This window comes from Aythya fuligula, chromosome 9, assembly GCF_009819795.1.
Source record: "Aythya fuligula isolate bAytFul2 chromosome 9, bAytFul2.pri, whole genome shotgun sequence".
Taxonomy (NCBI): Eukaryota; Metazoa; Chordata; class Aves; order Anseriformes; family Anatidae; genus Aythya; species Aythya fuligula.
The window spans coordinates 26,071,019-26,302,509 of NC_045567.1; the positions used below are offsets into that span (position 1 = coordinate 26,071,019).

Here is a 231,491-nt window from a genome sequence, read left to right on the forward strand (position 1 = left end):
TATGCATATGTATTGGCGTATTGGGAAACTTCATGCACATGTAACTCTTTACTGCATATAACCGAGGCCAGTTGCTGCATTGGGGTGCACATGCATTGGGGACCTATCCCGCATGCGCCCGGTGCCAAAATAAACCACATACCTACTTCATAACTCACTTGCTTTGAGTTGTAGAGTTCTTCCACAAATCAAAACCACGTCATGTTTTCACTGTGCTCTAGATGAGATTTCCAGAGGTTTCTGCCAAGGAGATAGTTCAGTTCCTGACCTTGCGATTTCTTGAGATAAACTTTTCCCTAAATCTCTGTAAGAGATGCCAGGTTTAACGCCTCTCATCTCTGTGTAAGAAAGAAGGGAGCAGGAGCAGCACATCCACACAATCTGCTCTGCCAGACCTCACCACAGCACCAGAGGCTGGCAGCCTTTAAGAGAAAAAACAGTTTTGTGTTTTTTCACTCAGAAAAGAAAACCCTGTGGGTTTATCCAACTGACAACCACCTCCAGGTCTCCCAAACTGGCTGCTGAACCCAAAGTGCTACACAAGCCAAGGAAGCATGCGCACAGCAGTGGGTCACAAAATTCTCACCTGGACCTCCTCTGTTCATGGCACCCAGCCTCCTGCCCAACGCTTCCCCCTCCTGTAACCTCAGCTCCTCAGTCCTCCTTGCTGATGACATTTTTCAGCTTTGTCCTGTGGTGACCCTCCAGCCTGATGCAATTTCTGTAATTATCTAAGTGCTCCCAGTCTTTGGACAGGGTTTCCTAAATACTGAAAGAGCAATTGGACTTGAGGTCATCCACAGCCGCAGCAATACCATGTACACGGCCACTGCCTATGTCCGTGTGTGGCTGATGTATACTGAAAACAAAAGCAGCAGCAGGACAGAGAATCACTCTTTCTTCATAGACTATCTTAACTCATTCTTGTTTTTTTGCAACTCATCAGCCACCAATTTAATCTATAAAGAAGCTCTTGTGTCACACCTACAAGTTAGCTTCAGAAATGAACAAATAAGAATACCCTTCAGTAAGTGCTGCGGACCAGGAGCTTGGCATGGCCCAAGAAGAGCACAGCCCTGCAGAGAAGCCAGGCACAGGTCAGGCAGGAGGTGGGCTTGGCAGGTCTGCAGCCCAGCCTCGAGTCAGGGCCAGCCTGGGGGCTGCTGGGGTGCCCAGGGCTTCCTGCAGCCCAGCCCTGAAAGCCCTGGGGATGGACATGGCACAGCCTTTCAGGGCAGGCCAGGGGCAGCCCGGTGCTCAACTGTCCTAACGGTGGAAAAAAAGTCCTTACATGTGAACAGGCATCAATAATTCAGGAGAAAACAAGAAAACGTAAGTAAAGATAAAACTTAAAAAAAAAAAAATAGAAAATCAGGTACCATGGGAAACTTACTGAAAGATTACCAGAAGATGGTTGACACACTGGGTATCAGTCATCAAAAACGCACGCGTGAGATTTTCCACTTCAAACAGAAAGGCAACACAAGCACAGAACCACTCTTCTGGGGACTTCCACCCATCCCACGCGCACCTTAGTGGTTATTTACATCCTCACACAGGTTTGTTCCAGTCTGGACAGGGTAAGTGTGTATATATATACATGTATATACATGCTACTACTGCTTCCTTTCATAAACTACTGATTTCAGTCAATCCTGGTCAGGCGTTTTTCCCCTTTTGTTTGTTTTCTTGGTTGGGTGTTGTTTTGATGTGTTTTTTGTTTGTTTGCTTGCTTGTTTTGGGGGGATGGGGAGCTTGTGTTTTGTTTTTATGTTTGTTTTTGTGTGTTTTGTTGTTGTTGTTTTTTTGGGGGGGCGGGAGGGTGGTCAGAAAAGGACTCAGCACACCAGGATGAACACTAGAATCTCAGAACCTATTAACCTCAATTCTCTAACTTCAAAAGAAACACTTACACACCTCTGGCAAAATTTCTGAAGATACAGGGAAACTTACTGAAACCTTATCAACTATTGCCTTTTTCAGTCATATAACTTCAAGAGAAAATGGTACAAGGTTTGAAAATAAAGCATTTCAACTGTACTATGCCTGAATCTATTCAATTTTCCCTCCCCTCCCAGCAGTTAACTATCAAGAGTACGGCTTTCAGCTGTGAACTCAGTTTTAATCAGAACCAGTTTGTTGATTCATTGGTGAAGATCCTAAGTGTAATTTTATTCCAAGATGCCAAAAAACAACCAAACAACAACAAAACATTATCACCTGAACTACATAGTAAAGGATTTCTCTTTTTTTTTGTATCTTGTGCTGTGTCATCTTGCAAGGCTTAACAGTACTTCACAAACAAGAGAACAAAAACAAAAAAAAAAAATAACAGACTTCTGATAATAAGGCACCTTCTTTTTAATGAAAGTTGAGAACAGATAGCGCCTTCATTAAAATTTTCACAAGGCTGAGAGTCAAGAATGAGTCATGCAGTTGTACATGCTAGAAGAACTTTGATACTAACACCATTTTAGGGAAGTGTTAATAATGCTTGCTGTGGGTATCTCAGAAGAAACTATTGCTCATTTAAGGACATGAAGAGTCAAGTCACAAGGCGAACTCTTGCAAAACTAATGTATGTAATTTGAACGTTTTGCTGACTGGGTAAGTAACCTTGTATTTTGGTGCTCACGGTCACCCAGATGGGTTGTGCTGCTCAGGAGCACTGAAACAGTGTTTTGTATGAGTTCAGGACTGCATCTAATCCCAGAGCAAGGAGAGCCGTGAAATCACAGGAGGCCGATGACTATCAAACTTACACAAAATACGCACCTTTACCTACAGCTCCGCCATCTACAAGAAAACGTTCATTTTTTTATTTGGTCTTGCTGTAAAACAAAAAGGACCTTGGAAGATTTCTGTCCTAAGACTGTCTTCACTCCTCCAAGGTTTCTAAGACGCAGGATGTTTATAATATCGCATTTTATTTTCAAACTTCTTTGTCTGTGGAATTAAAACAGCCCAACTTATTTTCCCATCTGATCCTCACACCTAAAACAGTGCTGCAGAAGGAAGTAACTCATTGTAAGGAACACTTTAAAATAAAATATCCTTTATTGTTCTTTTTCACGTTTTCCATACGAGCCCCTCCTGGAGCAGCGCAGCAGCCTGCGCCCCGTCCCCCCCGTCCCCCCCGTCCCCCCCGTGCTCACACCCACGCCTCCGTTTCCCCGAGCAATGCCGTTTGCGCTGCCCGTTCCGGGCCGTTTGGCGGCACACGCCCCGTGCTCACGGGCTGGCGGCCGTGCTGCGCCCCCGGCCCTGCTGAGCTGCCAGCCGCGGGGCCCTGCACCCTCCGCCGGCCCCGGCTCCGTCCCGTTCCGTGCCGCGCGGCGCGGGGCAGCCCCGTCCCGGAGCATGCTCGGAGCGGCCGCGGGGGAGGCCTCGCGCAGCCGCCGCCGCCTCTTGCGTCAGCGCCGCGTTGGGGCCGGGCGCGGCGGGCTCCCGGGCGGCCGCGGCCCGATGGTGCTGGGCGCGGGGCGCGATGAGCCGCCCGTCCTCCGCCGGGCCCGGCGCTAGCAAGCCCTGCGGCAAGCAGCAGCAGCAGCAGCCGGCGCCGCAGCAGCAGCAGCAGCAGCAGCCGCACGCTCCGTCCCCGGCCGCCGCCGCTCCCGCCGCCGCCGCCACCATCGCGGCGTCCGGCGGCGGCTCCTCGGCCGTGCCCGCCGCCGTGCTGTCGGGGGCCGGCGGGCCGGTGTCCCCGCAGCACCACGAGCTGACGTCGCTCTTCGAGTGCCCCGTGTGCTTCGACTATGTGCTGCCGCCCATCCTGCAGTGCCAGGCCGGGCACCTGGTCTGCAACCAATGCCGGCAGAAGCTGAGCCTCTGCCCCACCTGCCGGGGCTCCCTGACCCCCAGCATCAGGAACCTGGCCATGGAGAAGGTGGCCTCGGCCGTGCTCTTCCCCTGCAAGGTAAGGGGCGGGCGGGACCTGCCCCGGGCCGCCGCGTCGGGGGCCGGGGTCGGGGTCGGGGTCGGGGCCGGGGCCGGGGTCCCGCACGTGCCCGCAGCCCGGCGCTGCCCCCAGAACAGCAAAGGAAGCGCGTGTGGGCCTCCGCTGGCCTGCTCGGTGCTTCTGCAGGTTTCTAAAGTGACACGGCGTGATGGCAGAACCGCCAGCCTTTGGAAACAAACCTGTAATGAATCTTTCGCTGTAAATCCTGGTCTAAACTTTGTCCTAGTGTCTGGCATAATCAGTACTTTCTAAGACTAGAAGTTTTTTTTTGTTTTCCAGATGTTTTAACCTATGGTGATGCTTAGTTGAGAGAGAGTGAGTTTCATGGAGGTGGCAGGAATCCTGTTCCCAACCCTCCCATTAGTTCTTTGCAATCCTCCTTCGGAAGGACAGGGTCTGATAAGCTGTCAGTTCAGTAATGATGCCTGAATTTATTTTTTTTTTGAAGTCCATTCTGTCTCAGTACTATTTCAAGTATTCAGATTAAACATTTAAGTCTTTTTTTTTTTTTTTTTTTTTTCAAGTAAGTGTTCTGTTTAAAAGAACAAGGTGAACTGCTCTAAAGTTCATATTCTTCCTAGTGCACATTTATCAGGGTGTGGGCAGTGCTGAGTGGGCCCTTTTTACATCTTCCTGGAGTCCCTCAACGCTTAGGCTCCGCAGTAGCAAAAGCACTTTAAAACCACAGGCTGGAGAGATGGTGGGACAGACACAGGAACTGCTGAAGCCATCGCTGACATGGAATATGAGAAGGAAGATCTGAAATAGGGAGCTGCCAGAGGCAAAGTGAGGAGCAGCAGCCAAGCAGGACTGGTGGAGCCGTGTCCTGAGGTTTCTGGTGGGAGCTGCCCGCAGAGCAGCCGTGCATCGCAGGTGCCTGCCAAAGCCAGGCCCTAAACAGCCTTTCTCTAGCCGGCCCGCAGGAGCCAGGAGTCATTAACGATGCAACGGGAATAATGGCACCTCCGGAGTGAATCATCTGTGTTAATTCCAGCAGCTCTGCAAGCGCAGGCGGTGGTGAGAGAGCACCTGTCTGAGAGCTGGCTGGGCCACAAGGCAGAGCGGGATGGCTGCGGGCACCACACCGAGCTGCTGGCAGCGTGGGGCTGTTTTACCGTGCGGCTCCTGCGTGGGAGGCAGCCTCATGGAGCAGGAGCAGATGGCACGTAGTGCTGCTGCACGGGCCCTCTCTCGGGTAAGCGCTGCTGGAAGGGCAGCGTGTCAGGTGCCCAGCAGTGGCTGGCTCTGAGCCTCAGGGAATAAGAACAGTCAGGATATTTCTGTCAGGGCGTTTCTGTGTTGTTGGGTTTTGTTTTGCTTTTTTTTCTCTTTCACTAGGACAAATACTGGCCTAGTTTTCATTTTCTGAAGCGTCTCGTCAGTCTAATCTGTGACAACTGGTATTCTCTAGTCATCCTTAGTGAAACTGATGCATCAACATTGGAAGAGCTCCTCTGACCAGAATCCTTACCGTTGTTTTTTGCATTGAAACGCAACACTGATACGTGCAGCATGCAAATTTGCCCAGCAGCGGAACAACCCGGCAGGACACCTGCTCTTCCCCACATGATACAGTTAAACAAAGTATGGGAAAAAGAAGAACAAGCCTGCAGACTCTTCCTTTGAAGAGGATAAGACATTCCTAACTGTGCCTGTCAGACTTTAAGTTACTCCATTGGTAACAGGTTTCTAAAGCCCTTAATTGATGGGATTGGCTTGTTCACGCCTTTAGGTTTTCTTTCTCCATGGGTAAGGGAATAGAAACCAATAAAGATAAGTACGTTTCAAAAAAAGAAAAGAAAAAAAGAGCATTCCCCTAACCCAAGAATTGACCCAACTGTCAGTCAAGGTTTGGTTCAGGTACATCAGCTATAAGCACTTCTGCAGATGGGCATTCTCTAAATGTAAATAGTAATAAAAAGACCAGCACATGTAAACCAATTAAGAAAGCAGTATTTCCAAAAGTTCTTCCAAGTGTTAGTTCTGTGGTTAACGTCATGCTCTTCAAAGCAGTAGCTTGCAGACAGGAGGGATGCAAGTGAGGCTGGAGGTTTGCAGTACCTGCAGGAAGCCCAGGGCATCAGATAGCTCAGCTTTTTGGTTACGGGACTGGGACTGAGGAGACTGAGCCAGCAGTGTTTTGGTGGTCTCTGAAATGATCCCAGGCTGGGCTCTGTGCTAGAATCTCCCACCAAGGTGCGCTGGACTGACTATGCTGGGTTAGTGTTGGCTTGGGGATGTTTGGGTTCTTGGTACGGTGCTCATGGGCTTATGCAGAGGTGTGAGGATTTGAGAGTTGAAGGGGCAGCAGTCAGTATGCTTTGCTGTGAGGCGCTGTGCCAGCAGGAGGCCAGAGCCCATCTGGGAGCTGCAGCACACAGCGGGGGCTCTGGAGCGGTGCGGGGATGGCAGCGTGTCCATGCGGCTCTGGGGCCCAGCGCAGAGGAGCTGGGCAAGCTCTGCAGGCAGGCTCTGGATGTCTCTGGCAGCCCCTGGCCACGCTGCCGTGACCGCACGCGTGCCTCTGGCACAGGTGAGTTGTGTAGCTCAGGCCGCACAGAGCGTACGATGGGCAGCGTGCCCACCTGGCGTCCCGGCCAGCATCCCGTTCCTGCCCCAGGCAGGGGCATTCTTCCTTCGTACTCACCAGTATCCGTTCAAGGTCTCTCTGCCCCCAGTTGTCTGGGCACCCCGAAGTGCCCTGTGGAGGCAGAGGTGAATAGGGCTCTGCTTCACTTATCTTCTCACACCCTCTCTTTTATGTGGATTTTTTTCTACCATGAGTAATTCCTGTTCTGCTGCTTTCACTTTTCCCAAGAGCAGCGAAATTAAATTAGCATATGTTAATAGTTTTCACTGTTCTTTCTTAGACCCAGAAACAGCAAGGAGACTGTCAAGACTAATTCTCACATCAGTGCTTGCAAAGCCACAAGCACCCACTGCGGAGCTGAGCATCGCCCAGCAGGGCTCGTGGCACAGCAGCACCCAGCGGCGGGGCGAGGACCGCCTCACCTCGTGCTGCAGCTGGCAGGCAGCGGCGCTGCTTCAGCACCAGGATTTTTAACAAAGTTAGGGGAATCTTTTTTAAATAGAATTAAAAAAAAAAAAAAGAGCCCCAGAAGACACGGAAGAACAACTAAAAGCAGTTGTCTTTCCAGAATAGTTCTGTGTAGTTCTAGAAATAACTCTGTGAGTGGTACCAGAAATAAGTAGGGCTGAGACATGATAGCACTGACAGAAAATGGGGATTTGGTGCTGCCTGTGTCTGCAGCCACTTTGAGGGTTCATAAATGATTTAAGAAAGAAATGCAGATAATGTAGTTCCCAAATTTACATGGCTTCTGGAAAAAAAAAAAAAAAAAAAAAAAACTGTGGGAGATTTAAATCTTAAAATCACAGTAAAGTTACTGAAAATACAGCTTTTAGTGTCCAAAGCAAAATACAGAAAATTAAGTACAATCATAATCACACACAAACACCTAATTAATGAATATTAAAGTATTTTTTCCTCATCTTTTAAAAAAGTGCAAGTGGAATAATGTAAAAGTGCTCTTTAGTTATGAAGCTGACTTACTTTGTAAATAGGTTCTGCGACATTGAGATTTTTTGTGCAAAACCGGCTATGAAATAAATCTTGTGATTTCAAGGCTTCATGAACAGACATCAAAAGCCACTTATACAGCAATCTTGTGAGATATATTGTGATTGTTAGCTGCTAAAAGCTGGAATTGTGACCTGGCTAACTGAGCAATATAGCATAGGAGAGGCATTTTTATATTTAACCACTTAATCCAATGTATACTAGAAAGCAAGTAGAGCTGTAAGTGTTCTTAATTGTTATCTCCAGAACTACAGTCCTCATATAACCACGTGTAGTAGCAGAGGTCTGCGTGCTGCTGTGTTTTGCTAGCCTTTTGTAATGGGACCTGACAAACAGAGCTGTTCATGCCTGAGTTACCTTGGCAGTGGCCATGGAAATGACATGGAGATGGCTGCTCCTGATCTGTGCTCCGTAAAACTCTAGGCAGTTCCTGTTTGTGTTCCAGTTTATGGTAGAATTTACCTTCAACAGCAAGGCAAGCATATCCAATAGCAAAATCAGTGTTTGTTCACACACAGATGGCAGCCCTGTTGGGCAGGTCTGTGGAACTGCATTTAGCAATGTATAATGGGGGGGGGGTGACCCCTCATGGATAGGTACATCAGTGAGTTCTCAGCGGTGTGATTAATTCAACTCCAAGATGTTTTATGTATAACAAATAAATTGCCTTTTCTAGTTATAAAATACATGAAAAAAAATCTATGTACGTAGGGCTTGATTCTTTGGGGGAGTGAAACATCATTCTTTCTAGCTTTCCTAGGAGTGGTGGCTGCATCTTGGGAGCTAGGACAGAGGTACCTCACATAAAGAAGGTCTTCCAAGATCCTTTAATACAGCCATCTCTAAGTAGAGGTATTGCCATATTTCTGAGTTTTCAGATGGTTCTGATCCTTTGAAGAAAAAGGAATCCAGTAAATTCATTTTATTGTACTCTTAGGCTCCACTTTGCAGCAATAAATTGAAAGCCTTCCTGCACCTCACAGCCAATAGTACCATTCTGGATTTTAAAACTGGAAGGTGAGGTAAGGCTGTATATAAACTGAAAAGCTATATAAAGATAAATAAACTTACATATATCAGACTGATCACTCCCTCAGATTTTCTTCAGACACGTGGTAGGAGGTAGGCAGAGGTGCTGTATGTCCTTAGACCACTTCTGCTACACCATCACTTCAAGGGCAAGAATGACAGGCTTCCTACGTACGCAAACCACTTGCAGACAAATAGCATATTCATGTTAGTATTGTGTGTAAACTTCTGTATGTTATCTAATGCCTATTGTACGGCCTCTTCAGCAATTTTCTTAATTTAAAAAAGTCATTTTTAAGATTTTCAACAAACTAAAACAAGATCGTACATATTTCTAAGACACAATAAACTCAAATAAAGTGGTCTTTTGCTTTTCTTTCTGATAAAAATGCATGCTTATTTTGCTTAATATTTACTGTTTAATGTCTTTAATTGATCAGAGATCCCTTATGCATGGAGGTCTGCGTGTGTTACCCTATTTACACATGTATAGGGCCTGAGCACTCTGTATTTAATGGCACAGCGCTCACTGGCCCTTTCCCAGGTGAGCTGTAGCAGAACGCCCAGCACTGCCAGCACAGCGGAGTTTCTCGAGGCACTCTACCAGGCAGCCACTGGCAGCCCAAACGTTCTCTCTCACACACATAAGACTCTGGGAAGCACAGAGGCTCACTGGTTTGGGGGCTGGACCCCGCTGTGTGTCTCCAGCAGATCTCACATCACTGCTAGATGGGGCTGATCGTCTGTCACTGAGCTTGAATGAAAGCTTTAAAAGGATGGAAGGATCTTAAAAGCAGGGATGGATATTCTACAAAACACAGGAGGGAAAAGCACAAGGGAGTGTAAATCCTTGTTGTGTCCCTGAACGCTGCTGTTCTACATACATACAGGAGCAGGCAGGCTTTTTCTTTCCTGGAAGCATAATTTGTATCTCAAGCTACTTGTATACTGCAGGGAGAGTCTGCTGGCTGGAGCAGGATAGGGATTTGGACTTGGCAGTCTATTCCCAGCTCTGCTACTGATTTCCCTCGTGGCTCCAGACAAGTTACTTTAATCCCATGTCTCTGCCTGCCTGCATTTATGAGGTCAGCAATACTGGCCTGTCCCTGCTGAGCACTTTCAAGCTTAGACAATGTTTTCAGAATGCTTTAAGACACTCAGATATCTTGTCAAAGTGAAGCCCAGGCCAGCACCTCTGAAGTGACATATATGGCAAAAATATGGAATGCTATGTTATATATGTCATGATGACTTCTGAGCTGTTTCCTCTTAGGAAAGCAAATATGGTGCTAAATAAAATACTGTGAAAACAAGTACATAATACTTCTAAAAACTGGAATACTAGAAATGGAGAGAAAGACAACAAAAAAGCATAAAACAGTCACATCAACCCAGGCATTAGTGGCACATGTGCGCTAATACCACATGCAGCCCTGGTTCCTGTCTCATCAAGGTCATAGTAGAAGTGGAAAAGGTAGAAGGTGCAAGTAGATCAAAGGTATTGTATAACCTGTACACAGGGAAAGACTTAAAGACTTTTCAGTGTGAATGAGGGGTACAGTGAATACCAATGATGTTTGCCAAGCAGCATGAGGACAGCAAGTTTTCTCTGTTCCTAGATGATCTTTAAGGGTCTCTTCCAAATGAAACCATTCTGTAATTCTGTTCACAATCTCCCATTGTCAGTAGGGCTCGCCAAATGTCACCAGCAGCACTGTGTTCAGGAACAAACAAAAGGAGGTATGTCACACAGTGATGGAAAAAAACACCAGTGTTTACTTCATGCTCTTGCTATGTTCACCACTGGTCACTTTTTGAGGCAGGATGTTGGTCTATGTAGACGTCTGGTTTTGCCCAACCAGCAGCTATATATTCTTACTTAGGTTTTTGTTAATCAGAGCAGCTCTGCAACACAGTGCAGTGCGATTGAAGAGTCAACAGGGATATGAACGTGGGGAGAAAACAGAAGAAATGTACGGTGACGACGCAGCTGGCACGGGATCCGCGTGTTTGCCTGATGGGGCTTCTCTCTTTGGCAGGAGGACAGTCCCATTGCACTGCAGCACACCTCTGCCCTCCTGCATCTCCTGCTCACATGTGCGAATAAATCCTTTAGCAGAGGATTAAGCAGCAGGGGCAGGCACAGTAAATGAAGGCCCACATTACCATATTATGGCTTATAAAACAAGCTCCTACAGAAGCCCAAGCTATAGTTTCTGTCCTAGTACTTCTAGCACTGTGTTGCAGCATGGGTGATTTGCCAGAGCTGAAGAGGATTCTGGCTTTTTGCATCTCAGGCATGTAACCCTTTGAGCTTAAACTTCTTCCACTTGTATTAATCGAAAAATAAGCATTTAAATGTTGGAGTTTCCTTTGCTGACTTTTTAAAACAAAAATCTATACAGACTTGTGTTTTTTTCAGCCAGCCTTCTGGCACTTCAGACGTGCTATTTAGGATGGCAAAGATGTGGTCCTCACATTTAGTCTCAAAGAAGAATGTCTGTCCTCAAGGAAGTGTTGTAGCATCTGTAAGCAGCCATGCACACAAGCTATAACCTTTGCGATAGTGCTAGCAGTGTTGTAGATAACACCACTAGATAGCTCTCTACAGGCTGGGGCAGCTATGCCCTTGGAAAGAACAGGAAGGATTTTTTTTTTCTCTCTAGAGGTAATGAGGAAGCAATGTAGTCAGTGTAGACCACTGAACTCACTGTAGAAAAAGGAAAAGCATCCCTGTTTGTTTAAAGCAGATTAACCTTCAGGAGGTGCCCAGTGACATTAAGAGAAGTCACATGGTGCTTATTTGTGCACCCGCCTCACGCTCAGTGAAAAAATCATCATCTGTCTTCCCACTCCTCACAACTGCAATGTTGAAACTGTTCCAGTGTTAAAACTGTTGGGATTCTGCATTTTAGTTTAATGGAAGTGCATTTGCTTTGTGATGGTAATTAGGTGTATTTATTAAAAATACACCACTCTAGTAGCTGTTTGCCCAAACTAGCATCATTTTTTCATTTTAAAGAAAAGAAAAATTCATACCAGGACCACTTCAGCTGATCAGATCTAACTACATCAGCAAATCTATTTACAACTCAACCTTATAATCCATTTTATCTAAGTGCTTGCATTAAAAACAAACAGCAACAACGAAGTACAGGAATAACCTATTCCTAAGAGGGGAAAAAAATAAGCTCAGCTCTAAGTTCAGAGCTAAATAAAAGTATCTAATATAAAATTTGCAATGAAAACGAGAGTGCTAGTTGATCACAGGTGGGAGCAATGAACAGTTATGCTGGGCATGTTTCCTGATGCCTTGTATTTGGTCTTTTTCCAGTACGCAACAACAGGCTGCTCTCTGACACTACATCACACAGAAAAGCCAGAACACGAAGACATATGTGAGTATCGTCCCTACTCCTGCCCGTGTCCTGGAGCCTCCTGTAAATGGCAGGGATCTCTGGAAGCCGTGATGTCCCACCTTATGCATGCCCACAAAAGCATTACCACCCTTCAGGGAGAAGACATCGTTTTTCTTGCCACAGACATTAACCTTCCAGGTGCTGTTGACTGGGTCATGATGCAGTCATGCTTTGGTCACCACTTCATGCTGGTGCTGGAGAAACAAGAGAAGTACGAAGGTCATCAGCAGTTTTTCGCTATCGTGCTGCTCATCGGCACCCGTAAGCAAGCGGAGAACTTTGCATACAGACTGGAGCTGAACGGCAACCGCCGCCGGCTGACCTGGGAGGCAACGCCCCGCTCCATCCACGACGGGGTGTCTGCTGCCATACTCAACAGTGACTGCCTAGTTTTCGACACAGCTATAGCACACCTTTTCGCTGACAATGGAAACCTTGGAATTAATGTGACCATTTCTACGTGTTGTCCGTGATATATTTGTGTAGTTAGTGAAACCCTTGGCTGTCTGACATAGTGCTTTACATTTACCAAGAATTTTCTTTTTGTTCTGTTTTTTTTTTTTTTAAATGATATTCAGCTATGTCTTTGTGTATGTTAAGGTTCCTAACTAGCCAGCATTTTTAAGTTTGGAGAGAAGAGGAACAAAAGTGTCCTGTAAGTAATATAAGCAAGAAAAGTTTTTTTAAATTCTTGGGTGCCTTAGGAAGATTTCCCCCCACACGGACACCTTTTTAAATGTAATTATATTTTATTTAAAGAGTGCTTCCATTAGACGTATGACTTAAAAGACTTGAAGGACTGCATTCCTGTTTGGAGTGCACCTGAGAGCCTTTCAGCATTTAGGCTGTAAGTCTGTCTGAAAACAGACTTACTCCCACTGGTGACTTTTGAGAATTTTCGGTAAGCGGGAAAAGAAAGAAATCCAAGCAACTTCTCACAGACCTCCCAAGAGACGTGGCTCAAAGTAGATCAATAGGTACTTCAGTGTTGCTACTCCATTTCCTGCTACCTTATTAAAAAGGGATGGGCATAGATTATTTGCTGTGTTTTCAAAAAAAAGGGGGAGTGAGGATGGCTGAAGCATAGCAGGTTTTATAGAGCATGCAAATTGCCTGCTCTGGTCCATTTTAGGGAGATCAGGGAGCCCAGCACAAGGCACAGCTGCTCACAGCTGGATACTGGTGAAAGCAGGAGACACACAACTTAATACATCTCAAACAGCTAGAGCCAATAATATAGAAATATATTCAAGCTGTCTACATGCAGCTTCCCTTGGAGACATACTTGATTATTGTAAAAGACTGACTAGAATAATATAGCAAGAGCTTTATGGCCAGTGTCATGTCATTTGCTATTTAAGTTTTGTTGCCATATTTACTTTTATTTTGTAATAAATATTTTGCAAAAACTACACTGCACTAATGCACATGTGTGGTAGCGGCTATTGCTTCCAGGTCCCTCGGTATTCCCTGCCTCGCTGAACATGCTGAGCTCTTCCTCCAGCCGCTCAGGGGATGCAGGATTTGATTCCTAGCCTGACTCATGCAAACTGAAATCTCAGCGTGCCACTGGAGCAGAATCTGCCTGCGAATCCCCCTCTGCTACCAGAAGCCTTCTGTCTGAATCAAGAAAAATACTAGTTCTGCGTGTGACTTTGCAGAGTATTAAGATTCCAGTTGGAAGAGGCAATATGTTGTGAGGTTACACAGCCTGATGAATTACTCAGGAGGTAGTAAGCCCCACAATAGCGGAAAACTACATGATAAGTGACAGATGAAGCTTGGTGTGAATAAATGTAAAATAATACATGGGGAAGAAAAATAGTCCTAACTATATGCTATCAGGGAAGAGATTTCTGGAGTTATGACACAAAGTCCTATACAAATAGCACACAGCATTTGGCAGCAGTCCATAGAAAAGCACAAGAGAATTACAAGAAAAGCTTCAGAGTGGGGAAGCTTGTTCTGTCCTTGAGAATTTGGAAGTGATCATGGAAAAGAAAAAAAAAAACAAACAAAAAAACAAACAAACAAAAAAAACCAACAACAACAACAACAAAAACACGAGGAATTACTGTAATCTTTTTGTATTCAGTTCCTGTAAAGATCCTCCATTTGATCTCATTTACACTGTGCTGGCAGAACTCCAGCAGCATCAGTCAAATGTACTAATTTACTCCTGCTCACGCGGGATCAAAGTCAAGCTCTGGCTTTCACAAGAGTTAACACCTGTGCATTTAGCAGGACTTGTTAAGCAAGTGTTCCTAAGAATTTAATTCATTTTCTCGTATCTCAGTAACATTTATAGTGGAAGACAATTTTTCTTACTGACAGTTGGGGCTTAAGAGCTTTTTGTGTAAAACAAAACTGAAGCAAGTCTTTGACTGTAGCAGGATTCATGAAATTAAATTAGTCCAATGTTGCTAGTAACCCCCAGTAGATAATTTAACACAATTTCACCGTTGTTTCCTACACCATTCAGTTCCTGTGAAGAAACAGATACAGTTTGTTACATGTTACAGAAGGGAAAAAAAAAGAAAAAGAAACACCACCCAGTATCTTTCTTACAACTGAGTTTAGAATAAGGAATACCTCAGCGTGAACTGCCAATAAGCCTTGTGTTTCCCCTTTAGATCAGTGAATGAACATGTGACATTGGTTCCAACACCTGATGAAATTGTTTCCTTTCTTACAAAACCGGGTGCAGAGGAGCTGGCACAACCTCCTGAGGGCGATGTCTGAGGTTGGGGCGGGAGAGGCTGGCAGGACAGGAGCACATTGCCAAGGAAAGCAGCAGCACATCAGTTATGGAAGTTTCTTGGAATACTCACAAACATCGCAGAAGTCAGCCTGGTTTTATTAACAAAACTCCTGACCACAAACAAAGCAATCTGACTGAAACAGACAGAAATGCACCTTGGGAAAACACCAGCCGAGGTGACCAGCAGCAGTGGGACCACTGCAGGGCCAGTGCCACCAGCTGGGGGAGAGCTCTGCCCGCAGCCTGCCGGCCCTGCAGCATGGCAGCGCCAGCATGTCCTGCATCGTGGCAGCGCCAGCAGGCGTAGTGGCACGGCCATGCCAACACCACCTGACTGCAGCTTGTGACAGGGTGATACGAGGCATCAGGAGCTGTACCTTGGATTTTTTATTTTATTCCTGTTGAGTTGATACAACATATTGTTGAGTATTTTCCCTAAAAGCATTTCCACTTTAAACAAATGGAAAAATGCAAGGTCTTGCAGGAACCACTGAGTTCACCACAAGCGTGGCACTGCCTAAGCGCTTCCACGCTGTGGCTGTGCCACTGCCAACACACTCTCCATTTTTAAAAGTGAGTACCTCAATCATCCTGGGTAACGCGGGTGCTTGTGAGGCCACCACAGCTGCAGACACCACGTCCAGACAGCAAAGCACATCCACGCTGCTGTGGGTCGAAGCCCAAGCCTGGGTCTAACACTGCCCATGGCAGATGGCCCATAGCAAACACGGCACAGAGCTGTGCCACCCACACAGCACCCCAGCGCAGCTGAGCACCCACCCCAGCGGCACCAAGTTCTGTGAGCCCTGATCCAGCTCCCCTCAGGCAGGCAGCCACAGCCCCACCATGCCCAGGCCCCCATGGCCCCAGTCTGCTGTCACACCAGATGGCCACACCGCACCACAGCCCCAGGGCAGCAGCGGTGGCTTCAGGCACTGCTCCCTGCAGGGCTCGCCTCACACTGCTGGCACCGGCCCCAGGGCACAGGGCCTCAGGCAGGGCAGCCCAGCAGCGCCTGCGCCCGCCGCGTCGCCACGGAGACCGCACAGAGACCAGAGGCCGCCATGGCTGGGGCCGAGCGGCTCAGCACAGGGTCAGCCTCACCCCACGCTGCTGGCTGAGGGCCAGCCCCGCAGCCCTGCTCGTGTGAGGGGCACACAAAGGAAGCCAGTATCGTCATCCGTGGGGAGCACTGAGATGAGCGACACCGGTGCTGTGACACGAGCAGACACTGAGCTGGGCACTTGGTGACACCCAGGCGAGACGGGGCGGTGGTGGTGAGGCGGCTGGGGGACGCCAGGGCAGCGAGAGCCCAGGCAGGGCATCCCAGGCACTGCGGGAGAGCAGGGTCGCGGGCACCGTGAGGCCATGTGCCAGCCTTCCACAGCCTAACTCGGGGCACATCCGTGGCCTTTAGACCAGACACGAGGTGTCCTTGGCCACAACAGAAAAGCCAGGGAGAAGCCCCACTTCCTATGTCTAAACCGTTCTAATTTCTGGTTACATACATTTGGAGAAGTTTTATTTATTAGTTTATTCTTCAAAGGCAACTGCTTTGAAGTCATTGCATAGGACTAATACACAGGTTTCTGTCTTAAATTAAGGGAGATGGAAACGTCAGGTATTGCCAACCCCACCACTGTGCAGAAGCCTCCAGGAATTTCAGTGTCCGTGCAAACAGAAGCTAGCTGGCTTTATGAACATGCCTACAAAAAATCACGTAAGAAACAGCTTTGCTCAAAAAGCAGGTTGTTCACCTGCATTCTTTCACACAGGCTGCCTGGTGCCCAAATGCCTGCTGTAGGCACCCTGCCATTTCCCCAAGATCTTCCTGCACACCAGCACTAGCCCAGGGGCAGCCCCAGCAGTCCCCTCACGATCCGCTGCAGAACTGCTTCCAGATGAACCTCTGGGCCCCCGCAGCATGTGCAGGAATGCTGCACCAGCCAGTGGGTGTGGAAGTGCTCAGCAGACGGCAGGAATAGCTTATTGTATTCTTTTGAGAGGTACTTCAAAGCCTCTAAGGACAGCTGAAAATACATCAACCTTTTTTCTCCTCCTGCTCAGCTGAGTCATCCATACATGTGACTCAGGAGCCAGCCCCTTCACTTACTGGGTGAAGCAGGTTGTACTTTAGCAGGCAATATGTTAAGATTAGGCAGAAACTAAAACTATCCCTTTTGGGCACCCCATCAAGCATCCTTTGTGCCTCATTTTCAATGCCAGGCAGTCACAGAATGGATGAGGTTGGGAGGGACCTCTGAAGATCATGTAGTCCAAACCCTGCTGAGCAGGATCAGCTAGAGAACATTGTGCAGGATGGCATCCAGTCCGCCTCTGCAGGGGGACATCTGTGCCTCCAGGAGCAGGAATAGCAACCTGGGTCGTAAAACACAGCATCCCACATAGACGTAGTGGGGAAAGCTGTGTTCAGATCCATCCCAATAGAAAGGGGGCGTGCAGAGCCTACAACAGACCAAGAATGCTCTCTGCTAACCCTTGGCGAATGTTTGGAAAGTCACTGCAAACATCTTTGCAGGGGAAAAGCGTTACAGACTTTTTACTTTAGGTGGAGGTTCACATCTTCGCAGGATGACTGTCACTGTCATGGTTAAAGTACAGAAGAAAACCAAACTTGTGCCAGCGGTAAATCATCTACCTGTGTAGGAATATAGCAGTAGCAGATAGAGGTGATATAGAAGGCAGGTCAAGGAGGGGGAACGTCCCCCAGCATTGTAGCCAGGTACTGGGCTTCGTGGCAAGCCCTCAGTACTGCAGCACGCGCAGGGCTATGCCCAGGCTGCACAGTGCTGCTGCTGCGTTTTGCCCTCCTGAAGTCACTTCTTGGGTGGGGGTTGTGAGTGGTTACACTCTGTGACACAGCATGATTGCAGAGGATGATAACTACATATATCTTTGAACTGCAATTTAAAAAAAAAAAAAAAAAAAAAAAAAAAAAAGTCAAGCAACCCATCAGCCACATCATTCAGTCTTCTAAAAGTATAAGCAACTCCTGTAACATTGCTTTCTAAACTAGTGCATTCATGTCCAGACACGCTGCCAAGCAGCAGCTTCCATTGCAGGCCTGAGAATTGACCTGAGACTGCTGTGATTCTTACCCTGTCCTTTCCAACTACACACTTGGATTTTGTCATATTTTCAGAAGAGAAGGACTTAGAAAGGCATTTGGTATTTCAGCCTACCCAGGACTTCTTTATCTGGCTGAACATTTTCTGGAAAGCAGAATGAGCTTACTTAAATGGACAAGACAAATTGTGTGGCAGCAAAGGGAACTGAAATTCTTGATTAAAAGAACAAGGAAACTGCTTAGTATGCCTGGACAGAAAGCAATGGCAGCTCACACACTGACCGCATCAGTATTAAAACAGCAGGTGATGCACATGGAGCAGCAGTAAGATGAACACCTGGGGCAGCTGGGTGTTGGTAACACCACCTGCCTGGAGTGAATGTGGGGCTGCTGAGGACAGTGACAGAGACACAGTCATAAGAGATTTTTCCTGTCACCTCAGAGGCCAAAACTCTCTTCCTTGCACTTACACAGTATGGGCTGTACTTGGAGATGAGAAAAAACAATTGCCTCTCTGACTCATGCTTCTCAGAACCAGAGAGACCGGAAATGTTTTAGAGTGCAATGCAATATTAGACGAGTGCTACAAGTCATTGACTGTAAGCAATAAGCCATCTCCACGACTTCAGTGGGACTGCTTTTAAGGTCAAGCCCATTTCAGGTCCTTGTGGCATTTAGGAAGGGTCACCCTCAGCTCCCGGGCAGCCTTTCTGAAGTTGTAGGAAGGTGTGCATTGAGGAGGTCTCAGGCCACTGATGTAGCTGGTGAGAAAAGGGTGACATGCCAGAAGAGAGGAGATATGGGAGAATCTAGGAGATCTTTTTCCTGGGAACACAGCAATGCTGTTCAATAATTCTCATTATTGCTATCACTTGCAGCCCTGCCAGACAAGTTCAGCAGTTTAGATATTTTGTGCAACTTGGAGGTAAGTACTCACCAAGTTCTGTATTTTTTATACATGTATTTTATGCTTTGTGTTTTTACCTTTGAACAAAGATATGATTCCATACTGCTATTTCTTTTTCTTCTTCAAGTTCAAAGAAGATTTTGTGAAGCTGTTCAAGCAGTCGCTACACACGCTCCCCTCTGTTGGCCTGCCAACTATTCTGGCCTACAGACCTGAATCATCATGGGACAGCGTGCAGATCGAGGTGGGTCAGTAGCAGTTCCAGAAACCATGCTCCAGAGAAGCCAAGTGTTTAAAAAGTATATGGTCAGAAAAATATTTGAATCAGAAGTGCTAAACACATGATATAGTAAAGAAAGTATGGTTGCCAAACAGCCATAGCAAGTACCCCTTCACCCCTTACTGCTGGGGACAACTGCTGTCTCTCTGAGGAGTGCTGAGCTCAGGTGTGCTGCCTCTGTGAGCAGAGGTGTTAAACAGTGGATTTAGCAGGTGCTCTTGGCAGCTCCATGCACTATACGTCAGTTTCAAAACATGTTTTCAAAAAACTGATTAGTCTTTCAAAATATCTAGCACCAACCTTAAAGTGCATCAGTGCAGCAGCTATGACTTGCATCTAGCCGATTAAAAAAGCTGAACATATTTGACAAGTCTGTTGGTGATTCCTAATGAAATGACACAGATTCTTCTAGGATTAACAGAGCTGCAGTCAGGAAGCTTTTTCTCTGCAAAACCACAAGCAGTGTATTTGAAAGGGTTAATGCAGCAGAGTACTCAAGTGCAGCATTCTGCATGCTCCAGAGCTTTCTCTCTCTTTGGGATGGATGTGTCTCAAACACTACATTAATTCCATTTCTTTGAGCAGTAGCAAGATTTTTAATTACTACAGATCAGCTTTTCTTTTCAGTAGTTTCCTGAACTTAATGGCCTGATTTGAATTGTTCCAAGATATCACAGACACAGATATGTTTTAACTGTTCTTACACACGTGCTTTAAAACGTTGCATTCCAAGCAAAGCCTTATTTCTCCAATATAAAACAAGGATTTGTGTGCTGATGCTATACTTCTGTCATCCATACCTCCACTTTAGGTAGAGGAGGACTGCACTCCAAAGTGTGAGTTCTGTGGTAGCGTGCTGAAGCCATTTCCTTCCTTTGAAGACACTTGCCCACGGTCACAGGATTATGAATCAGTAAGCTGGTGGGAAAGGATCAGCCGATGTTTACTGTGAAAAGGCCTGCTGTAGTGACACTGCTCTTCTGCCTTCCAGAAGTTCTGCTGCGAGCAGAATCGAGACCTCTATGAGTTCATTGTAAAGGAGACAAAGAATCGCGAAAGTGCTTGGAATGTTCCCATTGATATCGATCCCCATGAGTCCCATGGCACCGAAGCTGAAAGACGCCTGTCAAAGGAGAGAGCGTACCAGAGGTACCATAAAGCGACTGTGGAGAGTGCTGAGGATTGCTTTTGTATAACAAAAAATAGGCTACTCTGGAGGGAAAAGAAGTGGCAAGAAAATAAAACTACAACAAGTGGGAATGAAAAGAGAGAAAAAAAAAAAATCAGGCAACAAGCGCTTATACATGTGTTCTGTCTAGACCCTCTTGGCTTTTCTTTTACTAATTTTATGAGAGGGTGGCAAAGCATGTGCTTTCTGTTCATAATAGGTACAACATACCCAGACACAGGTAGGGCCCAAAATGTAACTGCAGCTATGGCAGGGACAATATTTGGTTCTCACTTTTGCCCCATGTGCCAAAACAATGGTTGAATTTTTATTTCCCTATTTTGCTGCATAAACTGTGACACGCATCTGGATTACAATTTGCAGAAGCCTTAAGAACTCTGAGTTTGACTTCTGCTGCATTCTTTAGATATCTGTATAAGCTTATGGCCTCCTGCTAAGCATAAGGCATAGGCTTAAAGAAAAGTAATGCAGCACACCTGGAAGTAAACTGCTAGTTTCCTTAAAGATCCTCTGCAGCCTGATGGTGTGACTACCTCATATTATACACAGAACACAAACCAAAGCCATTGTTAGGCATAGTCAAGTTTATAAGAAGCTAAGCAAGAAAAAAATAGTGAAAATATTCTTGTACATCACTTGTCTTGTTCATCTAGCAGACAGAACTCCTTATACTTAAAAATCCTCATATAAAATTCATTAACACGTTAAGCTTTGCTATCAGTAGAGTTGATACCATTGCAATCACAGAGTTCATTCACCAAAATCTCTGTATGGGAGAAATTTATCTTTGCTGAGATAATGTTAGACTGATAATATGCCATTGTTTCCAATAGTTATTTGCATTTTTAGTAGTGGAGAGAAAAACAAATACAAAAACTTGCATTCCTACTGCAACAATATCTAGCACTGCTAGCATTTAAAACAGAGTATATGAAGTGTGTGCCATGAACGCTTTCATTTTCCAGGCAGCAGGAGAGACAAATGGCCAGACAGTTAGCTTTGCTGGCAGCTGAGACAACAACTGTAGCCGAATGTGAGTTTACATTTATCTACGCATTTATTTATCTATTTCTCACAACAACGAATTTAGTGGAATTGCTAATCTCTAATGGTCTCTAATTGAATAGGAAGATTTATGCAGTGACATGCTAGTTCATTGTCCAGTGTGCAATCCCATTATTTAATATAGCTTCATCTAATTTAATCTCTCACACGAAAAAAGCAAGAACAGTTACATGGCCGTTGCACAGAGAGGACCTACCTTACTATGACTTTCAGTGCTTCTACCTGGACATTTCCACAGAGATACACAGAAATTGACATTAGAGAGCTATAGGCTTGTAAAGCCAACCCCATGGAAGGTAGGAAGGTTTTAGCTAATGAAGTGAGCACTCTGAACTCCCGGCTCAGACTACAGGTGACTAAGCAGCTTTTGGGATCTAGTGAGTAACAACAAAGCCCTTTTGACTAAGAACAGGTAAATTGGGTTTCAAATATGGGTGTATTTTCCACAGAATATGTCAAGACAATAATGTATGCTCTATCATCTAGGGTTGCTTATTCTCAGTCCTTTAGAGCACAGAGCCACAAGTGCTTCCTGAAAAATGTCATTACTTACACACATATCTATGTAGAAAACTGGACTCTGAAGTAGCTGAACAGCAAGGACAATCCTTGTTAGATAAAAAGCACCCCAAGACACTCCCAGGATGGAGCGTTTCAGACAGAGATTTGCATTCCACCAAATTACTGTCTCCCTGCAGAGACATCAGGCAGCCCTGACATCAGAGGCACCAGCCCTACCTGACGCACACAAACCTTTCCCTTTCCCTTTAGGTTCAAGACAACCTAGCATGATTTCTTACCTGCTTTCTCAGGAGCCACCATCTCCAACAGGCTGGACACTGGTACCTGGTGAAAGAGCAGAAAAGCTCAAAGAGGAGCCCATCTCCTACAGCATCACCTGCTGTGACTTCACTGTTGTGGGCGGAAGGGCAAGTAGCTGCTGCTTGATGGGACGAGCTGCAGCGGGACTGCACCCACACTGCAGAGCAACTGGAGCCCTGCACTGGTGCCTTTAATGGGGCAGCTGTGTGCAGGTTGTCTGTCATGCATTTTATTGTTTCTTTTCCAATTTTAGGTAGTGAAGAATGAACTGTTGGAAAAATACTACAAACATGGAGGAAAATTTCTTACCATGCTTCCAGATGGAACAGGGCAGATATTGTATCCTTACAGGACTTACCTGCCAGCACTAGTCCAGGGCTGGAAATGTAATGTTACGTGTGTTCTAGACTGCTTCATCACAGAATAACCTGGCCCACCACTTCCACTGTCAAACAAACAAACAAACAAACAAACAAAAACAAAACAGTAGTGAAACAGCTTAAATTGCCCTTGGTGTAAAATATTTTCAGATCAGCCAGTAACTCTGATGAAGGAATGGCACTTGTGTGTTTAATACCCAGCTTAAACACGCCAGCTTGGTGTTCACACCCGCTCCCAAGCTGTGGTCCCATGGGGGAAGGCCTTGCTGCCAGTCCCAATGAAACAAAAAACACCTGCTGTTCAGATGTTCAGGCCATTTTTTCCCCTGGTTGTTCCTTTTTTTTTTTTTCTTTAAGCTCTATGAGACCTGCCCCTGCTTCCTCTGTCTTCATTCATGTTAAGTTGGTCATTTCACGTTGCAAGGCTTGTACTTTCAATAATACTTGTTACTGGCTCCACAAATGTGTCATTAAGGCTTCTAAGCAATTCTGCCCAGGTTATTGGTTAAAAAACAACAAAAAAGTGTACTCTGACCACTTATTTTGTCAGTGTACAGAAAACTAATGTAGAAAAACAAACTTTGGCCCTTTCCCAAGTAGCACTGGCTGCACACCACCATTCTGCCTTTAACACAATAATCCAGGTAATACAGCAACTTCTATACTTTAAAGTAGTGCTCTGAAATATTTAGTATGTAAAAGCAGATCAAACACAAACAAAGGCATTGTGAACACCTTATCTGACAATAGCTATCCATCTGGAAATCTGGCAGTCATTGTTATACGAGAAAGAAAATGGTTTATTTGCATAGTACAGGAAGACAAGCACAATAACGCCGAAATACAAGCACTATTTAAGTCCAATGGCAGAAGTACTTGTTATTACCCACACGGATCCGTATGGTACGTTTGTGTCAATCATAGCATCTTTTCTGTCCACTGCACATTTTATATTTCAAAGGTCATAAAATGTATTTTTAGCAGCACTCAGAAATTAAAAGGCAGATATAGCATAGAGGAGATATGATCTGTAGGGAGAGCAAGTGTGTTTTACAGACTTGTTAATGCCATTGGGAAAAAGCAGTCTTTCAGATACACAGCAGTGTGTGCCAAGTTGATGCAGCATCCCCTTGTTCCGTGGAAATTCTTCCTATGAAGGGAGGAAGCCTTGGCTCAGAGGTGTTCCAGACAAAATTAAGATTAAACCTACCCGTTTCCTCTCCCCACAACAGAGAAATATTTGCCCACAGTAGTGTAGAAGTGCAAAACTCTGAAACTGGTTGTGAATTTTTTTGTTGTTTGTTTGTTGTTTGTTTTGTTTTGTTTTTGCAAACAGGTAAGGAGGAGAAAGGACTCAGTGTGCTACTGGCCTCTCATTTTTATGCTTTTATTTTTGTATCCTGGCTGCAGCTGGGTAGTTTCCAAGGGCTGAGTACCCCAGAAGCAGCTGAGCACCACTCCCATTGCGGTGCCAAGCTTGTGGCCTTGTGCTGGGAACCTCCCTGAAAAGAAGGGCTGTTCCCCATTGTGTTTGTGGGGGTTTAAACCGTAAACTGGCTGTGCCTTGGCTTGCAGAGCACTGACTTGAGATCCTGTCCCTGTGGGTTTGTCAGGGATATGGGCAGTGGAAGAGCAGGATGCACCACCTTGTTGTGGATTTTCCTCTCTTTTAGGATAAACATGAATGTTCAGGGAGGGCAGTATTTGGACAAGGCAGGCAGCAGGGTGAGAAGGTGGACGTGGCCAAACAGCTTAACATCATCAGGACCCTGCGTCCCGCTCAGACCCATCTTCATCTCCCTGAACCAGCACGTGGGGGTCAGGATTGTGGGCCAGGACAAGATCACTGTTTCCTTCCTCGCCATGGGACAACAAGCAAAATTCAACGTGGGAACCAAAGTGCAGGTATTTCTCAAGTGTGCGGGCAGCTCTACACGCAGCTGCTCCCCGCAGCAGGAGTGGGGCAGCCGGGGAAGCTCCTGCCCACAGATCACACTCACCCCATGGTGGGTGCCCCCTGCCTTGCCCCGCAGCCCCAGGGTCACCCAGCTCTGCAGGTTTCTCTCCCGGCGAGAGGCCTCACCCCAAACCCCATTCCTCGGTGCCAGCACGTGGCCACGGCTCTGCTGACACCGCTCGCCTCCGCTCCTGCCAGGTCAGCCCTGCCAGCCGGCCGTGTCCACCCACCCTGCTGAGTGAAGACGACCTCCTGCTGCTGGCCCTCAGGGTGAGGATCCTGCGGCTCTTTGATAAACTGCGCGGATGCTTAAGCTTTCCATCCAATGAGCAGTGGGACAAAATCAAGCCTCCAGCATACCTTATGACTCAGACTTTAAAGATCTTACACCTTTGCACAACTTCTGACCTAAGTGAAGAGCTGCGCAGCTCAGTTAGGGCAATACTAAATGCTCAGGTCTGACCAGCGTGTGTGATGTGAAGGCAAAATGAGCCAAGCCTGGGAAGAGACAGAGATGCCCCTGAAGCTGTGGCACCTGTGTGCTCAGCAAGGTTCCACCTGCAGCTTTTCCCCGCTGTGGTGTGGAGCCAAGGACAGCCTGCAGCCCTTCTGCACAGCCACTCGCCTGTGGCCCTCCCACCTGACAGGTGCTCAGCATGAGGCTGAGGTGCAAGAAGCACCAGTTCACATTTTGGTGTGAGCTCAGGGCGAAATACATCTTGTCTGTCAGGCTTGAAGAGGGGCTTTGCCCAGGGTACAATAAATCCATTCTTGATGTTGGTGCATCGCTCCTGAGTGTCTTTTTTCCATCTCCCCAAAGAAACCGGCCCAGGCTGAGCAGCCATTTCAGCCCATAAATTTGGCACAAAGAGGAAAACAATCAGAGCACAGCTAAGGCACAGCCTGTGACAGGAAGGCAGGGAAGAGGTTTTCACTCAGAGGTCACCTGCACTGAGGACGTGGCACCCCCGGCATGTCCGGACTTCCCTGGAGGGAGCTGAGCACCCTACAGCAGTGTGGCCTGCTGCAGCCGTGAGACAGCGATTCTCCCATGCAGAGGGAGACAAAAGGCCACAGTGCACCCAAAGCGACCCCGAGGCACTGCCTCAGCAGTGCTGGGATGTGGGGACAGTGCAGTTAATGCAGATACCAGACGGCACAGCCCCTGGCAGCAGCTCCTGAGCAGCTGACGGACCAGGAGGGACCCACTTCACACCCGCACGGACCACGTGTCACCCTCTGCTAGGGGCCCGACAACCACAGGAGGAGTGCAGGCAGAGGCAGCGGGACATGGGCGCCTCACGACCCGGGTGCCTCAGGCCAGCCCCCGTCCCAGCTCCCCACGGTTCGGACGTTGGAAGCCAGGGGCTTCACTCGGTGCCTTGCCCTGCATTTGAGCAGCTTCGCGAGGTGGCTTCTGATGTCTTTGCTGTGCAGGGCATAGATGAGGGGGTTGATGAGGGAGTTAGTCTCACCCAGCAGGAATAAGGCGTCCTTGAGTGTGTCAGACAGGTTGCAGGAGCTGCAGGCAGCCTGCACGGTGCCCCCCACCAGGTACGGCCCCCAGGAGAGGCCGAAGCCGATGATGAGGATGAGCACGGTCCGCAGCGCCTTGAAGTGGCGCAGGCGGGAGCGGAGGCTCCCAGCCTGGGCGCAGGCATGCTGCAGCCGCTTGTGCTGCAGGTAGGCGATGCTGCCCACCGAGACGTGCAGGCAGACCAGCACCAGCAGGGACGGAGCAAAGATGCCAAAGCAGATCGTGTAGAGATACTCGCTCTTGGCTGCATAGAGGAGCCCGCAGTAACCTGTGTAGTTGCTTTGCTGGAGAGAGGGAAAGATCAGAGGCAAGTGTCCAAAAAGGAAGGAGAGCATCCAGAGGACAATGAGGGAAAGGACCACGGGCATTTTCTTTGGGAGGGTGGGGTAGGAGAGCGGCAGCCTCACTGCCAGGTACCTGTCCAGAGAGATGAGGAGCAGGGTCAGGATGGAGCCGATGCACGGCGTCATGCTCATGGCAATGCGCAGGAGGCAGAAGGACTTGCTGCGGTCGAAGTCCCCATCAAGGATGTCGTCCAGCGCCTCAAAAATGCACATCACACCCACCAGCAGGTCAGCGGTGGCCAGGTTGAGGATGTAGATGTAGCTGGTGCCTGGCTGCTTCCTCATCAGCTGGTAGACAGCCACAATCACCAGCAGGTTGGCCGGGGGAATGAGGCAGCTCAGGAGGGAGTGCAGCACCGTGTACAGGATGTTGACCATCGTCCCTGATGAGGAGGGTCGTGACAGATGCCCAGAAAAAACAGACCCCAGCACAAAGTAATCCTGCTGTGAGGAGAAGTGTGGCCAAGCTGGTGGGATGGGACAGAAGTGCTTCAGATCCTCCAGCTGCAGATTGAGGCCAGGAGCATCTAAGTCAGTCCTTTAAGAGGTGCTTAGTCCATCCCAGGAGACCTCTGGGACCATCCCAGTTGCCGCCAGTCACCAGTGTTTTTTCCAGCACTTTCAGCCTCTCTTCTTCCCATCTGACTCTGTTCCACACCCGCAAGGATGCTCCAAGCGATGCAGAAGAGCTGCTGCTCTCATCCATGCTCGGTGTGAGTGGCTGCAGGGGGAACTCTCCGGGGAGGAGTGTGCTGCAGGGGCAGGGGCAGGGCTGGCCGGCTCCTGAGCACGCCCGTGACGCACAGCGATAAGGAGCAGCTTTCCAAGCAAAGCCGAGGGGGTGGATGGCAGCTGCTCCTGGGCACCCGCGGTTGGTGGGGATACGAACTTGGTGTGAGGCCGCTCTGCCCGCAGCAGAGGTCTGAGGAGGCCCCCGAGAGCTCTGTGCCATGCAGCCTCCTTCTCCTGGTGCCCGCAGACCAGCCCTGGCACTTTGCATAGGAGTATTTTAGACCCTAAGGAAATGCTTTTGTTAAGGTGTTTGCAGTCCAGAGTGTGGCAGATGTGACTGCTGGGGCTGCCTGTGCTGCAGCAACCCCTCTGCCTGTGCTACGGGGTCTGGGCAGCACCACAGGTTTTGGAGGGTCTGCCTGAGACCATGAGAAACAAGGGAGCACTGGAGATACCAGGGGAGCGTGGCAATACCTGGACAGTTCTTCACTGTCCCACAGCTTGTCGGGTTCTCCTGGCAATGGGTCAGAAAAGATTCTTGTCTAACATTAGCTTTTATCATACGCAGCTGTAAACGCAGCACTAACTGGAAGTGGCATGGTAAACGAGTTCAAAAATATTAAATCCAATTTATGTCAGATTAGGCTTAGGATAAACATACTATATTCATTAAATTCACATTTATGGCAGATTTGGAATTTACGTTCACCAGTTCAAGACAGATATTGCTTGCAAGCTCGTTAATGAGTGGCGTGATGGCCCTGCTAATGGCACTGCAAACACTGCTGGAGGAGTGCGTGCCCTGCCGCAGCCAGGCAGTCACGCACAGCACCGCGAGGCCCTGCCCGCCCTGGGAAGCTGCCTCATGCGGGCGGAAAGGGAAGCAGAGCTCTCGGTCACGCTCGGTAACCTGCCCTTGTTCTCGTCTCATCACCACGGTGTAAACGCGTGCAGGACCTTTGAGAAAGGGCAGGTACTGGATGTTCAACACGATAACTGAGGTTTAAACCCATGCCAAAGGCTGTAGCACGGTCTGCTGGGCAAAACTGCGTCCTCAGAGCACTGGAGGCAACGGGGCATCAGCATGTGCCCTCCGGCTGAATACATGGAAAATGCAGAGGGTCCAGAAAGCCCTGCACTGAATGTTTTTGGAGACAGAGAGCTTGGAGAGGGTGAATGGGAAACCGTGTGTGCTCAGCCTGAGGTACGTCCTCTTGGCTGCTGCTGGAGGTGGGTTCCCAGGCTCGGGGCACCCAAGGTCCGAACCCATCCAGCTGTGCTGAAGCTAAATCCTGGGAAGCATTGGCTTCAGGCTGAACAAGTCCTCCTGGAGTGCCGCAAGTATTGAGTTGTCATCTGGTGTTTGGTAGCTGGTTTGTGGGGAGGCTGTCAGATGTTGCTGACTTCAGTGACAAGCAAGGCTCTTTTTTCCATTTTGTCGTTCAGTTTTTCAATTGGAAATGATCCGTGACTAACGTTCATGAGGCCTGGTCCAGCCCATAAGAACAATCTGCTCTGTGCACCCTACAACCCTACAATTACAGACATGAGCACAGCCAGCCTGTGCTCCCCTAGCAGAGCAGAGGGCTGTGCTTCTGCTGGATTTAAAGAACACCAGCCCAGGTTCTCGTGTACCTTAATACAACGTGTTGTTACGCAATCTTGCAGAGATGAAAGAAGAGGAATATTGTGGGCAGCGAGCAGATCATGGGCAAATATCACCAGGGTGATACCACAAACAGCTCACGGAAAATCATAGCCTAGCAACACATCTGTGCACTTATTTGTTCTGTCTGATCTGCCTGAAGTTCGTATCTAATGAGAAACTAAAGCTCTATGCACACTAGACATTTTGGTTAATATATTTCAGAAGAGATTGCGTGGATTACCTGAAAAGATGATTTCATCATAGAATCGAGAGGCCACTGTATGTTTAATGGCTGTGATTAGCAACGCCTTTATAGCAATCGGTGTCAATTTTTCTTTCCTCTAGGTGGACAGAGCTTTGAAATTATCTGAAACATTACTTAAAGCATTCCTTAAAGTCTTGAGGTGGGTCAAAGTCTGCTCTTACAAACCATGGCAACTGCCCTCGTGACAGCTCCGCAGATTCCCTTCTTGTCTGACTTACTACCCCAACAGAGAAAATCTCCCAGCCTCAGCTCCCCACCCAAAGGTAATTTTTGATAAGGATCTGGGAAGTACTTCCACTAGCTTTACAAGGGGGGCAAAACCCAGTAGCTCAGGGCAGGAACAAAAAGCAGAGCGGGAGATGAGATGTCTCTAGCTCAGCAGGGGCAAGGCGCTGAGGATCCCAGCTGTGCTGTGCAGCCTCGCTGGAAGCAGGTTTCTGCCTGTTCTGATGGCAGAAGGGGCTCAATACGAGCCAAAAGAGCAGGGCCAGAGCAGGACCTGCAGCTACCACAGCTCAGCCCCAGCAGAAACCTGAGCACGTTTATTCTCAGGGAGAGGACTTGGCCCTGGGCACAACTCCCTCCCAGGCAGGGCGAGGTGGGGCGATAGCGATGCCACCGCCCGGAGGACAGCCCCAGGACAACACCCCAACAATCAGAGCGCTGCAGCTTCCACAGACGCCTAATCCCACCCAGCACCTGCCACAGCCACCCAGTGCGGGCTGCACAGCTCCCCAGCAGGAGCAACTTTCAGGAGCTTCCTTGCCACGGTGTGAAACTGCAGCCCTGGCCTTCACAGCTTCCCCCTGGTCCTTAGCACAGGAGCTCCCTTGAGCCCCCCTCAGAGGCGCTACCGTAGGAGGCTGACCCAACTCGTGCAAACCCCCATCCCCACACAAGCGCTGCAGTTCCTCACCCGGCCATGCACGGCGCTCACAGAAGACAATGAACACACTGCTGACTTTGGGAAGTGGACTCTTTATGTATTTTTCGGTTACAATTCTAAGAATATCATCACCATCAGTGACTCAAACAAGGTACTTCACACAGTCAATGAGAACTCTTTATTTAAATTAATTTCCTTAGCTTCTATTGAGGATAGTGAAAGGCCCAGCTTTTCAACTCTTCAGAATGGTCACAGGAAAACCTCTTGAGCTGGCCAACACAATTTAAAAAGCAGTTGACCTTAATTTTTACTGAATTCACAAAATGATGCAATTACTCTGCATATAATTTTGTTCATATAATTTAGTATATACGCACTGTTCAACTCTGCCATATATTTTGAAAAATATACAACCCTGCTTTAACCACATTAGAGATATTTGATAAGACAGCTGTCAATTACTTAACAGATTAGGACAATATCAGACACTCCTATAACTTCATTTCAAACTACAAAAAGAACATAAACCCATATAAAATACAACAGATTAAACAAACTTTTTCCAAGGGATAATTAGGTATCAACTCAATCTGCCATTGTGTGAAACATGAATATAAAATAAGTTACAATTAGTAATGCCTGCATCGTTGAGCTGTGAACTGGTCGAATGAAATCTTAAAAAAACTATACAGTATTATTGCACTCCATGAATGTGCAGTATCTGGAGACACACCAGCACTGAAAGATGTCTTCCATTAAGGTTTTTTCAGGAGGCACAACGTGACTGCAAGAGAAGCATCCAGTCTGTACCAACAGCAAGCTGTCTTCAGTACAGGCCTTCATTGGTCTGAGACACGCGGCCCTTGGAAATCACCACTTAACTCCTGAAAACAAAGACACAAGTGTTACAGCAGGCAATACTCCTGAGTTAAACGAGCAAGCCATCGAAAAAAAGCCGTGAGTTAAATGAGCAAGTTAAACATAGTCAGCACTGCCCAAACAGAATGCATTTGCTGTAAACTAGGAAGAAAGGCAGGCTACGTGTGCTTCAGGTAATAAAAACTGAATTATAAGCAGTGTCTCTTGTGAGGTTCTAACTCCTGACAAGAGGGGATTATTATTATTTTCTTCTGAACAGTTGTCTACGAGGATACGATCAGAGTGATACTACATCAGTATGAATTAAATAAGGAGACACTAGAACACAGGCAGGGAGCCTCACTACCAGAGTCATCTGGATGTGTTGCGTTAATTTCCATGTGGATAGAAATACCACCGAAGGCTTTCTGTTTTATATTTTAACTTCCATCCTCTTAGAGGGAACTCTACAAAAGAACAGTCTTAGCATGTGTTGTAAGCTTAAAAACATCGAAATCTACTTTGCAACACAAAGAATGGTGTCTTGAGATTCTCCAAATCTGTACATACAGGATGTCAGACTTCAGCATGCAGATCTAAGAAGTACTGGAAATACCCAACTTTTAAATAATTACGTTTCTAAAACACAAAACGACTTCACAATTAAGGTGACTTCTGCTATATTACCACCAGACAAACTGAACTTAACTAAATAAGGTATGTCTGCAAAAATCAGAAGTCAATGGCTTCTCATATTCCCTGCACTGCTACTTTGACATAACCTCTCTGAATTGCTCTCCCTGTTTCATGAAGCTGCGCAAGTGCTTGTGGATGGAGAGCTCAACAGGTCAGAAGAGCTGGGCAGCACAGGTCTGTCACTTGAGAGTGGGGTGTCTGCTGGCAAGGTAATGCCAAGCAATTGGTCTCCAAATCCGAAGCATTCTTTTGCAAAAAGCTGTGCCCCAGTTTTTTCAATCAAGAATTCACGAGTGGTCCCTTAAACGGAGATTCTCCACTTTTGCACCAAGATAGTTTTTTCCTGGCACATCTCCGTTCCTGTGAAGAACCGTAAGCTAAATGTACTGAAAAGTCACAACTGAGGCCGGAACACAGAACTGGCTCAGCATAAAGCACAGAAGCATGGATATGACCACTCAACCCCTGCTTCTAACAGTCAAGGAAAGGCTAAAACGGTACAGTACACACATAAAGGCAAGAAAGAATGTTCTACTTTCTAGGGTCATGCAATTCAATTCAGTTACAAACTGTAGATAAATCCTTCGCACACAGGCTATCATAAGGCACATAACAAAGCATGTTTTCTGATGTCTAATACAGCTCATTAACGCAAGGTTTTTTCTGGCCAAAGGAAAACCAGCTCCCAGTTTTGAAACAAACCCCAAAACAAAACCTCCTACTAGAACAGTACCTGTGAAATCATTTAACTGAAAGTCACTACAACTGTTTGGGGTTTTTCTTCAGTAAAACACGTTTAAATGAACAAATATCAAATACAACGTTCAATCTGCAACACACAGCTCTTTATGTCCAAGTGAACAGGCAGCTGGTGACTGAAAGAATACTTACAAGAAGTTTCAGTGCTGTTAGATGGGGCTATGATCGATGATGAGGCATTGACTCCATGTGCACGTTGAGCTTCATTTCATTATCAAGAATTTGTACAAGCTGCTGCATGGAAGGAAGGTGGCCGGACTCTAACTTAGACCACACCGGAACATCTACCACAAAACACATGGAGAAAACACAGTTAACTTGACAAAGGAACATGTAGGGCTAGTTTATGCAAACTTTAAAAGATCCAGGAACCTACGCAGGTTGGTACTAATTTTTTGTTGAGAGAAATGTCTGGATCAACACTGCTTCAGCTACTCTGATACGATGCAGTCAGCCTTTACAAAGGCTCTGGAGGATAAAACTCAATTTAGGAACTACTACACTGAAACACACCCTGCACAATTATAAATAGAAAAGCAAAGCACAGAACCAGATTATAGACCTGTACCTACAGCCTGAAAAAATTTGTACTCCGTGAGGCTTACATAATCTTTAAAACCACAGAATTATTTGAAGGCAGAAGGTCCACAGACTCTTAACCTGACACATCGGCACTGCTGTCTACCAGTACTGGAAATTCTGGGAATATCAAGAGACAACATGACTGCAAGTCCGAACCATATTTAAAAACGAAAGCATCTAACTGGAAACTGTTCCTCTAGTTGATCGTTCCTTCCTTAACGCGCATCACACGCAACGAAAACACAATACAGCTACTACAAGTGATCAAACATTCCCCTAAGGTTTTTTTACACTGCAACTGTTAAATACATGTAAGTGACTGTACTGTAAGACATGCACAATTTTCATCATGCACTGTGACACATGACATCTGCAGTTTGAGGATGGAAGGCATTGCACACACCATCACGTTCTGGAACCCGCCCATTTCACAGCACCAGCCCTCAGCCTCCCAACCTGACGGCTGACCAACAGCTCTCACACATCTCTGTACACACACACCACGACTCCCAGAAGAGAAAGTTTGTGCCTCACCATTCAAAGTTATCTCAAATGCACCTGTTGACATACACTGGTTCTCAATCATGTTGCTCAGGAAGAAAACCATCATACACGCATAAACCTGGAAGAGAACAGAGAGACTTTGGCCACGTAAAGCACGGCTTATTTTATTCACTCGGAAATGCTGAAGTTTACGGGCATCTTTGTATTCCCCTTTACAATAATTACGTAGTCTTAAAGTGGCATAGCCATCTTCCTTTCATCCTCTCTGAAAAAAAGATTTTGCACACTGTCTTTCAAAGACAGGTATTACAATTGTTCTGAAACCACCCAGCTCACAGTTCTGACTCAAAGAAGCAAAGTCGCACCTTCTTTCTCCCTCCCTCCACAGATCTCTGCACATCTCAACAGCCCGCCTGCAGAAGTACGTGGCTAAGATGGCACTTGTAGGAGGACAAGGGAACGCGGATGTTCCTACACACTGCCTGTCATTTTCAGAGTAACACTCAGATTTAACACAGAAACTGAACAACGGCAGGTCTAGACACACGGCAATGTCAAACTGCCTCGTTTGCAGCATTTGCCAACCCTGGAGCATTTCTTCAAACTAATAATTTAGCATTTTCTTTGTGCACTGGTGCCCCACGAAGAACTGATGCAATCTCCAGCAATGCAGCACCTCACTCCATGGCCACCACAGCTTTAATTCCCTCTTCATGCAGAAGGGCAGTCACACCAGGTGCTGCAATGCCCGTGGATTTGCATGGGAGATGTCAGCTGTTGAGGACACCAGGGGCGTAGCACAGCCAGCCCAGCTCCGTCCTGCATTTGGCCCGTTCAACTCCACGTGGTGTGTTACAGCCTCTGTACGCCCACCCTGACTGAAGACACAGCCAGAGCTGCTGCACTGGGTAGCTCTTGGAGATCCGTGCACCAGTGAAATACATGCAGGTTAACAGACTTACACGTTGCTTTTGCTTAATAGAACGCATCTGGAATAAGGTTATTATAAATCAGAGTACAATGCCATCAACCTGTTAGTATCAGCAGCACTGACTCACGGGGATATTCATCCCACAAGTCAGAGGCTGTCATGCCCAAATAAGTTCTGCAAAAAAAAAAAACGATCAGAATTTCAATTTGATTTTTCTAGCCACGATCACGTTGGATGCCTACTCTATTAAAATTGGACAAAAGCAACCACTGCAAAATAGCCCTGAGACAACAGAAAAAGGAAGCTGTAGTTTTAATAAAAATACCAGCTTGGCACTCTACCTGAGCCCTTAAAGAAAAATAAAAAAAGAAAAAACCACACCACAGTGCCTTCTTAATAACCGCGGCGTTTCTTTAGCAAACAGCGTTACATCTCTATCAGTAATGTTGACCACATCTGTCCCTCTACAGCACCATTAGCTTGGAAAGAGAAATACCAGGAATTAAACCAAAAGTTACAGGAGCCTGGAGGCTCTGTTAAGACTACAGTGTGCTTAAGTCAGCAGCAACGTTCAGTCCTCCCACAGCACCCTCATGAAGCCATGCTAAAACTGCTTTTCAAAAATAAAAGATGAAAGCAACCAGTTTACCTTATTTTCTTGGCCCCACTGCCAGATGCTTGGAGCTTGCATGCCAAAGAAAGCAAATGGATCCTTGCCAACAATTATTAAGCCTATTAATACTAGTTTGAAGACGGACAGGAAGGATGCTATATGCCTATCAAAAGACAACAGATAAGAGTGACTTAGAACGTTCCCATTACAACTTCACTGCATGTTAGCTAAGATTTACCTCATTAGAATAATTTTCATAATGTACAATCCAGTGTTTCAGAGGAAATATACATTTTTTCAAGTAAATTTATCTGTCTTTAAAAATATTTGTTACGTGTAAAAGCAACACACATGAACAAGAGCACACATTCTCAGGATACCAGTGTTGTATGCCACACACACACATTTGTTCCTTTTTTCCCAACCAGACCTTACACAGAAATTTCAACTTACGCACATCTAACCTAGACAATGCATTTAGTTTCTTGAGGAAGTTGTTCTGTATAATAGAGATGGGTTCAATTGGCGTGCACTACTTCCTCTTAAAGCAGCTTTCCAGCAGGTGCAGAGAACTCCACAGTGCTCTGCAGGAATTACATCTACACCCAGAGAGCACTGAGGAACTCGAACTCATACCAATCTTACCGGTGTGCTTATTAGGGGTAAGTAGGTCACGAAGTGGCTCAGAAGCCACCAGAGTAACTACGGCATCACTCTCTAGCGCGTACGCGATGGTTTAAGTACCAGCAGGAAACGCTGTTTTCATTTCTCCAGATTTCTTTGGGCTTTCCTGCCTTCCCCTGCGCTGTGGTTAAGGTCCCCCAACATCCTCTCCCCCTAAATTACATGTTAAAAACAAGTTTTTCCCTACCCTACAACCCTGACCTATTGCAAGAAACAGACACTAAGTGCATAAGCCTGAGCAACAAACAAGAACTTGTGTCCAGACAGATCACGATGAAAAGCTGCAAAGCTTCACTGCGAGCAACACGGACCACACAGGTTACTTTGGGTTCCCTCTGAGCACACCAGGCCCCGCACCACAGACAACCATCAGTTTCCCATACACGCGTTACCACACAGATATCTGGAGGGGAGACAACACCGTGCTTGCAAGCAATCACAGCAGCAAAAAAAACCTTTCCTAAGTTTTCATTTTCTATTTTATTTAACTGCAAAGGCACACGCCCACCGCTCCCCGTGAGCACACAGACTGGGAAAAAGAAAAAAAACAAAGGGCGCTGCCCGTGGTTTGCTCACCTATAGATGGGTTGCGGGAGGTAGTTCTCCCCTTCGATGCGGATGTCTGGGTACCGCTGGCTGATGACCCGCATGTACTCCTCAAACACCCGCCTGTAGCCTCAGGAGACGCTGCACACAGACGGGACCGGTCACCGGCCCTGCGGCGAGCCCGGCACCGCCACAGCCCCGCAGCCGCCGGTACCGAGCGGGAAGCTCCAAGACCTCCTGCCGGGGGGGGGGAGGCTGCCCGCAGCCGGCAGCGCCCCGAGCCCCGCTGCTTCCTGCCGCCCGGCCGCCGCAGCGCCGCCCCCGGCTCCCGGTGCAGACAGGCCCCGAGGCGCCCCCCGAGCCGCAGCCGCGCTCCCCGGCCCCCCCACGGCCCCCCCAGCCCCGCTAACGGCCCCGGCGCCCCCCGCCCGCCCAGCCCCCGAGGCCCGGTCCCGCCGCCTCCGCGGGGCCCTGACGGAGGAAGGGGGGGGTGGGGGGGGTGATTCCGGTCCCGCCCGGCGCCGCCATCTTGCGGCCGCGCTGCCTCACCAGATCTGGAACTTGAGCAGCGGCCCGGTGGCGTAGGCCATGCGCAGCCGCTTGGCGGGCAGCGCTCCTTGCTCCGCCGAGCCGCCGCCCGGCGCCGCCGCCAGCGCCAGCAGCAGCAGCAGCCACGGCCCCGGCCCCGCCGCCCGCATCTCGCCCCAGCGCCGCCGCCGCCGCGCCAAGGTCACGCGAGCGCCGCCCCGCTCCGCGCAGGCGCCGCCCGGCACCGGCCCCGCCCCCGGCACCCGGCCCCGCCCCCGGAAGCCGCGCGAGGCGGGGCCGCCACCGCCCCCCGGGCACCGCGGGGGGGGGGGGCAGGGCCGGGGGCAGCACAAAGCCGGGCGGGGCCGTCAGGGCCGCGGTGTGGCGGGGCAGGGGCCTCGCTGAGGGGGCACGGCCCCGGCACTGCAGGAACTGCAGCCTCGTACCGGAAGAACAGAAGCGCCGGTGTTAGTAAATGCTCTTTATTTTTTATCTACAGCCCGTAGTTGCATAAAGATCGCGTCTCTTTAAATACAATAAAGCTATCAAGGTAAACCCCATCGCCTTCCCTCCTCACACCCAACACAATGCTTCTGGTTTTTATTTGTCTTGGATATGCTTTACGAACGTCAGCACGTTTCTGGTCTGAACAGCAACAGACGTGGCTGTTGTGCTGTTACTTGTTTACAATTTCACCTGCACAAATCCTTAAGAAAGCTTTTAGAAAGGCAAGTGTGCAGAAAATCTGTAAACCTTTGCATCATCGGCCCTTTTCTACAACTTTTTATTATGTCCAAGTAAATATATATTAGATTTTGGATGAAGTTTTTGTTAACACCATACTGGAGTTCCATGACGTTTCAGAGACCCAGTTCTAAGTCCTCCAATTCCTGAAGGAGAGCAGTTTCTTTCTGAATCTTCTCCAACTAGAACAAAAAAGCACAAGATAAGAGATGGAGCTTCTTATACAGGAAATCAAAAAAGCGTTATTTATGAAGGTAACTTCTGAGTTAGCCAGTAAAGCCAGAGGTATAGCGACAAATGCACACCTGGTGCCTTATCCCACGGCATCACCCCTCACCCCTACAGTATTTAGTTCAAAGAACGCCTGACTCCGTGCTTGAGCCAAGGGGTACTGCAGGCTGAAGCAACCCCATGTGCAAGAAGCGCACAGGGTTATCAGAGGGGGCAGCACAGGAGAGTTCTCACACTTGTTTGGCCACTGTACATCGGCGTTATTTGGTCGGTGTTAGTACTCATTTCCACATAATGCACAGGAGTGGTGGTAACAGCAAACATGGCCCTACGATGAATCAAATGGATCATTTGATGGGGGTGCAGCAACAGAGGTGGGGACACCAACTAAACAAACATCAGGTTTGTTCTCTGCATTTTGTTGAATGCTTGCTGCTAGGAACTGTCTCTGATTTTGAAATTGAATTGATGCATCACATCAAAATCTTACAAAATCTAAACATAATCATCACAAAGCAACACACACCAAACAAAATGTTGGTAAAAATCCAACTCAAGCAAGCTACCCAAATCTTCACAGTACCTGATTCTTCTCTAGCTGCTTGCCAGCAGCTGCTTGTTCCTTCAGCTGCTCAATTGCCTTTAGTTTCTGTGAAAATAAATGTGTATAGGTGAACCAAGAACGGAAAAAACAGTCTTAGAAGTTCCTGCACTTGCAATTGCTAGATTTACCAGCAGGCAGTTCTCAATGTGGAAGGGACATTTCCTTTAAGCATCTGCAGATGCTCAATCCAGAATTCCCCACCAATAAAAGAGAGATTTTTTTTTTTCCCCAAGAACAAGACAACCTAGAGAACAGGAATGCTTAGTTTCTGAAACCAGAACACCGTACATTATCTGACTGAAGGGCCAAATCCATTTCAGAAGTGACTCCTACAGCATCGCTATCCCTCTTCACCACAGCTGCCTTTCTAAGCATAAAGGCATTTAAGCTATACTCAGTTGTGAGGAATTTGTTGCACATCCAGCAGTATTCGTAATTGCAGGCTGGAATGCACTTCCATGCACCTTTCAGTGGTTTCTATGCTGTCTAGACTGAGATGATCTTCAAGAGTCTTGACAAGTGAAGACTTCTACTATTCTACAAAATGAAAAAGCCAAGGAAGTTGGTTTACAAATTCAGGACATTACCATCTAAGTAAACGCTATCCTGTTGAGCTCGGGTCACCTTACAATGAGACTAGACTTTAAAAAACATCTCTTAGAAAAGTCTGTTGTTCATTTAAGAAATCCCCTTGCCTTTTTTAAGTTCTTTATCTTCTTGTCAGTTTCAGGATCTCCTGATGTCACAGCAGGCACAGCACTCCGTGGTGTGCTCTGAGACGCTGAGGACTGTGTAGATTCCTGGTTGCTATCAGCTTTGGCTTCCTGTAAGCAGATTTAAAAAATAATAAATAAATCACATTATCTACAGAAAATACCTTAGATTACGGAAGGCCTGAAAAATCTTTTTCGTCATTTGAACTGCTCCATTTTATATTTCTTCCTCCTCCGATTTGCTCATATTCTCTAAGATTTGTATGTGCCTTGCTACACTATTTTGTATTACCTATTATATAGGTAATGGCTTTCTTTGGAATGCCACTCATGTTGTTTCTTCTTCAATTTCTACTTCGTGAAGACACCAACCATACAAAGCATGGGAAAACACCAGTAAGGATGTCATGACAGACATATACACAAATATTTTGTAAAGGAGACTGGTGGGTCATCACCTCTTCGAGACAAAGAAAAGGCTCAAAGACAGTGTAACAAATTCAGAAACATAAGCTCTTATTTTAAGAAATTATTACTTCAGAAGTCTGTAAAATTTGGAGTGCTAATACCAAAAGCTGATTTTTATCTGCTTAGGTGAAGAACAGCAAAGAAATGAAACAGAACTAGTTCTCTTTGGTCTGCCCTGGTAACACACCTCAGCCCTGACCTGCAGAGCAAGCCCATTCTCACTTCTTACCCAAGTCTGGAAAGAACCTTGCAGATTCACCTTGCAGGTGAAAAGGCAGAATTGCGTATTGACATTCACTTCATCTAACACCTGCAGCAACCAGCCTCAGCTGTTATTTTTAAGTATGACTAAGGCAGATGCAAAAGGACAACTAACACATCTACCGCCCTCCCCAGAAGTGAGCACATGCAAAATCAGTGAATGGGTTTCAGGAAAACTAATGTCACTGCTCTGAAACTGATCACTGGCGTTGTGAAAATTAGTTTAACATTATCCTTAAAAGAATTACTTTTGCAGTACCTGTTTAGCAGCTTTCTTTGCTTCATGTTTCTTTTGATTTTTGAGAGCTGTTTTAGAGAGTGGCTTTTCACTGCTTCCTGACTGTGGTTTCATGTTCTGAGGTGGCTCATCCTCATGCTGCAGGATAGGCAAAATTAAGTTTTGAAACCTCTATTCCACGTTGGTACAAAAAAACAAACAAACAAACAAAACCAAACAAAAACCTTCCAAATTTACTTAAGACAACACCATGCACAAAGCTGAACTGTGATGGAAGAAGAAGTACGTGCCCTTTCTCCTTCAGCTAGTGGAAGGCTAGTGGTGAAAAGGAGTTCAAACTCCTCCATTCTCAAGTTTTCCCTTTTAGGTGGTACTGTCTGATACTTCCTGAATATTTTACATATGTCCAGCAAAAGAGCAAAATCATCATGTTTTATGGAGGTGGGGGAGGAGTGGAAATCAAACAGGAATAGAACAGCTTGGCATTTTGCTTTTGCTGAGAACTTTTTAATCAAGCTCCCTGTGACAAGAAAGAAAAAACGGGTCACCGGGTTGTTTTATAGCTGTTGCTTTGGTTAGTGGAAAGAGGAAATTCTTTAGGCCCCCCCCCTCCCTAGCTCCTCAATTAACAGTTAATGCATATGGCAAGTTGGGAGCAGAGAGCAGGCTGGTAAACTGGGACCTATCCTAACTCAAGTACCCAATTTCACTGTAAACTAAATTTATGGTTTATTGTTCTTGTGCGTGTTGCAGAGAATGGCTTTAAAAGTCTGCAAACAACCTCGTGAAAGAACAGTGTTTGGACAAAAGAAAATCCTGTTCCTAGCACAAATTCTTGCAAACAGTGAGCAAATAATTGGTCGAAGAGGACTGCTAAGAAAACCTCTCAAGAAAAATGTAATATTCCTGTCACTCGGGTTACTCTTCTAATGTTCCTTATAAAAAATATACACATATTTGAGACCAAGCTTCAAAGATAGGCAAAACAATGAAACAGAACAATTTAGTGCATATATGGCAGTCTACTTACAAGCTTGGAACTTGTCACAGGTTTGTTTCTCAAGGCCGGAGGTCTGTATGCCTGGGCAGGTTTTGGCTCAGCGCTCGGCAATTCACTCGGAACTGCTTGGTACTTCACTGCTTTCACTGGGAATACTCCATCCAAAAATGGCTGCCAGAAAACCTGCCACATTTCTTCATTTGCTGGAACTTCATAGTGGTGTAAAAGAGAGCCAGTGTAGTGCCATATCTTGTAGCCATTACTGACTCGTAGCCTGGGAGCACAGGTAGCAGTTACAATGTGCTCCCCGTCAGGACACCAAGCGAAGTATGTGGAATCCGAGGCTACTGGTTTGGAAACGAGTTTGTAGTTTTTAACGTCCCACACTTCCATCTGTCCCCTGAGATTTCCAAATCCTGCTAGTACTAGGATGTGTCCGTGGGGGCTGTAGTAAGCAGCATTGCGAGGACCGGTTCCAAAATCAAACACAGGGTCACATTTCAGATTAAAAACTGTTGCTTTGGCAGGCATAAAACCATACACAGCACAAAACTCGACTGAATTGGGGTTCCAAACAACATCATAAATAGGGCCATTTTTAGCTAAAGGAAAAGGAAAACATGCAGCCAGTGTTATGAGATTATACTGTTTCACTTGCACCGAAAAGATACCAACGATTCTTAACTCCACGCTTTGCTAAAATCCTATAATCTAATTATTGACTGAAAATGAATTCTGCTAACAATTACAGTAGAAACAAACAATAGTCTCATAATTTTAGTTAACGTTTGCAACAATAACTGCAGCCATTCCAAATTACCTCTCTGGGGTCAGCATCAGCACTTTAAGCATATGTTTTCATGTAAAAAAAATCCTTTATCTGTTTTCCTCATTATTCAAGAATGGTATCTCAGGACCATCTCAAACTGTCCCACTGGAAACCTGCAAAAACAGGAATTTTATACCAGCTGGATAATAGTTCCTCTTCTACTCTATAGCATAGCTCAGCTTTGCAGAGCTAAAAGTGTTGACTCAAGTTACCTTTGCACCATGCTCCTGCATGGTATTTTTAAGGACAGATTTTGAAGTGGGAGAGGACAAAAAATGGCTTCACACATACTGACTAAAACTTGCTATTATTGGAAGCTATTCTGGGGGCTAGCACATTACGAGATACTGAAAAAATGGTGGATCAGTGATCTCAACTCATGTTAAGATACAGAAGGATGAATAAGACCCGTAGGTCACTATAATACTCCATAATCTGATTACCTTTACGTATGTTTCAGGTAAGTGCCAAGTGCATTAATGCTAATTCTTAACCTCGAACACTGACTCAAAATATCCAACTGAACTGAACCGTTTGTTGTTATTCTAAATCCTCGGTATCTTCAGGAACCTCCGCATCTTTCAGCTGTGCATTCACACTGCATGCTTCCCCTCTTAAAGCTCTTTAGATAATGTTACCCCAATGCAATTGCAGAGGTAGAGGTCTGAAAGAAAATTGCGTTTCTACAAGTTTCATGGCAGTAAGCCGCTGGAGAGATTATGGCAGCTTTATATGGGCTTCAGCAGCTAAGGCAAAGGCTGTAGCACATACTAGTCAAAACTGAACACCCCACCCCCCACAATGCTTCTGTGAAAAAAGCTTCAAAACTGGACCTCAAAAGCCACCAGATGATACAAATCATAAGATCATTCAGGTTGGAAAAGACCTCTAAGATCCACAGGAAATGAGGCAGCACTCACTCCGAGTGCTCAGTATTTGCTTTCCTTAGGAAAGAAAAAAAAAAAAAGCTTTACCCTTTATCCCCCTTGAAAATTAATAGCTAAATTAAATTAGAATTAACGACAGACCTCTTGTTAAATAAAGATACATTTGAAGTAAGTAACTTCAAAGGTCAAAGGTTTTAATAAGAACGGAATTTAAGAACTAGTGTTCTTAATGCAGTAAACTGCCCCCAGAGAGATTCTAGACACTGAATTGTAACTGATTACTTTTCCTCACAGTCAAATTAGCAACAAAGGGAAACGGGGCATAGTACTTGCAAACACAAGTTTTGCTACAGAAGGCAAACTGGAGACGTTACCCTGATCAATGCTAGTATTGAAGGGAACATAGTCACAATCTGTCTTACAAAGTCACTTAGGTATTACTTCTTTACATCATCACATGCCCAGCGTTTTGAAATTTCACAACTAACTCGCTTCTTTAAAATCCCAAACAAAAAAAGTATTTAACATAACAGCAAAAACTTAAGATAATGGAAAAAATACTACCCAGAGGAAATTTATGAAGACTTTCAGTACAAACAAGACACTGAAAATGAGTGCGTGCTCCTTCCAGATGGACATTACTGTCAGTATCAATCGCATGCCTAACATTGCCTGTAGGATTGTTCCATTTGGTAAAATACTTTCCTGCCTATTTCAGATCCTCAAACGTTGCACTGGCTCTGTTGTCCAGGTCCTTCCTCAGAAAGAAAACACAGTTCCCTTCCTGTGCACTCTCACAAGTAGATTATTTGTATATTTTAACTGAAATCACGTGCTCTGTGCTGCTGCCACTAAGACAACGGGTATATCAAAGACAACAACTTAGCTACTGAAAACAGACTGCAGGTTAAAAGAACACTTTTTAAATAATATTGCTTTTTAAAGAACGCTTCATTTTTGTAAAGAATACTTCATTACACTGACAAAAAACCACTATCAGACATTAAGGAAAAGCTGGTGAAGCAGCAATTCCCACTACTGAGAGCTCTAATGCAATGAAAAATTCCCAAGAGCGACTTACGTAGTTGTACGACCGCACTTTCTCCATTCGTTGCAATGTAGTGCAGAGTTTGCTCTCCATAGTACGAAGCACCTGTTTTATCAACTTCTGTACTAGCTATTACTAGCACAGCTGTGGCTAATAGAATAGACAGAGTTATTTCCATATAATTACTTAAAATAACAAGCTTTTTCACTAACTACCATGCACGAGGAGACATTAAGTTAATAATGAACTTTACAATTAGTTGCACGCATATCAGTGCTTTTATCATTCTATTCTTAGTTGAGCTTTTCATAAATCCAAACAAAGCTGGTATTTTCCTTTCTCAAATTTAAGAGTACAAGCCAAGGTACTACTCATTTACTATTGGATTATAAGAAAGTGAACAAACTTTTGCAGCCATAAAAAGATGTTCAGTAGCAGCAAGAGCATCTAATGCTTTTCATGTAAGGCAAAAAAATAGGCATCCCGATCAGTCCTTGAATAAAATGTATCATCAACAGCTTTTGTATGTACATCTATTTTATGCAATCACACAGAAAACACACGTGGGCTATGTAATACCTTCCCTGTATTCCAAACAACGTGGGTTGAACTAAAGAACTTTTTTTTTTTTTTTTTTTTTAATATTATTCAGCCTGTTGCTCTCAAAGAGCAAAGCATGCAGAGGACTGTGCAAGTCATCTCAATCATGATTACATCTGTTTATAAAATTTTACAGAACAGCTTACACTCTGAGATTACCTCACATTTACAGCTTAAATGTTACCACAGAACACAAAATTAAATTTGAATTCATTATTCACTTGCAAAATTTTCCAACACGCGAAATAATTAAAAAAAATAATTAACAGTGCATTAGCATTAATGGATACCTTTGGTATTTATCTGCATATGCAAATAAAATGTAAAACCCACATAGTAAACAAAGTAATTAAATGACAAATGGACAGAATGTCAGGTTTAAATATAGAGCTGCTATACCTTTTTTGTTCCATAGCATTGTCACCTTGTCAGCTTTAAAGAAACTTTTATTGGCGAGTGCAGACTGAGGTCCACCGAAGTTGGGATACTGGTAGAGTCTAACAAACGACGGTGCACCTTTACTGCCTGGAACATACACTGCAACCTAAAACAAAGTCATGAGATTTTATTGCAGACTATATTCTTGGTAGCACATAGCCTTGGTCCATTTACTACTCATACACTGTACTAAAACTGCAGTATTTTTTTTTGAACAAAAAAAAAAAAAAGTTGGAAAAACATCAGAAGTACCTTGGTTGGCTGTGCTCCTGGAGATAACACAAAATCATTAACCTTTTGCAAATGCAGCTTATTTGCAATAGTGTCTGCAAAAAAAGAAGTCACAGATGCGATGATATTAATGACAAAACGTCAGCCTAGATTACTCAGCTATACCTTCTCATGAGTCTGTATCATGGATAACAAAGAGAAGTATATATAACAATAAAAGATTTATTCCACTAGGCAAGCAAACTTTAACTTCCCACTTCAACAAACTAGAGGTCTGACTAGACCTGTTTTCTTTATTGATGTCTCCCTCTACTGAATCCACATATTCCACCAATAGTAGTAAAAACTTCAAGGAAAAAAAAAAACACCTGTAGCTTCACAGCCTCAGTTTTGCCATCAGTATCAGTTTTCTATAGAGGCATTTTCAAATAGTTCATTGACAAAATACACACAACACAAAGAAGTAATCATCGATAACGTTCTCTACTGAGAATTTCCTCTCTATTTCCTACTCTCTATTTCCTGAATCTCATTAAATGTAAAAATACAAACCCAAGCCTTTTTATCTGAAACTGTGTTTCATAGCAAGTAAGTATTAAAAAGATAAAGTAAACAAAAAAGAAAACATGCTTCATTAAAATGTAGCAATTTTGATTTTCCAGAATTAAAATAGAATGCAGATAATACTTCAAATAAAAAACAAGCAACAGAAGAAATGAGAGGAAAAAGTGGAAAGTGAAAAAAAAAACAGAAGATGCCTACACAGATCGTAATTAAACTATCTTATAGAAACATTTGCTTACTGAAGTTGTTGTTCTCAAAGAAGTGCACTTCATTGTTTACATTCCTGGCACAAATGCTTTCATCGTCTGCCCAGCAGGGACACCTACATTTAAAGAAGAAAAAATTAGAAACAATGAGCATTGCTCATCTTCAGCAGTCTAGCATTTTTTCCTCCTATTTTACATCTAAATATGCTCAATCACAATATATTTCAGATGGACAATTGACACTTGCCATCTGAAAAAATATACAATTTACCTTGTATAAAATATATAACTGGACTTCCGATTATCACCTGCTCAGCTTTCTTTCTGATGCCAAATGATAGGGGATCTACACTAAGAAATACACAACTGTAACGGTGTAAGAAGTACTAACAAGCATAGTTATTGCTTTCAGCTAGTAGCAGGAAACATTTTGAAAGCTAACACCGCACCAAAAGCCCCACTTACCCGTATGAGATCTCGGAAGCCACATTTCTTTGCAAACATTAAGCACCTGGAAAAGTTACTTACCAGTTCTGCATCTTTTTCTGGATGAAAGACTTCAAACACTTCCCAGTTTTCACATCGTAAAGTTGTAGGTTGGGCACCCCTGCTGTGCCATCTTTAGCAGCTGCAACAGATACATGTATTAAAGTGGTGATCTCATGGGATTAAATGTGCTTCACCACGATGACATTCCACCTCGTGATTCTACAAGCATCTGAACGCGCATCAACTTCTTACAGGAAGCACCCCACTCCCTAACAGACGAGGCCCTAGGTTATTAATTGCTTTACCTGTTAACGTAAGTCTTCCTGCAGTCTGTCAGCGTTAGTTCTTTTGAACTAACATTTGGAAGTGTAGGGTTCCCACTGCCATTACAAGACTATGGCTACCAACCCTAGGACAGCTTTTTAAATGCATGTTTGTGTTGGTTTTTGCTTGTTAGTTTTTAAATCAAGAATGCTCTCTTGGCAAAGAATGGAAGGAATATTCTGCACTATTACGCTGTGTTCTCAAAAGAATCCAACACATTTTGTCCAACACATTAACAGTCACAGCTGTATCTATAAGCCAAATAAAACAGCTCTGCTTGTTTTAAACTTTTTTTTTTTTTTTTTTACTCATTTTGTACTCATTCTAGGTATTACTTCATAATTCGGTAAGACCGAGAATCGCTAAACTAGGCACATCAACTCCACACAGAGGCAGAGGAGAGAATAAAGCCCTCTGGACAAAGGAGAACACCTATGTTAGCTGTGCCCAGCAGAGGACATGACTCCTGAGACAGCTCATGATTTTCTTTGTCTATACACAAATACAAACTGCTTGAATGGCGTGTTGTCGAAACATACTCTGCACTAAGGTCAGTTAGCTTTTTTTGGAAACATGCAATTTACTTAACAGACAAAGAGTTGGTACATGTACTGATTTACTGTTGGCAAAAAATGGTCAATACCAGATGCTTTTAGAAGATGCCACCTCTCCCTCCCTCCTCCACTCTATATTTGATTAACCACATGCTTTTTCTGTACACTTTCCATGATGCTCTTTTAGGCAGTGAACATGCTACAATGGCAAACCACGTAAAAAAAGTCTGCAAACCAAATTAAAATGTGCATGTGCCCTGCATACTTCTATAGTGGATAAAATACTCACTTGTATAGGCCTGCCACGTGGCTAGAACATTATTCTTTGGTGAGAATTCAAGGCAAACTACTTTTGGAAGATCAAAGGAACGCAGTAATTCAGCACTGGTGACATTAAAAATATTCACTCTGGAACCAAAAAAATGATATTATCAATAAAACATGCTTACAACAGTTAATTAACTACTAAGGTAACTTTTCAAGTATTTGACTCTCCTAGATCTGTTCTAGATTTGGCTGGTGTTGAAGAGATGATTTTTCCTCTCGCTTTTACCAAATTTTTGAAAGAACACATTTTAAGACCAGATATCCAACCAGGACAGAAACTGGCTCCATGTAACGCTGGTCAAAACGTATTGCATATTTTGATCTGCAACGCTTTGACTCTGAGTCAGAGACAAGGTATGCTCCCTCCATGGAGAGTCCATCCATGCTTCCAGTGTTAAAGTCGAGAGAAGGCCAACACAAAGATCTAACTGAATTCAAACATGCATTTGGTCTACGTATTTTAAAGGTCTTTTTAAAGGTCTCAAGAGAGGTATCAGGAAATAGGAACAAAAACCCCAAATAAGTCATATGAAGATTCCACAGAAACGTGAGCATTATAAATATGAGTAAAAGAGTATTTTTTTCATCTGCTATTCAGAAAACAAAGCCGTTACTGCAAACGGCATAAAAATTAAACTGCACTTAAAGCACGTGCAAATGCTATCATTAATAGCAATGGCCTTCACACACGTAAGGTAAATGTAACATGATTGACTCAATTTACTTTATACAAATTGAATGATTAGGATCATAAATGGAACTAACTTTTCTCCATTGCACCAGGCAAAGAGGGAACCGTCCTTGCTAAAAGTAACAGCTTTGCAATTTTTTCCAGAGTCCCTAGAGAAATAAGAAATACACATTAGTATTAAAACGCACTGCATAAGGTATCAAAAAAAAAAAGTAAAAGAAACTCAAGTTTCTTCCCGCACCCCTTTGTAACAGAAGCAGTGTGATCTGCTCAGCAACCCAACAGCTGGAGCAGGTGATCTCTGCAGGCCCCTTCCAATTCAGCTGTTCTGTTCTAGCTGTTCGGTGATTACTATCTGAGCAATTACATGTCAGGCAGGGGTAAAGACTTCAAAGCCACTGGGGCTTACTGAACAACATGAAAAAACATTTTTTTCATACATTTTTCACTTTTAGTCGGCATTTACTTCTCAGAAGAAAATCTGAGGAACAGAATCCAGTCCAGATTTGGACTCACTGACCCCTGTGGGTCCCTTCCAGGTTAGGGTATTTCTTCTGTACACAAGGTCACAAACGGAATAGCAGTACCTCTGAAACGCCGTACTCTCTGTGAAAGCAGGCGGCCCGTTCACCATGTAAAGCCCTTCAGATCCTCTCACTGGAAAAGTAAACAGAAGCATACTCATTCCCACGTCAGAAAACTGCCCAAACAAAGACCGTAATTTGTGACCCCTGAAGCCCGCGAGTACTTTTCCCTCTTCTTGCAGTTTAGAGTTAGCAAGAATGGAGGTTGTAAAGGGACGTGCGGAATATCGGAGGCTGACCTGGCTTCACCCCAAGGTAACTGCAGGATTAAAAAAAATAACAGGGACCAGACCGAAGTCAGATGCCCGCAGCACGACTGGTGCCAGAGCACAGAAGGGATCAGGCGCTCAGTGCCGGGCAGGGGGAGGCAAACCTGGATGTCGGGTGGAGTTGGAGGCCGGGGCCCCGCACACCCCGCTGGGGCTGTGCCCGTTTGGGAGCTGGGGCTGTGCCGGGACGCAGTTCCACAGGCTCCGTGGGCAGCCGGTGCCCGCGCGCTGTCTCGCAGCAGTCGCTTTTCTCACGTTTCAGCACCACTCCCTGCGTTCCAGCCTGAGCTCACTGCCCACTGTCCTGTCAGCGGGTACCACGGCACAAAAACCTGCCTCACCTCGGAGGATGACCTCAAGCTACAAGAACTGCACCTATATGAGGAAGGAGGTGGAAAAACACCTTGTCCTCACGCGGCTGGTGGTCCTCAAGGCTCAGCCTTTTTGCAAGAGGCACTTGCACAAAGCCAAACGTGTACAACTGCCACATCCTCCATCACTGCGAGGCTACACGATAGTCCTGCACAACGGAATCACAGAGAGCTGTCCAGATACTCCCCAGAGCAAGGATTAACTACCTAAACACAGGACGGGCATTGCCAAAGGAAGATTATGTCGGATTTTTTTTTTTTGCTGACATGAGTCTGGATGTGCCCTGCAGTTCATTTCAACATTAAAGTTCAACTTAAAAAACAGCAAGCACGGAAGAAATACTGATACAAAATGTGTTCCAAATTTCATCTTTTTACGAGAAATTGCCATTCTTATGGCACTAGAAAATAAGCACGAAAGCGTAACAGCCTGAAGCGTACCAGCCTGCGGCGAGGCGGGAAGGTGTAGCACACACCCAAAACCAGCACTCAGCCTCTGAGAGCCTTCAGAGGAAAGCAGAGAATACGTCCATGATGTTAGCCAAGCTGATCTGCAGTATGTCAAATCTCCTCACTGCATGTAAATAAAAACAGTCACAGGTACATTCTTACAAAGGGCTGTGCCAGAGATTCAAAAACCGTGTTTCCTTCTTGTTCTAAAATATAAGCACATATTATTACTCTTACATTACATATTACTCTTATATTCTGAGTATTCTTGCTGGCTTTTTTTTTTGAACAGGCTATATAAGATTAATAATTAGAGTATAAATAGGTCAACACAAATTTCTCAAGTACATCAGAGGTCTCTGATACCATTCTGCAAATAAATCAGCTTCTGATGTAAACGGGCATTTGTTGCAGAAAGGCCCTAGTCACTCTCAATATGGGACAGGACGATAAAGTACAAGCTTGTTCAAATGAAGAGGGATTAACAAAAATAACAAGTTCTTCACAAGTGTCTGAACTACTGTACACCAAATGCTCCTCACAAAAAGTCCAAACGTTGCAGGGACTCTGCAGGTAAGATCCTACTCATTTCAGTAAGAGTTCCTCATGCGGATGATTTACAGGTGAAGTCCTCAAGCTACAAGATCCAATCTCACGATGCTGATCAAAGCAACTGATCTCTGGCTTGCTTCATAATCAAGCTCAACTCCTGCCTTCCTACAGCAGCAGCAGATAGCAGCTTTTAATGTAAGACTTCTAGATCGGAAACAATCAAAGCTAAAAAAAAAAAAAATAAATAAATCTCTAAGTATACACCAAAAAGGTGCAGCACTTCTGTTTTAAAAGCTAAGGCTAACAGCCTGTGTAAAACGTTGACACTTGATCAATCTATGGATGAAAGCTGAGGTGAAAAACTGTTTCCTCACCAACAGGGCTCAAGATACCACAACTTGCAGCAGCTCCAGCACGGCTGCAGACGCTGCCGCTGGGTTGTCTCAGTGAGCAGCAGGTCTGGCAGCACGCAGGGGGCTGCCCAGGACCCCGCAGGGCTCCTGCTCGGCCTCCTGATCACGGAGCCCTCGCACAGCCACAGCAGCGCAGTGCTGGGAGCCAGCCCTGCCTGCAGCCACCCTCACACCACTCCTCGGAGCTGCCTCTTTACTTGCTGCGTATGCCCCCTGCGCGTCTCTCCTGCACCTCAGGAACGATCAAGATGAGCGTGTTTTAACCCAGAGCGCATTCGTTTGGCCAAACCACCGCGTGCACAGATCGCTGCTCTCCGTGCGCCCCAGCAGCCGGGCAGGGCCGGCTGGAGCCAACTGCCCGGCACCGGGCTCCAGGGGTCAGGACCTGAACCTGCAGGAGGCCGCGGGCAGCAACGCGGGGCCAGGGCCAGCCTGGACAGCGGCACCCCCCGGTACCCCCGGTGCCCCAGCACGAAGAGCCCCGCTTCTGGAGCCGAGCAGCGGGGGCGGGCAGAGGCCGGCGCCCTCCCACCACCGGCGGCTTCACCGGGTTAAAGGAAAGGGGCGGGGAGGGCCCCGCAGGGACAGCGGCGGCACCGGGCCCCCCGCCCCACCCCCCCCGTCCCGTGCCCCCGCCGGGGGCGGCCGAGGCGAGAGAGCCCCGGGGTGGGGTGGGGGGGGGGGCCGGGAGCACGGGGCGGGAGCACGAGGGCAGCTCCCAGCGGGCGGCCGCGGCGCAGGGTGGCACAGCGGGACCGGGACCCGGACCCGGACCCGGACCCGGACCCGGACCCGGACCCGGACCCGGACCCAGCCCTGCCCCCAGTCCCAGTCCCAGTCCCGGTCCCAGTCCCGGTTCCATCCCGCCCCGCCGGCCCGGTCCCGGCGCCCACCTGCCAGCAGCGGCGTGGGCGGCGCCATCTTGGCGCGGGGCCGGTCTCGCTTCCGCTTCCGCTTCCGGGTGAGCGGCGGCGCGGCGGCCGCAGGGAGCTCCACGTCGCGCGGCGCGGGGGGGGCGCCGCCGGGCGCGTGACGCCGAGGGAGCGCTTCCGCCCGCCGCGGCGCGCGCGGCCCCGGAAGCGCCGGAGGCGGGCGCGCGGGTTGGCGGCGGGCGCCGGGCCCGCGTCACGTGGCGGGGCCGCGCTTCCGGCGGGCGGCGCCGCGCGGTGCTGACGCTGGCAGCGGGGCCGCAGCGGGCGCAGCGCAGCGCAGCGGAGCCGGCCCGGCCCGGCCCGGCCGCACCATGGTGGCCAAGCAGCGCATCCGCATGGCCAACGAGAAGCACAGCAAGAACATCACCCAGCGCGGGAACGTCGCCAAGACCTCGGTGCGCGGGGACGGGGCTGGGGGGACGGGACGGGGCTGGGGGGACGGGGCTGAGGGACCGGGGATGAGGGACGGGATGGGGCTGAGGGCCGGGGCTGGGGCTGGGGCCGCCCGGTGCCGCCCGGTGCCCCCGGCCCGGCCCTGACGCTGCGCGGTGCCCGCAGAGGACGGCCCCGGAGGAGAAGGCGTCGGTGGGGCCGTGGCTGCTGGCGCTGTTCATCTTCGTGGTGTGCGGATCAGGTGAGCGCCCCGGCCCCGGCCCCGCCGCCGCCCCCCGCCGCCCCCCGCCGGCGGCCCCGCGGCCCGCTGAGCGCAGCCGCCCGCCCGTCTGCTCTCTTGCAGCCATCTTCCAGATCATCCAGAGCATCAGGATGGGCATGTGAGGGCTTCCCGAGCACCGCGACCGACTGCGCCCCGCGCCCGGCCGGCCCCGGCCCCGGACCCCCCGCAGGAGGACGCCCGGCGCCGGCCATGCCTCATTCCAGGTCCCCTCACGAGTCATTCCGAGTTTTCTAGTCCATGCCGCAGTGCCTTGAAAAGCACCACATGTATAAAGCAATAAAATTCTATTGTTGATCTACAATCGTGGACCTACTTATTCAGCAGAGCACGCCTCCGTGTTCTGCGCGCATCTGCTAACCTGTACGCAATGTAGAGACCTGGGACCCGGCCCCCGTACACGCCGGTCTCGAGACCTGTGTAAGCCTCTGTATAGCTGGAAATGCTCTCCTTTAAAGTTGGAAGCCAGGATTTCTGTAGTACCGGAGTACAGATTTAAAGCATGTTCCTACCGAAGCAGTCGGGCCGCACGGCATTCTGTTGCTTATCTAAGTGAATCGTCATCTCTGTGTGTGTAGACCAGCACTGCAGCATGTGGCAGTGCGTTAGCGCTCAAATGCTTATCGTGACAGAAAACTCTATCCTATACCTCTTGTTCTAATAAATAGAAAATGCTTGTTTGTATAGCTCGTGGGAGTTACTTAACTAGCGACCAGCGTGACCGAGCAGCAGCTGTTTCTGACATAACCCGATGCTGAGGTCTCACAGACTGTTCATCAGCGAGGGCGAGAGCTACTGAACTTCTCCCGGCGGCAGGCTGTGACTTTGCTGTAAATACTTCTTGGACAACCTTCAATGAGTCGTGCTTTTAAATTTTAAAATGTTGTATGGGGATGTTTCGTGCAGGTACCGGGAACCCTGCCCCTCCTACCCACACTTCTGCTTTTATGCCTAACATCTGCGGAGCGTGGTGTGTCTCGCGATATATGCTCTAATCATGTGTAAGGTAAATCCTGCTTTCAGCTCTGTTTCCTCTAACGATGGACCCACCGCTAAACTGCTTCCCTATGGATGGTCACAATTCCTTCTTAGTAACGTTGAAATACCAAGCGAAACCCTCCCTGCCTGTATAGAAGAATGTAACTTAAAATCACAATAGAAATGCTGCTATTGATCATACGTTATTGCTGATGGCCTCGGCTCTGCGGCGGCCTCTCGATGTCTGTTGCGATAAATGAAGGCAGTCTTAAATCGGCCTGCTGTTGCATGCAGTTGCTAAAGGAAGATTATTTTTTTTTCAGGTTTCTTAGAAATTTAAAATCTGGTTACATTACTAGTAATAGAAAAAAGTTTCTATAGAGATGAACTACGTGTCTGTTAGCTGTGAAGGAGCAGACTTTTGCTGGTATGAGTTGTCATGTTTCCATTTGAAGTCATTGGAACTGGTGTAAGCCAGCACGGCCCAGGCCGTGCCCCAGAATCCAGCCATGTGGCGTAGCGTACGCTCCTTATTCCTGGAAGCTCATATTTTGTAACCGGCGGGGGAGGGGAACTCTGTATAATCTCTTATTTTAAATAAAGTTCTTCTCAAATGTGAGCTGTGTTGCTTCTGGGGTTGGCAAACTGGTGCCTTACTGGGTGGTGGGGCCGTGTCATGCCAGCCTTAGCTCAGTGACCGTCCCCCCTTGGCGAGGGGAGCCCCCCGCGGCAGGCACTGCGCACACCTCGGGCAGGCCTCGGGGGTCCTGCTTCTGCCCCAAGCCTCGCTCGGGAGGCCTCAGAATGGGCCGTGCTGCCCCCTCACCACCATGCCCAGAGTCTGATTAAATTTGTAGAGGACTGCTCGCTTTGGTGCAAATGTGGAACTCATCAGCGCTTGTGGTGCTTTGCCTAGCCAGGAGCTGAGCGTGCTCTTTCGGTTTCTAGCACCACCAGATTCAGAAAAACAGAAGCATGTTGTTAGTCATGTCTGAATGGAAGGACGTGCAGTAGCTGCTTTTGCTTGTAATTACAGTACGAGCAGCAAGCCCTGTCTGAGAGCCAGTGCCAGCAATGACCTCTGTCGGGTAATTACAGCTTGGCACATTGTGCCCTTTGGAAAGTGCTGCTGGATTTAAACCAGTGTGCTGGGTTCTCTACATTAAAAATGTCAGAGCTGAGAACAGACCCGGTTACGTAAGGGATGAGGAAGCTCCGTAGTTAATGGGTTCGTTAGCAATCAGCTGGCAAAACAAGAGCAAGGACATTTTGCAGGTGACGTGGTATTAGATATCAGCAAAGCACATGTACAGCTAAGGAGGGCTGCAGCACAGAAAGGCAAGGAAACCACACTGCCTTTTGCAGCAATTACTGCTTGTGAGTCCGGCCTCCGTTACGTGGGCAGTTACATTGGGGTGTCCTACACCCGGCGGTGCAGGGTAAGCCCCGTACGCCCCACATGCCTGCAAATGAACGCTCGGGGACGATGCTCGTTTGTCAGACCAGCTTTATCACAACGTATGGGCAGCTGTCGGAGGGTGGGGCTGCCAGCTTTGAGCGATTTGTCTTTAGAAAAAATACTGAGTGGTATTAGCGCTAAGGGAACAAGCAAGCAGCTGCCATACCCTGTTGTTCCTTCCAGGGAACAGGTCTTTATTTCAGAACAACTTTGTATTCAACTACAAAACTTGACTCCGTTCGTGCATGTAAAGCTGCTAAAAAACTTCCTTTGACCAGCAGACTCCACAGCCTGGGGGAGATCCCACAGCGCGTCCCACTGCGTGGCCCGAGAAGCCAAAGCAGCGCCCGGGCTGCCCGGCTGCGGGAGAGCCCAGCAAACGGGGCCGGGGCTGTGGGAGCCGGCGGTGCTCCCGGGGGGGGCTCCCGAGGCCTGGGGGGAGCCATCGGCCCTCTCGTCTTCGACAGGGGCAAGGCGGAGGAGCCGGGGAGCCACGGGCAGGAGCCGGGGAGCCGCGGGCAGGAGCCCCGCTGCAGCACGGCCGGGCACGGAGCAGCGCTGCGGGGAGCGGGGCTCTGAGGGGCGCTGAGCTGAGGGGCGCAGGGCCCAGCTCCCGCTGCTCGCCCGCAGCCTCCCAGGGCCGCGAGGCCGCCCCGCAGCGGGCCCGGCGCCTCCTGCCCGGCCGCGGCGGCCCCGCCGGTGCCGGTCCCGGAACCAGGCCCTGGCCCCGCCGCGCGGCGCCGCCCCGTGGCCGGCGGCTCCACAGCGCCCGCGGGCCCCGGGCCCAGCGCCCCGGGGCTTTCTCTCCCCTGCCCCCCCGCTCCTCCCGGGGGCAGCGCCGGGCGGGGAGGCCGCGGGCGCTCCGCTGCTCTGCAGAAAGGAAAGAGAAGCGCTGGGGCAGCGTTAGGGCAGCGCTGCCGCCGGCCGCACAGGAACACAAGTCAGAGCCGGTAACGAGCAGCAAAGCCCTGCGCGCTGACGGGCAGGTGGCGGTGCTGCGGCCGGGCCGGGGGAACCGCCCCAGCCCCGGGGGCGGCGGGGAGCAGGGAGGCAAAGAGAAGCGCGGTGAATTGCTGCTTTGACTGAAACCTGCAGATTGCTGCTTGACTGAAACCTTACCTTACCCCCAAAATGTGAGCGCGTTATTGACGAGAAAAACTTCTTCGGCCAAGACCGGCTCCCTACAAGCTACGCACCTGGCCCGCAAGCCGCTGACAGTGCTGGGCGCAGGCAACTCCGGCAGCCTCTGCAGCTCCCCCCTGCTCCTTTCCCCACAGCCGCAGGTGCTGTGTAGGGGGGATGAAGGCGCATCCCTTTTCACCAACCTGCTATCCAAGACTTTGTCCGAGCTGTTTCAGAACATAGCACCTGCCCCCAACCATACCCTGCAGCGGCCAGTTCCAAAGTTCACTTTCTGCTACTTCAAAATAAAGGAAGACATGAATGAAAACTTGTTTTTTCTTTTAAGCCAGTCTCCTGCCAGTTTCACTGTGTGCTCCTCCTCCCCATCCATGAGCTGTCTGCACTCACCTCATTCAGCACCTCTGGAGATGCTCTGAACGTGTTGCGTTGCCTTACCTTACCTTCCCACCCAGCTCTCCTCAGCGTTTCCTCCACATCCTCCATTACTTTTACAGCTTCTCCTTGCATGTTCTCTCATACACTTTCTGAGATGCCAGCACTAATCCAGAACCAACAGAAAAGATAGGCTTGTCACTTTAAGACCTTTTTGCTCTAGCATGCTTTTTGATGCAGACACCATTCCTCCTCTCACCCACACCAGGCACACCCACAGCCACAGGGTCCACCTAATTTCCAAGCATCACAAGTCCAGCAGCTGAACTACTTCTCTACTCACTACGCTGAAGCGATGGAATAATGCCCAAGACAAGGAAGCGCAGCGGCACTGCTGCCTACCAAAGCACAGCATCACCTCCAACTGCCCAGCTGCACGCAGCTATTTCCCTTAACGCAGCCGTTTTCCTGAGACCACCCGAAAGCCCCCAGCACTGGGCTTGGCCATGCGCAGCCGCCCCCATGCGATGCAGGCGCTGCCTGGCAGCGGGCTGCCTTGGCTGGCTGTGACACAAAGACAGCAAAGGCAGGCTGTGCAGCAGGAGGACGCCTGACAGCAAGACGATCACTGGTGGAGTCATTCCTCAAGGTCTCTGAAATCAAATGTTTAACAGCATCAGGACGAACACCGTGTGCTGAGCAGCTGTTACTCCTTTCTCTCTCCGGGCAGCAGCCTCAGACGTCCTCTCAAGAAGAGAAAGCAGCAATTCAAAGACCATCTTCCAAACTCAGTTCTGCCACTTTACAGTATTCTCAGTACAGCAAGCAGTGGTATTCAAAGCTAAATACAACTTAACACCAGGAGAAAAACTAAATACAAACAACAAAAACCCCTAACAGGAGCAAAAGCAAGCAAAGGATTAGAAACAGGATCAGCCTAACCTTGTCTCACCCCCCATTTCCAGCAACGTTTTTTTCTTTTCACCCGCACATAGGTGGATCTACTTGTCCTTTCAAGGCAGAGCTTGCACAACGACAACTCCACGCAACAGGATTACAGAATTATGCAAGGAGAGATGTATAGAAACCAGGTCCATGGGAGTGCAGAAACAATTAGGACTTTTCTCAGTCCAACAGACTTGCTTTTCTACTTCTACCATCATCAGGACACCAACAATTCCAATGTTTCCAATGCCTCCTTACTACCTACAATCCTTAGGAATGGGAAACACTGTACCTGTATATATAGTTCGTTCCCCACACAAAAGTTTGAATCAATTACTCACCTGAAGGGAGGCTTCCTATACACATAATTCCTAAAATTTCTTTTACCAGCCAATCGTATCAGACAGGAGCTCAAGACACCCGTATCCTTGCTGTGCAGCCAGAGAGCTTTTGCTCACACTTGAGGGAAAATAAACTTAGCTATTGAAATAGTTCGTTTTCCAATTTGTATGCAAAACTCTTATTTCACTACATGCATGCTTATAGCAGGCCAAGAGCACCGATCTATAAGTGAAGATATTTTAGTGTATTACACCAGTGAGTGCTTTTACACACACCCCCACCCCCACCATTTTCTGAACTGTGCTGTGAACAGACGCTTACCAGAAAGGGGTGGTGCTGTCAACTAGAAGAACACCGGAGATGAAGGGAAGGCACCAAAATTCAGTTTCCAGTGTTGTTTTTTCTGTACCATATGAACATGACCAGAGCTGAGACAAACGCAGGGTGAGGACACCAAGGTAATGCTGGCACAACGACGGAACAGGTACAGGCCCAGGAGCAAACCAGAGTGCCTGCTCTGGAACAGCAGCTCGCAGTTGTGCCCCACGCCATGCTTGGGGAAGGCGTGCTGTGCAGCGTGCTCTTCGGAGAACCTTCTCAAAAGTAAATGATTGGCTTTGTCACCACAATACCAAACCATTCCAATACCTCAGCACGTCGTGATTGGTACAAGAACAAACCAGTAGAGTCACCGACCACATTAGAAATATGCTGTTCCCAGAACACCCCTCAAAAGCCACACCAAAAAAAAACAAACAAAAAACAGCAAGATTATTGCAAGAAAAGCAGTTATAACTCCAGCACTGCAGTTAGAATTTCAGCATTATTCCACTACTGGCTCCCTAGTTGTCTTTGTTTTGATTAAAAATACAGAATTTAAAAAAGCTACAGAATTTAGTTACATTGTAACAACATCTACAGCCATGAATTTTCAACAAAACTGCAATTTAATTTCAGAAAATGTGTTAAAATATATATTTATACATCAAGTTGACACACTGTGTTAGTTTACACAAATGATGGTCTCGCTTGAAACTGTATTTATGAAATGTACATTTTTAATTTAAATACTCAGTATACACTGCACTTAATCTGCATGTTGCATTTATTAAATACATTAAAATCTGCAATGTAACAAAACGTTTTCTGCATACGAAATTCAAAACACCATTTTAAATGAACAAAAGATGGCTCACTTCATTTTTTTTTTTAAACAACTAGTGCATAGCACACTAGCTCAGCTCCACCAACACCAGCTGTTCTTTCTTTTTTATTTGACATTGTTCACAGACTATTACATATTACAATAAGAGTGCTGGATAAAAACATGAGGTACGAAAGTGGTTCAAAGATTATAGGTCATGCAGATCATGCTAGACAGCAAAGAAAGTTGTGAATGAGAAAACACTAAATAAAAATACATAAAGAATGTGCATTATAAAATAAAAAAAAAACTCAATTACACAGCTTTGCTTCTTTGGTTACAAAGTAGGTTGAACAATTTCACAGCTTTTTATTCCCACCCAAAAAAAAAAATTATACGAAATGTCAAAAAGCAGAGGAATCGTGGCAATTTCTCTCTATTAGAAAGTAGAAACAGAAATGAGCAAAGTTTTCTTCATCAAAATAGCCCATCAATTATTTATTATATCACAATAACTGGTGACTACCTGTACAGATGCACTATGGTCTTCATACTTACACTCTATACAAAATTTACATTCAAGCTGGATCTTTACTACCGTAAATAAATACCAAAGGTAAATTGCCATTAGTGTTAGAAATATGCCAGGATTCTTTTGTTCAATTATTGCCTAAACATTTTGTCTATTAAACGCAATCCCATCTATCATTTTACTGATACATACATTTATTAAAAAATTAAAAAAGTTCTGTGACATTGTTCATGTACATTATGAAAATAGCAGCCCTGTAATAAATAAAACAAATAAATGAAACTAATGTAGGCAAATGTTACTTATATTGAAAGAACAGTGGCTCTTAAGATGAATTGTTACTTCTTACAAGATAGCAAGGCTCAAAGTAATCCACGGGCAATGGAAACCTCGGAGAGCCACCAAAGCTCTTAAAGACCTCACTCCGGCACACCAAGCAAATGCATTCTCTGCATTAACAACTCTGTCTACCACTCCCCTTGTGCACTGATGACATAATGGACACCAACTGCACTTCATAACACATCAGTGAGGGAAAGCTCTTGGAGAATGATTGTCTAATACTGAAAAGGCCAAACACACAACAGAAGCATGGCTACTTGCTTTCATATAAAGTGGAAAGAACATCAGTGGCACACAAGGACAGACTGCTCTCAGGTTTTTTGTTTTTAAACGAGGCAAGAAAGCTTTACGCTGAGGAGACATTCGGCTGCTGTGGAGGTTGTGTTGGCTGTGGAGGCTGTGCTATCACTGCTTGCGCTTGTGAAGTGCTACTAGGATTGGCCTGTTGGGTTGAAAGTTGGGATAACTGATCATTGTTTGAAAGAGATTTTAACAGTGCATTTTCTCGTTCAAGTAAAGAGTTTCTTTCAACTAATTCTTTTATTTGTTCCTTCAGGACTTCCACTTCTTCTCTTACTGCATACATCAAATGGCTTTTCACTAGATCCTGCAAAGAACAAGTTGACAGTTACTCCAACTGGAAGAACAGTGCCATTCCACCCCAAGCCCAGAATTCACTGCTTTACTATAAATAATAATTTATGATTAGCCTGAACAAATTAGCCTTCAAGAACAGTTAACCTAGTGCTTTAACTCACTGTAAAGTGGCCCATACATCCAAAGCTTTGCTTGCAGCATTCAGCAGTAACCACGTTCCAGCACACAGCCACCTAAGCATGTTTCTGTTATAACTGACTTCTATCCCACCTCACCCCCCACTGAAGAACAAGGAATACTGATGAAGTTACAGTAACCTGAGTAGATACAGAACTTCTGAAAGGGTCTTTTTGTTATGTTGCATGTAGGTATAATCCTACAGAATATTAGGACAACAGTAACCTTCAGGTACTACCCTATCCTTATGGCCTTCGAGGCCTGCGTTAGCTGCTAAAATGAAGCTTTCTCCCATGAACAGCTTCAATAGGCAGGACTGCAGTACACGTAAACCATCACCTGCCACTGCGTGAAGCCTTGTCACCCCAGTTATGCTGAAGACAAAGCCCGAAAATTATGCAGCTACTCAGAATGGAAGCATCAGCTCTGAAGTTTTGACCTGGTGGTAGGAATCCTGTGTTGAATCCCAAGCACTGAGGTATACAAAGGTCAAGAAATAAGAAAGCCCCTAAATCAGGGCAAAGAAAAATCAAATTGAATTTAACTGAAGCTGAACTAACTGTGAAGGATGGCACAGTAGAACGGACAATGAAGAAAACAGAAATGAACATCACTAAAATAAGAGACTCGTGCTATTTTCAGCACTACTTTAAATTCAGTCTCAGCTTGTTCACAGAAATTTATATAAAAAATCATTAAGAACATTTTTGGGCCAACAATGTAAGTGACAAGCATAAGCAAAATGTCACTAAGTTAAACGTTAAAAGAAATACCTTGTTTGTGGTCATCCCATAGTTTATATATAAAATCCCTTTTTCAAACAAATCCTTTTTTTCTCCATCTGACCCAACTGAAGGAAAGTTACTGACTTGTAGGACAAAACAGCTGGAAACTTATGCTCAATGACAAACTGCTGAACCTATTAGAAATAATAGCTTTTGTTTCTTTACTTACCATTGCCTGTTCTATTTTGTTGTCAATGGCAACAACACTTGCACCAGATGCACTGTAAATATAAACAGAAAACTTTGTGAGCATTACCGTATCATTGGGTTAAAGCTCGGCACCCATAGGATTCCCAGAACATGTTTTCTGAAAGGCTAGAGCTTCAGGGTCAAAGGTTCAATGCATAACCACGTATTGTTCCCCCGGCTGTATTGCCTAGGACAGACAGAGCATTTACGAGACACTGCTCCTTCAGCCTGCAATTCCTTGGACTACAGGTATAACACAGGAAAGCACATTTGAATAGACAGTAGAAGAACTGCTGTAATTCCCTGGCTCATTTTTCAGCTTTCTTTCATGGGGAAAATGGGCATGGGATATTCATGAGGTCCTTACCTCTAGTTTAATTTCTGCTAAATTGCTTTTATAAAGCAGTGAAAAAAAATGTGTAATATTTGTTCTCTGGCTTTACTTGAAGATTACTTCCCATTAGGAAATAATTGGATCTGCACTGCCTTCACTACTTTGCAACCAAGCAGCGGTAGTCAATAGGAGTATAAGACGTCCACAGACCTGTAACTCCACAAGAGCATTTACTCAGTTTCAGTGAATTCTCAGTGGATCATGTTTAATGATCTAGAAAATGCACTGCCCTTTGCCTGCTTGCAGCTATGAGTCAGCCTTGTTCCAAAAGACATACGAATGCAGAGCAGTCCGACAAAACATCTCAGTCGGTACAAGAAAGCAGGTGGCTTTTAGATTTACTGTGGGAAACAAGATGTTGGACTACATCTTTAAATATCAGATTACAGCAATTCAGGTCTTAATATTTGTAGGCTGGCTGTTTTCAAGTCACAACATAGAAACACAAATCTGGGGGTGTCCCCTGATCTCCTCCAGACTGATTCTCTAGGTGGAGAAGAGGTGTAGCCCACCCCAGGGCATAAGACAGGATTCAGCAGAGGAACACATCCACAGCAGCCACAGAATAAATTCAAGCCACGCGAATTTTCTGTCATCCCTTACTATCCTTGCCTGACCTCCTATACTAGGTCCTGGTGATCCAGCTTCAGCCCTCAGCTCCGTGCCAGACACAAGACTGCAGTTCTTGGACTACTTGCCGGGCCTGCTAGTGACACCTGCTGATACGCTCCACCAGAGGAGGAAGTTGCTATCAGTAGCGTGCAGCCACATTAAGAAAAAAGTTAATATACAGGAAAAACGGAAGGTTTGCAGTCAGGCTTGGAAACTTGCCCCTTTAAGAATACATAACACTCGCTGATACCAGACACTAAGAAAAGATACTTAAAGCTTTTTACAGTGAGTATCAGCAAGGTGGTCATAAATACTAGTTACGTATGTGAGACAAAGGCTCACTGCTGAAAGAACACGTCACTTCAGGGAAGCCCATTTTACAGAGTCCCACAAAAACAGCCGGTACCCAGCACTGATCATTTACAAGTAAAGGGAATTAGCTTCTGAGACTCAGAAAGTAACAGCCTCTGTTGGTAAAGTAAACAAAGCCTGCCATCTGTAACTAAGCTGCTGAACACGCATTTACCAAGAAATGTGTTCCAGTTGCGCAGGGGCTCAACTTAAATGCCTCTACACAAACGTACATAGCAGGGGGAAAAAGAGCAGGGGGAACCAGCACTTTCAGCTCAGTCTCAGGGCTCTGATACCCTAGGCCTTGGAGATGGGTGGGATGGCTTGTGCAGCTGGAGCGCTGAGAGGGATGGCTGCAGGCTGCTCCAGAGCCAGGCAGGGAAGGAGAGGAGGTGGGGTAGCCCTCTGCATTAGGAGGGGCCGAGTATCCCTGGGTAAGTCAGGGGAAAGGGCTGTGAGGGAGGTACTGTGGCTGGAGCATGTTACAGAGCAGCCAACCAGGACGAGGAAGCAGAGAAGATTATCTACAAGCAGCTGTAGGCGTCATGATTGCTAGCGCTTGCTGTCAAGGGACACTCAACTTCCCCGGTGTCTGCTGGAAATGCAACACTGCAGAGCAGCAGCAGACTGGGAGACCTGCAACGTCTGGGGAAAGCTCCCTGCCCCGGGGTGAGGGAGCCGGCCAGGGGACGTCACCGCACCAAGGTGAGACTTGCAGCAATCTTTGTCAGCTTTCACAACTACAGTTTTGCTTTTTAACCACCTCTCTCTGGGGAAGGCCCTTCTACCATACACAGCAGACAGACAAAAAAACTACTTAGTCTGAGAAATTCCTCATTTAGATTTCAAAAAATCCCAGTGCCTTAAATATAGTTTTCACGCTTTATTTTGAGAAGACCATGGGCAAAACTGGATTTGACTGATAACATTGCTTAGCTATAGCACACCATCAGGTATGCAGCTTTTGGAATAAAAGTGTTTTATCCAATACTTACAGCTTGCACCTCGTAATTCCTTACATAGGAAAAATATTCTTAATGTGTATATGCAACTCAAGAACAGCACTATTTTGTTTCAAATGCCTTGTAAACAGGGAAGAGAAGCCTCTTGGACCACCATTTACACACAAATGAAGAAAACAAGAAGAGAACTGGTAAGTCGAAGTGCACATCTGATTTCCAGTGTATGCTATATTTAATATAGAGCAATTGCACTTTCCAGAAGGCAGCGCATTGTTAAAACCTCAGTACAATTCTGACTTCACTGCTACAAAAATTTCTCCTGTGGAGATACGGTATCCCACAAGTATGGAAAGATGTTACTCAGAGGCTTCAGTATCATCATCAAGCTATAATAATGTGAAACAATTCTTTGGTAGGCCTGTGAGCACAACATATGCCAGTGTATAAATTACGGGAAGTATTGGTGTTGCACAGCGATCAGACAAGTGCTTTTTTGTAAAGTGTAATTCTATGGTTCAGGAAAACTTGCTTACTATAGACTATTCCAAAAAGTTGAATGACACTGTTCAAAGGAAAGTGAATAAAGTAACTGTAAAAATTGAGGATCAGTAGATCGGAAGACAGCAAAGAAAGTTAATGCCTTAACGTTGACTTCGTTAATGGTAGGAGGAAAATTTAACCTTCAGCACTACCTGAAGGATGGATGCATTATAATCCATTTTGATGGTGAATTCAACAGACACCACTGTGGTCAGTCAGTATTTTCACCATCAGTGACTTTAGATAGACCCATCATTCTTCCAAGAGATTTGTACTTAACTTCACAATTTGCTTTGAAAGCTAGGTAGAAAGACTAAGAATCGAAGTTTCAGAAGAAAGGCATTTACAACTTAACTCACTCCGTATGGTTCAAAAACCAACATTCATCTTTACAGATTCCAGTCCTCAGTAATGCACGTATTTTGTATCAGCATTACCTGCATTAGGAAGATGAGTTATACGCAGGCCCACCTTGGCACTGTCAAGAACTACACCAGGTAACAGCATTCCACATTTAAGTGAGACTGCGAGTCCTAGTGACAGGACGTTGCAAGCCAGTTTTGAAGCTTGTGTGTTTCCAGTTTAAGAGCATGTTCTGTGTTTAGCCACATTACTGATTATTGACATACTACCTTAGAGAAACTTATTGCGGGGAAGTCATCCCCCAAAAACTCCCAGAATGCACAAGTTTCCTTGCATTTTCTTGCCTTTTTTTTGTTTAATTTAATATCAAGAGACACTGTACTTCCACCTCTCACCTTGAGATACATTACGCCTATCACTCAGCTTTGCTGACCCTGTGAGAGCAGGGAAGACTACCTGCAGAAGCAACAGCAAGAGGTACACTGGTGGCAAGTGACATCCCCCAGCTAACACACGGTAACTCCAGCACTAGATCTATCCTGCTTTAGTTGAAGGTGGAAAAGATGGCATCATAAACCACAACCTGAGACATCCCTGAACTAGGTGACCTCCCCTAGCTCCTTCCTTGTTGCCACTTTGAAACTTTGAAGTAACCTTTCTGAAAGGATCAGTAAGGTATTTCAGAGGTATTTGTTCTGTTTGTAAGTGAATTTCAAACTAAAACAATAAGCATGTTAACTTGTTCTTTCCCCTCATTGGGGAGTTACCATGGTCAACTATGCACCTCTATGTCTTACCCCTAGCCAAACTATTTAGTCTCCCCATAGAAGCCTTATCTATTCTTTAAGGAGTTAAGGCATGTTTAACTGATCTCCTGCAACACTTGAAATTCATGGATGTTTAATGCTTCACATAAAAATGCAATGGAAACTTAATAATATTGCTTGGAATTAAAGTTTACCAACAACAATGGCTGTTTTAGGCAAATCCATGTGAAGCTCCTATGCTACCACTACCACACAAAGGAAATCAGGCCCCACAGCCATCATCCAGACTCATATGGATATGCCAAAAAGCCCTCAATCCCCTTCTTAATCCTCTGAAGTAACAGTGCCAGTCAAAAAGACTGCTGAGACTCATGCCCTGAGCAACGCCTAGGCGAAAACTAAGAAGGGAAAATATTTGCAGGGCTCCTCATTTCACTACTATTTAACAGTTTGAATGTTATCATCACTCTTCCCTGCTGAGGGGTATTAGTGAGAAATACTTGCCTCTATTTCAGTCAAGAATTTTTAGCAATATGTATCTATTGTGATAGCACGTAGCTACTTCGCTGGCTTCCAACAGTCCCAGGAGATGGCTGCTCACAGGAGAACAATCCGTACTTGTTCACAACAATACTACAGTGACATAGGAAAGTTTTCTTCTATGTTTGCACTAAATTCTCCTAACAAGTAAATCCCTGAGGTTCATAGACTGTTTCTGAAGGAGCTGCAGAACACAGTTAAAAAGCCTACGACCAGGTTTAAGATCATTATGTTCTGTAGCACGTGAACCCCTAAGTTTTGGGATGAGGAAACAAGGACTCTGAGGAACTCGGAAGGACTTTCATTTTTTTGCGGCAGAGACTTCTTTCACAAACCTGAGACCACAGAAGCCCCACACCACTTAACTTGCCATCAGACATCCCAGGCCTGAAAACAGGCTCCTGCTGGCACTGGAGGCTGCCCCTGCCTGCTGGCTCCATCCTGCTGGGGCTTCCCTCCACATGCCCATGGCCCAGAGAGGGAGCACGGACTGGGCTTCAGCTCCCCTGTCAGGTTTTCACTGGAAATGCTTGTACCACCCCTGATGAAGTTGCTTCAACACTTTTACAAATGCTTGCTTTCACTATGAAGTGTTCAACAAAGATACAAGACTATTTTTCAGAAGCCACTTATATTGCTTTTTTCCTCCTGTATTTCACATTTCCAGTGCCTGTTTTGGACATTATACATGAATCTAATATCTGTCTCAGTTGTAATCACTAGCAATTTTAGTTGTTTGGGTTTTTTCAATCCACTTCTGCATCTTAAGGATTATTTCAAGTTAGACAAAAATAAGAAACAGATAAATGATAGACCTTACAGTGCATTTTTGGTTTACGTACCAAACTTGTACTCAAGTCCCTGAAGTTTGCTTCAGTTAACTAAGTCCTCGAACATAAATACTAACACTGTCCCATAAATACATAGAAATGGCATCATCCAGAGCTTAACACAAAAATACTCATTTGTACAATAAAAGATGTGCTTTTGAAACTTGGCCTAAAGCTAGCACTTTAACAAAAAACAGCAGGATGCATTAGCATTACTTTTAAGCATCAGTGTTGTAAAATATACAAATTATTGCCAAGCAAACTTTAAAGGATTCAGTTAAGCTTTTGCAAGTTGAAGAGCCTCTCAAGTCAAATGCAGCCAGTAGTGATGAAATTGTTACCAATACTTAAAAAAAATAAATAAATAAAAATAAGTTCTATACTCCACAGAGCTTGCTAAGCAGTATTGTGACAGGCCAGAGCATCGCAAAACATTAAGTCACATAGTCACTAGGACTTAATGCTGACAATAAAAAAAAAAACACCTTCAAAATCATTAAAGTGCAGGAAAGAAACCATTTGCAGCTACTGATGAATTAGTAATGCATCTCTGGCGAGTCATATCTGTAACAAATATGACTTTGTTGCACTTCATTGCAGTTTCTCGCCATGAATTCAATGCCAACTTAGTAAGCTTACTTTGTCTTCATACCTTGTCACAGTTTGTGTTTGTTACCCATCTAGTTTAACTTCAGCAGAATGAAACAAGCCACTAAGCTTCCTTTCCTGGCCTCAAGCCTGAAAGATTTTAACTTTATTAAAATTGTGTTTAAATACATTTTCACAACCTTTTTTTCTGACATAAGACTTAAGAGTCACAATGTCAAAGTAGTTGTTTTTTGTTTTTTTGTTTTTTGTTTTTTTTAAGGAAGCTGTAAAATGTTTTATTGAAGGCCAGCTATTAGCTGACCAGCATTAAACTCTTTCAGCTTATACTTTAAGTATTACGCATGCATAATAAAGGAAAAAGAAAAATAGCATTTCAGACTTCAGTTATAAGTTTCGTTACAGTTATTTCAACTCCATGTCTGCTTTCAGACTTCCAGGCAACAGAGGTCCAACATGAAGTTCTGGACACAAGCAACAGTTCTGCGCAAATGAAATGACGAGAAACTTGCATAGAGCAAAGCCGTTCATGCATACCTCAGCATGTATGCATTCCATATTTAAGCATTCATACCTATCCCAGAAGGTCTTTGACTCACGTAACTTGTTGAAATGGAACGCTTGGTAGAATGCAGTTGACGGATTCCTATGAGATCCAAGAATCAAACAGAGATATTGAAAATGGATATATAATATAAATACTAACTCTTATTCTACCAAAATAATTTAGCTATCCAGACAGGTTAAGTTTTCGTCCACATGTTTAGACTTTAGAGAATCCCTAAAGAAAAGATTGATTGGCTGAAAGTCCTTACTGTTTCTATGAGTTTCCATTAAAGACACATTGATTCCATAATTCCTACTGATTTTCATGCTATTTTAGGTTGCTTCTGTAAAGGACTATACAGTAAAAGCTGTTAATGAAACATCTCATAGCATGCTGACAGTCTCCTATAGGTAATCTGCGTAGCACCCTAGTGCTGTACATACCTACATTCAAGGCATTTCACAAAATGGCTCTAGAACACTACCCAGTGCATCTGTTCTACCTTACACACTACTTCATGTTAGAAACACAGGAGTTCTCTAACTGGACTCCCGAGTCAGAGCTAAATAGGCCACATTAAACCTACTAAAGATGAAAACTGAAGAACAGGTTAAGTTAAAATTGAAATACAGAATTGAAGATCTCGCTACCTTTGTAAGCGGTTGTCACAGCTGTCCTCACGCTTCCCCTGCTGTTGGGCCCCTTGCTGAGCCATAAAGCTGAGCACCAGCTGCTGCCCTGGGTCTCGCCAAGCTCCAGCAGACTGGTAACTTTTCTGAACACAGGACACGGTGGCACAAGTTCTGTCACCAATGCCAAACCCTTCAGACAGCCTGACCCTCCTTGTTCAGTGCGTATTTGCCCACAGATAGCAACTATACCAAGAGGGTAATTTGAAGACCATAATTATCCAAACACTCATCTGAAGACTTGTTGCTGATAGGATACCAGAGGAAGCACAAAGTCAAAACTCCCCACTGCTAGTAGCTGTATCAGCGTTACACCTAAGCTTAGAACTCATCAGTACTGCTGTCTATCCTGACACTGGTGTAGCTGTGCCAGCCCTGGAGAAGAATTTAACAACTTAACTGAACAATCTTCAGAAGAGCTAGAATTGGCTCAGCTTCTTTTTGAAGGCAGTTTTAAGATCAGAAGCTCATACCAACGTTAGAAGCACAGGTGTCCATCCCTTTTCTAAGTTTGCAGCAAGAATACTTCTTAAAAACAACTGTCTTCAAGGTAACTATTCCCATTTAAGCACAACTACTGTATGTATACTTGAAATCATAAGAAATCACAGAGGCAGCTCCATAAGACACTATTAACCTGCAGTACCTCGATTCCCATGACAGCTGTATACAAACAGCCTAGCAGGGTTAGTAGCTAGTAACGCGCGCGTCTCAGCACAGATCAGGAATCGCTTGTTTGTGGTGTCTGTCACTCCATCTCCTACCTTCAACTCTCTACCCTCCATGAATGTAGCTTAAAGCCTGCTGCAGATGTTGCTTGATCAAACTGACCAAATACCATGATTTCATGTTAGAACTTATGTTTTCCTAAGTATTGCACGCTTGAGTGACAATTAATTCAAGTAATTATAGGGAGGAGCAGTATGTAGCAGCACAATAGGTAAAGGATACAGCGACATAACATAGGAAGTAACTGGCATCTGCAGACACAATAGCACTCCTTTGCTTAAAGGAAGGATGAGGCCCAACCTCTTCTTTCTAATTAAGATATCTCATGCATATGTACAAGTCTCTTCCTCATAAATTGACTGTAAACAAAAAGTCATTTATCTCCCAGGATAAATTTACTTGCATCATGCAAAACCTATTGCTAGCTTTGAAAGGTTGTGGCTCACAACCACACAGCATATATTTCACACAATCTATTTTTGCACTGACACCCTATATGCAATATACTCTCACAATTCTTAAGCAAGTATCTGGAAAATATCTGAAAAAGCACGAGCAAGTTTTCTTGTTAAATTTTTTTTTTTTTTTTTGTAAAAATGAGAATCTCAGCAGCAGGGTATATTACCTTAGACAACTAACATTTCCTACTCTGCGGCTCTACCTCACTCAAGACATTAATGGGGGGTGGCTCAATACAAAGAGCAAATCCAGAGAAGTAACCGATGTCTGACATGCAGGTCTGAGCTGATGTTTGAGCTCCAGACTGCTGAGGCATCTGTTTTTAACCACACTAAACTGTGAAGGGTTGGAGAATTACCGAACTCCTTTCAGCTTGCTGAAACAAGCGAGAGAACTGCTTAGAGCAGCAGCGCAGCCTCCCCTGCAGCGCAGCCGCCGCACTCCAGAAGTCCCCACAGCACCCAGGGGCCGCCCGGACCAGGGAAGCCGATTCCTGAGGCTCCCTCCCCAGAAGCAGGCACCAAGGTTCAGTCCCAGCTGCTGGCAGACACACAGCAGGGCCCAACAGCCAGCTAGACGTGCGGCCCCCAGCACTTCACCGGAGGAGCCCCACCAGGCATTAGTCTCCATCTCTGGTTGGAGAAGAAGAGGTGTTCCCAAGGATGGCTTGATCCCAGATCCAGAGCCTATGACAGCTGACTAGCATAGCAAGGTTAGACATTTAAACTGCATCTCGCTTCGTACAAGAGTCCATTTCTCTGTGATGAAGTCCTACAGGAGATTTATTTTCCTCTAAACGCTCACAAACTCCAGTCTTCTCTACGCACTCCAGAACTGTCTCTAACAACAGTTTTAGCATGACAGAAATTTGATCTAAATTTAAAGGATGACATTTTTATCAGTTCTCTGCATACCTGAAACATCAAGTTGTCCCTTCAAAAGGGAAGTCTAAACAATGTCCGACCTCTCCCCCCACCTTTGGAAGGGTATCCTCCCTCCCACTGTTGTTAATCAGGGGACACATGTGCCAAATTGAAACTTTACTCGAGAGAGCTCTGCTTTGCTAGAAAGCATGCCCAGGAAAGCTGGCAAATATTCAAGTACACAGACAGATGCTTTTTCATTTGAATAAGGGTACTGGCTCTGGAAGTAGCAGTTACCAACACGACCCACAGCGGCCTTGTTTCCACCTCCCACCTCCGAAGGAGGCCTAGGAGCATTGCTGCTCATTACACAGCTGAGCATGCTTCAACTACTGGCCAACAGCAGCAGTTAAAGGCCACAAAAGGAAGAATACCTGAAGAATACCAAGAATTATTCAAGGTGTCGCAATAAATGTTCATACCACTCCACCTCAGACAGTTTTGTCTCAGTATCAGTGATTAACTGAGGATAGGGATGATGCAGAAGAATAAAAATGCCAAAGTACCCACGAAGGTGAAGAACATGAAACTAACAGGTCAGACAACCCATGTTCAATACCTCAGATGAAAATCAAAGCAAAATAGAACCACCTATTATTACCTATACAGCAGCAAACTGGCATGGATTGCCATTTTAGAAGCTGATGTGAACCAAAAATTCTTTATGAAAAAATTAACAGGCCTCATATAGAAAGAATACAGAAGATCTAATTATTATTAAATTAGTAATGCTTTTAATGCCACCTTGCATGACATCTTTGTAATTAAGATCATGGCTTATTCAAAGTGGGTCCACAATTGATCAACTACTCTGTACACGTGGCTCTCCAAAAGTTCAGTGGAAGAAGGGAAGGATGCATCAGCCAGAGCTCTCCAGGGGTCTCCTCCGAGTCTGTTATAAGAAACTTTAATCCACGACTTGGGCAGTGGAGTACAGACTACCTTTATACCTGCAGATGATCTGCAAGCACTCTGGACAGCAGGAATAGAATTCAGGAAGATCTTGCCCAATTGGAGCAATGGTCTGAAATAAAAAGGATGCAATTCAATAAGGATAAGCACGAAGTATTATGCTCTGGTAGCAACAATCAGCAGCACAACTACAAAACATGGAATCAGTAGTTGAGTGCAATTCCACTGAAGAGAATCTAAGCAGAAGTATCGAAGTTGTGATATTTCAGTCTTACACAAGCTATGCATATACTAACTGAAGTCTTGTTTTATTTGGCCCCTAACCTAGATTTCTTACAGTTTCAGATGCAAACTGTCCAGAAGGATATAAACCTACCAAGGTTCAGGTAAGACCACTATAAGATGTTATTTTCCATTCCCTCCCTCTCCCCCAATTAATCAGTACCAAAAGTAGAAAAATTAAGCACTGAAGAGAGATGGAAAACAGTTCTAGGCTTCATGTACTTTAAAATATCTGCAAAGGAACAGAAAAATCTCATTCCTGTTGGGTATAAGCACAATAAAATTACTATGGGTTTGGGGGTTTTAACTTGCAGAAGAAGTTTGTATTACACATCAGAATTGTTTTCCATGCAAACAGTAAGGAATAGAAAAGAATTCTTAAAGTAATGGCGGAATTCCCATCCTTGGTGATAGCTGTTGCTCCAAAAAAGATTCCAGGCCCTTACATCCCCAGATGAGCCCATCAGCCCATCTTTCACAATTCGTTGAGAATTCATGAGATCACTAGCAAGAACTTGGATTCTATTCAAAGGAAGAACTTTAATTTCTACAGGAACCAAATTTAACTATGAAACAGAATATAAAGTAGTAAAGAAAGACTAGTTTATACTCTGAAGCCAAGCTGCCTTTCATTTCAACCATATAGTTCATTTGCTTTTCTGGTGGAAAGTGAGTGATGATCACTAAAACCAAATTCTTTGTTGCACAGAAAGCTCATATTCTAGCATGTTAAGATGAGAAAGTATTAGTAAAGCACCCTATATTCTTGTGTTCCTGTTCTTAGAAGGTCATTAATTATAGAGTAATGCTCTTGCATCAGAAGGATGGGAAATTCAGCAGCAAGCTTCTCTTTCTTTATCCTCTGCACAGAAGTTTATAGGAACCTGACTATGCATCTGTAAAATAAAACCATTATTTAGCCATATTTATTAAAACACGGAAAAAACTTCTAAAATTTATACAAGATTATCTTGCCTAGAAGCATTTGAAACAGAAGTTAGTTTTCAGTTCCACGTTGTACTGATCACCAAAAGGCTGTTTCACTAGTAGCTTGCTATGTACCTAGGAGCTACAGCCTGCAAAGACTGACCACACTTGGTGTTCAGATGAAAACAGTTGGGGTGGTTCCTTTAGGAGTTGAACCAGGGGTTTTGTTGTCACTTAACAATAGCTTATCAGGAAACTCCCTGCAAAGTTTATTGCATTTTAAGATCATGTTTAGCCTAATAACAAAATTCCTTCTCCACTCCTCTTTTAAAAGCTGTTCCACTTCTTATTTATACTACTATAAATCAACTGTGGGATCTCCGGATATTCTACCTACAAAACACGGTAACCAGAGTACAGAGCTTACATGAGAGACTTGGCAAATATTAAACTTGGGGCAGTCAATGTGGAATTAAAGAAGGAGAAAAAAGATTAAAGCTATCAAGTTGTGTTTAATTACACAGTTCCTTCTTTAAAGCCATTATATCTGAAATACATATGCTGAGAACAACAGCAAGAATTAGTTTTAGATGCATTTTAACTATTGTGACAGGAAAGGCTGACTACATTAGTGGCCTGCATGACTGTTTTTGGGACAGTGGCTCCAAACCACCGTGGACTTTATGGTTCACGGTCTACTTGTGAATGAAAATATCATTAAGCGGAAACAAAGCATTCAGCACAGGTCTGACCTCCACCAGAAAAATCAAGAGAAACAAATTTAACTGCTAAAAAAATCACTTCACATAGGACATGCTTAACAGGAGTTTTGCAACATAACTCAAGATGAAGGAGATAGAACAGCCGGATGTACTGCACAGCAGCAATCAGGATACTGTCTGCAGCACCAACAATGCCTCAGATGCTTTACAAACAAGCTGTACACTCCCTCTCAATGCTTCCAGAAATGATGAAACTGCAGCTAATGAGCTAAAGTACGTATCACCTGAAATGCAACATCAGTCTGACGTTAACAGCTTGCTTTCAACTAAGCTGCACCTCAAACTCCTGATGTTTGGATTTAAGGTATGAGAAAAAAAACTCCAGTTTCCTACCAGAGTTGCCTATTCCTTTCCACAGGAAAGATCAGAGCAGTAGCCTGAATCTTCTCCACCAAGAGGATTTTGGAAAATATTTCTTTTTGTACAAACTAGAGCTCTCTAAGCAGAAAGCAAATGAGATGACTGTCAAGTGGTCAGAGTAAGCAAGTCTGACAGAGCCATTTCGCTGCCATCCGCTTGGTCTGTTGAAATGATGGCATTAGCTTGCCCTTGCTCTGGGGGCCTGGACTCTGAAATACACTTGTAACATTCTTCAGTCCTGACATTCGCCAGGGAAAAGAGTAAAAACACTTAAAAGAACTGAAGGTGAGAATACAGCATGGACTGAGCAGGTGAGATCGACATTAATAATGGTCACAGCAGAGGGAAACAGCAAATAATCCGAGCACTTGCATGCAGCTCTGAACAAAGCAGTCTCTGGTACCTCCACCGTGCCCTCCCAGGCAGGATCACCATTTTCCTGAGTTACGCAGAAGGGATGCCAACATTCTCTACTTGTTACAGCAATGCATAGTTGCAGAAAACACTTTTCCACTTGACTCACCATTACATTTTAAAACATACTTGAAGTCCTTGATAGTCCTGTTCCAACGTAGATCAGACACCATTTCATAGCATTAGGGAACAGACACACCTGAGGTGAGAGTGCTTTGTGAGACAACAGGTGACCCAGCCTCACTTCCACACTGAATTAGGGTCTAATAGCAAGTTTTCTTCCCCATGTGCACTTGGTTGCTTGGTTGATTTTCTCATGCTTTTTTTTTTTTTGTTATGATGATGTTTCTTTTGTTTGTGAGGCTTTATTTATTTATAGAATTTGACTATCAACTTTGGAAAATCTTGTCTGAAGTACCAGAACCTTTTGAGGCAACATTAAATTCAAACAAATTTCTGAAGTAGTTTAATATCTACAAGTCACATCGTACATTTGCTTTAGAGAAGCTAACCAGATGAGATGTCTTAGGTGCAACTATACCTAAGTATTCACTCAGGTCTACCGAGTTTTGCCACCAGTAAATTCAAGGCTTTTTCTGATTAATGTCACTTTGTATATACAAAAAATCTGGCAGGCAAAAGCTACCAAGTCAGTAGAACACAGGACCGTGAAAAGTGCAACTTCTCTCTTGGTTTTATTACAGTTTTTGAAAGCATGAGTGAACTTCTCTGTGAAGGAAGAGTTACAGCTCAATTACATTGGCAAGAATTAATGAGGACAGTGGGACAGCACACTTCTGTACACAGAGCTGTGAACTGATAAAAGGGAGGCACCTCATCGTAAGACGTAACTAAATAACAGAGGTCTGTAACTGCACTAGGTTAACAATCATTCTTGGAGGGAACTTTGCCTAAGAGTTCAAGTAGTGCTCATCTTTTACATTTACATTTAAGAAAAATACTCCGAAATTCAACTATTCCTTTCATACTCAGTTCTCAAAATAAGAGAATTACCTTGACTTCTACTCTCAGCTTGGCTGCTGAAGAAGAAAGCATTTAGCAATACATATGAACTTATCACTACAGAGGATTAGGCTCCTACTGCTTGCTCTGCCCACAAACTAGACTTCATCAAACCTATTGATGAAAGGAAGAACAGTTTGATTATTGATGAAAGAGGCGCTGCAGAGGGAACAGTTTGCTTGAGAATATTAATTTTCATAGAAAACAGCCCAGAATTGAAGTCCCCCCAACTACATTGCACATGAAGTTACAGTACAGCAATTTAAGATATTTTAGCTACCAATAAATACTAGTAGTTCCTGTTCTTTGACAACAATATTTATTTCAAGATCTGTGAGAAAGAAAAAAAGTAAAGGGAAACAGATTCAAGGAGACTCAGCAAAATCCTTCCTGTCCTTATTTATGTGACATGGGTCAAGAAAGCATCTCTTAGCAAACAGGTTTAAGTACTTCGCTTTTTAAGCGGATATTAGAATCTAGACTATGGATGGCACAGTTTGCACGTTCACTTCTTTGCCTTTCTATACCATTTACAAGTTATTTACAACCTGTTTCATGCATGCATGCACTCAGCTGTAATTATAACAAACACACACTCAGCACAAGAGCTACCACTTGGCTTCAAGACGTTATTTAAAGAGGCACTGTAGGGTTGGTCAAGGCGTTCAAGGACCTTGCAACCTCCAAACCAGCACCAGGGGCAGGGGCTCTGGGCACAAACTGGCTCCCTGTGGCCCCTAGGCAATGCTTCTGTGCCGGGTGGGTGCCACAGGGTGCTGGGGTCTCCTTGGGGACCTTCAGAAGCTGCCAGGACATGGCCCTCAGCGGCCCTGCTGGGGCAGAAGAACCTGCAGGTGCCTCCAAACCCAGCCTGTCCCATTCTGTAGGTGTCTTCTGCTATTGACACAGATCTCTCTCGGTTTGTGAACTCCAAGGAGCACCACACCAACAGGCCAGCTGTCATTGTGCTAGACAGCTGACAGCGCTGTTATACTGATCAGTATTTCCACCTTCTCACTGCACTGAGAAAAGAATTCAATCAAGCTGTCATGATACAAATATTATTCCTAGCTTCAGAGGGTGAACATATATACAAAAAACCTCTTGGAATAATTTTTTTCAGGCAAAGTAAGAAGACAAGCATCTAGCTGTCCTTCATGTGGCAGAATAGGCAACTCACCTGCCTTACGTGAGTAAAAATAGATTATCCTGTAACGCAAAGCATTTACTAGCACTTAATACATGTTTGAATTTATAACTTTAAAAATAAAGGGATTTTTAAGAAGAATAATGAAGACACTACACTTCAAGCAACCTTTTATGCCTGGAGAACCTTCTTACTATAAATAATTTTATCTTTACAGTTTGTCAGATACATGACTAAAAGTAAACACCTGAGGCTGACAATCTAAATTTCTCTACCAGAACTGAAATACTCATTACTTTGGCAGTAAAATTTTCACAGAATTTTAAAGAATCTTTGCTAACACACAAAATGCATATATGAAGGTTGTTTGTTTTTTCCCCCATGAGCAGCAGAAGCTATTAATCATCAACTTTATAACTGAAAAAACATAACCTCAAAATGCAACAGGGTGATACTCAATAACCAGTACAGTCACAGGGAACAGTTCCTTTTCTCTTAATGGACCCTTTACTGTAAGGGAATATCAGGAACTTGGGAGGACGCGCATGTCCGAGAGCAATTTCAGTTCCGGTAGCTTGGCAGTAGCTCAGTAGTCCTGCCTAGCTCAACAAACCTACAGGCCTGAACGTTCAGCTTTTAATGAGAGCTTTCAAAAAAGCTCCCATGAAACATATGCTGTTATTTCTATCATACAAAACAGCATTGAGAAAGAGGCTGACTATGGAAAACTTGCACTCTGCTGTAGAGTGTAGAAAAAAAAACAAACCTACAGCAGCTGAGCAAAATACTTGGGAGTATAAGGTACAGAGAACCATTTATTTCAGAGCCGGTATACTGCAGTCTTCAGAACAAGCCAAGTTGTTTAAGTTCATGAAATTCTTTCAAGTATTTCCCCCCTTTCTTCCTTTTAACAACCATCTCCTCTGAAACAATTATACCTCATTAGGTTTCAGACGGTGTGGATTTGCCCTCAACAAAGGCATTTAACAGTGTACACTGGAAAACAGCACTGCCAAACAAGCAATCACAATTTTCTGTTTAAACTCCTTTGAACACTCAAGAACATACATGTTAAGCTTTCCATAATCTAGAAAACACTGTGACAGAGTCACTTTACGGAACTTTTTGCTATAGGAAGTACAAGACATGAACGCAACCAACTGCAGCTTTATTTGCGTTAACTGTCCGTGGATACCTCCCCCTGTACCGTCCACCTCGGAGGTCCCGTCTCAGCTGTGTTCCAAGTGCTGCAGCTCTGGCCACTGAACTGCGAGAGCACGCCTGCATCTCATTCTCACCTGCCTCTGCAAACCCTCTTACTCAGAGCCCTTTAGGGGAGATGAAAACACATTCAGATCCCTAGCTGCAGTGGAGTTCGGAGTTTTAATAAGTTTACAAACACAGTGAAGGAAGGGACAGAATTCACTAACAATGCAGTTCAAGAACTGCTTGCTGGTATGCACGCGCAGAACGCTCATTCTTCAGGAGTACAACAAAATATGCATCCAGGGCAATACATAAAAAAATGACACCAAAGTTACATCCATTCCTATGCCGTTTCTTTCTTCCTTACATTATGAATAGGGTCTCAAGAGCTCAGTTTCAACAATTATACTTTGTCAGCAACAATTAGTACACTACACAAAAAAGTGATTTAACTGAGCAGAGACGTATGCTGTGAAGAGGTCTGTACAGCCAGGTTTTCAACAGTTTAGCTGCTGCAGCTGACAGTCCACAATTGCAGCTATTCATCAGCATTCCTGGAATACAGCCGGCACAGTTCAAGCTGGTCAGCTATCTCTGGAAAGTGATCTATACTCTGCTCCTTTTCCAACATGCCTAGTAATATTTTGCCCCCAAAGTCTGCCAAACATGCAGGAGGTTTGAACAAGCTTTCTCAGTAACATTCTTTTAACAGAGGCAACACATTTCTCTTCCCCCAAGAGCCAAAATAAAATATTAAAGCAGCTACAACATTATGCCTGTCAGCTACAAATTTGGGTACACATGGACGTGAAGGTGAATGAAGAACTGACATATGCTGATCCTGAAACAAGCTGCTGTTAAAGGCTAGTTGATGTGAACATGAAATCCAGTTCTAGCTGTTTTCATAGCATTTGGCAGACATTAAACTTAAAGTGGCTTGCAACGTCCACATCTAGCTCAGTAAGAGTAGCATTTCCTCAATCCTTGCATACTGCTGCACTTTATTCTACTTGTAGACACACTGAGAGGAAAGAAACGTTATGCAGTAGACCTTTCATAACTTGTACAGAATTTATTTCTCTTTTTAACATCTTAGTGATTTTGATACCTAAGCTGAGTTACAGAGCTTTGCTTTTTAAAGGAAGGCTGCAATGTGTCAAAGGCTTTTTTATTCCAGACCCCCTTCCCCGGTAAGATTTCATGGTTACTCAATTCATCATTATTCAGCAGGTCAACAGAAGGAACTGCAGTTTCATTTATATTACCGTGAAAGTGTAATGGACTATCAAGGCAGGAAATTGAAGGTTTTTAGGCAACACATCTTGCAAAAAAAAAAAAAAAAAAAAAAAATCAGTTCTACATCTACAGATAAATAGTTCTATACATGTATCATCTCCTCACACCTCAATGTGCGTATGCATCACTTCCTCCACTCCAATTTTAGATGTGGGACAATTTAAAACAGTAGACCGTAAGACAGGAATACAAAGAACTTTTTCTCAACATTGGAGCCGACCAGCATCTTATAATAGGCCTCTGTCTCTTACTATAGCTCTCGGACTGTTTTGAAAGAGGTCTCTCCCTAAACTATTTTACCAAATAGATCCTCTTCATATTCAAAGTGGTGAAGGACTTACTAGATGAACTCAGGATATTTAGAGCTATACAGTATTCCCTGATGAATCATTATTTTAGAAGAGTACTATAAGAATAATCTGTACAAGTTTGTGAAGTTTCAAGCATGTAGAAGTGCTTAAACATAGTCAAAGGTGTCAGAAGAAATGCAGACACCTGCCTACAACCTTAATGTCACACATTATGGTTGAAAAGAAAAATGCTTTCCACAGAGTTTCTAGCTCTTGCAATCACAAACTAAATTCTCTACACAAAACCAAGCGTTAACTTCCTGAACCCGCAGGCAGCCTGAAGCAGTGACTCACCATGTGCAAGCTCCCTTTGCGCCCTATTAGTTTTATCGCAGTGTCAACCCTCAGCCTATTAATGACACTTGAAGGTCTTCATTAACTATTTCACCACTGATTTCAGACCATTAAGCAGCTGGGAATAAGCCCAGGGGAGTAATGGTGTAATTTAAATGGCTGGAAAGGAAAAAAGCAGGAGAAGGAGGAAAACAGTGAACAAGCAGTCATTTTATAACAAAGCCTTCTCAGCGAGTAAAGCAAATATAAATTAAGCGGTAAAACAGTGCTTAACAAGCTGTTAGGCTTTTCTCCTTTGTCTGAAAACAGTGGAAGTAAAAAAACTTAGATCTCTGTCTCCTACGTTGTGCAATGCGTGGGCCTGTTTAGGGTAAGCTTTCATTACTTACCAGCACTGCTACTAAATCAAGCTATTCCAAGCTGGCAGAGACACACACCACAGAGCTCCTGCTCAGTGCACCACTTCAGCAAATGACTAGGTTTTATCACCCAGCGCAGAAGCAGACAACTGAGAAGTACGCATTTCTTTCAAGATAACCACAAGTTAGTTTCCCTACTGCACGTCGTAGGGCAGCACGTACAAAGAACACTGCACTCCGATCCGTTCCTGTTTCTCACTCGCGGCTCTCGTGGCCACATTTCGGAGAAAGCTTCGGAAGCTAGCAATGCACAAAGCAGTGCTGCAAGGTGGCTCAACCTCAAATAAAACAAAACAAAAATAACTTTTAAAAATCACTGTTCAGGGCATGGCTACCAAGACCTGTCTCACTAGTAGCCAACACAGAGTTTGCAACTTAGAGCTCTAAGTCACACAAGTCTTCCCCTCACCATGAGGTAAGGGATTCACTTGTCACCGTCACGTCTGTTTCCACACTTTATATAAACATTACATATTACAAGCTATGCAAAATGAAAATCATTAACATGATTAAAAACAAGCTTTTTTTTTTTTTAAAAAAAAAATATTCAGAGCTATTAAAAATACCAGGCTGAAATCAAACGTGATTTGCACTATGAAGAGTTTGTCAGGAACCCACTTAAAGTAGGCACAACCACCAGAAAAAATTAACTGCAGAACTAAGTCTTCTATGACTTTAATGAAAACTCAGCTGCCTTCAAGCCAGCTCTTGCTTGCATAAAGGTATCCGGAAGGTTACCACCTGAAATGAAGCTAGGCAAAGCTATAGTGAGCACAAGGCTGTTGTTACTGCAGAACTAACTCTTAAAAGACTAATTTGTCTTTGGGGTACCTTCTCCACCCAAGACACCCTGACCCCACACGTGCAGCAGCTTTACTAAAAAGCACTTGAAGCAACACTGACAGCATTATCATACAGTCTGGTGTTCTTCTGAGGGAAGGGAAGGCCTAAGGATAATTTAGGCATATCAGACCTTTTCATAAAGGTGTTACTCCTATTTTTAAAGATACAAACAAGTATAACACATATACATGTGTTTCATTCCCCCAAAATGCAGTAATCCCAGCAATAAACATTAATGACATGAACTCAATGCTTAAACTCTGCTTTCCTTGGAAGTCCTCTCAAAGGAGCAGTTGGTAAGCACAGCTTTAGTCATCATGCTACCCTCCAGAACAGTCTGACAAGTCTATGAGAATCAAAGAAATCCATGGTCCCTCTCTCAGGCCCTTCAGCATGCCTTCTCACATTACACGCTACACTACATAACTAAAATTGACAGTTCTTAATTATTTTTCGATTACAACCTCAAAATACATTTTCTTGCTTTCCATTGTGTCTACAACTTCACTCAAGTAAGCAGTGTAAGTGGTATCCTTTTCATTCAAAGAGCTATCATCTGTAGAGCTTCCACTACGTCAGCACCTAACACGCACGTCCAGATGCAAGTACTTGCCTCACTGACTGGTAATGTAAAATGCAGGATAATTTAAAAAACGGAATCAGTGCTAGAAGCTTGTAAGTTTTCCAAGATACCTCAACTGGTTGGCCCTCAGACAGCAAGGCACAGTGCAATACAGCAGTGGATCGTTACTCTAACCCAGCTGTCATTTGGCTATTTTACACGAAGTTCAGGGGAAAGGAGAGGAGCGAACAGACTTCTTCACGCACTGAGCAATTATGTGTAGGAGGGCAGACAGTTTTCAGTCACTTTGATTCAGAAGACGAATTATTTGTGCATTAAGCAGCTTTCTTGCCCTTTTCTGCCCTGCTTTGAGAGAAAAGTAATCATAATTGCAGCCTGAGAAAGATTACAGTTCGCTACTTGCCTAAACACTCTGCTGTTTTGTACAATTCGATAAAAGCAAAATTTCAGTTAAGACTTTTTGAAAAATATGAACTGATAGAAAACTTGAGAGTAAGTTGAAGGATTCTTTTAACCCTTACTAAAAGGTATTTTTATGGTGTTAAAAAATAACTCATACCTGTCTTCATCACCATCAACGGGAATAGATATGCCAAACACTGAGCTGGCAAGACTGTTCATAGGAGTACTCGCAGGTAACTGAAGAGGGTTTGCTAGAGCATCTGGAATGGGAGGCTTCACAAGAGGTTTATTTTCAGCTGTAAGAGAAAGTGGTGGCTGAGGTAGGGGTTCCGATTTTCTTCTAGTATCATCGATCTGGCCTACTATGGGTTGAGCTTGAGTCTGAAACTGTCCAAGGTTTGACTGTGGCAGATTCGTAGGTACGTTAGGGGCGCCTTGTATTAAGGAGTGTCCGACATGCTGCTGCTGGACAACACCGGTACTTCTACTGACAGAAGTGTGGCTAGTCAGCTGCGACTGGACCAGCGTAACAGGGACATTTGGCATAGTAACAGAAGTGGTAGACACACTAGGCACGCTTGTACCGGGCACAACTGCAGGCACGTTCTGAACTCCAGAAACCACGGCATGGGGAGCACCAGGCACTCCAGACACTTGACTGCTTCCACCCATTTGATGCTGAGTCACAGATTTCTGTTGCACAACTCCCGCGTGTCCAATCCCTTGCTGCACCACACCTCCTGGTTGCGGAACGGCAGTCTGACCAGCTTGTGTCTGGCCACTCTGCATTACTGCCGATCCCTGTCCGACCGCTTCACCCGGCTGCGCCGACACCCCCATCACAGCTGCTCCCACAGGTGAGGGGTTCTGGCCAGCCACCTGGCCCACAGGCAGGCTGGAAGCCACAGTACTTGGAACAGAGCCTGCAGCAGCTTGTTGAATAGCTCCTTGAGGCTGCATAATTGTCATGTGTTGCATGTATTCAGACTGACCAGAAGGTTGCGTCGGCAATAGATGTACGGGTGGTGGAATCTGGGACTGAGAATAAGCAAATTGTTGAGGCTGAGTCACTGGTATGCTCGCTTGCTGCACCTGCTGCTGTGCCACAGGCATGCTGGGCTGGCCTATTGTTACACTTGGAGGTGCCATGCCTTTCCCATTGGGTCCAGCCTGTGCAACACTCTGCGTATTCACTTGTGGCTGCGATTGCTGCGGCACCATCATTTGCTGATTTGCTACTGAAGCCCCTGAAAACATAGGCTGAGCAGTACTTTGAGGCATGGCCCCACCTATGGGTTGCTGTGGCTGTTGTTGTTGCCCAATGACAAAACTAGGTTGCTGTAGGCTCATCTTCTCTGTCTGGAGCAGCTGCGACACAGCAGTAAGGGAACTGTCAGCTATGGAATCAGGGCCATGTGCCGATGCTGGCACAGCGGAGACCACGACGGAACCTCCTGTGGCACCAAGACCGCTGTCCCTCTCTTGAGCGGCCTGCTCGAAGGTGCTACTGTGCCTAATGCAATCTCCAGTCCTGCCCAGGACACCACCACCATCAGAGTCCCGGTCATAGTACTCCATACACGTCCATCGTCCTCGCCTGTAGGGCTCGCCTGTGCCATGGTCCAGCTTGATCACCCTGAAGCGGGAGCTGCACGCAGCAGCCACTGTCTGAGACATTGTCCCAGGGGCGGCAGCTGCAGAAGGCCCTGTGGAGGGCAAGGCAGTTTGAGCGCCGCTGCCTCCTGCCACGGCAGCGCCAGGGGCGGCAGCTGGCAGGGGCATGGCAGAGCTCTTGGGCACAGCCCCCCCGCTGGGGGCCACGGCTGGCGGAGCGGCGGCTCCCCCGCCAGCAGCCGCGGCCAGCTGCCCGTCCAGGAGGAGGTTGGGAGAGACGCTGCCGGGAGTTTCGGCCTCGCCCACGTTGTTGAGAGTCTCTTCAGAGGAGCTCCGCTCGCAGACGTCCTCGGGGCCGTAGTCGGTGGCTCGGGAAACGTCGAAGATTTCTGAAGACACGTCCTCGGTGCGGGACTCGTCGGGGTCGTCCAGGCTCTCCGTGTCCTCGGTGATGCTGCTGGCCACCTGCGCCGTGGTCACGCTGGTGATCTGGAAGCAGCTCTTCTTCTTGGCCGGCATCTTGGACATGTTTCCGCCGCGGGGAGGGGCTCCGGCAGCCGGGGCGCGGCGAGCGCGGCGCCGGCCGGGGGCGGCGCGGGCTGTCACGGCGTGCCGGCCGGGCCCCCGGCGCTGCCGCGCATCCTCCGGCGCCTTCCTGCCCTGCGGCGGGCCCGGCCGCGGCGCTCCCGCTCGGGGGCCGCGCGGGGGGCGGTGGCGCCGCTCCTCCTCTTCCTCCCCGGCCGCAGCCCTCCTCCCGCGCCGGGCCGCGGGGCCTCCTCGGCCTCCTCCTCCTCCTGCTGCTGCTGCTGCCGCTCCCCGGCCCCGCTCCGCGCTTCCTGCCGCTCGGCCCGGCCCGGCCCGCCGGGTGGGGGGCGCAGGGCGCGGCCCGGGCGCGGGCAGGGGGCGGCGGCAGAAGCGCCCCGCGGCCCGGCCCGCCCGAGGGCCCCGCGCTGGCCGGGCGAGGCCCAGGCGGCCCCGCGTCCCCCCGCCCCGCTCCGCGCTCTACCTGGACACCAGCGCCAGGCGCATCCTGCTCGGAACCGGCCGCGGGCGGGTGCCGCGGGCGGAGAAGGCGGGCGGCGGCCCCTGTGCGGCGAGGACGGCGGCCGGGCTGGAGGCCGGGCTGGAGGCCGGGCGGGCGGCGGCCCCTGCGCTGCGCTGCGCCGGCCCCGGGCGCGCGGGCTCCGACTGCGGCTCCCTCGCCCAAGATGGGGCTCAAGTCCTGCCGCGCGGCATGCCGGGAGCGGGGCCGCCCCGCCCCCCGACGCCGCGGCGCGGTGACGTCACGGCCCGCCGGGCGTTCGTCACGGGGCGGGGCCGCGCGGCCTGGCCCTGCGCAACGCGGCCCCGGCCCCGCCCCGCCCCGCCGGCAGGGGGCGCGCTGCCAGGGCCGGGGGCCGGGGGCGGGGCCGGGGGCGGGGCTGCAGCGCCCGCCTCGGAGCCGCCCCGGAGCCCCGCGCTGCCCCCCCCGCCCGCCCAGCGCGGGCCGCTCCCCGCCTCGCGGCCTCCTGCCCGGCCGGGCCTCGCAGCGAGCCGGGGCTTTCTCCTCGCTGCTTTGCACCGCGTCCTCTGCCCGCCCCCTGTACGCCGCTACGAGCCGCCTCTCAGCCCTGTTTCTCTTTGCACTAACTCGTCCCTCGTTATTTCCTGTCCCCGTATTCTTCAAAGCCCGCCTTGCAGAGGTCCTTTGTTCTGCACGTGTTCGGAGGCGATGAGCTGCGAGCGCAGCATCCTTCTGCCTTTGTGCTCCTTAATGAGTTTGAATTCCCCTCTGAACTGCATCTCCACTGCCTGGATCTCCTTCTGGCAGACAGGAGTTTTCCCTCTCGGCGTGAGATGAGTTCCACCAGGCAGCTCGTTCTGGAATAGCTCCTACCTGGTATCCACTGGAGGATAACACACATTCTTTATCTTCTGCTTGCTGCCATCTGTTTTACTTCCTCTGGCCCTGCGATTGAACCTGCATTCTTAGAATTTGTCTTTTATATTCAGCCCTGACTTTGGAGAGGAAAGAAGACAATTCCCCAAACTTCCTCCCAAACAAAGCCCCCCCGACACACATTCCTTTGTTTCCTGTGCTCTCTACACAGTATGATTTCAGATATACAAATGTTAGAAAGGAAATGTAATGCAGACAGTGCAAGATCTTTTAAAATGCATAATATCATCTCAATACTGAATTGCAATGTTAAACTTTTGTATTTCAGTCTAAGAAATGTCTCGTGTCTGTGAGAATGTCTATTTTTGGCATAGGATGTAAGGTGTTAGGCCTTAAACCTTCCTTTAGCCCCTAAACTATTACTCCCTATTCTGCAAGTTAATCGAGTATAATTTGACAAAAGAAAGGAAATCTATATTAGAGAAGAGAGAATAACGCTTATTTGACAAGTTTCGTTTTAACAGGCAGCATTTGGATGTGTCTGGGAGTTTTTGAATTACTTACAACAATGGTGGATTAAATAGGAAAGATAAAAGTCATGCGGCTGACAGTATATAACAGGGCAATATACTATATGGTAACAACATTTATATCACAGGTACCAATGGGGTCAGCAGGAGTTCTGTTCTGTTTTTTTCAGGTCACCATGAAAGCTGTAGGGATGCAAAGCATCTGGGGTTGTATGGGACGTGAATCATCTATAAATGGTGCTAATCTTTGGGGAGGATTTCCTAAGGGCACATAATGGCTAGATACAGGAAACAGTCAAGACTTGAGATAATTTTTGTATATAGATTTTTTAGCTTTTTAGTTTTTAAATCAGAAGCATTTGGGCATATTAATACAATACATTCAGGACAGCATATAGTACATCATTTTTTGGATAGCAATAAATTTTAAAACATTGTCCTGACGCAGATGAATAATACGCATAGCAGTGGAAGGATGCAGGATGCCAGAACATAATAGGGAGCCAACCCAACAAATACTTTTTAATCAATAAGTATTTGGAGGACTGTTTATTGTGGACAAAAGTGTCACAACCTTTACCTCTCCAAAACATTAACATTTTCTTCACTTTGAAGTGGTACGTCTTAAATATACAAAGATATAAGGTAGTTGTGAAGGTTCTTATTGGCCAACTATTGGATTTGTATGTGGTTATTTCATTGCAGTAACAAGTGAAACTGATGAAGCCTCTCTTAGGAAGTGATATTTTAAAAACCTGCAAGGAAGCCTTAAAAACAGAAGCAAGAGTTATTCTACTAGGTCTACCCCTACGTGTGATCTTTCAAACGATGAGAGGAAGGATATGTAATTAGTGGGATGAAGTTCATTCCCACCACATAGGTGTATAGACCCATGACAGATAGACATCAGTGTTTTACTTAAATAAGATATGTCAAAATCTAACGTGAACATTTGTACAAATTAATGGACAGGTCTTTAGTGTGACGTTCTCTTCTTCACAAGGGATACATTTACTTTTTCTGTACTATTTTGTGCTGCACATGATTGTGCTGTTCGACTGGGACAGGTGGTCTGGGGCAGGACTTTTCCTCTGTTCAGCCTACTGTGTCAAAGAGCATTGTGCACACCTAGAGCATTATGTAAATAATTTAGGCAAATTACAGCATAGTATGGAACTGTTGCCTGAAGAGCTCTGTTTCACCAGGGGAATCTGAGGTTGTCTGTTAGTAAGCTAGTTATTTTCAACTACTCCTGGGCTGTATAAGTGCCTGCGTGGTTTTTATCTGTTTGATTTGGCTATTCACATTTCCATAGCTGTTCTCAACCTTGCTCTTAGCTGTATTTTGAATCATTTGTGGTTTTGAGGTAGAGAAGTATAAGTCAAATCTGATCAGTAAATCCAACTTGGAATTGCATTATGTTCTTGATGCTAAAAAGTAATAAATCTATTTTGAAGTGATTATGAGCCAGCTCCCATGTGCTGGTTCCAACAATGAATTATTGCTGCAGGAACAACACTTTCAAGGAAGGCAACATCTGTTATTCCTGTAATGCTGTATTCTTGGGTTCACTGATATCTAAGACAAAATTTTATCCTTCAGAATCTTTGGTAAGGAGCAACTATAAATATGTGATAATAGCTGTACAAGAAAAAAATTATTTCAGCACATCTCTGTCATATACAACATGCTCAAAGTCCAGAATTAAGCCAAAATTGCTCACTCTTCCACAATTTTATTCAAAGAAAATTATGGTATTACACCCACTCAGCATGTTGAGATGAGTAGAATATGCCCATCACTCTCAGTATCCAGTTGTGACCTTCAAAGTCTAGGGAGGTATTCTTATGACCAGCTGGGAGTGTAATCATTTATCTTTTTTTCGTTGTTATATGAACTGATAATGGTATCAAAATGTCTTTTCAAGTTTTCAAGACTGATTTTGCTTGTTATGCATAGAGCAGACCTGGTTTCAGTGTTTAGTTTAAAAGTCAAGAAATAAATCCTGGCTTTATGATAAATACGTCAGGCTGGTCTGTCTTTTCTTTCTGAGTATGAACATGAAACATTTTGTAAATTATGGATATTTGCTTAACATACCGTCATGCAATGACATTTAAAGATACTTAAAATGTCTTCAATTTGATGTATAAATAGATTATGGCATTTTCAGCATTCTAGTCTTGTGATCAAATGGAATCTAGATCAGGTTTCATTTAACCTAGTTAAAAGTGCAATGTGAATGGTTTCAGATATCATACATGGAATTCAGCACCATACTCTCATACATTTCACACTCCTATCGAGTAAAGACTACAAAACATTTGGAACACAAATTCCAAATAGCTAGTCAGATACTCAAATAACCCATGGCATGACTTGAACTATAGTTATAGACCAGTCTGCAGTTCGAGTTCCTAAAGTGAGGGCCTTTATGTAATACTTGTAGCACAAGAGTAAGGAAGTGTGGAGTAGATCATCTCTAAGGTGAGAGAACAGTCATAGAGAAGGCATTAAAGCAATTGTAACTCAATAATAATAATAATAATAATAATAATAATAATAAATATTTAAATTGACTTTCCAGGGAGCCCCAGTTGTTCAGTGTGGTGTCTGCTCTGTAACTCTAGTCGAGACAACATTCATTTGGCTGAAATACATGAGATATGCAGGTTCAAAGGTGGACCTGTATCTCTGCCCCTCACATTTCACTTAAATGCAGCAATGCCTTTTCTTCCCCCTTTTCCTTGGTAAGCATGCATTCAAGAGCAAAGATTAGAGCTAGATAAATAAAGGTGTGTGAGAACTTCTGCATATTTAGGTTCTGAGTAATTTTTGACAGATGTATTGCTACCATGTCATGGGATACTGATTAGCAAAAACAGGTTCCCTGGCTTTTTTTTTTTTTTTTTTTTTTTTTTTTTTTTCTTACAAACATGCTACACAAAACTTACATTCTGCAATAGCTGCAATTTTTCTACAAAAGCATGACCATTGTTTTTTTTCTGGATAATGGATTGATGGACTTTCTGACTTAAAGTGGAAGCTGTATCCAAAACACAAGACCTCCATAATATTTATGTGGCTAGTTCCTGCTTTTCTAATCAAACTGTACAGATACTGTAAAAGCCTGTGACTTCACACTTTCTGAAACACTCATGCTGTTAGGCACTAAAATGACATGATGAATATAAAACTAAATTCTGGTCACATAAGTCTCAGTTTTTATGCTTTTAACGTTAAAGCTTGCATAAGTAGTTCCACTGAAATCTGCTGAAATAGAATTGTTAGTGAAATTGAGGGATTCCTCAGCAAAAACAAAAATGCTAGATGTAGAGAAGCTAGTTGTTTATGATGATCTAAATTTTGTATTGTAATTACTATTTTATAATGGAACACTTGCATTATAAACATGATTGAAAGAACAGACGCAAGTTTTTGTCCATCATTAGGGTGGCAGAAGTGATCTGTCTGTATATCTGCGTGTGCAGATCAAAACGGTCTCAGAATTCTGTCTTGGGAGCCTGAGAAATATGGGAGAACAGAATATTTGTGGAAGTGAGCATTCCAAAGCCTGTCAGGGTGAACCAAGGAAAGTGTTACAAATTTACTTCTGGATTAAATGAAAAATATTACAATACTTTAAAAAACTCACTGCCAGCATTTTCGTTTGGAAGAGGATATTTCTTCCCAGTTGCGCTATAAATATGTAATGTAATTCCCAATTATAAATAATTGGGAAAGTATAAATAATGTAATTCCCAATGTAAAAGAATTAGGTTGTAAATTTTGCAAGTTAAGACCATCAGTCATCGCTCTTCATGGACTTTGTATTCTGCTAAAGCATCAGGCACCTGAGAATCATTGAGGATTGTAGGTATGGAGGGGTCACCAAGAGGAGCTGTGGTCTCTGTGGAGAGTCGTTGGGACTTCCTCCCTCCTACAGAAAGAGCGAGGTGGCGGTTGTTTTTTTCCAGCCACAGCCACATTCTCTGATGCTAGAATGAGTATGCCAGCATCTAAAGCCAAGTAGCAGATGACTGCACAAAGTTAGCATTGCTTTGTAGCAAACGTGACATCACAGCAGTCAAGTGTAATTGTGGAAGGATGTGCACAATATATGCTGTAGATACTGGGCAGGTACAGACATAGCAGAGTGGCACCTTTGGCTTCACCCCAAAGGAAACCCTATGCTAGCGCTATCATCAGAGAGCCTGAGCCATGCAGCTCATGTCCCGTCTCCCTGTGCCGAGCTGGCTGAGCGTCCTTGCCACAGCAGAAGCCAGAAAGGAAAGAACAGTAGTGGCGTCAGAAACATGGGATTCGTGCATCTGGGATGCACCCAGCGCTACACGTGCAGCGCCAGGTGACTGGCCAGGTTCTCGAGGTGCCGCCTGTGGTGCCAGGGGCAGTCTTCCCTTCCTTGAGCCCTGCTCTTAGCGGCCCTACTATCATCCCTGGCCCTTCCCCTTTTTGTGTACAACAAAGTAAAAAATAAAAATAAAGAAATCTGTTATCTGTTGCCATTCCCAAAATAGTAAGTGTGGATCTCAGAAGCTCAGCTGGAAAGCCACAGAGAGATCTTGGGGCAGGTTTGTACCAGGACCAGATTCAAGGGAAAGGCAGAACTCTGTCAGTACAGTGTTGTCCAGAAGTCTCCAATAGGAAAGCAACATTTCTCCTTTGCACTACCAGAAGCAGTCCCCGAATCTAGTACTGTCTCATTTCCTGATCCGTTGCCATTTACTGTAGTCACTGAAACACAGTAATTCTAACACAAATTTATGTATAAATTGCTGGTTGGAAAAGTGGTAATTGGCTTTCTTTTGTAGCTGGTGTCAGCAAGCACATGAGTCCATTTTCCCATTTTTTATGATCATCAACAAGTATTGTATCAGGGGACAGAGGAAAATACTTAGAAAGAAACATTCGTTTCCCACTCATGAGTGTAGTCCTAATAGGAAAAACATGTATTCACATCCAGAGCTTGTTGATGTCAGACCACATTACTCTATTACAAAAAGGGAGACATTTTGTTTTAGGTTACTCTAATAAGCAGCTATGCTTTCCCCTTTTGATTATCAAAGGTTTATTTAATCATGCAGTGGATTTCAGGTACAGATGTTAATTTTTTATTCTATTTGTATGAATTAAATTTACTTACATTAATGGTTGCAAAAGTAAATAGTAATGTGCAGAAAACATGAAGAAACAAAATATAGTTCCTGGTTTGCCAAATCTTTGTGACTGAGAATATTTTTCCTTCCTGGTTGTTTTCCTCTAGTAAACAAAAATAAGGGCTAGACCATTTTACTACTAATAATTCTATATTGGTGCATAAAATGCTAATTGTTATCCTTCCATTTCAAAAGAGGAAGCTACCGTTTTGCTGTAACATGACACACAAAGCCATTAAAAATAAGCAAAAAATTTTGGCAAGGGAAAACAGATACACTTGTATAAAATATGCCAAAAAAAAAAAAAAAAAAAAAAAAAAAAAGTAGTTCTGTAACATCAAAAATGTGGTTCTTATGTGGTTGTTTAGTGATAGAAATGGAAGCAAAGATATGACTTTCTTATTTGAAAAAAATACTGAATAGTGCAAATATCTTGTGGAGTCTTAAAGTTGTATTGCTCTCCACTAAAAATTTAGTGTGGGGTAACTGAAATTAGAACTAACAGGTGTACATGAAATACTGGAATTAAGCTTGAAATCCTTGTTCAAGCAGTATCCCAATCAAAATCCAGTTTGGAAATGGATGTCAGCAAGCACTTAGCAAATTTTATGGATGTCTCTTAGTGTAAGGAACAGTTTGTAGACACTCTACACTGTGCAATATATAAATTCATGTGTGTTTTTTTTCTTTCATTAAAATGCTAGTCAAGTGCAGGCACTGCTGATGATGTAACTTAAACCTGAATTGCTGACAAAGCCTGATTAAAGCTTGTGGAATTCTCAAGAAGTTTTTAATTGGATCTGAAATTAAGATGAATACACACCCAGAGTGTTCAAACGTAACATATGTAATAGCAGTTGTTGGAACTGCAGTGAGCACAATGGATTCTTATTGACTTTCCCATACTACGACATTGTGCTATTGTGTTTTGGTTTTGGCAGGAGATGACACAGAGATTAAATATCAGTCTGAAAGTTGTCTCAAGTTACAGGCATCAAACTGTTGTGACTGGTTTTTTAATATTCTTCCAAATACTAGAAAACATATCAGATGCATTTATATTAAAACCAAACATGGCTTAGGGAAGCAAAAAAAATATAGAGGTGATTCCCCTTCTAACTGAAGTGAATTGCAAAATTTCTTTTTACTTCAACATTGTGGTCATAAACCTGTAAAGACAATATACATTCATTTGAGAATGAGCCACCCTCATAAAATGAGACACTGGGCAATTATTATGCCATGCATTATCTATTATTAAGTAAACCTGCCCTCTGAAAAAAAAAAAAAAGTGGACTATTTCTCTCTGAATTAATAAATCTTACACGTCTATTCACTTCTATTTTTTTATCTTTTTTTCCCTTCCTCTTTGTAGACAATAACAATTTTGACTCACTTAAACGTAGCTCCCTTGAGAATAGCTCTGAAATGCTTTTGCAGTTACTCTACCACTTGCGTAACCCTATTATAGTTCAGCACAAATTTGGCCCATATTTTCCATTTGTTTCCTTTTCCAGTTTTTATAAAATAATTGAAAAAAAAAATCATCTGTGCTACGTAGGTAGTAGACAGGCAGGGTTTGATCACTGAATATTATGAGTGATTTAGATTTCCCTTCTCAGACAATAGTACTTGTTTGTACTGGCTGATACTCACACTCTACAGATAACTCACTTCAACAGCTGGTAACTAATTCATCTTGCAAGCAGTTTATTTGTGTTCTCTCCATTATAGTGGTTTGGGGCTTCTTTTCAGCATTGTCATACACAATTTTTGGATAGTCAGATAAAGAGCAAATTGGTTGAAGGAAAAGGGAAAAGCTTCTTTCTGAATCCCTTAGTCTTTCAGCATTGGTGCTTTCCATTTGCATAGTAACAACTGTATAAAAGCTATTCAGTTTCTCATTTTTTTCCCCTCAGATCAAAGCCCCTGTTTTCTTTTTTTGTTTGTTTTGTTTTGTTGGTTTTTCTGTTTGTTTGTTTGTTTGTTTTCTTTTTGTTTTAAGTACTGGGACGTTTCACCATGTATTTCAGAGCCTTTATTTATTTATTTATTTATATTCATTACTTTGTGCCAATAACAAAGGGCAGAGATGAGAAGTGAAATCAAAAGCATTCCCCAGAAGGAGGAAATTTGCCAGGTTTGCGGTGTAGGGTTCTCCCCTGGTGGTCAGTGCTACCGGCTTCCATGGGGCTGCAGTGGCTTCCCAGAGCTGGTTGCCTGGTGCTTGGTCATCCAAGCTCTCATACAGAGTGTTTTGAGGACTGCAAGCCAAACTCCTGCTGCCCCAAAGGATTGCTAGAGATTTTACACGAGATTCTATGTTTAGGTCATGTGAGCATAATTGCAAACAGTAGTTAGATCTGGAATTTTAGTCTGTCCAGTATACATATAGCTAAGCTGTCGCACATGGAAAAAGTCATTAACAGGAAACTGGCAGGGACTTGGGTTATGTGCTGAGAAACCCCAAGCGACAAGTTCAAATGACTTTACCTTGTAGAATGTGTGATGTGTGTTGCTTCCTTCCGTGACTCATAAACAGTCACACGTAGATAGGAACCCTGTAACCCTGTGTCCTCTTTTGCAAATGGTTACAATACCTTTCAAACTCATCTTGCAAAAATAGTAAAATGAAAAACTGCATCCTCATGGTCCCCACTGATCCTCACCCAGTCTGGGTGAACTCCACCGTGCATCAGCTATGGGCACTTGCCCACTCATCTGTGACAGAAAAAGCTTTATGACAGTGCTGGTGGTAGGATCATGACTGCAAGACAATCCTTCCTCATTAATTTTTGAAGTTAGGTTTATATGGAATATCATATAGCAACTCTTATCATATAGCAAAGCCATTCAGGTGTTTACAAATCCAGATCAGAAAACGATGGGAATATACAGCATAGTTCTGGTCTATAATGAGCCTACGTAGATACTATGCTAAGTCAAATAATAATGGCAAGTTTTAACAATTAAAGAGATCAGAATCTGATACAACATCTGGGTGGGTGCAAGGGGCAGAGATGAGCATTCTACGATTTTTCCCACAGATGACACAGAACCTGAATTACAAGCTCACATCAGAGCTCTGATAATGAGTAAACTTGAAAGCACTTGTCCTCAAACTCTTCCATGCTATGTTGCAAAGAAAAAGTATCAGAATATCTTGGAAGTTGTGGAAGTGAAAGATATGTTAGGGTTTTATAAGCTTATTTTCACATGTTCTAAAATGAGAAGAGTAATTTAGCAGTGTTTTTCTTCATATATTTTATGAGTTTAATTTAAATGTATAATAATTCATTGTATAGATGCTTAAAAGAAAACACCAGATGCAGAGAATTTTGATGTCAAGTCTACTTCCAAATTCTCTAAATATAGAGCAAGTCATACTTTGATTTCTACTCTGCTGATGCCTATGTGGAACAACTGTGTTATCAAATGGAAGTAATAGAGAAACTATGCACGTTTTAACTTGGTAAAATTTGACTTCTTGTAAAACCAAGGACCTGAGAAGTTCCCAGTGTGTACCTAAGAAAATATAACTGTAACTTCATTTTGCCTACAGATATATGTCTCCAAAATTGTCAAGTTCTGCCTAAGAAAAATATAAAACCCATCAGAATGATACTCATTTCAGGGACATCTACTTATACCTTGGACCAGAGAGAATTTATAAGCCTTCGGGGTATGTAGTGTAGCTTCCATCCAAAACCTAATCTTATTTTCAATTCAGTTGATGAATTTACCATACTGGTTTCAAAGTCATAGGGCATGTTAGCTGGAAAGATAACATTTCTTCAGAAAGGGGGTTGTGTATTTATAAGGATAACAGTAATATTCAGAGTGACATCATGAAGGGTTATAAAAATAATCAAAAGAGTTTAGTGAAGGAATTAATACATTACCACACAGAATAACAAATGGGAGTAGGAAAATATGATTATGTGGAGGTTTTTATAACTGCCTTCCACTATTCTGCTTTCATCTCCCTCTGTGATCATCAGGGCTGACCACCAGATTGCACACATCACTTTGAAGTGGTAGACCACTGTTCCCAAATAGGCAGCCAACACCAAATAAATGTGGTCACGGAGCTCTTGCAGACCCTGATAAACAAGGTATTGTTTTGTTAAGGAGCATGAACAAGTATGGTATAAACATAGTGAAGACCAGGTATTTAAGGATTTTGGGGAGGTATATGCCATGAGCTTGGCTGATTCATGCTGTGGGAAAACCAGAGCTTGTTCTCTGCTGCATTCTTGCCTACAGACTGCTTGTGCACGTTTGTTCATCGCAGCTGGTTTCACCAAGCAGTGGAGACAAGCCCACAGATCCATCCCCCCCGGTGCAGGAACAACGTGTTGTCACGTCTTGTGGTAACCCTGTAATGCAGAGAAACTGGCATGAGGATGAGATCAGGCTGGCTCTGTTTTCTGATCTGAAGGAATGTAGCCTCACTGACCTCATATATATGCAGACGTTGGCAGACGCTCTTATTCACACCACTCTGTAATTGAGCATTGTGCTCAGCCCTCATGCTGCATCATGCAGTGCAGCAGCTGGCAGCGAGTGGCCTTATGAGATGACAACATTGCATCAAGAATAAAAGCAAGCTCCTCAGCTAAGCTGACCCTTACCCAAGGGATGGCCTAAGGTGGACCACGGCCTCTCATTCCTGGTGAAGGCCCATGAGAAGGGACCCAGAACAGAAAACCTGGCTACCCAATTACTTATGCAGAGGACACTGCAGAGGAAAAAGTGTGATGGGCAATAGAGTCTCTAGAGATGAACACCTGAATACAGGTGAGCTGGTGGGAAAACCCTCATGAATGTCTGAGACTCCAGTTACCTGCCTACAGAGCTTCCTCTGCTGTGGAAGCCCCTGTGGAAGCCACCATAGGAATTCCTTTAGAAAAGCATTCGTTCTTGGTGTTACTTCCACATGGAAATCTATCAGCAACAAATGTCATGAGTGTATAAACTGCATGTACAGTCTTACCTGAAACCAGCTTTGCCCACCCCCTCTATCACAGCTCAGGTTGGCCCCAGAGGCAAATCTCTGGTATCCAAGTTGAACAGACATTATTTCTGAAGAAGAAGACTTGTCCTTTTGTTCTGTTTGGACAGGAAATTAGTTTCTGAAGAGTATCCATCTATTAATGAGCAGTATCTGGTTGAACAAGCTGTCCATACGCAATAATTGCTATTGCAATCTAGGACAGTGAGAAGATGGTTATTAACATCTAATCATCAATCTTTGTTTTCTGCTATAAAATTGGGTGCTTGGGAAGCATCAACTGGCCTTGAAAGGTAGAAATGATTTGACTCAGCTCGCTTAACTCCAGTTTTCTACAGTGTAGGTAGTTCAGAGCAAGGTGCCGAGGTTCCTTGTATGCTCAAAGGCCATCTTCAACAGCATTTAGGCGTAGACTCTTTGATGGTAGTCACAGATATTATGTAAGAATATTACAACCCCTGAGTAATCCTATTAATTAATATAATTAGTTCTATCAATTATAATATTTAAGGTTCCACCAGGAATGTGCCAGAGAGAGCTCCCTGGTGCTGGAGCGCAAAGGGTGTTCCAGGAGGGGATAAAGAGAGGGTGGCGCGTGGGAAGGTCAGTGCAGTTGCACCACCTTCTGCGTGAGTGAGCAATGGCAAAATGCCACTCGTCTGAGCTGATCTTGCCGAGGGGCTGTGTGCCTGAGGGCAGAGGGGCAGGGACCCCGTGCCACTCCCAGCTGGCTCCAAGCTTGGGGGGAATGGTCTGTCTCTGCATGGGCCATTACAGCTTGATGACGGTTTGCTTCCCAAATGCTTTTGCCAGTTTAAACAATATCTTATTCTGGATTTTCTTTAGATCAGTTTCCTTCTCTGGTGAGATAGAGTAAAAACCTCTACAGGGCAACAATCAAGCAGATCATGTTTAAATAGGAATCTGTTATTGGTTTTATTTCAGCTACAATAAATAAAATAATCTTTTACAGAAAAAAAAAAAAATATATATATATATAAAAATTTGTTAGGGTTCAGCTACAGGGACAAAAATGTTGTTTCTGCTCCAGCAACTGCTTTTGTGTTCCATAAGAACTCATTTACTAACCCAGTTCAGTCTCCACTTACTGGAGAAGTCTGGGGAGCAGACCAGAGATAATTAGACATTTAAGGAAAAGCTCTGATGAGGATAATTCAGAAAATAAACAGTATAGTAAAAGACCCGTGCACAATGACTACAGGTTATTATCTCACCCTAAACCAGTATCTCAAACCCAAACTTTTTTTTCTTTTTTTAATTCATTTGAAACACAAGGAAGCATGTACTGAAAATGCAATGAGAAAACATCATAAGGCCAGTTCATTTGCATGGCATGGGTTCATGAAAGATACCTCTATCTCTACAGGATATGTCTGTGCTATGCTATAAATTATTTAACTTTACTTTGATTTCAGGAGCTGTAACAAGGTGGCTTGTGGTTCAAATCTGTATTAGGCTGTAGTAGTGTGAAAAAATGAACGGCTCTCTGTTCTTGTGTTTGATCTTTTAAGTGCTTTTTAGCAATATTGAATATCCAGACAAACCAATGTTCAAAAGCTACTGTGGAAAGTGATCAGTGGTAATATAGGCAGAGATGATTAAAACATGTAAAATAAACAAAACCTTGGCATCTTCTAAACATGCCTGTAAGGTCCAATCATTTTCTCTTCATCACATGTATTTCAAATGATTCATTGATACATTATGAAGAGAAAATTTGTATATATAGCAAAATTCAAAAATAGGTCATAGTTATTTTTAAGAATAACACTTCTCCTTTAAGAACGAATAGCTGAGAGTTATTATACCACATCATATGTTCACATGAGCAATGCTATTGACCCCAGTGAGGATAGCTGTGGGAGCAGAGGGATGCAAAATCAGGTCCAATTTTTATTTGCTTATTCTAGCACAGATCCTTCTCTGAAAAACACAAAAAAGACCCTGTATTCCTGCAAAACTTGTGGCATTATCCTTTGTAACCTTGATGAGGGTGGGGAGTTTAATACCTGACCACTCCCACCAGCACCTTTGCACAGCTGCTCCCAGCCTCACACTGCCCGAGGCTGCTCTCCCGAGGAGTCTGCGCAAGCCAAGCTCCTTAATGTAGCACTGCAACACACTGACCCCAGGAGAGTGCTGGGGCTACTGCTGTGAGAAACGTGAGAATACATCCTCCTTCTCATAAAGAGAGGCAAAGAATTTAGGGGCCAACTGGAAAGGTTTGGTCAAGTTCCCACTGAAGATACTTGAAATGAATGAAACTGAATGAACTAGGAAAGATGACAAAAGACTGACAAAAATGACAGTTTAATTAATAGGCTCTGTTCAGCTGTCAGAATCCCATGCATCTGGTGACAAGGCATAGAAATGATACATCAGCCTCTACTAAAGTCCTGTTTACTATCTTTAAGGTAGTAAAATATGTTTAAAAACATATACTCGGTTGTCTGCATGCAGCTGGAAGTCTTTCACACATGCCCTGATGCACAGAGATTTGTATTTCAATCACAGATTTCCTTGGACACTCAATTTAACTCCCTAAAACAAGTCAAGACTGACACAAAAATGATTCCATATTGCACAAAGGTATCATACCTATCTGTGAATAAAGAGAAGGGGAGGGATTTCAACTTTGGAAATACAAAATTCACAGTTGTAAGTTCTAGTGAGTTGTGGTGGTTCTTTTTTTTAATTACCCAGGTTAATAATTTATTTTACAAGTGCTAAAAATAACAGCTTAACATGGTGTTGGGTGCTGTTGGTTTGTTTTGGAATGACAGAGATTTCCATAAGAGAAGAATATGGAATCACAGCCTAAAATCTCACATCGCAGAGGTAATGTCTTCATTCTCGCACTATACTAGAACTGGCCAGCTCCTAGGGAATGTCATCAAAATGATTGCAGCCACCAGTGAAAGCACATCAGTCCCTTTCACTAACTGCAGGTATAGCAACAGAGATTTTGCCACAGTCATTTCTTATAGTGAGTACTCAGCTATTCAACAGAGTTCCCCTTTAATGAGAAACCACACCATTTCTCATGAGGCACATGCAGTGGCACGTACAGGATATTGATTACATCTGACCACATCAACACTAAACCTCCTGGCATTAGTACCAACTCAAAGCTAGTGATTGAGTTACCACGGGTATGTTCCTGCTTCATAATGGAGCCGGCACACCTGAGAGCAGTAAGAGGTCTCAGGGGGATCTCTGAACCGTTGGTACCCCTCCAAGCATCCTTACTGCAGCTGCCTTCTTGCTAAGGGGGAGGTTCTCCTCCAGAGAAGGTTCTGCCTAGTTTGAAGCCCCTGAAGGAGCTTTTCTTTGTGGAAGAAAGATCTGTGAAAATCTCTCAGGTGCAGTCTAGGGATCGCTCATTTCAGGAAGAAGCTGTAGAGCTTTTGGAAATGGCCTGTGCGTGTCTTCTGACTGTGTATTGCATGGCGCTCATGGGCTGTGTTTGTGGGTAAACACAGCAGAAAAAGTGCTTCCAGCTCGAAGGAGGTCAACAGGGACAGGCTGAAGGAACAGAGCTGAGTTCCAGTTCAGCTGAAAGTGTCTTGTCCTGATTGCTCAAAACAAGGACAGTCAACATGCGTTACTTGAATCAGAGCTGAGTATCTAGTCAGTGGTAAGCACAGTCTTAGCAGCAAAAAGAGAGCAAGAAAGTGAAAAGTGACAGAAATAGTCAGTATTTTGTTAGTTATTTTGATCTCCAAGATAGTATTTTGATCTGCATGTCTTCTCTGCCTGTGAATTCACATACCCTCAGCTGATCAATTTTCTTTCAACTGCATAGCTGTGCTGAGAATCAAAAGGGTCTAATACAGCTAGTACAGGATCTCCCTGTACACACACTTTCCCTGAGTGAACTACTCTTGTGTGGCTGCTGGGAGATTTTTCAGGCTGTGAACCTATAGAAAAAATAGGTGGGTCTGTTTTCCCTAGTCATCATATTTAGTATTACACATGCCATGATGATGAAGCATTGTAAATCATGAGTCTGCTTGCATTCACGGACAAACCGGTCATGCAAAAGGCTCTTTGGAGTAGGAATTCAGCAGACGGCATTTTTACATCTGTCAGGGTGTGGAGTGACTCACTGGGAACTGTATGAATAGTCAAGACTTCATTTTCAGTAAGACAAAGTTATGAACTTTTGTCTGGCACATCAGTGGGGAACACATTCCCAGTGCTGGGGACTTCGTTCTGGGGGCTGATGCTATTAAATAGCAGACGGATGGATTATTTTTTTTTTTTTCAATGAAAATGTACTGGACACAGTGCATTTTTGTGTGTGTCAATATAGCATGGACATAAGGCTGCAAAGCTCAGTGTAGAAAATAAAACTGAGAAAGCAAGAAAGGCATGCAGTGGTATGTAATCAGAGGAGCTTCTACTGTAATCAGAGATATGATATATCACAAGGTGTGTCAGTTTCCTAAGTCAAAACAGTATTGCAGTAAATCAACAAGAGAAATGCACAGCCTCAAAGCAGGCATGGATTGGGATCTGTCCCAGAGATCCTAATCTGTCCCCTTTCCCACCACTAGCTCATTCCCTAAATCCTTCCCTGCCCTCAGGAAGGCTTGCAGATTACCTACAGTGCAGCAGGACTGCAAACTCTCACGTAGACAACAACACATCCTTTACTGCCAGAGCAGCCAGCCTCTGATTTTGCCATGCACCTTAATTCCTCCTCCCATGCATCTCTCCTAAATGTAGTGCTTGTGCAAAGGGTCTGCGAAGAATCTCTCAGCAACATCCTTACCTCTTGGTGTGGCTCATGTTAAACCACAGCATTTTACCAGTGTTCATTCAGTGTCACCATACCTTAGCTCCTCTGACTACCCTAGACAACTTTGTCACATTATGAATTGTAATGTATTTATTATAATCAGGTTCTCAAATTATATGCCTTAATCTGTCATGATTCTCATCTCTGATGGCCAGCAGAACCTGCATGTGCAGGAAGGTGACTGGAAGGAAACGAGGGTGATCAGTGACAAATCCTTCCCACCCAGAGCTCAGGGACACCTTCTTTACCATACAAATCTAACAAATGCTTTTTGGAAGATTACTTCATAGATTTTTTTCCAGAACAGATTTTTTTTTTTTTTTTAATTATAATCAGGTAACATGTTCAGTTATCAGTTAATTAGTCTATTTAACGGACATAAACTGTGTTAAGAAAAAATTGATGTCAGGTAAACCTTAAATGTAAAGGATTAAACTAAAAAGCAAGCCATAAAATTTGAGATTAGAACAGAAAAATGGGAAATTAAATCAGCCTAAGCAATCACAGAAGCAAACAGATTTGTGTTTCAAAGTAGTGATAGATTAACTATTTCCTTTGCCCTTGGCCAAGGCTAGACAATTGCCAGCCAGTACTGGTTCCCACTTGCTTTATGGAAATAAGGAGCTTGATTTTTTTTTTTCCCCTCCAGACCGCAAATTAAGCAACGATGGGGGTTTTGCAGCTTTGAGGTTTTGATTTGCCCTGCTGCATGATGAGAATGAAGAGAAGGGGGGGAGAACCATTTTTTGGCTGCTCTCTGCTCGAGTCCAGGCTCAAAGTCCCTTCCAAGGTGAGATGCTGTGGCCTCAGGCTTTGTTCCATCCAATCTGCATCACCTGGAAGACAGAGTTGTCTGCCAGAGAAACTTTGAGAGTCTGAAATCTGAACAGCACTTGGGAACTGGAGATGGTAAACATAAAAGATGGTAGGAAAAGCTTTATAAACTGAGAAAAGGCTAGGAGAAAGGTTGCATATGCTGGTCACAGATCAAACCAAAATGCATTAAGTGAAGAACTTCTGTTACATGCATAGTAAGCTCCAGAGGTCATCACTGCAGATCAGACATTTCTAGCATTTATTTAATTTAAGTAAGTTGTAAAATACTTCAAGAAAGTACTGGTTAGGTGGCAGGATAATGTATCCTTAATCTGTTCTCGCAAGGACAGGATCACTTGGCTTTTGAGTCTATGGTCTAAATTCATTGTTTCTGTAATGGAGCAGCACTTTGTAGGACTACTTGGTGCCACTTGAAAAAGAAAGACAGCAAATGTGAGCTCCAAGAGTGCAAGTACATGAACAGGGCATGTCTTGGAACAGGGTGAGGAATGCAGATGAGAGTGCTAGAAGGTGTGGCAGATATGTGTGAGCTGTCAATGACTGTGTAGCAGAAATCCTGATGACACTGAGGTGAAGGAGTCCAAGAACTGGAGCAAACCCTTGCTTTGGTATGAAATGAAGGACTGATCTGCAGCTGTAGCAGCTAGTGCACGTTATTAGGATGAAAATGCTGTTCAGCAGCAATTCTGACTCTCACATACAAATTTGGACATGCCTGGTTGCTATCTTAATTTTCAAAGACTTCATAATGCTTTGCACAGCCATCACGTCTTTCATTTGAGACTTCACCAGATGGGGCACTTCACAGCTGCTTCCAACATTATCATCACATCACCTCTCCAAAGCTGACCTTGACATCCACTTACAAGTGAGGAAAGGCAGCAAATTAGGGGCTTATTTTTTCCTGATGGAAACTGAATATAACTGAGAATGTATCATCTGATGAATATATCATCTGATAGATGAAATATGATGGATGAAATGTGATAGATGAAAACCACTCTCTAGCATTCATAAACTGAAATACGAAAAGTTGCAGTTCTGCACCTTGAAATGTATGCAGTCTGTCAGATTGCATGTCAAAGTTATGGCTGGATCCAGCCCCCTGCCCTTTTCAGACTTGTGACTTAGTTGTGAGTCTTTATTTCCTCATTTTATGTACTTCTGCTATGGAACGCCAAAGGGACCTACACAATACATAGGTGAACACTTGCTCTATGTGCCTACACTGCCTCGCTGCAAAGAATGACTCTGAAATACAGGTGGTCAACATTGTACCAAATTGCTTCCCCTAAAAAGTTCAGTGACAGTCATCTTATGTGCTTCATTGGCTCTTTGACTTCCCGTTGGCAGTCCCCACGTTGTGTGAAGCACTGTAGCACACTCCTGAGAAGACAATTGCAACACCACAGTGAACACTGGGTGCAATTAGTGCTTCCTACCTGGCCATAAAGTACTCCCTGGCCATGAAATGAACCATGCACCTAAGTGATTTTCCTTCTTGCCTGGCAGTTGTCCTACCAAGACATCCCTGCTCCTCCTGTGGCTGGAAGGAGCAAAAGAGATCCTGCGACTGGCAGGCGAGCAGCTGTGGGTTTGGCCCATGTCCAACCAGCAGCGCACAACTGTGTGCTACCAGCAAACGCACTGAGGTATGCCAGGCGAGAGTCATGCTGCTTCTACCTCATTTACACTTTCAAGACTCTACATCCCAATTAATTGGCTAGGAGATTGTAGGACATTGTTGCTTTTTTTCTTCTTCTTTCCTTTCTTTTCTGCATAGTAACTCAAGATATTAACTACACAGACAGGATTTTTGATTCCTTAAAAAAAAAAAAAAGCCAGACTGAGCTACTGAAAGTAGACATTTGTTGATTGCACTCAAGGTCTGCAGATTTGGGGCCTTATTAATTTATCTGTGTTGTCACGAACCCTGACGTGCTGATACAGAGGGCTTGAATATACAGTGCCAACAGCCACTTGGGGATGCATTCCTCGCCAGCAGTACACAAAGCCACTGCAAGCAACTGGCATGCACTGTAAAGCAGGTGAGAAATGGGCAAGCTAGGAGGGAAGGGAAGCACAGGCTGTACTCTGGTATAAAGTAATGAGTGCTTCTTTTGTTGGAAACTTAATGTATGTGCCAAATATAATCACTGCCACCCAAAAAAAAAAAAGGAGGGGGGAGGGCTGCTCTGGTATAGTCATCTATGTTTTAATGGCTGTTCATTGTGAAAGCTAAGAAATGCCATCCTGTCCACAATAAGAGGCCATCTCTGAATCATATCCTTCATTAAATATGCCAGGAAGCAATGCAATGGAGTTTATTGTCACTGTATACAAGTTATAAAGTTTCCTGGGACTAAGCAAGGGATCTAGAGACATTCTAGAGGCTTGTTATCTGCCCCATGAATTCTCTTGTTCGAATGGGTTAATCCTTGGAAAGCTGCTTTAACACACCAGGAGAACGTTAGTCATTCCTTAACAACAGCTTTGCCCATCCCTATCAAAGAGGAAAACAAATCTTGTCCTAGTGATTATCTTCTGAGTCCCCAGCTTTTCTGAGCCAAACGGATTTGCACCACCTGAGAAGAGTGAAGTTGATCTTGTATGTGGACAGTACCATAATACCACAATTAAACTATAATTTTTTTAATGCATACACTTTGGCGTATTCCTTCAGTGAAAGCTAGTGCAGCCTGTGCTACTGATTTCTTCTAGGTTGACTCATATGTATATCCAATTGTTACAAGAAAAGAAGAGTGAACTTACTCAGCTAAAATGATTACAGGAGGAAGAGAGAAATCAATTTAGGAAATACGAATCACTTGAACTTCACAAAATTCCTGGATGGGGAAGCTGGGGCTCAACGATAATATAAAAAGTCTGTTTGGTACCAGAAACAAGCCAAGTCCTGTGGCTCCTATGTGGGCGTTTAACCACAAGACGTCCTATCTTCATCTAAATCAAGATGCTCATCATTTTTTTAAAAGGTGATAGTCTAATCCTTTTTCTTCACATGTAACAGACAGTGCACAAAGAAACTTATCTTTGTATGTTATGTGTCAGAGCAGTCTGTGATGTGAGAATGAAGCAAACCAACAACCCCATCAGGGATACTAGCAGAGCCCAAAGTAAGTTTTCTGTTGCAGCTAAAGTTATAGGAGAATGATTTCCTCGTGTGATCTAACATATGCAGTTGTTACAAAATCAGTTGTGCTACTTTAGTGGAAAAGGGGATTGTAGCGACTGGTTATGTGGCCTGACCAAACAGCTTTATACACTGTGGAGATCATAAAGATTTTTTATTACAATATATGGGAATAAAGTAGAGATTTACATCTGACAGTAAATTAAACTAAGATGACTAACACTGTAGCCATCCTGCCTTGACTCTCTTGGATGTTACTTACCCTGGAGTGAAAATGCTGGAGAGAAAACTTCTAGCACCTCATGACCCAGGGAAGCCCAGCATGTTAAAAGCAACTAGCACTTACTGCAATATATTGTAGCAGTAAGAGTTGACTATGAAGAAATGCATAAGTACCTAGAAAAACTGACTAAGAGGGAAATACAGCAGAATTAGAACTGGAAAAGATGCAGAGAAAGGCAAGAAAGATCCTGGAAGCCACCAAACTGCTTCTGTGTGGAGGATGAGTGTGCTGGCCAGGACTCCTCAGCCTGGCAAACGAGGGGTGGGGAGAGGATTGCATGGGGCTGCAAAACAATAAGCAGTGTGGAGAGGGTAGATAATAGTGCCTAGAAAGAGCCAAGGGTCATAAGAGCCAAGTTCAAAGCAAGGTTGCCCAGAGAGTTTATGAAATCTCCTCTGCATATATTCAAAACCCACCTGGATGCCATCCTGCGCAAGGTGCTCTAGGTGATCCTGCTTGGCAGTGGGGTTGGACTAGATGATCTCTAGAGGTCCTTTCCAACTTCAACCATTCTATGATTTTGTGATTCTGAGTCATTCCTCAAACAGCTGTCCTAGCTCTGCAAAATGCTTTGCAAAGAATATTTACAAAACCATGCAAAAATTTCCCAAGACTCAATGATGAAAAGGGTAAGTGCACAGAATAGAGCTGTAAGGAATTACTAAAAAGACTACAATTATATCATAAAAATACCCTGGACTGAAAATATCAAAGGCAGGGAGATTATTGGGGGAAAATGGCAGATATGTGTGCCCTTCTCGTACTGTTCTATAGGTCTCTGCTTACAGCTTGGCTAAGAACAGTGGACTCACAGCAGCTTGGTCTGATGCAGCATGGTCCATGTTATGTCATACAACTGACCATCAAGTGTGGCTTTTCAGAGACTGATGTGTGTCCTACTCATCTGTGCTTGCTTTAGGTCCATCAGCCTCCAAGATAGCAATGTGGAAGGCAGTTTCTGGTCATAAGAACTTTGGGCACGCAGTTCACCCCACAGCTGCACATTTGGGCATGCAGTTCACCCCACAGCTGCACCTGAGTCACATCCAACTGCACTGCGATAAATTAACTGAGGAGCTGAATGCATCCTCTGCCCTGCAAGAGCTGGTATGCGCAGCCCTGCCCCTGCCTGCACATCTCCAGCACAGGGAATTGGCCAGCAGTGATCCTGTGTGCCACTTACTGGCTTCACACTCTGCAATTACAGAGAAGCCAGGAAAGAAAAACAAGACTGATCTCTAGCAGGGACCCAGGAACAGGCAGCATAAAATGACTCTGGGTTGGGTTCAAAGAATGCATGAAGCAGCATATTAGAGCAATCCAGCTTGGCACCACATGAGCCTGTCACTGCTGAGACAGCTACAATTGCTACCCCAAGACTAAACTTACAAGAAATACAAAGCCATTAAAATACAACCAGTCTCTCATCCTTCTGCCTGTAGAAATCTTACTGAGAATCTGTTAAGAGCAAAGCAAATCTGACATGGAGCTGAAGATTCATCTAGTTTACTCTTTTCACCATGGGTGTGTTTTTTTTTTTTTCTAGTTTTGTGTTGCTATTTCCCTTCTGATAATTGTTGCTCCTTGCTGAAAAGTCTGGACAAGTGTCTCATAAACACTTCTGCAAGAGGGATGTGGTGTTGGTTGTGGATATTTAGAGCCACTGCTCTGAGTGATCACTAACACTCACGGATGTGAGAGTCTCTGTAAACAAGAAAAGAGACAGATCTGCTTTCATATGCTGACTGCAATGACATGGGTCTCTAGTCTCAGGAATAGCATCAAAAAAGATGTCCTGCTAAACAGTATACTTATTTATATCACGACTGTGCTAGTACATTGGGTTCACTTCTGCATGTTCACTGAATATGACTGTGTTCTGGTGTCCTACATGTTTTTCAGTATAGTTTCATGAAAATATAATTGGAGATTCAACTGGCCTTTAATAGCACAGATTTTAGTAGATGACAGAATTACACAGTTCTCCTGTGTGGTGCAATGCTACACAAATGCTCTGCTGAAAGCTTCTGCACTGTGCAAAGAAAACAACAAATATTTTGATTAATATGAATAATTGTCTCTTTACTTATTATCTAGAAAATCAACTGATTGGTATTCAGACATAAAATTAGCAATTATTTAGAAGTTGTCAGGAAAACCCTTACATTTCAGGCATGGGACTTCTTTCTAGATTTTGTCTAGTGAAGAGGCAATTGATTTCATGGACTCTTTCTCCCTATAGCCCGAGCGATACTGGCTTCTCTTCAAGTCATAAGCAGCAAGATAACAGGGTTGCGAAAGCCTCAGAGCTATGAGCTGTAACCTTCATAATTCAGACCAGTACAGCTCTGCAGTGATCTGAATCCATCCCAGAACTGTTGCAACAGCCTATAGTTTCTCCAGACGCAAGGGCTGCACTGAGTAAAGACCCTCATAAACTCTGATAATTCAGATAACTTATGCCCACCTTTCACCTCTCAGGTTTGTATTCCTCATCTCCCTAAAACTCACTTCTACTCCCATAGTTTTATCTTGCATACTTCTTAATATTTGAACTTCTTAATACTTGAACTTCTTAATATTTTTATGTATGTAATGCTTTTTTCCTATCCATTCCCTTTCTTTCCTAAGTTACTTCCACAGTAATTCCGTAATTGCTTTTAAAACTTTTCCTACTAGAAAGTTTTGTCTACATTGTATTTTGAACTGTGGTTCTAAGATTGCCTTTTACAAGCGAAGGAAGGAAGGAAGGAAGGAAGGAAGGAAGGAAGGAAGGAGAGAGAGAGAGAGAGAGAGAGAGAGAGAGAGAGAGAAAGAAAGAAAGAAAGAAAGAAAAAGAAAGAAAGAAAGAAAGAAAGAAAGAAAGAAAGAAAGAAAGAAAGAAAGAAAGAAAGAAAGAAAGAAAGAAAGAAAGAAAGAAAGAAAAAGAGAAAGAAAGAAAAAGAGAGAGATAGAGAAAGAACTTAAAGCTGACAGAATTCTGCATTTTTTGTCCAAGGCAATAAACTGGTATAGGATAAATTTTGGGCAAGTCCAGACTTCACTCTGAATAGCATAGCTAGTCCTAATTTCTGAGAGCAAAACCTTTTATTTCCCTCTGAGCATGCAGTCAGGGGGTAAAAACCATACTTGATTGCTGGCCAAACAGCAAACAGCAGAATCTAAATAATCCTTTCATTAGCAAAAATGAATCCTTAGCAAGATAGCCCACAAGTGAAGTGATTCTCTTTGGCCTGGTTTTCAGAGATCCCAGGTAACTGTAGTTCAGAATATCTAAAAATATAGATGCTTGACCTTTCCGTTGCCAAAAAACAGAGCAAGGAGTTCCTATAGGAACTTCCTATAGGAGTTCCTATATTTTACATGTATTTTGGGGGCGTGAAGTACGTTACAGGCATTCACACGTGGGCTCTGGTCCCAAGGTATTCATGACCAGAATATGTTGTTCATCAGTATTCAGAATGTTTCTCCCTTCCTCGTGCTTATCTCATGTCCTTGCTGTCTGCTCCTCCATGTGCGGGGTCTCACAAAACTGCTGTGGTGTTCCCCATCCAGCAGACTGGCAAAATCCAAGTGCTGTTGTCCGTGACGTAGGCGGTGTCACCAGCTTGCTGGGCCCACATTGTCCCTGGGCTTCGCTGGGCACCAGTTTGACAGAAATATTCAGCTGAACGTTTTACTCAAAACTGGCTGTCACTAATTTCATTGGAAATTGTCTTTAAATTGACTGGTCTATGACAGATTCTAGAGGTGACCCAGGTACAGTCCCCTGCCCTCTGCTGTTCTCTAGAACAGTTCATTGCTATCTGCAAACCAAGGCTGAAATTCAGAGATAACTCTAGAGTGATACCAGAGGGAAGCAATGAGGAGAAATAACCAGATAAGAGGAGTTTGATGGGGAAGCTGGGTCTGTGTGGAGGCTGAGAAAGGCTTTGGCACTGGTACAACCTCTTGGGGAGGAAGAAGCAGCAAGACGCAGTGTCTGCCTATAGGGCTGGGGGTCACAAGCAGCTGCGGCCACCCAGCTGGCAGGCCTGGGCATGGGGCAAGGCTGTCAGTGCCAAACCAGCAGCCGCTGCACACGGGCAAACCTGTACTGTACTGGGCAGCCCAGAGAGCACTGGGAGCACTGCCAGCCCTGCTGAGCACAGGAACCTTGGGGGTGATCCTTGTTCTTGGCAGACAGGAGGGCAGCACAGGGTGATGACTGCCACCAATATTCAGAAATTTGTCTGCATGTTCAAAAAGCCACAAGGTTAATTCAGAAAAGCACAAGGCATATTTCTAGACCTTCTCTACTTCCTTGTCATAATAAACAATAATTATGTACTGACTTTACACAGAGATGTTAATTTTAAGTCAGGCTCAAGCTATACACGCTCAGTGGTGGGGCAAGGCTGTGGGGCGTTTGCACGGTGAGGCTAGGAGTGCGGGCAGGGCAGGGCGTGGAGCCTGGCTGGCTTTATCTCAGCTGTCACCGTGAACTTTTCAACTCTCACAGATGCTGAACAGCTTCAGCGTTGTCCCCTCTGTCACAGGCTGTTTCAAAAACTTCAGCAGCCTAGTGCAAAAGGTACATTGTGTAAGCTGAAAAGTATGGGCTGAGCCCACTACCCCCTCCTTGCCCATCAGCAGCAAGGAAGGCCTGGGCATTGGTGGCTTCTTCCTGCATCCCATCTGTGGGGCTGGCCCTCTGGGTCCTGCCAGAGCTCATAGAGGGGAGCACATGGTTCAGCGGGTTCCTGAAAGGTGCCTCGGGTGGCGAGAGAGCCTGACCGGAGAGAGAAAGCACATTTTGGGTGCCCCATGCCTCGTGCAGCCTCTCTACCCTACTGCATGCTGGTGATCCCCGAGGGCTGAGCAGCCAGCCTGGGTCTGAGGGGGGAAGCAGGATGGTGCCGTCCCTCCATGTGTTCACCTGGCACACGGAGCAGGACCATGCTCCTACAAGTATGAGCTGCCGAGCAGACGTTCACTGTGTTTGCAAAAACGTTAAATAACATAAGCTGGATAAACTGGATTTCTCCATCCCTCTCTTCACAGGGCCTCACCACTTTTTCATCTTTGTGTCAATGTGGTATTTAATGCCTATTTTTAAAGCCCACCAGTCTCCCCAGGAGTGCTTTATGGACTGACTGAATGTTATGTGGTCAGTCTGCAATGCCACAGGAACCCCAGCCGCGTGCTCTGCCACTACAAAGCCCCTGTACAATGCTGCTTTTTATATCTTGCATTAAGTTAAGTGTTGGAGCAGGCACAGTTATTGGCGTCTGGTGTCTGCTCAGATTATTTTGAGGTATTTAAACTTAGTAAACTGGCTTTTTTTAGGCCCATATGCACAGATCAGGTGGTCACCTGTGGCAACATGTTTATTCACAGATTCTAGCCACTTTCAGGGAACAGCCTTCTCCAAATATAATCAGGGCTATTTAAGTAGCTGCTCACAGTTACCCCTCAGTTCACACAAAACACCACATACTCCCTCATTGAGCAACAGCTCCCGGAGACAGAAAGGGCAAAAAGCCATAGGCAACCTTGCTCTTGAGTTCCCCAAAGATTTTTATGATCCTGCTGTAAATGAATGTTTACTTTTGAAGAGCTGCATGCCCTAGTAGAGTTTGCAATTCTATTAGTTCTGAAACTAGCAGATTTACCTAGCAGTTTGACAGTTGCTAGCATCCCTTAGCCTCCCTTGCTTATTGACTGCATTGTGGACAGGCAAATAAAAGCCTGGCTCGTGGATGGATGTGCATTTAGCTGGTGGCACAACAGGTCCTGTTAGCTCTGGTGAGTGTGCTCAGGAGGAGGACTAGGCTCAGCTTCATAGAGAGGATGAAGGGGAAAGCCTTGGCACAAATGAGTGGTGAAGCTTAAAAGTCTGGAATGCATCAAAAGAGAGGACATACGTGTATATCTGATGACCATGTTTCCTTTCTTGGCACCTCTCCTCACCCCAAGACTACAGTGCTCCTTCTGCCTCTCCTCCTTACCCTCTGCTTCACCTTTGTCCTCCATTGTGCTGTTTCTTGCCTTCCTTCCTTGCTCCTTGATGTTAATGCAGGCCTCACAGATGCTGTCTGCAGTGACTGCTGCTCCTGCCTCCACACTTAGTGGCTCCTCATTCATCATGCTGGCTGCCCTCCACCTGCCTGGCTTGTCCCTTGCTGCCGGGCAGGCCTGTGTGTGAGAGGATGAAGGATGGGGGACACTTCTTCATCTTTCTGTCAATGCGGTATTTAATGGTTATTAGATGCCTATTAATGCCAAAGACAGCTCCTCAGCACTGAGAGGATCATGAGTGGATACAAATTCACCTCTCCAAGGAAAACTGCTTGCTTTGAATGAAGAATAAGAACAGCCTGAGCTCTGGGGGATTTGCTTGGTGCTTTCCTGTCACCAGACCACTTTGTTTTGATGACAAGAACATGCCACTATTTGGGAATGCTGACTTTGTATCTTTCACAGAGAAAATTTCATCCAGAAAGGTTTCTGTTGGTACAGAGGGAATGTGTGATTCATCAACACACATAATAACACATATAAGAACTTTCCCATGAAACTCTGTAATACTAGTGTAGAATATTACCTTTCTGGAGATCTAAAACAAAACAAGTCATTGGGTGACTAAAGTGATAAAGCACTGACACATCATTTAAAAAAAAAAAAAAAAAAAAAAAAAAAAAAAAAATAGGTGAATTTGTTTCATTTGAAGCAAAGAGGAGAAAAATGTGATCCAAGGTGATTATACCTCAGAGGGGGAAGAGTTATTTAAAATCATGACAGGTGGATTTTACAAGGAGGAGAGCCCTGAAACTAACTCAAGGAAAATTAGTTTACATATTAGAAAATAATTTCAGGAGAAAATTGATGAAATAACAGCATTTTTGATTCCTGGAAGTAATGTACACAGCCTCAGCAGCAATATTCAGCCCAGACCACAGAACGGCCTCGTAAGCTCAGCCACCAGCTGAAGCAATTTATACTGTCCAGGCAGTTTAACATGAAGGACCACGAACATGAGTGTCAAACTGCAGCCACACTGCTCAGTGAGCAACTGAGAGGAAATCAGTGCTTCTGTGCATCAGCAAACACATGAGCATTATGCTGGGAAGAAGCAAGAAAGAGAAGAGTAACTCCAGCTCCAGGACCTTACATTCTGACTATCAAACTTGTAAGGATGCTGCACCATCATCCCCATTGGGAAGATTACACATCCATGTAATTCAGTCCATCTGGGCTGCACAGACACAGCCTTCTGGTGGTGCCTGCAAGCACAGGACATCGTGTTTGGTCAGGGCAATGGGAAGGAGCCCGTGCATCCGAGCCATCTGCTGCAACATGTGGGGGAAAGAGAACACCCAAGGAGTGCTGTGGTCACAGCACTACTCCCACATGGGTTTCCTCCACAGAACCAAGTTGGCACTTGGTGAGGAGGTTGCATGATTTTTTATTGTATCTCAGCACACATGCTGATGTCTGCATTGCTGCGTAAGAGTCGGTCATGCATTTATCTAAGCGCCAGATCCTTACACTTACAAAACTGTAGCCATGAAAGCTACAATGACGGTGAAGCAGAGTTATTACCTGTGAATAAGGAAATAAAAACCTGTCCCCAGGTATCTGTGAGATCTGTGGAAATGTGGCAGGTTTGAGTGATGCAAGAACCAGAAGATTGCACATCTTTGGTAGAAACATTGCATTCTCTGCACGTACGTAATCTGCCTGGCTCGCCCAGAATTCGGTGCCAGCGTGTCAGATCACAGTGGATGCCTGCAGTAACTGCATTGTTCCGGCTAGCTTTGTGCTTGCATTCATCCAGGACTGTCACAAATACAATTGCTCTAATTTACAAACAGGGAAATAAGAAACCTGAAAGAAGCAAAGGCTATTTAAAAAGAGCTCACCCTCCCTTCCTAAAAATGTTATCAACTACTTCATAATGTAATATCAAGCAGGAAACTTGGTGCCAGTTTCCAGCATTACACATACCACTGAAAAAGAAAGGAAGCTTTCCAAGCAGAAAGAGGGACCTCAAAATAGTGTGGGCCATGCAGAAACCCTCTTATTTCATGCCTCCTCCTGCTCCATCAGTAATGGTGCAAATATACACTCCAGTCTGCTAAGGCATAAATTTCCCTCTGTTCTGCCTTTGAGAGGACTATCAGAGCGATCAGGTAGTGCTTGTACCAGCTCCACATTGAAACTTAAACACCTCTGAGATCTACCAATAACATTCTTCTGAAACATCAGAGTCTGGATCCTGGAGGAGGATGAAGCTCAGCTGACTGCAGGCAGTTACAGAGAGCACTACTCACAGAGAGATGGTTGTGGACCAGGGTCTTTTCTAATAGCCTGTAGCAAAGAAAGGAAGAAAAAAAAATCTACAGTCATTTGTATGTATTTTTTCCACGTTACTTACTTGTTTAGCCTGACTTACAAATTTATGTTTCACGATTTTCTTCCTCATAACCAGTCCCATTTGTTACCCAGCACACAACAGAGGGCCTTGAAGTGCTGTTCTGAGCAAAATTTCTCTTTTTTTTTGACTTTACCATGCCAGCCATATGGAAAGGAGAGAGATTGGGTTACAGCTCAAAAGTCACATTTGTAAGTCTTGGTTTTCATGCTCACCCCCTGGGGATTTCACCTGTGTCCCTGCTCCTGAGCAGCAGGAGGGAGCCAGCCACACACCGCCTGCCAGGGGCTTACACTTTGAGAACAGGGTGTCTCAGTCCCATCACCCTTGTTGCAGTGTTAAAGACTGATGGGTATCACACAATTAAGGCTTATCCCCCCCACACACACACACCTCGACACACATACAGATTTCATTTCTGAGATTCCAACAAGGACATCATACTAAACTGATTATAAAACTTACATGTACTTGCTCATTAGGCTCAGCAGGAACAGCTTTGCCTCTGTAAGGTCCCTCACTGGTTTCAGTGACATTATCCTGGCTTTATGCAAGTGTCAGGCAAACAGGACCTGGCCCCAACCTTGGCCCCAACAGGCAGGGAACTATCAAATTATCTGTAGCACGAGTCTCATTTTTGGAGCAGTGCAATTTTCTCCATAATGATGTTGTCTTTGTTCCTCGGTTTCTGGCAGCAGAGTGGCTCACACATGCTATTAGCAGATGGTGTGAGATGTACATGGAATTTGTGCCCAGAACATTTCTTCCATTCTTCCTTCCAGACTGAAGAAGTGCAAATTCAAGCTAAAAGCATGTACTAACTACAACCCTTCTCCAAAGAGGGCTACAGATAGTTAAAAGCAGGATCCTGTATAAGCCTCTCAAATATTTCAGTTTCTCTGTCGTAGTTTAACTACTCAGCACACATTCTTTCAGTCAGAAATGCAGGGAGTGCATGTCTGTAAAACCATACTCCTTGATGCCCTTATGTCAGCTCCTTTTCAGGATCAGCTGTTAACAAGCAGTATGCATTACAGGAAGACAGAAAACTTCCATGAATCTCTCCAGTAAGTTGAGGCATCCATCTGTGGCCCGTAAGTAACTGTTGTAGGCTTGGCAGACCTTGGTGAACTTTGCATAGACCAAGATAAGTGCATAGGCTTAAGTATCAGGCAGACAAAATGCCAGAACGGGCGTGAATTCAGGAGCATGGACCTGTGCGCATTGCTCAGCCTCCTAAAACAGGAGGCACTGGCCTGATGAATTCCACCTCTTCCCTATTGATGCTGCTATGAGCTTAGACTAAACTAGTCTTCCAGTGTGGCTGCCGCCAGAGAAAGTCTGGGAGCTGGTGTTCTAACCATGTGCTTCACTCTTTTCCTGAATAACTATTCACTTTGATCTGAAAATCTTACCTAGGGTAAGAAATGGCTTTCTGAAAAATCTTCTTATGCAGGGTTCTCTTTTACTTCTAACATATTATTTTCCTTTCTGTATCCCTGAACTGAGGTGAGTCTCACTCAGAGTTGTTCCTGAGCTTGAAAACAAACACTGACGAAAGATTACTGCTTTCAGGGCACCTCAGCCTCCATCAGGTTGGACCCGATGATCTTTCAAGGTCCCTTCCAACCCCTACAGTTCTGTGATTCTGTGATTCAGAGTTTATGTGAGAACCTATTTTTAAGATGTTCTGCTTTTGTCCCAAAGGACAGTTTTATTCCCACTTCATGAGCTTGTGTGGAAAAACAGCAGATCCAAAGACACAAAAGTGTGTGGAAACTTGATGCTAACACTTAGGATCCAAATTTAAACTCTGCATGTTGATCCCACATATCAGTAAGGGGAACAGTCCCATGACATGTCAACAAAAAAAGTGCAATCAGTCCATGCTTTGGGACCCACTGCTCCATGGTGAGCCAGGTCACTGCCTGCCTACCACCACTGTCCCTCTTCCTGTGGAGGCACCATTCATAGTCACAAGCCGCCTCCTGGAGGTGGGTGCCCCAGCCTGCACAGAGCCTCCGTCACTGAGTAACCCACTGCTTAGGCAGGGCTCCCACCAGGAGCAGGGATCTAACTGAGGTTAGATAAGGACTCAGCCCCATCCTGTTCACTTGGGTAGTGCCTGGATCCTGAGGTAAAGCATGCAGCCTCTGGTGGAAGTTACTCCACCTCATGCTGGGTGTCACAGCCGTGCTTGGAGCAACACCAGTACCGGCTTCACAACCAAATCCACCAAAAGCCTCACTGCAGAGCTGGGTTCTAGCACCTGGCCCCACGCAAGGCTCGGTATCATGTGCAAGGTGGAGCCAGCCGGCGCAGCACTACCCTCCTGCTGAGGGACTGGCAGGCCAGCCCTGCCTGAAGCCCTCACACCTCCAGGCAGAGCAGAAATGTGGTCCTGGGGTTTCCTGTGCCACAGACAACTGCCATGACTGCTGGGATGGCAGCTGAAAGCACATCCTGCACCTGCAAGGACCAGGACAGCTTCCTCAGGAGGCCAAGGTCATAGGTCCCAGTGGGGCTGAGGCTGGGCTCCGTGGTATGCGCCCCACAGCTGCGCTGGCAGCTACAAGGCTCACGAGCACCTTAGTGTTTGATTTCAGTTTTAGGCACCTGTGTGCAATTCCAGGTGTTGATGCCATGCCTTGGAGTATGGGAGCACTCACCATTAGGAAATCATGGTTAAAGTCCCTAGAGAAGAGGACTTCAGTCATAAACCAGATGCATGCTGTAGACCACAGTGGGCACAATCAAACCTTGTACCCCGTGAAACTTTCTGTCATCAAAGGACTTCTCAGGCAGAACAGACTATGATTCTCCATGGACTCAGGAGGTTACTGCTGTTTTATACAGTAAGATTAAAAGACTGGAGTAATCAAAATTTTTGATTTGTCTCTGTGTAGATTTAGAGTTTACACGTAGAAGCTACTATCTCAAATGTAAATTCTGAAATGTCTTTTATTGGAAAGATATTACACCAAATATTTAGAAACTGCTTCATTGCTACAGTTCCATGATGATGTTCTTCTCTTTCTAGCCAGTCTCAGAGAATTTGTTCCTTTTGCTCAATAACACAGGCAGAAGGGGCACTGACTACTTGCTTTTATTTGTGGAAGTCCTTCTATTCCAAAAGTATTCAAAATAATTTTCTTTTGTGCAAACGTACGTCCTTTTGCATACTGTGCTCTCTCTCATCAAAGACAGAAATCCATCTCCCTAGTTTTAAGCAGTTTTCAAGTTTTCAGATATTACAGTTCTCACGAAGTACGAAGGTCCGTCTCCCTGCATTCCTCTCTAGTGCTGCTGGCAGTTCAGAGCAGAGGGGACAGCAGGCAAAAACACCACTTTGCGTCTCTGCCAATACAAAGCTATCAAAGTCATACTTTTATGTACACCTGCTTACACCTTCCACTGATGAAAAAAGAAAAAAAAAAAAAAAAAAGAATGCATAGTAGAGGCACACTTGTGCCAACCATGGAATTTATTTCCTTAGAAAGATATTTTCCCTAAAGCCTAATAGAGATTGCAGCGCCAGATAACTCACATACTTTGTTCCAGTGTCAAGGAACATGCAATAGAAAGGGCTGCAGAAACACCATGGCAAGCCCCTGGAGTGAACACAGGTGATGGGATAGCCAAGTTATCCCATGTGCAGTGAAAGCAAAGGCAGAAGGAAGGAAAAGCTGAAAGTGAAAAATGTCATTTTTGTTAGATTTTTATCATACTTGGGGGAAAAAAAAAAAAAAAAAAAAAAAAGAAGAAAAAAAAAAAAAAACAGAATTGGTCATGTGGCTAAAAAAGCTAAGTTTGATGTAGTCTGCAATGCCTGCCTAATGCAATGAAACAGTTTATACTAAAAGCTACTGATACCTCAGATCTTTCCTCTGTTACTTCCTTTTGAAGTTCAAATCCAAAAAGCTTCTTTGACTTGAGTGAGTACCTTTACTTGCCCTTTCTTTCCCTTGAAGCAAACTTAAGTTGTAAAATTCCCTGGCGGATTTCTTGCTCCTTCATGAAGTTTATTCTCTCCTTTGCCCTCCTCCATATAACCAGACCCCTCTTCACAGTTGGGTGAACCTAGAAAATCACTCAGAGTGGGAACCACGTGAACCAGTTCAGTGAACATCAGGTAATTGCACTGTGCCTTAGAGGTCTTTCCAAAGGTCAGATATTTCTGGGTAATTTTCCAGCTACTTTATTTGTTAAACGAAAACACACTGAAATTGGGGGAAAAATGAGGTAGCTTTGTAGAAGTCTGTAATTGTACAAACAGCTGGGCTGGCACCTCTTGAGAAATCCCAGCCTGTGGATGAGAATGCCTGGCCACATGGCAGTGCTTTGGGGCTAAGCATCAAAGGCTCATACCTTCAAAATTTGTCTGTTCTTACAAAATCGGTATAGTTTACTGTTGCCCCGAGAATGGATGAGATTTTCAAATACACATTTCAGTAGATTCTTATAATTCTCAGCCACTTCCGAGCTTTTGGGAAAACAAACAAAGAAATAAACAAACAAACAAAAACACGTCTCTAAACACAGACACACATGCACAGCAAGTAGACAAACAAACAGCAGGGCTTTTAAACCTGGAGATCTCTGATTGCTTTCTGTGAGGTTTCTCCAAAGTCTAAAGTTAAAGGTGAGTTGACACTCTAGCTTTTCCTTCCAGGCACTACAAATTTGTGTCTCTAACAAACCAATAAGCTATGTGATAATAAATAGGAAATTAAAACTGGATTTAAATGAACTGATGCGTCAAAGCCTTGGGATGGTCACATAATCCCAACTTCCATGCAGTGTTGCCAAGTGACCTCTGAAGAACAAGGAACATATCTACAGCTCTCCTCTGAAGCTTCACATGGTTTTCTGTGTACACCAGATGATCAATGCTGTCTATGTACGTAAATGGCTAAGTGTTGAACAAAGGCTCCTCATGGTCATCTGAATTTCTGGCAAGATATTGCAGCTCTTCCCAGGTTTCAAGTTTTTAAGGCATCATACTATAAGTACTGTACAAAGTAGTCACCTACCACATATCAGATCAAATGCAGAAAAACTGATTTATTCACTACAGTTGCTCCAGATTCAAGTTGAAGATAAGGTTCATTGGTTTGCAGGGCACTTGGATGCTTGCTAGACATTTGTTGCTTTTGGAGTAGCTGTCAGAGGCAAGATGACTGGAAAAAGCTCAAGGATATCCTTCTGGGACATGCACTAAATGGGAACAAATCAAGACAAATTATATATATTTTTTTAAGTCCCTTCCAACCCAAAGCATTTTGTGATTCTATAGCAGTGTGTTGTTCCTTCCTCCTGCTGCCTGTGGCCTGGGGTTACTAAGATCTGTTGATTATTCCTACAGCTTCCACAGAAAGTAACTTTTGCAAATTGTCATTATTGCACAAGGATCTGCACCTGTGCTGGTACAACTGGGATAATGTTGCACAAATCAAGATAATGAAAGTGGCTTCTTGGCATCAAGGTTTTCCGGAGAACACAGACTGGCTCCAGTACTAGATACTTTTGAAAACATAAGGACATAAAGTTTGTCAGAGGTCCATGCAACCCAGCAATGTCTCCAATAGTTGTCATTATTGATTCCTCAGGGGGAGACAACTAAATTACTCAAGGCTGACTGTATTGCTTTAACTATATTCTTGCAAACTATTTCAAAGATTTCCAGTAGAGGCACCAGACCTCAAAAATGTTTCCAATCTTCTGGACAGTATTCACTATTCCCAACATTTGCAGACCATAAAAGATCAGAATCAATAATTACACATACACAGCTCTCAAGAGGTTGTCTGGTTAAAAAAAAATAGATCAATAGATCAATGGATTACCTCTGACACCTTTTAAAAGGCTTAGCTACATCTACCAACTTCAATTTCTCAGCCATCAGGGTTGATTTACACAGAAAGATCCACACTTAGCTGAGCAGTGCCAGTTTCACCTTCTTCTACTACTCTTGAGCTGAAAAACTCTGATTTTGGAGATTTGTTACTCACCTGTTTGGCTGACAGCTGAAGTGGAGACAGACCCTCCTGCACACTCTGTAAGGCACAGTTCTTCTGAGAAAAGACCTTCCTCAGGTGTCTCCACAGCAAACACAGGCACCAGGAACTGGTGTCATGTTGGTGCTGTGCCCCCTCCAGCTCCTGCTGCACCACAGCTGCCTTGGGTGGCTCAGCCACACGTGCAGCCAAGCAGTTCCTGGACATGTGCAGGTAGCAGCAGTGAGCATCAGTTCAAAGACAATTTGTGTAAATCCCCATTTGAGATGTTTCAGGAACTCAACTTAATTAGGTAACTTTCATAGACACAGAATTTGCATAAAGTCCTGAATACCAACATATGGTCAATCCATCTTGCCCCACTGTTCAGCACAACGTACTCTCTTCCTTCATGCCTGCTTTGATTTCTTGATGCAAGACAAGTTCCACTCCAACTGCATTTATGTTGTACCTGTGTTTGAAATGAAACATTTCAAACTTGCACTTGCAGGTCTATTTTGAGTAATATCTATAATAATAATAATTAAAAAAAAAAAAGAGCAAACCATTTCAGTATTTAAAGACTGCAAAAGTTTTATAGGTTTAGGGTCAAAACGGAGCCCAACTGGAGGAGGTCAGGTGGCAGTTCCTCCAAGGGTGGCTAAACAGGCACTCTCAGGGCAACCCACAGGCTGGGCTGTTTTGGAAGGCAGTGCAGCATCTGTATGTAGCAGGGGAACATCTCCCTCACCTCTTCCTCTTTTCCTTCTCATCCTTCTCCTCTCCTCCACCCCTTTTCCTCTCCCTTTTCTGTCCCTCTCCTCCAATGGTAGCCTTGGCTTGGCACTGTTGTGTGAGTATGCATTCCCTGTATAAGTGCAGATGTCTTCAATGAATGATAAGTCAGTTTCTTCTGCAGAGGTGGATGCCAGGAGTTCTCTTTAGTATCAGTAATGTTTCATTATGAGTTCGTCTGCTCCTGTGTGGAAGGAGCACAAAGCAACAGGCTGCCTGAAGACTGACAGCTCTTGAGGGAGAGCAGAACCAGACCCCAGAATTACTGCTGACCAGAGAACCTGCCTGAGTGGAAAGAAAGAGCATTAATTAGGATTAAAGGGAAGTAACGGGCTTAGTACAACATGACAGCTGTGCCAAATAGAATGCCACACTTTCTAGCTGCTGTCAGATCTCTGTGTTATACTTTGGGTATTGGCCAAATTATGCTGTCTGTATAATTCCTCTGTTACTGTAAGTCACTGGAGAAGGGCAGAATTGTCTATATTTAGGCCACCAGGTCCTCTGTGTTAATCTTTATTCCCTCTTCGTTTTAGTGCTCTGCTTGCTATTTTTACCTTGCATATTCTGCAGCAGGTCTGAATACTTGAAGAAGGCAGGCCAGCATTTCCCCAGAAGAATTTAATGGACATAACTCTGGTTTGTTTTCCATTTTCTTGTTTCTTCCTTTCTTCATGTGCGGATTTTCCTACAATAAAGGCTCCAAACAGAAAGCAGCAGATCTGAAATGGAAAGCCAATGATAAATCAAATGGCAGCAGAAAATAAGGTAACATTTGTAATGCAGTTTTGCCTAGAGTTTCAATGGCAGCTGCACTTATTTAAGATTATGAAGGTACGTTTGAAAAAGCAAGCAAAAGATGAGTGCATGACAGATGCAAATCATAATAGCACTGTTGCCAGACTGAGACAAGAGAAATATTTGCTGCACACCTTCATTTTCCATCAGCCAGGTCCCTGCCTTGATCACAGTCAGTAGGACCGCGCCCAGCCAGGAAAACCACTCACTGAGTAAAAAGGGTGGTAAAACCTGGCAGTAGGTAATTAGGGCAGTCATATATTTGTCATTGTAAATCAGTGTTATTGCTAAACATCTGATCTCTACGTGATGTAAAACATTGGCTAAACAACAATATTAATTGTTATTTTCCATTACTGTAACCTTCAGGAGTTTTCGTTTGTGTTATTCATTCAATCCGAACAAAAAAACCTGGGACCAATCTTCCAGTGCATTGCACAGCTCCTGAGGTGCATTCTTTCTAGTGGGACTGAGCCGAACTTGCTGCTCCCGCTCTGAAATGACCACAGGGCCCAGGCACACCTGGGGAAGGACTGGAGGCTGCAGCAGGACAAGGGCTGCTTCACTCTGGCTCTGCACATTGCCGCTGGACCACCTCTGCTTTGGCTCTGTCCTGACCATTCCCCTGCTTCCTCCAATTTTCCTCAGAAGGAATACAGATTTAAGTGACATTCCAACTAAAGAGGGACCTGGTAACCAATAGTGATACTTTTCTCAAAGCAGAAAAGGTATAAAGAGGAGCACAGGCAAGGAGAAAAGAAGAAATATTTCTGGAAAAAAAAGCTCCAAGGCTGTTGATGATACAAAATGCAAAGCCTGGAACCCAAGGAGTGCATAAGCAAAGAGTACTCTGAAAAAATTAGAGAAAGGTTAAGCAGCATCCCTGAGCAGAAGCGGAGCCACCGTGCCGGCCAGCTAGCCCGTGTTCTCACCCATCTCAGACTGTCAGAGCTGGGGTGCAATGAGGAGCAGCAACACCAACCAGGACAGGCTGATGCATGAGGGTGGGGAGAAAAATTATTTCAGAGCTGGAGCTGATTTGTGTAGAATCTGGCTGTTAAACAAAGAACCACAGTGTTTTTAAAATTCTGCCCGTTGAACTAAGTTTCCCTCCTGCCAATCGGATTACTTCAGCTGGCCAAACAGTCACACCTCTTTTTAGAAAAGAATTTGAGAAACATGACCAACACAGTGTGACAGTGTAGCTAACCATCCCCTTCACTGTGCTCAGAGAAGAATGTAAAAGAAAATTCAGAGAATTTCTATTTTTAAGCCTAATACGATTCTGTGCTTAAAAATAAAATAATGTATTGGTAGGTATATTCTAGCAGTTTTTACACATTTGCATTAAATGTATAAAATGATTTTCTTTTCATTAAAAATTAAAAAGAAATAATTTGATTATTGCATATAGATAGGTGCTTTTGGAGAACAAGGCTTCTCTTTTACTTCTGAGAATGCTTTTCAGGGCAACATGTGAAATCAGACTCTGAAGTAAGGTACATTGTCTCCCTTTGCCAGATAAAACACTTGGATGTCACAGGACAGTATCAAAAACAAACCAACACAACATAGCTGGGAAGAGCTGGAATTATTTGGGACAAAAATATGTTGGGATACCACCTGTGTGAGAGGCTGCTGCAATGGAGCTCTTCAGCGGCTTTTCTTTGGTATCCCGGTTTCATCGGCAGAAATTGTCAGACTTCATTAGATCAAACTGAAACATCTCTCTGCCCACAGCCAGACAGATCACAGCCTTTTGCCACAAGTTATACCAATCACTGGTTCTTAGACTATAACTGTTCGATTGGCATAAAGTCTAACACAGACATACGTAGATCAGGTCGTGATTTTAATTTGAAGTTACTCTCAGTGAGCATAATTTAATATTCCTGAGACAGTTCCATATTAACTTAGGGCAAAATTCAATCGGGATTTTGAAACAGCTTTGAAATCAACTTACAAAACGCATCTTCAGTTACATCAGTTCAACTTTGTACAGTTCTTTAAATAACAGTCATTTTTATGGCTAGTATACATCAGAAAAGTGGAAGATATACAGGAACCATGTTTGTGAAATTCTAACTGGATTCCAAATACCATAAAAAGTATAATTTTAGTTATTGCCAATTTCCATACATTCCTGGCAGCATTTGCAGCCTGTGAAATCCCCATCTATGTAGGTCGTTTCTCTCATTCAATGTGCTCATCTTCACTTTCTGACCATTAGCTCTCAGCCAGTTTAGAGCCTCACTGTGGGTGGTGTTTTTCTAGATAACTGCAAAGCGCACATAAATCCTGCCTTCCTACAGAATGCTGAGGAACACACCCCAGTTGCCAAGTTGATAGGGAGGGGATGCCGGGCCCCAGCCACCACGCCACAACAAGTGCCTGCAACCACCAGTTCTGCCTCTGATCAGGGCTGGGGCTGCATTCAGAACACTGTGGCTTGGCAGGCAGGAAGAGCCAAGCACATTCACGGCGAAAAATGGTAAATTAAAAGTGGCTCAACTGGAGTGTCTTAGTATTTAGATGTTTTCCCTTCATTTTTCCTAGTATATTTATAGCTGGTACTTTATCCTGCTATGGTTAAATGTTGCCAGTATCAAGACTTTTTTCTTAAAGAGAGCAAGTCAAAACCAATGCAGAAAGCTCACCATTTTCTTAGTATTTTGTGATTTAGCAAGTCCTGAGCTCATTTGTTTCACCCTCCACGTTGTCTCCTCTCTTTGGGCAGGGCAAAACAATTGATCTATCTGAAGACTGGAGGAGGCCAATTTTCTGATCTGACCAGGAAACACGACGCAGGGATTTGAGCCTCTGGTTGGGCTGAAAGCTCTGCAGCAGCCAGGCATCACACGGACTCATCAGCTTGTCTGCCTGTGGCCAGGACACTGTGAGGTCTAGAGGCAGTGGTGCTTGGCTCTTGACCCACTTTCAGCTCTGGGACAGGACTTCTCTTGCGCCTGGGCAACTTGCAGCAGCTGGACCTGGATGAGGTTGCACAGCCCACCACAGCCACTGCAGCGTGCTTTTCCTGTTCACAACCCTTGCTCAAAGCATCAGCTGGGAGCAACAGAGACATTTTACTTCACTTTGATTCACTCATGGAAAGCTGGACCCCGAACCTCCCCACCCCAGCACAACTTCAGTTTCTTGCCTGAGGAGCAGAGGGATGCAGAGCCAAGCACTCAGTGCTTTTTGGCTGGCCCAGGGACCAGCAGACTTCATCATGCACCCAGACTGGGAGAGCACATAGCTTTGGGCACCCTGCAGCCCCAGGTGGCCGTGCTTCTTGATGCCAGCCTTTAGCACCCTCCTCCCATGCAGTGGGACCATCCTGAGCTCCCCAGAGCTCAAGGGGCTGGTGGCAGCTCACCCCAGCTCCCTGGGCAGAAGCTCCATCACTGGTTGCACTCATGAGTGACTTGCATCCCCTGACTTTGTGCCAAGGACCAGGCGCTGAGCAAGGGCATAGAGGGTATGCAGTCATCCTCCCGCTCCCACCACAGCTTGAGTGTAAAGGAAGCCCACGTATACAGTCATGACAGCAAGACCAGCAGGTCCACCACTGGGATGCAGCCAAGGAGCATCCCTGCTCAGGAAAGCACTGCAGTGGTGGTGGGGGTTACTGGAAAGTGCCTTAAGGTTGTTCTCCTGCACCATGAAACCCGCCAGCCTTTGGATGCCAGTCTGAAGATTTTTGGTACTCATGCAGGTCACGAAGTACACAGTGATCTGTGTACCTTATTTAATACAGTAATTTGAACATATCTGCTTTTTCACTTAATACAGGCAACTGTTGTTTCAGTGTCCCCTCAGGACATTATGTTCACCAAAGAAGGGCCCAGGGACAAAGAACATCTTTTGAAGGCTCTCATTACTTCTCTGCCATATTTATCATATCTGATAAGCTTATCTGTGAAATACCGAAAAGAGATGTTTATCTCTTCTGTTACAAATAACTTAGGCTAAAGTTACTTTGATACAAAGCTTTTGCAATTCCTTTCTGTAAAGAACTACTTAAGTGCTACCCTTGAGGAAAACTAGCATAATGTTTCACATCTGTCTCATTTTGTCTCTAATGAAGACTACTTTTTGTACCATCTCTACCCTTATATTATTACTGTGGGTTTTTGATTTCAGTAAGCAGTAAGAATTTTATTTACTTTTTACTGCAGTTACAGTTTCGCATGCATTTCTCTTTGAAATCAATGAAAGACCAGGTATATTTTACATGAAAGAAATATTTATGTGTTGTTTTCATACAGTACAAAAGGCATTTCATGGATTTGGGATTTGTCTAAGTCCTGTGTATTTTATTTCTTGATGATACTCTGAAGTAGATGGGAAATTAACAACTGTGCCTTAGGAACTGTAACTCACATAGGCTGGACAGTAGGTCAAGGCATGTAGCCACATGCTATCGGTCAGCACCACACTGACCCTATACTGAACCATACTCCCAGTGTTACAGAACATTAATTCTGACGTATCTGTGACAGTGAGCAATTTTCCAGCAATAGGGCAGACTCAGTGATCTTGGACAGGCAGGGTCTAACAAGGTGAGAGATGAGTCCTGTTGAAATCTTTCAAGCATGAATGAAAGAGGAAGTTGTTCTTCCTATTTATGAAAAGTCTGCATCCAAAGGCTCTGACCAAGCAGGCTGGCTAGGGCTACAGTGTCTGCAGTCAGCAACAAAGAGGTTCCCGCAGGGACACAGCCCTGATGTGCCACGAACCTTCTTGTGGGGCTTGTCAGGACACATCTTCAGCCTTGTGCACACTATTTCACAGAGTCAACCTGGCACATTGATCCAGTGTGTGTACCCTTATGCAGAAGGAGCTGGAGCCGCCTCCAAGCTGGAAGGACCAGGACACATGGTCTGTGTAGACTCATGCCTCAGGGCAGCTTTGCCTCGGGGCACACAGGCTTGCATGTCTGATCCTGGCATGTCAGAGAACCACTGTCAGTGCCTGCAGCTGGGCACCTTGCACACTGCCTGCTGGCAGGAGCCAGCTTACCATGCTTGTGGTGCACTTTGACAGGGTGGTGCAGCACAAGCAGGACCAGCAGCAGTCTTCATCTACCACATTTGCCAGACCCAGTTCACTGCTTATTGTGGGCTTTACCCTATTCATTAATATGCAGGAGGAACTGCACATGACAGGCAAAAAAAGAAAACTCAATAGCATTGCCAGTAAGTATCTATACTGTCCTACAAAACATGTATTAGACCAGTCTAGGCTAAGCTTATCATGTCTTAGATCTCCATGTTGCTCATTCCAATGCAGGATCTCAGGCTAACCACAGCAGAGAGAGAAATAGCTGACACAAAGCACAGGAAGAATTTTAAGCATTCACCACTAAAATACATTATATATTAAAAATTCTGTCAGTATTTACTGCTGAAGTCAAGAGCATCACCAGATTTAGGCTCTGTTCTATATTTCATGCTGAGTTCAACGATAATATTTAATCACCAGAATTCAGTTTGAAAGTTCAGAAATTTTTAAGAGTCTCAAAAACAGTTTAAAAGGACTCCCTAAAGCACATTGCCTTTCACAACAGTCAGAAGGCACTGGGATTATTGCTGCAAACTCCTGGACTCAGAATGCAGCTGCGAAGCCCCTTGTGCAGGAGAGGTTTGTGAAAGCAAGAGTCTGTTAGGAGGCCTAGATGGAGTGGCTGATGTGCAGCCACCCCGGGCTGTTCTCACCCAGCTGGGGCTAAGCCCAGCACCAAGTGCAGGAGCCATGGCTCCGGCCTCTCCTGGCCGGGCCTCGTGGCCTGGCAGCACCTGGTACCGTGCGGCCCAGCCTGGCTGGAGGCTGCTGGCTGGCAGGAGCTGCTGTGCTCTGGGGCTCAGCACAGGCACGGCTGCAGTCTGGGGACCCTCAGCCTCCACCAGCCGTGGACAGGGACATTGTCTGAGGTCAGCACATCATGCTGACTGCCAGCGGTGGTTCTGCTCACTGGTCAGTGCTGCCAACCCCCAGAACACTGTTGCACCTCATTACTATGTAGGCACCACTCCCTGCTCCATGCAGCCCGCCAGGATGGACCCAGGGCCTTTCAGAAATTGTCCTTGTTTATTAAACAGAACAAAAGTCTGAAGCACTGGGGAGCAGGGGAAGGAAGAAGTTTGGGTTTCTTCCCTTGTCTTAGAAATATTTAAGGAATGCTAAGCCTGTCTCAATTTGCTATAGGGTCTCCTGGGGCCCTCACAGATGTTACTTTTCCCACTGTTTCCTCAGTAGTTGTACAGACTTTCAGAACCAGAATTTCTCATCTAGAATACAAAACAGAAAAATGCCATTCTTTCCTGCAATAGTTAAGTCTGGTCTCATTCATTTATCACTGCAATAGTCCTCAGAATCACAAAACCCATCTCCTTATTCCCTCCTCACAAGGCTCGAGTGAGGCTAGCGGATGCCCAGGAGCAGTGGCTCAGCCCAGCAGCGGCGCTACCAGCAACCTGCATCACTCACTGTGCCCCAAGGGACCCAGTGAAGCTGACAAGGAAGAGTCAGAAAGCAAGTCTGTCTGAAGGCTGTCAGTCAGAAAGACGAGTAAGTCTGTCTCATAGATTTGCAAAGCCCCTGGAAATGCAAGTGCATGGTACCAGCTAAAAAGACCCAAGATATGAAATACTTCAAGTTATTCAAGGTGAATAATAAAATAAAGTAATACCAATAAGGAATACTTGCATTTTAAACAATCGGTACATATATCATCCACCAGGAAGGCTGCCATATCCTCCAGAACAGACTGCTTCTGAAAAGACCATAACCTGTTAGCTGCTGTCACCACTGACACCTGAGACAGCAAACAACAGCTAATCCTTACATGGTCTTTGTGCTAATGACTAAACCAAGAAACCAAGATAACTGGCATCCCTGGCAAACTTCCCATTTAATTCAATTAACTCTAAGCAGGCATGTGCTGATTGCACTGGTCAGCATAAGAACGAGCCAGAAGCCAGACCCCTGGCTTGTGACATTAACGAACAAGGAGGATTTGAGTGATGCGCTCTGGCACAGTTGCCAGCAGTCTACCCTGTTGCTCCTGAGCTGCCCAGGATCTTCAACAGGCTTCTGCTCAGAAACTTGTATTTGGGGCACTTTGCTCCCAGCAAGCGCAAGATGAAAATTGGCATAGGTTTAAGCAGATTCTGATACTTCAGTGCATGAGGCCAACAACAAACAAACCTGCCTGCACAAGGTGCTACACAAGGAACACACACTCACACACACACACTTCTCCATTTGTCTCACCATGGGCTGGGTATAAATTTTCTGTTGGGAAGATTTTGTGATGAAAAATCATCTTATACAAAATGGTGTGGAAAAAAATAGTTTTTCTGAAAATGTTCATCTTTTTGCTGAGAAAATGAAAGCAACTTATTTCATTTCATGATGTTTTTATTTATTCTGAAATACTGTTATGTGTCAGTTTGAGCAAATGACACGCTGCGTCTCCTCACTAGCACATTGCGTTAGAGCCTCAGAGCTTCCAGGAAGATTATGTTTCCTCTAATGCAATGCAGATGTCTTGATCGCCAAGCTGCTCTGTGTGCCCTGGGAGCTGCTGCCCTCTCCCTGGGGACCCTGACACTTGCAGAGATTCAGGTTCCTGAAGTGCTGGCCAAAACATGCAGTTTAACAGGGAAAACACTTCAAATAGAAATTGACTTTGAAGACGGTTCAAGAAGCAAACTGACCACTATTGATTCTGGGAATGTTGAAATGTTTCAATTAAATAAAAAGGCATTCCTGAGCCCTGTTTGGATTTTTATCTTCCCCCCGCCCCCCCCCCCCCCAACAAATAAATAAAATTAAAGGTTTTCATTGCTTTTGAGATAAAAACAAAAACTATATCAATTTCTCATCAGACAGATACTCAGTTTCGTTCAGCTCTGATTTCATTTTAAGGTAATTTCTTTAAAACACAACTACTAAAAAATTTAAACAATGTCTGTTATATGGTTACAGAAGAAAAGGGGTATAATAACAAGCCTCTCCTTCCCAAGCCTCACTAAACATCTGACTCTGCTAATACCATTAACTCCTTTTTTCAAACAACTGAAAAGAGAAGGAAATCTGACACTGCACTGCTGGTGTTTGTACAGATGCAGCTCTTTAGCGTGTTTGGTTAGTAGTAGGAGAACTGGAAGAACTTGAGGCCAAGTCTGAGGAATGTGCAAATACAGAGACATTGGTGCAGACCTTTACAAGCCCTTTAATGAAGCACTTAAGGCTATTCATATGGTGAGATGGCTCAACTGGTGGGACATTATTGACTGCAACCATTTGAGTGGAGGATGCCACCTGCTACGCAAGGCCTTCTGTTACAGTAGACCTATCTACACCAAAGTAAAGAAATCAGTGCAGTGCAGTCATTCCCCATCTGCAGAGCACTCTGTAAACCAGGAGCTGCCAGTGCCTCATGATGGCACTCGGGATGATCTGACCATTCAGGGGGTGTTCCATCACCTTTCCCTGCACTATGGTCAGACTGACAGGCCTGTAGTTCCCCGGATCCTCCTTCCTGTCCTTCTTGTAGATGGGTGTCACATTCCCAGTTAACCTCCCCATTTAGCCAGGACTGCTAAAAAACCACTGAAGGTGGCTTGGCAAGCACTTCCACCAGCTCCTTCAGTACGCTTGGGTGGATTGGATCCTGCCTGACCCCACAGACTTATGAATATTCAGAAGATGTAAGAAGTTTCTTACAGTTTCCCATGGGATTATATGGGTTTCATCTCAATTCCTGCTACCAGTTGATACAATTTTCAGGTCTGTGTGATAGAAAAAAAATGCTCTCTGAATATTTTCCTTTTACTTTTGAACATTTTTCTACATTAAGTTTCAACAAGCTGCAACATATTTGCCTGCTCACATTATTTATTTAGTTAAGGTTTTGAAATAGAAAGAGATTTGTATAGATGTTTCCTCAGTGGCGCTTTTGAAGTGTTATGTCTGGGATAACTGCTAAAATCCCTAGCACTATATACACTGCCAACATAAATAAAAAGTATATTTAAGGATGGGGGATTATCCATTCCATGACAGGGCTGTGCTGCATACTATAGTCTGCTGTCAGTTCTTAGCAGCAATTTTGTTTGAAGTTCAGACCAGCACAAATAATGCTGATGGTCTTTTCTCTAAGAAAACAAAGCTTTCTGACCTTCAAATGGAGCTGTAAGGAGTCGTGTGTGAACACTATATTGGATGTATCTCAGAAACATCAAGAACTAGCTTCAAAATGTTTTCTTTGGGGAAAACCTCTTATGGCATTCCTGTCATCTTCTGGCCTGTGTGAGTATCCTCCAAGAGGGCTGAGCTTGTTACAGGAAGCTGAAACTGCTGCTAACAGTTATCGTGATGTTGTATTCCTTCCTACATGCAAATTCACCAGAGAAAATAAAGCTCAGGTGCTCTATGTCAGCAGAACTTCAGTGCAATCAATCTTTGAATGTTAGAAAACCTATACTCTGGGTCCAGCTCATTAACATTGGATATTATGCTTATATAAACCTTTAATTTTGTGGAAGTTTTTCCAATGGATGGGGGTGCCTGGCAGCAATGCTGTGCACTCGTCTCCCATGTGCTCCCATCTGCATGTTCATTGTCTTCCAGAAAAAAACACTCCCAACTCTGCTCTGAAAACCAGCCATCTCCAGGTGTCTTCTGCCCCAACAGGCACTGCATGTAAGCTAGCTGATATCCATGAGGGATAACACAGACGACACTAAAGAGACACTCAGAAGTACCTGCAGGCAGGTGTGTCCTGAAAGCAGCAGGGACTTGATCGTGAGATGTAACTATGTGTTGTCATTTGATCATACATGCAGGTAAATTTGGAAGTAATGATAAGTTTTTGCTGCTGCTGCTCCTAGCAAAATAGGGGGATGCTAACGTTAACAACCAAGGAAGATAAAACATCTCCTGCTAACCACTACATCAGGGTATCACAGTGAGAAACAAACCCAGCCTGGATGAGTGTATGTCTGGTAAAAAAAACAGAAAGTCTTTTAACACATGCATCCAAATCTACCAAAAGAAATGGAAGACTTTCAATTAACTTTTTTAGGGTATGTCATATTTTAGGCAGAGAAAAATACTCACTATTTAATTGTATATATTGTGAGAGTTGTTCTCCAAGATCCATAATGAAACCTGTAATTCCTAATATATTTCCATTACAGCTGCAAAGTCATAACAATGAAGAAGTAAACAATTGCTCTGCTTCTATCATAGAGAAAATGCGTTAAAGACCTGCTGTGAAGTCTATGGCAGCATGCAGACTCTTGCAGGCTTTTAATGCAAGTACTGGGTGTACACTCTTCTGCCTGTGGTGCGTTCATCCGTAATTTGTGTGAAAATGTTACAGTTATATTTTTATTAAACTGCTCTGCATAGCACCAGGAGTTTCTGATCCATAAATAAGTCTCCTTGGAAAAGCCGCAGGATGTTCTGCCTCAGTTCACACCTGAATCCTCTGATCACTGATGGTGTTATGCTTCCAAACCAATGCCTCCTCTGGTCCTTCCTCAGTATCTGAGTTGCTCTTGGTCTAGCCAGCAATTTTATTTTTTATTTGCATCTCCTGCTGCAGATATTGCCCTTATGTCTTCACAAGAATCTCCCAGTTCTGCTGTGATCCACACAGACAGAAGGACCACTTCACTGTGGCTGCGATGCAGAGCAGCCTGCACAGCCAGGGCAGTCAGGCTGGGTCCCCCAAGTGCCGGTCCCACTCCTGGTACTACAAATGTCTGCATAATTCATACGATCACCACACAGTTCACAGCAGATAGCCAGTTCCCTCTTCTCCCCCATCTTCCTACACTTGGTGCAGGCATGAAGTGTTCCCAGGCTCCTGCAGTTGCACCCTGAGGTACACTAAGTGCATATGTTGCTGGTCCCTTTCACATGAATTTCAAAAGAGCCAGGAAATTCACTCCTTAGAGAGACACACTTCTTTGTGCCCAGCCCATCCCACAGAATGAATAAACTTAGTCAAGATAGCCAGGAAAATATGTCATTGCTTAAGGTGACCTGATATTCAGATTTACCTGAAATATCAGTACAGGCTGGGGGATGGCCTGCTGGAGAGGAGCTCTGAGGAGAAGGACCCAGGGGTCCCGGTGGACGACAGGTTGGCCATGAGCCAGCACCATGCCCTGGTGGCCAAGAAGGCCAATGGGATCCTGGAGTGCATTAAAAGGAGCGTGGCCAGCAGCTCAAGGGAGGTGATCCTCCCCCTCCACTCTGCCCTGGTCAGGCCTCACCTGGAGTACTGTGTCCAGTTCTGGGCTCCCCGGTACAAGAAAGACAGGGATCTCCTGGAAAGAGTCCAGCGGAGGGCCACAAAGATGATATGGGGCCTGGAGCATCTTCCCTGTGAGGAAAGGCTGAGAGACCTGGGGCTGTTCAGCCTGGAGAAGAGAAGACTGAGAGGGGATCTCGTCAGTGTATATAAATATCTGAGGGGTAGGGGACAGAAGGATGTAGCCAACCTCTTCTCAGTGGTGTGTGGGGATAGGACAAGGGGCAATGGCTGCAAGTTAGAGCACAGGCAGTTCCACACCAACATATGAAATAACTTCTTCACGGTGAGGGTGACGGAGCATTGGAACAGGCTGCCCAGGGAGGTTGTGGAGTCTCCTTCTCTGGAGATATTCAAGGCCTGTCTGGACGCCTACCTGGGCAGCCTGCTCTGAGGAACCTGCTTTAGCAGGGGGGTTGGACCCAATGATCTTTCGAGGTCTCCAGCAGTTCTGTGATAACAAGTACAATTTTTGGGGGGTGAAGTAATAGATCCAACCCCTTTTGTTATTGCTGCTGAAAAGGCAACCCAATAATGTGAGAGAAATGGGTGACTGGCTGTAATTCCTAGTGCTCAGCAGCCCCTTTACAGGCTGTGCATGTCTATCAATCCTCTGAGTCCTCTTCAACTCATTCTATCAGCAAGGAGAGCATTTTCAAGTGAACCAAGGCTATACTTAAAGCTGGTTGCAAAATACAGACCACTCTGATCAGGATTTATTTTAAATGCCAAATGTTTTTTGATTGGAGTTCCCAATTGGTGGGTGAGCTCCTGTTTTAAGGTAACAGCACTTTGGTCAGAGTCACAATTGCTTGAAAAGTCATCAAAATGACACTTCATTAAGTGTCGTCTGCCTGATCACATAGATGAAGTTATCTGGCATATCTCTCCAGGAAACCAAGGTATAACTAGCGTGAAGAACTGTGTCTTGTACAAAAGCTTAGACTTGCAGCTAGAAATGCCTTTTCCCAAATAACAGCAATTGCAGCTCACATCACAATATTCTCAACAACTGAAGATTCACGTTTCAAAAATGAACCAAGACTGAGTGCTATAATGCAAAGCTCAACAGTTGTATTCAAGGCTGTGACAGCCTCACTGGTCTCATCTCCCTTCCTGGCTCTTCGTGTATATGAATTATCCTCCCACATAGCTCCTTTTGTATCAACAATATACACAATGTCTTTCCAAAGGCAAAGTGGAAATCCCTGCAAGTATTTCTGGTGCTGCTTCCAGCCAGAAATAACAGTAATCTGATCCATGAGCAAATTCCATTTCTGTTACTGAATTCCTTTGTACAAATATCTTAGCTTTGAAAAGGTTTGGCAACTGCTAGACACAGGCTAATTTTACTTATAAGGTGTGAATCAAGGATGATTTGCAAGTTTCTGCATCACAGAAAGGATGTGTCTGTGGCCCCTCTTACCATTTCTGATTGTCAACAGAAAACATTTCAGTTCAGCTGTCTTAGAGGTAACTTTAAACATACTAAAAGCCCTGCAGATCCCACCTCTAGCCACCCTCATGGTCTCCAAAACCAAATAGCACAGCCAAATCCAGAGCCTTTTCTTGAGACCTGGCAAGCTTCCAGCCTTCTTCAAAACACGTCATTAACAGGCCACATTATCCTGGGCAAAATTTAGTCTGCAGTTTACAGTTTAAAGAGTTGAGCAAATTATCAATTCAGGAAAATCCAGCAGACAGTTTGTGAGAGAAACAGGTGACTGAGGAAAGGGCAAGCTCCACTCCACACTGCACAATGCCTAAACCCCATGAAAGCACAAGCACCAAGCTGCCAGCACTGCAGCAGCAGCAAATTCCTGGAGGCTGCATTCTGCCCAGCAGCCAACCTTGCTGCAGTGTGATCAGAGGCCCACAGCCAGCTAGCAGCCTCTGTGCTTCTTCACTGCCAACAGCTCCCATCCAAGCCAAGGCTCCTCTAAGTACAGCAGCAGCTCTGCCACACTGCTGCAGCCTCACAGCACTGTTTCCTCCAGTTCCAAAGTTCTCACAGCTTCTGAGCGGTTGCTCAAAGCCAGGTTTAGCCAGCAGCTCAGCTGTAGGGGTCACTGGCAAAACCAGAAACAATGGGAATTTATTTTTATCTAAGCCAATTAGGCTGGCTGGCATGACTGTAATCCTGGGGAGCCAGGTGCTGCCACCCAACATGGCCTGACAGCACCAAGCAAGGGTGCCACGGCTGCTGTGAGCACACACTTCTAGAATTTTCTCTCTTCATTCTCTCCTTACAACAGGCATTATCTCCTCTGGCCCTGACGGGACCAAGCCAAGGGCTGGCAGGCCTTGATGTGTCCTTCCAGTACCACCACTCATCTGCTCTCCAGTCTCCAGCAGATCATTTCACTGCCGTGGTCCAGTTCACGGGTGAACACTGCTGCGTTTTCTCCTTTCTTACAGAAGATCCTGAGGGTTTGCAGATGGCAAACATAGCACAAAAATTGAACTGTATTGTTAACAGGAGTGAAAGGTCCTCCAGCTCCTAGCTATCTGGGGGATCTGGCCATTGAATATAGATTCTCCCTTAACAACAGTATCAGGCTTGCTTACACTTGCTTAATTATTTTTGTACACCACGGCTCTGCAACCTGACTGTTCATACTCTGCACAGCTTCAAGGTAGATCACAGCCATTTGTCAAACCAAACTGTTTGACAGTCTGCGGATACATATATTTGCCATCTGCAATCTATTCCTTGGTTTCTGGCGCATATTTTCAGTGCTTGCTTTCAAAAGATGTTTCATATTTCCAAGGGCTTCTTCATAACCTCCACCATCAAAACCTCACACAGTTTAATTGTTGACAGCTGTGTTGAGAAGTATTTTACATTTCTTCTGTTTTTCCTGTTGTTGCATGCACATGGTTTGCAACATTAAGGACCGTTTGGCTGTGTAACATGCACCAGGGTGTGGAAAGCACATGATTACTTCAGAGAAGGTATAACTGCAGGTTTCAATTGTTTCTTATGGTTTTAGAGATATCTGCAGCTATGTACGTTCAAACAATGACAAGTAGAATACATTTAAGTAAATGGATGTGAAACTCTGAAACTACCAAATAAATATTGACAGAGAAGTACATGGCTAATTAGCATAACAACTGTACGTAATGTGCTCAGGCAGCTGTGCCCTTACACAAAGGAAAACCCAATGCTAGCAATTCATTCAGAGTCAGGAAAATTTGCGAAGTTGCATGTTCCTTGCCAGACTCTGAGGACCAGCAGGGTCCATCCTTGACACAGGCAGGCACCTGCTGCAGCACCCAGCAGGCCAGCCTGTTGTTATGGGTAGGCCAAGCAGGGAGGCAGGACCTCTGCTTGCACCTACCTGTAACACACAGAGAGAAAAGGATCAAAAGCCATTGATACAACTCAGAAACAGAAGAGCTTGGCACAGGCAGTCTGCATGACTCTGAACTAAAACCCAACCGTGCAGAGACCTGTGCTGTCCCTGATGCATCCCATGTCCCGCAAAGTCTTGCTCCAAAGCAGTCAGACATGTAGATGCAGCAAAAAGCTCCATATATATAGCAAAGGCTAGCAAATAATAAAATGTCAAGTGCCTTTGTTAGTCTTGGTACATTTGACACCCTATACCCAAATATTTTTTATATATTTATATATATATAAACTATACAGTGACACTCCTTTGGAGTCTGCACTTCAGTTTCATGGTAAAGAAGCACTCAGTCTGAAAAAACAAAATCACTACTGAATACTTTTTTTTTTTAAGGCAGAAAAGAGTGATGCAGAAGATGTGGTGTCAGAGTGTATCCAGGAGGTGTGTGGTTGTAATACTATGAAAGATGGAAAATGCTGGGGTCTAGACTGTTCTCTCTTCTTCCAGGATGAACTCAAATCTGAAACATCTGTTCACAATACACGAGATGAGCTCTCTCAGTCAAGTAACATAAGCACAAGTTCTTCCTGATATCAGTGCAGAACAATTATCCGTTAAGCCTTTTATGGAATTCTAAGAATCTAGACACTTCTGCTGTTCCCTGCAAGCACAGAATAAGTGTTTTTACCACCTGATAATCACTTGCAGACAAAAACTAACACTTTCTATTTGTAAAATATATGGCCACAGTGTTATGAAGCCTGATTTATTTTTTTTTCTAGAACTGAATTATATAACGTCCTTCAGAAACTACCCAGACTGGCCAGTACTATCTATATATAATACATATCTCAGGCCAGCCCAACTGGCACTTGAACAGTGGGGTCTTGGTTCAGCCTATTGCAAAGATAAAGGTCAGTGGAAAATACTAAGTTTTAGATATGCATTACCACTATTAAAAGCATAATCCATAGGACAGAGATTGGAATGTTAGTTCAAAGTATTGCAGAGAATTTCCTTGCAGAATTCACACCCACACATTCACATACCTCGTTGCATCTCCAGGCTTGGTAAAGAGGGATCCCATTCCGCGTAGGGCTAAATTTTGATTTAAATACCTGTGTATATTTACACATGAAGTACCTCTCTACTATCTAAAATCCAGTTAGCTCAGAAATAACACCATAGCAAATGAAGCAAAAAGCCATAGAACTGTGCACTATCTAGATTTTTTTTCCCCTGCTTCTGCAGCTCTGGAGCAAATGTTGCCTGCAGCCCTCCTAAAATTTTCCAGAGTCAAAAGGCTTTGGACTATGGACTTCTGCTAGGGACAGGGGCAAGAAATCAGGGTCAGTTTCTGTTTCTTCTCCTGGTTCTATATGGCAGGGGACTGGATTTGAAGTGGAAGGTTCTAAAGACCATAGGAAGAGGAGGAAAAGGGAAGAGGGGGAAAAGGGACATGGTATTCAATAGCTGTCCAGTAGGCAAAAAAAAAAGTGCCATTCTAGTTATTTTTGCCTTCTCTTAGTACAACAGTAGATGGAGCTCTCCTTTCACCAGCTTCAGGAGTCCATTAATGCCTGCAGCACTGCAAATTCTAGCAATGTAATTCTGTCAGCACCTGCATGAGACATATCTGTGATGGTTACAAAGGAGGGATCTCTGGCTCTATGGCTGCCCGCATGACTTCATTCAGCAGCACAAGATTCCCTGAAATTTCTAGATGACAAAAATGTTTGATCAACCATAGTATTGCCTTTCCTTTCAGTTAGGCACTGTGTAAGAATTTTCCTTCCTTTTGTATGTAGTTACCAGGCTTACACAGAATTCAGTACAGCTTGGGAAACAAGATGAAAGCATGTTTTATTTCTCTTGCAAAATAAGGAATGAGAAATTCTCGTGCTGTATTTAGAGCATATATAAAAATTGCATCAAAACTGGAGACTATGTTAGTTCCTGTAAAACCATCTGTATAATGTCAAGGGATCTGGGGCATATTTTTCAAACTGTTTGCAGATCTAACGCCTAAAAATCTGCATGTAATAGCAGGATAGAGGAAGTGGAATGAGGAGGAACACTGGCATTTACTTGCATCTTCGCAAGCTGGGAAAAATTACAGAAATATACGTTTAATTTTTCTCTTGACCCCAGTCTTCACATGCTACTGCAAGTGACTAATAACACTCCAACTGGACACAGAAGGCTTTCCTTATGTTGTACACTATGGGACCAGAACTACAGGCTACAGATATCTCAGGATATCAGCCAGAGCTTCTGCAAAAACAGCTGATTCACCAGGTTTTGCTGACCTTAATATCAAGACCTTGGAAACTCAGACCCCTCCTGCGGGTACATCAGGACAAAGAGAAATGGCAAAGGAAGTACATTTCTCACAAGGAGATCTCTGACAACCTAGAAAATGCCTTCCCCCAGCGTAATTCTCCTGACTCTGATGAATGAATTTCTAGCATTAGTTCCCAGTATCTGGAAAATGGGAACATGGATAATAACATCCCAACCTGAAAAGCAAGCAGCTAAAGGAGCTCTTTTCACCTCCAGCTGTCATGAGAGCACTTGGAAAAAACAGCAGGGAAGGGCTTGGCCTAAGGGCTGAGCCTAGGATTGCCCATTGCTTTCAGCTGAAGGATGCTGTGGTATCAGCAGCATAAGAACTCACGAGCATTCAGAGGAGCTTGTATAAAGCCTTTCAAGTCTCCTTGATAAAGGAGAACAGGACATACCGGTTACTGCTTATGTTCCCCTTCTTGGGACAACCCTGCTGCTGGCTCAGATTTTTGGAGAAAGTGTTCCATGGTGGAGCTTGCAGCAGCAGCATATGGTGGTTTTTCAAAACAGGAAGAAGTCAAAGATGTTTACTCTCATATATATATATACACACACACACACACACTTTACATATATGTATGAATGCTTGTCATTTGGGACTGGTTAAAAGCCAAAAGCCACTTTACATACCAGCTCGATATTATATACACTTTGACAATCATAATATTATTCATCCATCCTACAATCATTTGGAGAAAGCATGCTGCTTAAAATTATGCAAGGTGAATACGCAGCTCACATAAGGATTTCATGCTCCCTAACTGCTGCAAAGTATTTACAGCTTGTCTTTATGGCCTTCTCTTAGGCTTGTCCATAAGGTACCAGAAACTCCACTCATTATTCCAGCAGAAATTGGGCTGATGTACTATCACAGGAATAAAGCTGGTATAAGTAAGAGAAAAATTAAGCTGCTCGTATTTTTGTTGTTGTTTGCTTGATAAAGCACTACACACATACTGGTTTGTTCTGCTAAATCCAAGTACAGGCTTGACTTTAAAAAAAAAAAAAAAAAAAAAAAAAAAAAGAGTAATCACACACTGTTGACTGCCAGGGAAGGCTATCTTCAAAGTAAGCATATAATTCTCTGGAAACATGTACTGCTATATAAGCAGTATATTAAAAGTTATCTTGACTATTTAAAAAAAAAAAAAAAAAAAAAAAAAAGATTATTTGGAGAAAATGTAATGTTATGCAAGTAGGAAAACCAAGAATATTGCAGAGTTACATGAGATGCTGGATAATATTTGCCAGCAAGGTAATTCAATATACCTCTATTCTGGTATTCAATAATTAAAGAGAGGCCCCCAGCAGTGAATTGCTGGGTGATTAACTCACAGCAGCAGCTATCCTCAGCCACCAGAGAAGTGCCAGCACCTGCAGACAGGCACTGGCAACTGTGTGCCACATCTTCACAGTCAGGCACTGGAATACAAGCAGGGAGTATTTCTAGCAGAACCAATTTTTAATTTCTCTAAATAAAAGTTAACAGAAGAATGGAGACAAGACATTCATCTTTAAAGACACGTTTTTTTCCTACTTTTCAGCCTGCTACTGACTGCTAGAATTTCTAGATTTAAGACATCATCCTGCATTTAATTCTACACACGTATAATGGTCTGTTCAAACAGGATCTGTGATTCAACCCTAACAGAGAAAAAATCTAGGTAAGTAAGTTGAAGTTTGGTCTTTAATAAACTGAAGCCAACAGCTGACAAATTAAATACTTCAGAGACGTGAAAATTAAACAGTCCTGCAGTCACGAGTGTTAGCATATGGAAAGCTGCCACTGAGCTAATAATAGAAGTGTCTACCGCAGCAAAGAGGGAGGTCCCAGCGTCCTAGAGCAAGCCATGCATCTGGGCACTGGGAATACAGCCATTAGGCAATGTATGTTTAACTAGCACATACTTGTTACCTTCCTATCAGCTATTCATCTTTGCAACCACTGGCTGAGGACAGCAGTCCACAAGCAATAGTGCCGCACTTGTGACACCAGATTCATCTCTGCCCACCAGGTTGCCATTTTAGCAGATGAGTCTCCTGAAGCCACATGAGCATGGAAGGGTCTTTCACCAGCACACTGCCTGGCTGAGTTCAACTGCTCTCCCAAAATCCAGACCCAAATCCAGACTACTGCTTCATTTGCATTTCACGTCGCACATTTGCATTTCCCTGTTCTGTGCACCAGCCACTTATTGCTCAGATAAATTCAAGTACCTGTGCGAAGCTACCTGTGGACTGGGTCTTCCTTTCTTACTCCACTCTGACCCCTGTGTAATTTATTTGTGTACAGTAAAGTCACACTGCTGAAAGGTGGGAGGAGAACCATGGTCATTATGTGGAATACAAAAAAAAAAAAAAAGCATAGAAAAAATACTCACAAATGAGAGAAGGAAAATGATTTAGACAGGTGGTTATGAAGCTCATCAGCAGTGCTTGCATAAGGTATTCCCCCTTTAACAAATTAGAGAAGAAAACAAATCAGGATGGTGGAACGGCAGACAGACAGCAGCCAGGTAGCTTGGCTTCAGTTGCCTGCAAGAAACCATCCAAGCAGAGAAGGGAAGACCAAAGTCTATGATGTGCTACAGTAGCCAGCAGTAATATCACGTATATATTATCCTGCCATAGGAGGAGAAGCACACTCATGTGAAACATGCATCACCCCCACACATGTAGTTCTCTTGGAGATGACAGACAAGGTTGATTCACAGCACTTCTCCTAAATAGTGTCCTACACTCTGTAATGCAGATAGCTGACAAGAGATAATGGGCACTAAAGAGCCTAAGTGAGATAAAGCTCTAAAGAGAAGAGGGAGCTAAAGTGCTGGAAGAGATACACATGAGTGCACACACAGAGGAACAAGTTCTAATAGAAAGTACAACAGCCTCTGCCAGCTTCAGCACTGAATCAGTGCTTCTCTTCCTACAGTATCTGGCACATGTACTTTAGGAGACTTTCAGAGGTACCAAGCCATTGAAAGTTTTTGGTTTCATCAGTACTGAGCAAGCCGGATAAGAAGGGGCTGAGCAAAAGAGCAATTCTGCTGATGTTAAGAAACCATCATTCCGGGGAAGAGAAGCTCCTGCTGGTTGTAAGGGTGGCAAGGAAGCAAAAGGAAAGGGAGTTTTGAGAAGTTTCTTGGCTGACTCTGTATCCACTGAAATGCACTGCAAGGGGTATTTGCTGGCTCAGGATGATGTGCTGGATCGGGATGATCAGTTTGGATGATGACTACAGAAAGGCCAAGCCATTTCCTTCTTCATCTTTTTTTTTTTTCCTGCCCCAAATGTCTCAGATTCAACAATGGAGATTTCTGTCCAACTGTCCCTTTCAGAATACTGTGAAAATAACCACCCTAAGAACTATCAGAATCTTCTTCTCTGAGTTTGTGCACAAAACAACTTGATGCACACAAGTTGCTTTTCAGTCAAGCCCAATGTCCATAATGATGGACAATGCACCTAGGGCTTTTACTGTAGGTATGTTCATATACATATGAAAAATCTGTGCCTCCTTACCTTAGGTTGTAGCAATAAAGAAATAAATAGAAAAGAATCTGCAAGTTCTTCTGTTTAACATTTTGGTGCTTTCAGATCAGAAGCCAAAAAGACTGACAGTTCTGCATCTTCTAGCTGCTTCCATCAAGTTTCTATCTTCCACACACACAAGCTCTCCACAGTCAGACTTTAGCTGGCAATTTTATCCTTACAGAGACTCCACCTATTGGTAACGCATCATCCATGAGTAGAATAATCACTTCTGGTTGGGTACATGAGCTTCAGAGACAAACTCATTTGATGCAGCTCTAAGCTCATAACTAGCCTTTCACTAACGTGCCTGAAAGCTTTCCAGAGCAGAAAGTTTGACTCAAGCAGTGCTGGATACAGGGGACACACCTGGGATTAATTTCTTCTGTGCTGGCCAGGCTCTTCTATGCCTGAGGAGGAAATGATGGCTCAGTCCTTGCATGATGCACAGGCTGCTGCAGCTAGGCTTGTCACCAGCTAGAAGGTGAAAGGAATACTTCTAGAGGCCTGCTCTTTCCTCGGTACTGGGTGTTGACCACAGCCACAGCAAGGTTTTGGCACCAAGGATAGTGCCCTGGCCTTCCCTGTCTGAGCAGCAGCATGAGGAATAGACTGACATTTCTTCTTTCTTTGTTTCCTTCATGTTCTCCTCTTCTGCTGACTTCTTTGGTCTCTCTGTGCTTTTCTGTCCACACTTCAGCTTCAGCAGCATATGATACAGGCAGAAAGCAAAGCACACGATACAGGCCGTGGAGTATGAGGGGGGCTCATGCCCTCTTACTCCCTACATGGCACTCCTGGGAAAGTGACACTTGTCCATGCATAGCAACAGCGTTGATACCACACAGGGCAGCAGATTAAATTAAAATAGCAGCATTGCTGACAGTGCTCACAGGTCTCAGAAAAGAAAGGTGATGCCGATTTGACTTCTTCATCTTTCCCGTGACAGGAAACATTTCAAACACTGTTAACAGCACAAACATTGTCTGCTTCAATCATTCTTTGTAACTTGTGATACTCTGCCTCAGGATCACAGATATAAAACAAGACCTCAGTATTCCTTTTGCTTGCTAAAGAAAGAGCTCAAAATGCAACAAAATCCAGCCTCTTTGTATTGTTCTTCATATGCTCCAAAGTGTTCAGCTGCTTGCAATATATCATGTTACAGCCTGTGGATGCACCAGTCTAAGTAAAGTAAGCTGGTCACCCAGCAGTCAGCTGCTGTGGTGACCTCAGCAGCTCACAGGCCAGCAGAGGCTGCATCCCGAGCCAGCAACAGCGCCAAGAGGAGCTTTCGGCCAGTCTGCCTCCGTGAAACAAAGCCTTCTGCCTTCCATCCAATCCATTAACAGCAGAGTAAAGAGGCATGGAGGAGGAAGGGTAACCAGTGCTCTCAAGTACACATGGAGAACTGTCTTAAGCTACCATTTTTCAACTACTTTTCTGATTTATGGGCCTTAGCACAATAGGAAAAATAGAGCTGAGATGCAGACAGAGAGCAATCAGTTTCTCTTCCAGCATCACACATTCACACCAAACTAGTACTTGGGTCAGAGAAACCCCAGGAAGCACTGAAAAAAAAAAAAACATGCATTTTTCAAAGCTTTGACAAAAATATTTTTTCCTTTCTTTCCCCAAATGATCTGTGTCCTGTAATAACAAACAAAGGACACTAATTGTAACTTTTTTCAAAAAGTACCCTCAAATAATATTCCTACTGTGTTTTAGACACAAAATTTTATATATATATATACACACATATATATACACATATATGATTTCACAAAGTTAATCAGGAGTAACTTGAAGAAGACATACTAGAAAACACAAATGAATCCTAGAAATTTTGATCTAATTTGGAATCTGTCAGTTTCAATTCTTGCTGCAGAAAACTTCATAAACCTGAAAACAACAAAAAGAACATATCAATAAATTATGCACAAGAGTAAGATCCACTAGGGGAAAAAAAAAGTCAGATTTAGAAAAAACAGCACGGGATACATTGTCGGCTTTGTCTTAGAGGGTTCCAAGCTGCAAAGCCACTCTCAGTTTCACTGTGAGACAGCCTGTTGGCATTTCACTGCACCCTGTCCTGAAGCATGGTCCAGCAGAGAGCCACAACCCCAGAGGAAGGTGAGGTTGGCTTCCCCATGCTGCCTGAGATTCCCCTCCCCACCCCCCAAGCAGCAGGGCACACACAAAAGCAGCATCATTCTCCCTCGCTTCCCTTTTAAATTATCCTGGGAAAAATAAATAAATCTTCTTGACCCTCAGCTGCAACAGACTGAGGAATTCCACTGTGCCAGCTCCAGAAGCTCTTCATGCAGGAGCGGGCAGGCAGGCCATGAATGCACCGAGACCCCTGCCTGCTCCTGCCATGGCAGAATGGGGCTGCCTGCAGCACACACTCCAGCGTTGCCCCCATAGCCATTACAAAGCACAAGGAGCAGGGGCTGCGCTGTGGGGAATGAGTGCTTGCACCAGCCCTGGCTCCCTGCGGAGGCCAATGTCCTGGCCCAGGGCAGACCTGCACCAGTGCTTCACGAGCGGGCAGGGCAGGCCCCCCACATTGCTGTGGTGCTCATCCCCAAGATGTGCCCAGCCAGATGTGCAGACCACTGCCAGGGAGGGCGGTCAGTGACATGGGACCACTGTGCTCTGGCCACCCCACACACAGCCAGTAACACACCACAGCTCTGTGGCAGATCCCACTGTGGCACAGAGGCAAGACAGCCCCTTAGCTCATCATTGGCTTGCTCCAACTGGAAGCACCTGTGTGCACACCAAGCAGCAGGGAGGGAGAAGTGTCGGACATACATGCCAAGGAGCCCCAGGCCAGGCACCTTGGGGACACACTGGGGTCAGTCCACATAGGCACCCTGCCATCAGGGAGGCCATGTGGCCCCCACATCCCCAGAGGAACGCATGCTGACAGACCCACGCCAGAGGCAGGGGTACAGCTTCCTGTAGCCCATGCAGGTGCCAAGGGCCACAAGGCAGTGAGGGACCCTCTGCCACACAGCAAAATAAGCATTCGATGCCTGCACCCAGCTTCAGCGAGCTCTGCGACAACCTCACAGGCTCCAGCATCAGCTTCCCACCTTCCAGGTCCTCTAACAAAAACTGAAGCAACAAAACAGGGGGGTTTCTTTGGCATTTCCTAGTTTTTTTCAGGGCAAAAAGAAGTTGGTTTAGAAAGGCTGCATTAAGAACTGAAATGCCCTGTTTTCTGCTGAGTGCATGTACCCAGTTCTGGGTGTTACACTGGGTAGCAGAAGTGGCAAATACTGCTGTTTCCCCTCTCTCTATGAAGAGCACTGCAAATAATTTTTTATTTTTTTTTGCATTAGCTTTTGGTTCATTTGTCTGCATTCTTTGTACACAACTAGACTTTTAAGTGAAAAAAATATTTAACTTTTTTTTCCACTTAAACATTAAAAGTTGCCTCAAACTGTATTGTCTTAGTGACTGAGTATACAGCTTTTCGGTGTGTAATATACGTATATTTGGTTGAATTGCAGTAGTTTGCCTGTTTACTGCAAATGAGTGTTTTCCAGGGGTAAATAGCACTTGCAGTAACAAACTGCCTCTCAGGCCTTAAAATCACAAATTGTAGTTTATTGTGATATAACAACTGTTCCAGATGTCTTTCTAACCTACATTACACACGACATGAAGGTTTCAGCAGACACGATTTTACTCCACGCAGAATGTAATTTTCTTTCACACATATGAAGTCACAAGTGCTGGCTTGTACAAAGATCTGACAGTCCCATACCTGGGCTCCCACCTGCAGGAGGTCAGAAGTATCAGGTATTGCATATTTGAACACGGTGCACAACTGTCCCAAAGCAGGTATGTGTGCATGCAAGTTGGAAACAAAAACAAAGGGCTGATTTCTGATAAAAACTTGGCCATCAAAACCCAGAATTAGCAAAATATGTGGATAGAAAACTAATTTCAGATCAGAGTAAAAAATGTATTAGTATTATGGATATTAGTTATCTTCTTGGGCCTTGAAAGAAACCACTTGTATGGAATAAAGCAGCTAAGATGCCCTATGGTTTTCCTTACCATCCAAAAACTAACTGAAGCAAGGGTAAGTAAGCACTTTTGGCGTTTACTTTCCTGATTTTTTTTAGGTTATTACCCCAACAGATGAGAGACAGCCACCACACATCTCACTGTTGACCTTTCTTCTATGTACCCTGGCCCTCCCTCGACTGAGCGCTTCCTTTTTCTCTTCTGCAGCCTTGACTTCACATTACTGCCAGTCCTGGTTTTCCTCACAGATGGCAAACACTCATCTCTTGCCTACATTCACTTACAAGAAGAAACAAGCCTTCTGCCTTGCTCTGCACAATGTTAAAAGAAATGACATGAGACTAAACTTCACCACTAACCATAAATGCATTTAATCTACTAAAAAGCTGAGGGAACAGAGCTTGCAGGACAAGCCGCTCTGAAAAGTCTCAGGCCTGTGGGGAAAGCTCAAAGCACCAGTTTTAGAATATTTTACGTGGTAGATGGAGACCACTTAATCACTATACCAGAGGCAGATGAACACAGAACCAGCAATAGCAACTGAACATTTCCAGGATGGAAGAGATTTGTTCTGCAGTGCTCACTATTAAAGACTTTACAGTGTGTTCCCTGCTCGATAAACCCAAGAGAATAGACAACTCTGTCAAATTTACAAATGATAAGGAAAATTCAATAAAAAGACCTGGAGATACGAAGACATTTTTAACTCCTGTCATGGGAGCTAGACCAAGGATTGAGGCCTGTACATGGTCTGTTCAGTAAGCATGCAACCCCAGTCACCACCACATTCCTTCCGCTAGGGGTAAACAGCAGTCTAAGTGAGAGTCAGGGGCTCCTTTTTTACAAGCAACAGCAGAGGCCAAAGAGTGTGCAAGCCTAAAGACACCAAGTCTGAAGTTATTTGAAGACATGAGAATATAAAGAAAAAAAAAAATCTGTTTTAAAAGCCACACAGTTGTGTCCAGTACTGTGATCAAATGCTATTATCACTCTACCAGAGCTTAAAATAGGTTGAGTAACAAGACAACTGCAAAAATCCTAAGGTACTGCCAACAGACACACAGGAGGCAGCAGGATCACAGTTTCGCTTCACTTCCAGTGACTGCATTGTTTGTAGAAGGAAAGAGTCTCCATTATGATTCAGGAAAACGTTGAACTGAGCAATGATACAGCCAGAGAAGAATTAAATCAGTAAACTACACTCTGCAGAAGAATCCATAGATCATACGCAATGTTATATCTACCCAGCTCCATTGATGCAGGCAGTGCGTGCATGCACAGAGAGACCTGTGAGTACACAAGCAGCAGTTCCCTTACTTCATTTCCCTACTCCACAGGACAAAAACTGTGTTCAAGTTCACAATCTATGATCTTTCCAGATTCTCTGAACTCCCCCCGTTGAGTCCATGTAGTTCTCATACTTTAGCTATTGACTGCACAGGCTTTGCTAGTGCTGGAGGCTGAGGCTTTGTAACAAGCCCCAGGAGTTCAGTACGTTCTGTTCAGAGTGCCAAAGGCACTGAATAACCACTTACATTTGCATTTGCCTAAACATAGCCTAAACATACTGCAAAAAGCAGGAATAGACTTAGCACTGAACAGCACAACTAAAAGCAACAGACACCCATCAATAATTTGGTATTTTTCCAGAAAGGCCAGAAAACACTACATGAATCAGAATAATTGAAATGGTATTTTTGTACAGACAGCACAACAAAAAGAACCACAAAGAATATAAGGTTTGAGATGTTTGCCACAAACTTTAAAACCTACTTTTAACCAGTCAGTACATTTTATGAGCTTATCTAGAGATAAGATAAGCTCCTAAATACTGTTTCTAGGGTTTAGACTTTTTGCTACAGACATGCTATCTATTGCTGCCTGAGCTTGTCTGCTTTTCTCTGCTGCAGCAGAGGAAACTCACAGAGAGGTATCCAGCCTTACAGCAGAACTGCTGCATTATGAATCACATCATGCTCACCAGGAAAAGGCAGGCTGTAGTGTTTAGGGTTGGTTAGGGAGCCAGGAGGCTTGGGGTGCTGTTTCCTGGCATTGCCAATGATTCGCCACATGACCTCACGAAACTGACTTTATCATTATATGCATCCATTTCTCAGCTTCTGTGCGTTAAACATCAGTACTGCAAAACACCCCAGGGGCTGATCACCTCAAGGAGTCAGGAAAGGGAAGGAAAAGAATTAGACTGTCTGGAAAAGAAAAGAAATAATCCAGTGCATCATGGTGCACTTACATTTCTGATTTCAAAAGCAGTTTGGACTGTATTTGGAACACAGGCTTTAACCCAAATAATAGAAGAGAAAGGAAGTGTTAAGAAAGCAGCACCTCTTTACAATTATTTTGTTCCCTGGATGTTTGATGAGGCAAACATTACTGTATTCTAAAACTTATGAGGTATCTGCACGCTGAGGAAACCAACACTTCTGATATACCTGACCAGATTCATCCTCACAGCATCCCTGCATGAGGGAAGTAGGATAACTGTGATTTGGTGCAGAGACAGTTGTAGAAGAATATTCCTATAGTTAAAGATAGCCCATGTCACTGGATCTGGTGATGCATGCCAGTGATTTTTAAAGAAGCTCCGCCTGGTAACAGCACAGGATGCAACCTACTGGCAGCACGGAGAAATTCCCACTCACAGCTGATGTTCACCAAGTCCCCAGGCAGCAGCTCAGACAGCACATTTCTGCTGACAGCGCCGTTCCAACAGGCACACCAGCCAGCCCTGGTGCAGTGTGATGTCAGCCAAGATGTCTCATGAAGAAGAGTTTCACTGAAACTGTCTCTGGCCATGCCAGACTGCAAGTCATTCAATCTGGCACACCCTGCAGCAGCCTGTAACTGCGCTATACACATGCAGCAGCCTCCAGGACATAGCATCAGGTGTATTTTGAAACACAGAAGGTCCTTAGATCATGCAAGTCTGTAGCAGGAAACTACAGCAGACATTTCATTAGCACAGCTGCTGAAGCAGTGGACTTAAAATAGCCAAGTCTGTTCCATTGGAACCAAACACTGTCAACAGGCACCTACAACCCCCTCACTCCCCCTCGCTTCAGTGGCACAGGATAACAGAGACTTCTTGGGCTACACAAAACAAGAACACAGCTCTGTATGACCTCAGAGAAGCATTAACTCTTCTTCTGCATCATGGTAGAATCACAGAATATCCTGAGTTGGAAGGGACCCACAAGGATCATCGAGTCCAGCTCCTGGCTCCACACAGGTCTACCCAAAATTCAAACCATATGCCTGAGAGCACAGTCCAAGCACTTAAACTCCGGCAGGCTTGGTGTTGTGACTGCATCCCTGGGGAGCCTGTTCCAGTGCATGACCACCCTCACCATGAGAAGCCTCTTCCTGATGTCCAGCCTGAACCTCCCCTGTCACAGCTTGACACCGTTCCCTCAGGTTCTGGTCACCAGAGAAAACAGATCGGCGCCTGCCCCTCTGCTGCCCTTAGCAAGGAAGCTGTAGACTGTGATGAAGGCTCCCCTCAGCCTCCTCTTTTTCAGGCTGAACAGGCCAAGTGACCTCAGACACTCCTCATACATCTTCCTCTCTAGTCCCTTCACCATCTTTGTAGCCCTCTGTGCATTTCATTCCTCTGTGCATATCAGAACCTTCTGTCACAGCTTACACCAAAACATCCACATTCTAATATTAGAACACCAGACACCAGAACTGGAAAATCTTTATTTGCCGTAAGCTCAGGTGAGAATTGTTCACTGTTCTCTGCAAAACCTGGCATGTGCTCTGCAGACTGCTCTCCAGCCACACAACAGGGCCCAGGACTCGGCCAGAAAGGTGGAAAAGGCAAGCGAAGAGATGAGAGTTAAAAGTGGCAGAACTAGAGCATGTGAGAATGTGGAAAGAGGAAGGGCACAGGAGTCTAAGACTCTGTAAAACTATGTCTTGTATGGAACTGTTGAAGGACTACTGGGTAGTTTGTGGAGGAAGTAGAACATTCATGAACCCGTTGTCTGTCATCAGATAAATCTGTCTGTGCCAAAGCCCTTTTCCAAAATACTGGCAGCCATGGCAGCAGAAAACATGACCATTTCCTGATTACCACGTATACTTTTTAAAGCTCAGACAAATCCTAGATTGCATCCTGCAGACCTGACTCACAGCTCCACCTCAACACACCACCTTATGGCATACTGGGACAAGCCATCTCTTTCTACACACCACACAATCTCACACTCCTACTGTCCTCACTCCTTTACTTCTAGGTTGGCTATATCTTTGCTGAACAAAAATACTGTGATTCCTAAGAAAGGAATTGTGACCAATCACTTCAGACAGTGACAGCAGCTTCTGTGACTGCTATCATGCAGGTCCTTCCCATTTTCAGACTTCTTTATGTTAAGTAATTACTCTCTGTAGTGAGGCTTCTGTATAGCAAGTGTCATTACTATTTTACAGACAGAACAATAAGCCCCTCCTGATGCGGAGGATGTAAAATAGCACTCTCCAGTCAACAGATCAGCTTTTTTAGAAAGCCAAGAATCACTTGGGTTTTCTCTGTATTTACCACGATAATCCCATAAACCTACAGAAACACAAGCAATCAACTCTTTCCTGATCCCTGCTTCCTTACAGCCATGGCTAGTCTCACCTCTCCCATCACACAGACATCCTCAGCATGCACCCAGCACAAGGCAGTTAACCTCACTGTCAGATACTGTTCATGTGAAGATATAAGGTACAGTATTGTACTCCATGAGCTACGTGTTCATGTTCTGTTACCTTGCACATGAAGTTCTCCATGTGAAAACCCTCAGGATCCTGTCTGTGCGTGCAGAAATAGATTAAAACAACAAAAAACAACCCCACTAAATCTTTCTGCTGCACCTCCAAAACAGTACTTCATAATGCAACAGTCTCTGCACATCCTAGCATGTCTATAGGTGCCTTTCAGTTTCCTGCCTTATCCTTGTGTTAATACAGTCATGGCAGTCAAAAGACAGAAAGATTTAGTGGGGTTGTTTTTTTGTTGTTTTAACGTATTTAATGAGAAGCTGAGAGTGTTTAGTCCTGAGAAGAGAGGACTCATGGGGCATTTTATCAATGCATAAATACTGATGGGAGGAGTGAAGACAACGGAGACAGGCCCTTCTTAGTGACAGAAGAGCAAGCAATGGGCACATACTGAAATACAAGTAAGTACACTCAAGCATAAGAGGAAAAAAAAAAATGTACTCTGAGGCAGGTCAAATACCAGGACAGGTTAACCAGGAAGGTGGTGTAGTCCCCATGTTTGAGAGATGCACAGCCTGTTCTCATTGCCCCTGCTTTAAAGAGAAGAGTTGGACAAGATGATCTCAAGAGGTCCCTTCCAACTTTAGCTATTGTTTAATTCTGTGAGAAATGGGAAGAATGTGATTTGAAAAAGAGAAAGCTGAAGGTAGACATAATGGATACTTTTGAAGACTGCAGTCCTTTCCTTTTTACCAGGACAGATGAAGTAGTAACATACTAGCTTTTTGGACATAGCTTGATTTTCTACAGATTTAAGTGCTGGAATAGGCCATGGAATCCTATCAGGAGCAGATTGAAAGAGGAAAAAGGTGAACAGCTATCAGGAATGGCCTCAGGATTATTAATTGTCTTCAGAGAGCGTGAGGATTCTAGTACTCGGATCAGCACTTTCCAAGCGGATAATAGGTGGCTTGAACACAGATGCCTTCAGCATGTCCTTGCTCAATTGGAGCTCCCACAGGAGCCACCACCACAGCAGGGAGAATGCAGCAGGAAGGAAGAAGGATCTTCAGACAGAGGTTCTGAAAGAAAGAAGGTGCAGAGACAGACGGAGAGCTGCAGGAACCAGAGGGTATAATCATTCTGTCTATCAGCAGACTACAAGCCAAGATGACAGTGCTCCTTAGAATGACAGAAAAGAAAAATCTCCATTAAACTGGGTAAGTGGGGAGGGGAAAGCCTCTGTGACCTCATTCCTGTCAGCAAACTAGCTGCTTTGAGTCTTGCAGCACACAAAGCACACTGATCCTAGACAGCAGAAAATGTCACTTTTTTTTTCCTGCCACACCTTGAGAAATATCTTTTTTTCCTATAGACAGGTTTTGCAATCTTAGAGGTCAATGGAAGAGACAGGTGAGAAAAGAAATTGGATCAAGACTGATGAATTTAACTTGTCGGTATAGATGTGCATACTGTACATTTAAGCAAAAATCAAATATCCTAAAGATATCCCAAACACAGCCTGAGAATAGAAAATCATCATCTAGCCAAACAGTAGCTTCACTCCAGCTAATTCTTGCATTTTAATCAGTTATATTGCAACCAATGAACTATTTGGAACTAAAATACACTAGCAAAATAAATAATCAGTTATCTAGAAGTCAATTCTGCAAAGGAACCACATACTTGAAGCTCAGCTCTGACAAACCATTCACAGGACCCACCATCATTTGCTTAGTTTTGTTTCTAAAGTATTCCTTTATTTTAGTCTCTATTCGTCTTAACAAGTAGACCTTTCATATTTGAAGTGGTATTTCAGAAAACATTTTTACTGTTGTAGTGAAACCACTAAGAAATTCAGACTAGTGTTTCCTCTCCAGTATATTACAAACACTTAGACTCACCTTGTCCTTTAGGAGACATCTGACAAGTGACATTATTCAACATAGCTATATTGTCTGCTACCTCTTATTCTGCTAAGAAAACTGGAATACTCCATGCTCACCATGGAATACTATAGGGCCACTTTCACTAGGGGAAGGAATTAATTTAGCATGCAATCTTGCCTCTGCCTAGTTGGTTGGAGATTCGTTTGTGCAAGGTTTTTAAAAAGCACCAAATGAACCTGTGGCTACAAATAGAAAACTAGCTTTTGTAGGTGGCAGTGTTTAGGGGGCTGGCAATGAGACAGCCTGTTTCAGTGGTTGACATGTGCTTAGAAATGACTGAAAGGCCAGATGATGGCTATTGCACAGGGAAACAGATTATACCAGCCTAGTTCTCAGTCAGCAAGCAAACAGATGGTACACAAACATCCTCTCCCACACCTGCTTGCATTTGTCTCCTGCCTCCTGCTTTTCATTTGCCCAGTGTCTGGTACTACAGCTCTGGTCTTTCACTAGAGATCCTGCAGTCTACAGTAACACAAATAACCACCAAAGATCATCAATCTGTCGATCTTAATTGCATGTTGAACATCAGGACAAACAGCTGACTAAAAGCTCATGGAAAGTCAGAGGAATTACTTCCTTACAGCTTGGACTGGGCTTGAGGTGGTCAAAGAGCATCCACACAGGCATACAAAGTGCTCACAAGTCCTAGTGGGAGCAAAGACTCCAACTGGGTCAGTGCAGCACAATGGGAACATTTCAGCAGTGATGGGCTTTTGAAAAACTTTGTGGCAAAAATGCAGTGCAGTAAAGCCTATTCCACCTAAAAGCAAGGGGGAATTTGATCTTATCTGTAATAAATGCAAGGTACCATACTTTCTGTTGTGAACATCTGAAGCCTGCATTCCATTTCTGCTAAGGTCCCAGGCAACAGAGAGTACATAATAAGACCCAGAGAGACATAATAAAATTTCCCTGTACACTACAAACTTTAACCCTGGTATAGCTTCCTATATGAAACAACAAAGTGTCTGCTATCACCATTCTTGTTGTTGCTTACATGCCATCATATATATGTGAAATACAGAATTATACATATTAGCATTTTTTCCAGCCAAACCAGCTTGTTAGCAGATCATGAATAGTGTCAGATGTACAAAACAAAACAAAAACAAACAAACAAATATTGAGGAATATATTGGATTTCTCTGCCACTGTGAGATACTTTACCTTCATCTAGCAGACTAGTAAATTAGATTTGAAACCACTCAGAGGTAGAAGATAAGCAGATAAAGCTAACTAAACTCTTCCTCCATTTGAAAGATATGTTGTTTCCATTAATGTAACTAATAATTAGTAGCCTGTCTTCATACGCAAGGACTATCCCATAGTCCTAACCAAGACCAGCTGAGTGAACTAGAAGCTATGTGGTCTTGCAAACCAATGCATGCTTGAAAGTCAGAGACCTGTAATGCCTGTTTGATAGTAGAAATAAAGGAAATCCTCATCAAGTTTCATTTCATGTTATAGGCCAGAACATATGCTTACCATTTGCAGGTGAAACTTGTGCCTGCCTCAGAGGATCATTGTAGTCTCACAGCTGCACCCCAGGCCACATTTCACTATTTCCCACCTAATTCCCCCGCCAACAAAACACCAGTGACGATCCAGAGCAGCATCCACTTTAGCTGGAGTAGTAGCACTTGTGTCTTCAAATCCACAGGGTGGTGAAATAACCCTATATAGGTTAATATAACTGAAGGGAATACATCATGTTACAACCCATGTTGTTGCTAAGGTGCAGATTCAAGTGAATTCAAAGCAAAAATAAATAAATAACAATCACTGCTTTACATTTCAAATTTATATTAAGAAACCAATCTGTGAATGCAAAATAACATCAGCCCAGATTCACAAACAGATTTTGTATACCAATGGATCAAGCTTGTTCAACCCTGTGATCATGGATTTGTCCCATTTTCAGTATTTTTCTAAATTTGCTGTGTTCCTAAACTGAGGAACTAAAAGTGCAACATTCTGTGCTACAGTCACACATATACTGTGGCATTCCCCTTGTATTTTCTGTTATCTCCCCCTGTATGTGCATGGATACATACTTGCTGATACAGCATTTAGAACAATACTACCTACTGTCGAGGTTTCACATCATGATTGTTTCCAGCAGTTTATCACGCTGTCAGACAACAACTGCTCCACCTATATTTTCCATGCCAAGAGTCTGTTTCAAACGGAAGTCTTTGAGGAGTTTCTGCAAAAATATATCAACTATTTTGAAGAACAGAAGTGGGTAACAATATAGTACTTTAACAACTGTAACATCAGAGTAGGCTTCAACAAGTGGGCAGGAAATGAACCAGTAGGTCACTGATAAACAAAACAGAGAAAGCAAATATTGCTTAACTACTGTACTGCATACACGATGCAAATTCCTCCCCAAGCAATTGTGTCAAAACAAGCTTAAATATCTCATTGGGACTAATACTTCCACTTTGATTTATAAAAAATAAAGAATCTGCAAAATGTAACCTAGCATCCTTTATTTTTAATTTCTTGCTTCCCATAATAAAGCTAACTCTGCAAATCCTGTCTATATGTTATTTTTATATCTAAGAGCACTAAGTGATAGCAGTTTGGCAGGACAGATCTGACTAAGAGAGAAATAAATTGTTCAGCTTCCCAAGCATGCAAGAACAAGACCATGCTCCATAGCCCGAAAAGCCTGATTTTTAAAGCAGTAGGATGAAAATGACTCAGCCTGTGTTAAAATTAGAGGTATGACAAGATTAAGACTGCAAAGTAAGTACTGAATGTATTTTAACTCGACTTAAAGAAACTTTGTTGTTAATGCCTGGTAAGGGAAATACAAGAGATCTAGAAACTTTATGAGTCTGTAAAACACCTTGTAGGTTTGATTATTTCATAAAGGTATAGAAGCATTCATTTCCCACCACAACTACTGGAGGAAAGCAAGATCTGACCGAACAAATCATCTGTATGGGGCAGAGACAACACTTTGGGCCTCAATCCCTGCATTTCAGGGGGGTCAAACAGCCCCAGCACTATGCATACATGGGTGCAAGCCGCAGACACAGGACGATGATGTGAGGAAGGGATGAGACAAGGGAACAACTGCACCACACAACATGCTGCCTCGTGCCCCTGCGTGCCTGTTGTCAGCAACAACTTGCTCTGAAAACCTCCACAGCCACCTTTAGCTCTTTCAGCACTCCCTGTTCATTGGAATCTATGCAGCCAGTTTCTCCAAGTCCACACCTTTCCCACACACCAGGGGGAAAACAGCTCTCAGCCCACCAAGAGCCGGAGGGAGATGCTTCAGGGAGTCAAGTGCTCACCTCCCCACTCTCTATAGCACTCTGGCAGCAACCCAAAGCATATGGCACAATTGCTCACAACAAAAGCTTTTATCAAATCAAATACTGACAGAGCTGTAAGTCATTTAGCTCAGAATAACCCTGATAAGTTTTCCTGTGTCTTCTATTGCTTCTGTGTGCTCAGAGACAGAAGCACAGTGTTTCTGGCAACTTTAATAGCAAATAGTTACTAAAAAATAAAATAAATGTATATAAAAATCTCCAACACTTTGGATGCAAGATGAAAAAATGTAAATGGGAAGAGTACACTAGGCCAAATAACCAAAATGAGAGATTACCCTTGCCTCCTTCCAAAACCACTACTTAGAGCCAGGCAAAGTACTTCACAGCTCAGTATTTCTCCCCAGGCTTTTCCTTTCTCTTAAACGAATTCCTCCAGCTGTCCCTGTTTCATTCTATAGTGCATTTTAATTAATTTATTTTTTTTCCATCAGTTGAATTCAGGTGCATACAGGTATTTGGTATCTGCCAGTAGGTGGGTGTTGTTCCTGATGAGATTTCCTTACTTTCCTCATTGCCTAGGTTTCTTTCTTAACAAATCCCTAGCTAGCAAATTAGAAGTTTAAAAAATAAAAATAAAAAAAAAAAACAACACAAGAGCATTGCCTCCTGAGTTATTCTTTCAATTATTTTCTGTCTTTCTGCTGTATTTACATATGGATCACACAAATACATACATGCTCTTTACAGAAATATGGGAAACCAACTGCCACCAAACTATTCTGCATCTCCCAATACGGATTAACAAAGTCCTGCCTAAGTTTGTGTTGAATGATTTGCATAAATGTTATGCCTTTTCCCCTAATACGAGGGCACAGAGGACAATACTGTGATAAATTACTATTCCATTCACACAGTTAGTGCTGACTGTCTCCCTAGGTCTCTTGCACAAGCCTAGAGTCCCTGAGGTTCTATTAGTAGCACTGGCACTGTACTGTGGAGTGAGGACTGCAGGCAGAGCCTTGGTGGCCAGCTTTTCAGGCATGGATCATTTTTACTGATGCAATATTGAATGGCTGTGATATACAACCAAGGATGAGCAACTACAGACCACCAGCATTTTGATGCTAGCAATTTTAAAAGAATTAAAACATTAGTAATGAAGAAACAGATTGGACAATTCAGAGTTTCGTTTACCTGGATGGATGGCTGTAAAATAGAGGTATTAATAAGAAAACAATTTGCACCAGCTGCTTGTGAACCAGTCTGAATATGTACAACTTCAGCAACAGTTCATCATTTGTCACATCTTACTGCATTGCACATTATGACAAGTGGAGGTTCTAGATTTGCACTGTTTGAAGCAGCTGCATTTTTGATTTCACCAAACCTTGCTTTTCCTGCTCCAGCTACAAGAAATGCTCCCACTTGAGTGCAATTTGAGCACAGAAAGCTGATTTTGCCTACAGAGTTTTCCAGTCGTCAGCTGTGAAGGAACAAATACAGTCACCCTTCTAGAAAGGGAATGAGTGACCTGGCTTAGCAACACCAGTCTCACCAACATGGCTGTGAATTAGGTGTAACTGTCACAAGTTAGTGCAGCCACACCAGAGCAGAACTTCCATGAGACCAGGATCATGCAGACTGCAGAGCTGATGAAAATGTATTAGGTCCCCTGGCTCATCTCACATTGTCCTAATCTTTCTTATGCATCACTGTGTGCATGAATTATTTTACATTTAGTTAACAATGAAGAATTCTCAAAATTAGTGTGGCACTGGATGTGTTCAAAGTGTTCCAATGTGTAATTAATGATGAGCTTTGCTTTTCTATCTCAGTTTCCCTGTCAGTCAAGTGGGGATACTGTCCAGCTGAAGCTGCTGGGGACTTGGCACATGTGCTCCATTTGATTGTGCTGCCATGGGAGCCCTGGAGCAAGCAGTGCTATGGAGCCTCAGCCAGTGAGGTGGGCCACAGACCCAGGCCTCCCAGCAGGACTCTGCTCCCAGCAGGAAAACGCCTCCATAGGCATCAGACAACGCACTTTTTTTCTCCCCCCTCATTAACCACATTGCCTTCTGCAGCTTGGTGAAGTCTGTAAACACATGCAATTAAAAACGTCAGCATGTGATAAAATGTCATTGAAAGAAAACAGATAGTTCTTCTGAGTGCCTTATTTTCCAGAGCAGGAGTGCCTGCAACAACAGGGAAGCAAGTGCCTCAGAGATGGCAAACATGCCTGCTGAGGCTCAACCTCGCCATGATGTGGTCCTGGCGTGGCTGATGGCCTGTGAGCAGATGCAAGGTGCCAGCCATGGTCACCACATCCAAAATGTTCCCTGGTCCTTGTCCGAAACCATTTCACAGCCACGACGGTTGAACACTGCCATTAAGAGGTGCAGAGGCATGACTTTCAAGCCAACTGGCACAGACAAGGTGGGGACAGGCTGAGGCTGCCACCACCCCACAGAGCAGCCCAAGAGGCGGCTGCAGCTTGGTGCTACATGCTCCCTGGTGCTGTGGCCACCTCAGCTCAGATGCTCTGCCCTTAGAGGAGAGAAATAGAGAATGCAGATCCTGCTGCTCCTTCCATCTTCTCCCCTCTCCCCCACGCCCTGCAGAGCAGCTCAAAATAAAAATGTGAACATAATGTTTTGGCAAGTAATGAAATTTCCTCCTTTCTGAAAATGACTATGTCCCTGTACTTGTGCCTGGGGCTTCCTGCACTACATCCCTGTTCCTCTTTGTAGCTGAGCTGCCTGGTGTGGGGAATGGCCCTTCCCCATGCAAACTTCACAAACAATCAATACCTGAGTCCTCACGGAATTACTGCCCTGGGTAAAATTTGGCCCACAGTGTTGTGTGGCAATAATTTGTGAATATTTTTTGTTTCTAATAGCATAAGAATGTGCTTTTCAAGAGTAATGCTTTCCAGAAAACTGGTCTGTGGTATCAACCCATTGAAGAGGGAAGCTGAAAGTTCGTAACAACCTGCGAGTATGTATTGCACAGCCCTTCCAAAGGAACACTTACGTAAAGGTCAGGTGTGGTTTCATGGCACAGCTTTACGCCTTAGCCTCTCAAAAGTAGACTATATTCTCAGCAAATTGCTCCCCTTATTTACCGCTGTACGTCTGTGACCTTCCCTGTGGTCAGAAGGCACCTGGCTGGTGCTGCACAAACTGAATGAAGGCTGACCACAACCAGAATGAGGTGCTTCCCAGCCCCACAGCTGACGGCCCCGCCACCCGCCTACGCCACAGTGCACAGGAGCGCTCAGCCAGCACATCACCCACTGGCACACACCGCACAGCATCAGTCTCCCAGCAGGGCAACTTCACTTCCTCCAGAAAACTCGCTGGGAGAATGAGCATTGCTCCATTACTCGATCTGAACTATTCAAATATGCTCAATTTTGATGGGCAAAGCCCCTTGGGTTCTATTCTTCCATACAGGCATTGCTTTCATGAGACCTTGCAAGGATTGCAAGAAAGCATTGATTATACATTTTTAAGAGCAAGCCATTGTAAGAGAGAGGGTGAACAAGCTGCTGAAAAAACAAACCCTAGGAAGCAGACTGCTGGTATAGCTGGAAGGGAGTGAATCATTCTTGTTTCAGAAGCAGTCTCATTAGCCTGGAGCTAAAAGAAGCAAAATAGGGAGTAAGGTAAGGCATTTGATAGGAACAATGTCCTTGTGCTTCTTTTTTTTGTTATGATTAACAGCTATTACCAGTAAGTAGCAGAATCTGTGACTCTACAGAGAATATAAAGTTTTGTTCTCAGAATAGGGGGCAGCATTTTCACCAAACAAGAATGGACATGGGAGGTTATTTTAATTCCTGGCATAGCTGGGCATGTCTTATCTCCAGCTCATGAAAAAGCGGAAATGCATAATGAAGACAGACGGTTTTCTTGCTAGGTAATGAGATACAACTTTCACCACAGGATGAGAATTGTTGGCAAGATGTGGTAACAGTAAAGAGAAACTCAGTATTGCCAACTGAATAGATCTGTCACATTTCTTTCTACAACTGTTATGTCTACTACTGCTACAAATAGCACAGCTGAGTGATAACACTTTAAAAATGTGAAAAAAAATATTTTATCTATTTCCACCTCTGTTTGCCTTGAAAATCTGACAACATTTTGTTTGGTCAAAGTCATATTTCAGGTCCACAGGGCCAACATTTCTTAGGCCTTTAAACCTGTGCTGGTCATTAACAGCAGCAGAACTTAAACAGTTCACAGCAACTGACGTGGGACAGAGAAGGCAGTCTTGTTAAGTGTCTTTTAACTAGACGGAAATAGGAATAAGATAACCTTGCACAAGAACATTAGCTTTAAAACGTTGAAATGGAGTTTTAATGTCTACTGGTTATGTCCTGAGCCTACAGAAATAATTTCATGTTGCCAGAACCTTCCATCCATGGAAGTCACACTGATTTCATGAACTCCTTTAGAATCAGTCCTTAGATTACTCTATTTTTTACTACACAAAGAACAAATAAGCTCCAGCTGAGTCTATATATGTTTTAAAGCTATTCTAATATGCACATAATTAATATGTATATTACTCAGGAAAGAGAAAACATCAAGTGCTGCAGTAAGGTTCATGTCACTCATTTGATTACTGTACTGAAATATGCTACTGTAAATAAACTAGTACATTACAGTTTGTTATGAATAATTACAATTAAAACAGCAATTTACAAAATGAATGAAGCAAGAACATTTTGTAACTCTATTCTTCTTACCATACTTCATAATTTGAGTAAAACATTAAATCTGAGTCTGCTTAAACAGAGGAAGGATTCGTAAGTATCATTTATTAATTTGGAAAGCACTTCAGTCACACACAAAAAATATTAAAACATATCCAAGACCAGCTTATGCATAGGTTTTGATAAAACATCAGTTTGTATGCCATGCAAAATAAACTGGTCCTTAGCCACCTTTCACAGGTCTCAGAGGTGAAGCTCAAGAGAGTGTCTTGCAGAGGTGGTGACCCACCCATCAGGAAGCCCTGTTGCTGACTGTGGAACAGTAATGCCTGAGGAAGAATCCATCCTATCTAATAACAGAGGACAAGGGAAAGAGGTGGGCTTCTAAGATCCATCCCAGCTGATGCTCAAGGAGGTGAATAGAAACTATGTGTGATTTTTAAAGTAGACCAAAGATGCTTTTATGCAACTTATTGAAAATGACCCAGGAGATTGACAGGAAAATGACATGAAAATGGCCCAGGAGAAAAGATCATTTGTAAGGGGATCCCCTACTCATCTGTTACTGCCTACACTCATTGTTGCAGCCTTAGATGGAGGTTGAGCAAAGGACCTGACATCCTGCTCTGCTACACAGAAATCCCACAGAGGACCCAGGGGGCCTTTAGACCATATGGCATTCTTCAGGCACTGGGTGATACTGGGAGAAAACAGGATGCATGTTTGGCTCCAGCAGGGTTGCAATTCCCTCGGAGATGGGATACCTTTGGATAAAACCTTGCAGCAGAGAGCAGAAGCCTGTAATACTATCCTGTCATGGTTGAGGATACCAGTAGGTTTTCCCTGGGTATGATTAAAGGAAGTTTATAATTCTCACTTCTTTCTAATACCAATGGATTAATCTAATTTTTGCTAATCTGGCAGCACAGAGTAGCTGACACCTGATTCCTCCAAGTCACAACAGCTGCTTGCAGCTGTGTGAGCCAGAGATTGTTAAGCACACAGTTAACTCCCACAGACCGACTTAATTCCCTTTTTTTTCTATAACCATTTCTTAGGCGAGTCTCTCCTGGTATTTTAAAAATTCATTTTAATCAATTTAAGATTAATAAAGAAACAATGAAATCCTTAGGGCCTGCAAACTCCAATCTCTGCCACACTGGATGTGATGAATCAGCTTCAGCACAGCCCGCTGTGGTGCCCGCTGTGGGAAGCCTCCGAGGAGCTGTTGCTGCAGCTGAACTAGGTCACTCGACTTGCTATTTACAGAGAAGCAACCGTTTCTGTGATTGTATGTTTCTCTGTTTCTTATCTTAAAGAGAGCTGTTGTATTCTGAGGGCACAACCTCTGACAATATTGGACTGTGGCCACACATGCTGTGGCTCTGCCTGTACATTTGCAACAAGCAGAGGGCCAGACACACGCAGAGACACGCACAGCCAAGAGGTCATTCCAACGAGCCTGAGAGGAACAAGGTTTGCAGCTGCCGGCACCAGGGCACTGCAACACACAGGACCCCATTCCACTCCTAGAGCACAGTGCAGCACCTATGCAAAGGACAGGCTCCGAAATTCCTCCAGTTACTTCCCCCACTCTTCCGCAGGCTGGGAATAGAAAGCAGCAGTCCAGACAGCCAGTCCTCTGTGCCAGCCCCCGATTCACACCTCCTCCTAAAACCAAGCCCAGCTCCACTCCCTTCACAAAACTGCCTCAGCTCTGCCAGCTTGCTTGGGGCCAACTATAGTGCTGCAGCCCTGAGGCACTCCGGGGCATCAGCAGCAAGCCTCTGCTGTGAACGCTCAAGCAGCACACGAGGAAATGCAGCTCCTGTCTCACCAGCTCAGGGCTGTAAGCCTGGCAGGTTGGCTGCTCGTGTGCATATGTCTCTGGGCCATGGCAGCATTGGGATGTGAGCACCTTGCTGTGTCCAGCATGGGGCAGAAGGGGGCTGGAGAGCAATGGGGAGACTAGCACCCTTAGGCTGTAGGCAAGCTCTCCATGTCCATTGCCAGGTGGTAACAGAGGCTGCAGAGATGTTACAGAACTTTGTGGCACAGAAGTTCCTGGTGTGTAGCTGGAGAGCAGCAACAGGGCTAAGAGAAGGGCAGACTACGGGGTTTCTGCCCACAACATCTCTGCACTCAGTCCTTTCTACCTATGTTTTCCCCCAGCACACCCCTTCTGAGCACTTCCAAGGAACGGGCATAGGAGTCCCCTCAGCGAGGACCCTTCAGCAAAGCCATGACTTCAGCTACTGTTCACATAGGCTGGAACGAAGGGGATACAAGGAAGCTACACACCAACCCTTTCAGGAGCAGCCAGGCTCTGCCAAAAGCAGAATGCTGTCCATTATCAGCTTGCAGCTATGCTGAAAAGCAGATCTGAAACAACACTGGTTTGCAGCACTTACCTGAGATCATCAGTGACCCACTTTGCAAGAGACAAGTGCACAACATCCCATGGGAGCAGGCACCCCCTCCTCAGCCACGTCCAGCTCTGCTCCTGTGTGGAAAAGCCTGGCCACACATTAATGCCAGAATCCAGCCCAGCTCCCCTCAGCAAGGATGCAGCGGGGCAGCAGCTGAGGCACTTCTCTAATGCTGCTCTGCTGCCAGGCACACCTGACTTCAGTTATTGCTCCTCACACCAGAGCCCTGAGAGAATCAGACACAGCAAGGGTTTCCCTGCAATGAGAAAGGAACAAGCAGTGCTCAGCTGGGCCTTAAAAGGGGAAACAAAAAACATCACAAAGAACTGCCTGCTCTTTTTCAAAAGCAGCAGTTTCACTTCCCTTACAAGCAGTGGCTCCAAGTAACAAGATGCCTTGAGTAATTAACCGAATGTTCTTTGGACAGAGCTTGCAAAAGGAACTTAAATGTATTAAATAAGAAAGGAAGATCTAAAGCCTAGAACTGGTTCTTTACTAACAGGCAAAAGGTTTGGACTGAATCCTTTTTATACCATGCTTTACAAGGACCTTACACTGAAATTATTCAATAGAAAGAACTGAACAGAGTCCTACATATTTGTCAGGGGCTGACCAGAAAAAGCAAGTTTTATGGTTGGTTCGCTTTTTTTTTTTTTTGGCATTACCATGACAGAGCTGTAAAGATTTAGCAGTAGCACCACATTAGCCTTCAAGAAACAAATAAAACAACTGCTTCCTCAGCTAGGTCATATTCTATAGCAAGTGTTATATTTGCCATTATCAGAGCTGAAAGTGGAAAGGAATACCTCATTAACACATGGAAGGACAAAGGATCTTCTGTGTAGCAAGGGCCTGCATAGTGCTAGGTGCCAGTACTGAATTATGTCAGCATCCTGAATTATGCTTGCCCAACACAACCTTCTGCTCCTTTAGAAGAAGCCACTTTAGTGTAAAGCTGTATAATTGTCCTCCTTGAATTCCTATTTTTTACTTTCAACAAGAAACAAAACCAACAGTCAAGATAAGGTAATCATAGCAACATACACTTGTTCTAGATGGAAACACACCTGTGCAGCATTAGGCTCAACACAAGGCTCAGATGCTCTATTGTATTTGGAATAAATTGCAATAGCAGGGAGATAAATTTGCCTTGTGGTCTGTGGGGAAAAAAAAATCTAACAGAAATATGGAGAAGATGTTATAATTATTTAAATGGGTTTATTTTGATACCACCAAAAAGAAAAAAAAAAAAAAAGGCAAAAGTAAATCAATAATCTCTAGCCATTTTTACAAAGTGGCTTTGAAGGATAAAAAGTCTGCCACCCTCCTGTGTCTTTGCCCCAAAACTAGTACTATGCACTATGTAGAGAAGGCAAAGGCAGTCATGTCACATAACAGCAAGTGGCACCAGAAAAGCCTTGAGGAGCCAACTCAAGAAATCTCAAAAAAAAAAAAAAAAAAAAAAAAAAAAAAAAAGAACAAAACGGTATGAGATCTGCTGAGATACCTACTACAGTCTCACCATGCTGTATGCTGGCTGAACACACCTACTTTGACCAGGAAACCATTAAAAGCAGCTGCACTCTTCTATTAAACTGAGAAAGCTTTGATGATGTGACTTTTTCCAGCTCTTCATAACTGGCTTGGTATAAATGGTCAGATTGGGAGTTATACACAAGACAGGGCTTTCCATATTTCAGGCAGACTGTTTCATGCCAGCTATTCTGGAAATTAACAATGTGATGTGCAAAGACACAGAGATAAATCAGCTGCTACAGAACACTCAAAGGCTAGAGGACTACGATTGCTTTTACATTCAATTCCTGCTCTGGCAAGTGCTCTTTCTCACAGCAGCTTTCCAAAAGGGTCCAGCCACCTCAGAAACTTAAGCTCCAGCATTCCTGCTTACTAGCTGCCTAACTCAGACAAGGCTGCATCTCTATATTTATCCCTTTAATGTTCTTGCTTTATCTGCTTTAAACACAATCTCTCTGCTCCTTGATGTGCAAACAACTGCATACCTTGCTGAGGACTCCCAGTTGCACCCTATTCATCCATTCCTACTGTCAAAGCAATCTCTGAAAAGACAGGCCTATAAGAAAATCAAAATTCAAGGACAGATTTTGTAGTGAAGCAACAAAAAATATTCAATGCTTTAATGACAGTGTTTGTTATTGGTGTCATCATTTCAGTTACCAACTTCTGGTTTTTGTCTGTTACTGAGTTTAAACCTGAGTAAAATACAAACATTAAATCATTGTCATAATCAATGAATAGTTGTTTAGTCTTTTTTCATCAGCCAATTAACATAGCTTATCTAGGGAAAAAAAAAAAAAACACAAAACAAACAACAACAGACATTAATACTCAAAGAGAGGGGACCTAAGCTTTCAGTCATAAGCTTATGCTTAACTTTCTTTGGTTTGGGTTGCCACAGTTACTGTGGACCTAGTTCTGTTGAATCTGGGATCATTCAGAGATCATGCGATGTATCATAACAAGGCAAAGGACATGATCAGATTCACGCCGCAAGTGGCTAAAGAACATACCTTTTTGCCTTTTCTACTTGTCATTTTCAGTGCTGTCATCCTGCCATACTGATGACACAATGAATGGAAAGAATTCAGTACAATTTTTTTGTAATAGTATTTGTAGAGTGCCTTGTCCTGATGAATCCAACTCAAATAGCATCTGCTACAGAAGGTAAATAAAATATTACAAGAATCAAATTCTAATAATTAATTAGTTCTATTTTTTCTAATAATAATTAACTAATGCTATCTTAGTTCTAATTATTTTAATTATTGTAATAATTAACTAGGAAAGCAATGCTTCCCTCACAGAGTATGCTAATACATACTGCTCCAAACTCATTCCATTCATGGCTGTAGTATTACTTTGGGTTTCCATCAACAGAGGTAAGAGCAGGTTTGCTACTTCCTTGCTTGATTTCATTAGCCTGACCACTGCAAGTTAGGAGGATCATTTTGAATAGTTAAGTGATTTACGTTAATTTCCCTCTGGGGCCAGTGTGAATTTATAATACTGCACATTCAAATGCATTTTGTTGATGTAGTAGTCTTTAAAGTGTACCATCCCAAAGAGAACCTCATTAATTACACAGGAATATATTCCCCAGCATGCTACAGAAAAATATGGATTCCTTTCCCAATCAGTTTTACATTTCACATAGCCATAACTGTAGATTTAGTCTCCTGCATGAGATAAAGAAATAGCATAACCTAGTTCTTCCAAGCACAATGGATCTGCCTGTGTGAAGTCTCAGGTGGACCTGTGACTCTCCAGTAACTGGTTGTGCTTCAGCAAATGCAAATTATTAATAAGGAACAAGGCAGTGATTTTAGTTTTGCATATGGCATTGGCACAAAGAATGCTGGAACTGTGACTACAGCTTTGTGTGTCTACATTTGAAGTGGACACTAAAAAAGTCAGACACACAAACAAGAGCTGCAACGGCAGTCCCAGTAAGGGGAAAATGACTAACAGCAATAGGCACAAGCAGTTCTGTCTATACCTTACTAAGATGAAGATAAAGTAACAACTTGGTTATTATGTGTATATAGCTTCAATGGAAGAAAACACTGGAGATTAAAAAGCTCTTTAATCTACTGGAAAAGAATCAAACAAGAAATAAGGAACAAAATGTTAGTAGCAATATATTATGGTATGTCAATCAGGACTTGAAATAATAGCTATTTTTTATCTGCCAGTAAATTAAATCAAGTTAAAACATCATGTTATGAGATTCTTCTCAGTTTAAGGGAACTTTTATCTCCATGATGCTGAATAATATACAAGAAAAAAAGCACCTAAAAATCTTACTTTATGAAATACCACATTAAATATAATTAGCTGGAGCAGCTCTCAGATCATTCTTATGTTAAACTCAATGTATTTGGATACACCGGTGTTCATACAAATATATTTTCAAATACAAATTTATTTGAACAGCTAAAAGCAGAATGAAACAAAAAATGAGGGCCTTCTGAAATGACAGAAATGATAATAGTAAGAACTGGGAAAGCGGACTTGTAACTGTGCAGTGTCATGGCAAAACAGCAGTGCAGCTGCAGAAGAGTAAACACAACACAACCCTTTTTCTTCCTCCTGCAGGTTTCTGATGTACTCCGACACCACAGAATGGTTCCAGAACAGGACAGAAGGATCAAGGAACAGGATATCCTCCCCTCTGTAAAAGTTCTGAGGAAACAACCGATCTTGAAACAAATCTTCAGGAAGCAGAGAAAGTGTTAAAGCCTTGATCATTCTGCCAGTGAAAGCAATGAAGTGCTAATGAAAATGCTGGAATGATGCTAAGGGATTTTGTAATGGTCAGACACTCTCAGGAACAGTGAATCAGTACCTGGGATATTTCAGACAGCTCTTCCCTTCTGCAAGCTCTTACCCTCACTTAAAACGACTACTCTGTACCCTTCTATTCAATGTTATGATCTTACTTTAACACCTGTTCTACTACCCTAAATGCAGATATATATCTTCCTCCATGCAAATATTAATCCCCCCAACAAATCATCTTGAGGAGGATGGTCCAATGAAATTCATCTAAGGAAGGAAAAGAACGAGTATGAAGTAAATTTTCTTAAGAAAGTTCTATAAAAACTGTAAAGAATTTCTTAAAGCAATGGCATAAACCATACCTGGGGCATCAATTAAATGTAGAACAACAAAGCACTGGACAACATAGACCTACGTATAGTCTTCCTGTGTGTGTATATACATATAACGTATACATTCTATATGTACTAATGAACTAATCAGCCCTTAGTTTCCAGAGGTTCTTTTATTCTGCATTGCCAGAACCTATTTACTTGTCAAGATGTTATCCAAACACCAGGGCTTCCATTTATTTAAGTAAACATTTACATTGATCTAAAACCTATCATCCCCATTTACAAATAGGAAATTTTACCCCATCTTTAGGTCAGAGGAAGCTTTGTGGGTAAATCCTATATCCCTCTTTAAAAATGTAGAGTATGCATCTTCTTTTCCACTTGCAAGGGAAGAGGAAGAGTTGTCCAGGCACATTAATTGCTATACGGGACAAGGAGTTAAAGAACTTCTTAAAAAGAAATTAAAAAGTCAGTTCACGTATTGTGAAGATTTTATGATGCTTACTTCTGTAGGTAAGCTTTTTATATTATCCTAGCGGAGCCAACAGACTGCTTGCCAGCAGCATCTACTCAATCAATGTAATGGTGTCCACATACAGCAGAGGAACTGCTAGGTTTGTAACAGAGATTGTTCCTGCATGTTCTTATCCTTAATAATCTTCCTAACAATTTGTAAAATGAAAAGAAAATGTAAAGAAATGATGACATTTAACTTTTTTATGCCCTGTATCAGTGATGTCACCAAGGATTATGACTTCTCACTGCTCTCCAAATGCAACTGAGGAATCAGATATACCAGTATATCCCTTGCTTCTGTCTTCAAAAAGTGGCAAACTTCTTCCTTTGAAACCAGTACTAATGACATTTTACAGTTGAAAAACAACTGGTGACAACCTCACAAAAACAGTTTTAAAAGATATTCAAGCATCAAACTTCCATTGATTTCCTTGGAAATTATGACTTTGAATACACATAAATATCTAGTCACAAGTAACTATCCAAATTTTCCCAGGTCAGCTACTAAACACCCCTTTAAAATTACTTTCTTAAACAGGTGTTTTCTGAACACTGCTTGAGATACTTCCCTCTTCAGAACAGCCAATACTGTGAACAGATTGCCACATGCAAACACTTGTCCACAATATAGCATGCCCTCTTCCTTATATAATATATCCATATTATATAATTTAGCGGTTTTGTACTGTAGTAGAAATCTCTGAATATGAGCAAAAGCATCTCTCTGACAATACTGCATTTATGTAGTTTTCCACAAAGATTTTTCATCCTGTGGTATGCATGGAGTCCCTCAGCTCTGCTGATAAAAGGTGAAGTATACTGAGAGATTAGACCTTGAGGAGGAGATGGCAGTGAGATGCTGAAACACGCAACCTTGTTTATCATATCCAGCATTCCAAGTATGCTTTGGGATTTTTTCCAAGTATTTATCTCCCGGTTTACTTTACTAAATCGTTTAAAAAAAGAGCAGAGGAGCACTGAATGGCAACTGATTACATATTTGATACTTTGCTGTCTGGAAAATGGTTTAGACTGAACTAGTCTTTTGGTGATATGAACATTGGAAATGAACAAAAAATCTACATGTACTTCCCTTTATTTCTGCAGAAGGCAGAGACAGTGTTAAATTTCTGGTATGGACTGTGCAGCCTGTGAGACATGATGCTTGCTAAATAAAAAGTATTAAACACTACAGTTTCAAAGCTGTTTTTTATTTGTTTTTATTTGTTCAATATTTTCAAGGGTAACACATGGAGAAAAAAAATGAAGTGACTGATAACAGATGATTCTAAATTGTTGGCTTTAGTAGCACGAAGTAAAAATGCAAATGCATTATTGAATGAGCACAGCAAACAGACGGCTTGGTCACCCCCACCCCATCCTGATATATAAACAGAGATTTCATTCAGAAAATGGCATTACCTTTACTCAGAACAGCCTAATTATTAGCTTAAATATACAGCACATTTTCAGTACATCTATTTTATAGCAGCTTCTCCCATGAGCTTGAGAGTACATTAAAGTGTGCTAGTAAACATGATTATAAATCACCTACTGGATAGAGGAAGTTATGCTGTGATATTTTATCATTTACACCACTCTACTAACAAATGGAAAAAAAGGGCACTGTAAATTTAACAGCAGGCATACATATCTTCATTTATTCTTCCATCTTTTTAACTTGCAGCTAAACTTAAGACCTGGAAGTGCAAGTAGATTAAAGCTCCATCTAGTGCCAGGGTCCTGGAAATTACTGAACGACTTGCAGTCAAAAAATAGCAAACATGCTTCCCAAACTATCAAGAAGCTGCAAGCCTAACGGCTCAAACACACAAAGGGAAGTCACTTGGAATTACTCTTACATTGTATAAGGGCTTAATTTTAAAGATGCTGTGTCTTGTACCAAACAGAAAAGAAGATACTAGCTAGACTAGTATAGACAACATTCTCCAAATGCGCACATCCCAGTCTGTGGAACCAAGCTTCCACTCAGGCAGTTCTCTCCGTGGCAGCAATGTATGATTATTATGATAATATTCTGCACTACTGACCTTCTCCTGATCCGATGAACGCAGCGGGTGCAGGCAGGGAGGGAACACAGAGCACTCCTCCCTGAAGCCCACTGCCTGGAGCTAGGGTGCTCTCAAGAGAAGGGGAAAATCCGCGTTTGAAACTGCTCAGAAAAACAGATCCCACTCCTGGACTTCCTATCCCTTGCCAAGTGCTTCCAAACTGCTACACAGCAAAGGCTCAGCCCAGCTGCAGAGGCGACTTCATCCCACAGGGCCTGACACCTGCACCGTGTGCCCTCGCAGGCTTCGCCACCCAAAGGCAGGCCAGAAACAAAGCTGGCATCAGGACAGAAACTTTGGAACAAGTGCCTATATTCTGTTTTTTGGATCTATCTCCTGGTTACTTTCTCCTTTCTTTCAGCAAAGCAGTTCACAAATAAAATCTTTGTTTTAATTCTGGAATTTACTGTAGTGGTATTTAATAGTATGTATAAAATGGCAAAAAAAAAAAAAAAAGAAAAAAAAAAAGAGAGAGAATTCCCAATTAAAGCTAAAAAAAAAAAAAAAACCACAAAAAAAACAACAGTCCACAGTTAAAAGAAAGATAAAGCACAGGGAAAGGGAGTAGGAGAATTGACAGGAGGGAAGGGAAGAAGAAAGAAAGAAACAAAGGAACTTCAGCAAAGTTAGCAGAATGGTTCGATTAATCTTTGTTAAACTCAATTTACCATTCTGCATGCTGTAAGGCGATCATGTTTATACTGTGGTTAAAATTGCAAATCCTTTTGTGGCATTTCTATTTCCTGTTACAGGATATAGTTTCTAAAATAGCAAATACATATACACAAAATATTTACTCATTTAAATTAAAAACATTTTTTCCACAAAGCCACACATTTTCTGATTAGTCCTTAATGATATTTGATAAAAAATTATTATTCTCTCAAACTAATAAATATCAGAAACTACTACCAAGCAGTTACAATGCTTTAAGCATGGAGAGTGAAATGTAATTTTTCACCACTAACTACTTCTATTAAAAAAAAAAAAAAAAAAAAAAAAAGTTGGAACTAGAGACAAATATGTGAAGAAGAACGAGAAAAAACTGTGCCCAATAGAAATACATTATAAAAGGATACGATGGAAAAGTGTATAAGCTGGCATTTGAGGAACTGCTATTTCCGCTGCTGCAGACATCATTTGACTGATGACTGTCTCAACTTCTACACCAACAGTAGATCTTGAGAAAAAAACATGCATTTGTCTACATGCTGCCTCCAAGCTGTCCTATTTTAGTAAAGCAGTTCCATTTGCTTCCAAAGAGCACATATTCCAATTCATCCAACTAAGCCATATCTACAAATAGGTTATTAATGGTTTTGAAAAACTTGGGCCCTAATGGTTTTATACATGGCTTGACTACTAGCCAGCATTTACCATTATTTTCTCAAAAGACATCCTCTGATGACGCCATGAGAAAGTGTCTTTATTGAAAGAAAATGAAAAAAAAAATCTAGCTGGTGGTAATGTTCTCGTCCAATGTTTTTCCACATTTTTTTTGCAATACAAAGTGCTAAAACTGTACCTGTTAGTAACTCTGCAACCAAAACCGCGTTGTGTTACAGCTGTGTTATGCACACTATTCTAAACTAATAGTTAAAACATGGGTTTGTCCAGCAGGACATGGTAACAGGATGGTAACTCAGATTGTTAACAACCAAAGCAATAATATGATGGATTGTTGATTATGATATATATATATGAATTTTTGGTATATCAAAGTCATGTATTTTTGTTTAAGAAAAGTGGTCCTCATTCTGCATTTTACATTTGAGTTTCAAAGAAAACTGAAAGAGGAGGAATCTTTTCACTCTTCTAGAGAAATGTAACACACCTGAGTTACAAATCTTTAAAAAGTACCCTTTGCCATTTCACATTTACCTTAACTGTGAGTACAGACAAGTTGTGTTAGATGCATCTTTCCCATGTACATTTCCACATAACCTCAGCATGCACTGTTCGAAATGTGCATGACCAAGAGCAGAGTGTTCCACAATTGCTCCTATCTAAATGTGATCCAATGACTTTGTGCAAGCTGAATTTCTGTATGAGGACTCCAGGAAGATGGACAAGAGTGCAACAAGAATCACATAGCAGATGACTGGATTCTTCCTACCACCCGTAACGCTATTAAAAAGGTCCGCTCCCAGCTGCTGTAAACATTGGTAATAAAAAAACAGTGCCCACTTCAAAACAGCACATAAGCCAAGATTCCGACTCAATTTACACTTACCACGTGGAAAACGTATACTGGTTTAAAACCAGGGAGTTGGAGGGGAGCAGGTGGAAAGCAAAATCCATACACAAAAATGGCACACAAATTTAAGCCTGACTTTCTTAAGCCATTAACCAGGTCTAAACAGATGTCAGTTAACTGCAATATTGAAATGGGCCTGCTTCACTCTCCCACTCTAAGTTTTCATTACCCTTTGTAGAATTTCTTCAACTTAGCATTTTCAACATGTTTACTTATCTTAATAGCTGTTTGATTGAGATGTAGTACTGTTTCCTTAGCTTCAGTGAGGTATAAAAACAAAAAAGGGAAAATTTTATGAACGAAAATAGAAAAAAAATTGAGAATTCTTAGGTTACTTTCCCCTTTACTCGATTATACTTTTCCCTGTTCCTCTCATTTTTGTTTTTAATGTTTTCTTTCATCCACACCAGATATGATGCCCTACAGGTCAGCAACATTAGATTTTCATAAGAAGTACACCTTTTCTAAGCACATAATTCATGTATTTTAAAGCTTTTCCTTGATCTTCTTTGGTGACTAGGTAGACAAATTTGAACAGAATAACGTTCATATACTTTGTTTCTCAAAAATGCAGTATTTATTTGCATTGACGTAATTGAGAGAAAACCACAACATCTATGGCAGAAATAATTCTCTGGGTGCTGAAACGAAATATTACTTCATATGATAAATTAATACAGAAAGATTCTAAATATTAAATATACATAGACTGGCTCTACTTTGGTGAACAGACAGCAGGCAGTTTGACTGCTATTCATAGCTAAAATGAAGTACTTTCTGGCTAGAGAAATTTGGGTACTCAGTTAAAAAAAGAATTGCAGGAAAAAAGCATTTAGTAGTTTCTGGTTTATTCCAAAAATAATATATATTTGTAATTTTACAGAGCAGTGTAAGGTTGTAACTATATAATTTATCTGGGAAAAATATTGCTTTCTGTACTAAAGAATAATTATTAAGTGCTTTTGTAGACAGTGAATGTTTTGGGTAGACATTACATATGATAAACAAATGTATGCATCTGTGATCCAGAAACCCTTTGCACTTTTAACAAATATCAAGCATCAACAGAAAAATTATTTATGATCATAAAAGGAAATATCACCCAGATAAACATATTTACAGATACTTTTACTGAAAAAAAGCTCAATGAAGGAAATAATGTACTGAAAAAAACCTTCACATTTCCTAGTTTGCAATGCAGTAGACTGAAAAAGCAGCAGAAAGCAGTGCAAAACCAATCATATAAAGAAATTGTGAGCTAGAAAAACAAAGTTTTGTCAGTTCAGTAACTGGAACATGACCTTGCACAGACAGCCAAAAACTGGAGCCAGATTGTGACAAATACATGGTTTGCCAGGAAGCTGCTGCTGACGTTTGGATCATTTTAAGCATGAAAGAGTCCTGGCATTACTGCAGTGCACCCTCAGTGTAATGCTGCATTAGGAAAAGTGTGTTGTTTTTTTTTTTTTTTCCTTAATGCCTGCTAACACAGTGCAAAAATGCAGATTTGTTAAAAAGGCAGAATTATCTTCCATTTAACTTTGACAGGGAAACAAACAAACAGATGAAGCCTGGGAAGACTTAAATGCTGTTCTTTCTCATCTAACATCATTTCTCAGCACAGTCAGTGCTCTGCACAAAGAGTGGAGGCACGGACTTCATGCAGTAATAAGTTAGATACTCTTGTTGAACCCCAAACAATGAAAAAACAACTGTCTTTAGAACCCATGCTTACTATGTTCCATTTTCTAATTTTCTGTTTTCTCTCTTACTTCGTACTTTTCCAGCTCCCTACCGCATTTCTTAGTTTTAGTTTGCGTTCTTCAGATCACTTCTACACAACCTTTCACCCACCAAAAAGATCAGTTAACAAAGGCATGAAATGAGTCACCAATGAACTTGGATAAAATAAAATAAAATAAAATAAAATAAAATAAAATAAAATAAAATAAAATAAAATAAAATAGCTTCAGCGGAACATGCTCCCGCTCTCCCTCACCTGCGTCAAGCTACCTATAAACTGACTAGATTTCAAAATTTCACGCACCCAAGTTAGAATTTACATACAAAAGACATTATAGTATTAAGGATTTTTGTTTGTTGGCTGCTGACAAGATCACAAACTTATCTTAAAAATCCAAAAGCTGTGCAAAGTTTCATGATTCTGGACATACTTTTTAGTTCCCTGACTAGACAGCCTATAAATCTGGCCCACAAAGAATTGTCCTCAGATTTAAAGCCACTGTTTCTGGAAGCAACTTAAATAGAAGCAATCTCATACCCCTATCATCTGACATTGCAAGCACCCCTAAGCCTGCATTTGATTTAGAAGTTACATGTTAGCTTTGTTATTTTTTAATTTGATGGCTGAGTAAACGACAAAGGAGAGAAATTCTTCTCAACTTCTTACCTAATGAATTAATCCTTAGCAAGACAAAGGTTTTGCTGAGGTACCTACATGGTAAAGCTGTATCGGGCAAGCCTGGTCTACAAAAAAGAAACCAACATCTGTACAGAGAGTTAAACCATCTTTCCCAAATGGTGCAGGAGATGCCAGATTTTTTTTTTTTTTTTTTTCTTTTTGCAGATCTTTCTGGATGGTTTCAAGTGCTGTTACACAGGGCTCTTTTTAGTGCAAGTAGAACTATGCTAGCATTTGATATGACTTTAAGCGCAGGTGTAGCTACGCAATAAAACTTTGCATTGTACTCTTAATGTAACCTTCGTTGCATTTTGTAACACCCTATTTTCTCAAAGTTAGCTTCAAGTTTTCAGCTCATTAATATTAACTTTCTACCATTTATTTCAGTTAACACTCATCCCAGCCTTTGGTGGCTTCCTTGTTTTTTAGCCATGTTACTTAATTAGCTGGGGAAGCACTCTGCACACTGCTCTCTGGTTATCACCACAAGGTCACGAGGCAGAATACTTCTCGCTGCCTGGCTTTTAATCAACAGAACTGAATCTGCTAACTCATAACACTTTTAAATCAGTTTTACCCTCTGTACTTCCGAAAGCACTTGTGGTGAAAACAAAGATTGCCACAGGAAACACAATATGGTCTAGAGAGGAAGTAACAAGAGCAGTACCACAAGCTAATCTTGTAACTGTTAACGCTGAATGAACTCTAGCTCACAGGTCCTACATGAAATGCTGCTGTCAAGCCACTGGAAATTCATGGTGTGGAATCTTCTTTCCATGATTTCAGGTAGACTGATTGTAGCCGTGATTCTTTTCCCCCAGAATGCTAAGTTTTCAATTAACAGCAGTAAGACAATCACTTTGAAAATAACTTTTCATTTGAAAATTCTGTATCTTAGTAGATTCTGTATTAAAAATGAAAATAAAAACAACAAAAAACAAGCAAAACTATATTTTGGATATTTTTCTGTTAGCTCTGTAAGGTTTAATTTTCACACAGAAGACAATCTTGCTTTTACTGGCCACTTATTCTTCCTGTCCATAAATAAGTGATGTTTAATGTTTTCTCCAGGTGGGTCAATTTGGTGAAAAACTGGAAGAATGAGGGATATCACAAGAAGTCTTACCTTTAGCTCTCCAACCATTTTGAGCACAGCAGCAATTCTGGTAGTTACAAAGCATGATAGAACACTGCACGTTATTTTACTCACAAAATATACACACTGCTTCAGATTTTTGGTCATTTTCAACTTTTACATTACTGATATAAAAGTAAAGTTTCTCACAAAGTTATAAATCATATGTTCTAGTTAAATACAGTCTATATTTTCAAACTATTTCAAATGATTATTTTTCTTTGATGTGGTCCAATATAAATTTTAGACGAAGTTCTGAATTGAAGACTAGTAACTGTTACAAGCTGCATAAAAAAAACGTGGCAGCAGTGTGCAAATACCTTCCAGAAAGCAGAACTACCAGGTTGAATGCAAAAAGAGACAAGTGCACAGAAAATCACAATTTAGCTACTATTCATCCTAACTATATAGCTTATGGTCAAATGGCACCACTTCATACATACAGATACTGATGTTAAAACAATCCACATCTACCAATTTTAATGATATTTTTAATACATCTATATTCTTCATTTAACAATGAACAATGTCAAAGATTCAAATTATGCTTGTAACAAAGAATAGAACTGGAAATCCTCTCGCTTAGTCTTTAACACATAGAGCACATCCTCATTTTCTTAAACCCAACAGACTCAAATGTGCTCTTGCAGTAGCGTCAATAAAAACAGCACCATAATGACTACATAAGCTAACATACAATACAACCAACTGAGGCAACTCTTAGTGAAACGAGAATTATATGATTATGATTTTTAGCAAAAGTTCTGGTGATTGTTGAAACTGTAAATTTTACAAACTACCTTGTAGTTTCATAATATTAAGTAATGGTAAGCTGATTCAATCTTCACTTTCTAAATCTATTGCTGCTAGAGTTACTTCACAAATAAGATGAGTAAAAGCTGAGCTACCACATATCTGGCAAATTTAATCCATTCATTTATATTCAGGTGATCCCAGACTGTGGTGCCATTATTTCCAATGTACATCATTAAAGGCAGACAACTTTTTACAGTAATTTTCTGTATTGCTAACATCTGTTTGAAGTAGCAGTCATACTGCTGATCACCTATCTTATGCACATATTATTAAAATGTGACTAGACCTCCCTCTGCAACTCGCCGTGGAGGGCACAACACACCATGCTGCGGGGAACAAGGACTTTGATGAGGCTGTTAAAGAAATTTTCTTCCTCGTCAACCATACTGCCCTCAGATAAAAACAGTGGCTTTTGCTGTTGGTGGACGAAACAGCAGAGGTTGAATTTCCACCCGTCAGCTAGAGACACAAAAGATGGGCACTGAAGCAGCTGCATTTCCCTACAGAGTAAGTCCAGCTCCTAGCTGGCATTGGCCATTTGATCTCTACTTACCATGAAACAGGACTGGACACTGGGCTGTGAGGGCTCTGAAGCTGGAGTTCTTGGTCCTCAGGCAGAAAGAATGACCAAGTATGTTGGAGAGTACATGCAAGAAGGTGACTCAACTCCAGGCCAGAGGCCAGTAGAGCTTTTTGGTAAAGCCCTGGAAACTCACAGGTGTTATCTGAAAACCACCTCCAAGCTAGTACCAACCAGCCTGCCATCCATGCAAAACCCACCTCTCATTAATCAAAGGATAATGACACTAGCAAACAGGCAGCCCAGGAATTGCCAAGGCCTGCTTCTGGGTTCGGGATGATACGATGTCTGCCTCTATATTTATAAAACCAACTTGTTAAAGTGAAACAGTCTGGAATCCTTACTGGAGTTTGCAAAAAGCAACAAAAAATCCAAAACATATTCACAAAACCAAACACATTTTGGTCCAACTCCAGGAAAAAAAAAAAAAAATCAGCCTCTTGCTCGTTTAAGAATGATGCGTTCTATCTATGCAGGTAACAAAGTTGAACTGGGACCTCCTAACCTCCTAGAAGGGAGCACGAAAAATGAGAAGTGGCCCTCAACAGCAACAGAAGAAAACTTTCTCTCTTTCTCTCCCTCCCATGAAAAGAATCAGGAGGGAGGATGATGAGATCCATCCAAACGTCACAGAAAGTTTTAGCTATTTAAAAAGCCAAAAGCAAATTTACAGTCTATAAATTGCTAGCACATGCAAGGCCATGAAAACATTTTTGGTACCCATGGATGGCAGGAAAAGTATAAAGCAAAGTTCTGGTGTGGTCCAAATTCAGAGGGGCAAAGGCACTGTGAAAATAAAATAGAGGAAATATTTATGGAATTAAGCTAAAAGATGCAACATAAGCTCTTTTTAAAAGTATCTAGTAATCTAAGCAAACTCTATTAGTATCTAAACAACAGTCAATCTCATGACAACTGAATTAGGTTTTAAAAGGACTAAGAACACCCTCAAGTATGTTGTTGGTATGCTGACTGTAAAAAGCTGGTGAATATTCTTACTGGGAGATATAGCCACAGGAAACGACAGATTCAATCGCTGTATTCTATGCCTTGGGAAATTCAGGTATGAGCTCCAACTTCCTGAATTAAAGCTTCAAAGCAAATGGCGTGGAAGGCCACTTCATAGTTCAACAGCCTCCCAGGAATCCTAATGGAGCCCAAGGAAGGCAAGGCCGCCCCGCTCGGCAGGGAGGTGCCACCCGACCCTCCACGACCCAGGAGCCGCCCCAGCACGCCCGTTCGGAGGACGCCGCTGCAGCCTCCAGCGGGGCAGCCTCCTGAGCAGCCAAACGCCAATGCTGGCGATAAATCTGGGCCTCTCGTAAACAAAGCTGGAAAATACATTATTTCTACAGGAACTCGGTGGAACCTGGAGGGAGGAACACAACTCCAAACTGCCACCTACACAGTCACGCAGGAATAAAATACGCCGCGCTAGTACTTACGATGGGGAGCCCGCCGCCTTCGCACAGCACAAACGCTCCGACACAGAACCCCCTCTCCCCCCCGGGCGGGACGCGCAGCCAGCGGCGGCACGGGGCGGCGGCACGGGGCGGCGGCGCTCTCCCGGAGGACGCTGCCAGCTGCTGAGGCGAGGCGCCGGGAGCACGGCGCTCCGGCCGGCAGGGCAGGGCAGGGCCCGGCCCGCGGAGCCCCCGCGCTCCCCGGGCAGGCTCCGAGCGGGCACCGCGCGGAGCCCCGGGGCCGCCCCGGGCACTCACCCCGGCAGCGACCGCGCGTGCCGAGGCGGGGCGCGGGGCGCCGGCGCAGCCTTCGCGGCTCCCCAGCTCGGAGCGCCGGCAAGGGGCAGCGGGCGGCGGAACCGGGGCTGCACCGCTCGCAGGGCCGGGCCGGGCCGGGCCGGGGGCACCGCGCTCGGCCGCCCCCGGGGTGCCGGCACCCCCCCAGCCCCGCCGCAGCCCCGCCGGGGGAGGGGGCGGGGCCGGGCCGGGCCCCTCCTGCCCCCGCCCCCCGGCGCCGGCAGCGCGGAGGGGAGGGGAGGGGGAGGAGGAGGAGGAGGAGGGAGGCTGGGCTGGGCTGGGCTGGGCTGGGCTGGGCCGCGCCGCGCCGCTCGCTGCAGCGCTCGGCTCCGCTCGCCGAGGAGGAGGGAGAGGAGAGGGAGCGCCGCGCCTCGCCTCGCCTCGCCTCAGCCGCCCGGCCCGCGCCGCGCCGCTCGCTGCCCGCCGCCGCCCCGCTCGCTCCCGCCTCCGCCCGGCGCCGAAGATGGCCGGCTGGCAGAGCTACGTGGACAACCTGATGTGCGATGGCTGCTGCCAGGAGGCCGCCATTGTGGGGTACTGCGACGCCAAGTACGTCTGGGCAGCCACGGCCGGCGGCATCTTCCAGAGCATCACGGTGAGGGCGGCGGCGGCGCCGGGCGATGGGGCGCCCGCGGGCGGGCCCGGGGACGGGGGCACCTTGCGGGGGGCGGGGGGGGGGGGGGATCGGCGGCCGCCCCGGGGTGTGTGTGGGGGGGGGGGGAGGCGGGGGGGGGCGGCGGCAGGCCCGCGCCGCAGAGCCGCTGAGGCGGGCCGGGGGGGGCCGCGGCGCGGCGCCGCCTTTTTGTCTCCGTCCGCCCGCGGCCGCGGGGGTGGAAGGCCGGGGGTGGAAGGCCGGGCCTGGGCGCGGGGGCGGGGGCCGGTGCCGGCGCGCGGGGGCCGCGGGAGGCGGCGGCGCGGCGGGAGAGGCCGCGCGCGGCGGGGCTTGCGTAGGGCTGGCTGCGCCTGGGCCCGGCGCTGCGGCGAGGCTTACGTGCGCGGCGTAGGCGGCGTTCGTGAATGCCCACCTCGCCGCTGGCTCCATGTTTTCCATCGCCAAGATGGCGCACTGCCATTGATTCCTCCCTCCCTCCCCTCCCCCAGCCCTGCCCGTCCTCCCCCCGCTGCCGCCCGGGCCCGGGCCCGGCTCCCGCTGCCCGTGCGGAGGCGCCGCGCGGGGCGGGCCCTGCGGCACCGCGGCCCCCTCCCCTCCCCTCGCCTGCCGCTCCGCGCCGGGCCCGGTGTCGGTGTCGGGGCCGGGGCCGAGCGCGGCGCGGGGCGGCTGGGCCGGGCCTGCCGTGACTCTGCACTTTGCGGCGGCCGCCGCCTCGTGTCGCGGCCGGGGCCCGGCCCCCGCGGCGCCCCCCTCCCGGGCCGTGCCGCGGCTGCCCCCGCTGCGGGGCCGTGCCCCGCCCGGCAGGGGCCGCGGCAGCCGCTCGGCGAGGGCAGGCGCCGGAGGCCGGCACCCGGCCCGGCCGCGAGGGGCGGAGGGCCGGCCGGCTCGCCTGCGCCGTGCTCGGTGTCGGACCCGGCTCCTGCGGGCACCGAAAGGCGTTTGGCACTTCGTAAGTTCAGCCGGCCGGTGCTTCCGCTAACGACGCCTTGGTACCCAGCACCATGGCCGTGAAGGGTTTCGGGACAGCAGTTCCACCGCTTCCAGGGGCAGCAAAGCAGCGCAATGCATACTCCTGATAACAAAGCAGTGTGTGCTGGAGTACTTCCTGGTGGGAACGAGGGGAAGCTTTCTGTCTACTCCTCTCGGCCAGGGACAGGACGCTTTTGAAATAGAGATTGGGCGATAAGATAAAGTAGCGCTAACTCTGGACTTTTTTCTTTGACAGCCAGTAGAAATAGATATGATTGTAGGAAAAGACCGAGAGGGTTTCTTCACCAACGGTCTGACCCTTGGTGCAAAGAAGTGCTCTGTGATCAGAGATAGCCTGTATGTTGATGGTGACTGCACAATGGACATCAGGACAAAGAGTCAAGGTGGTGAGCCGACATACAACGTTGCTGTAGGCAGAGCTGGCCGAGGTAAGCGGGAATTAATTCACTCGTAGATCATTCAGTTAACAGTATGGGCATAGGCTCTGGTTACTAAGTCCAAAATGTTGTATTTAATGGTTAACTAATCAGGGTGGGTGGCGGTGGTCTGGCTGATTAACTAGATTTTTGCCTATGATTAAACACTTGTCCTGGTTCCCCCATGTGTGATCACGGTTGGGTGCTAGGCTGTGAAACGGTTGACGAGATCTCAGGCAAGAAGGACCTGGTTATAGCAAGATAGTTGGCAAATTTACTCCAGCAACTGAAGTTTACAGTAGAATACCATAGGGATACATTAACGATTTATAGTGAAATAAGCTTTTACATTGAAAATGTCTCAACTGAAAGTTTATTCTGCACAGAAGTGAATTTCTTGTATGAGCTACTTCCACTTGCCTTTTAACAAGTTCTACACTAACTCTTCTTGCACTTACTATTGAGCTCTCTGAAGTCTGTCTTTGGGGAAAAAATGCCTGTCCAATTTGGTATCAGGGAGAAACTTGCTTTATGCTAGTTTGTCTACTCCTTGTGCTCCTCACTTATATTCCAGCAAAACATGCTACTGAGAAGGCATTATGCTCGAATGTTTAAAAAAAAAAAAAAAAGCCTCAAAATACTGGCTACAAGCAGTATGCATTGTGTTCAGAATACCTAGCTTATCTGGCTGTAGAATAAATTCATGATTACTGGACTTCTGCGTATAAAGTTTTTTTAAAAAAAGGCAAAATTTGTCTGTAAGTTAAAGCCAGGTGGCAAGTGTTTGCAGCACTTAAATAAAACAAGCAGAGTTCTGACTCTGCTGCAAATTATGAAATGCTAGTGAGAACTGTCTGTCTTAAGCCTTTTCTGAGCAAATTGCTATGGAGATGTACAATCACCTGTAGGTAGGCTGACTGCAGTATTTCCAATTACACTGTGCCTAACTTGGGAAACAATTGGGCTTCTGAGAGAACAGTCCTTAGCGTGTCTGTGTACCTGCTAGTGACATCTGCTGGCAACTTGCAGATAGTGTGTACTGCTGAAGAGCCTTACCATGTTCTTGTTGGCAAGACAGCTGGGACACTTCATCACCAGAGTTTTGAGATTAGTTGGAGTCAGCATTAAAATCTTTGTCTTACGCAAAACGTGAAGCGTGCTTTATAGTCGTATTATTGCATGATAAGTCTTAGTCCAGGTCTGACCCTATGGATTTTTTTGCTAGCAATAAGAGTTATTCTGGTTCTTAGACTGACTGGCAGTGTCCACTGCAGACATGACTATTACCTTTTGTGCTCCTCAGCATCACAGTTCTTCTACGTGTACACCTACTTTTGTCCCTGACACCGCTTTTTCTCCCCCTTGTTTTTTAACATGTAGCCAGGGTTTCCTGGCTGGGCGATAGCAGATGGTAGATAGGCACTACAGTTCTTTTTTGAGGAAGTTGGTGGCATTTCTTATTTTTTTTTTTTTTTTTAAGCAATGAATTCATGGCTTACCTGAAGAATAACCTGTGCCTTCTCCCAGCCCTGTCTACATCTGTATTTTTTACAAGATTTCTGTAAAACTAGCTTAATACCAAAGTACTAGATCTTGAATTTGAGTGTGTTTATTGCGCTGCCTAAAACTTGCATTATTTCCTTGTCTAACACACACTTTTAAAAACTTTTTTCTTTTCTCTTTCAGTCTTGGTCTTTGTAATGGGCAAAGAAGGGGTCCATGGAGGCGGATTGAATAAGAAGGCATACTCAATGGCAAAATACTTGAGAGACTCTGGGTTCTAGTTGCTAGGCAGACTGTTAAGTACTAGGGGAAGATTGCTATTAAACTTTCCTGGCGGTGAGCTTTAAACCTTACATTCTGGAAACTTTATTAGCAATGCAGGGTGATGGGGTATGAACCTGTGTCTCCTTTGTATCCCTTTGTTGGTGGGGAAAGGTGTTATTTTTTTTTCTTTAATTCTGTTCATTTCTGTTTTGTTTCCTTGTGTACTCCAGCATTGGTTATAGTCATGGGAAAGGAAGGTGTCCATGGAGGGACACTCAACAAGAAAGCATATGAACTGGCTTTATACCTGAGGAGGTCTGACGTCTAAGCAGCCTCTCCCCATCCAGCTAGCAACTGTCTTCATCACCATCCAGTTGTGTTCAGTGCTACCAGACTGTAGATGGTAGTTTGTGTTTTTTATTTACCCATTTTCTAATGTCATAATTCCAGTTACCCTTTGTTCATTTGTATGTTAACCACTGTGTGTAACCAAGTCCCGTATTTGGCACCATTACTGCACCACAAAGATGATATGCATGATACCTTGAAAAACTATTGGGAGGGGAATATGCCAAGTGTAGGCTTTGCTTTGTCTTAGCAATTAGTGTATATTGACAACTAAAACAACTTAAATACTAAACAAGGTGCCGATTGTACAATCTAATTTGATTGATGCCTCTTCAGCACTTTGAGCAATTACACAGCTCACTAGTCTTCCTTTCATAGAGCATGGTTGGGAGGAAAAAGTGCATGCATATCTTTATTTCTGTCCCTTTCCCCTCTTGTGTTTTTGTTGTGTTTTTTTTTTTTTGTTGTTGTTTTTTTTAATCCACGTATGTTTGCTTACACCTATTTTTATAGTGCCTGGTTTGTTTAACCAATTTGCCACTCAAAAGCTATTAATGTTAAATTAGTTTTGTTGTTGCACTTCACTGTAGGTTTAAGTCTCACTTTTTCTTCATGATGTATGAAGCTTGTACTGCTTAATAAGTGCAATCGCAAAACTATCAAAGGGTACAGATGCACTTCCTCCCATGACCTTACAACCACCATCCCAAATGAATCCCCAGGGACATTCCATCTTTGCAATAGCTCAGGCACTTTTTTTTTTTTGCCAGCTCCTGTTCTGTAGTTAAATTGTAAAAGGCTGCCATTATGGACATTAGATATCCCAACATAACCATCTGGAGTGTGTCTGGTTTCAGTTTTTCATAGGACCAATTTTAATTTGCAGCTTGGGTTGTTCTTTGTTTTTTTTTTTTGTTTTTTTTTTTTTAAATTAAACTACAATATCATTGTGGAAAACTGCCACCTTCAGCTATTCTGGGAGTGCTGACTGACTCCAGTCTTTCTGCCAGATTAGTTACTGGTTAAAGAGTTCTGCTGCTCTGAAGCCATTATTCAGATGAAGGTTGGTAGTTTGAAAGCTAACCTGTCAAAATGATGCCATTTCAAACCTAAATTCTTCATTCGGCCTGTCACACCCTTGCTGCAGAAATCATGGAGTGAACTGCCTTGTGCACTAGTCATTTGAAATGTCTGTAACCAAACTCTCAGTTCAGGCACGGTACTAACTTGTATGTCCATTTAAAGAGAACTGCAGAACTCTGTATACAAAAGAATAAATGGGAGATGGTATTGGTTGGAATAACTGACTTGGCTGTCTTGTGATGAATTTTTTAATATGTATTCTGTGCCATACTATTGTTTAAAAAAAATGAACTGTTGCTATTGTGAGATGGATTTTAACTGACTACAAGGGTTTCTTTTGAATGGCACTACTTTAGGGACATTCTAGTATTTGCTTCTATTGTTGGGCCTTGTGGATAATGTACAGATTTAAACAAATTCTTGTTGCTGATTTGTCCATTTCTTTCCCTGCACTTTGTTACATCTGGGATACAGTCTAACTCATCTGATTTAATATGCATTTCAAAAAATGCCATAACTATTAAAAACACCTTGTTTACAGACAGATGAAATAAATTTATTCCAACCAAACAAAACAAGACTGTTTGTAATTTTTCCCTCTCCAGCTATCCTCTGAAGCCTTTCCTCATTGCATGGCTGACTACTCTAATACTTGATCAAAGTGCAGTTGTAAGGTTTGTGAAATAGTAATAGTATGATAATACCACTCTAGTTAAAGGACAAAATTCTAAGCCTTTATAAAAGGCCTTTAATGTAGATATATCTAAATTACGAGATTCCTTTTGGCTACCTCTGCGTTTACCAGACTAAAGAGGGATTTATTCCCAGCTGTTCTACAGCATTTCCCATCCTATGAAAATGTAAAAAAAAAAATTTAAAAAAAGGAAAAACAGAAGCAAGAGGAGACCTCTGCCACACAATCTATTCAGTAGGATTAGAGCTTGCTCCCCTCTGGTAGGGAAGAGGCTTAAGGTCTGCCAGCTAAACAGTATCTGTGAGGCTTCTGGTGTGTCTGCTACCAAAGTACTCTGAAAGCATGAGTCAGGTGAAAGCAGTGTGCCTTTTAAGATCTGATAGTAAACAATGGGAATTTGAGGGAGGGGGAGAAGAAAGAAAAGCCCAGACCTTAGATAGAGGTTAATCTTCAGCTAAGGTGATGCTTTTCCTAGTCCCGACAGTGCCAGTTACTTTCTGCTTGGATGTTACCATCAAGATGCCATTGCTCTCCCCTATCTCTCCCTTCATCTTAATCTTCAGTGTAACCGTTGCACCTACTTTTGCTCCTAGCGCCCCCTCTAACTGAAGCCTTCACATACGCAATATTTATCTCCTCTGGCTGCTTGAGTGGCTTAGGGTCTGAGCTGTACCTTCCACCTTTAATGTCTGTTATAGTGCTACAATTGAAACAGACTAGAACAAGCCCACAGCCCAGAACAAGTTCACTTTTGGTAGTTTCTAATACAGAGGATGCAAACCTCTCACTTTTCCAGTGAAATTGTTATATCAGAATGTGTTTTGCTCTGTATCTAAATTTTGCCTAAACCAAACTTAAAATTGCACTTACATTCTTATTACAGGATTTTTATTTTTGATTGAAATTTTTCAATAATGAGGCCATCACATCAGGAATTACCTGTAATGGCACCTCAGAGGCAGGAGTAACATAAGCACATACCAAGTACTTACCCTCCCATTCCTTATTCAACCTAATGTTTCTTTATGCTCAATCCCCTGTTCTGAGCACATGTCCAGAGGAGGCATCTACATTGTCACCTAGCTATAGCTACTACTTCTTGTGAGAAATCGTTGCTAAAACTACTTTCCCAAATGCTGTTCGATTTCCACAGCAAAATGGTGTCTGCACACATTATTTTAACAGAATCTACCTGAAGTATATTTCAGGAATAGCCTGAATGCTCATCAAATTTGACTCCATCACGTTTAACCCCTCTACTAATTTCCAGATTATATACAACTTAAAAACAACTTAAATTCTCCAGTGCTAAGAACTTAATTTCTGACATAGGTTCATTCCACATTCAAAGTTGTTTTTTTTTCCTCCTTGCAGAAAGGTACTAAAAGAGATACAATAAAATACTTTATCTTAGACTTTATCAGTTTAATTCTATTGACACAACAAAGTCACATGCACAGCGATGTACTTACTGCCCTTATCTTGGTGATTAGCAGCATTAACTGGCAGGCTAGACCCTGAACAGTGTAATGTTCCGCAATATAGTCCTGCTCCAGCCAGTTCTGAGGTAACAGTTTATTAGGTCATACCACTACTCACAATTCACCACTCAGGAAAATTAATGCAGAGAAGAGGCAGAATTGCTTTAAAGTTGGGGTGGGTGTGTGGGTGTTTTTAAGGGTAGTTCTAAAGTTGTTCACTCTTCCCAAACTCAGGAAGGAAGATAATTCACTACTGACCAAACTGCTTCACTATTTTAAGATTCACTTCTCCCTCCTCTATCCCTAGTTCTTTATGCCCCTGTATGGCACACACTGGGAGATAAGGGAGAGCTGGATTTATGTGCAGACTACCAGGACTTTACAAGCTTGTAATGCTAACTTCCAGGCCATTCTAATTAGTCCCTTACTTTCTCTGAAATAACACTTCTGAAGTTAAATGCCAGCGTGTTCACTTTCTCCATCCTAATCATTCACTGGCAGGTTTCAATTATACCAGCCACTAGGACAGCCTTTTAGATGGTCATTATATTGATTTCTCACTAAATTCATTTTTTTTTTTTTTTATAATGAATGCTACTTAGAATTCTGTTAGATGTTTCTTGCCTCTACTGAATTTTAACTATTTACAGAAGGAATTGCATTTTGTTTTAATATTCTGTTCTATTATTTTACACCTAGCTGTCCCATTACTACTGTTCATTCAAACATTGCCCTGGAGCTCTTCCAGTATTATGTACTGGTTTGTTTTGCTCATTAAATCCTCTCTCTGTTCCTTGGTGACCTGTTAAGAAAAACACTTGTCAGACTTGTCACTTTTTCCTGTACTCTTCCCACCTCTGAAAATATGAGCACTTATCTTTCCTTTCAAGGGTGAGTTTTAATTCCTGTCTTTGGCATCTTTTCAGAGTAGTTTATTCTCCTATGTAATGAAAGGCTTGGTTCAAACTTATAAGAAGCTATTTATACTGCTCATACAAATAATTACATTTTGTGATAACAGTCAATGATACTATGCTATTTTATGTAGACATACACCTCAGAGGACTCATGAAGCATTTTAAATTCAGACACTAGTTATACATGTAGCTATCTACTAGATTTTTTTTTTCAGCTAGGTAACCAAGCATGAACCTCTTTCAAGTACCAGTGTGCTATTTGGAACATAGCTAGAGACCGAAGTTGGATTGATGGGCTTATAATAAAGGGAGGAAAAAAATTATATAAAAAAAAAAAAAGCAACTGGTAGTCAGCTGTTTGTGGCAAGGTGAGGAAACTATGCTCCTTCACATGGTAAACTAGGAGGTCATAGTCCAAAGAAAAATCCATATTTATCTCTTCCTGTAGGTTTGTGAAGACACTGCCTTTTGGGACAGAAGATTTATCCAGCAAGTTTTAATGAAATATACAAGTTATACTCAGAAATGCAGCGATTCCTTTAATGAAGTGCTGTTCTTTTCATTCACATCCCCACTGGCAATGGCAACAGATGAGTAAACTATCTGTGGTGCAAGGCAGGAGGAGGGGCGTGGGGGAGAAATGCCATCTCAGTGTTTACTACCAAGGCCTGCTGAAATGAAATTTACATTAATAGCATTAGGAAATCGGATGGTTTTTTGAAACATACAGTAGGTTTGGGATGGAAACAGTATCACTTGCTGCCTGCATTTCTCTATAGGATGGAGCATGGCAAACTAAAGTCTCCTTTCACTTTTTGTCATTGCAGCAAATACTACACTCAGTGTTAAATGTAGCATATGTTAAGAAGTTGACTTCTGTTCATGGTTCTGCATCTCTTCAAGTTTTGGGGTGCCTGAAATGCAATTATGAATAAACACATGCACTCATTACATATTAACAGTGGGAAACCTATTTTAAGAAACATCTTACAGCTTAGGTTTTCATATTTGGTCTTAACTAGACATATGCCATTTGAGGTGGAATTTTACACAGCAAAATCTAATACATTATGTTTACCCCATGGATTGGCAGTGGTTTGTATATTAATCATTATTCTTCATTATCATTTTACCATGCCTCATTCTGAAAATGAAACCCTCTTTGCTGTTCACCAGTTCAAGAGAATTGATTTCCACTACCAGGTGTAAGGAAGGAGGGTATGTAGCTGCACTGCACATTAAGTCAGAAATAACAAATGGAAACACCTCACCTGTAATCTCCTCAGCCCAGGATTTGGCACTTTCTGACTCTCAGAACATAAACACTTAGTCTTCAGCTGTAAAGGTGTTGGCACAGCAGACAGGAAAAATGAATAGTACTCTGGCCTTATTTCCCCCATATAGATTACATGTATAGACCTGGACTGTTTCAAGCTTCTCATCAAACTAAATGAACAAAAATTGTTTACGATGTAGCTTAGTTCCACTGCATAGTGTTGATCAGTATAAGATTTGTACTGTGATACACAGTACAACAAAGGTTAATGTTACTAAGGGATGTTCACAATTCCATGTTCTGGATCTTTAAAAATACTTTAACCTTACATGGTAATAAATGTGTAAGTACACAATGAATGTAAGGCGTAAGTTAAATAAAATCCTTTTGATACGTAAAGTGGAAAACATTTATTAACATTCTGTCAAGCTTTCCTTATTCAAGGCCATATAAAAAAAATCTCTGCATTTTGATTATACATGTGCTGTTACTTTCTACATAGTTACAGAGGTATTATATATAATTTACTTTTTTCATGATACACTGGTAAGTACTGAGTTCTGTTTAATAGTTATAAGCACTTGTTTTCAAATCAGGTATTTGAAAGGAACAATTTTTTTTTCTATATACATAATTTAGCAGATTAATGTAGCACAAAATGCTCTTTAGTAAGAGGTGTATGACTTGAGGATCAATAGAATACTTACCTAAAATTCTATGTGGAACAAAACCTTCCCTGTTTTAGTCACCCTCTCCCCAACTCCCACATCATCACTGAAAACCAGACTACATCATAGTAGCAAACAAAGCTAAATTAACATGTTACAGATGAATCTTACCTTGTGAACCACTTAAAACTAAACATATATATATTCTAAGTTTCCATATCCTAGGAACTGCTCAACAGGACTGCTTAAACTCAACTAGAGTGGCAAACTCCAAAGGATTATTTGGAATCAGTGCTTTGAGATAAAAGTGGAATTTCTTCTGCTTCGTTTTGATACATCAACATATAGAATATTGATCTGTTCTACCTTTTTTTTTTTTCAGTAGTGGTGACAGCTTTTAGGCAAACTCTATACAAACATGCAAATACAGTTTTTGTTGGGCTTAAGGGTTAACACATACCATACACATAATAAATATTGCTATTGGTATGACTCAGCTGTAGCTACAAAAAGGATGAAAATTATTTCCAGCTAAATCCCATTTCAACAGACACTGACATTTAAAGTAGTCTGTGTAATATTTCTAGTTATATAAACTATTAACATTATTCATTAGCATTGTGAAGTCCAGTTAAACTGTTAAAGAACACATGTGACTGAATACCTGAATCAAAAATAAATCTATTTGTAATGATTAAACCATAGTACTACTACATGAACCGCTATTGAAGAAACCAGATGGATTACAAATTAAAATGTATTACCTACATAAATGTTTGTGAAGTATGACCTTAAGAACTCTTTTGTTCATACACTATTAATCAATAGTAGTCTCAAACAATATTTGTCACTCTATAATCCCTTTCATCATTGGGCTGTAGTTGAACCACTATACTTTCTTCATTTATTCCATTTTCTGCATCACTGCTATCAATATTGTCATTGTCATCTTCCTCATATTCTGATGACTCTGTCATGTTCTGATGGGAGTGAGATTCTGACAAAGCCCCGAAGGACTGAGTACTAACTGAGGCTAATGGTCTAAGCAAGGGGGTATTTTCAGATACTTCATTTTCTTCTTGACTACTGTCTGTTTCAGAGTCAGAGTCTCCCTGAGAAGGGACCACTTTCTGCTTACAAACAGGACATGTTTTTTTTGTTTTTGTCAGCCAGGGGTCCACACACTTGCAGTGATACGCTGTTAGAAAACAAAATACAAGTACGTTATTATCTAAGGAAAAAGGACAATTAAACCTGCTAAATTGTTTCTGTTTTAATTAACGTAAATATCTTAGAATTTAACTCATATTGAGAATTTTACTTAAAAGTTTGTTGGCATGTAGACTGTATATCCTTATGTACAAAACACCTAACAGATTAGGATCTAGGACCTAATTATTGACCGTTAACACTATGACAAATACTGCAGTAAATACCCATTTCGTCTATTGAATCAATCTGAGAGCAGCCCTGCAATGGGCCATGTTCGATAAAATCATCAACATTGGCTTTCAAGTGCAGTCAAGGCAATAATTTGTATAGCTTCAGGCTACAGGACAGACTATACCCACTCATCCACATTGTCTATGTCACTAGTAATCGACTAAATTAAGTTTTATGGATTAATTGTCTTGGAGAAAGTAAAAGCTTAGTTTTATGTAAAAGGGAACTCTGAAACGTACTTCCCTATTAAAAACAGACATTTAGGGGACAGTGTCAAGCCCAGATTTTTATTTTATTTTTTCCATATGCATATCCAAAGAAAAATGCAGAGTGGTAATGCTAGCCTTTTTTCCTTTTAAAAAGAAAAAAAAAAAGTTTACTCTTTTCCCAATTTGTGTATGTGCTCAGGGATATTAGCAAATGAAAAAATTTATAGATTTGTCAATAAACATATTCAACTACAATTTCTAGGCATGGTGTTTTTGATAGCTATTTTAATGCAAATACCAGACCTAAAATACAGCTGCTTACCATGAGAACATGGAAGGATTCTGAGCTTGTCTCCATCCTCATATTCATCCAGACAAATGGCACATACATCGTATTCATCTCCTACAGCACATAATTGAGAATATGTTTAACATTAAAAAATTTGCAACAGACAAACACATGCATATAGGTTCTCTGTTAGTTTCATGGGATGAAGAAACTATTAGTCCTCCCTGACCTTGCAATGGACTATACTATCTTTGAAGCTATACTGTTGACTTTGCTATATTTCTTTACTTATTAGGACTATATTCACTTTCCATTCAGGTTAATAAAAATATTTTCAACTGTGTGAAGCACAATTATTGTAATATTCTCTCATTCTTATTAATAAAGACACAGTGGTAAAGCATCCACTTTCAGGCCAGTTAAAAAAAAATAAAAATGTTTTCTCAGGAAGGATTATGCTGAACTTCTCAAATACAGAGGCCATGAAACTATCTGACACTGCCTTGGCTAACTGCAACATTTTCCTGATTCTTGCCATGGACATGTACTCAAGGCCTACCCCATCCCAGCATCTGGGTCCCATCTTTCAATTGCACACCAGATCTGAACAGGTCCTCTGCGCAACTGCTTCATCTGCATCCACCGGATTCCATCAGGTGCAGTCCACCTGCTCCACTTCCCCAACAAGTTACTAGAGAAATTAACTAATGTGCTGATTCTTGCTCTCATCCTGGCTTGGGGCAGAAAGACAAGCCTACTCAGTAGCGAAGACCAGAACTGCCAGCCCTCCCCAGTGCTCTGAGACTCATAGGGTTTCTCTGTGCATCTTGGAGTCTCTACTACTAAATTAGTTAACACTATGTTAACTAAATTAGTTAATTAGTTTCCAAGTTATTTTCACCTCCATGACTATGTGCCTCTCAAAGAATGTAAGGTTTTACATAATAAGATGTAAAGTACAACATAAAATGAAGCATCTTGCTTAGATAAAGCAAGTGGAACATCTTCAGTCAGCAAAATTCTCTTTTACTTGACACAAACACAGTGTTTTCAGAAACAGAATTATCCATCTGGATACAAAAAAAAAAAAAAAAACACCACCAGAAAAAACTCTGCCAAGACTCTAGCAGACCTTAGGACTTGTTTTGTCTATTAAACCTACACTGCACTATGCAGTTAGGCAGATGGGTCAGTAATGAACAGTAATTAGATCAGTTATAATCCCACTTCCAGGAAAAAAAATAAGCTTAGGAATAACTGGTAAACTGCAGAACCACACATACTCTGGAGCAGATTTTTAAAAGACATTCACATACCACTACTACCCATTATTTCTCAATCGTATGCATCAACCTCCTTATAGATGTATATACATAAAAATTCAATATCCATCATACTGAAAAATGTCTTTGCTTAAAATTATATGTACTCCTACAGCCTATTATTTGTCACACATGGGGCTTCCCCCCTGCGCCTATACATGTATACAACTTTGGGCAGCTGACTGCCTGTAATTAAGTTCATTTCATATTTAAGCACTTAACCAAACAGCTCCACTAAGTCTCATAGACATAGCAACTCCAACATTCTGGATACTTTATCGCACATTTAGGATCCTAACCTTTGACACGGAATGTAGGAAAACTAACTTAATGAGTTTTTAATTTTTTAATAGTATGTCTGCATATCTCTTTCTTTTCCAGCAGTCTATCTTCTTACAATACCTTCTATTCTGCCTGTGTGAATGGTTACACTACCATTTCATTGCTGGTAAGATCTAAAATCTTTTCATCCTTGGCCTAAATTTCATTTTAGTATAAAGTTAAAGTAGTTTGGAAATAATATATTTCTGAAAATAAGTTGTATTCTACAATACATACCAACTCACAACATTTCTAACCTATATTATTTCTAAACTAATATTCATCAGAGTATTCAGGTTTCCTAATGATGGAATTATCGGAATATTATACGGGTTTCTTTTTTTTTTTTTTTTTCCCTAGGCTCACTTTTGTTGTAAGAACATCACAAGGTGTATCAACTCCCATTAACTTTTATACAGCCAAAATGTAGTCCTTTTGGTAGGGAAGAACCACAACTGCCACAAAACACCTTCAGTGTGAAAAATAGATTTTGGACACAGCATGCATTGCATTCTGTGGGATTACTCAAAGGTGAGAGGCTTGTTGACTAGAACTGCACAGAAGCTATTGCACAGATGACACATACTTATGAGGTTAAAAAAAGGAAAAAAAGCTACTTCTATGCAAAGACAGTCAATGAGTCAATGCCAATTTTGTTACTGGACTCTACAGAGTACAGAAATGTAAAGTGTCTTATCTAAAGCCTACTGAAATCAGTAAAAAAGAAAGTATTGCTAGTAATGTCATAGGCCTAGTGCAGAAGCTTTGAAATAAAACACGCTTATCGTTCTGCTTTGCGTAAGCTACTAAATGCAATGAATAGCTGGATAGTCAAAGACAGGTTTGCTTTAGGATGACTGACTGAGCTCCTAACAATTCATTTTGTGTAAGATTCAGCAAGGGGAAAGAGGTAGAAGAATACGGAAAACAACAAATAAGGTGTCTTCGTGCACTCGCTCACTCATGTAATGTCGAGATAGTAATTACAGATGTACACATGCATATGATTAACTGAAAAATGCATTAACTGGCTTTCTCAAAGCCATGCATTGGTGTTGTCCCCCCGAACATTCTCCCACTTTGTATTTTTATTTCAATTAGATTTCACATGGAATCACTAAAAGAAAGCAAAAATAATATTAACTGTATTGGCTCAAGATAATTATTTTTTTCAAGTTAATTTTGTATCCATAGCAATTTGGTCAACCCTGCAAAGGACATAGTGTTTTGTTTGTTTCCTTGAAATAAGGTTGACTAACACTGCACAAAAACTGTATTCACTCAAACTGAACATCTGTTTTACACAGAGAGCAATATTATTAATAATGTAGGTTGTCCTTATCAAGGGCAAAGACTGGTAAGTGGTTCTATCCTTGAATCCAAGCATGTCCCCTAACACGGTATTCATACCTCAACAAATCCCTGAGGACTTGTAGTAATCAATCATTTCAATTTAGTAGTCTTTCCAGCATTAGTTCTTGTAACAGTTTTTATGAATGAACAATTGGATGATAAGATGGTAACATTTAAAAATCAAAATGGAGAAGAAAGATTGTTTCTACTCTTAAGAAGCAGACTGCAATAGAGGTGGTCTCGGTGCAGTTTTTTTTTTTTTATTTCATTCAATAAATTAACTTGCTACAGCTTTATTTCTGATCTCGTCATTAGATATTGCATACAACAAATTATTAAAAAGAATCACAACAACAAATATTTTGGCGTTCAATTTCAGTCACTCTCGCCTTCATAGAAGCCCTGTGATTCAATGATGGGAACACTCCTCTAGATAAGCAGATAAATTATACCCACAAGATATCTTTGCTTTTATAATCTCTGCCACATCAGGCAACATACATGCCATTAGTATTTATCTAAGTCCAAACAAATTATAGGTATGATACACTACAGTGACTGACTGTTGTCATCACTGTTAATGACAGAGCTGCAAAGAAATTTTGGGGAATTTCTGTAATGAGTTTTTGACATTTTAAGCAATGTTTTCATTTTTTACCCACACTATGCATATGATGTCCACTCTGCTTCTGTGACAAAATGTTAGAACTCCGCTTTGAGTGAGAGCAGGGTCAAAACACTTTTTTGTGTGTGCTTTCTATTCAAACTCTATTATTTCAAGCATACTCAAAATTATTTCCAAAACCCCTCCATTTAGAGATATTTGGTATTATAACAGTGCGTTCTAATTAGACAAAGAACAATACACTTGCCTTTCTTAAATTTATGTACAGGAAGTTTCTTAAGCTGATCCTTCCTAAGCCGATTCCTTCTTGCTCTGTGTCTGTCTTGCACAAATTTTGTGATCTGGAAACAGATGTTAGACAACGTGAACAGTAACTTAAAACAATAGAAGAACTGTAAAAGTTTCTGTTTATGAGCCTTCATTGTAAGTTAGTTAAAAGGGAACTGTGGCTCAAGCTGAACCACTGCTTCCCTTTTCTCGAGGATGGACTCAAGGATGAAGCCAAAACAAGCCTAAAGAACATTCTTGATTACCACAGCACTTGAAACTGAAATGACATACAATCTTTTTAGGAAAGGGAAGAAAAAAATAAGATAATGTTCTCAATACATAAAAACAATAGCCGTTGCTGTGATCCCCTTCTGAGGTCCACATACAGATGGCACATTTCAGGGCAAAACACAATCCATTAAGCTTGACAGGTTTTACTTACGGCAGTTTTAGATTATTACAGCTCTTTTTGAAGATTATTTGAAAAGAGTAATTATAGAAAAGAATTTTTCTTCAAAAATAATTATTATAAGAACTGTTTTCATAGTATCACAAGTAGTCTGGGAAGCAGGGTTTACTTCAAGCCATGTCACTTGCTGTCTTCAGCCATACTAGAGATTCTGTTTTCCATTTTCTTTATAGCCCTTAAGCCTATTTCCACTCAGTTTCTAGTCCTAACACAATGATTTTATTTTTTCAAATACAGCAAAGTGGCCTTAACCTATGCATACACACTGACCAGTCTTTTGAAAATTAGAGAGGTACTACACACTTGACTACACTGTGGATAAGGTAAACATTGAGTGAATATTAACATCATAAACAGCATTAATCTCTCTCACTTTAGGAATCCCTGAAAGTATTGTTGCGCTTTCACAAAAGATTTAAAAAAAGACAGTTAAGTATAAAGGTACTCTTGGGAGGGAGAAGGGGAGAATAAATAACTTATTTATCCTTCTGCATCATACCTGTCCTTCATTTTTAAGCGTATTTGGAACTAATCTGTTCACTCAGGTTCTTTTTACCTCACCTACATGATGAATTACACATATAGATTGCAATCTTTCCGGTATAATTCACTTACTAACAATGAGATAGTTTTGCATTGATTTCTTGGTTAAAAACAAAACTTCCTGAAAAGAAATGGGGCAGAAACCACAAGTGAACACGGTCAAGATCCTACCTGAAATCTCCCTGAGATCAAGTTCACTGTCTGCATTAAGTAAATGAATTGAGTAAGATTATTTTTGAGATTCCATAACAGGTTTCAACCAAAAAGTGTTTTTCACATGGGAACACCTAAGGGGTGCTTTTATTAAGTCTACTTTGAAAAGTATTTCAATATTTCAATACACTTGCATATTGTTCGACCTTTCAGCATACAGGATATTATTTCACATTGCATGTAGGGTCAGTATACATTTGTAAATAATACAGTACACTCTTGAAAACACTTTCAATTATCTCTTCCCCTTTTTTTCTCATGGTTTATTATAAGTTTGAAATATCAAAATCCATCTACACAGCTTATGTAATCTATTTTCAAAAACATCCAAATATCTGTCCCAAATACAAAGTGTTAGGTCACAGGTTGGACTAGGTGATCTTGGAGGTCTCTTCCAACCTAGACAATTCTGTGATTCTGTACAGGCAGCCCTGACTTGCAGACATACAAGATAATATTCTCCTGTTTCCTGTCTGTTTTTTGTTTATAATGTGGTTCTAAGACACGGAAAGGACCGTTCATTTTCAGCACTGACTACCCGTTGATACTAACAGGAGAGAAATTCAGGTCTCTTAGAGTCTTTTGTTTTTAACTGGAAAATATTTCACAAATTCTGTATTTAGGAAAATAGATTTTTAATCACACTTTAAATAAAAAAGGGGGGGAGGGGAATGTCTTTAGTTTCCTCACAGTGGACAAGCAAGAAAATTAGAAACAGGTTTAAGAGCCTCTGATTTTCCTCACCAAATATTTATTTCCTTCTCTCATAGCCAATTCTGTCTAGCACTGGTTTCTTTCCTTTAGATTGCACATACAGAAATTCTAAATATATATATAGAGAAGAACTATCAGTAAAGTACAACTTTCAAAATCACATTAAATGAAAAATTGTTTTAATTCAGAGTAGTAGCATGCAGATGAAAAAAAGCTCTTAAAAGGCAAATTTAAAATAATCTTTATTTATGGTTCACTTACTTCTTATTTGCCCTAAAGACAAACACTATAGAAATTTATTTATCTCACTCCTGTAACACTTTTACTGCCACTTCTGATGCAGATAACTGCTATTTTCACAGTAAGGGAAAAGCATTTGCAATTCTAAAGAGAGGTGACCTTTCAGATGGATCAGCCTTGTGTTTGTTACGTAGCTTTTGTTCCTTGGTAATATGATTGGTGCAAAGCAGTGTAAAATTTAGCCCATTTTCTGATGGGAAGATGACAGTTCTGGAGTGCATTAGGTTATTTTTTTTTTGCAACTGATTTATCATCACCTAAAAACAAAAGCAGCTGAACTGGTTTAAAAAAAAAAAAAAAAAAAAAGAAAGAAAATATGAAGAAATACCTTGAGAGTAAAACACATCTCTCTTATTCCTGAGTTTCCACAATGGTGCACATGAGAAAAGTCAAGCTGCCACTCCTCATGACTACAGTTCTCATATGTCCCCCCTCCTTCACTTTTTTCTTTAAATATAATCTAAATCTCTCTTGAAACAAGAAGTCCCATAAGTATTCTTACTGACTCTCTTCATTTTGTAATTAGTATCATTTTGGAAAATGATGGATCAGTGTTTCACAGTATTTTGATAGGATGCTTTGATACTCTTCTTCATTCCATTCCTTTGATAACCAGTACCTTGATTGAATTTATAACTCAGGTGCACTGTAAGCAGACAGCTAGTGCAGCTCAAGTCAGAATTCTAATGGTATCAAAACAACAGATGTTCACAGAACATTATCCCTGGTGTCTGCCCTTCCTTGGTAACTACCATCTCTCCAACCCTCAATCTGTTGACCTTCAGAATACAAAGACAGGGCTATCCTTTCTCCTAACTAACTGGGACAATGAGGAATGATCAAGGTTATCACCAGAAGGTCAGACAAAATATTGGTAGATTTTACATTTTCTCTAGTAGATAATGTCTCTATGCTGGTTCCACAAAGCTGCTGTAATTCTGCTTGTGCCTAATGTGCCCAGAATTTTTAATTAAATACATAACTGACAGCAAAAACAACACTAGCACAGAGAGAAACATTTCAAGAAGTTTTACGCAGCAGTTGACACATTACTTCATTTTTATCGAAAGGTAAATTCATAATTAAGTCAGATCAGCAGAAATTCCAAGAAGTGGGGTGCAAAGTATTCTGAAATAATACACAGCTATGTTCTTTTACCTTTTATAGGAAACGTTCCCAACTCTACACATAATATATACGCTGTAAGATATGTGCAGCATACTATAATAAGTTGTGAGCTTGCTGTCTGACTACTATACCTATGATAAAAAAACAGCACGAGACTTGCATTGTAGAACAGTGGGATCAACATCAAGAAATGCAAGGTTGGTGGAGTGGGACACATTCTCAACGTACAAGACCACAGGTTGCTCTTTATAGAATGAAAAGGGAAGAACTTGTGCAGTGGTAGAGTACCAGGAAGGACAGTTCTCTGGAAGTAGTTCTATGCTGGATAGAACATCCTAGAGACTCCTGACATCCCTTTGCCACAAGTTTGCGTCTTTATTTATTGTACTGAGAAAAATAAAGGATTACAGGTAAGCACAGTATTGGTATATACAGTACACAAAGCTTTTGTTGTTCCTTTATTGAAACCCTTTATTTAACTTCAGTAGGTGAGCATTCTATGATGATTTATTTGTGAGAAAATATATTATTAAAAGAAGAAACTTACCATAAATATGACAATGAGAATAAGGCAGATCCCTACTATTATTAGAAAAGGAATTAAGTAGTATTCCAAAGGAAGACTGAACTCTGGGATCAACACAACATGGCCACTGTAGAAAGAAAGAGAGAACAGTTTCTAAAACAGGTTAGAATTTAATGAACAGTGAATTAAAGAATAAATGCAATGAAAGACAAAAGTTCATCACAAAACACACTAAAGGAATGTCCACCTGTGTACAACAATGAATTCAGCTTACATTTACATAGCTTATTTTATCATTTTGAGTTTATACTTTCTTAGAACACTTTTTTGAGTTAGAACTACTTACTGAATTCAATCATAGATAAAACTAAAGCAACCAGCAAAATAACCTCATAGCTTTGTTGACAGCAGAATGAGAAAATATAACCCAATTATCAACAGATACTGTGATCATTCTTATTAAATAGAATCATCAGAGAACGATAAAATGGTTTGAGTTGGAAGGGACCTTAAAGATCATCTAATTCCAATCCCCCTGCCACAGGCAGGGACATCTTCCACTAGACCAGGTTGCCCAAGCCCTATCCAACCTGGCCTTACACACTGAAAGGGATGCGGCACCCACAACTTCTCTGGACAACATGTTCCAGTTGCCTCACCACCCTCATAGCAATACTAAATGTTCAAAAGAAACTCTTTACATTTTGGATTACACTGCAGGTTTAGTCTCAACTCATGAGGCATTGTAAAACAGAAACCCTTTTCCTCTGGAGAGTCAGTAAATTATAGTACAGCACCAAAAATCTTAGCAGAGAATTTGATGTTCAGATAGCTGGCAACCAGATATCTGAATACTAGCATTTACTGATACATAAGGAAGTAAACTCCCATTATTATTCTGTTGGCACAAACAGTCAAACACCTGAGAATGTACAATGGCTACAAATGTTAGCAATTCTATTACTACTACTCATATGGAGTCACAATAGTTTCTTACAAAGCAGTTTCACCAGCAAAGTATCTACTTATAATACAGCCTAGTTGTTACAATTAAGTTACTGGAAGGACATCAGAGACCTGAAAAAGCAAGATCATTAGACTAATAAGAAATATATCTTTTCCATTCTATTCAACGTATATTATTTTTTAATAAAAACATCGTGACAACCTGTGAAAGTTTTAAACCCGAAAGCAGAAAAGAGCAGTGCAAACAGTCGTGCAGCCTTATGGACTAGTCTCAAATGCAACCTGCAAATTCACCTTGCACAGAAAATTACCAATTAAGGATGATTTAGAAAAGCTTCAGTAACTTTATACTATGAAAACCAATGTACTCAGAAAGACGCCCAACTTCTATTCACTTTCTACATTTCTGAGCAAGGAATGCAGTGGAGAGCACCAGGGAAATCAATAATCCCTTTTTCTGTGTCTCTTCCAGAGCAGAAATGCACTTTAAGTCAGAGAAAAGTTAAACACTGAAAATGTTTAAACTGACAGCCATTTAACCTCAAGCTATCAACCAATGAATTTCTCCATTTCAGTGCTTATATAGATACATTAGAATGCTACAGAAAGAATAGATTAAGATATACAATTCTGTCTTATAAATAGTTTAATGACTGCATTGTGTCCAACATGCTTTCAAGATATTTATTTAATAAAAAGATAAGCTCTTAACTTGCTCAAACTAACTTGCTTAGGAAACTAACATATTGTATTCTTACAATTGATTGAGCCCTTAGGTCTGTAATACGTATACTCACAAAAACCTCTGTAATTTTTAGAGCATTGGCTAAACTAATATAATTAATGTTATATGAAAATAAAAGGAGAAACATATGATAAATATTAAGGTAACCCTCTTGCAGGAAAGAAGGTTTTCTAGCCATTGCTCTCAGATAATTAATTTTCTTCTAAGAATGCCAAAAATGAACATGGTACAGTGCCTAGATGAAAAGGTGTTGAATCTTTCAGATTTGACAGATAACTCCATAATTCAAGGTTTTAACATATTTTGCCCCAGTTGCAAAATCCTGAGTTACTCTTCAAATATAGGTAGATGCTGAAGGCTTCTGCACTTCACTCAGAAAATTATGTATGCAGAAATAGTTCAAACTGTGGCTCAATTCACATACATTTATCTACAATTTCACCTATTTAAAGATCAAAATTTTGTATTAAAGTTTGCTTTCATGCATTTTAAATGGCTACACAATACAAAATAACTGTTTCACTTTGTACGAGATAGAAAAGCAACTGTGTACTCCTTCACCAGACTGCATTACTCAGAGATAACCAGATTTTGTCACAACAGAAAAAATAAAGAGAAACAGCAGAAACAGAACATGAAAATTATATGGCTCATAATCATCAACGATAACCTTTATAATGTATGGTTCTCCTATCAGATATTACATTTTAAAATGTCACCATCTGTTCAGGTTCACAGAGCTGCTGTAGAATTATCACCATTAGCCTCTGAAGGACTATGAGCATACTCTAGCACAATTAACACCAAGATTTGTTCAAGTCATTCTTATGACACTGCATGAAGTCGAGTTGGAGGCCACTAACCAGCTCCATACTCCAGGGGTCAATAATGAGTCCAGTTGAGCATAACATCTTCATTTATCATCTGGATGATGGGGCAAAGTGTACTTTCAGCCAGTCTGCAGAAACTGGAAGTACTAACAGATCTGACAGATAGATGGTTGTGCTGCCATCCAGAGACACCTGCATAGGCTGGATAGGGGCCATCTCTATGTAGCCTCATGAGGACCTCTCTACTTGGAGATATCCACAAGCCATCTTGGACATGGCCCTGGACAACCTGCTCTAGGTGGCCCTGCCCGAGCAAGGAGGTTGGACTAGATGACCTCCAAAGGTCCCTCCCAACCTCAACGAGACTGTGATTCTGTAAACAGCGAAGAGAGAATGAAGAAGGATCAGGGAGTAAAAAAAAACGTGGTAGTAGTCTGGAAATTACAGGATATTTACTTCACCTTAGAAAAACTACCTTTTTAAGACCTAAAGAAATTTCACACAATCAAAAATAGTTGAGATTTTAAGGGACCTCCAGAGATCATCTGGTCCAGCCCCACCGTTAAAGTAGGGTCAGGTATAGCAGGTTGCCTAGGACTGTGTCCAGTTGGGTTTTGAGCATTTCAAAGGACCGAGACTCTACCACTTCTCTTTGGCGATCTGTTCCTGCACTCAGACATCCTCACAGTAAAACTAGTGTTTTTAATATTAAATTGGCATTTCTCATACTTCAACATGAGCATATTCACAAATTGATCCTGAAAGGCTAGTAGCTGATACTCTAGAAACTAAAACTTAATTAAATCTGATCTTTTAAAGATCCTTCTAAAATTTTTGAAATACTAGTGACCAGTAAACAATATCAATACATCTTTCTTACAACTTAGGCAGCCAGAAAAAATGCATAACAGCATAAACTTATTACAATTGCAAAATTATATAAATAACAAAAATAAATAGTATTTCTTTTAATTATCCCTTGTTCTCCCACAATACTAAATAAATACCAATGCTGTTTCTCTCATGGACAATGCTTTCAGATAAAACCAAGGGATAAAAGAACCTCCAATACAAAATCTCTAGCTATACGTACTTCCAATCTAAAAAGGAAATTGGATACCACATACTGTTCAGCAACCCTGTGGCAGGCCTGTAGCTTTTTCAGTGCAGCTAGAAACCTGAAGGTTTCTTTAGTCCATGTAATCCACAAACAAAAGTTCTGTTCATGTTACTTTTTAACAGGATTCAGGGTTCCCTCAAAAGAGGCCAGGGTCCCTGCAAGGTTCATCTAACTTGGCTGTTCATTTCCCTCAACCCTTGAGCAGTACAGAATGGCTGAGTAATTTCACTGTGATTCTCCATTTTTCCCAGACCCACTCAAATCCAAGTAGCTTCTAAGGTATTTGCACATCCTGAGTTAGTTTAAATTGAAATTTTCTACTAGTTTACAAGACTGAAGCGCAGCAAGCAGAAAACTGGAAATATAAGAGAGAGAACTTGAAACGTAGTATTTAGCTTTACATGGCATTTCTTCAAGAAAAATATCCAAAACACAGTATTCTTTGATAATGCAATAATAGGGTCAAATATATCAAAAAGCTCGTCAAAGTAGTATTCAGGAAGAAAGGGGTCAATAAGCAGCACTCAGTACATATTCTTCAAAAAAAAATTAAAAACAAAAATTGGACTGATTTCATCTTTGGGGTATGAAATCAAATACCACTGCAGTCACAAATGACAATAGACAGTTCCAAGAACTTTTATTTCACAGTCGCAGTTTATCCTCCCTACTAAAATGTTTAGAAACAAGTGGGTGCTTAAGGTACACGTTAACAGAACAGAAGGTAAAACTATAGATTCAGTGAAATCAGCAGCAAATCAAGGCATTTACTTCTACAGGCACAAGGTTTCACCTAGAATATCCACAGCCTCTGTTATCACAACTCATTGCCTCCTTTTGATATTTATTTCAAATAAGCTATTAATCCAAAGAATAACATGACTGCATGTGGGGGGGTAACTTACCCCTTTTCATAAGTAAATTCTTCCTTAAGAGAATTTGCTGATGCCTCTCCAATGAAGACAGAAGGAATGTCAATCTTCTTTAAAATTTCAACTGTATTAAAAAAAAAAAAAAAAAAAAAGGATGAAAAACAGTATTACACAGGCACTGTAAGGGCACTCAATGTAAGATTTGAACAACGTGACACTATCACAACATAAAGATATATTTTAATTTAGTTACAGACTGATGCACATGCATGCTACTACTTTATGTCATATAGTAAAGTGGTACTATTTTTCCTACTGAGTATCTATGAGCTTTATTGCAGGTATAGAAATCAAAATTCATAACGGAATATTACCTTACAAAGGGAGCATACTATTACAAAGGGAACATAGAATACATACTCTGACAAAAAGAGGTATCATTACAGTAAGTTTAACCAGAACATCAATCCTTACTTAGAGACTTGATAAAATCACATAGCTTCACTGATTTCCAGAATTTCTGTGAACTTACGATCTGGTACAGTAAATTTTAATCAATCTTTCTTCCCTTCTTTTCACCCTAAAAATGAATGAACACCCTGGAAAGGTCAAAAAGCAGAAAGAAAAGAACAAACAAATCCCCTATCTTTACCTCAGTCTCAAGAAACTGTAGGGAACTGTTCTCTCCCCTTCCCAGTTACTAATGTGGGCAAAAATAAACTCAAAAGATGCAACTGAAATGAAAAACCATTGAAAGAAAAATACCACATTCTAGATTTTTTTTTCCTTGGCTTCAATTTGTGTTGATTTTGCACCTCTCACTTATGCTTCACATTTCAGGGTCAAAAGCATCCTAAGTTCGTATCGAAGTATTCTGGTTCCCCAATGCAAAAGCACACATGGCTTAATGTCACTTCACACTACCCCAATTTGTATTTATTGTGAACTTGCTCTACGTTTGATTTCATAGTGAACCCTGAAAATAAGTTTTATGTGGGTTGGGAACTCATTAGAACTACTTCCACACAGCTTACTGGGCTACTCATCTTCCACTTATTTTGATGAAAGTTAATGTTCTAGTTCACTCTATGGTGTTTCTACTTTGATTTTTTTTTTTGTTCTCATTCATGTTCTTGCTCCATATTCAGAAACCTGAAGACACTAGACATAATAAAGAAACTCCACAGAGAAAGTCATGAGTGTTATAGACAAAAAACATACCATAAAGCAAAATCATTATTTTGACTAGATTGCAAGATGCTTTGAACATAACCACTCGAAGAAGGATAAAATCAGAACAGCTAGCATCAGAATAAATCAGAAAATGGCACATTGATCTTTGAATTCTTTCTACAAATGAAAAACTGAAAAAATACATACATGCGATATGCATTACAGAATGGCCAAGGTTGGAAGAGACCTTGGAAGATCATCTAGTCCAACCCTCCTGCCAAGCAGGATTACCTACAGCACATTGCACAGTATGGCATCCAGGCAAGTTTTGAGTATCTCCACAGAAGCAGATTTCATTTCCAAAGGAGTATTCATAAGAAATAAAAGAATCCATTTGTTCAAAGGAACAGAAAAATGCACTCTGCAGTTCAATAGCAAAATGGAACCACGAACCATTAAGTAGTCATATTTTGAAGTTTCATTTACTTCCAAAAGAGTATTTTTCCCCTGTATTTCTACTTAACAGTCAAAACAAATAATTAACAATACATTTGCTATCTTCCACATCAATCATACAAATCTATCTCATAAATTCAAATTAAAGGTAAACCAAAGACACGGAGAACATACAAACTCAACGCTACGTTTAATACACAAGTATACATGCATGTTCTTATATGAAGAACTCCCATTTTAAAGCATTAAATGCAGGAGGATTTGGGGTTTGGGGCAGTTTTTTTGTTTGCTGTACGTGTGCTTTTGTGGTTTTGTTTGCTTGTTTGTTTTCTTTAGGTTAAGTGGTTTTTGTTGGCTTTTGCTGTTGTTACTGTTGTTTTAGTCATAGTCCACCATAATACTTTATACAGATTTTAATACTGTTTGCTCTGGTGGGAGAAATGATTTTCAAACAGGAGAGAAGAAGTGATACCTGTACTTACTGTCGTTGGATCCCATGCTTATGAGGTCATCAGAATCAACATTGTGAACTATAGCTGCCTTGTATCCAGCTCTCTGTGCATTTAAAACCTGTAAGCCATACAGAGTACTTATTAGAAAGAATACTGCTTCAAAATGCTGCCTCAGTAACTGCTCTGTCCTTTGTAAGAAAAGTGGACTTTCAGGATGTTATGAACATTAGCACAGTTACATTTTCACTTAGAAAACAACAACCACATTTCAAAACAAAATCAGATAATTATTACACTCATATAATTATATGCTATTCTTCTATTACCTAACAGGAAGTATGATTGAATCTCCTTTTAGTTCATGAAAGTCAATCAACAAATTGAAAATCTCTTTTTCTTAAAGCATACTTTGTCGCCCCATACATCAGGTTCATTCATAAGAAAATCATGTATTACAGCCAAATGCAAATCATTCTAATTTTGTATTTTTAAAATAACAGCAAACACTCTACTTCAGCTGCAGATCAAAGTTTGTACAATACTTTACAATATAACATCTAGCTGTTGTACCGAATAATATCATTCTCATCCTGCCACTTGTTTATGTCTGCCTGTTTCTGCTGGGCAGCACACTGTCTCCTCTCCCCATCAACCAACTGTGACTCCATAAAATATCTACTCTGCTGGGAGAGAGGGATTTCTAAGCACAATTCTAAAGTCCTTGGAAGCAGAAGAAAAAAATAAAGAAACACCTTACCTTGGTATCAAAGTTGCACTCAAGCCTTCGAATTAACACAATAAAAACACTGGTTGAGTTGTCTTTCAGCGGAGGGGGGGCTATAGGCTCACAAGCATTCTCTGGTTTTGAATTTATTAGGAATCCCTGAAAAACAGTAACAGGATATTGTCAGCTTCATTTCTTTGGCTTAACAAAACAGCTGACGGAAAGAAAAACATACATTTTCATACAACAGCTAAATAAATTCTTACTATCAAATCAGTCCTATCATAACAAAATTTCTGCAACATCCCTACTTGTTTTTATGAGAAATTTTGTTTCTGCAAAGAATTAGCTAAGAAGAAAATACATTTTTTCCCAATTTTATCATCTGAAGTTATTAACTCAGACTATGTGCTACAATCCACTATAAGAAGGAACTACTCTTGCGTTAATACTGTGGAACTACTGTCCACAGTATTTTAATGTGTGAAATCAACTATTAACACTAAATTAGTAAACAAAATAGCTGATTTACCATGATATGCAAAGCCTAAAGCTCATGAAATTTGCTACAGTTGAAAGATTCACAGAAGTATGAAATTCTGCAAATACCAACATCAAAGCAACGTTTGGATTGTTGTGATAGTTAACATTTCAATACTGAAAACATTTGGAGCAAAGTCTCCTAACCTACTACTTTAATATTTGCTAACAAAAATTCTCTCAGAATAAATGTACTTGTCTGAACACTGAAAGCAGACACTAGTCACTCTCCATGATGTGATTTCAACATTAGCTACTCATTAGAACTTTCTACCCTGCAACTGCAAACACTCAAAATACCGCTGACATAAAAATTTATGCAAGATAAATGACAAAGAAAATGCATACCAAACAACACTATTTATTTTAGCTCCAGAGAGACCAGAACTTTGCTGCTTCGTTTTCTAGAATACTCTTACTTTTTTGGTCAAATCTCCAAATCACCCAAAGAAGAGCCTCCCAAAAATAGGAGCCTAACACAGTAGCTGCTCTGCTCATCTGTGCATCATTTTCCAATTTTATGCATTCAGTTGATGCAGTGAAGACAAACTTATAAATGACTGGTAAGACCCAAAGTCCAATATTTTAGCGTTAGGAACAGAATCAGACAAGAGCGCGAATGTAACCACTTGTCTAAACAGACTATAAACAGACTTGGAAAATAACTTATGTTACCAGCAATAGGTAACAGTACAATCAGTTACCTGTTCAAGTTGTTCTGTTCACCAGTTTTGCTAGGTACTATTAAGTTGCATAAACTACTTTAAAAATAGCTGCCCTTTGTTCATAGAGAATACAAATACCCATCGCTCAGAAGAATCAGTAAGTTTTTCTTTACTATAGATTTAGGAAGTGTTGCACTGATTTTGCACTTTATCTCAGTCATGCAGTTTGAAAATCATACTCAGTTTAGAAAGTCTTGCAAAAGTTTCTTTGAATTATTAGCTTTCATTTGTCAGACTCTGAACTTTAAAATTCTCTTCTGTAGCTTTGTATATATAGATATATAAGGTTGAACATTTTATTAAAAGGTGGGAGGGAGAACATTCAAAGTCCAAAGCCTGTCTGTCTGCTTGGAATTATTTAAAACATTAATATTCTTAAGTATTAAAAGGTTTTTCTTTCAGAAAACCACACACTGTCAAGACTAACGCATACCAGGTAAAATGGTTTGACAACTTTATTTATTTTTATTAATAATATATCATCACACAACACAAACATTACATCATTAGGTCAGTTTAAGATGTTCCTTATCTTATCCCATTCAGTGTCACCTGGATCAGTTAGAAAGGAGCCACAACTGTGAGCCACAGTAAGGAAAAGTGGTGGTGACCCTGGTGTTAATTAAGAGAAATTGCAAAACAGAAGCTGATGAGGATCCTTAATCTTTCAGTATTCACACAAGACATTCAAATCCAACAGGCACAACCTTAATGTACCAAAGAAAGCACATTCTGTTACTCTAAACAAATGGCAAAATTACAGAAGTAACAAAAATCCTTCCAGGATTTTTATTTGTTAACTCGTCCCTCCATAGAATGCTGAAGTTGAAACCAACAAGTGCTACACACTATCTAATGGCAAAGATCTAATATAGATCTTGTGACTAGCAGAGGCTAAATAGCTGAGTCTGAAAAATCATTTAAAAGCTCTGACATTAACACCTCAGACCGTATTAACAAGACTAATACCTTCTGGAGCATTACCAGCCTATAGCTCAAAGGCAGCAATTAATGCATCAGTGGATGGAATTTCATTGAGGATCAGGGTTCAACTCACAATGCTACTGTAAAATTCAATTTTGATGCTTTGTTTATGAAGTAAGATATTAAGACTTCAAAGAACTTTGCTTACTCATGTGCCTGCAAGGTTTACAGAAATGGTCACTCTGCATGGTAACCCTTGAGTTTCAAGTCTCTTCTGCTGCTGCTTGTTGAAAAGCCTAAGGCTAACACTAAGAGACCTTTCCACAAAACGCCTGAACACACCACCCATGTGAAACCTTTGCAGTTCATATTCCCAACAGATTCATGTTTAAATGTTTTAAAACTAGAATGAATAACCTTCAGATAAATATAAGTAAAATGCCAGAAAATAACAATAGAAGCATGTGATTTGTTTTATGCAAATAAAAATCATGAGACACTGCACTACCATGGACTCTAGAAATTATTGCTGCAAACCTAGTTCAAACTCTTCCACAGTATTACCATTATCTTAGTTAGATATATCCTTGAGAGCTTTAAACTCTCAGTTTTCCAGGATAGATTTTATATTTATATACACACACAACTTTTATTTTGTCCATAGATATACATTATTCATAAAGTTTACCCAAAAAAGAGAAGACTACTTTTCTTTTGAGGAATAGATTTTTATAACACTAATATATCCATTTTAACAGAGAAGCTGCACCAGCAATCCGTTCTTTGCCAGTTTTGTGTGATGCTGTTCCTGTCACCAGTCTGTAACAATTAAAAGCAATATCCATTGAAATTTCCACACTGTTTTGCTAACAGCTAAAGTCAGGTTCCCAAGCTTCTCCTAAATCGTGTAGCAAACACTACTGAGGTTATCTAGTTTCATGCAAAGCATTTACTCAATTTTAACAGGAGCAATACGTATGTCTAGAACAAACTGTATTCTACAAAGAAGTTACACACAAATCACAAAACATCACATTGCAGTTAAGTAAATACATACATAGAAGCCAAAGGCTAAACATTACTAGACTTTCCTTAATCTAAAAGATAAAATATAGCATATATTCTCAAACATCTTTAACCAGGGAGATGTTCTTCTAAGGACACAGTGAAAGGGAAGCAAGCTACTAATATCAAGCAACAGCTACCTGAATTCTTCACCAGTGGAACACAGGCATAAGTGACTGACTACTTTAAGAACAGAACCCAAAGAAGGCACCTAGTTTTAAGCTTTAGCAACAGTAATTACAGAATCTGACATGCTGTGTTTTACAGGATGTACATTAAAAAATAAATCCTAATCATAAGCACTGAACAAATATAAAATTTTCATCCTATTTCAATCATTATCATGACACTTTTAAAAATGATTAAAATCTTGATGAAGACAAAAGTTTCTGTATCTATTTAGCACTGGAACTCATTTTTATTTCTACACAAGTGACTGCACCTACCTAATAGATAAAAAGCTACTTTTTTTTTTTTAATCTATTTTTGATGTATTAAATTAGCTCACTACTTGGGCAAATCACTTCATCAAGCTCTGTTTCTCAATTTAATCAGTAAAGAATTATACTAGTGCTACCTTCACTTCCCCCCAGAATAAAACCCACTGGGCATGAAAGCAAAGTCCTTTTGTAGCTTTATTTGCTGAGGAATTCTTATACCAGTTTATTCCTCTTGGTACCAGAGGAACACCACCAAGTTAAAAAGTGATCCAGCCTTGCACAACCACCTCAGCTTCATTTTCATTTAAGTAAGGCATGGAGAAAAATGCAGTGTATGTTGTTTTTTTTTTTTTTCCTTGAATTCAACATAGTACACCAGTATTTGACAAAATACTTGAGCTACAAACTCTCAGCAACAAACTTACCTCAGAAGACATGCAGACTATAACTGAATTGATATTCATCTAGCTAGTAAACACTTTTCTAGCTTAACAGCTTACAGCATCACCATATACTTTTTTTTTTTAAATAAATTATTTGCTATCTCCTGTTTTATTTAACTCAGATAAAAGTGAGTTTGTCTTTACAGCAGTCATTTACTACTGCCACCAGAAGATATGAATGGCTACTACCTTAGCCATGCAGAAAAAGCAGAACATGCTTTTTCATTGAACAAATGTAGCGTTATAGGCAACAATCTTATTTATAAGTAGTCCTTTCCCATTTCACCTTGATTTCCCTTCTTTGAATTTTATTCATCAACACATCTTACTGCATTTGAGATCTATTAAGTACAGTAGACACAAAGAACAGGCTATGGGATTGCGTTTTAGTTTTATAAAATACCTTCAGGCCTTCTGCTGGTAGTCTGTAGCCAAACCTGGCAGGTAGATCATCAAAGGTCTGGGTTCCATTTTCAAAGTTATACTAAGAGAAATAAATTTTGAAGAAAATTCAGGTTTGCAACAAAAGGGAAATATACAAGTATAAATACAAGTAAACAATATCATTTTTTTTAATTGAAAACATTTATCAGACATATGACCTTGTGGAACCATGTCAACGAAGTCACAGAATTACTTCCACTGGTCTTCCACTCACACAACAACATCATTCTTATGTAGTTGTCAAAACAAGAAGTTATTTAGTAAATAATAACCCTGTATGATAAATCTCTTTCTACTGTCTACAACTCCAATAACACCGTAGTTGCAGAATAGAATAAAAGAACTTTAAGTAAAAAACTGAGTGTCTTTTTTTTTTTTTTTTTTTCCCCTTTTGAATTGACCTGTATACAGAGAAGGACAAACAGCTTTTACCAAGTAGCTTATTGTAGGCAAATAAAAAACTCGATATGTTGTCATCCCCTCTCAATGCCCTGGTATCTATTTAGGTTAGTAACAGAAAACTAGATCTACAGTTTTGTTTTATACTAACAGTGTGCTTTCATTTCCAAATAGTGGAATGCTGTAAAGACCTTAAATCTGGGGAAGCTTTTTCCCGCTTCCTCGTGACACCTTTTGTAGCAACACGAGTTGGCTACTCAATGGAGAATCCATACAATAAAAAGCTGAAACTGTACGTATGCTAAAATACACATTCATTATAAGTTTTTTAAAAAGTTAATTTCTCAAAAAAGTTAATTATACAATGAGTTGAATGCGCATCAGTTGTTAAGTTTTATTAATTCTTTACTGACTCAGCAATATTTAACTGTTCATGATATAATTATTTCAGCGGCTTGAGCACAATCCTACAAATACATGTACTTTTTTGGAGGAAGTTATACAAGATATTTTACATTGGCAATGAATATTGCCAATTTTTTTTTACCACTTTTACCACTACGGTCACTATACTGCCTTACTATTATCAGCCTTACATCACAAAGATTGTTTAAAACTCTACTAATACGAAATTTAGTTGTCACAGAAATTAACAGTTACTTTAAAATACATGTCTCTAGGTGCTGCATACACAAAAACTTTACTGTCAACACCTCCAGCACAGCCATACATAATACTAACCATGGGAAGAATTTATTTATTTATTTATTACTTTATTTGTATACAGTTACCCTACAAGATAGCAACTTAAGTTTTGGTGTGGATGTCATCTAAATCAAATATGCATGGAATTCATTTAAGAGATTTATAACGTGCCACAGAATACCTGTTCATAGTGGAATTCCCTTAAAGTCATTTAAGGAGTGCTTTCACTCTCACGTTATCAGAGCACACAACATCTGTTATATCATTTGAAAACGTGTTCTATTTTTGTATTAAACTTAAGCATTAAAGCAACTCTATTCTAAACAACCTGTTACCAAATTTACAGTACTAATTCCTTAATAGAATAGTTTTGAAGAAGATTCAGTTCTACAAAGATTTCATCTATGTAGAAAAACTTTCTTATACTTACTGCTAAAATATCTGCCTCCACTGGTAAAAGATTCAGGAAAGCAAATAACTGAACAGTCAAAATAGTGTATATCTGAGTGGCAGACAACATCAGCATTCCTATTGACAACAGCATATTTTAATACCTGCAACAACAACAAAAAGAGTTAAGACATATAGCAAATATTTTCCTCTGTCATTTTATTGGTCTCAACTACAACTTCAATTTCTTCTAAACTATGCAAAAAGTTATTCTACATTTACTTTTGAGACAAGTAAGCTTTAATTTAGATGATTGTTTTAGAGAGAGAAATCTCTTTTGCTAAGGGCATGTAACCTCTATGGGTATACATGCAAAGAACACAAAAGTTATAGTAACACTTCAACAAGGGTTAGGCAGCTTATGGCAATGGAAGCAGTGTACAGGAATGAACTTCTCAAGTTGTTAATCATCCTTAGACATTCTTCATTTTAATCTTTGCTTCCTCTAACATAAACCCAAATCAGCAAAGTTTCTCATGTGCCTGGAGAGATTCTACTAAAAACATTTATTCTAAATAAACACTTGCAAAACCAGTGTAATACCAGCAGGTAACAAACAGCAACTAATTCTATTAACTTCAGCAAAATGCATGAATGTTTAAATGTGATTCATGATCTGGACAGCAACAGAGTTCAGTTTGATTCAGCCTCCTGTAAAGTGTGTGTTTTTGAAACCTTTTAAAAAAAGGAAGACAAACATTCTCTAAAGCATTCTTGTATGCTTTTCACAAGCTAGTGACATTGTAAGAAAGTTATTTCTGCTTTGTTGATTAAAAAAAAACACAAAACAAAACGCAACAACTTGTCTCTTTGGAAACTGAAGGGTGTGTTTACTAACAGAAACCTTTCTTTAAAGCATCTGATTTATCATTAATGAAAAGGAAAAAAAAAAGCAAGGAAAAGCATTAAGAAGTAAAGTAATCATTTTGATATTTTTCCTTTTCCATACAAATAGATTTTTTCCATAAAAATATTAAAAGTACAAGTTAAGGGCCTGAAAGCCTTCCTTGTATGAGCAATAGTACATGCACCCTTACTGAAGTAATTGAAATTACCACATTAACCTCACAAAAACAGAAATGTGAGTAACATGGAACAAATCTGCAACATTTGCAAATATCAAATTTATTTTGTTAAAACTGAACTCATCATCGATGCACCATTTCACCAAAGTGCCAGCATAACACGTTCTGCATCAATGACTCGCAAAAATAAAGCCTCACCTGCATAAGCATTTTTAAAGCGTTATGAGCAACTGACTTTGCTAGATTTGGATTATAAAAGAACATATTTTAACTACGCTATAACCTAGACCATGTAGCAGCAACACTTCCAGCTACAGAACGTAAGAGACAACTACTGTTCATTTCTGTGTCTCATCCTCTTACAATCTGACTGCACGAGTCTGACTTCTTCAGAAGGACAACTTCAAGCACACAAACTTAGAGTAAATTCTCAATGGGATTCCGCATTATGATCCAACTGAACAACTGACACATCGTCTGCTGGACAGGAGATTCAGAAAGAATGACAGAACTCTCTCACACTGAAAACATATTCCGAACAAAGCTACTAACGGAGGGAGGCAACATTTGAGCACTTAAATACTTTTTCAGTCTTTGAAGAGGACCGTCTTTACAACAACAAAAAACCTCTTCAGCATAAGGACAAATAATGGAGAATTACCTTCCCACAACAGACTTCCACTCATTAACCTAGGATACAAGAAGACAGGTGCATACAGCCTGATCATCATTAATTCCCCAAAAATCTGACATCAGAAATAGCCCCATGAGAACACAGTAGTCACTGAGACCCAGAAGTAGCAGCAAGGAACTGAGCCCTGAGCTTACGCTTCTAAATACCCTTCCCTGCAAACTCACAACTTGATACCAAAGATAGGGACCCACGTTCTCCACTGGCAAGTTACACCTGACAATTTCTTTATGTAGTGTTGCTACGGTGATCAACCAGTCTTACAACAGACCCTGATCAGCTGTTTAGCAAGGAACTTTCAATTCCTCTTAGAGTTAACTACAACGTGATCACATGCAGGCAATCTCTTTAGAACACAGAAGTACAGAACACATTATTTCCCTTGCAAAGGCTCACATTTAAATGTAATGAAGTAAAAAAAAAAAAAAAAAAAAAGAAAAGAAAAAAAAAAACATTCAAGATTCCAACACACAAAACAAAAGCCATGTGATCCAGCAGACCTCCTTCAGATTACAAAACAAACAACAATTGAGAGCTACATTGGTCCGCTGATGTCTAAGTCTCTCTAGCACTTCTTCTAGCATCACAGTAAGAAATTACTTGAAATGACAAAACGAAAGGAGTGGTACAAACCTTACACAAAATGACAGCAAATACGCTGGATACAGTACGGCTATACCAGTTACAACAGAAATTCAGAGACAAGTTATAAAAGTAAATTGCATGTGCTTAATATTAGCATTATCAGAACATCTGGATCTCCTCTAACTAGTTTTATTAGCAGAATTCAAAGTACTTCACAAATAATTACACTAGGTTGCCCAAATTGTCTACATCATTGCTGAAAACCTACCAAGTGAGGCTTTTTATATAAATAGTTTTACGTGAATTTCATCATACTGAAAATAGCTCATTCTGAAAATCATGGCTTTGTTGACTTCAATAACGAATTTGATTTAATAATAAATAAAAATTCATTATTACTATTGGAAGGGAAGGAGTAGTTGTTATTTTTGAAAACAACTCTTATGATTCTCACTTCGTCATTTAAACGTGATACTTTGGGAAACCTTCAACCTGTTAGGAGAACAGAAGTTACAGTCACAGGAAGTTGTCATAAATTACAAAATCTGTGAATTTTTATTTCTAAATTAAGATTTACCAGTTTCACTTACATGTCATTCCTAACAACCAGAATGTCAGTGAAACTGAAGGGCACCCATCCAAAAAAAGCCATCTTTTTTTAATATGACAGAAGTAACACTTATAACTATTGCAGTATTATAATCAATAAATTCAGTACATACCTTAAAATGCACAAAAAGCATTAAAATAATATTAAGTGCTGTTACAAAATACCAGACTCAGTTGTTCATGCAAAAAACATGCACGTGCAACCTTCTCCACCAGTTCCACACAAACATACCCAAGAACTATTGCCTCAAATACAATCAATAAAGCCCTACAACTCCTGAAATTCCGTGGTTCATTTATAGACTAGACACTTAATTGAACAAGGCAGCTTATAGCACAGCGAAATACAGGTGTATGTAATTAAAGATTATGTTGTAAACAAAACAAATGAAATTAAACTTCTGCATTTATCTTGAGCACTTTACAACATCTGTTTTTCCAGACTATTGACAGGGTTCTCTGAGCTACTCTTGGCATCTGAGACTGCTTTTGGTTTTTTCCCCCTACCACGTTGCATCCCAGAACTCACAAAACTATGGCTGAGCAGTTGCACACCACTGTCACAGGACAGAACAGGAACCTCAGCTCAGAACTGAGGAGGGGAATGCATTGAGGGCAGCAAGACAACCTTAAGTAACTACATGAACCTAGAATACCTCAGACAAGGCGTTTCCCTTGAAGATAAGGCAGCAAAACAAATTTCTGATTAAGCTTTTTACCCAAGTAGAGAGCATAACACCACTTCTCATCTCAAGATTTCACTGCATAAAGAACAGCAGTTTTTGAACACCAATACACCCATTCCCATATCAGAATATATAACCTGAGGGAAAAAGGTTCTTCTAGATACAGTCCCTGCATCCTGTCAAAATACTGGCCTCATATCCACCAACATAAACAAGCCTTGGGAGTAAACATATGACAGAGAACATGAAGAAACTGCTCGTTTTGGGACACAGAGCAGACAAGAAAATTCAGAGCTTTCAGCAACTACCCTCAAACCAAGCTTCATCAAATGCATACAAACATCAACTATTCCAAAGTGTATTTTTCAGTCAACTCAAAATTTACTTCACAGCAAAACACGACAAACATCAATTCCTCGTCCACATGCTTATGCTCATGCTCCAGCTCTCAAGAGAACAGCTGTTCCGCTTTCATGGAAAAAAAAATAAATATATTTTTCACATCTGTATTTACCAGAATGAAGTTATATTTCAGTATCAAAGGGGACTACGAAGCCTAAAGCTATTACAAGCATCAAACGAAGATGATAAAAACTCCGTCCCACAACAAACTCAGCACTAGTGCAGGCGGGGCTGCCACGCCAAAACACAGCCCACGAAGCGCACCTCCCGAAGTGCCAGGGGCACAGCACAAAGTCACCCGAGTACCAGCGACAGCTTTCACGGGCACCCCCAGCACCTCGCTGCCTGCGGCTTCCCGTGTCCCGGGGCCACCGCATCGTTGCTGACCTCCGTCCCCCGCGTCTGAGGCCTGCCCGCAGAACCGAGCCCCCGCGCAAAACGGAACTCGGTGCTGCAGGGCCGGGGAGGCGCGGCCCGCTCCCGCTCCCGCTCCCATTCCCCTCCGGTGCCTTTCGCCCTCCCGCTGCGCGCCGCGCCCCGCCCGCGGCCTGCCGAGCGCCACCATCCCCTCGGCGGCAGCCGGGCCCGGAGCACGCGGGGCCGCAGCGGCCTCCCCCCGCTCACCCGGTCCCCCGCCGCGGGTGTCCGCGGGAAGCCCGGGCGCCGGGGCGGGCGGCGGCCCCGCCTGGCCGCTCGAAACCGCAGCGGGCGGCCGGGGCGGAGGCAATAAGCGCTGCGCAACCGACCGACGGCTCCGCAAGCGGCCCGGCAGCCGCGACGCCGGGAGGGGCCCGGGAGGGGCCCGGGAGGGGCCCGGGAGGGGCCCGGCGGCCGCCCCCCGCCCCCCTCACCTGCGGGCCCGGCGCGGGGCCCGGCGCGCAGAGCCCACGGCCGCGCCTAGGCCGCCTCCATGGCGCTCACCTCCGCCCGGCGGCCGCGGCGGAAGCCCCGCCTCGCCGCCGCGCAGCGAGGGGGCGTCGGCTCGCGGCAGCCCATTGGCCGCTCGGCCCGTCACTCAAACGCTGCTCCGGGACGCTGCGGGGCGGGCTTCCGCGGCCCAGAGCGAGGCCCCGCCCAGCGCGAGGGGCGGGCGGCGGAGGGCGGGGCCCGGCCGCGCCCTGCCGAGCCCCGCTGCGGGCGGGGGGCGCGGCGCTGCCGGGCGCTGTGCGGGGGGAGCCCCGCGCCGGCAGGCGGCTCGCTGTGGCGCGGCGGGCGGTGTGTGACAACTGCAGGCGCCCCGCTCGGCTCCGCGTTGCTGCCTGCCGCTCCGGAGCGGTTTCACGGCGCCCGTGCGGCCGGCAGGGCAGCTCGGAGCCATCGCTCCCTGCGTTTTGCCGCGTGGCTCCGCCCCGCTCCTTCGCCGTGAGGCGGCGGCTCGGGGACCCGCCCCCGCCCTCCGCGGTCGGCACCCGGGGCAGGGAGGGGGGCCCGGGCGCTCCGTGCCGGTACCGTGCAGCACGGCGCCGTGCGGGAGCCGCGGGCTCGTCGCAGCGCGGCTCGCCGCGGGCTTTCGGCGCTCCTCCGCGAGCCGACAGCCGCCCCGCTGCCGCGGGAGGCCCTGCGGCGCCCGGCCCGCGACGCCCCCCGGCCGCCGGTGCCCCGGTCGTCGGCGCCGGGCCGGAGGAGCGCGCCCCGTGGGCCGCCAGCACCCCGCCTCCCCGCGGCTGCGGGCGCGGCTCCTTCCGGCCCCGGCCGCGGGCGGCCCCTCCCCTTCCCGGGCGTGCGGGCGCGGCGATGCTGCTGGTGCTGTCGGAGGAGCAGAGGGGGCACCTGGGCTGCCTGCCCCCCCTGGGCGCCGCAGGTCCGGCGGCGCCCCCGTCTCTGCGGGGGGGGCGGAGGGCGGGGGGCGGGGGCGGTTCGGGCGCGGCCGCCCCGGACCCGCGCCGCAGCCGTAGCCGTGTCCTCTCGTTTCAGCCGTCGGCGAGCTGGGGCGCCTGGCGGTGGAGCTGCTGCGGCGGGGCGCGGCGCCCAGGGCCTGCGAGACGGCGGCCAGTAAGAGCCGGGGGGCGCCGGGGGGCGGGCCCCGGTCTGGGGAGCCGGGGGCTGCGGCGAGGCTCGGGGCGGCTCTGCCGGAGCGGCCCCGGCCCCGGCCCCGGCCCCGGGTCGCGAGTGCGCGGGCAGCGGCGGGGCTGGCGCTGGCGGGCGAGCGAAGAAGGAACGAAACGGGGGCGGCGTCTGCGGCCGGGCGCTGAGAGGCCGGGAGCGAGTGCCTGGTGCCCCGGCCGGGGGCCGCTGCAGCGCCCTGCTCTGCTGAGGTGAAGTGGTACTATCCGTACCGATGTATTGCTTGGCGAGCTGCTGCGTGAGCGTGCTGTGTGTCATACCGTAAGAGTCTTTATTTACTTTTTTATCGGGGAGTGCCTAACGTGACTTTTGGTCCCTTGTGTTACTGCTTGAAAGGTGCTCGACTGTCCGCTTTTATTTCTTCCTATAAATATTTTGCCGGTTAGCTTTGGATAAATTTGCAGTTTTGTGTGTTGTCACTGTGGTGGCTTAGTAAGGAATTAAAAGGTGTTTATGCTTTCTTTACAGGAAAACTTAACACTGGTGTTGACACCATACAGCATGGGGTAGAAGGACTAATGTATCTTCTTACTGAAAGCTCCAAGCTTATGGTAAGGATACTGTTGTGCGGTAGATTCAGGAATACACTCACGTGGTGTCTACTAAACAATTCTTGTTTCAAAAATACTGATGAATGGGGAAAATCCAGTACAAAATTCTGATACAGATATTTATTTATTTTTTTAATGGAAGTGGTGTTTCTTCTGTTCTCTTACTAAAATGATGCATCTTCGTGAATGACTTCAGAATTTGTATTCAGTGTCTTTGACGCTAAAACTTAGCATTTTTTTACTGTTTATAGCAAGATATTTACTGTTTATAGCAAGAACATTCGGTAATTTAATCTGTATTAGAGAAGTTTACACTTCCCAATTAAGGTCTGTTTACATAACACAACTTTAGTGAAGATGTTTTTTGTGTGTGCTGTGCTAACCCCCTAGTAAGTATTCCTTTTGTTGTCTGATAAATTAGGCTTGAGAGCTCCTAACATCAGCAGTTCAGGTGGATGTAAGCAGATATTAAAAGAATTACAGCTGGGTAATAACTCCATTGGGATGCCTTCTTATTATTGATACGGTAGAGTATCATTATATCAATGAGAGTACATGGAACAGGGGTGCAGAGACAATTGCAAATTAAACTCAAGCAGACATTGCTCTGAAGAGTAGGTATGGAGGAGAATGAAATACTGCAGAATTTTGCCTTGAAGTAAAGAAACTTGACTGACAGATAAATTGCAGTGGTGTTATGGTAGAATATAGTTGATCACAGAATACTTTTACTGGATGAATGCATTGTAACATATGACTTTCTGTATTGACTAAATAGCTGCTTCCACAGTGATGAACTGAGTTCATCAGCACAGACATTGACTGCACAGAATCAGTTTCTGAGGACTATCCTGAATTAATACAATGCAAAGCCTTGAAGTCGTGCCTGGTGCTTTCTTACACGTATAGATATGCAAATCATTTCAGAGTATTTTTAACTTGAGTATCAACATAACATTAACATACTGTTGATAATTTGATTATGTAGAAATGTGCTTCATTATGGCAAAGTTCAGACCCTTCTATTGCATTCTGTTTTCAAATTTATCAATGGGCGAATTACATGAATGATTTGTATTTTCCTAGCTATAGACTTGACCTCACACACTCCTGCAGGAAAGTAACTGTGCTGTACCATATTTATAGCATTTACTTACAGTTTTATTTATTGAGAAAGAAATAACGATTATTACATAGTTCTGTAGTAAGGCCTGAATTGTTAATTTCCAGATTTCTGAGATAGATTTCCAAGATTCCATTCGTGTTCTGGGATTCTCAGAAGAATTGAACAAATTACTGCTTCAGCTTTACCTTGATAATAGAAAAGAGATCAGAAGCATTCTTAGTGAGCTGGCACCAAAGCTTCCCAGCTATCACAGTCTTGAATGGAGACTAGATGTGCAGGTAACTTCTATGATTTTATTGGTAATCAGTATATTTTACTTTGTATTTTTTAACAACGCAAGCAACTGTGAAGATACAAATTTATGTAGTTTCAAAGTAGTAGAGGCAGCAGTATTTTCATATATTTAAAACAGGTGCTTTAAGAACGTTAGCATATACTAAATATATTTAGTCTTAAAGTGGATCGGTATTGCTTAAAGATAAAATGGAATAATTAAATAATAGATAATGTATATCTTTAATGTGGATGAATATACAAGATTTTTACACAGGCCTGCAAGCAGGTCCTGTAAACCTGCTGTGAATTGTTGATATGAAAGTTGATAACTGTCTTCTTTTTTTTGTTGTTGTTATTTGTATCCCTACTCCCATTCCATCTATGCTATATGCAGCTTGCAAGCAGAAGTTTGAGACAACAAATTAAGCCTGCTGTGACAATGAAGCTACATCTTAATCAGAATGAAGACCAAACTGCACAAGTGTTACAAACTGACCCTTCTACCCTCGTCCACCTAATCCAGCAATTGGAACAAGCTTTGGGGGAAATGAAGACAAACCATTGTAGGAGAATAGCACGAAACATGAAATAGTATTAATTCATGACTGTAGTATTACTAGGCAGTCAGTGTTTACAAAAACATTTCAATAAAAATAAACATCTGGATCAGATGAAATGCTTTCCTGGGCCAGGATCTTGAGCCAGTAATTATAGGCTGAATATCCTCTGGTGCTAACTTTACGCACCTGCCTGATATGATAGGTAATTGCTTTTGCTTTACTTACATGTAGAAATTCATGAAATTTCATATAGAAATTTCATGTAGAAAGTCAGCATGTTATACGAATCTTATACAAATAATTTCTTTATCTCTAAATTAGTATAGCTCTACTTTAAAAGCTTTTATATATTAAGTAGAGCTGTCTCAATATTATATGGGACTGGGCATTTATTTTTACATTTACTAAGCATGTTTTTTCTTTTTTTTTTTTTTTTTCCTACTGCATTGAAATAAAAATACCTATGCTGGTGGGAATGATACTTTACAGGAATGCTTCTTCCATCTAGACCCATGTATGTGTAGAACAAATCTGTGGGACTGCCACCCTTGTCCTCCAAAGGGTTCAGTCAACTCAGGCTGGCTGTTAAACCACTTCTACCATTCTCTTCTGCCCAACACCTATGAATTGTCTTGGAAACATCTTCATGAAGCAGTGGTGTATGTCATGAAAACTTAGTTCCTGGCTTTCTGGTGAGACCTGCGCTTCAGGAAAACTCATGTAAGGTTAGGTAGGCAACCTTATATTAAAAAAAAAAAAAAAAAAAAAAGTATAATCAAGCTAATACTTCCATTTAAGCAAAGCTAGCTGTAAGCTCTACTAGGCAAGCTTATGCTTTCTACAGGTAGCAGTTACTGTAGAAAACTCAGTGGCCCAAGCATAAGTTAGCATACTGATTATTTCTATACGTAAAGGTGATCTGAAAAGTTGCAAAAGTAAAATTGTTGCTTATTACGCCAATTAAGAAAAGGTTTAACTTCTGTTAAATCACATCTTCCTGTTGTGATACAACATTTTTTTCCTCTACTTAGATAGCGCGCTTATAAAGGAAGACTAGCTAGTAAATGAAGCGTTTCTATTTCTTGGAAAGATCTCAAAAGATTATGTTAAAAACTACTTTTCATTTGTATTCAAATGCAGTATTTTGTAGCTTTTGTGACTAAGGTCAAATAGTATTACTAATTAATGTTCTACTGTCACTAAGTATCAGAAATCCTGTAAGTTATATTGGAGAGCATAAATAGGCAAGAGAACCTTAAGATACAGATTCTGGCAGAAACTATGTATTTATTGGCCTCCATAGTGACACCGTAAATTTCTGTGGTAATTGGGTTCCCGCATTCATAATGCATTCCCAAATGCATTATTTTCTCTTTATTTAGAAATGCTGTCTTCGAGAAACACTGCTTCAAATGAAGCCTGAATGGCAAAAGTGCTGTAATCAATAACAGTTACTATCACTTAACAAAGTCAGTTTTCTAGAATGCAACATTGCTTACTCTTAGTGGCTTTACATAGCATGTCTACAGTATGAACAATCTCCCATACATCAATCAGAAATGCGTTTCATGTGCTATCTGTATATGTTGATTTTTTTCTTCACATACAGTATGTGGTAAATAAATATAAAAAGTTCCTTACTTGAGATTTCTGAACCATTATATTTTGTTTGTTTGTTTTGATGTAATTCACCTATATTTTCAGGTGAAATACAAGAATGGACTATATGTGTTTTCCCTTTACCCATCTCTTCTTACTATAGCCATAGTCTGGAACTCATGGCAGCAAAGATAAAAGCTTGGATACAAGTCTTAGAAGCTTTTTATGTCTTATCTCACTATTATCCTATGAACGTGAACACGTTTGTCTTTCTGTCTCTTAAGCTTTTTTTTTTTTTTTTTTTAACTACTGACAACTAGCTGTCATAGAGATAGTTGATGTCATGGCAGATAGTGATAATTTCTGTATATGTGTGTCCTGAAGCGTGTGCTAGAAGGCAATGGGAGGAATTGCTGATAACGTGTAAAATGGATGGTTCCAAGTGGATTTTGTGAATTACAGTATGTCATTAGAAAGCCTGCAAATTCCCTTTCTTGAAGCTTATTACAATAGCATACAGGTAGATATTGCAACCCTGACTGGTGTTGTTTAACAAAAATGAGCTGAATTGAGGATGGGCAAGATAAAGCTTCAAAGCAAGGTGAACACTGGAGAAACTCACACTCTGGCAAAAGCTGGGAGGAGTGGCTGACACGCCAGAAGGCTGTGCTGCCATTCAGCAAGACCTGGACCAGATGGAGAGATGGGCAGGAAGAAACCAAATGAGATTTAATAAGAGCAAGTGTAGAATCCTGCACCTGGGAAGGAGCAACCCAAAGTATCAGTACAGGCTGGGGGACAACCTGATGGAGAGGAGCTCTGAGGAGAAGGTCCTGGGGGATGTCAGGGTGGCCATAAGCCAGCAGTGTGCCCTGGTGGCCAAGAAGGCCAATGGGATTCTGGAGTGCATTAAAAGGAGCTTGGCCAGCAGCTCAAGGGAGGTGATCCTCCCCCTCCACTCTGCCCTGGTCAGGCCTCACCTGGAGTACTGTGTCCAGTTCTGGGCTCCCCGGTACAAGAAAGACAGGGATCTCCTGGAAAGAGTCCAGCGGAGGGCCACAAAGATGATATGGGGCCTGGAGCATCTTCCCTGTGAGGAAAGGCTGAGAGACCTGGGGCTGTTCAGCCTGGAGAAGAGAAGACTGAGAGGGGATCTCGTTAGTGTATATAAATATCTGAGGGGTAGGGGACAGAAGGATGTAGCCAACCTCTTCTCAGTGGTGTGTGGGGATAGGACAAGGGGCAATGGCTGCAAGTTAGAGCACAGGCAGTTCCACACCAACATATGAAATAACTTCTTCACGGTGAGGGTGACGGAGCATTGGAACAGGCTGCCCAGGGAGGCTGTGGAGTCTCCTTCTCTGGAGATATTCAAGGCCTGTCTGGATGCCTACCTGGGCAGCCTGCTCTGAGGAACCTGCTTTAGCAGGGGGGTTGGACCCAATGATCTTTCGAGGTCCCTTCCAACCCCTACAGTTCTGTGATTCTGTGATTTGTTTTGTAGATGGTGTTGCATTTTAACCTTAAAACAACTCACAAGCATCAATTAAATTCTGAATATTCTGTGAGGAAGTTGAATGTATTACTATTTCATCTTTAGAAACCTATTAAGTTTGGAAGATATTACCTGTTATCCTTATTACAGAACTTGTTAATGTTTTTTTGTTTATTTTGTTTTTAATTTAAATAATAACTTTGTCTCAAAGAATTGTGTACATCAAGTAACTTATGGTTTTATGAAGTAAGCAACTTGTGAATGGGTCCTGGCACTTTTCTGATAGGACATTAAATTCAGGTAAACTTCGTGCTGGTGCTGACTTTCACATGCATGAACAACTAAAAGTCCAAGTATTTTAAGAGTAAGATAAATAACTTTCTGAAAAGCAGAGTTAGGCTCAGCCCTTTGCTATATGCTTCTCATTCATACCTCAGTTTATTTTTTTACTGGTCTAAACAGCAGAGGGCAGAAAGTTGTTTGTTTGTTTAATCAACTAAGGAGAAGTTTCACTACAAAATCAATTTCAAGGCCTGTTTCCCATTAAGATTTGTTCATAGTCTCAGGACTCAGCTTGGAGTGGACTTCACCTGTTGTTTTCCAAATTCATGATCAATTTTAAACTGAAAACAATAAAACTTTCAGTATTTAAAATGGCTGTAAAAAATACTGTTTAGTTGGTTTTTTGTTGTTGTTGTTGTTGTTTGTATGTTTGTTTTAATGTTTGTATGTTTTTTGTTCTTTTTTCTTCAACCTGCTAATAAAGAATTTGTTAAAACATTTAGCCAAGAACATAATATAACCCAATTCTTTAAACTCAGGATGACATTGTTCAGCATTGTAATATATTTGTATTCTTTTAAGCATTGATTAAACTCAAGCAACAATGCTGTTCTTCCTCTTTTTTCTTTAATCTTTTTTTTAATGAACTATGTATGATCACTGTCCATTTTTTAAAATATACTAAGTTTCTGATCAAAGTTTCAATCAATTCCCCAATCTGTGAAGCACATTTAGACTCTCCTACAAGATTTATTTTCTTGTACTTCTTGTCTCTGTCACACCTTCTTGCAAGCTTTTAGAGTACTAGACCGAATACTCTTTCACCTTTCCTCTGTCTTTCCAATTCAGTAGTTGTATTTTGAGTTGTATGAGGGAAACTTTTTGTTTAAACAGGTATGGAGTTGGTTTACATTAACACACATGAATCAGTACCTGATTTTTGGATCAGGCCTAGGGTTCTCATTTAACAGAAAACCTTTCAAACTCTAAGATTTTGTCTTAAAATGATCTTTTGAATTTAATATTGAAATGTACTAGACCTGTTTCAAGTATATTACTGTTGATGAAATGTGTCCACGTAAAGACTAAAAGGTATAAATGGTGATTTTGTTCCAGTTTGTATAAGAGTGCCCATTTCCTATACTGTGACTTTGTAATATTAACAATGGATAGTGTGTAGGAAGGGAAGTCCAAGATTAGGAATGACCTGGCAAAGCTCCATGACTAAAACTGTTGTTTTTTACTTATCTAAATAAATGGAAGGAAGTCTCCTGTCACTCTGTGTTTGGCTTTGGGATAAGGGTCTGTCATATTACAGCACAATTTTTGTTAATACTGTTGCTTGTTCTATTTTCAAGATAAATGTAAATTGTGTCAATTTGAGGACTGCACTTATGTCTTGAAATCTGAAATTTCACCCATCAGATTATTTGTATCAACAGAAGACGCTATTTTTTGGTGTAGGGTTCTGTGGTTTGATTTATTTGTAATATGGTAGTTTTTAAACATTACCAGTAGTTGTACTGAAGCTTGAGTAATGAGCAGACTGCTTTTACATGCATAAAAGTTCAGTTTGTACTGTGTTAATAGAATTTTAGAATGCATTTTAGGAATTACCCAGATCATCAGCACTATGACCTGCACAACTTATGCTAGATACATAAGGACAGGCAATCCTCCAATCTATTTATCAAGTTACTGGAAGTTTGTAGGAGGACCACCACTTCAAATGTTTGCATCCTGGTTCTCCCAACATGTAATTAATAATATTCAAGCTAAGATATTAGCTGTAGTGACCAAATATCCTACAAAACACGGTAAATACATTTTTTTCATCATTAAATATGTAAGAACCTTCCACTGATCTTACTCTTTTCCTTTGCCTATTTATTGCTTTGTCAAAAATTTTCCTTTGTTTTGTTTGTATTTATTTTAGTTTTGTTTTTCGTTTGGTTTTTGGTAAACGAAAACTTAAGTAAACAGGATAAAACAGAATTTCACTTTATGGAATCTGTATCTTACTCCAAAGTGTGTTTGTGTGTGAACACTCAAAGTAGTATTCCTCATATTGCTAACATACTTAAAATACCAGAACTGCAGAAGTTGAGGAACTGCTCTACTTGACCTTTCAACCATCCTGTGTTCATAGGTCTACCATAAGATAACCCAAAAAACTTCTGTTCCATTAGGTCTGGTTGTAGCAGAAGCCATGGCTATGTGTTTCAAGAAAATTTTAGAGAAAGCCCTCAGCTGCTGCTTACACAAAACCTGTTGTAAGCAGTAATAGGGTGTCAAAATATTTAGCCTGTTTCAAATTGCCCTGGAGAGCTACAGCAAATCACAGGTGTTCTTTATTGGACACAGGAAAGTCAAACTGGAAGACTCTCCTAAAATATCAAATCTGATTGTGATTAAACAATTAGCTTTGTTTCCTAACAAAATCTACATCAGACAATTCTCTCCATGTACATGCAGTTTTTATTACAAAATAAAATAAAATAAAATAAAATAAAATAAAATAAAATAAAATTACTGAATCTTTCTGCAAGTTAAATTAGTTATGCTAGAAAATAATACTTTTCCTGCAGTTATGATTCTCAACACTGCTCTATGCTACTCTCTTGCTGAAGTTTGCAGGCTGGAGTTTTTCTTCCTCTATAACTACTCCTGTGCATTTTAGTCTCATTAGCTAGCTAATTATTCTGGTATCATCATCAATGTTCATATAGGGAGCCAGCTGGGCATAGCAGTTCCAGAATGCTGACCAGTAAAATCATACTGGTTGTTAACTGTGTTAAACAATTCCTTTCTTTCTGCAATTCTGGATACTTACTCTGAAACACCCAGAGCAGATCAGGTGTCAGTTTATTTTACATTAATATTTTAGGATTTATTTATCCCATAGAACTTGGACGAAAACCATCTTCCATATCTGTCTTGAATATCTTAGATTTCTAAAAGCTAGCTGTTTTACTATCCTTACAAAATTACCCCCATTTACACAGATGTGAATTTGTCTCCTAATTCATTTAAGTACGAAGTCAGCTGTATTAGCAAAGCTCTTTTCATCAGTAGTTTAAGCTACCTGAAACAAACCAGTTATGGTATGCCTGTGTATTTTCTTCCACTATCTTCTTGGGAGGAGGCATGATAACCTCAGTACAGAAGCTGAAACAAGCAGCTCTAGTGTGGTGACATCTGACATGGCTTCAGCTGTTTGCAAACTAGACACTACAGGTTTTTCCAGATCACTGTTCCAAACTGTTCAAGTGTTTGACTGACTCATACTGATGTGGATGAGCAGTGTTTGTATGTCTCATTCCACCAACTTTGCTGTAAGGAGAATAACCTCTGAGATACAAATATTGGTGTAATTTTTTGGTTAGCATAGCTGTTTCTGAAATGAGTATCTGAGCAGTTATCTACTATAGATATTCACATAGCTTTCTTGCCAGTAAAGTTACATTAACTTACAAAACAACATGAACTGAGCTTTTTTTTTTTTCTTTCTAGCAGACTGTCTATGGTATAGGATTTGCTGGCTTGGTGATGTTGGCTGGGGAGATATGCTGACATAGCTGTTCTGGTGAAATCTGGTAATATATACCAGGTTTGTGTATTAAATAAACCACTTCAGAGTTAGCTACATAGGCTATGCATTGCATACTATGGAGGTACAGAGGTACCAACCAAAGTCTAAAAGCTGTTAGCTAGCTGATAAACAAATAGTTTTGAACACACAGATAAAAACAGAATCTTAAGCACCAACGCCTTTGTTAAAAAACACAATGCATTTACTTAAGTATACCTTTGCAGCAAGAAGTCCCTTGAAAATTAGGTAAATGTAGAACTATAGTAGCATAATGCAGAACAGCAATAGCATAATATATAAAAATGTCTAATAAACCATAAACAATTGCCATGAATGCAAATAAAAAATACTGATTTGCATGACAAACTACATGATGTTTTAATTTTAAATATATGCCTATTAAGTGCATGTATACCTTTGTGTAGTGAAACTTTGTGTAACGTATTTAGTTTCACTTTATTTTTTGTTCTCTCTTATTTACTTTGGAGGAATATAAGCTTTCTTTTTATGTATGACTGCTCTTTGATAAAGTATATGAAAGCAAGTAGATGTAGTTAATCACCACTTAATGTCTCTTTGTACAGCACATACCCAAACAGAAGGCAGGAAGTGCACACACTTTTCCTGGTCTGCAGTGTTCAATTGTTACTTAGTTACCCATGAACCATCAGATTTTTCAAGGAAATCCTGAAAGTTTTCTAACAGATATCATACATGGATCTTCACCTATGCTGTCTTTCTCAGAAAAAATAAAATTAATGTATGTTGGGCTTTGGTACAAAGCAGCGATGGCTTCAGATTAAAAATGTCAACATGGTCATTTTCTTTAAGTCATTAGATGCTCATTACCTAAGGGTACATTTGAAAGTGCACTTACTTCTTCTGATCTGTTTGCTTGGCTTTCCACTGAAGTATAGACTGAATTTGCTGCTAGAAGAAATGCTACAGATAGGGTACTTTTGCAGGACTGTACATTTATAAATCCTTTAGTTAAACAAGAAAATGACTGTACAATTCAGAAAGATTTGGATAGCACATGAAATTGAGATAAAATAATGGTATGCTCTTATATTTTTATGACATATGATTCTATAGTTAGAAAAAAGAAGTAATGATAAAGAGGCTATCTACATCGTATTTTTGGTTCGGTTCCTTTGTCACTTAATTCCATACCCACTGAAACGCCATTGCCTTCCATGGACCTGAGCATATTGAATCATTTCCTTTAAGTGCTGGTGGTCATATCCTATCTTTGTGCCAAAAGAAGGAAGTTATTCTTCTTTTAAAAAGTAATAAAAACAACACCATGAGAATTTGTTCTTATATTTTTAATCACTTTCAGACTAGTGAATGAAGATACTTTAGCCTATACCAAGTGGTACAATAGCAGCTAATCATTCTGTTCAGTAAAAAGTGCGACTGAAATACTAGTACCTGTCTGAAGAATTTTCTAGCTGTAATAAATACCTCTTACATTTAAAACAGATGGGCATATATTTACTGTTGAGATGCAATCCTGACTCATGGAAGTGGTCTAGTTAATGTAGATGAGATCTCACCATGAACGAGATTGTCAGAGCATTGCCTTGAACAGACATGTCATTTGGAAAGGAATGTAATAGGCAGATGGGTGTGTCTTTACTCAAGGATACAGAGGCCTGGAGGAAGCATAAAAGCCCTTGTAAAAGCTGTATGAAAAAGCACTCATGCTCAGATCATTATCTGTACAACAGACTGCATATGCACATAGGCAATCATCTAATATCCAAGGGTTTTAAACAAGGAAATTGCAGAAAAAAATATCATATGGAATATCTGCATAATCCTGGAGCAGGTGTTGTAATTAGCACAGCTGTCCGAGCAAGTAAAATGCTAGCAAGTGGCCCAGTAAGGAAACACTAGAAGAATGGTACACAAGATAGCATGGAAAATTCTCAGGGAAGGGAAGCATAAACAAGTCTCAGGAGTACTGGATTTCCTTTTCTATAGCAGATGTGGCAAAAAATACAAGGAGGAGATCTGCCCAGTCAATGGAAACATGAACAGGAAGTGTAAGAAAAAATAAATAAGTGACAGAATATTTGTTGAAGCAAGGAAATGATGAAACACACAAGCAAGATACGTTCCTAATCCCAAGTTTATGTACAGGCTTACACTCTGAATCTCAAAATCTACATTTCCAATATTCAGTGTAACACTGATCAAGGGACAAAGAACAGTCAAGAGCTGTGTACAGGTTCTAAGCTGGAGAAGCCAAGTGAATTTCAGAACAGTTGATACTTCTTAAGTATAGAAACAAACACAAGATCAGTTCAGAAAAAAAAAAAAAAAAAAAGAAAAAAAAAGAAAAAAAAAAGAGAGAGAAAAAGGAGAAAAAGAAAAAAAAAAAAGGACCTACCTGAAACTTTTCTAATATAGATTCTGATTACTGAGGAGGATGTGTTCTTAGTTCTTACTAACCAGCACAGCCTGGTTTCTGTCCAAACTACTGAAACAAAATGAATGAAGACATGCATTACTGAAAAATGTTCTATGTAAGTACAGCCAATGTGCGATATCTCTATATGTGCAGTCATAAAGACACTGTATGCTTCCTATTGTAAAAATATGCACTGAAGTTGTAAAGTGTGTGACATTATTCCTTACAGATGCAGCTACTGAATTACTGATCACAGCTTTGGCTTCTAGCTTGGACTTACTGGACAGTGAGCAGGTAGTCAGAACAGATCCAAACAGAATCACAGTTGCATTTGCAGTATCACCAATGGATAGAGTTGGGAAGATTCATGAGACAACTCTGCTAGATTCATATCTGTCAGCAAAGGGTTAAACCTTTTCTCATTTACAAAGTAGTTGTAGTACATGTCAGGACGAACGTTTGCTCCCTTTTCCCCCTCCCGTTATGTGCCCCCATTGGCAGGTGATCACTAAATTATGCTACGATTTGCTTATTATGCTTGCTATTATGAGCAAGCTTAGTTAAGCATCGTCTTGCTCACATAATACTGCCCGTGAGTTTCCTGAACGATGGGTTAAAAACAAAGCTAACGAGGTTGACAGGAGTTCTCTCGGTGGCCTTAAGGTGACAACACGCCCGACGGATCCCTGAGCACGAAGGCGACGCTTTTCGCCCTGTGGCACGACGGCAGGGTGCGGGGGCCTGGGCCGGGGCCTGGGGCAGGCGCTCCCGCGGGCCCTCCGCGGCGGCCGTGGGTCGGGGCCAGGCCGGCGGGCACCGGAGCCGCGGGCAGCGGGGTTGCGGCCCAGCGGGGCCCCGCCTGGCGCCGCCTTCCTGAGGGCCTCCGCGAACTTCGGCGGGACGGGGGAGGCGGCGGCCGCAGCGGAGCGGAGCGGGAGCGGTGGCGCTGACAGAGCCCGGCTGTGTGGAATGCCCCTCGGGCCTTGCGCCGCCACGCCGCGAAGC

At 42.9% G+C, this 231,491-nt stretch overlaps 10 protein-coding genes and 1 long non-coding RNA gene across 16 annotated transcripts; 5 read left to right on the top strand and 6 right to left on the bottom strand.

The window, feature by feature from the left end:
• Window positions 1-3,487: 3,487 nt before the first annotated feature.
• On the top strand, window positions 3,488-12,566 carry SIAH2 (siah E3 ubiquitin protein ligase 2). The gene is made up of 2 exons (XM_032193689.1): window positions 3,488-3,916; window positions 11,923-12,566. Exons 1-2 carry the CDS (start codon window positions 3,488-3,490, stop codon window positions 12,478-12,480), a joined length of 987 nt encoding a protein of 328 aa, XP_032049580.1. The 3' UTR covers window positions 12,481-12,566.
• Window positions 12,567-16,376: 3,810 nt separating this feature from the next.
• Window positions 16,377-24,918, top strand: ERICH6 (glutamate rich 6). Its single transcript, XM_032193309.1, has 11 exons — window positions 16,377-16,512; window positions 18,735-18,781; window positions 18,891-19,007; window positions 19,855-19,936; window positions 20,027-20,192; window positions 21,198-21,265; window positions 22,069-22,226; window positions 22,373-22,458; window positions 23,250-23,402; window positions 24,173-24,404; window positions 24,655-24,918. Exons 1-11 carry the CDS (start codon window positions 16,377-16,379, stop codon window positions 24,916-24,918), a joined length of 1,509 nt encoding a protein of 502 aa, XP_032049200.1.
• Window positions 24,919-25,755: 837 nt separating this feature from the next.
• Window positions 25,756-26,715, bottom strand: LOC116492538 (glucose-dependent insulinotropic receptor-like). The gene has a single exon (XM_032193310.1). It carries the CDS (start codon window positions 26,713-26,715, stop codon window positions 25,756-25,758), a length of 960 nt encoding a protein of 319 aa, XP_032049201.1.
• A 3,225-nt stretch (window positions 26,716-29,940) lies between these two features.
• On the bottom strand, window positions 29,941-36,739 carry SELENOT (selenoprotein T). The gene is made up of 6 exons (XM_032193473.1): window positions 36,591-36,739; window positions 36,072-36,182; window positions 34,848-34,974; window positions 33,298-33,385; window positions 32,314-32,465; window positions 29,941-30,752 (listed from the first exon to the last, which is right to left on the bottom strand). The coding sequence occupies exons 1-5, from the start codon at window positions 36,737-36,739 to the stop codon at window positions 32,341-32,343; spliced, it is 600 nt and encodes a 199-aa protein (XP_032049364.1). The 3' UTR covers window positions 29,941-30,752; window positions 32,314-32,340.
• Window positions 36,740-37,035: 296 nt separating this feature from the next.
• On the bottom strand, window positions 37,036-51,603 carry EIF2A (eukaryotic translation initiation factor 2A). Of its 2 annotated transcripts, none has more exons than XM_032193445.1 (14): window positions 51,549-51,603; window positions 48,604-48,673; window positions 48,091-48,165; window positions 47,288-47,406; window positions 46,160-46,259; window positions 45,665-45,747; window positions 44,883-44,956; window positions 44,592-44,736; window positions 43,626-43,742; window positions 40,859-41,430; window positions 39,850-39,966; window positions 38,844-38,972; window positions 38,128-38,193; window positions 37,036-37,495 (listed from the first exon to the last, which is right to left on the bottom strand). In XM_032193445.1, the coding sequence occupies exons 1-14, from the start codon at window positions 51,574-51,576 to the stop codon at window positions 37,430-37,432; spliced, it is 1,761 nt and encodes a 586-aa protein (XP_032049336.1). In that variant the 5' UTR covers window positions 51,577-51,603; the 3' UTR covers window positions 37,036-37,429. The 2 variants fall into 2 exon arrangements, with proteins under 2 accessions (XP_032049336.1, XP_032049337.1); XM_032193446.1 differs by lacking the exon at window positions 51,549-51,603 and adding an exon at window positions 48,974-49,126.
• Window positions 51,604-51,844: 241 nt separating this feature from the next.
• On the top strand, window positions 51,845-53,857 carry SERP1 (stress associated endoplasmic reticulum protein 1). The gene is made up of 3 exons (XM_032193552.1): window positions 51,845-51,982; window positions 52,146-52,221; window positions 52,324-53,857. The coding sequence occupies exons 1-3, from the start codon at window positions 51,899-51,901 to the stop codon at window positions 52,362-52,364; spliced, it is 201 nt and encodes a 66-aa protein (XP_032049443.1). The 5' UTR covers window positions 51,845-51,898; the 3' UTR covers window positions 52,365-53,857.
• Window positions 53,858-58,699: 4,842 nt separating this feature from the next.
• TSC22D2 (TSC22 domain family member 2) lies at window positions 58,700-83,963 on the bottom strand. Of its 2 annotated transcripts, XM_032192868.1 has the most exons (4): window positions 81,975-83,963; window positions 67,805-67,876; window positions 61,246-61,297; window positions 58,700-60,124 (listed from the first exon to the last, which is right to left on the bottom strand). In XM_032192868.1, exons 1-4 carry the CDS (start codon window positions 83,957-83,959, stop codon window positions 59,864-59,866), a joined length of 2,370 nt encoding a protein of 789 aa, XP_032048759.1. In that variant the 5' UTR covers window positions 83,960-83,963; the 3' UTR covers window positions 58,700-59,863. The 2 variants fall into 2 exon arrangements, with proteins under 2 accessions (XP_032048759.1, XP_032048760.1); XM_032192869.1 differs by lacking the exon at window positions 67,805-67,876.
• A 28,986-nt stretch (window positions 83,964-112,949) lies between these two features.
• LOC116492302 lies at window positions 112,950-178,851 on the bottom strand. The gene is made up of 6 exons (XR_004253592.1): window positions 178,759-178,851; window positions 177,287-178,099; window positions 120,892-121,056; window positions 119,555-120,619; window positions 118,577-118,760; window positions 112,950-113,479 (listed from the first exon to the last, which is right to left on the bottom strand). It is a non-coding gene; the product is annotated as an uncharacterized LOC116492302 (long non-coding RNA).
• A 622-nt stretch (window positions 178,852-179,473) lies between these two features.
• PFN2 (profilin 2) lies at window positions 179,474-184,865 on the top strand. Of its 2 annotated transcripts, none has more exons than XM_032193360.1 (3): window positions 179,474-179,668; window positions 180,912-181,104; window positions 183,090-184,865. In XM_032193360.1, exons 1-3 carry the CDS (start codon window positions 179,537-179,539, stop codon window positions 183,185-183,187), a joined length of 423 nt encoding a protein of 140 aa, XP_032049251.1. In that variant the 5' UTR covers window positions 179,474-179,536; the 3' UTR covers window positions 183,188-184,865. The 2 variants fall into 2 exon arrangements, with proteins under 2 accessions (XP_032049251.1, XP_032049252.1); XM_032193361.1 differs by lacking the exon at window positions 183,090-184,865 and adding an exon at window positions 182,779-182,973 and having other exon boundaries at window positions 179,479-179,668.
• A 4,188-nt stretch (window positions 184,866-189,053) lies between these two features.
• On the bottom strand, window positions 189,054-217,491 carry RNF13 (ring finger protein 13). 3 transcript variants are annotated; one of them, XM_032193358.1, is made up of 10 exons: window positions 217,444-217,491; window positions 212,505-212,628; window positions 210,930-211,010; window positions 206,423-206,548; window positions 205,696-205,783; window positions 203,618-203,708; window positions 199,073-199,178; window positions 195,136-195,229; window positions 191,301-191,381; window positions 189,054-190,524 (listed from the first exon to the last, which is right to left on the bottom strand). In XM_032193358.1, the coding sequence occupies exons 2-10, from the start codon at window positions 212,616-212,618 to the stop codon at window positions 190,160-190,162; spliced, it is 1,146 nt and encodes a 381-aa protein (XP_032049249.1). In that variant the 5' UTR covers window positions 212,619-212,628; window positions 217,444-217,491; the 3' UTR covers window positions 189,054-190,159. The 3 variants fall into 3 exon arrangements, with proteins under 3 accessions (XP_032049249.1, XP_032049248.1, XP_032049250.1); XM_032193357.1 differs by having other exon boundaries at window positions 217,374-217,459; XM_032193359.1 differs by lacking the exon at window positions 217,444-217,491 and adding an exon at window positions 215,225-215,247.
• Window positions 217,492-218,253: 762 nt separating this feature from the next.
• On the top strand, window positions 218,254-221,526 carry COMMD2 (COMM domain containing 2). Its single transcript, XM_032193506.1, has 5 exons — window positions 218,254-218,323; window positions 218,437-218,514; window positions 219,055-219,137; window positions 220,368-220,541; window positions 220,934-221,526. The coding sequence occupies exons 1-5, from the start codon at window positions 218,257-218,259 to the stop codon at window positions 221,129-221,131; spliced, it is 600 nt and encodes a 199-aa protein (XP_032049397.1). The 5' UTR covers window positions 218,254-218,256; the 3' UTR covers window positions 221,132-221,526.
• Window positions 221,527-231,491: the final 9,965 nt, after the last annotated feature.

Excerpts from the sequence above, each read along its gene's own strand:
- SIAH2 (XM_032193689.1), top strand. The coding sequence starts at position 3,488 with ATGAGCCGCCCGTCCTCCGCCGGGCCCGGCGCTAGCAAGCCCTGCGGC. Across the intron at positions 3,917-11,922 it reads CCGTGCTCTTCCCCTGCAAG|TACGCAACAACAGGCTGCTC; the intron begins GTAAGGGGCGGG and ends GTCTTTTTCCAG.
- ERICH6 (XM_032193309.1), top strand. The coding sequence starts at position 16,377 with ATGGAAACGTCAGGTATTGCCAACCCCACCACTGTGCAGAAGCCTCCA. Across the intron at positions 19,008-19,854 it reads GGGACAGCGTGCAGATCGAG|GTAGAGGAGGACTGCACTCC; the intron begins GTGGGTCAGTAG and ends CCTCCACTTTAG. Across the intron at positions 20,193-21,197 it reads AAGGAGAGAGCGTACCAGAG|GCAGCAGGAGAGACAAATGG; the intron begins GTACCATAAAGC and ends TTCATTTTCCAG.
- LOC116492538 (XM_032193310.1), bottom strand. The coding sequence starts at position 26,715 with ATGGTCAACATCCTGTACACGGTGCTGCACTCCCTCCTGAGCTGCCTC.
- EIF2A (XM_032193445.1), bottom strand. The coding sequence starts at position 51,576 with ATGGCGCCGCCCACGCCGCTGCTGGCAG. Across the intron at positions 43,743-44,591 it reads AATGCTATGGAACAAAAAAG|CCACAGCTGTGCTAGTAATA; the intron begins GTATAGCAGCTC and ends CTATTCTATTAG. Across the intron at positions 38,194-38,843 it reads AGATAAAGAACTTAAAAAAG|AAACTAAAGGCAATTGAGCA; the intron begins GCAAGGGGATTT and ends TTATTTTCACAG.
- SERP1 (XM_032193552.1), top strand. The coding sequence starts at position 51,899 with ATGGTGGCCAAGCAGCGCATCCGCATGGCCAACGAGAAGCACAGCAAG. Across the intron at positions 51,983-52,145 it reads GGAACGTCGCCAAGACCTCG|AGGACGGCCCCGGAGGAGAA; the intron begins GTGCGCGGGGAC and ends CGGTGCCCGCAG. Across the intron at positions 52,222-52,323 it reads CTTCGTGGTGTGCGGATCAG|CCATCTTCCAGATCATCCAG; the intron begins GTGAGCGCCCCG and ends GCTCTCTTGCAG.
- TSC22D2 (XM_032192868.1), bottom strand. The coding sequence starts at position 83,959 with ATGTCCAAGATGCCGGCCAAGAAGAAGAGCTGCTTCCAGATCACCAGC. Across the intron at positions 67,877-81,974 it reads GTTGATGGTGATGAAGACAG|GAATCCGTCAACTGCATTCT; the intron begins GTATGAGTTATT and ends TGGATCTCATAG. Across the intron at positions 61,298-67,804 it reads TCAAAGACCTTCTGGGATAG|TGCATCTGGTGCAAGTGTTG; the intron begins GTATGAATGCTT and ends TTATATTTACAG.
- PFN2 (XM_032193360.1), top strand. The coding sequence starts at position 179,537 with ATGGCCGGCTGGCAGAGCTACGTGGACAACCTGATGTGCGATGGCTGC. Across the intron at positions 179,669-180,911 it reads GCATCTTCCAGAGCATCACG|CCAGTAGAAATAGATATGAT; the intron begins GTGAGGGCGGCG and ends TTTCTTTGACAG. Across the intron at positions 181,105-183,089 it reads TGTAGGCAGAGCTGGCCGAG|CATTGGTTATAGTCATGGGA; the intron begins GTAAGCGGGAAT and ends TGTGTACTCCAG.
- RNF13 (XM_032193358.1), bottom strand. The coding sequence starts at position 212,618 with ATGCTGTTGTCAATAGGAATGCTGATGTTGTCTGCCACTCAGATATAC. Across the intron at positions 206,549-210,929 it reads TACCAGCAGAAGGCCTGAAG|GGATTCCTAATAAATTCAAA; the intron begins GTATTTTATAAA and ends ACTGTTTTTCAG. Across the intron at positions 203,709-205,695 it reads AAGCATGGGATCCAACGACA|TTGAAATTTTAAAGAAGATT; the intron begins GTAAGTACAGGT and ends TTTTTAATACAG.
- COMMD2 (XM_032193506.1), top strand. The coding sequence starts at position 218,257 with ATGCTGCTGGTGCTGTCGGAGGAGCAGAGGGGGCACCTGGGCTGCCTG. Across the intron at positions 218,324-218,436 it reads GCCCCCCCTGGGCGCCGCAG|CCGTCGGCGAGCTGGGGCGC; the intron begins GTCCGGCGGCGC and ends CTCTCGTTTCAG. Across the intron at positions 219,138-220,367 it reads CTGAAAGCTCCAAGCTTATG|ATTTCTGAGATAGATTTCCA; the intron begins GTAAGGATACTG and ends GTTAATTTCCAG.